The sequence below is a fragment of the Zosterops lateralis genome (genome assembly GCF_965231275.1).
Source record: "Zosterops lateralis genome assembly, chromosome: 1".
Classification (NCBI taxonomy): domain Eukaryota; kingdom Metazoa; phylum Chordata; class Aves; order Passeriformes; family Zosteropidae; genus Zosterops; species Zosterops lateralis.
The window spans coordinates 103,393,910-103,682,267 of record NC_139762.1 but is presented as its reverse complement, the minus strand read 5'-3'; the positions used below and the strand labels follow the sequence as shown (position 1 = coordinate 103,682,267).

The following is a 288,358-nucleotide window of genomic DNA, read 5'->3' as shown; positions in this document are numbered from 1 at the left end:
CATTTTAGCAGAGAGAAGCTTCTACAGAATTTAAGTTCAGAATTTTCAATATTTCTGATCCAATGTTTTATCACAAGGTTTGTCTTATAACTTAAAAAGACTTCTATATCTGTGATTAATTATTTGTTCAGGTCAAGTTGATCTTTAGTTTATATGGTTCTTCTCTTTCCCCATTTTAACTCCTTGCTCTATCTCAGAGCAGTCGTGTGTCCACTCAGGCTTTGTTTTTGTAAGCTAATAAGCCTTTGTGGGGGATACTATTAGTACAGAATGGCATCCTGTTTCTATTCTTGTTCCTGAATTTATCTTTTCGAATGCTGTGTGTCCCAAGTGTTGCAGTTTTCCAGACAGAACATCCTAAGTGCCTTTCACTTGTACTGTACATACATGGCAGAGGGGCTTCCATGTGTGTTTTGAAAACAGCTCAGCTGATAAAAGCTAAGGTCACACTACTTTTACTCAACAAGCCTACACTGATAACTTTCCTTCTTTCTGTGATCAATGAATATGTGCAAATTGTGATCTTTCTTTCCCATAAAGAAGTGATAGATCCCAAATTCTATTGGAAATACATGGGAATCTCATCTGTCAAGCATTTCATGGGATTCCTAGGGCACCTTCACCCACATGGCATATGTGGGTGGATTGTCTTATCATCATGGAAGCATGGATGTCATATTGTTAACATGTGAGATTCTCAGGTAAAAAGAACTACAATTTACCTTGATATATCCGAAAATAGTCTAATTGGGTTCTGGATATTTAATCTTTTCTGTGCATTTTCTATGCATTTTCGCAGCTTATGAAGCCATATAAGCAGCAGACAGCAATTAAGTCACCTACTCTATGTAGGCACAAGCTTCCTCATGTCATGATTTACATATTGCAAAAGAGGAAGTGGTTCTCTCTTTGACAGATTCTATTTCATAGTGAAGTGCAATATTAACAGGATGTTTTTTATATAAGCCAACAGACCTAGAAGGCAATGCCATTTCCCCCACCACTGAGGTTAACACCATCTGAAATTGTAGAGCTCCACACCCTTGTAAATCAGACCTGCTTCTTTTTAAAAGAATGTTACTAAATATTCTGCTTAGTCATGTGTCATGATGTCACAACTATAAATGGAAGTGTCAAAGAAACATTGTAACTTACATGGCGAGAGGGAAAGATTTCTAGAATGCAAAAGACTTTCATCAATTTCTCCTTTGTACCCTACACAGAAAAAGAAAAAACTGGTCACTGTCACCAAAAGGTAAAGGCTCCGTGAGCCACAAAACCAAAACTGGTAATGTGCATCTTAAAAAAAAAAATTAAAGGAAATATTTTGCAACCTACTCTTTACCACAAGAGAAGCATAAACCGAAACTTCTCCTTTAACATTCATAGCAGAGGCATGATACTGGGCAGTGTCGTCAAATTCACATCTGAAATTATAGAAATTATTAGGCAGAGAACCCATTTACTCCATTACACATCATTAGTGTAGCGTCTTTGGTGTTTTAGATTAAGAAAAACCTCAGAAATCTGGGTAAAATCTATAAAGTAAAAGCTTAGGAGACAGACACACTGGACACTGGACTGATTGCAGCCATTAGGTTTTTCTCAATGTTAAACCCAGTGCTTGAAATAAATGTCTCTTTTCAAATATCACTTACAGATTTGAATACAGAATAAGTAGGAATACAGGGAAGTACAAAATAAGTATGGAATGCAGAATAAGTAGGGAAAACTATCTGATGATATTCATCACTAATTTACTGTCTTCTATGAAGAGATGCCTAATATGGAACTTGTAAAAATTGTAGATTACATAAAATATTTTCAAAGGCCACCTGCCAGTATTTAAATTGCCAAATCCAGGTTGTTGTTGATAAGGTCTTATGTTTTCAGTGTTTTTAATGCAAAGGGAGTGCAAAATTTTCCCTCTTGGAAGATGAGTACTGTTAAAGGTCTTTCTTGTATATAAGTGAGGACATCTGAATTCTGTTCCTCATTTCAGTAAGAATTGTGAATTTTGGTATATTTGAAAAACAGTTAACTCATATATTTTTACATGTTTAATTGTACTCATCAAGCAGACAGATAGAAAAAGTAATCATAGATGTCTCACTTTTCTGACTCAGCCATAAAAAGAATATCCAGATAAATAACTCGGGTAAATTGTGTGTCCCTTACTGAGATAAACCAGAACTGCTTTGACATTAAGAAGACAGCATTCACCACAGTTGATATCTCTGATACTACCTGACTTGATATCTCTTATACCCCCAAGAGGTATGTTCACATTTTGCAGATCTCATTCTAGAGCAACATTTCAGCTTAAGCTGTTTGTTAAATTATTTAATATTTCCTTACTCTGTAATCTCCAAGGAGTGCAGCCCGTATCGACTTTGAATAATATACTTGCCAGGGTGAGCCTGTACATCAATGGGCACATTGTTTTTGTACCTATGGAAAAGCAAAGAAGCAGAATGTCACAAAAAGAAGTCATTCTATACTTTAAAAGGTCGAGTGCTTGATATTTGCAGTAGAATATCAGCTTCTGCATGTTTCTCCCAGATAAACTGTAGTCTTACTCTCTGGGAAGACAGTACATTATCTTTAGAAGTGTAACCTTTCTCTCTTTGTCTTTGACCTGCCCCAGGTAGATTTTATTTTCAAATTAAAAGAAGAAAATAGTCTTGAGTGGGAAGAAAATCAGTTCATATTTCCACAAACTTCATGTTGCTACTTGTTAAAAAAAGGAATCATATGAGCAATATCTCAGAGTTTTGTAAATGGCAAATAAAATTTTTGTAGACTCCTTATTTACTAGCTATCATAAACATTTTGTCTGGTTCGTACATTTGACCTACTTTTAAAACCTTTATACACAAAAAAAGACAGGTAAGAAAGTTAATTTTTTGTTTATTTGCAACTTAACAGGGTTAGACTGGAATACACTACGAATGTTTTCTGGCACAGGTGTATCTTCAGGTAGGAAAGGTTTATTATTCAAAATTCCCAGTTGTCCCAGTTTGAAGGCATGAAAGAACCAGTACTGACCAGTGGTGAGCTGGTACTGCTAATTTCAGAATTTATACAAACAGCTTGAGACTCTCATAGTGGGAGAACAGTGGTGTGTGATAAATTCTTCCCATCAATTGTTGCATAAAACGTCACTAATTCTGGACTATACTCGGTGTAACCAAATAAATGTTTGACTGAATCCTGTCTTAAGGCGGCACTGGAAATATGGAAAAAAACTAGTAATAGAATCTAATAAATAAATTGTACTCTGAATTGTATTCAGTACATTTGGCATTGATTTGAGGTCCATAAAGAAAAAAATGTTTCTTAAGAGAGTATCCTATTTTACCTAGCTTTCCCTGTTCTTCATAAGTTGTATATCTATAAGGAAAGTGAAATGATAAAGGATGATAGATAAAAGTATCTTGAATAAATCGTCCTTCTCACTACAGATAGCTAGACAAAGAATTTGCTTCTTCATTTCAGATTTTATATTTTAAACCATTCCTGATTTTCAGTGAGGAAGGGGAACAGGACTGGTGTCAGTGGCTTGCCCCACTTCACCAAACAAATTAGTAATTAATTACTTTATTTGCACCAAGAATATTATCAGTTGAATATATCTCAAGATGAAGCTATATCCACAATAAATCTGAAAACTGTCTTTCAACACCATCAGAGTTATGCAATAAAGAATATTTCCCTGACTACAAATATTTGGGCATAATAATACACTGAGAGTTTTCCAAGTGAGTAAAGACTATAAACCCTAATGCATTTTTTTCCTTATCTTCCTCTCATCAAAATGTCTATGAAAAGGGACTCAGTGTAGGGCAGTACACTCTATTCTGCACATCAATCACTTGCAGAGATGCCTGACCTCAATACCCTATTATCCTGGTTTAGGCAAAGAATAATACATGAGTCCAGCAAGAGTAATACATTCACCACCACTCTTCACCTCATCTGTGAGCTGCTGCCCCCGAGACTGAACTGCCTGGGAACATCAGGGCATCTTTATATCACATCTAGTCTGCAAATATTTTAGAAAATAGAATGATGCCATCTGTTCTAAATATTTTCCAGGGAATATGAAATCCTGTAAACAGGACTTAACTTCACAGTATCTTTACATTTTCTCCAAAGGGCTGAGCAACTCTTGGATCCTATGGCAGCAAAGTTGTTTGGTAGCATGGGGTGCTGTGTGGAAACAAGCTTTTACTGGGTCATGCCAACAGCAAGAAGACTCTCACTTCTTTTGTCTTCATTATCAGGTTAGTAAAAAGTAATTGATTCAATTGTTGCTTATTTATATTCATCTATAGAAAGAATAGGATTCATGTTAGAAGGACCACTTGTTATTTCTGGAAATGCAAATTCCAGAGCAGCCAAGTCACTAGCTAATGTGGGACTGCAACCACCCACTGTCATTAGCCACTGATAATTTATGCTTTCTGCTACTGGTTTCAAATGTCCTGGGTTTTCCATATGCTTTTTTTTTTTTTTTTTTCCAGGGGAGTCAGAACAGCTGCACTAGGCAGGTTTTCTTTAAAGAAATTTAATAAAGCTTTATAGTTTTCCAGGCACAGCATGAAAAGGTCGTCATTGCTTATACAAAGAATGACTATTTGCAATACTCTACTGACATTTTGTTAGAAAGGCAGAATGAAAGCTGACAGATCCAGGTCAGCACTGTTCTATATCTTAGAGCAAAGACACCTGCTGAAAAGGATGCAATCACTTTTTTTTTTTTTGCATTAGTAGCCTGTGGCAAACTGAAATCCCTTTGGAACTCAGATGTACAGTAAAATGATGTATTAATTTCCACCATCCACATTTAGCACTTAGATGAAAGGCTGGTTCACAGTGAGAGCAAAGATAGACAGCTGAAGGCTCAGTTTAACCATGTCAGGTTTTGGGGGTAAGGTGAATCTCAACCAAAGTGAAAATGACCCAGCTCTTGAATTCTTGGGTAAGATTCAGGTTACAGAGCTGGATTGCAGCCATGAGTGTAGCTGACCATTGCCTATATCCAGCTGAGACCGGATCTGAAGGGTTTGTCTGGAATCCTCTCCAGGTGGAATGTGAACACAGGGCACTTATAACCCTTACTGCTTACAGGATGGGAAAACTGTGTCCATGCAGAGCTGGGCTGTCAGAGACCCAGGAGAGAGATCAGTGACTTTGTGGACTCAGCTCTGGCTTATTGATGTACCTCTTAATAGCAATTTTTGACAAGCCCTGAGATTAAGGTTTTTAAAACCTAAATAAATGCAGAGTCCCTTAAGCGATTCAGGTAGCGAATTGGAATATAGGATTATTACATAACATTATGATATAGTAGATGCTTCCTTTCCAACTCAGCATATTCTGTGATTCTGTAAAATTTCCCAATATTTCCAAGGCTTTCATCTTATTTGGATGGTTCCAGATCTACCTGAAGTCACTGACTCCAAACACTGACAATGTGTCTGCTATGAGCACATCATCATAACTGAGATTTCACAGCATCATCAAGGGATTTCTATTTCATGGAGATTCAGCACTGTAACTGCTCAGCTGCCAGAAAGTTTGGTCTTGGACAAAGCCTGCTTTAATGCTTCAGGGACATTAGTGTCATCCGTAGAACTAAACTCAACTATTTAGAAAACATTATCGAAGTATGATAAATTAAACTGCTATTTTTCCTTAATCATTGAGAGAAGGAATATATTTGATGGCTTTACCAAATTTAAAAAAAAGTCTATTTATTCCTAGTGTTGTTACACAAATATTTTAAATATTATTATATAAATAATTTACTATAATAATTATATAATTATTTTTGCTGCTATTATTATTACTTCATTTGAACATTTTGCGCCTTTTCTGTACAATGTGACTTGAAAGGTGTTTGACAGGTCTGCCATCAGTACCTGATTTTTTTTTTGTAAATTTAACTTATATCTTTCCAGAAAAATGACTACATTTACTAAGATGACTTCAGATTCTGGTTAAGTGGTAACTTTCAGTGCCAGGGATACAAACTTACCATGTAACACGGGGTTCGGGCCAGCCAGCCACGGAGCAATTAAATCTAACATTTTCCTTTTCCCAGATAGTGTGGGAACGAGGCTCAATGATGAACTCAGGAGCATGTAAGAGTTTGTCTTGATTCAACTTTTTATGGAATGCCTGCGTCTCTTCTAGCTGGAAAAGAAACATTTTGTTATACACTTGGTTCTAGCAGCAGTTAGAAGTGAAAATTAATACCAAACCAAACCAATAAACAAAGACAGAAAGAAAGAAAAAAAAAAAAAAAAAAAAAAAAAGAAAAAGAAAAAAAAAGTGAAACCCCCTTGCAATTTTTATTTAAACATCCAGACAGACTTACTTAATGTATTTATCTCACCTGGACACAGAAAACAAAGTTTTAATTTTCCAGAAGTTCTCCTTCCAAAATAACTGGAATTCATTTTACAGGGCTTTCCTCCTCAAAACTATTCTAAGTAAAATAATATTCCACATTTAATTACTTATTTATTATTTTAAATACAGAGTGGAAGGTGGAATAGGCCTGAAACTCAGATGTCTTCTGTACTTGTGCTGTAATGCAAGGCTCTCTATGCTTAGATCATCTCCAACAGAACTACTTTCAAACCTTTCATCCTGATAGGATCTTTCATCCTCCCAAAGTAAGTGGTTCAACTTCTTGACTATTCACAGAGCTGAAAAAAACTCCTAATATGGTATAAATTTTGCTTCTGCTAACAAAAAGATTTATTTTCTGCCCTAACTTTCAAATATATGGAGAATTACAGGTCCCTGTATTCAGATTATAAAAAGAGGACTTTTATACTTGGCAATTCCAGTTTTCCTTACAATGGTTTCTCACTCCTGGACAGCTTCTATTTTTCCTCAACATTCATCAAACAGTGACTGCTCATTATCATAGGCCCAACAGACTCCAACACAATTAAATAATTGCCCCTTAAGTGTTAATAATAATACTCTAGATTGCTATTTGGTTTTATACAACTGATGTTAAATTGACTGACGTTAAATTGGTGACCTTTATAACTCTCAGATTCTGAGGTACTTCTGCTTGGCCAGGCATTCCTCATTTACTTGATCTTTTGCTTCTGTTTGTAGTAATTTCCATTGGTTGTTATCAAATTTCACCCTCACTGTTTCTCAATTTTTGAGATGATTTGGACTTTTTTACCTTGTTTTTGAAAATCTTTATCCCCTTTCCAACCTTATGTCATACCGATATTTTATAAGCATACTACCAATTCTTATGCTCAAAACAATAAATAATAAAATATAGTAACAGTAGAGTATAGTATAGTACAGTATAGTAATCTTTACTATATAGTAAATACAGTAAAGTAATATAAGTAGTATAGTAATAGAAATAAAGTAATAAATACAACTAAAGTAATATATTTGCTAAATGCACTCACGTTTCCTGACAATATGTTTGTAACTATGCTCTGAATATTATTTTTTAAGCAGTTGGACATGCACACAATTAGAGATTCAGTTCCAGATTTCTTCCCTAATTTACAGCTAATTTACCCTAATTCTGTCCTAATTTATACCAAATGATTAAAACTCTGGGGTGAATACTTTGGAGACAAGCTTGTTCTCAGGCCTAAAAAGTCCAGAAATTACCCATTCACCTACTTATGAGCAAGATATATATATATATACATATACATATACATAGCTACCTTTATTCTCTGCCCAGCAGCTGCCTCATCCAGGTGAAGGATGCTGTGATGCTGTGCCATTTAAATAGGTGTGGGCATGACCAAAGAGCCTTCCCCGGTCCCCTACTCTGTCCTTTTCTCTCAGCACAACAGAAGCATTCCTGGTGCCTGCCTTGGGCACAGTGCCTCTCTCCTTATCCATTTGATACCTACATAATAAGACTTTTAAGTAAGTCGAGAGATTTCCATTAAAAATATTTAGGTTTATTACTACCATTACTGTGATTGTCCATGGAATAAAAAATCAGGGTACTGGTATGCGAGGCAATTTACAAACACCAAACAAAAGAGAGACTAATTTTCTTTTCCAGTTTGAATATTAATTTCTAATAATTTACCGTTTTCCTCATGGCTACACGTTCAGCAGACTCCCGGATTGCCACTTTCCTTGATTTTTTTTCATGGTGTTGCTCTTCAGAAGTTGTCTTGGCCACCTTGCTGACACTAACTCCTTCCCCTGTAGCAAAAAGGTTCCTCTTGGCAACATATGCAGCACTTTCTTTAATTCTCTCTTCTTCAGTGTCTGTGATACCACTGATATTCACTTCTCTGAAAGAATTTTTAAAAAGCAGAATCCCGTTGGAATGTGCTGAGAACATGTTCCATGTCTACTTGCTACCAAATTAGCCACTACAGTGGCCAACATTCTTCTGCTACTATTTTATCATGTGTATTCAAAGCAGAAACATGGAAGGGAATCTGCAAAAAGACTGAGTATTTCACTGTCTAAAGTCATGGCCATTTCCAAGGCCTCTCCTTCTAAATATGCTGTACACATTTTCAGTTTAAACATTATCCTTCTGTGGCTTTTTATCTCCATCGCTATGAGTGTGAGGCATATCCACAGATTTTCAGGTATTAACTTGCAGTGTTTGTAACAACACAGCCAAAGGGGCAGGAGATAATTGTAGCTGAATAACACTGTCCTCATTCATGATTTATAAACCCCTCCCTCCCCCTATAACTGTAGACAACAAAAATTCTCTTTGTTCACAGAAAATTTCATCCTATGCTGCTTTCAGGAAAATAATTCTGGACTTTCTTGAAGGCTGCTCTTCAGGCTTTATACAGAGGTGAGGCACAAAGAACTCTCAATGGGTGCAATCCTGTTCCCACACTCACATGTGGATGAATCTTTGAAACCACACTGGTTTGGCACTGTCAGGACATTACAGCTGCTGCAGTGGTGCATATACAATGAGAGTCCCTTGATGTAAGAAGCAGCATTTATATCCTCATGTTGAATTTAGTTACTTTAAGGGAACATTAGATAGCACACTGAAAACAAATTCTGTTTAAGTTCTCATTAGGTGCCATCTTGCAAGCACTACAGAAACATCACCTCTGTTTCTAGAGTGCACTCAAGCACAGCCTCTCTTTTATCATAAAACACCTACTACTACTACAAAAAATAGAAGGAAGAATTTTCTTCTGTTTTCTTTAAGATTGCCAACATTATGCATTTGATAGCATCTCTCAATATTCAAAAAAATTGAATTTAAGCTCAGAATTAAGCATCCAGCCCTTTATCTATGAAGTCAGTTTGGTGAGATGCAAGACAGTCAAGCAGTGGAATGTGCTGTAAACTTCATTACATTTAAGACCCGCTGAAAAGACTAAAAATCTTACTTAACAGCATAGAGCTTTGACTATCCTCAAACCCAACTTCCTGTGTTTCAGTCTGCTTTAAGAGGATGATCCTTAAGAAATCAGTGGAACAATAGATTTCCTCCACTTAGGCACATCAGTTGCCCCCACAAATATCATCTGAAGCTGCAGATATATGGAAGAGATTTTTAAAAATAATTTTGAAAAATCAGTATAATGAATATGAATATAGCTATCTACATTCATTTTAAATTAATCCATGGCATTTTTCTTCAAAGGCAAAATGATACTATTTCCTCCTTAATTACAGAAGTTAAGATCTCAGCAACTTCACAGTATGGACTGATTTCTCAAGGCATTAAGCATCTTTTGGAGGCTGATGAATATCCTCTGACTAAAATAGAACTCATCCTAGTCATTTGCCGTTGTAATCCCCAGATGCTTTTGATCAACAGTATTAAATATTTAGATTTTCTAATAATTTCTCCTGTTATAATCTTCCCAGATCAAAGAGAAAGATTCTCTGAAACGCAAATCATACCATTTAAGAGTTGATTTTACAGTCAAGTCTCAAGGGTTTCAGTAGAAAATTGTTTTCAAACAGATACAACGAGATCCAACCCCAAATGGCACAGGCAAAATATAATTTTAAGGGTATCTAACATCTACAGTCCTTTGGCATAGGCTTATTTGTGATTGCAAATAGTTCCATGAGCCACATTCAGCAACTTCAGCACTTATGGCATTACATCTACCTCTGGGTGCTTCACTGTCTAAAATACTGTCTGCCTGTCCACAATTTTCTCTTGCAAGGATTATCCCAGGTGTTTAAAAGGATCAGTTAAAAGGATCAGTTGCAAAGTGAATAATCTGAGCAAAGTATTTTTTCTGTAGCAGAACCTGAGGGTGCCGAAGTAGAACTAAATAATGGAAATAGTGACACATCGCTGAAGGTCACCCAGCCTCCTACAAACCCACAGAGAGGTGACCTTTATAAATAACTATTCCTTTCAACAGCTATCTGCCCATGGGAAACAACACATCAGTTTCACTGGGGAATTTGGGAGTGACATATAGCATGCACATGGTTCAATGGGCTTCAGCTGTTATCTTTCAAACAAAAATAAATGTCTGTCAGGAATGTGGCATGCAACTTCCACAGTCTTGGCATGTGGTCATGAGCATGATGCCAACAGTGAAAAGCCTGAACCAGATACCATTTCATGCCATGTTGAGTGGAGCACTCAACCATCATCATACACTATTTTAGCTAATTTTTTTTTAATTAAAAAAAATCCCAAAACAAAATTAAAATTTTTTTGGATCATTTCAGTGGCAGAAAAGCACACAGAGCTTTCTGAATTGCCATAAGCAAAAAGTAAGATTGACACACATACAAAAAAGTAAGTAAGAATCTGACAGTACCTTTCAATGTAGGATCCCAAATAGGACCCCAAAATATTTTACAGACACAAATAAATAAAGCTACACACCCTCACATTGAGTTAGATATTACTGTATGCATTAAAAATAAAATAAATGAAATTGTTTCTTAATATTGTTAAGATGTTAATATGGTATGCTAAGATCACAGAGGTCTGTAAAAAAGCTAAGTACTAATCAACAGTTGTGTTTTTCAACTATTGCTCAATACTATAAATTTTACTTGTGTAGACTCAAGATACAATAAAAAGGGAGGATATTTGTGCAAGGGCATGGGAGACAGATGATGGTGAGCTGCAAATCTGCTACAGAAGTATAAACACTGGCTGAGATGCAAAAGTAGCGAGAAGCCTCGAGAATATGTTATCTCAAGTTTTACATGAGACTGTCACATTTTTATGTGTTTCTATCACAGAAGAAACAGATGAAACTCTAAAGCAATTGTTTTAAAAGGCAGCATTGTGTTTCTCAATGTTGGTTGGATCAAAGAGCAGTGAAACCAACACAGGAATGTACAAGGCGTGAGAAAAATTACTCTGAGATAGTGGGAGGGAGTTAATGAAAAACAAAACTACTGTTTTCATCACAAAAATACCACAAATGCTCAAAAGGCCAGAGAAATAACATCCTCCACTGACAAGCTGGAACTAAGTTCATGTGAAACCACAAGTTTGGATCTAAAGCAGAAGTGCCATTGGGTGTTGATTAAGAGTAGACAGAAAAGCACTGGCTCCCAGAAACAACTTGGAAGTGTCCTGTGAAAAATGCTGTGCTGCAGAGGAAAGACAAGTTGAAGGGAGGTTTTTGTTCAACTGCAGGTGGGCAAGAAATTTTTTTCCTGGCCTTTAGCCAGGAACCACCTTTCCAGACTACACCCCAGTACGTATTAATCTGAACAAGTGACTATCCTGGAACTGCTGGAGACTCCTACTAAAATCACTATGCCACATCCCAAAAAGGGCAGAGGAGCCTCTTTGCTGATGTTGGTTCTGGCTTCCACATAAAGTTCACATTCAGCTTTACTGAGAACACTGCTGCAGTAAGAAGTCTTACATCAGTAATAACCATGCAATAAATACCACCAATACGTGAGATCAGTATGAATCATTACAATGGATTTGAGAAAACATTTGGTTTTATTCCAGGTTTTCCCTGTGCCAGGACAGGACATTAGCACATTGTTTCATTGTTTCTATGTTTAATGCTTGGGAAGAGATATTTGATTACAGAACAAGTCTTCAAACCAAAAGAATAAGCTAAATAATGTGGACAACATGCTTGTCAGGTTCCCAATAGGCAGGGTTCTAATTATATTTTCATTTCATAGAAAGGGTCTTGACGATGTGTTCAAAACAAAGTCCAGACACATAGGATCATTTGTCCTGGCTCTGGATGAACAATATCCAATTTCTGCCAGTCAGTTGACTTCTTTTTGTCTTTTTATCACTCATGTGAAGTGCAAACTATCACCATAAGATCCACAAGTGTAAAGACAGATTAATGGATTTGTTATTTTATAATTTGTTAATAAAATGTCAGATATAAGATACCAAACAAAATGAAAATGAACATACCGTCCTGTGAATATGGGCACTGAGTAGTCTAAGGCTTCATTCTCTTTGTCCTCTGATATCAAACTCTGTTTTGCTCTCTTTGCTTTGGGACTCATCTTATAGGATTGATCTTCTATCATTAAGTTGGAATTTTTCAGTCTGAAATAAAAATTTTATTGTTAAAATCAGGGGGGGGGGAAAGCTGTTAAGAAGCACTCAAAACTACAATTAAAGTACTAAAATTTTTTTTCTGTCCTGTTTTGTAATCAAGAATTTATATTTCTTAATAGCCATACTTTCAGAGTTATTAAACACATAACTATGTGTACTTTTGACAATCTCATCATTACAAACATATCACTTATGCCCTTTGATATTAAATCTAAATAGATAGTTTAAACAATATGGCTGGTAGTAATGTACTTTTTATAGCTTTTGGTTTGGAACTCGGGGAGATCATTTAAGTCTCTCCACAGAAATTGTAGAGCACTGCGTTGTTCAGAAACCAGTGTTGCCATTCCCACTGCTCTCCCATACCACTCCAATCCTTTGGAAGAGAAGAGCTGAGTGAAGTAGCAGCATTTAACATAGCACAGATGAACGGAAGATGACTGAAAAGGAGGAAGAGCTTCCTCTCATCCTCACCGGCCTGGGAAGGATTCTGAAGAGAATGAAGCATATTTGAGGCAATCACTTTAGGTTAGTTTTTAAAATAGTTACAAATTGTGTCAACGAAGTTTGAAACACCTGGTCCTCCTTTGCCAGAGCAACAGAACTCTAATTCCCATATCTATGGAATATGCTAATTATTTGTCAGCCTTTTATAAATCCCCAAAGTGTCTATTCACCTTCCTTGCAACATCATCACACAAAATCACATTTGAGTCTGCTTCTGGTCTGGGGATTTGTCTACAGAGCATGAGCTCTGTGCTCACACATGCAGATGCAGGAGTAGAATGATGGTTTCTCAGCAAGGCTTGTTAGCCCTGACATGTGCCTCTGTCAGGGATAACCTGCTTCCCACACCCTGGATAGCTTACACTGGTGTCTCTACACAGCACGCAGCACACATATATCAAAACCCATGCTAGCACTGGGCCCCTGGGAATGTTACACATGCATAATGTAATATAATATTATATCCTTGGGCTAATGTTTTCCTTAGGCTGTATCCCTGCAAAAGTACCACCACCAACACATGAAGAGTGCTTCGTTTCCAAAATATGTGCTAGTAATGTATCCACTGAGATTGTGTGTGAGATGACACAGGTCCACCTTTATTCTCCCATCTTTCCTTCCTTCATTTCTTTGTGTCCATCCATTTGCCCAGGCTGTGCTCTCTTCCTAACCAGTTCCTGTTAAATCAGTCTCCCATTCTCTATCTCTCTTACTGGCTTTCTTAATGTAATTCCGCTGTGCTCCCCAGGTGCCATCATCACCAAGCCTACAGCACTGCTGCCAAGAGATGCTTGTCACAAGGGGGTAAAAGCAACTGTGCTTCTCCTTCCTTCCTTCCTTCCTTCCTTCCTTCCTTCCTTCCTTCCTTCCTTCCTTCCTTCCTTCCTTCCTTCCTTCCTTCCTTCCTTCCTTCCTTCCTTCCTTCCTTCCTTCCTTCCTTCCTTCCTTCCTTCCTTCCTTCCTTCCTTCCTTCCTCCCTCCCTCCCTCCCTCCCTCCCTCCCTCCCTCCCTCCCGGTTTTCACTCAAAAGAAGGCACAGCCAGTGAGGGACTTGAGGCCAAGGGCTTTCCATGTCAGGCACCACGGGGTCAGCCAAGGCACAGACCACATCTACAGGAGAGAGATGCTATGGGCTCTGGGTTTTGACACCAGGCACTGCCTAGGACAGCCAGGGATGGAGTACAAGAGAGGCAGATCCACCTTTAGGGACAGAAATCCAAGCAGAAAACACTCAGCAACAATCCAAGCAGAATAAAATGAAATGGGATGTGCAATGGCCTCACTCCTGAGCTGGACAATGATGTGGTGCAATCACTACAGCAAACCACAAATGCACTGGGACAACTCATCAAATGAGTGATAAGAAACATCAAAGGCAAACTATTTTCATTATTTTTCTTAATTGAACTAGAGTCTGTAAGGAGCTGCAGATCTTTACTTAGCAGGTGACTTTTATTCCTGTCCTATTTAAAAATGGGTCAAACCTGGAATTTTGACTCTGAGATTTCCTTAGAGCTTTAGGCTGAACCTGTTAGGAGACCACTTGATTCCTCATTGTTTCTAGATCAAGAAGGATCACAGTACCAATTGAACTTAAGTTAAAATGTCTAGAAGTTTCTATTTTCATAAATGCAGTTGAAATGTGGCGAATATTTCAGCTCAGGCTGAAATTACAGCACTGTTAAATCCAGATCAACACATTATTTCTAAAGGAGAGTTTGGCATTGCAGTCAGTTTAGTTTTCATTTACAGTCCAGATTACACACTCATGCAGGGAATTAATGGGAAGCACATATAGCAGTTCCCATCACTCCCTGCTAGGCATTTTGTTGATATCTTTCCTGTACGGCAGTGGAGGTTTCCTATCTTTCACTTATATCTCTCTAAAATTATTTGAAAATGCAAGAATAAATTACTCTATCTTCTGTTTGTTTGCAGGTTTTTTTATTATTCAAATACTCCAAGTGTTTGAAGTTGAATATCTCACCTTCATGTCTGTACCAGAGCACCCAGCTGGTGTTTTCAGAGGGATACCTAGAGTAACTCCAAAATGTTCTTTAGAATTGCACTGCATAAACCAAGAGATTAGATGAATAAATTGGAAGCAGCAGAAAATGTTTCTCCTTTCTAAATTCTACCATTTGCTTCTGTTCTGGCAGAGCTAGATGGAGGCTAATAGAAACATATTCAAATGGAGCTCTTTGCTTGAGAAAATAGATTAAACACTGTTCTATCATGAGGTTTATTTCTATGTTCTCCTGTGTTCTTTCTATTTCTTCCTGTGCAACACAAAAAAAAAAAAAAAAAAAAAAAAAAAAAAAAAAAAAAAAAAAAAAAAAAAATATCCTGCCTATAACCATTATTTAGGTGGCCCAAAGGAGGACTCTGTTTCTTGAACCAGATTCTAAAATCTTGCCCTTTATTTTAAAACATTCCAACCTTTTACCTGATATGTGGAACAGAATCTCCCTAGAGGAGCAAGAACAGGGTATCAGTGCTCTCTAGTTTCATAGGGAGGAACAGTACCATGACCTTTTAACATCTTTCAGCCTCATTTGATATGCCCAGCTAGCATACGTATATATTTTTCCAGGTCAGATAATATCTGTACTGGCTTGTCAAGGTTGGTGACCTAAGCCTACTGTCCTTACCTGGGTGGTTTTTAGCATGTTAAAATATCAATGCCAGCATTTTTTCTAGTTTTTCATTAGAGACACTGAGTTGTAAAAGGCACAGGCATTGTTCTGTAGAGATGTAAAAAAAAGGTGCTATTAACTTTTCCCTCTAGCCTAACAGAAGAACTAAAGAAAACACTGTGCAGAGCGTCTGCAACTCCCAAACAGATTCTTTGTTCTGTTTTGATGTCTTATTCTCAGACAGAGAATATGTTGTCACAGCCCTTGTTTCTGTGCCTGAAGGGACAGGTTTCCCACAGTACCCAGAGTCTGCACCCAGTGGATGTAGAAATGTGTTCTGGAAGCAGACCACAACACCCTATTCTTTAGTTATTTCACTCCTGCATGAAAAGGCACATATAAGCTCTTTTACACCTCTTCAAAATCACGTATTTGTCCTAAGCAGAAGGAGATGATGGTATACACAACGGTTGCACCAGCTGCACCTGCTGGAGAAGCTCTGTTAGCCATGAGCCTTGTCCAGGCTCTCTGTTTAGCAGCTGCTTCTTTCCTAATATGCAATATTTTAACTTAGTGAATATAGGAGATGGTGGATTGGCAAACCCAGTTACAGGAAAGGAAAGGAAAAACCAAATATTTTCAGAAAAGAACTATTTAAATTCAGTCTCTAAAAATGAGAAATACTCTCTTGTGGCTATATTAATTTTAAGTTGCTGACAGGTTTGTCATAAGCTGAGGTCAATATTGCTGGCAATATTCCCTAACACAGCTTCCACAGCAATTATATTTGAAGGGGAATTGTTTCCACAGAGCAGGTCTCATTAAAACAATTGCCATGCTTGGGTATGACATCTGGAAGCCAGCTTCTTAACCCTCACCTATAATAAACCAAAGGATGAGCAGTGCCAAGATCATGGTCTTCTCATGTTTCTGGTAGTTCATTATTTACTCCACCGTGTCCTGATCCTGGTTACAATGTTGCTCAGAAGAACATTGGCTTTCACTGGCAGCCTAATTAATTGCATGTTAGCAAGGCATCTCTCCTCCCTTTGCTTGGTACACCTGAACTATACCACATCTTCTTCGCTGTTTTGCCTGACCTGCAAAATACATGCTAATGCCTGAGCCACCCCAGCAGCTTCTGTTTTCCCTCTAAGCAGGTGAATAGCCCTTTTGGTGGTAGATAATCTGTGACACAATGGGATTATCTGATACTGCTAGACAGGAGAATAACACATGGCAAAAAACACAGTGAAAGTTTGAGCAAAGGTAAATCACTGAGCTTCCCCAAAAAAGAGTTAAACGAGTTTAATCCAGCAGTCCTGTTTGACAGCCCTGCAGTGCTATAAGCAGCTTTGGCAGATCTGACTCAAAGCTTCTCAGAAGCACATGGAGGATGGAGCGCTGCTGTGGAAGAGGGCTCCTCTTTCCCACAGGAGCTAACCTGCCCATGCTGGCAGCCCCCAAGGATTGGATGGGGAAGAGGATGGGTGGCCACAACATCAGTTTGTGGGAGACATCCCTCCTCACCTGTACAGAGCCTCAAGGGAAGCAGCACACATCACTTTTCCTGCCTCTGATGCTTGGCTAGAGACAGCCCCACGAGCTGGTGGGGAGGGCTGGGTGTGAACAGGCAACCTCAACATGGTGAGATGTTCTTTCTTTTGGGAGCTCAGAGATTTGCACCTTTGGCCAACTGCAACCAGCAGAGCTACAAGCTCCCATACTTGCTCTTGATTTTGCCAGTTTTCATTTGTCTCCTTGTAATTCCTCAAGATGTTGTGGTGTGAAGAAGACTTGAAATGTGGGGAACAGGCCACTTGCACATGGAAAATTTTTCACCCTCCTGAAAATCAAGCTGTGGCTCCTTCAAACTGCCCGTGTTCACACTCTGGGAAGTGAGAGTGAGGCTTCAGTGTTAGAGAACTGAGCCTGGGTCAAGGTCTTGCAGGTTACCTAGTTCCTAGTCCTTCTCCACTGCTTTCCCCATGATAAATTCCTCACACAGCACTAACTGCATGTCAACACCATTGCTTCATGAACACTTTTCTTACTCTGACTACAGAAAAGGATGAGACTTAAATTTTGCAAAAACAATAAATTTAACAGAAAATACTTTAGATAAAAAAAGAAGTGACCTGAATAAAAACTTAGTATTTGAGTTTTTCTGCTGGGCTTAATGGTGTTTTTCTGCAAAACTATATCCATTATGCATAAATGTATATTTGATTTTAATATTAATTGCATTCAACTAATGCAATCATTAATCGTTAGCTGAAAAATTTTGTCTGGATTTGGATTTGTGTGTCCATTCTGGTTTCAAGCAAACACTACTGTTGAGGTCATTTGGATACAGCATTTCAATTCAAGGCTTTTTCTACTTCTAGAAAATTGGAAGACTTTTTTTTCCTACACTATTCTTTTCATATGGATGAAAACAGAAAATCTTTGATTGTCCTAATTTGAGTAATGCTTGTTGTCTCCACATTACCCCTTGAAGTATTTTGGGTTATCTGGGAAAGACAGTACAAATTTGGCAAGAATTCCCTCAAGTTTAAACTACATTTAACTGTAGAAATGCATTATTTTTTCCACTTTGCAAACTACAGAAATATGAGCTGCAAAAAAGAAATAAAGACCAACATAGAGGCTATATTAACCATAAACCCAAGATTTTCATTCAGAAATATTGTCTCCTGTGTTAATTAAGTTTTGTGTAAGAGAGCTTGGAATCCCATGTATCTAATCTCCAGAGTCCTTGCCCTAGGTAACATCAATGAATTTCTCAAACCTCCAATACAATGACAGGATCACAGAAATAAAGAAGTTCTGAACAATCTATTGGCAAGTCTTGTACTACACAGTATTATATGTGCAAATGCGCTACTTTAAACCAAAAACTTTTATCTTAAGCAAAACCTCAGGAAACCTGGAAATGTTTTAAGTTCTCTCTCAACTAAGCAATTACATTTCCTTTTGACATTAGAGGAGTTCTTAATGAGAACATACAGGTTTCAGAAGAAAATTGTGTGACAGCTGAAATGCTTATAAGCAGGACTCAGAAACAGGATTTTTAACAATCATTTTTTACAACTTGAAATTCTTTTTTTATGGAAACCTTTTCTTCAGGAAAAAGGAAGCTTTGGGTTAGGGTCAGCAACAGAGTGCAGGCACAGCTACATTGCTGCAGAAATTTGCATATCTTCCTCTACCCAGCTCCACTTGGAAACATAACCCTCCGTCCCACCACCTCCAGTTTTCTTCCTGTCATCAGCAGATTATAAATTAAATTGCCACTGCTTTACTCAGTAGTTAATTATCTGCTCAAATAAAACTTTTTCAACAGCAAAGCCTGGGTACAACTCAGCTTAAGACATGCAGCTATAGAATCATAGAATCACTAAGACCTCTAAGATCACCAGATTCAACCAGTAACCCAGCACTGTCAAGCCCATCCTTAAATCATGTCCTTAAGCACCACATCCACACATTTTTTGAACACTTCCAGAAATTACTATTCCACCATTTCCCTACTCAGACTATTCCAATACCTGACCACCCTTTCAGAGAAGAAACATTTCCTAACCTAAACCTCCCCTAGTGCAACTTGAGGACATTTCCTCTCATCCTGTCTGGTTACCTGTGAGACCAACCTCTGCCTGGTAACACTCTCAGATAGTTATAGAGAGTGATAAGGCCTCCACCAAGCATCCTTTTTTTCCAGGCTAAACAACTGTAGTTCCCTCAGCTGCTCCTTGTAAGACTTGGAACCTTCATCAGCTTTGTTGCCCCTCTTTGGATACATTCCAACTCAATGTCTGTGAGGAGTTAAGTAAAGCCATTCACCTGGGCTGTAACAGCCTGATGTTCAGATTCCTGAACAAACTCTGGCAACTAGAAATTGCACCCTGAGCTTCCTGAAAGCCAAGTGACAGGTGAAATCACAAGGTATTGTTTACTGTAGTACATGTAGTCTTTCTCTCACTGATTTTGGCCAAGATTTCACTATTATCCACAATCCTGGGGGGATATTCCATTTTCAAAATTTAAATTTTCTGGTGGACAAGTTTTGATCAGTTCTGCTAATGATACTCTTAATTTTACATTAATAAAACAGAGAACAGATGTTTTCAGCTATAATTTGTTGATTTTTTCCTCTATTGCTAACAGCTGCTCTAATCTTACTTTAATACTTCCCTAATTTCTGTAAATCTCTGAGATATATGCATACAAATAATATGAAGCTATTATAACAAAAATATTCTGCTAATGTAATTGCTTGAGCAGTACTTACTATCTTAAATTTTTAAAAAAGCCTGTGAGAGCAAAGCATAGTTAGTCTTCTAGTGCAAGATGGACACTTCAGGTAATTTCTACTTTGGAAATAGTATGCCTCAATTAATATACACTGTGAAAACTTCGGTTTCTCAAATCACTCAGCACAAAAGTGAAACTGTTAGGCCAAAGAAGAATTAATCATATATGGACACATCAACTCAAACTTGCATGAAGAACTTTGAGTTCTTTTACTACTCCAACCTTGCCAGATAAGAGACAGCCTCAATCCAAAGCTATCTCAACTCTTCATATTAGATTCAGCTGCATTAACGTGGCTAAACAACTTGGAAGGAGAGGCGACTCATGCCTAACCAGTTTGGAGTGTGACCATGTCACTATTCAGCCACATCAGCATTGCCAGTGCTATTCTTATGACAGCCCAAGCATCACACATGGATTAGTCCAAAACACTAAACTGACCACAGTCCTTCCCATTTCCAAAGCCAAGGGAAAACACCAGACCAGGAAAATACATTAACACCAACTAATAGAGAAACTTTATGTGGACGAGGAGGAGAGTTTCACCACTGTTTTCAGTGGGAAGTGATTGGACATTTTTGTACCAGAATGCTGTTTTGAAGTCAGATTTACTTACCTGGAACTGTAGGCTTTAGGCTGTAGGATTTACTTACCCCAAACTGTAGGCTTCAGATCCCAGCCTGTAGGCTGCAGCCAGCTTGTTGATGGATTCAGAAGCATGGCTGTAGGCAGATGAGCTGGTGCTGAGGGACTCGGAGTCGAGGCTGTAGGCTGCAGATCTCTTGCTCTGCGCGGCAGAGTGGTCGTAGGCAGCGGATCCATAGCTGTAGGCGGCTGACTCGAGGTCGTAGGCTGAGGAGCTGTGGCTGTAAGCTGCTGAGGAGTCCAGGCTGAAGCCTGCTGCAGAGGAGTGGCGATAGCCTGTGGAGCCTCTGGCATAAGCTGCAGATCCTTGGGCATAGAGGGCAGATTTGCTCTTTGTCTCCTTTTGGTACTGGCTCACGGTGGAGGACAGTGCTTTGTGGCGGTATGCTCGGTCATAGTGCTCGTGGTGTCTCTGGTAGAATGGTAAAGACATCATGGGTGCCTTCGAATTTTGGGGTTGACTGCACTTTTCTGAGTGTAAATAAGCAGGATAATGCCTGAAAAAGAACAGATCAAACATAAGGACTATTGTCAAGGAAACTCCCAAGTTAGCATACAAATAATACCCAACTTCACACAAACTAACACTGAACTCGAAAAATACAATGCAATGAATTTAGAAATATCTTTTTATGATGTGATTTAGACTTTCAGACAGGTGCATACTCAAGTTTCAGAATGCTCACATGTCATCTGTCATGACCAGAAACCTTTGCACTGTTGTGTCTATTCATTTGTAGTTGGCTCCTTGCTACTGCAAAATATTCAAGTTTTATGTGCTCACTTAAAACTGCAAACTTATGAAACTCTGTGTGCCTGACTTCTTCAAAGATAGTATAAATAATTTTGTTCAATTACAGTAGAGATAATAAAGTAATAAATTATTTTTAAAGGCCTGAGCAAGGCTATAAAAGCTGAAACAAAAATATATGACCATTTCATTTATTTCTGTAATCCAATTTTCAGATTGAATTTAATGTTCCATTTATTATTACAACACTAAGATTGAGAAGGATATCAGTTTTTCTCTAAATGTGCATTACAGTGATTGTTTTGTATGTGACACCAGAGTTCAATTTAAAAGGGCTTATCATGCATTATATTTTTACTGTTTAATCAGGGACCCAGTCCGTATGCAATGGGTAAAATAATATCATGCTCCTCAATCCAAATCCTTCTCTTTTAACCTAAAATATCATGTTCAAGATTGCCAAGACCCTTCCTCCAGATGATAGGCCCATTTAAGTTTTAGTTTGCATGTCATTCGTTAATTCTCTTGTAGTCATTTGTAGTGCAAATTTTGATCAGGTGAGAAGTAGCTCCCCTCTCAAAATGGGATTGAAATTGAATGCAGAAATATTTTCCCTTGTTTGTTTGTTAGTTTTAAAACCAGCAGTTCAGTCATTATTTTGCTTTTTTATTTTACTGTAGTTACAACTGACTTTTTCTACTTCGACATGCAAACTTGCTCAAGTAATCCATATGATAACCTTTCTTCTAAGCTTACGTGGCTACTAGGATTGTCCCTGAAAAAGTACCTGATTAGTAATAGAAATGAGCTACAATAAGGAAACACTAATGAGGTTTTAAAGAAGATCCAAAAACAAAGGTGAGAGGTGTTTGCTCTTGTTTTGGGGCTTTTTTAGTATCAATCACAACATTTCCCACAACAGTGGGAAATTCATTCTGCTTTGTGTTTTCTTCATATTAATGAAAAACAATTAAATGTTTGGACATAATATACACTTACAGAACTGGAAGGCAATCATCACTTCATGAAAGTCTAGATACTCAATTTGGGTTGTCCTGCAAAGGGTCAGGAGTTGGTCTTTGATGATCCTTGTGGGTCCCTTCCATCTCAGAATAATCTGTGATTCTGTGATTTTTCCCTGGTCTTTATGCTTCCTAGATTTCAGTCCTTGGGTTTTCCTTTAGTATTTGGTTCTGATAGTAAGTCAACAAATTTCAAACTTGTTGATAACTGCTGAGGTATTCACCCTAACCAAGGCAAATTATGAACGCCCCGTCTCCCAAAAAACCAAAAAAAAAACACCAAACAAACAAAAAACAAACAAACAAACAAAAACCAACAAACCAAACCCAACAAAAACCAAAAATAAAGAGGAAAACTTCCTTAGATTTTAGGGATCTCACAAGAGAAATGCTCTTTGTAGGACAACTGAATTGATCATTTTGTTGCAGGAAGTCAACAGGAAGAAACTTATTTGGAAACATTTTATGCAAAGGAAATTGCTGATATCCTGACCACAGTGAATCTGTGACTTCAAGTAGATGAGATTATGCATTTACTTTATTTTTATCTGAGGATGAAGGAGAAATGGGAAAGAGTGTTAGCCCATTGGTCTGTCTCTGTGGCAAAAATTGATGTCCCTTTTTAACTCCCTTATTCCTAATGCTGATTATTTTTTCATGTTAATCTAAAAGAATGCAATTATTCTGCCTAGCATTCTTGTTTCTAATACCTGCCAGTATTTTGTGTTGTTACTTATTTCACTTTTTAGCTACCAGTAGTATGTAGCTTCTCGTAATTTCCCTAGTTTTAGAAGAAATTTTTTTTCTTCATTTTTCTTCATTGTCTTTCTCTTCCAGCTCTTCAGAGTTGGGTTTAGGACTTGTAAGTCATTGTGATCACTGCCTAGGAAGGTTAAGGCATACAGAAGAATATCTTCTTGCACACTAAAAGGGAAGGAACATGAGAATATCCTGTTTTCCTTCTGCAGAGTACTATGGCTTGTCTTCACCAGCTTTATTTGAAGTGTTGGCTGGCTTCATCATTCATACGACAGCCACAATACCAACATGCATTCAGCTCAGGCATTCCCACAGCCTTCCAGGCTTCAAAGTATGGAAGGTGATCCACAAGTATGAAGCACTGCTTGTATTGACCATTAAGAAGTTAAATGAGGCATTTAATTTACATTTTATCAGACCAAAAGAACAAGTTAAAATGTATAGAGGGAACATTTTTCTTCCAAAGATGAAAGGTGTGGATCTCACTGTCCTCTGGAGTTACAGTCTGTGATAGGAGTAAGGACTATGATAGCAAGGCAGGCACTGAGGACAATCAGCTCTCTTGGTTCAAATCAAAGTCCAACACTGACTCACATCACGTAAAAGGAAACTCCTTTCATAGTTATTTTATCACACTATGAGTTATATTTTGTATTTCCTCTGAGACATCATGGATTGCTCACAGGCCAGGGTAAGTTGGTTACATTAGTCTGATCAGATACAGTAGTGTGATGCTATCGGAGATGACAAGCAACTCAAAAACTTCCAAGGACTTTTCTCCTACCTGGAGCACTGCCTGATTATCAGATTGACTCACGTCTCTCAAGTTTTATCTGTGCTACCTGCACCAACTTAGTCTACATGCACTAACTGGCTCCCTTCAGTGTGAGGGCAACACTCCCTCTCAAGATCAGTGTAGCACTTCAGACCTTGTCCTGAAATTATTAGTGACCATAGTTAGATGGATTTGCAGTTTTTGGAGCTGCATTTTATCAGCTGTTGAACTGAGTATTTAAAATTACTACTGAACTGACAGACAGTTCTGTATTTGTCCATATTCATAGATGCACATTAAAGGAACTGATTTTGCTGGCATTACCTCTTATGCTGTTTATCAATCTGTGTAATCCTCTAAAGATCTACTCCATCAATTGATGAAAATAGTGAAATAGATTTTTAAAAAAAGAAACTCTTGTAAGCAGAGAAAAGATAACATCCTATCCAACAAGAAAATATTTATGCTACTTAAACATTCTCAAAGCCCACAGGAGATTACATGACAAACTCCTCCTCTATCTCAGTTACCCATGCTTCATTTGAGAGTACTGTGACAATATGAAAAGATAGCTAAGTGAAAATAAAAGAGCCCCTGCACTACTTTCTTTTATTTCACAGCTGAACCTTCAGATGTCTTCAATTCATGTCCACAAATCCCTCAACTTCTGAGCTGAGAAGAATAAAGGGAGTTACTATAAAGTTGGCATTATATTTTCAGATTAAAAATAATTGAATACATAAAACCTTCTGGCATAAAAAAACCACTTACCAGGATCCAAATGAATGACAGCAAATACAAGAGCTCCCAAGCGGATGAATAGCACAAATATACAGCAACAATGAAGGCAGCAAAGAAAGAGGTAGTTAGGACGAGGGGTAAGGACTGGACTTCAAGGTCCAGAACAAAAATAATGCCTGCAGTCAGTGGAATGTCAGAGCCCCAGTCCAGACCTTTTATGGCCAGGGGGATGCTATAAATATAGCATGGAAGAGGGAGAGAGACAGAGACAGATACCGATACCCTGTACTATCTCTGTGCAAAGACACAGTGACGGCAGCCTCAAACTAAAGGAGATACAGAGTTCTCCCTTTAAAATATCCTCACTAAAATCTGCATAAAATCAGCATTCCACTTCAAAATTATTTCTAGGATTTTTTCCTTAGTTATATCAGCTTTAGGAGGAGAGAAAAAAAAATGTGTCATGAACCAGAAACTAGGAATAACCAATCCCTGTATTGACCCTTGCTATGGTACAAGAATATGAACATTTTATGTTAATTTTTTTTTAATGCTAAGCTATAGTACACATAATATAAATATTTCAGCTTAATGACAGACAATCTATCAAGACTCTCTAAAGTAATTAGAGTTACATTTCAATAGAAATGTATTTTCTTTGTTCTGTTGACAGTGGTTTTTATCATCTTCTTTAAGATAAAATACTAAATTTAGAACATGACTTCATGAGGCATTTAAATAGATATAAACAATGCAGCTCTAAAATCCAACTTTTTTGTTTCTAAATTAAACAGTATTACCTTTAGGAATAATTAAATGGGCTTGTTTTCTTTCATTTTAGTCACAGAATTCTGGCACAAAAATGAGTAATCAGTGTGGCTGAATATTACCTCAGAACAAGTTCTGTCATCTGAGGTGGAATGCAGTGTGACTTCATTGTAAATAAAATTTTCTTCTGCACTGTAAACCTAGTTTTCAATAAAAGGGATTAGTGCATTTTATTTTGTGCACTTGCATTGACAGAAATATTAACCCTCTCAGTTCTGCAGTAGCTTCTTTTCACACTTGCCACGCAACACAACCAAGAACTTTCCAGATCCTCTTGCTCTGCTAACACTGTCCCCTTCATGGGTGTAACCACTAGAAGAAGGTCTGGACAAAGCTAGAGGATGCCAGGCTTTTCTCTACAATAGTCCATCAGTATTATCTTCTCCACCTCACTGCCTTGATTCTACATGAAATTCCTTCATTGTCCCCACCAGCTCCTTGGTCTCCCTGGGGAGCCACTGCCTCCTGCCTGATGCACCACCATGCAGTAAGTTCAGAAGCTGATGGTAAGTCCAGAAGCCTCTTCACCTCCCACATCAGGAGCTGCTCAGGTGCACTAAATGTATGGGCTTTCAGTTTTCGCTCATGAGAACAGAAACTATGGCCAGCAAAAACTTGTACAGTCATAGACATTATACTGTGGCTCAGGAAACCAGCCAAATCTGCAACAGGCAGAACGAAAAAAGGAAACCCTAATATAAACTTTTCTTCCCCCAGAATACTGTGCCAGTGGCAATGCCACTGAACCACAGGTTCTAGGCTATAATGTGTATTTTTTATTAGAGTAGATGGGGCCTCAGTGGACAGACTCCTGAATTTCATTACAAACTCCTGATCCATTCCTTCACTATGGGTCATTTGCACTGACATTGTAAAAGTCTTAATGACAGGAAAATTGCTTTTCAAGGATTCAGGAAGATGTAGAGAAATGAAAACAATTAAACAGCACATTTCTCTGCTTTAATTGCAAAACAATCTGTATAGCTCACATGTGGGGGATAAAAATCTGAACAACATTTTCAGTGTTATTCCAGGCATAATGGAACTACAAAGCTCAACACAGTTTTCAAATTCTGTGCTGCCTCTGTTCATTCTGTAAATAAAATGCAGATACAGTATAACAGCAAAATATTTTGTATTATTTTGCCCCTTAAATTTGTACATTTTCAGATCTAGCTTTATTATGAGATAATATCCACAGCTAATTTCAAATCACTTAACTCCTATTTGAATATCAAAGTACACATTTTAAATCACTTGGAGCTCTGCAAGCCTCAGAATCCCTGCAGCACTCTGTATCCACATGTATTTAGTCACATAGGTCTTAGGAGAGACACCCTTAGGAAATATTAGTTCTCTCTTCTCCTAATTAGAGCTACATAGTGCTGGAGATCAGTTTGTTTTTTCTGAATGAAAAAGATGAGATATTAATTTAGAACCCCAAATGACAGAATAAAAAGCTTTCCAGACTGTCCACTAAAGTTTTGAGAGCTATAGTATCCTGTGGCTGGGGGCATAAGTCAAATTCCACTGCATACTGGTCCATCTCTTTCATTTGAGTATAATCTTAAATAAACCCAGCCAAACAATTTTTGGACAATAGAGGCTTTGAGCATGTGTGTTGTCTTCTGCAGTTTCCTTTCAAACTTGGGTCCAGTTTTCTGACTTTATTTTTATCAAGAAAGAAACTCACTTTAGAAAGATGTGCTATTGTCCATTATAGTCCAACTTGGTAACTTCATAATCCACTGGAGGGAAGGGAAGTCTGTATTCCTTGCCTTCACCCATAAGAAGGTATTAATGTCCAGATTCCTGTTGATTCTCTACATCACTTTACATCACTCTACATCTTTTACCAGAAAGGTCTGGGTGCAGTCTACAACAGCTTGAGTGTCTAGCCTCACACCTGAAGAACCAAGTACAAGACCACTGTCTCCTTGATACAGATAGAAATTTTTCCTAAAGCCTCTCAAGATATTGACTGTTGGTGCCTTGATCAATTTTTCATCATACAAAAATATTTGCCTTACCATTATTAGCAACATTTCTTCTGCAGAGTCTCTCTGGAACTGGAAATGCTGCATAAAAATGTTGTTGCTGACAGCATTTATTTTCCTTTGTAACATTATAAGGGTTTCTGTCCATAATAAAATCTTAACTCAAGAGCATATAGCAGATTCCTGGAGCTATTCCAAAAGAAAATTTTTATCATTTCTTTAACTAAGTGCTTTTGGCACTTAGATGTTTTTTCAATCCATAGTATCTCCTGTCATTTTAACTACCATATCAAAACAGATGGTTGTTAAATGTTGTCCCATATTTTATCATTCTTTCCTAAACATCACAGATCTTTCAACATCTTTATTCCAATAATAATGAATAGTTTCTAATAACATCATTGTGCTTAGCTTTGTACCTTGGAAAGACTGGCCAAAACACCTTGACACATGACTGCTGAAGGGCCAGAGCTGTACCTGGTAACTGTTATTTGTAACTGCAGATAACCCAAATCCAGAAAGCTTGACTGAGGTATAATACCTGAGCTCCCAATATTTAGGTATGCAGCTTTTAGAAGCAGGTAATAAGCTTCAAAATATGAGTTCAATAGTTTAGGCAGGATATTGACCAAACAGAGGTGCCCAATGTCTGGGACTGGGGCAGTGGGATGAGCACTGTCTGCCAGCTCCTGATAGAGCCTATGGGGAACTCCCGTGGCCCCTGGGGAGCACTAGAAACAGTGACTTTGCAGCGATTGTCGTCCCCCCACCCGCTTTCCTGTTACCCATAGCCCATGTAACTGAACTATTTCATTACAAAAAAAAACCATTCTGTAGATATCATCTTACTGAAGTGCAAGCTACTATTGCAATAATTCAAAGCAATTGCCTCAGGTGTTACAATAATCATTTCCACAATTATTCAGGCACAGCTAACACAAATGTACCCAGTTCACAAAAACATCTTTAATTTTCTTTGTCCTCACATTAATTGATAAAAATACTTTTGAATCAATCAAATGTTTCTTTTAAAAGAAAGGATAGTGACAATGTCTTAATAGAAGAAACAAAAATGTTTTTAGCTCTTTAGCCATCACACTTGGAAATTATGTCTAATATAACCATTAGGCTCAAACAATTAGAACAAAGTTTTAAGGAAAATTTGCATCAGAAATTCATAGATTGCTTTATTCAACACTCACTGCAGGCAACCTCACTGAGGACAGACTTTCAAATTTCTGCTTCATTTCTCATGACTGCCATTCAGAACCCAGCATCTTTGTAGGCAAAACAATCCTCATAACTCAGCGTAATGTTAAAAAACATCAGCAAAATGTAAATCCTTAACTAGCAAATCCATCTCCTCCAGGTCATTTAGCCACAATATATTTTAGAAGTTCTCCTCCAGATTACTGTGTATTCCACCAGTGAAAAGCAATGACTTCTGGGTGAGTGATTTGCACTCCTTTTCAGTACTTCCACTAAGCAGACTGCAGTGATGTTGAGAGGAGCACATATACCAAAGGGGCACCCACTGGCTTGCTGGGGCACCCAAGGAAAAGCAACCGTCCATTCACTGCCACAGTGAGAAACTCCTGTGACTGCAGGTAGTGGAATTAGAAAGAGGTACCAAGAGCATTTTACGGGGCAGGGAAGGGCCAGGTGGGGGGTGACTGTCAGCTATTAAAATATACTGCCTACCGAATAAAATACTCTGCCTATTGAAGCAGCTGACTCAGAAAGCAGAGCAACTTTTTTCCCTGATAACAGGTATAACAGATAGATTTATCCAATGAGAGATTTAATTAACTAAACCAAACATTAGTGATGGTGTAGCTCTGGCAATTCAAAGCTCAGCATAGGACTCTTCCACCTGCTATTTACTGAGCTAATCAGTCTGGGGTGAGTTTTTCAGCCAGCCATGATCTTGGTACTATATAGCTAGTCCAAATGAGGTACTTAATTTAAATCCCCTTCAGATATATCTCTAGACAATGTCTGTGTGGGCATAATATTAATTATTTTTTCAGCACAAGAGCTTGAGGTCATCAAGGCTCTTTTAAAACCCAGATGATACTACAAAATGAGGCATAATGGGCATAATGAGAAAGCCCAGCCTCCTAATGAAAACTCTAACTTATGAAACACATAGGGCACTATTAAGTCAAGGATGTGCTTATGCAGCCTTATTTCTGTCTCTGTGTCTGATTATTTCTCTTATTTGTGTTTGTATTTCTACCAATTCTGACAGTAAAGAGCATGACCACATCACTTTGATGTGGAGGCATATTGATCACCTGCTCCCTCACTCCCTTGCTATTTTTAAAAGCTCTCCTCTTGCTTACATTTAATCTACAAGTTTTCAATTCGAAACACCACACTGCATGCTGCTGTTGCTCACCAGAGAAAAAAAATACATGGAAAAAATAACCATGATATTTGGCATGTCTTGTGTGGTTACACATATACATACATACACACATACATACATACATATATATATGTATGTATGTATGTATGTATGTATGTATAGTTAATATTCTCTGGTCTGATGAGACTGGAGTGCTGCATCCAGTTTTGAGGCCTCAGATATAAGAATGACATGGACACTGCAGATCAAGTCCAAAGCAAGGCTGCAAAGATAATGAGAGGGCAGGAGCGGCTCTCCTATGTAGACAGGCTGAGAGAGCTGGGGCTGTTCAGCCTGGAGAAGAGAAGGCTCTGGGGAGACCTTAGAGGAGCCTCCCTGTATCTAAAACAGGTCTACAACTCAGCTGGAGAGGAACTTTTTACCAGGGCTTATACTGCCAGGAAAAGTGGAATGGCTTTAAAGTGAAAGAGAGCAGTTTAAATGGGGAATTAGGAAGAAATTCTTCACTGTGACGGTGGTGAGGCATCAGAACAGGTTGCTCAGAGAGGTTGTGGCTGCTCCGTCCCTGGGAGTGCTGAAAGCCAGGCTGGATGGGACTTTGAGTAACCTGGTCCAGTGGAAGGTGTCCCTGCCCATAGCAAGGGGGTTGGAATGAGATGAACTCTAAGGCCCCTTCTAGCCCAAGCCATTCTCTGTTCTATCCCAGGAGCTCTGTTTCTGAGACCTTACATAAGAACTTAAAAGGCTAAGATATTACACAATATGGCAGAAACAAGTGATATAGGGATCATTTTGGTGTGCAAAGCAGAGGCTGTAGCACTGCTAAGTGTACAGCCCAGCCTATTCTGCATACTCAGCTTCTCATCTGCATTATTTTTCATTTGGCACTTGATTTAGTCATTTGAGATGGATGTTGAAAACAAATCATTGCCCAGTTGACCTACAAATCCTTCTATTAAAAATCTTTGCACTGTTTCACACCAGCTACTTTGAATCTCTTCCACACTTTGTCACTACTTGACTTCTGTTTAAACTGCACAAAGATTTTACATGCGCCTGTAAATCTGACAGGCATATGTAACATTAATTTATTCAGAATATGCAAATAAAGAGAGGAAAACATTCTCTTGCTCTCTTTTTTCCTCTCACTCTGGTGATGATTACTTTCTTTGCATAAATCATAGCAGAGCTGTGGGAGCTGGAGAGGTACAAGATTCAAGCTTCCTGTCTGAAGTAATTTGTCAAAAAATCTTCCACATGCTGATGTGCTTTCAAAGGTATTAAAATATTGTATTGCACATCTTCCACTTGTTTTATATTTTAAACATTATTTTATTTAACTTTTACTTATAACCTTGGCTTTTTCATCAAGTCTAATTTTCTTGTGTCACAACTTTTCTATGTAGTACCTGTCATGGCCGTCTCAGCTGAACTGTCTGTCCTTATATGTTTTAAATTGGATCCCTTTCCATTTGAAAGAAGAGTTGTCTGTTTAATTGGGGTTTTTAGCCATGTTATGAATATTTAAAAAATAATTTTTTGATTTTTCCTCATAACAAATTATTTTCTTACCATATTGAGAAAAAGGCAAATAAAAATTAGATTTATTTTAAACAAATAGTCCTTTCTTCAAAGCCATCAAAGATCAGCCTAACAGACAAAGAATTTCATGTGGAATCTCAAAGAAACCCATCTGCAATATAATAATTTGCAAAAGGGAAAACTGCTTTTCTTCATGCCTGTGGGTCCTGTTCTTGCAGCCACTGGCTCTTCTGAATTATTAAGTAAATACAAACTGGAAAAACCCTGCTGGAGACTCTCAGAGATCAATAAATGTCAAGCATTGAAAGTAGGTTGAGACAAAGACATCCTTCACACTAAAAAAATGAACCTTGAGAATGTGATTAACTTCCTGTTCTTTTCTGATTTCCAAGGAAAACCTTCACCCAATGTTTGTGGCAAAACACCCCCATTTTGCTGGCCAGATTGGGAATTTGGCTCCCTTTATAAACGATAGGGGTCTGGGAGATTTTACCAGTCTGTAACCACCACAGCTGCATGTACCTGTGGCATAAGAATGAGAAGATTTATGTTCATCTTTCTTCTCTTTTATATAACTTTTGGTCTTGTTATTCTGTGTTCTTCCATTCCTTTTTTCTCTTTTTCTTCTCTTTTCCAAAAGTGTTTTGTTCTTCAAAGAATCTTGCTTGACTGTACAAAGCACTGGTTTCTAAATTGTCTTTAGACCACAGGGAATTATTATTTCAAACAATGCAACATCAGCAGAATTTCTAAATCTAGTTGTACGTCAGTTGTGGTTTATAGTCACACTTCTTTCCAATGAGTCTGCATTGTGTGCAGCAGTATAAGGCCAACCTTTTAAGCTACTCTGGTTGGTATGCCTGAAGTACAATAAAAGAGTAGTTATTAATTTAATTGGTTTGCATTTGGAACAATTTTCAGTTGCCAAGAAAGTAATTACTGATCTTAAGCAGAAAAAAATCCCTCTAGGAAATGATTAAGGAATTAAGCCTCTGCATAAGTGAAAGACTTCAGAAATTGGCTATATATTTTCATTGATAGGATTGCTGGTGACAGAGAACAAGTGTCCCATCATTTTACTGTCATCACTCTATTTCTGCCTAATAGCTTTTCATTTGTAGAAATTTGCATACTGTTTTACATCTCCATTTTCATACTGCTAGTCCAGCTAACAATTACTAGTAATTACTATCAACACACAGTACAGCACATCTAAAAGGCAATTTGGATCTACAATGAGAAACACAAAAAACCACAAAATAATTCAGGTTGGAAGAGACCTAGGTGGTCTCTTGTTGACCCTCCAGTTGAAAGCAGGGTCAACTCTGAGACTGTTCACAGCTTTGTTGAGTTGGGTCTTGGCAACCTCCAGTGATGGAGAGTGCACAACCCCCTTGAGCAGCCACCTGTGCTAGTCCTTGCCTTGTTTAACAGCTGAGTGTCATCCATACATCCTCACAAATTTGGGGACTCTCCTCCAGAATCCTACTTTGGTTTTCCGTTTGTCTTTTCAAAAGACTGTGACATGTTTGTGGCTCTACAATCTGGTGTTTAAACTCCTCCAGAAACTCTAATGCCCACAGGTTGTCTGTCAGTACTCTGGAAGTTGTGTAAGAGTAACAACAGACCATTTGGAGATCTGAGATTTGTTTTAAAAATTTCTGCAGTTTAAGTAGTGCAGTTTCAGCTGTATTTTATTCTTCTCTTTACTGTTTCAGAACTGTTAACATCAGACCTAGCCCTGGAACCAGTAGTTTATCAATGACACAAAGCAAATTTTTTTTGCTCCGTTGCAGAAGTTTCCAATGTCTAACTGTGGCTGCAAAGCTTTCCTTCAATTCAAGGGCTGATTTTTGACAGTGAAAGGCTCTAAAGATGATTTAAAAGATATTTTCACATTGCAACCTACTTGTTCAATTTTCCATCTCCCATTGTTACTTCCCTACATACTGCTTTTCAAACTTTGTCTTACCCTGGAAAATCAGGGCAGAACTCGAGTAAATGGCCTGGCAGCACTGGAGGAATGCAGCTGGTGAAAGCTGCTGAGGCAAACAGGTTTCCCCACAGTCAGTTATGTGCTGTTACCAAAGAGGAGGTTTTTCCTAAGAAGGCAAACCTACATGATCTCTGGACATACCTCATGGAAGGGTTAGTGCTACATCACTGCTAGATTGTCATGAGGCCACACAGACTTACAAACATATGATATGATTGATATGATCATGAATATGATGTCCAGAAACATGGTTAAGTCTTTAGGTGCATGTCCAGGTAAAGGATGTGGGCCTCAGAAGAAGGAAATTATCTTTCCAAAGGTTCTGAAAGAGCTGCATATGAAGCTGAAGTTTAATGACCCACAAGAAAGAAGATGATCTTCTTCACACTGGACAGTGGCAAGGAAAAGCCACTGATAACACTCATCAGTGTTAGAGACAGGCAATCTGTATTTGCCTTATTCAACACTGAAAGCACTGAGCTGAACAAATATTGCACACTGTGAAAATGCGAAGCTGTTGCAAAACCAGGCCTTTTAAAATTTCTATCTGTTCACTAAAATTGCTGAAGAACATTAATTTTCAGAGCACTGCATCTCTGAATTATGTATATAACTAATGGATCATAGTTCAGTATTCTGAATGCAAACTCTGACTAGCTAATCAACCACATGGTTATTTGCATAGATCAGTGAAAACTGCTGAAAGCAATATTGATATTCACAATCTCTAGCAAACATGGTAATGCTTTATTTGTTTTTAGCTTTTCTTTCTAGGTGTCAGATACAAGCATAATATTTTTTCACTGAAAATAATTTTAAAGTAATGAGCTGAAACCAGCTGTGCAATCCGCAAAGCTCTCTAGGTTCAATCCCTTCTCACCACAAGTCCTTAAAAACATGCCTGTAATAACAAATCGATTTTGCAATTTGAATAATTTTACTTAGGAAAAGCAATTGCCTGGGAAAAACATAACTTGAGAATCCCGAAATAATTCAAGGAAGAAAGACCTGCATATAAGGGCATTACTGTTGCAGATGTAGTGCTCAGGGTGTTTAGGAACTGCACTCACTGGGTGAGCTGCACATACACTTAACTAACAGCTACCTTTTAATTATGGTGGACTTACAGTTCATGGGAAACTAAGAGTTCATTCATGGTTGTTCCAACTTGGGCAAGCAGATGGAGGGCTGACAAATCTGAATAGTCTCAAGGAATGGTCTGGCACTGGCAGCAGTCTGAGCACAGGAAGGGTTATACTGTCCCTTGCCTTTTTTACTCTGTGATCCCTGGCTTTTCAGTCTGCCCATGGAGGTGGAGCAACAAGGAAATACAACATAAGAACCAAAACGATGCAAGACTGACCAGAGAATATAGTTCTGGAAAGGTGTTTCAGACTCCAGTCATCTGAGTCAAATTTTCAAACATTAAAATCCTGATGCATAATTGCTTTTGTATTTTCCTTTGTAATAGGCTTCTACTTTCTCTGTAGCACAATGAATACAGATCAGTTTACAAAGCACACTTGAAAACTATTTGGTATTTAAAGTTTTTGAGTCACAATCCCTTTGCTGCTGAATGCCTATGTCTTATTTTGAAAATGGCTTCTCTCAGAGTTTGCTCAGTAGAACAGGTACCACCCCTATGAAGTGCCAGTATTGACGTCGCTGGCTAAGGAAGACGTTGCAACCTAATTCTCTGCAATAACTGGAAAGCTACTGCTCTCAAGCTTTGCCTGGGTTTCTCCTGCTCACCTTGTAAAGGTGGCTGCCATTTGAAACCTGCCTGGGATCTGGCATTGATAATTCCACACTTTTGTCACAGAATGTCTTTGGTTCTAGCATCCTCAAACACAAATAATCCTGTGATTAACATTAGCTGCTGCAGTTCAAGAAGATGCAGTGATACTGGTGCCTTGAGTTTTATCTTCCCATGAATCTTTAAATTGTTCTGAAAAATGTATTATAAAAATCCTTGTCAATATGTGCTCTTACTAGCTGATCTCACTGTTGCGGGTAGCAAGCTGACAGTGGAACAGAAAACTCTCTTTTGCCCAGATATTTTCTGCTTCTGAACTGCTTGTAGTCATGGTTCCTCCACCATCCCTCCTCTGTGTGTTAAACTGGGCTAGAGGAGTTATTCAGAAAACTACACACAGAGATCTGCACTCCTTGGGGGTAAGCACACACAGTACATGGTCCTAAAATGCCTGCTAGCATTATGGCAATACAATATCTTTATCACAAGAGGTGCTGCTCTGCATGGCCCATGACACTGCTAACCCCAAAAGATATGATTCCTAATCATCACCCAGAGAAAAACAGTGCCAGGGAGGTAGCCTCTAGAATTATCATCTCTACAGACACACACACTTTGGATTAATTAGAAACATTCCTATAGATAACAGCATAATCTTTGTAGGAATAATTAGAACAGAGATATGGACCCACAACATTCAGAGTTATTAGATAAAGTTAAAAGCATGTGGAGCCTGGAGTTCATGTGATTCACTGTCTTAAAAAGTTGATACCAACCCAAGGACTAAATGTGCACAGCAAAATATATGAGGCATATCTTTGTTTACTATTTATAGCCACATGCAAAAACAGAGGGGAAGCATTTGTTTACTAGATGGGTCTTATTTTCTATGAGATGTCCAAATTGGAGCCCATGTGACGTCCATTTATCACCTCCTGGCAGTTCTTTGAAGTTTAGCCACACTTCTGTTGCAAAAACCCCATTTATTTAAACACCACTTTTCCTCCAGCCAAAGACCAAAGAAAATTAAAGTTAGCTACCTGGGAGAGATCAAATTGAATAACTGAAGCATATTTTCACATTCTGTGACTATATGAATTAAAGTTTTAGGATACTTAGCTTGCAGAAGCTGAACTTCTTGAAAGGTCCAGATTCCAATGGGATTTTGTGAAAAATCCTTGTTATTTCCACACCGAGAGGAAGTAGCAATAAATTGGGACCTAAAACATACAACTTTTAAAGATTTTAGTAGCATTTTATTGTACTTTTTCACATATGATGGAGAAACTATTTTCATCAAACCAGCCAGAGACACCTTGAAATTTTTAATACATGTATTTTTTTCATTACTTAAGCAAGTCTGAAGTGTCATTAAAAGAAAATACGCCAAGGAAATTTTTTCAGCTGATATCTGATTTCTCTCCTTTTGCTTGTATAAAATAATGTTACTTTATTAATTGTACCACAGTAGTTGACATTTCCTATGAATGAAAAAGTCCTGTGTTTCAGGTTTGGGAGAGGAATGGTGTGTGCTGCTCTGACATCCATGGTGGGCAGACAGCTAAATCCTCGGCCAGCATCTGGGAGCATGTTTGAGTACAATCCTGAAAAATGTATTACTGGTTTCCTGAAGAAGGGCTGATTTACTGCTTACTCATCTGTTAAATTCTTACTGTTTCATTAAAGTTCTCCAGAGGTTGTTACACTAGCTGGCAGGGTAAATAGAGGTAATCTGTCCCTTCCTTCTGTTCATGCCAGCAGGGACTCACGACCAAGTGCAGCTGCATAATGACTGCTAGAGGCTTAAAAACAGCTGCTGATCAGCTCCGGAAATTCCTGGTGGAGCAGTAAGGGTTTTCTTTTGCTGCCAGGTTGCTCACAAAGAGAGGAAGAAGCCTGGTTGCTGGAAAAGCACAAGTGAGCAGCATCTGGCCCTGTTCATGGGCTCTCTGTCCTAGCAAGGGGGTAGCCTTGCAGGAGGGTGCAGGAGCATAGGAAACCCAACCTGCAGCAAGGAAGGCAGGGTCCCATGTTCCTCCCCACAGCAGCTCCAGACAAAGCAGGGAGGGCTGGACAAGTAGGATTTGGTGGGAGGAGGGCTGGACAAGGGCTTCAGAACTTCCAGTCAGAGAAATAGGAACTTGTCCTATTTCTTCTTTGAAATTGTTACAAGGGGAGGAAAATGGGAAAAAAGGATTTTATCACATTTGTCAGATATCCCAAGGAAGCCTTTCTGGGGTGCAGCCACAGGGGAGCATGGTCTGTCTGCAGCTATTCTGCAATATGAGACATAAGGAGCCTACCTTTAAAATCGGAGTATCTAAAGGGATTGGAAAACACCTTTGGTTTTTTTCCCCCCCCCTCTATCATTTGCAATCAGCTACTTTTCACTATTATCCCAAAATCATGGGTCAGATTAGAGTTTTGGGTGGAGCATTTGGAGAATCATTTTGCTCTCCGTTATCCCCAGATGAAGTTGAGTGAAGTTACACATGCCATTTCACATTATCATCTGGTTTCTGGTCTCAAGGCTGCTTTAATGTGTAAAATGGCCAGAGTCTTAATACTTTTCTTTTAAAAGTGAGGTTTCATTTTAAAAAAGCACTAAATCTTTCTCTCTAAACAAGGGGTTTTGAGATGTCTTCCCAGCTCATCAACAGAATAAAATCATATATCCTTCCATAGTTGGCAAAAGGGACTACTGCGTGCATACAGACCAGTTAGATAATGTTCAGATTAAAGGGAGAGGCTTATAGGTAGGAAAAATTCCAAATATTTGATTTTAAAATCATTTATGCCTTTCATCAGTTTTTCGCAGTTCTCATTACTTTTCCTTTGCTACACAAAGGAGCAAACGTTTTAAACATTAACATCAAAATTAACATGTTCCTGTGGGATATCTAGGCACACTTGAAACAGGAAGCATGGCTAGAGAAGGAAGGTGTATCAGAGCTTTGTGAAGCTCAATTTAATTTCCTATTTTAATTAACTCATTTTTCCATTGCAATTTGTTTGTTTGTTCACTACTGTCCTGAGCTCTTTCATCAATTCCCGCCAAAAAGAGCTCATGAACTGTGAGTTCTCCACTGCCTTCCAGGTTTGAAAGAAACTCATTCCAAATCTGCTTCTTTTCCAGCTCTTGACCTACTTTAGAATACTTGTTTTCATATACTTTCCAAGCACTCGTACATTTTATTTAATTCATATTTATTCAAAAATTCAGCCTAGATCCAGAGGAGGATTTTCAAACCTCACTTAAGTGGTAGGTCAGCTCTGGCTCCCCACACTCATACAGAATGTTTCTCTGTTGCCAACAAAGAGATTAATTTTGTTATACAAATGGAAGACATTTGCCATAGGTGTAGTTGATCACTATGATGCTGTACCTGCTATTGCATTTGCAACTGTGATTGGAACAAAATGCTTTCCATTGCAGAAAAATAATACTTGAACTTTCCATAAAATGAACACACTGATTCCCAGCCTGTACCGAAACCAGAGGGACTGCTCAGGGTTTCATCATAGGTGAAACTGCAATGTCAGGTTTCATAAAGTTTTAAGAGCTGTGATACACCCAGCTCACAGGAAAGCTTCTGAAGCAACCAGAACTTGGGAACACTTCTCTAAAGTTTCCAATGACTAGGAAAAAGCTATTAACAAGCAGTGAAGCAGAGCAAAGAGGGGCAGCTATAACAAGGCAGGCCCTCACTCTGTAAAATGTCAAGCAATTTCCCTTGGTAGAGGCAGACAAATGCTTACTACTGGCACTGGTCTATGGCCCTCAGCACAGGAAAGACAAGGACATGCTGGGGCAGATCCAGAGGTCCTCAAAAATAATTTGAGGACTGGAGCACCTCTCCTTTGAAGACAGGCTGAGAGAGTTGGAGCTGTTCAGCCTGGAGAAGAGAAGGCTCTGGGGACACCTTATAGCAGCCTTCCAGTTCCTAGAGTGGAAAGAGGGAGCTGGAGAGCAACTTTTTGCATGGCTATGTACTGACAGGACAAGGGTGGATGGCTTCAAACTCAAAGAGGGCAGGTAATAGGAAAATATTAGATATAAGGAAGAAATTCTTTCCTGTGGGGGTGGTGAGGCAGTGGAATAGCTTGCCCAGAGAAGCTGTGGATACCCCATCCTTTAAAGTGTTCAAGGCCAGGCTGGACAGGGCTTTGAGCAACCTGATCTAGTTGAAGGTGTCCCTGCCCACGGCAAGAGGGCTGGAACTAGATGATTAACTTTAAAGGTACTTTCCAACACAAATCATCCTATAATTCAGTAATTCTGTTCTATGATTTGCGATGCTCAGAAGTGCCCCAAAAGCCACTCCAGAGCACGCTGCACTTGTCCCGTCTTTCCCCTTCCTTTCGCAGCCTTTGGGGCAGGACACAGCCCCACATTCATCTGATGGCATTTCACAGCGGAGCCGGGCTGTCTCTCGGTCCTACCCAAATGCGGAGCTCCCCTTGCTGGTGACAGACGGTACGGGACCGGCTCCCGGCTCCCAGCGCTGTGCAGCGACACGGGCGTGTCCAGGTCCAGGTGGGAATCCGAAAGGGAGGTGAGAGCATCATCCCCAGTCTCCCCAGCACCTGTAAGCAGCGGCTGCCGCGCTCCCGTGCAAGTGACAGCCCCTCTGGCTTCTTTAGGGGAACACAGGCACGGCAGGGAGGTACAGGGACAAATTCCCACCCTAGGAATGCCTTAAGAACGGCACCACCGGGTCCATAATGTGGCAAACACTTTCCACATAAGCTGGAGTTGCACTGTTTAATTACTTTTGTAATCGTTTCACTTGGAAAAACAAATCATTTGAAAAGCATTAGACGAATTGCTAAATATGACATGGTTAGAGTAGGTAAAGAATTTATTTGAGTATGGTGCTTTGCTTTTATTAATTGAATACCCTCGGTCCCACTGAGTTGCCTGAGGATTTGTATGACACATGAACTTAATGAAGTTATGAACTTATGCAGTTCACTAAAGGATCCTTCTCCCAGTAAAATGCATCCTCACAGAGGAGACACACTGATGAAGAGGTGTGACATCATGGCTCTTTATATCCACACAGTCAGGATTTTGGTGGCTGCAGACCCTTCTTGGTAAATAGATCTAATTCACTTTAGGCTGCCCCTACCAGCCTGAATTACTTTGCTATCATTACCATGGTGCAAAATTGTATTCAGTGTATGTGGGAAATAACAATCTATGTGCAGATAAAGGTGTTGAGACTGAGAAGCTCCCAAGCAGTGCATAGAACATAGCAGTGAAGAGCCTTATAATGACAGAGCATGAAAAGACATGGAAGATACAAAATGCAGAGATGCCAGAGGCCAAGAGAGTCCAGGATGGCTGATCCTTCCCCAGACATGCCACAACAGAGCTGGGCAGAATGCCTGCCAGGCAAGAGAGGAACCTGGTAGCTCCAGTATTTATTGCAGTGAGACTATCCACACAAAGGAGTCACTGACCCCTAAGTCTAGGTACAGTCAAGACTGAGTTTAAAACCAGCCTTGCAATGCTTCTTTCTTTAGGGACCTCTGGCCTCTAAGGAAGCAGCAGGTAAGCCACTTTAAGGCAGATTCTAAAATTACTTAGGTGTGCAAATACTGAAAGCTCATAGTGCAAACTTCCAAATCATGTTGGAAGTAGATTCCAAAACTACCTGACAATCCCTTTGCATTCCCATACCTCATCTTTAGCATTTATGGTGGTCTAGCTCACTTGTGTTTCAGTTTCACTAGCTGTAAAGTGAACTCATGGCACTTTTATACAGTAGAAGGAAGTTTAATGAGAAGAATGCTACAAATGAATCATATTTTTTTTGCAACTGATTAGTTTTCTTTTTCTGGAAACAGGATTCATGAACCAATATTACTGCTGTATTTCTTAAAGACTCTTGAAATCTACTAAGTCAGTTTCTTCCTACTTCTCAAAAGAAAAGCTTGCTCATCTTTTCCCACTAAGAAATTATTCAGAAAAAAATTGTAAAAGGTTAACCAACTATGGTGATTTAGAGTGCAGGCCAAAGTCCTCTGTGGTTAGTCAATATATTAAGTATTACTCATTATGTTAAATATTAAACCTGACAGCTGCTCATATCCAGGACTCTCCGGACAGAGATCTCAAGTATGAAGGATTATTCTGACAGGTCTTCCTACATATTCCTTACTGACATTTTAGGCTTTGCTTGTTATTTCCTTTTTTTCCAATTTCACAGAAGCTAAAATATTACAGTATAGGTCATAAAAATGAACATTGAGTAAGTATTGTACCAATTTTTGAAGGAAAACATTAGAAAATCACTGTTATTCTATTTTTTATTTAATTGTTGGATAAAAATACCTTTAAACAGATAAATATTCTGACTTCTTCTCATATCAAGGCTAACTTGGATAAATTATGAATCAATTTCACCACCAACTCCAGCTGGGGAAGCAGTGTACTCTAGAAACATAAGAAACAAAGATGGAAAAAGTGATGCAGAGCATGAATGTATTTTGTACACAGCATGAGGAATGACCCATTTCTGGATCACAAGAGGAAAGGCTGTTTCATCTTCCCTGTTGTAGCTACTCTGCAACAGAAACTCATGTTTTCAGGGTCAGGAGCTGCCTGTTATGACACAACAGGCTCATCCCAAGCGGGCAGCCTGCAGCATCCTGCCAGTGCCCAGGGAAAGGTGGGAGACACAACAGCCACAATTCCCTATAGGCAAAAAATACTGCCAGCAGAAGCAGGGACAGGGAAAACTGCAAGAGGCTTTTTTTGACTCTGTAGGTGCTGAGCAGAGGAGATGTTCCCTCAGAGCTGTGCTCTCTGCCAGGGGAGCCCATGGTGGCGGGGCCACACCTCCTGGATACTCAGTTAAGTTCACTTCCCCCAAAAAAGTCAGAAATATGGATAATCTCTTAATGCTTTCACATACTATGTGACTTCATATACAGTTGCAAACTCTGTAAAAATTAAGTAAGTAGAACTAGGTACAAAGTTAGGCTGCACAGGTAGTGGTTGTGATATCTATTTGTTATATGATGCTGTTTGTATCTTTGAGCTGTGGTCATCCGTTTTTTGGATGATGTTTCTGCTCATCCCGGCTTAAAAACGCTATTATTTAGTAGGAAAAGGTTCTTCTTCCAGAGGATGGCTGGGCACTGGAACAGGCTCTCCCAGGCAAGTGGTCACAGCACCAAGCCTGAGAGAGTTCAAGGAGTGTTTGGATAATGCTCCCAGGCACAAGGTGTGATCCTGTGCAAGGCCAGGAGTTGGACTTTTATGATCCCTGTAGGTCCCTTCCAAGTCAGGACATTCTGTGATCATCTGTGACTCTTCCAGACACGCCAGCACCTGCAGAGCAAGCAGGACAGGGTGTTGGGGCTGCTCAAAACTGCACAGTCGATCAAGGGACAAGAGCATCCTGCCTATGAGGACAGGCTGAGGGAGTTGGGCCTGTTCAGCATCGAGGAGAGATGACTGAGAGGCGACCTTTTAAATACAAGTATTTGAAGGGAAAGTCAAATAGGACGGAGCCAGGCTCGTCTTGGTGGTGCCAAGGAGTAAGATGCACAGGAAGTGCCACCTGAATATGAGGAAGAATTTTACTGTGCGGGTGACCCCACACTGAAACAGGCAGGCCACACAGGGCGTGGAGTCTCCCCCACTGGAGATGTTGGGGAACCGTCTGGAGGCAATCCTGTGCCGTGTGCTTGAGAGGGGAGGCCGCACCAGATGACCCGCTGTGGTCCTGCCGGCCTGACCCATCCTGTGGCTCTGTGGGGCTGTGTTACCGGCTCCCCCCCGCACTCTGGGATCAGCATTCCGGGCGGGAAGCGCCGCCCCCGGCGGGCCCCGAGCAGCGGGCGGGGCGGGGAGAGGGCGGGGCGAGCGGGCAAGGCCCCGCCCCCCGGCGCGAGCAGGAAACTCCCGCCGTTGCCTTACAAGGGCAGGCGCGCGACTCCCTCCGCCCCTCGCCCGTGGAATGCGGTGACCGCACCGCGCTGTACCAACGCCTCGCCGGGGGAGGACGCGCACAGGGCGGAGGGGCTGAGCTCGTGGCTCTGGCTTTCCCCTTCAAGGGAGGCAGAGACTCCAGGGAAGGAACGCGAAACACGCGGGTCGCTGTAGGTCCTCTCCGCGACCCGGCTGGTGGCGCCTGGCCGCCGAAGCGATGAGCCACGCCGCCGCCTCCCCCTCGTGCGCGGATGGGCTCGCCCACGGCTTCCTTCCTGCCCGGCGGGGCGGCGGCCGTGGCGATCTCCGGAAGTGTCTGTGCAGCCGCTCCCCGCCGGTGCCGTCTCCCGCCGCCAGGTGAGTCGGGGGGCCCGGGGCCGCCGCTCGGGGAGGGGAGGGGCGGGGCCGGGCCGGGGGTCGCTTGCGGCGTCGCCCACCGCGGGCGCATCTCCCCCCGGGGCTCGGCTCGGTGCTGCTGCTCCTGAGGGGGATCCGCCCTGCAGGCTGGAGATGGGGAGACCCCGGCTCCGGGCCCCGCCACCCCGCCCTGTGAGCCGGGCTGGGCGCGACCAGCTCCCTGTGCATCATTTCAGGGAACCGAAAGGTGTTAAAAGGTACTGTTTGCCTCCCTGTCGGAAGGGCTCGGCTGCCTCCCGGCCCCACCGAGGCTCTGCGGGCGTTTCCTCGGCTTTGTCAGAGCACGGGAGGGGCAGGGCCGGGAGCTGGGTCAGAAGAGGGTGAGGTAGGGGGAGATGGTGGCACTGGGTCTGTCCCTTCCTGCTCACGGTTTGGGATAACCATAGCCCACAGGGGACTGCGTGCAGGGCTTCCGCGGCTCTCAGAACCACAGAATCAATTAGGCCAGAAAAGACCTCCGAGATCATCGAGTCCAGCCCGTGACCGACTGCCGTGGGAGCTAGACCAGGGCACTGAGTGCCACGTCCGGTCCTCACTTGAACACCTCAGGGACGGTGACTCCACCACCTCCTTGGGCAGCCCATTCCAGTGTCTAATCACCCTTTCTGTGAAGGTCTTCCTAATGTCCAGCCTAAACCTGGCACAGTTTCAGACTGTCCTCTCATCCTGTCGCTTGTTGATGGGGAAAAGAGGCCGATCCCCATTTGGCTACACCCCACTCTCAGGTGGTTGTAGACAGCATAAGGTCACCTCTGAGCATCCTTTTCTCATTTGCAGACGGGCTGTGTTGACTCACTGGCGCTGGATTTTGAGGCAAGTGTGACTCTTGTGCAAGGGTTCTGGGAAGCTTACTAGTGAGGAGTGTGTTAAAGTGGTTTTTAAGACTGGGTGGGACAGTGTAGGGTTTGGTTTTTGCTAGTCTACTTTGATAAAGTGTAATCTGCTCTTTATTGAGCCTTGACACAGATGTGCTGGAGAGCACCTTGCTCTTCCTGTTGCCACCCAGATTGTGATGGATGTGTGACTGTATGGGATGCTGTAATTGAGTACATGGACAGAACTTGGGATTTAGCTTTGAGGTTGACTTTTGAGTTTGATGTTCTTAGTTCACATAGTGACTTTCTTGGCTCTGGGTTTGGGGATTTATCGTGTGGTAGTTTGGTGTTTTTAGTGATAGATTTTGCAGTTATTACAATATTCACCATTTTGAAACATTGGAGTGTTTTCTAAAGCATAACTTTTGGTCACTGCCTCTGAACAGGTCCAGCTTGTACCACTGTTAGTGGGTTGTAAATTTTCACGGCTTATTGCTTGGCTCAAAATTTGTAGTTGCTTGGGGTTTTTTTCCTCCAAGGGTTTCCCACTTTCCCAGTGGAAGGGACCACAAGATGACAGTCTGGGCTTCTGTGGTTTGATATCCACTGTGACTGAACAAATGACAATACAGGTAGCACAAAGCAGCAGTGCTGCTACTACCTATTTATTATTTTTTTAATATGTGAAAATCTTCCTAAAGAAAGGTAACATTTTCAGAAATATCTTATGATGTGTCTCACAGGTAAGGTCTTACATTTGAAGTTTCTTGGACAGCTTCCAAAAGAGAGCCCAGACCATTCAGTGCAGCACAGAATTAAACAGGGACTAAACCTGCCTATCATAACTTGCACTATCTAATGTGAAGTACTCCCATTTTATCTACTGAAATTTTATTTGCAGCCTGTACTAACCCTATTTCAATTACAAAAACGTTAGCTTAGGTGTGGGTCTTTTTGTTGGATAACACAAAGCGCAAACACTTTTGGAACTTTAAAATCATAAATTGATCTATTTGGCTAACTGGATTGATGACTTTGGTTTTCTGAACATATTCCAAAATGTACCACCCTCTTTCTGACAGAGATTCCCAGAGCTGAGTCCAGTGTTCCAGGCATAGCTGCACCAAACTTGTGCTGAGGGGCACAGCAGTCCTGTGAGAGCTGATGTTTCTCTGTAGCCAGGCTGACAGCTCTTTTGGGCTGGAGGAGTTCCTAAGCCTGGTTCAGAGAAACTTAGAAAATAGTTATGCAGGCATAGGCACTTTTATCATTTTTTCTAGTAAAATATACTCTGCTAGGTCAATCTTCTCAACAGAAATGAAAAGAATGTCTGATTTTGGTACCTCCTTCTGCGTAGGATTGAATTGTAGGTGAGAGAATTGCAGGTAGTGGCTTGCTGGGAGCACTGCCTTTGCAGCACTGATGCCTTTTCACTGATCCTAAAATTACAAGCCAGACACAGTTAGGTGATAGAAAGGGATTACCTTTATAAGGATCCTTATGGTACACAACACGCTGGATGAAAAAACGCTGAAGATGCATACTGTAACAAGTGGATACAATTTTGTATGTTCAGCAAATTAGCATAACTGACAAGAATCCCCAGTAGAGACAAAGGTGATGAGGTAATTCCGTGCTGGTTCTACCCTTTTCTGAACCATCCCCCCACCTCCCTTTAGATAGGAACTAAACTTTGTTTATGAAAAAGTTGGGAAGCCGTTTTGACCTGGGTTCCCAAAGAATCTAACCTTGGACCCCCAGGCCTTGGAGCCACTGGGGAATGAATTTTGTCCTTCTAATAGAGTAGGTAAAATGCCAGCTGTGAATGCAGTAATAGACTACAGAGCTGCAAATGTATACATAAAGAATGTGGAGATAATGAAAGTAAAAAAGCAAAAATCAATTTTGTTGGCATCAGCACATGCAGAGTAAACTTTTTTGTTTACTTTGAATGAGCCTTATCCTGAAAACTACTGAAACTATTATTTCAGAAAAGAGTTATTAAAAGATAGTGTTTGGCTTTGAGTAGTGGAACTTGTAATCAATAATCCAGAGTTAAATGAGAGCTTGCCTGAGGGTTTTTACAGTGGTAAGAAAACCACCAAAGTTATGCACAACCTTTGCCTGCAGCTTGAATGCAAACTACCTTTGTTGTCAGCTGTCAACATAAATATCTGGAAGTCAAGAGTTCATGTTTATTTGTTGCAGCGTTGTGGAGGCCAGACGTCTCGGGTGGCTGGTGGTTAGTGCTCTGAGGAGAACGTCTGCGTTGTTGAGCGATGCGCAGTTGCATTTCACGGGCTATTTTTAGTTCGGGACATAATGGTTTGTTTTGTACGTCAGAAGAACGTTGTAGATGCACGTAGGATTTAAAAGTGTGGAATTAGCAGGGGAAATCAGTAGCTGTCTGTGTGGACAGACTGAGAAGGACGTAACCATGGAATTTCCTTTTATGATCCAGATGCTTGGTACCCCCTGTCAGGTATCTAATACAAAGCAAGGTAAAATGTCTTTCCTTGTAGTTAAAAAAAAAACCAACAAAATAACTGCTTTTTGCCTGCTTATTGGGTTGGCTGTATAAGGGAGTTACTTTGCTTAATTTTACTCCCTTTTTTTTTTAAGGATGAATTCCAGTTAGTTATTTCAGTCTTGTTTTTCAGGAGTCTAACAGAAAATATTCTACCTTTGAGCAAACTATTTGAGAAACAGTTAGAACTGTGCTAATACTGTGATTAGTATTGTATTTCTGATCAGATAATTTGTTTCTAAGTTATAAAACTAATTTCAGAATATTGATACTCTTGCAATTACAGGTGAAGCTTAAATTTTTCTTCTTTCAGGAGACACTCGCTATAGGTGCTTTCTGTAAAATTCAGAATCAAGGATGGAAGGAATCTGGTTTGCATAACACTCTGTTTGAGCATTATGAAGGATTATAGCAGTATGGATTACACTTTAGTTTTAGCAAGCAGAAGTTATGAGACTTTTGGAAATAACGTTTAAAAGGATCTAACTTCTGATCCAAAAGCAGTCTTAAGGGCTTTGCGTTTGCCTTTCAGCGAATGACTCAGCTTTTTGAGTTTGTCCTGTCATACATTAAGTTGGAACACTACATGTAACTTCCCAGTTAAAAAGAGATGCAGTTAACTTAAATGTCTCACTTCTACCCTAAATATTAGTGTTATGATATATAATAATCTACCATGTTTATTTCTTCATTTGACAGCTTAAAGGGAAACAGTGACATAGGTATACCTGTGATAATGTGAAAATTTATAAAAATATATTAATGTTTCTAAGGGTTGGTAATAACAGTCTTCACATTTTTGGAGCTATTACACCTTTAATTAATTTTTAAAAGAGTTTGCTGGCATTTGCATGTGTTGTGTAGTAGTTCCACTGTGTAAGGGAATAGCACTGTAGAGCTTTTGAACCAAGTCAGTGCTGTTTCTCTCTCAATGGCAGCTAGTCTAACAAATGCTATTCAGAGCCTATAATACATTTTTTCCCCTCCAAAATGTTAGTTTACCATACTGTCTGATCTATTTAACCTCTGTGCTAGTTTAGCAGCACATATCCTTCTAAGTCAACAGTGCCCCCAGATTCCTGAATGTGCAGTCACCTTAATTTGTGAAAGATGCAGGTGGAGTATTGAATCGGCAATACAAGCACTGTGAGAGTTTCCTTTCAAGAGCTATGATTTGATTTGGGTTTTTTGATGTAGCCTGCTATTGGCCTACAGTGCCGGTCCCTGAATCGTCAAATGCTTTAATAGGAAGTGAAGTCTGAAAGAAAATGGAGCAGGAGATACTGAAATAAATGTGTATTTTGGGGTATTTGCTGATAACATGAAACTTGATTTCCTTCTACTCATCCTTCACCCAAGGACTTGCAATGTGATTTGATAAGGCTAAATCTTGGATATGTTTCTGTCTCCTCAGAACCAACAGCCACCATGTCTAGCAAAAGGGCAAAGACAAAGACCACCAAGAAGCGCCCCCAGCGCGCCACTTCCAATGTGTTTGCCATGTTTGACCAGTCGCAGATCCAGGAATTCAAGGAGGCCTTCAACATGATCGACCAGAACAGGGACGGCTTCATTGACAAAGAGGACTTGCACGACATGCTCGCCTCCCTTGGTAATGTCCCTGTGCTGCTCATGCTTGCCAGGCAAATTTGTGCTGCAAAAATCAAACTACTGAGTCTGGGATATGAGAGTGTGGTGTCTCAGTCTGTGTTTGTGTAAACACTCAGTTTGTGTTGACATTATTTTTTCAGTTTGAAAGCTAAACCGAGTGTGAATCCCTTTGTGTGCAGGAAAGAATCCAACGGATGAATACCTGGATGCCATGATGAATGAGGCTCCGGGCCCCATCAACTTCACCATGTTCCTCACCATGTTTGGGGAGAAGTTAAATGGCACCGACCCGGAGGATGTCATCAGGAATGCTTTTGCTTGCTTTGATGAAGAAGCAACAGGTGGGTGAAACAACAGTGTACATGTATTACTTCTACTTACTTCTGTAACAATAAATGTTTGTGCTCATAGAAGCGGTGATCAGTTTTTTAACTCTGAAAATTTCAATTTCTGCAAACTGAAAATCATGCCTGTGTTCTCATGTGCTAAATTTGCCTTTTTAGTCTCTGTAGAAATTTCAAATATCTGGGAGTTTGTTCTGTTGTCCAAGACAGGAGAAAGTATAAAACACATTGATTGGGAACCAGGGTCTTAATTTATTCCTGACTTAAAATTCACCTTTGGGGCCGCTTTGATGAGGGGAATCATTGTTTTCAAAGCTGCTGTGCTTTTATGAAGAACTTGTTTTCTGTCAGCGACTTGTATCCACCTTCCCTCTGTTAAGCTGCACCAAAAGAATAAAATGAATGCAAGGAAATTCTTGTGTAACTCACAGGAGTGATGACAAAAGCAATCACAAGTTATACAAGCCTACTTGTTTAATAAACCCTGCCAAAAATTTATTCTTTGCAACCAGTCTGGTAAATCTGAGTTTTACCACTGATTTAAGATAAATTTGAAGTGTTGTAAACTTTCCCATGTTTCATGCACTTCTTAAATGTTAATAGTCAATGACTCTGGACTATTCCATGACTTTTTTTGGTGGTTTTTCAATAGAAATGCTCAAGGTGAACTGATCCCCTTTGTGACTTTTAAAATACTGAGTTGTTAGAAGGTTCTTGGGAGTGTAGCTCTGCTCCTGGGAAGGATGTCCAATATGAATACTGATAAATCTTTATATTCTTTGGAACATCACAGGCAAAGCATATAATTGTCTTTATTTGAAGCAGTGGGACCTTTCAAACTAAGATGCCTGATTTGATGGAATCCTTGTAATTATTTGGCAATTTTAGTAATAGACTTTTATGGCATTGTTTTCATTTGGCAGACGAAGACTGTAGGTATCTTTAACTGAGGGAAAGAACTCAAAGAAAGAAATTATCACCCATGTATTAGCAGATAATTGTAAAAACTCTTCTGTCCTCCTACACTGTGCTCCAGGGTTCATCCAGGAAGACTACCTGCGGGAGCTGCTGACCACGATGGGGGACAGGTTCACGGATGAGGAGGTGGATGAGCTCTACAGAGAGGCCCCCATCGACAAAAAGGGCAATTTCAACTACATCGAATTCACGCGCATCCTGAAACATGGAGCAAAAGACAAGGATGACTGAGCAAATCCCTGGATTCCTGCAGATTATTCCTGAAATTTTGTTTATTTTTACCAGTTTCTTCCTGATATAACTTGTTGCATGCATTTAGTTCCAAAGCTTTTGTCTTTTTCAGTATATTTATCTATTCCAGGCCATTTAGGCACATTTGCACCTGTAATCAGACTGGAAGCAGGGGAAATGTTGTGAGGGAAAGGCTACAGGACAAACATTCCCAGGAGTTTTGATAGTCCGGGAAAATAATCTCAATGTTTCTGGTTTAGCTGGATTTTTACATTTTTGTAATAAATGCCGTTTTGAAATAAAGATTGCTATATAGATAAAATACCTCAATACCTTTTGTGAAAAATAACATTTCTATTACACATTTACAAATGCATGTGTGTTCATTGCATTTTTCTTGCAGTTGCAAGTCGAGCTAGAAAACTCATTTTCATAGTGATTTGTTCAGTGTGACAGGGTTCTGAAATGCTCCTAGCAGCATCTGCTGGCATCTTTAAAAATACAACTGCCAAAGTCTTTAATCTCAGGTTTTTGAACTGGGATCTGACTACTGTGTAAGCAGTTAACCAAAGGAATTGTTAGGGAAGACTCTTACAATTGCCTTATGGCTGGCAGAGAACTTCTGATTCTTAAGCAGATACAATGCCCAGCTTTTGCTTTCTTTTAATACTGATGATGGGTTTTCTAGCAGTACTTTCATGCCAAAGTGTACATTCTTCTTTGCTAAGTAAGGGGGAATTAGGCATATTTTTTCCCTTCTGCTGAAAGAAGTTTGTGAAATCTGCTGGCACTTATTAACAGCAATACATGGCCAGAAAACTTACATTAAGTTTTATTTTTCTACAGCTAATTCATTTGCATGTGAGAATGTGAGCCAAGTCATTCTGAGAATTAACTTGGTAAAACCTTATAGGTGCTAAAGTTGCTCTCACTTTTTATAATACCATACACATTCCTCAGTTATATTGGTAAGATGGCTTTTAACCAGGCAAAGTCATTCGGAACTGCTTGTGCTTGTTGTCTCAAAGACAAAAGAGGAGGATTCTTCTGTTAGTTCTTAGTATGACCATGCTTTTCTGTGTGCCTCATTCTCTTGATTACTGCAAGTTAGAAAGCAGGAGAATTCGCCTATGTATTTATCAATTAAAATAATGGCCTCTTACCCAGAAAGCCTGCCCTCAGCTGTATCACATGACTTAAGACCCCAAGGAGTAGGAATTCAGCACAGAGGATTGTAAAGGCTCTGACAGCTTACCCTGTAAGGTGGGTTTGCCTCATTTCATGTGTGATAGCATGAAGGCTTGGTTACTTCATCCTGCTTGTGTTCCCATATGGCAACTCCAGAAGATAGTCTGGCTTCAGATTTGTAAATAACTTGACAAAGTATACTCAGTTGGCATGCTTGGACTGTTTTTTAAATTTTTTATTCCAGGGTGGTTTTTTTCCACTTAACGGGCTTAATTAAAATTGAGTTCTCGGCCATTCTTTTCCTGGTTCTGTGTTTTATCTGCTAACAAGCTTAGCTTCAGTTTTTCTCCTACCCACATTGCTCTACAGTACTTCAGGTTGCCACAGCTGCTCCGTTTTTGAAAGTTTACTTTTTAACTATCTTGGTGCTCTTCAGTAATGGCTGCTGAGTTATTTCTCCATGTGGCACCTGCAAGGTTCTAGGAAATAGTTTACAAGCATGCATGGAAGTTTTCACCAGCAGTACCATGTGACAAGAGAGTGGAGATTTAGGAAACTCTTGTTGAAATGTTGCTATGTAACATTAGGCTGGAAAACAAGTTAAGCTGTCACTTCTTTAGACTGATCTTGTCATCCCTGTGCAATTCAGTACTGTGTGCATACATGCAAGCAGACTGATACTATTTTTTCTCTTTGAGTGTCTTAAATGGCATTAAAATTCAGAGAGCAGTTTACTTTTTTTAGGAACACTGGATCCCTAAACCCTTCTTTTCCTGACCCTGTTTTCTCTGTAAATGTTAGGTGCTGGTATGTTACACTCAGTAAGTGGCAGGTGTTCTAGCTAGATTTTTCTTGCTGGAAGGTAGTGATTTTAAAATCATAAATATGAGCTACATAAAAGAGAACCTGGTATCATCCTTGAGAGGAAACTGTCCACTTCAAAAATATTCTGTACTGCTGCTCTTGCTTTCTGAACAGCCAGCTGAAATGTGGGGTGTAGCGATTTTGTTCCTTGTCATCTTGGATGCTCCCTGTGAGTAGAGAGTGGAGACAGAACTGTACGGATGTAAAGATACCTACTCAGGAAGATGTGTTACTGAGAAATAATATCCAAGGATGTGTGAGTATAATGACAACCTTCCAAGTTCCAGTTTCCCTGTTGTTGGAGTCCAGGGCATCCCTCTGGGCGCCCTGGGAAGTCACAGACCTCGGTAGAGAGGCCTGGGACCCAAAAAAGAGGGTCTGGGGTCTGTGCAGGGGGATTTGCCTGGCACAGAGCCCAGGAAGACACAGGCTTTGATTTTGGTCCATGAGAAAAACATCCAACAGAGAGAAGAATTGCAAGTCACAAAGGTGTTACTGAGAGTAGTGTAGTTATCACTGTGCAGAAGATTTTGTAGTTATGGATTTTTAGAATGTAGATGCAAAGGGACAAGATGGAGATTTTAGGGTGGAGCCCTGGGTTCTTCTTCTTCTCCCTTGGCATCCATCTTCTGTAGTGACGTGGGCACAAAATAGTTTCAGTGGATTGGATCAAAGTAGAAATGACCGTGTTAGTATAGGTGATAGGCATTGGCACAGAATTGTAAACAATGGGTACGTAGTTATCTGTATAAGAGGTAGCGACCTCCCATCACAGGGGGGAGTTGCCTTGTGTCCGAGCTGCTGAGAACACCATGGCCGGACACAGGAGGGGAGTCGCCTTGTGTCCGAGCTGCTGTGAACACCATGGCCGGACACAGGGGAAGGGGAGTCACCTCGTGTCCAGGCTGCTGTGAACATCTTGGCCGGACACAGAGAATTGTAAGATAAGAACTAATAAACAACGCGAGAAACTAGAAAAGCAAGACCTTGAGACTCCTCATCATTCTTGCGCCGAACACCGAGCACCGAGCTCAGCACAGAACACAGGGACACAGAGTCAGACAGCAGACCTAAATCCTTCAGGGGTCAAGAGGGAAAATCACTCCCTTCGTGCCCACACGAACCCCCAGCCAGCTTTGGAATCTCGGGTGAGGAAACAACCAGATTAAAAACCCTGAGACCCTGGTTTTTTTTTTACTGTAGGAGACCAGTTAACCTGTAAGTGGGCACAAACCCCTTAAACATTGAGAGGCTACAAGGCCAACAGTCCCAGCCAAGAGACCATATAAGAGCATCAGATGTGTTTTGTAGCTAGGCAGGGAGGAATGTGACAGCTGAGGTTGCGTGCCGAGGACTCTGGGGATGTGTCATCAATAATTCACTTCCAAAAATAAAAATAACTTTGGTCACTGAAACAGCTTAAAATTCTGATGACTTAGCCTTAGCATTTTGCAGCCAAAATCTTGGAACCTAATCTTTTCTCCCCCGGGGTTCATATATAACAGTCTCCAAGCTCCACACCAGATTAAGCTTATGATGAAAATCTATTTTCCTAGGCTTATGCACACATTTAATAGTCTTACATCTCCAGTGATCTATAATGCCCTACTGAAAAGCAATGATCTACTTTACATGACCCACTTACCCTGTTCTAAGGCTACAAATGCAGAGGTCAAAGTGAAGTCAAAGAGCTACTGAGGCTGCATGAGAAACCTCCAAAAAGGACCGTGTTTGTGTCAAGTGCTGCCAGGGAATGTTTGCCTGCTGCCTTTTCTTCCCCACTCTGTTGCTGGAGATAAAGGTAATGTGCAATATTTTACACTTGTTTCTGCTCTTTATTTAAGCAAATAAACCCATCGTTATGGCACAGTGATCAGATGACTGACACATTTCACCACATGAAGGCAGCTTGTTACACTAGCTCAGCAGCTTGGGGATGTCACAGAGGTGCTGTCTCTACACTCCAGAGCAAGGATCTGTTTCACTGCTGACCAAATGACTATCTTTGGATCACTTGTTTCTAGGATCCCTGTCCTATCTGGAGAAATGAATGCAGCACAGCCGCCCCATCCTGGCACAGTTTGCCTTTGTGTCCTGACACCTGCCTTCGATCCAAAAGCTGGAAAATATCTGAAATCTTGTCATCACATATTTCTCGTGGCCTTTTCTAGTCTCGAGTGTTACTGACCTATTATTTGGGATGTTCCTGGGGAATTTCAAACAACAACAAATGCAAAGGTATTCTGACAATGTAAATCCAAATAACGAGTGAGTGACAAAATATAGTCAGGAACATTTTAGATATCAGCAGTTAATCCTCCCTTGGTATTGCTTATGCACCCATGCTCCTATTTTGGCTTCTTACTTAATTTTTCAAAACCCTACAGTCGTTTTTAGATAACTATCTCCTTTGAAAAAATGATTTAGAATTACAGTAACTCAGAAACAGTATCACAGAAACTAGGAACAATACAAAGGCAAAAAGAACTCAAGTAAATGCCTCTTAAAATGCAGCTTAAAAATAAGTTATTAAATACTGGAAAGTAATACTGGAGGGGAAAAAAACCCCTCCACACAGGTTTGTTTTTTTTTTTTTCTATGAGCAGTTTTTCTAACTCCACAGTGATCGCTGTTTTCCCAAACTTGATATACTAGATAGAAAACTTCTCATCTTAAAAAAAAAAAAAAAAAAAAAAAAAAGAGAGAGAGAGAGAGAAAGGGGTGGCAGCACATGGCTGCTTTTCCTTCTTTTCTCTGCAGCCCATGGGTAAAAACACTACCAAGGAATGTTTTCAGACCAGAAGTGGGATATTCCCTAGAGATCATACATAACAGGCCCTGCACCACAGGACTTAAGGGGTCAGGCAGTTTGTATCAATGTCATAAATCTGAGGGAAGATGTTTACATGTTTCTCAGCAGCACACACTTAACAGAAGAGCAGGAAATCAAACTGGCCTCCTGGAAAATCCCAAGTGCTTGCTGCATGCAGACTCCTCTGCCATGCAGCTGTGATTCAGTCCCTTGGTAAAGCAGCCTTGCATTTTGATAAAGCTTGAAAATCAGCTACAAATACTACAGGATTAGGTGGGTTGAGACTGACTTTGCTGCTGCCACTCTCTGCTCCTTTAGGCATCCGTATTAGTCATTTTACTGTTCTTGTAAATGGCTTAGTTTGGCAAGGTTTATTTAATCCTTAACCCTCACTTTGACTATTTTAGGGTATCACTGAGTACAACCTCACTAAATACTGGACTAGGTTTTAGTTTGTTTTTTAATTATGAATTGGGAGTTAAAAGACAGCATTTCACAATAATTTCCAGCCTATGCCAAGCATATTCAAATGAGTGGGTGTAAATTGAGGCCTGCAAGACCTGTCTTAGTATGTGCTAAAATAGAGCTGGCATCAGACACGAGTTACTTGAACCTTGACTTCGCCTTGTATCTAACAGGCTGGGGTTTTTCCCTCCTTTCAGTTCTTCCTTAATTGTGAGCTAACCACAGTGGTAGTAGCAACTCTAACAACAAGCTCTAACACAAGTGGTAGTGGCAAAATATTCCCACCCCGTAAGAAGTATGTTGATTTGAAACTGCTCCACCAGCCAACCAAACTTGCACAGGCATCAGCTGATAAGAAAACTGATAACAGCTTACTTCTCATGTGAAATACCTGACTAAATATGCTGCTTCTTGTCTTCTGGGTATGTTTAAAAACACTATTTTAGACCTATGGCCAAGCATTGAGCACATTTCATTTTCTTCCATATTTGTACATACACATGGTCAGGCAGATACAAACTCTAACATACAAGGAGCACATATGTACGTCCTTAGGTTTAGCAGAATTAATTACATTTGTTTGAAAGATGGGGGGCCTTCAGCTCTTCTTACAAAGAATACCTATCAATGCTTGGTTTTGCATTTCAGTTCTCCACTTTATGGAAGCACAGTGTCTGGCAATAATCCTGATTAAAACTAGTCCAAGAAGAGCTGAAAACCCCACAAATACCTGACTAGAATTGTTGTATCTTACCAGCTAGGATAAAAAACAAGGGATGGACATACAGCACAAGAGGCAGAACTATGACTTTGATCATAGAGAACAGGGAAGAAAAACACAGCAGAAATCAACAGCCCAACAGCCAAAGATGTACCTTTCAATTGGGGTTTTTAATTTGCGTTCTTTAGGTATCCAGACTTTGGATCTGGGAATCCAAGGAGTATCGTGTCTGCTGAGTAAAGTCCCTCAATACTCTGTCAAACATGTCAGTGCCCATTCATGCAGTCACTGAAATGAAGTTTTAAATAAATATATTGAAGTTTGTTTTCTCCTGTTTACAACATTTCACAGACTGACTACATTTTATTTATGTTCCATTAAAAATCTCTGCTTTATCCTTCAACCTGCTATACAATTGTCATACAATGCTCTAGAGATCTCATGTTCTTGATTCTTCCTCAGCCATGTACACTGGAAGTTATGAGAATGTCAAAACTGTGCTATTTTTAATTTTCAGTATAAAGAATATGTGCTCCTTCTATAGGCTCCACTGCACTCTCTGGGAGCCTTTATTTTTCATGCCTCAGCATGTACTGTGTGGCAGGGACCACCTGGGAAAGCAGTAACTGTTTTTATTCATGAGGTCATTGAATGAAACCTGCAGTCTGAGGCCCTCCAAGAGACTCAAGTGAAGACACATATTCCGAATCCCTTCTTTAACTCATGACTCCTCAAATGTATTTCCCCTTGGATCACAGCACTGGAGTTATTTTTTATGCTCTATTATTTCTTGAAGGCATCCAGAAAATCAGTAGATCCATCCTGGTGGTGCTCCAGCCTAGAAATGGACAAAGCAGCTGCTGGGCTTCCCCATCCCCAGCCTCAAGACGTTCTTTGCCAAGGCTTTGGCCCCTGCCTTCCACGTCCAGAATTCACATCTCTTTGCAGCTGGGGAGCACTGGTCTAGGCAGACTTCTACAGTGAGCTAGTGCAGACATTCCTGTAACATTCATTAGATTCATAAATAAAAATCATATGACACAGACTGATTCTGCTTCATTAAGCAACCAAGTTAATCACAAACATTTGCACTGTCCCTGTAACTCAGCAAGGATGGGGAAATAGAATCATAGAATTGTTAAAAGTTGGAAAATACCTCTAAGATCATCGAGTTCAACTGTTAATGGAAAGAATTAAATGAAAGGAGAGAAAAAGTTTACTGTAAATTGCTCACTGTCTGCAGCAACCTTAAAACTTAAGTATGAAACATTTTGAAAGTTTTTTGACAATTGAAAGAAAACAAGCATTTCAATGGCACTGAATCACTGAGCATTTTAGAGAGAAAGGATAGGAACAATTAATTCATTTTGCTTAAAAGGGTTTTTTCTTAAACAAGACTGACATAAATGAAAAAGAAGAGAGTAATGAAGGAAAGAAGAAGAAAAAGTTAAGAGCTCAGCATTTTTTTTAAAACATCACTTCAGAAAGGATCATTTCTGTTCTGAGTGCTTGATGCACAGCTTTCAGGAGGCACCACACTCACAAAAAAGACCCTTACTTTTTTCCCTTTTCAACATTTATGTCAATGAGTTTCAAAAAAATCCCTCCAAATATTATAAAAGGCAAAACAATTTTTCTTTTCCCTTTAAATTTCTTTGTTGCTATGATGAGTGCTGTAATCAAGTAAAATTGAACCATTCCTAAAAGCATTACTTAGATTTACATTGAACAAAAAATGGTCTGCCTGTAGGAACTGTTGCTCATTCCACCACGATGCAACAAATTGGAGACAAAAGCTTTAAGAGAGAGACACACACACTGACATGCAATTTTGTCATTAAGAACTGATCTCATACTGGGCAAGTAATATTAGTGTACCTATCCCCACATCTGCAGAAGTTAAACACTGAGAACAACATACACCATGACAGGTATCATGTAACACCCTTTTAATAGCATGAAAAACAATACGAGACAGAGTGGCGTGTTTGCAGTAGTGCTTCAATTTAAAGTAACTGATGAAAGAAGAGATCAGATAGCTTTTCATAATTAAATTTCAACACACAGTTCAGTTGTTCAACATTATCATGGAGTATTTTATTAACTCTCTTAACATCTTGATATTTCTACTGCTTTTCTGCCCACTCATACTTTGCATGTAATTATCTTGAAACTATGTGCCACGTCTAGTTAGCAGATAATTTTTTACCCAAAACTTTTTTCATTAATAGGCTTTCAATTTAGCAAAGTTTAGTCTTAGTTTCTATTGGACTTTGAGGCAAACTTCAGAAGAGTGATATTAAAATTAACTGGGGAAGTATTATAAGCTAATTAGGCCAAATTCTCAGCCCGTATGAAATGTCTGATTTGAGAGGAGAGCAGGGAAAGAAAGTTGGGCCTCTTGGCAATTAAAACATCTCCCTTCAAATGTGAGACTGCAACTTCTAGATTACACATTAATAGATTACATGTTAATTTCAGTAGGTCCAGTGGCTAAAAATGGAGTTCATTTACATTTATAAATATAACTGATAATTTCAGCAAAAGCTCGTATGTCTACCTTTTCCTTTCACAGAATGGTCAAGATTAGAAGAGACCTTTAGTCCAACCATCAACCCAGCACCACCACAATCCCCAAGTGCCACATCCAGACACTTCTGCAACACTTCCAGAGATGGTGACTCCACCCCCCTGCTTGGGCAACCCACTCCAATGCCTGGCCAAAGCCTTTCCTCCTGAGAGCTCCTGTTTTCCAAGCCACAGACTGCACACAACACAGCCCAGGGCAGGCAGGAGGGGAGTCACAGAATGATCATCTGGCAGTGCAGCTTTCCCATCTGACTGACTACTGCAGGACCTTTTTGTGCACTGAACAACAGTTTTCTTGAAACCCAAGCTATTTACGTGGAGCTTCAACAAGCGACATGGGGATAAACATTCCCTTGGGAAAATTTAAAAGATGTACAAGTGGACTAAAACCTTCTGAATCAATTTCAGACACCATCCCTAAAAAAATGCTTGTAAAACGGTTTCCATCCACTAAAAACAGCTTGTACCTCAATCTATTGGAGATCCTACATCAAATGATGAATGGAAAAATAAGTGTCATCCTTTTTCACTACTAAAATATAGCCAGAAATAAGTCCTTCAAGGGCCTGACAATCTACGGCAGCGAGAGGCACGGGCCTCGATCCTGCGGGAGCACCCCTTAGGAGACTTTAAGATGCAGTCTGGAATTCTTCTGATCCCTCAAGCGAAACACGAGTTAGACCGAAGGTAAGGACAACACCTCACACCTGCTGATCCGGGCAGGTCCCCGCGGGATGAGGGGGGGCCCTTCCCCTCCCCGATGTGGCACCGCCGTGTCATCCCGGGCCCGGCACCGGCTGTGGGAGCGACTCTTCACCTTCGGCGTGAGGGGTTTTACCTATAGCAAAGAAACACCCCGCGGGGAGCTCTCGCTGACGGCAGAAGCCGGGCCGGGCTCCATCCCTACGGGCCGTCCCCATCCCTCCCCTGCAGGCGGCGCCCCGCTCCCGGCCCGGCCGCCACTTCCCCCGGGACGCTCCAACGCGGCCGAGCCGGGGGGCGCAGGGAAGAGGCTGCGAGGGGCGCAGGGAAGAGGGTGCGGGGCCGTGTCGAGCCGGCCACCGCCCAGGAAAGCCGGAACGGGCCGAGATCCCTAAGGAAAACCCCCGGCTGCCGTCTCGCTGCCCTCCCGCCGCCTCTCCCGGCGCTCGTCCCCCCCCCGCGGCCCGCAGCGCGATGGTTTCTCCCGGAAGCGCCGGAGCCGCCGCCGGTGCCGCTTCCTCCCTTCCGTGTCCGCCCCGAGCCGCGTCCCCGCAGCCGCCCCCGGGTGAGGATCCTGTCAGGGCTAACATTTAACTTACTTTACGTCTTGTGATAATGACTCTTTTTCTGCTCTGTTAGTCTGTCTTTCCTTTATCCATATTTTCTGCCTCTCTTTTTCCCTTCTTGGAAATCCTAGGGAAAAGACGGGAAACTCCTATCTTAGTGCATTTACCGTATTTCCTTCTCTCCCCAGTGTCCAACAGCCACCATGTCCAGCAAAAAGGCAAAGACAAAGACCACCAAGAAGCGCCCCCAGCGCGCCACTTCCAATGTGTTTGCCATGTTTGACCAGTCGCAGATCCAGGAATTCAAGGAGGCCTTCAACATGATCGACCAGAACAGGGACGGCTTCATTGACAAAGAGGACTTGCACGACATGCTCGCCTCCCTTGGTAATGTCCCTGTGCTGCTCATGCTTGCCAGGCAAATTTGTGCTGCAAAAATCAAACTACTGAGTCTGGGATATGAGAGTGTGGTGTCTCAGTCTGTGTTTGTGTAAACACTCAGTTTGTGTTGACATTACTTTTTCAGTTTGAAAGCTAAACCTTTTATGTATGAATCCCTTTCTGTGCAGGAAAGAATCCAACGGATGAATACCTGGATGCCATGATGAATGAGGCTCCGGGCCCCATCAACTTCACCATGTTCCTCACCATGTTTGGTGAGAAGTTAAATGGCACCGACCCGGAGGATGTCATCAGGAATGCTTTTGCTTGCTTTGATGAAGAAGCAACAGGTATGTGGGTGCAGCTCGGCTGCTTGGCAGGGGCGTGGCTGGGGTTTTATGTTCGTTATTTGGGTTTCTAAACAGTATGCTGATTTTTGCACCTTTATAAATTAAATATGAGGTGGTAGTCCTAGATGGCATATTCTGCTAAATTATTGAGTAAGAGTAAAATCTGTCTGGCTGATCTGTGTCAGTACTGAGTACTAGTAGGACTGTTCTTCTGTAAAGCTTTGAAGAAGGGTGCTTTAACTGGACAGTGTGTATGTTCCTCAAAGTGTAAAACAAGATGTATTTGCTCTAAGGTGAGGAATTCAAATCAATAATGTGTGATTTTTTATGGCTTTAAAAGGTAATGATGGGAAATCTTTCATGCAACTATGTTTGTGCCCCCTCTGCAGTAGGTCTGAGATGCATCTAAATTCTTCAGATGTTTAATATTTCAAGATACACCATCTAGACTTCATAAAGTCTTACAAACCCTCATCTGGCTGAGCATTCTTCTTGGCTCTGAGGACAAATGTTATGCTCTGTTTGGAGCTCAGTTTGCTTTCAGATTGCAGGAAGGGCTGCAGACTTAGTGGTGTAAAGATAAAACCTGGGTGGGGTGTAGAGGGCAGAAATGACAGATTGGACTGACTTGAAAAGCAAGATGAAGGGAAAGAGTAAACCACAGAGCTCAGTTTTACTATATCAGACTTCCAAGGTTGTGCCTGTAATCTTGAGGTTAGAGTTTATGCTTTTATGTATTTATTCACCTAGGCTGAGATTCCTGAGGAGTGTGTAGTAACTGGGGATGAATCCATAGGGCAGTTCTGTGGAATTACAGAGTATTGGTGCTTTGATGCCTTGTGAACTTGCCTTACTAGCTCACATTGCAATTATGTAGTCTAGTCTCTGTACTAGAGATACACTGCATCTACACCTTTCCTCACAACTGCCCACCACAGTATTTTAATCTAACCAGTCGAGCTATGCTCTGCACCTTTCCAAGGATATAGTTCTGTTTCAACAGCTATTTTCAGTCTGTGTATTTTTAGCACCTTTTGCCTTTTCAAAGAGCATCCCCTTCCTGCTGAGGTGTAGGTAAACAGGCTTTCTGTTTGGCAGGCCTTTTCAAATGTTAATCGACTTCCTCCCTCTCAAGAGAAATCTCTTTACCATCTCCTGGAGAAGGAAGTTTTGTTAGTAGGTTAATTATTTTCTCTCCACAGGTAGTCTGACTCACTGTGCTACTGTGGTTTTGGTTTTTTTGTGTGTGTGTGTGCACCAAAACAAGAGCCTGTGAATTACAATATAAAGAAAATGGTTGTGCTACCAGTTCTTTGGAACAGAAACTTCTATGTCTGTCTAAACAATAAGTTACTAGTCGGGCACCCATATACTGATAAGATTGATTTTAATATCTCTCAGCTCTGTGTGGTAAATGTTTTAGTCCAGTCCTACAATGATTTGAGGATACTGGTTTGTTCTACAGTCTGTTTTGTGTCTTATGCATCCTCAAATTTTAACCAGAAAACATGTAAAATAGCTATGCTGTTTTATTGAGTTTTGATTGATAATGGTCGAAATGAAGTCTTCAAAATAGCATATGACATATCTGTAGAACCCAGGTTAATCCTTTATGTTAATCCTTTATTCCTTCTAAAAATGTACAAGAGCATTTCCAGCTGTATCAAACTCTTCTACTTCCATGGTCCCCACATGTGTATTTGTTATGGGCCTGATTTTCTAGCTCTATATCAGTGTAGGTCTTTTGAAAGGGAGTAATACAAATCAGATCCTATTGATGAGGATAAGGTAGGACTTGTTAGGTTTTACTTACATTTACTATATTGCCAACCTAGTTGGATATGTTGCTTCAGCATTACTATCATGTGTAGTGCTATGGAATTGGTATAAAAGTTGGATCTGTCTGCATTTGGAGTATTTTTTATCTGGTCTTTGATCTGCTTTGTGCTGCCTGCAACAGGCTAAATCTTAAGTTTTGCTTCATTTATTTGTCACTCCCCATCTACAGCTGAAGCTGTGTGGGAGGGAGAGGAGCCCTGTTTGCTTTACAGTTGGTTGCTGATAAAACTTGTGGCGTATTCCTGGTCTGGCAGCCCAGTTCAGTGTTCAAACAACTAACAATTCAGACAGGAGCAATTAAGTCCTTGAGGTTAAACTTGCAGCACCAAAGGCCTTGCATTTTTTGAATACTAATCATTGTCATCTTTCCTCACTGCTTGGTCTCTGTAGGACAGCTGAGTGAGTGTCTAATCTGTTTGGATGCCTTTTCCCTCTTCTTTACACACATCTTAAAAGAGAGCTCTAAGGTTTGACCTGATTAGGATGGGCCTGGCTAACTGTACATTCTCCCTATTTCTCAAGTAGAAGATTGCTGCTAGCCTTCTTCATTTGCAGTCAGTAGCCAATGCCTGGTCTACATTGGGATATGGTGCTGTTTTCATTAGCATATGTTGAAACACATTTTTTTTTCACTTCCCCCAGCATACACCACCCCCTGTTAATTTGTCATGCTCATTGACTGCTTTTTGGTCCCCTGATTTCCTGTTTGGTTTTGTCTCACTAATGAACTCTGATTAACTTCTGCAACTCTCTTTCCAAAGCAGCACTTTTTAAATCACATTCTAATTGAGTCTACATTAGTTGATGTGGGTGTCTACATATGATTTCCAGCTGTTCCACAGAGCTTACTTATGGCTCTTTTTGGAACCTTATTCTACCTTGTCTGTTCTGTTACTGACATTTCTCCAACTAAAGTTCAATGACCAATCTCTTTCTAAAATGAAGCAACTATTGTGCTGCTAAATGTATAACTGGTTGTATTTCAGCATTCAGCAGTTTCTGCATTCTACTGTTTGCCCTTTGTTATGTGTGTTTCCTTTTTCGTCTCTAAATTTTCCTGGAATTATTTGGCAACTGGTGGTTCTGCCCATCTCTTGAAATAGAATTAGCAGAAGATACCTAGAAACTGCTCTTTTTTATGTCTTTGTTAACTTCCTGAAAAGTCTTCTGCTCTTTTAGCATAAAATAAATAATACATCCTAACTTTTTTGTTACTGGGTTCTCCACCTTTACCTCTCCACCATAAACATTCTTCCTGCCTCCTGAGCTAACTTGCTCAGTCTTGTCTGAAAGTTTCTTCTGTTATAAACTCCTTCCCTGGACGCTTGCCAGGAGTTCACTGTATCCACATAAACTGCCTCCAGCAACAGTGTTGTGCAGCACAGAAGAGCCAGAGTGGTTATTTAGTCCCCAGGGGAAACTAGTTTATAGAGGATGTGCAAATATATCTAATTAAGGCAAGAAAAATATAGTTCGTTTAAGAGAATTGCTTATATAATGAAGACTAGCAGTGTCAGGAACTTGTTTTTCCACTTTGAGCCGTTGAAGATCAGTAGATGGAAGTAAGTGTTATTATACCACAGCAGGTCAGGCCCTGTCTTCAGAAATCTGTATGAAATGCATTAAACTTCCTTTCCCTTTGCACTCAAGGAATTTCTTTAGAATTCAATTAAGGAAATTTCTGGGGCTCTGTGCAAATGCAAATGTAATATATTACATGCTGCACTGGTTAATTGCCTGTCTGTTGGCATGTCTGTGCTGCTGCTTTCAGAGACCCAGCTAAGAGGCTCGGCCTCCCTTCTGTTTCTCTGTGCATGTCTCATTGCAGGGTTCATCCAGGAAGACTACCTGCGGGAGCTGCTGACCACGATGGGGGACAGGTTCACGGATGAGGAGGTGGATGAGCTCTACAGAGAGGCCCCCATCGACAAAAAGGGCAATTTCAACTACATCGAATTCACGCGCATCCTGAAACATGGAGCAAAAGACAAGGACGACTGAGCAAATCCCTGGATACCTGTGGATAGCACCTTTAATTTTTTTTTTTCTTCTCACTAATTTTATTTCTCAGGATCTAATTTTTTTTTCCTTCTTGTTGGGACCTTTTGCATTCATTTTTAGCACTGCAGTTTCTTCCTCTGTGGATCCTAAGGCTGCTCGGGCACACCTGCACCTTTGTAATAAGACTGGAAAGTGGCAGGGAGAGAGAGGACAGCTTACAGTGATGGAGGCTGAGGCTCAAAGATCAGAAAGTGTGGAGGCCTGGATAAAAATGTTAGTGCTACTCATCCTAGCTAGATTAATTTTACATTTTTATTGATAATTTTTCAAATCATTGTCTACTAAAAGCATAATTAAAAATTTCATGCGAGAAGTATAATGTTTCTCTAATGATATCTGTAAATATTTTTGCAACTGTACGCAGTCATGTTGTTACCTATTTTTGCCTTAAAAAATGATGCATAAGTCACTTAAGCATATTGATATTTGTACTTCAGCAACTGAGTATTTCACCTGCTACTGTGAGCATACACATGAAGAAGAAATTCCCATCCTTCAAATTTTAATGTATGGTAAATTAATCATTTCTGTCCGAGACTTGCACATTAAACATTTTAAATCTTACGAATGTAGTTGAGCATGTATTTTACCACCTCAGTGCCTCCATTTCTCGACACTGAGTACTATATTAATACCACTTTTAAAAAACTTACCATGTAAATCCTAGTGGTTTTTTTTAAAACAAATTATCATATATGGATAGAGTTGCTTGAGCGATGCTTCTTACCAGATCTGTGGGGCTGCTGATACTGAATTAATGACATTTCATTGCAACCATATTTTTCTTTATCTTTCCATTTTTTACAAAGCATAGTAAGAACAGGGCTGGATGAAAGAAGAAGGAAGGTATGCTGTCTCTGTCCTTGTTTTCTGTCTGAAAATGTTATTCTTGGTTTTTAAATGAAACAATATACACTATATTTTTTAAGACCTCCTGCCGTGTGTGGTGTTTTGGATGTGTGAGACTTGAGACATTCCTTTTGTTCCATTTCTCATAGTTGTATTCTCTATAGTTTTTGTGGTACGGAAGGCATGGCAGATTTGCTACAGTGCTCTGAAGCAATTTTGCCATAATCGGAATGCTTGTGGTCCTGTGGTTTTTTTGTCTTGAGAGAAAGGATGATCAGAGCTGACACTTCTAGGAATTACACTGTTAATCCCTTCAGAATTTACGTTACAAAATTAAGAAAAGTCATTTGGCTGAGAGCATTTTGCTGTTTCTTGGTAAGGCTGTTGTTGCGAACTGAACTTTTAAGAAATGTCATCAGAGGACAGTGATGAAAGCTCAGGAGCTCCTGCTCTACCTCAGTCCCAGGGAGCTTTGCCGTGGCGTGGGAGCTGTGCACGCAGGATGACCTGATCCTTCTGACTGTGGGTCTGTGCCAAACGCATGGAAAAGCAGAGAGGGGGAAAAGGTGCTGAACGGAATCAGCGGAAATCCAAACACTTAACAAATATTTTCCCTCGGTCACTGCCTTCTTTATTTTTTCTTTCTTTCCTCCGGAGAAATAGTTAGGTTCGGAGGGGGCAGAGATTAAAAGCTCGAACTTGTGTAAACTATCAGTGAGATTAGTAGCAGTTTTTATGCTGCTGAGGGAGGTGAAGTGCTGGGGCCATCCCCGGAGCCACCAGGAGGTGGCAGCACAGCTCCCGGCACCGGCACCGCTGTGACGGGCGAGCGGCTCCCAACCCAAATGTTTGTTGGTTTTGGTTGGGTTTTCTGGTTTGTTGTTTTGGGTTTGGTTTTTTTTTTTTTTAGTCCCGAAAAGCTCGTTTGGTGTACTGTGCATAGGGGGAAATATGCTGCGTTCCCACAGAAGTCCTGTTCCTGCTACAGCAAAGGCTAACAATGCCAGGATTTTTCACATTGCAGCTCTTGCACGTGTTGAATTTTTGGCCCTTTAATCAAACTTGTTCATCAGAGAAGAGAGTAAAACAAGGCCTCTGCAAGCCGTTGTTACAGGCCTACATGCACAAACACACATGTGGTGTGGGTTTGGCACAGATTGGGTTTCAAAAGGACTTATGGCCTTCCTTGTAACTCAAACCAGAGACATTGCTCCTGCATTTCACTTCTCAGTATCTCAGTGAGTGCTCTTCCTCTTTTGTTAAGATTAGCTTTGAAAAAAACTACCCCAAATTCAAATGTATATGTTTGCATAACTTTGTTTACATACGAAAGACTAAAACCTGTGATATAAACTAAACTGCTGGGGCTCAGAGTGAGGCAGCTGGTATTTACCTACAGCAATAAATGCCAATTGGTAAACCCCCAGTGCTTCCTTAAGGGCCAGGGCTGTGTTGCTGTATAGCAACACCTATATGCCATTTGGCCTTGAGATGATGAATTGTAGTTCACTAATACTATTGTTCTCAGCCTTGCCTTCGGCAGAATCCTGGTTTTACTCTCTCGACTTTAATGGTATTTAATGTTCTCATAAAAACATGTCTGAGAGAATGATAAAAATGGATTTTTGGTGTGTAACTCAGAGGCCTGGGATTTCTGTTGCAAAGAAATTTTAAACCCCTGCTCAGCTCTGATGCAGAGGGTGCCTTAAAGTCTGTGTGTGTCTGGAACAAGCAACACTGGTTTTATAGACTAATTGCAGTTCTTAGTCCTGGCAAAATCATTCTCAGTAAGAGCCACAGAATTTTCAAGTGTTCTCACTGAAGTGGGTCAGCAGAACATGAAGGCATTTGTCATGGGATGTCTTTCTCCTTTTATTTTTGTTATTAATTCAGCTGTTTTGTAGATAGGTCACTTGAGTGGAGGGCGGGAACAATGTGGCCTTGAATCCTCTCAGCTAGAAGAGAGAATTAAAAGTAGGTCTGCAACATTCAGACTGAATGTTAAACCACTGAACAATTGAATAAGGGAGGGTGGAACCATCACAAGCAGCTGTGTTTCTTATTGTGCCTTCTTTTTTTTTTTTTTTTTTTTTTTTTTTTTTTTTTTTTTTTTTTTTTTTGGCAAATGAAGGAGCTTAGGCAGTGATCCCAGAAGAAGGAATAAAAGCAATCCATTCTACCTTGAGAGGACTCTTTCCTGCCCTTCAAGGTGAAGTTCCCAAAAGCCATGACTCACAAATGGGGCTGGGATGCTTGTTTCCTGTGGTTGCAGGGGCAACAGAGCTGAACCCTAAATGAGTTTTAGCTTATAAACCGTTTCCTCTCCAGGACTGTTTGTGAGAAGTAGTGCCTTGCCAGGGAACTGTCTCACACATCCTGTATCTGGCTTAATGCCCCCCCCCGCCCCGCCACAAACTCCTGCCAGTGTAGGTAATAACTTGTAAAGGTTCTCACTGTCTTTACTCTGTTTGAATGCTGTGTTTTGTAAGCTGCTCAGCACCTGATTACCCTTGAGCAACTCAGCTCAGCTCTCTCCCTACTGGAGCAGTCAATTTGCCAGCTGTGCTGTCCCTACATGTGAATTACAGCCCCAGCTCCTGTAGAAAGGGCACTGGTGACTCCTTACCTCCTCTTCAGTATTTCATGCTGATGAGATTCAGCAGATCCTTACTCAGTACCCTTGTTTTAATAGTTACTAATTTTAGCACCTAACTTCCCTGTCTGGGGAGAGAGCAGTATCTGTCAGTGTGGCAGGCACGGCTCACTGTGGGTAGGACCAGTGGTGTCTAGCCTTCTTCATTTAGATACCAAGTAGCCGGTATTTAATACAGCCATGTCCAAATGTCAGATAGAACGGTGCTTGTTCTAAAAACCGCCAAGGTCTGGAGAGAATTCCTGTCACCAGGGTGGTGGTGCCTAAATCCTAAGCACTCGGTCTGACCTTTGTGGACGGTTTCCTAGCGGCAGGCAGGGCTCGTTCTGCTATTCAAATAACCCCAAGCTAACTGCTGACTCATCTCTGGTTCCACTCGGCACATCCCAGTGCTTAAATATAAAAATTGTTTCAGTAGCACTCTTTAGCTGTGAAAAGCAAACCTAACCAGAGTTCCTATGTAATCGTGGTGAGATCAGAGGTGTCATGTAAATGGTGTAATTAAAAACATAAAAAAGCGTTCACATGACTTTAATAGGGATGCATACCAGTCCCAGCAGGCTTCTTTCACTGAGTAGGTAAGACTTGCAAATTAAAGATACTTGCAGCTGGAAACTTCCTTTTCAAATAACTGCAGGTCACTGTGACATTGGAAATGGTTGTAAAAAGCTACAGTGAGACCACAATCATGGCACGCTGCCCCCTCCCACACACATCCACAAGATTTCCTGAGAAATTTGCTCAGCTCCATGCCCCACAACCCTAGCAAGCTTCAAAGCTACAGGGCTGGAGTTAGTTAAAAGGAGAGCTGACAAGATTCATGTTAGTAAGATAAGCTCATGAACTTTGTGATTCATTTTTGGAAGAGAATTAAATGGAACGAAATTACTTGCAGTAAGTACTTGCCTGTTTATTTCTTTCACTAATTCAGAGGATAAGGTATTGTATCTATTAGAACCTGAGATGTATGTTGTGCAAAACACAAGTTATAACATTGTTACTGCTATCCTGTTAATAAACAGGGGAGCTTGGTCATGAATCTAAATCCTCCCACTTTGTCCACCCTTCGAATCTGATAATTAAAAAAATAATAATAAAAAGGTAGCAATGCAATTTTCAATTGTCAGAAGACAGCATTTCTTTCAGACTCTGAATTTTTTGTAACCTAATTGAGCACAACGTTATAACTTAACCAATGATATCTAGTTTTTCTGCTGCAGAAAGTCTGGATATGCAAACTGTTGTTACTGATGTTTTTTACCATCTCCATCTATTCTATGGCCACTTTCCCCAGGTGGGGCACAGAGCAGCAGCACTGTTACAAATGTATGTGGGGGTGCTCTATTACATGCAGACCTAAGTGGAAGAAGGGGTCATCAAACTTGCACAAAATGATGAGTAAGGAATACACTGCAAAAATGAAGAACTCTGATTCATTTGCTGGAAGATGGCACAGGGCTGTCTGAACCCCAAAGAGGAGGATGAGCTGTTGCCATGAAGTGCTAGTTACAACAGTGTGATAAGCAGAAAACCTACCTGATAACAGCTGCAGCTGAATTTGGAAGCAAATTGCTATGTGGATAGGACAGTAAATCAGAAGACAGTGATGACACTTGATAAAAATATTTGGTTCTACTCAGTCCCTGTTGCAAAGATATGCAGCCTGCTGTCCCTGAAATCTTATGTCCCAAGCTCTGGACACAGATTTTGGGTATCTGAGTAGCCATGTAAACTAATGAAAATTAAAATACCAGAAAAGAAGATAGGGGGTGAGGCACGCAAGCATTTCCTGATGCAGCTGATCAGAGATATGACTCTAATTGAAGTTCCAGTAGACAGACTTCTCCAGAGGCTGGACAACAATGCCCAGTCAACAATTTATACAGCCCCATGCTTTGGCAGCTGACAGCAGCTTTTCCAGAGTTCTGTTTTCTATTTGATGTTTGACTCCTCTCCTCCCATTCCCTCCCATCCTTTGTGCAAGCACTTAAATGCCTTCCACATGTCAGGGGCCTGCATCTACCCTCTCTGTTACAAGCCTTACATATGCTGAAGGGTTAAGACTTTCAAGCAAGGAAGGCATTCCCTTCTCTACTTTGTGTACCACACCTTGGGCCTCACTTTGAGATAAGATTCAAAGCATCTAATAAGTTGTAAGGCAGGCTTTGCAAATTTTGATGAGCAAAACTTCACGTTCAGGATTAAAGAGTATTTCAGTGGCAGCTTTTAAAATGCTGGCATGTGTAAATGGGACAGCAGTACCTCAGCATTTCAGGCTCTGGGGTGAAAGTGCAGATCAGACTCGTGCACATCTCTGGATGCACAACACATGACAAAACTGTCCTCTGAGGGCAGTGGGTGAGTGGAGGAGACTTTTGGCTGATGCTCTCACTAGTGATGCCTGGAAGATCTTACCCTATGCCAGGTTTTCAGGGTTGGTAATTATGCCCCTTCCACTCTTGATCTCAAGAATTGCTATGAAAGAGCAAGTATCAAACAAAAGGTGCTGGCTGCTTATTTTCACACTACTTTCCCAACTCGAAATGTTCTTTACACCTCTGTGATTGACTGGATTATTCCTACCTAAGACAGATTTTGCGTTCACACACACCCTTTGCAGGAATGTTTTTGTTACCTACTGGTGGTTTGTAAAGTGTCTATAAAAGCAAGGAAAGCATTTGGGAGATGCTGTTATGAACAAGTTAGGGTGTGTTTATTTTAGTTATTTCTTCTCCTTCCAATTCTTCCATGCCTCCCTTAAGCCAATTAACAGACACTGCTTCTACAGGCAAAGTATACTGAGTTCAGTGAGGCTCACCTAAAAAGGCCATTATTCAAGTTTCCAATATTTATCTTTACATACCAATACGTATTTCAAACTCATTTCTTGACTCTGCTGTTCTTTGCTTTGCTTTGGGGCCTGGGGAGGGGGGGATGTTGGTTTTCAAAGGTACAATCTGCTTGAGTTTTCTCCTCTAATCACTGTTACATTAATGACTTACCTGTACAGTTTGCCCCGTTTTAATTCTGATGCAGCTGAAATTTTCATTTTGTGAATTTCCTTGCATTTCCCTGCTCTATGCTGCTGATGTCAGAAACCTCTGACATCTGTATGTTCTTACATGGTCCACAGAACTTCATTCCAAGCTTTTGTTCCTAAAAGCTATGGAGAAAAGCACTGTATGAAATCTGTTTAGAACAGAAGTTGATTGGGGGGTAGGAGGTGAGAAGTTTTATCCCTGGAAATAAAAGCAATGTGGCATGAAGGTATTTGTAATATGGGTTCCTTTTAACGAATCTTAGCCACTTAGTTGACTGAAAACATTAAATCGGTGTTTCCCTAAAGTAAGTAATTAACTTTCAACACAAAAAATTAAATTGCCTAAGATTATTACACAGCTATCTGAACAATACTTCTAGTGTCTTGTTGCTTTTATTGCTTTGTTGCCCCTGGCATTTTGTGTGTAATCATCCAGACACCATGAGACATATTGATTAAATAATTTGGGGCACTTTGCACAGTACAGTCTTGTTTTATATAATCTTATGCAATAAGTTATTACTCTAGCCAAGTACTAAGTAAGAGCAGAGCTAAGAGAAAAACTTTGGGCAATGCCAGTCTATCCTGTCATCCATAGTCAGAAGTAGTTTGGACTCCTGAAACAAGCTACATCTTTACTGGGAGACAGACAGACAGGCTCCTGAGTTGACTTTAGTAGATATTTTTATATTAGGCTGAGCATATTTCCTCTTAATACACTGAAAAAAACTGTTTGAAGAGCAACTTCTGTGCCAGTGCTTCCAGAGCTCCAGAGAGGTGAGCAGTTCTCTGTGTTTGTACAGTGTCAAGCACAATGAAGATTGGTGTATGAGTGGGAAAATTAAATGTCTTATGGAATTTCCATGATAAAAGTAAAAAGCACTTTTTTAGTAGATGTCACAAAAGCTTTAAAGAGCACCGGGCCCTCTCTAACTCATTGGAACATCAGTTTCACCTCTGGCTTAGGTAGGCTGATTTAGCAGCCTTCTGCTAGAAAGGTTCTAGATAACAAATGGCAACCAAAATATTTCAAGGCTGCCTTATCCTCTCTTACCCTACAGCCTAATGGCAAAAGGAGACAATTGTACCATTTGCAAACTACATGTTGTGCTTTAATCTTGCATTTTGACTTATGTTGTCATGAAGTTGCTAATCATCATTCTGTGAGGCTGTCTGGCACAGCCCCTCCACACAACTCTGGGCTGCATTGCCACAAGAGAGCAAACACAAGCACTGGCACCTGCCAATAACTGTTGTTTAGAGGGAAGGCGTCCCTTTTGCCAGCCAGTGAAACATCAGAACTCTAACCCACTAAATAAATGCTATTATACATCATCTGGGCACCATATGGTCTGCGTGCTCTGAGTGTAACTGAGCCACAGCCCTCCAAGCAGTTGGGTGAGAGACCTGGCTTCAGCCTCAGTAGCTGTCTGCTTCAGCAGCAGTAAGGCTTCCACACTGGTGTGCTCTGAAGAGAATCAAGGAAAGCCTCTCATCAAGTACCAGAAGGTTTCTGTTCCCCTGTAGAAGTACTGAAGTTTCTGCTGACCCTTCTGGGCATGGGTGAATACATACCCTTCCAGGGTACAGCTCTGCTCCCTAGGGTATCTGCAGTTCTGATGCCCCTTCAGAGAACACAGCTTCTACTCTGGTAACTGAAACTGTGGCTTAAATCATCATCTCATCTCACCTCATCTCATCCAGCTTTTATTACATCTTGCAAAAGAAGCCCACTCTGCACTGGAGTCTTGCTTTATTTAGCACCATGAATGGACAGAACTGGCCCATGTGTGTAGCTGGAGGTGACTGGGTTAAATGTGTCAGCAGGCTGAACTCTTCCATGGAGGGAAAGAGGAAATGAGGTCTGAACCAATACCTAGAGTAGCACAAATTAGTGAGCTACTAAGAGCCCTCAGAGAGGTTCTCAGAGGACCTCACACTTAACCCAGATAATGGTAGCTGCAGGTGGCTACAACAATGAACCAGGTAGGTAAAAGTAGTGCTGAAGCCCCAGCAAGTCTGGTTTTATAAGCCCAGGAACTCAGCTCAACTGCTAGTCCACTATTCTATTTACCTTATGCCAAGACACCGTCTGTCCCTGCACTAACAGCTAGCCAGGGTAGAGCATCCTACTGCTATTTGAAACACTGGGACTAGGACAAGCTGTGTTGGCCAAACCCTAGCCTACATCCATACAAGTAAATCCAGTATGTGTACAAGTTTGACAGGGAAATTTGGCTCTGTGTCTGCAACTCACTTTTAACAAGTGAAGATCTGTTTCCATCCCAAAGTGTCTGAAAGGTACTTCTGTTTTTCAGAACATGAGATAATTACAGTAACAAATTACTTCATCATCCACCAATAACGTCTTGTAAGCATGGATACATAGGTTTTGCAAAAGAACTTAAAACTTTCAGGTTTCATAGTGAATTTAGCCTTCAAACTCTTAACAGTGAACTGTACTTTCATTCTCCTAACTGCTTACATGTCTGATTGTCTGGAGTGGTCTTTTAATTTTTTTTTCTAGAAGACTTACAACATATCTAATACACGGGGCTGAGCTGAACAGCTTGATTGTTATTTCCAACCTAAAGCCACATTTGTTCTACAACGTGATGATGTTTTTGGGCCTAACTCGTGTCCTGCTCCTTCAGAGCCTGCATCCAGCAATATCCTGAATGTGTAGAGAGCATGGAGTTAAGCACAAGCTCAGTGGCATCTCACAAAATCACAGCTGATGAAATACATGCTTTTTGCACCTCAGCTCAGTATCTAGAGGTTGCATATGGCAAGTTGAGACCTGACTGCAATTTCCTTTTGAGGCTGAGAAGGCTCAAGGATCATATAGCAGGAGCTCTTTTACAATGAGAGCTTTTTCTACTGTTCCTGTTAAAGCTGGGCTTTTAAAAGAGGGTGGAATTCATTGCGAACAAGGAAAAGAAAGAAACAGTATTTGTGCCTGGCTCTGAAACTCAAAAGTTTCGGGTATACTTGGGTTCCTTCACTGTGAGGCTGAGAGACTGAACTCTTTGGGGATAATGACACATTTCCCCATTTGTGGAGATGCCAGAGTGCCTTGTTGAAATGGGGGAGGTGAGCTTTTGTGTGTGTGATGGCTAACCTGTGATCTGATAAGACAGAGGGTGAATGATGGGCTGTGGATAGATAGGAGAGGGATCTTGTGGAGATGACGTGCCACTTGTCATGGTAAGTTGTCCTCCCTTGCACAAACCACTAGGTTGTGGGGTTCCCTCCTCGCCCCACCGCCCCCCCTCTTCCCCCCGGGGATATTTGGTGACATCTCTGCTGATGGGACATAATGGGCCATAATTGACTCAATTGACTGGTGTGATGGGCAGCGGTGTTGTCTTAGAAAGTGTGAAGGACTCCCAAAGGGTCCCATGATCCGCATTAATACATTATTTAGTGTAAAGCTCCCCACCCCACCAGGGAGAGGTGCCCGGGCAGTCCCATTTGAACAGGAATGTAAACCCACTAGATGTTGTGTTCTGTGGATTTCCCCAGGATTGTCCCCACCACCCGATGGATCCAGTCTGCAGCCATCATTTTGTCCAAGTCTGAGATTATCACATTACAACAACCAAATCCCTTTGATATGGTGGTGAGACCTTTCTACTCTTATCCTTTCCTTCTCTTTCTTATACATTTTCTGAAGCGATATTTTCATATTCTCATATCACTATAGATAATAACAACCCAAACAGCTGCATACCTGTTTCCCTTTGCAAGCAAATTGTTCTAAAATAAACCCTAAGTATGTATATTTGCAAAGACCAATGACTCAGCATCATTTCACTCTAATCTACCTCAAGGGATTTATTAACAAGTACCTGGGCTACCTGTATTTTCAGGGACGGGTTATAACAGAGGCCCAACTCAGTTTATGCATTTTGTTGAAACAAAAAATTCCTTGTAGGAAGCTAGGCCTGCCATCTCTCCTAGGAAGTGCTCTTATTAAACTGTAAAAGTGTGTTCAGAATTATGTTCTCTTTTCCACTTTCTTTTCTACATTGTACACACTGTTATTATTGGCTTTTTTTTTTGTTTGTTTGTTCAATAAAATACTTCCCTTCCTAGTATGATGGTTGACACCAGTTTAATTTTTACATATAAAATTTTATCTTTCTATGGCTAGTACTGCTGAACTGCAAATGGAAATTTCATAATGCTTCATTAGTCATTATGGCAGTTCCTAACAGAGGGTCGGAATTATTCAGGACTATTGCATTTTAAATACATCCTGCTTCAAGGAATACATTATTCTCATTTGTGGAGATCTGGTGTACAAATAGATGTTATGATGGGATGCCATCCAAAGGGACCTTGACAGGTTTGAAAGGTGGGTCCACATGAATCTCATGAAGTTCAACAAGGGCCAATGCAAGATCCTGCACTTGGATCAATTCCAGGCACAAATACAGGCAGGAGACCCAGTGGACTGAGAGCAATCCTAAGCAGAAAGACTGGAGGTGTTGGCTGACATGCCCTTGCAGCTCAGAAAGCCAACTTTGTCCTGGGCTCCATCAAAAGCAGCATGGCCATCAGGTTGAGGGAAGCAATTCTCTCTCTCTATTCTGGTCTTGTGTGACTACACCTGGAGTGCTGCATCCAGCTGCGGGTCCTTAGCACAGGAAACATATGGGCCTGTTGGAGCACATCCAGAGGAAGACTGTGAAGATGATCAGAAGGCTGGAACACCTCCTATGAGAACAGGCTGATAGAGATGGTGGTACTCTGCCTGGAGAAGAGAAGGCTCTGGGGAGATCTTACAGAACCTTTCAGTATCCAAAGGGGGTCTGCAACAGGGTCTTTTTACAAGGTCATGTAGTGACAGGACAAGGGGGAACAGACTGAAACTGAAGGAAGAGAAGGTTTAGATTAGATGTTAGGTAGAAATTCTTTACTGTGAGGGTGGTGATACACTGGAACATGTAGCCCACAGAAGGCCCGTCCCTGAAAGTGTTCAGGATGAGGCTCTGAGCAATCTGGTCTAGAGAAAGGTGTCCTTGCCCATGGCAGGGAGGCTGGAACTAGATGATCTTAAGATTTCTTCCAACGCAGACCAGTTTATTACTTTATAATTGGGGAAGCAAATTTACATCAAAAATTCCCTTACAAGGGCAGGGTCACAAGGCAAATCTGGCCTGCAATTCCTAGTAAAACTCCAGCTAAGCACAGCTCTTACACATGCTCTGTCTTGACCCGCTCCCTCTTTAAACAGTCCTTAAACATTCAACAGAAAGATGGCCAAAGTCCTATACAGCCTAGGCCTATGACATGTGGAAAGTTGTGCATGAGCTCCTCAGACTCCTAGAATGGTCTTCAGTGCCAAAGCACCTTCAATGCTTTAATCCCAATTTAGAGGATTAGCATTTGTCAAGACAAAATGACACTAAAAAATTGGGGGAGAGAGGGTGGTACACAGGAGCATACCAATTCTGTGCTACAGATTGTGCCTGCTTCTGCTTAGGTTCCTGCCTGACCTCACCCTCAGAAACCACTACTGTCATTTTTTTTATCAGTCTTGTTTCTCTCAGGAGCTGTTATGCCACAGCCCAAGCATACCAACACCCAGGACTCCATACCTTTAAGTAATGGAGCATTTCCATGCATAGCTTTTCCCTGCCCTCAGCTCCCCAGCCAGAGTGTCTCTGGCACAGCACTAATTTGAGAGGGACACTTTCAATACACTCCTATTCTATCAGCTAACCATTAAAAAGAATGCCAGGACAGTGGCCAAGCACTGCAGGGAAAGGGGTTTACAAATGTCTGAGTGAGTGAAGTCATTCATTGACCCTGTTCCATTTTTTCCAGATGTGATACTTAGGGTTTATAATTGCAGTAGGCTGTGTAGGTCCTCTGTCAATGTTTTTAGAGTGTACTGTGAGAGAATTCATCTGTCCCACCCCAGAGCCTGGCAGAAATAGCATGGGTATGGCAAGTCATGAAAGTGAGTTGCCTCTGGCTCTACATTTGTGGTTCCATTGGTGGCAAGGCATCGGTCCAGTGGTTCACTCTCCAGTGTATAAGTTATGCAACAAGCCTGTTTGTCTGCAATTCTCCTTTTAGAGAAGAATCAGTAAATCAAGCCTATTTTGCACTCCAGATAGATCCACCTTCAGTTGTCTGAAGCAGGCAGCCCTTTGCATATCTGCTGCATCCCAATACATCCTGCATTTAGCTGTGGTGCCATGCAAAGTCAGCACATTCCCCTTCCCCTGGCACACTTCTGCACAAATCTGCCTCTGCTCAGCTTTCTAAGCCAATTTCAGTGATGTCAGCCTGTGGCTTTCAAGGTCTGGTTTCTATCTAAGCTCTGTGAATCCACAGACCTGCACAAGACAATCTGTTCACAGCTCCTGATCCAGCCCAAGCAGTGAGAATATACCCAGCTGAAATACTTTTTGGTGCAAGCTGATGTAGAGTCTTCGAACTGTTACTGCTGGAAGAGACCTTAAAGATCCTCACATCCAATTGCTAACCCAGCCGCTGTCATGTTCAGAAATAAACCATGTCCCCAAGTACTGTGCTCACAGGTTTTTGAACACTTCCAGGGATGGTGATTCCACCACTTCCTTGGACAGCCTATTCTAATGCCTGACTACTCTTTCAATGAATATTTTTTTCCTAATATCCAACCTAAGCCTTCCCTCATGCAACCTGAGGCTATACTCTCTTGTCCTATGTTATTACCTTGGAGAAAAGGCCAACCCTCACCTGGCTACAACCTCCTTTCAGGCAGTTGTAGAGAGCAATGAAGACACCCCTGAGCCTCTTTTCATGATTGCAGAGGAGAAAGAATTAGGACCAAACATCACAGCCTGATATGACATTTCTGGGCTGCCATGGAAAAGAGGTTATAGTATTAAAAGGGAATCACTATGGACTAACAAGGAAGATGTCTGCATAGCTAGTATATATGCAATAATCAGTTCAAGTTCAAGAATACATAAACACTACCAAAAGAAAGCATTAGTAATAGGTTATTAATTACCCACTGTGAAATATTAATAAAAAGTTAAAATTAGTTTCAGCTGTATTTTGTGAAAACCCTAGAAAGATGAAACAAAGGTGCTTTCATGATTTGCTTGCTGAAAAGGCAGCTTTTGAGAGTCAACAGGAAGCAGTTGGACTGTCAACATGAAAGGAGCAATTGATCAGAGGAAAGTGCAGAGGGGTTCCCACCACAGAGCAAGCTGAGGAGTTCTGTGCAATGGCCAATAATAGTGATGATGGAGAGCCCAGACCAAATGTTATAGAAGGGGTTCTTAAGTGACAGGAAGGCATGAGGGTCTTCTGGGATGAGTCAGAAGGAGGCAAAATAGTAGTAGTAGAAGTTGAGGGGGTGGGGTTGAAGGAAGGAGAGAATTTAATACAATGATCAAAATTCTTTGCATGTGGATCAGGGAAAAGGCCAAATGGAGATGATGAGCTGAGTAGAATATAGAAGTTATGGTATTGGAAAGGGAGTTGGAATTATCAGTGTCTTCTGATAGCTGCGAATGACAGAAATTAGTGGCCTGCTGAGAGCAGCAGAGAGTAATGTGGCTAAGTATATGTGACAGATGAAGAAAACTATTATCTTCATATTTTCTACTTAAAAATCCCAAATTACTTTATCCTGCAATACCTCGAACCTTGGAGAAAGTTTCTGATCTTGAAAGGGGATACTATTAAGCCAAATATAACTGTTCAGGTTCATAATGGCTAGCAAGGGACTGAGCAGATGGTAAAATCTGGCTGAAATAGGAATAGTATATTCAGAAAGGCACTGACTGACCAATTTCTGAGCGTGAGACAATGGAAAAACATCCAGAACACTGGAACATCAGGTAGCTGAGCCCACAAGTGGTTTTGGGAGACAAGCAAGAGAGCCATTCCCAGCAAGGGCAAGAACAGAACTGACTGTGTTGGAGTGTAATCAGACTGAGGCAAAAAAAAACCACAAAAGAAAATTCAGATTAAATCACAGGTCATTTCTGCTGATTTGCTTCATTGAAAAGTTTACTTAGTATTTCATGTGGAAATCAAGACTTTACATTTATTCCTGGAAACCAGAAGTTCTGCTCTCCATACGGCTGGCACAACCCATTCGGATGTGTATACAATAAACATGCACAAAAAATAAAATAACACCTTCAAGTTAAAATTCTGTCGTCTTCTGTACCCTGCTGCTTTTTCTACCTAGAAAACAGGTGCATAGATCAAACCCCCTCTTTTCCCTCTAATGAGTACCATCCTTGTGTGCTGCCCCTGGGAGAGAAGATGAAGGCAAGGAGAGCTAAAGGCAAAGGTGTGTGGGGAAAGAAGGCATTATCAACTGAAGGGTGCCAGCAGATAAGAAGAGGAAGGGAGGAACAGCTCATGGAGCTCATAGTTTGGCAGTGCTGCACAGGGCACTGCTCCAGGGGAGGGAACAGGTAAGTACACATGGGCTGTGGCCAGGACAGCTGGGTTGGGAAGTAGCCACAAACTCCTGCAGCTGATGAGAGAAGGTGACAGACTACCCTGGCACGGATGGCACTCCCCTGTTTCTAATTTTTTCTCACTTGGCCTCTTGAATTTTTTGAAGCAGTATGTCATCATTATTCATGCCAGATTCATTCTTACCCTGGAAGTGACTCTACAGACGTTCAGATGTTAACTGTTTGGACACAAATGTGTCATACAGAGCACTGAAAGGTAAAACTGTGACCAAAAAGAGGTGGGATAAATATTTTGTACACCAAAGAGTTTCCTGTGTATAAGTTTTATTGAGGAAGGCTGTGTGGCAATATCATGACATGACTAAAACCAGGGCCTTGGATGCTGGTTAGCAGTGTGTTATCCTGCTTGGGCTTTCAGAGGACAAGAGACCAATACCACCAGTAAGATCCTAGAGCAGCTATTCACAAAACAAACAACCAGGTCCATAAACAGTAGTTCAGAGGTGGCACCCAGATCTGGATCAGGAACTGCCTGTCAGCATCTGTGCCCAGAGGACCTAGCACAGTGGGGCTTCAAAAGAATTCCTCCTCCTCCCTGAATGGCTGAAAATATTGGACCCCATGTGCTCTGCTGGCTCCCTGCTCCCTTCCACATTCCAAATAAGAATAGGAATCATCCTGAGAGAAAATTAGTTATGTAGACTGCTATTGCTGCCCTTCAGAGGAGGGAAACAAGCTAAAAAGCCGCATAAAAGCTGATTTTAAAACTTAAGAGTTTCTGGCTGGGTGCCCTCTGGAGCTTGTATCACTCATTCTGATTAGGAAGAAAAACATTTAATATACACTGAAATATTTTTGGCAAGAAGAGTTAAAAAATATGCTATATGATGGATGTGGTTTTAATTACGCTTTGAAAGTTTGGCTGAGTGGAACAGTAGCAGCAAAATAGTTTGCTATTTAAGCAATTCCCCTCACAAACTAAAAATAAGGCTTTTCTGCTTAGCTAAATATTAAGATGACATTTCACTTCAAGTTCAATCAACTCCCAAAGTTGCTCTCTCTTTACTAAGAAAACTTTTGACTTGCACATTGAAACAATGACGGGTAAAAATAATCTTGATCAGTCACTCACGGATCATCTCCTCCTGTTTATTCAGATGTCAGCCCAGTATCTTTTCCTTTCCTCATTACAACTATCACTTTAATGTAGGAGCTCTTTAACGACGACTGATAAATATGAACAGAGAAAGAAAAGGTATTTTTCCAAGGAATTATTGCACAGCACTAGCACTGCAGTAAGCACTCAGTGTTATACTGTGTGCAGCAAAAGCCATAATGCTGAAATTATTTGCAGATTTCCATTTTAAATTCCAATTTCACATACTTGATATGTCCCATTTGTGGTCTGAGTCTAAAGAAGTATTTATCTTTCCTTTGTTGAAAAATTATTTCTATTTCATACAGGAAGTATTTTGTTGCTGTCAGAGTTCCTGCTGTTCTTTAATCTATGCGTGTTGTGGATAACAGGCTGGATAGAACTCTAGAATACCATTTATTCTGGTGAAGGTCTCCGAACTTTAGAAAAAGAACTGGCAAATTGGGGATCCAAATACTGGACTTGGACTGTTCCTATTTGGTCAGGATATGAGCAGTTTTCCCTTTTTATTTTCATTCTCACCCTGGGGGTTGGGTTTCTTAGTCATTCCTTTATACATGCAGCATGAAAAACATGTTACTTACCAAATCACTCTGACTCACTAAGTCCCGTCAGTCAGCTCAAGGCCTCATCTATTATACATCTGACCAATCTCACTGGAGTCCTATTTCATGGCATAGCTAAAAGCTCCTCTTTCATTATAAGTCACGACCATGGCAACAATCCAGTTCCATGATTTGGCAGACTGGATCTCCTGATAAAATTAACATGATCTTATAGCTGTGAGTACATATTTGCATCTCCAAAGCAGAGAAAATAATGCACAAGGTAAATAATAATGTTGCTGGATGTATTGTACAGCAAAGACTAAAGTACTGAACACAGAATTTGCTTTCCCTTTCCACAGACATCTGGTTTAAAAACTTGGGAGTACCAAGTTAATCTTTAATGCATCCACCATTCCTGGGCAAAACTTTAATATATTACACTGCCATTTTATTAAACTAGCATTCTGAACTTGCCAAAGACTTCTACAACCTTTATTTAAAAGTTTTCCATCAAAATCCTATTGGTGGTGGGCAGATAATTATCTTCTTAAGGAGACTAGGGTTCTTTAGTAAATCCAGAGGTTTTTTTTTCACATAGAATTGAAACAGCCATATCAAACCTGGTACTTGGGAAACATACCTGATTAAAGAGGAATCTGTATTTTGTGAGTGCCACTTTCATGGAATCATAGGACCATGGAATGATTTGGGTGGATTGGGACCTTTGAAGGTACAATCATAGAATTGTTAAGCTTGGCAAAGACCTTTAAGACCATCAAGTCCAACCATCAGCCTACTACCATCATAATGTTCACCATTAAACAAAATCCTCAAGCATCACAACCACATGTCTTTTGAACACATCAGGGATGGTGACTCCACCACTTCCCTGGGCAGTCTGTCCTAATGCTTTACAACCCCCTCCATGAAACATGTTTTTCTAATACCTTATCTAAACCTCTTCAGTGGGACATCTCCAACTTTCTGATCTGAGAAAACCCTGCACCCAGGATAAGAGGACATACTAAATCTGAAGTCCTTTTCTGTGTGGACCTTGAGCTCCCCTTTGGCATTGCCTCATGATTCTGCTGGCATAGTCCTCACATTGCCTCACACCCTCCCTTCCACAGCCACACAAGGCAGAGTGGCCACAAGCTTCACCCTGCACGCTGGAGGTCAGTATTGGGGAAGACCTGAGTAAAGAGCAGGGAACTCAAGAAAACTGAGGTCTTGAATCTGTTTCAGTGCCACAGGACTTGACTCCTCTCACAAGCTACTGATGAGGTTGCTGGTGGAGCTAGCTGTGCTGGGAAAAGTGAACACACATCTCAGATGGGGTGCTGCTGAATTTGTTGCTTTGGCTGCTCCAGTAGAAATTCCTACATCATCACTGCATGCAAGACATCCCACCAGGGAATGTAAAAACTTCCACACACCCACCAGGCCAAACACTCAGTGTAGGTCTGTAGAGAAGAGCCTTATGCCTGTGAGAGCTGTCAAGCTCACATGGAGTCAACAGTTCAGGCCCTATTATCCTCTCTCCCCTCTGGCAAGTGAAGAAAATTCCCCCTGTTGAGATGCCACTTGCTTTGCCCTTCTCACAGGGGAGAAACCACTGACAGAATCATTCCTGCTGTGAGGAGATCCCAGTGTGCCCAGTGAAGGGGAAGCCCTGGCTAGGGGAGAACAAGAACACTGCTTGTAAGGTTCTACCGTGCATGCAAAAGGTTTGCCGTTAGTTTGAAGACAGTTTCAGCCCCCTTCCCCAAACATTTTCCTGAGCAATACCAAACCTTCCCGCCCACCCTCTGTAAAGCTGTCCCTGCTCAGAGGCAGTGATAGTGAGACCTCTCACAAAGACTGTCCTAACTTTTCTCTTGCCAAGACAAGGTAGAAAGATCACAAATTCAAAACATTAAGTCAGGCCTAAACTTCAACCATACTTATTTTAAAACATTTCTAGAAAAAAAGACAAGTAGAAGAAGCATGCAGTATTTGTCAGCATAAACTGAAATAAGCACTGAAAAGAGAATTGTGGAAAAATACATTGTATTTGCTGTGGTTTAGGCCACATCCTGTTTTAATTCAACACATGCCAACAAATCCACTTTGCATATACCCCAAATAACTGAGTAAACGAAGACCTGGAATGAAATTGAACTAGATTTTAAATTAATTTTTAGGCTTAGTAGCACAGACAAAGGTATAATCCTGAAAACTTCTTCCCTTTCCTTCATGCCACACTGCATTTTAAACATACCCAGACAATGAAACTATTCCAGAGCTGGGCAGTTCCCTAGTTATAGAAATATGGTTTGCAGAGGCATCAGTTTGTGCTTTGATTCTTCAGGGGTTACTTACTTAGTAGCAGTCTGAATTGTAGCAGGTGTTTTTTCTCTGGAGAGCTCTGTGCAGCCCCCAGAAGCTTCAGGTCATATTGCTCTGTGTAGTGAGCAAGTACTGCCTGGTGGTTTTCTCCAAAAAGTTTGCTCAGCTTCCCACTGCCTGCCAAGACTTGAATAAAGCAATTACTTTACTGAGCTTCTGCCCATACAGCAAAGCCTCTTCATCTTCCTGACTTCCAGAGTCTATAAAAAAACCTTACCAGAAGCAAAATCCCCCAACTGTTAAATTCTTCCTTTTGGAGAGGAAGGGGTATGGTGGTGTCCACCAAGCTTACTGTGATTATATCTATAGCTGAAATGAACTCATGTTTTTTTCTTGTCATACTTTCAAGAAGCATCTAGGATACACTTCATATTGAAGTGTATCTTTCTTAGGAACAAGAACCTAAAAATCTACAAACAGTTATTTAGATCTGTTTATTCACTGAGGAACTGAGATACTTTGACAACTGTTTCAAGGACCATTTTACTTTTTTTTGGTTTTCATTCTAAAATGATGATACTGGGACACATATAACTAATCCATTCCTGTATCACTAACTCCAAGGTACCATACAAACACGGAAGAAAAGACACAAGAACAAGTGATACTAGGTGACTAAGCACAAGGGATTTCTGCAAAAGCTGCTGTCTAACACAGCATGTAAGTATGCTTTCATGATTTGATGTCCTCAAACCTGTCCTAGGATCACTCCATAGGTATGCCACTGACTGAAGCAAACTCTTGAAGTCCCAAAGCAGAAACCGTTGACCAGGCTCTTCTCCAGCACATTCACCAGGACAACTGGACCCTGCAGGTCAGCTCTGAGCCATCCCTAAGATATACACAGTGCTCATAAAAGCCAAACCAAGATTTTTCTCCCTGTATGTTTAGCACTTAGCTTCTTGTATCAGTTTGGCGGTTAGAGTATTTACAGCTACCATGGAAGATCATGTTTCAAGCCGTTAAAATGGAATTTAACCCAGGGGTCTGTATAACAGAGGCTGTTGGGTAAGTCTTTATTAGGTAAACTGTTTAAATAACTTCATATAGTTTTGTGCAAATAACTACACAACCACTAAAGCAAAGAAATGAACCACACTCAGTGACAGTGCAGCTGAGTGAGAGAGGAAGTAATTCTCTCTCTCTGACTTGATAAATATTTGGTTACAAGAGACTGGAAGAGATCCCTTACAGACCATGCAGGAATCCAGTAACGGGAACATTCCCCTGGGATGTGTGTCACTTCATGACTAAGCAGCATATGCTTGTTCTAGCTAATGACTGGCATTACCTCCTCAATGACTCTCCCGATTTAAAGATCATATTTTTTAAATAAAGAAAAGTTTCCACAGTGTGGTAAGGAAAGAACTCCAGAAGAGAATGATGACAGAGAGAGAAGAATTACAACCTAAAGTGTTACACAGGACTTGAACATTCTATTTTTCATGCTGGAAACCACAGCTGTTCCCGTTCCCTCCTGATTGCATAGCCAGCTCAAATATAGTGACTTGGGAAATCAGCAATCCTTCCAAAAGGGTTTTTAAATGCAAAGGCAAGATTTAGATACCTACTTACTGTTGGAGGGACCCAATGGTCAGAACTGAAACTGAAAAAAATATGTAGTGACTGAATACAAGGAACATGTTTCTTAATAGTCACCAAGATATATATGTGAAACTGAATCCTTGACAGAGAGGTGGTGGAGGTGAAGTCTTCAAAAACAGAACTCCCTAGAATCCTATGGTGTTTGAATTTAAGCAGAGGAAGCTAGTAAAGATGATCTGAAAATACTAAAGTTTCTAACGACCACCTTAGTTTTCCTTTCCTTTCTCCTGCCATGTTGGAGATAAACTCTTGAAACAATTAATTCTTCCTCTGGAAAATATCAAAATCAGTTTCACCCAAGTTTAGCTCTTCTAAATCATGGTGTTTTCAGTGTGATCTCTAGGTTAGAGATCAAGGAGAAAAATATGTGCCACGCAAAGGGATGTTTGACCCAGACCTCTGGATCACTGATTTTTATCAAATGACCTGTGGGTGAATTTGATCACAAGGCACCCAAAATGGCACTAAGCACAATGTAAATACTTTCTGTAAACAAATACATGGAGATACAAATATACATGAGGGGTGGGGGGAATAGTAACAGTCAGGTTAGAGGTATTTTTAATTTGGTTGTAAAGGACCCATCCATTCCAGCAACATTACACAAAACCTGTGTTGCACCAGGGTGAGATCTTGACATGACTCAGCATTCCCCAGGCTGGTCCTTCCATGTGGGACAGCCAAGCAGGAGCTGCTGTACACACTGTTCAGTTTCCCACTTGGCATGAATGAAGAAACAGGACGTAGAGTGCAAGCATATCATCGTGTGTATTCATTCCTTAAAGTAAATTCAGCCCAAGCCTTCCTTGGACAGAGTCAGGGTTAGGGATTACGCCAGGGCTGACTGCCCAGTCAAACAAATACCATTTACAAAGCTAGACTTTGCACTTCAGTGAACATAGAGATGACCAGAACTAAGAACTCGGGTCCCAAAATACTTCTAAAATTGCATAATCACTCTTTCTAACGGGATAACTAGATCTAACTGAAACTTTCCTCATTTAATCCACTGTTTTGAAAACAAACAATACTGGCACCAAAGAAGAAACATTACCAATCCAGTGTTTAATACCTATAGCAGGGCAGTTCCACCTCAGGATTCTGGCTGAATTATGATACTTACCAGGGTGCTGCAGTAACAAGCAAATGGTTGCTTTTGGTTTATCAAAAGGAGACAGAATGATTTAGCTTAAACCTTTTTCCTGGAGGTTCATGCTAACACATTTTACCTTACCTCCCTATAGCCCAACAGCACATATGCAGTGGCAGTTACCACAACACACAGGAACCCTCTGAGCAAAGAAATTGAAATGTGCTGCATTTACCCAGATCTCTGAACTCCAATCTCTTACAAAGAGCACTTCTCAGAAAAGCGAATGTAATTATTTTCAGTTAAAATATTCCTTTTTTTTAGTCCTCTCCTCCTCCCTCCCATTTTTTTCTTTCTGAAATGGTGAAATAAAAGTTCATGAAGGAAGTACTCATCTGTTGCAAATTGGTGCATGATCATTATAGCCTTATCATAATGCTTTAGCATTGAGTTTATACATCTGTGCCTGTGAAGGCATTCTGTTAATTATGGAAAAAGGGAGTGATTCTCAACAAACCTGAACTTTGGCAGCTAATTCACTATTTTAGTACCATACATTAAAAGGACTGCTTTATAATTTAGCTCCAGCAGTATCTCAGTACTATCAATGAGACGTGAAGTCACAGAACAAGAGAAGACTTCAACCAATGTCAAGGTCTTCCCACATGCAAGAACTTAATTCTGCTCCAAGGCATAAAAATTTTAAGCAATCATTTCACTGGTATCAAAGCTGACCTCATTATAAAATACCATGAGATTGGGAACAGGCCCAAAGCGTTCCTCAGAACTCATTACACAGGACATATATGTCGCTTCTCAGTAAGGCACTGAGTAAGAACATGCAGTACCCAGAACATGTAGTACCTAAATATAGGCTCTGTAGTGTTGACTTTTAGATTCAACTTCCCCATTAGGATCTCCACCTTCCATTCTTAAAGGAGGATCACAACTTGCCCATGGTTACATGGCAAATGAGAACTCACAATGAGCTACTGCATCACATTCCACATTCCCCATGCAACCACAGCTCACATTCCACAAATGCAGCCAGACTAGAAGTGCCCAAAAGTTGCTGTGGAAGACAATACAACTTTTGCTCATCTAAAAATCAAGATTATTGGTGCCATTAAGAGCTACAGGATCAAAGATTGCTACAACTCTTCAATGATATTGAAGGCTGAGCTCCCAGGCCTGGGATAACAGCCTTGCACTTACAAGGGTATAGTTGAGCAGCTCTGAGATTGACCAAAAATTGTCCAACCATGGCTGTTCTCTAAGGTGTCTAAACAGTTTTTCTGGGAAGACAGCAGCTCATAATTCAAAAGGAATGTTCTAATGCATGCTCCATTTTGGAGAGTGCAAAATTCTCCAGAAGAATGACAGAAATCTGCCAAACAGATTACAATATTGACGGAGAAAACAAAAATCTTTACAAAATATATAAAGATAATTTTGTACCTATACCTCTTTTTTTTTTTTTTTTTTTTTTTTTTTTTTTTTTTTTTTTTTTTTTTTTTTTTCACCCCAGTGTATACAACCATATGTAAAGACAGAGACATGCTATAAAAATTAGACTCTCTGAGGGGGGCAAAAAGGAAACTTCAGGACAGAGTTACATCACTTCCAATCATAATTGGAGAAGTGCTAATTAAAGAAACATTCTCCCTGAACAGGCAGCTTTCAAGGGTCCTGCTTTCATGCCCATAAATCAGATTTTGTTAGAAAGCAAACTGACAGGTGACAGTTGCAGCAAAATCCAACAATAGGGTTTTTTTTTCCAAAATACATTCTTCCAAAGTCTGTGCAATGCCTGATGCAGGTCTCCTATTTTTCATTAAAACCAAATCACTTGGTACCTCTAACAATTTTGGTACAGAACATGAAGAGCTAAATCAAAGCTGAAAAGAAATATAAGCTTTCAGGACTTAAAGAACGAGCTGAGGTTATCACTTCAGATGCTTTAAAAGATGAATGTACAACTTGACCTGAACCAAACTTCAAAGTCATTGAAAGCCAAGGGAAGATAAAAAGGCTTCAGTAATTACTTAGCACTGATATTTGAATGGTAGAGAAACAATGTGCACTTGGCTTAGAAGAAGCCTCCATAAAATAACCTGAAACTTAAAAAATCCTTAACAGTACATCCCCAAACAATGAAATACAATATTACTTTACATTCTATTTCATCATTTTCACATTACAGGATAAATAGCAGTAATAACTGTGTTTTTATAACATAGATGTTCTTCTAATAAATACTAGTAAGAGGGAAATCATAGCAGGGGAAGAAATAGTAAGAAGGGCAGGAAAGAGGGAAAAAAGAGGAAAATTATTTTTCCACCCTACCACTAACCTAGAGACCTACTGAGCAATATAAACACGGGGCGGGGAAATGAAGAGAGGCAATTTCTTTTCTAAATCCATGAAATTCACCACAATAATCTTTATGGACTCACATCCATCTCTGCAGAATTCTACGACTCCAAAATAGTATAATATTTCCTAAAAGGAGAATTACCCAAGCTACTCATAAAAGGCCAGAGAATTCTGAAGCCTCACAAGCCTATTATTCACAGTAACAGCTAGAAGAGCTTGGAAAGTACAACTAAAGATTTAAGTAGCACATGGGATTCCTTGCCAAAACTCCCTTCCTATCAGTTTACTCCTCCCACTCCTTTCTCCTGCTGCAATCTTTACATCTGCCCTGGGTTTTCAGATGATCATTCCACAGATGATTAAAAATGACTTTGAGATTAGATACCACCAGAAGCATAATCAAAACATCTGATCTGGTGTTTTTGGCCCAATAAAGGCTCTACCAGCAAGAGCTGCTCTAATCTCTTTACCTGGCTCAAGGGATTAGGTAATTAGTTAAGTACAAATCTGTTGGTGGAATAGTAATGGCAAAGAGCTATTTCAAACTGCTCATTAGATGTGAGCTCATGATCTCAGGATGGTTGTGGCTGTAAGGTGGCATTACATCATTCCCCCTCAGTGTTGACACTGGAGCTTTGGGTACATATTAGGCAGACAGCAGCTGCTTCACTAGAATTCAAATATGTAAGTCATTACTAGTTCAGCTCCCCTGATACACCAATCAAGGAAGCCACAACTACAGCCAAGAATTAGTTTGTTGGTGGGGTTTTTTTGTTTCTTTTTGTTTGTTTGTTTGTTGTTGTTGTTTTGGTTTGGTTTTGTTTTCTGGGTTTTTTTTTCTGTCTAGCACATCCATATCTGCCTCAGAGGAGGACCTGGTAGGACAATCACAAAAAGAAGTTCAAGTCTTGTCTCTGCAGCAGGTTCTCCATTCACCACCACTTGCAGAACCATTCCAGTAAACCATAACTCAGTGATACTAGAGCAGGTACACCAGCAGAGACGTCACCAACTGACAGCTGGAAAGAGGCAGTGAACTTAGTCTCACATGCATACTCACATTATCTGACCATCTAAACTCATGCTCATTTCCTAGAAGTAAAACCTGTACCCACAAACTCTCCGAGGCATCCAAACACATTTTGACTTCTGATGCCAATTTTCTTGATAGTCAATCCACAAACCACACAGCCCAAAACCAGGGACCCTTATCACTCCCTGCTCTTGTCTCAAAGACTTTCTGCTCACCATCTCCTCCCTCTATTCCTCAGAGGCCAGGTTGTGCTTTATAATTTTTTAACCCTCTCTAATGCCCAAGGGGCAAGCACAGGGGTCACCATTAATCTCTGCTTATCCAAAGAAGGAAGCACTTTCTTATCTGACCCTATATAACTACTTGTATGTCTGCAGGTAACACACTGGGCACCATTTCACTGCTATAGTCTGACTTCAGAGCTGCCTGGATGGCTGACACCCCAGCAGACAGCAGTGGCCAGAAAACATTAAGCATACAAAGCAACTTCACATGAAGTCAATGTACGCATGCCAAAACAGCACAAAGCAAACTCGTGAGCTTGGTCATATTTGTGGCAATACAAATGGCATTATCTCAGCTGGAGAGAACCTTTTCCCCAGCATTTGCCCAGCAGTAAGAGCTGTGCTGGTTTTATGGATATAGAAAGACCACTGCTAGTTCCCTGTGCAGAGTCCTTCAGTATCAGATATGGAAATCAAGTCCCTTGACTTTTAATCTGCATATTATAATGACAGCTATTCTCATACTTTGGATGTATTTCAAGTGTTCTGCAAATACTACAGTCTGACACTGCAAATACCAGACAACACCTAAAACCAGGTTAAAATCTGGTGTCTGGAAACTGGTAGTTATGTTGCGTCTGCATGGCTGGATGCAATTTTTTTTAAAGCTGTAACTGCTGTGATCACTGCTATCAACAAAACAGGATCATCAACTCTACAAGCTTTGATAACAATGAAGGGAAGAGTTTGTAATTGAGAGCCCTGTACTATCCTCTGAGTGTGAGGAAATCATGATATCACTGAATGGAGTAAGGATATCTAAAAAAAGTTCTTGTGTTTTGTACAGCAACATGAGAAGCTGAAAACACTTCCTTGCAAATACTCCCTCCTGTTAATTTTAAAATCCATCAAAATTATCTCCTTGGTACTCCAAAGAGAAGAGGGATTTCCTTCATGTTCTGTGCCAAAGCAAGAGGCAAAATGCCCACACAGCCCTGGGAGCTCATGAATTGCCAGCACCAGGGGTTCATTGATAATCTCTGACTTGGGTATTATGGTTATTTTTAATGTTTCATAACTGTATCCTCTTTAATCTGCAAGTTTTCCAGAGGCAGTTCTGTGCTTTGAGCTTATAGGAACTGCCACTGCCTCCACTAGTTTAAGAGAGAACTGCTTTCTATTACTTATTCAAAATAGAATACTTCCAGCAACATAGTCAAAGGCATTGTTATATTATCAGTCATTGAAATAAAAGCTTTGTCGTCATTTACCCATTGTTTAAATTCCAATGATGATCTACTGCAAAAAGAGGAAGACAACTGAACCTATCTCTTTTTTGTACTGGACCCTAGAAATTGAACTCTAATTAGGGACAGACAAACAAAGCTATTGGTTTAGCATTTTGCACAAAACAAACTTTACCAAGATAAATATTTGTTTTGGAGTGGTAGATTTTTGTTGTTGTTGGTTGGTTGATTTAGGTTGTTTGATTGATTGTTTTCAGAGAGAAATCAAGGAGACATCAGATTTGGTGTTACTAAGTCACTCATCATCTGTGCAATTACTGTAGTTATGCATGTGGATTTGTAACTGCAAGCATCCCTACTCTGGCTTTGAAAACACAAATGATTCATCAAACATCATTTAAAAGACGTAAATAGTTCCACAGGGAGTGAAATGTTCTTCATGTTTACCTGCAGCTTTGCATCTCATGTTTCTGTTATCCCATTTCAACTAAGACACAAACTCTCACCACTTTTTGACTTGTGCTTGAGGCACTCAAAATTTCCCCCTTGTCGGTTTGTCACTAAAAACATAACTGAACTCCTGCCACTGACTTCCCTTCTGTGGAGATTCTTTTGAATTCTGTAAAATTTATCTGGAACTGTCCCACAACTTCTAAAGTTACTGGAGAATCCAGGCAGAACAACAGACAAGGGCAATGCACTTATGTAAACTTCCTTTCCCCAGGAATCCTGTCTAAAATTCTGGACCTTGTTCTCCTATAATGTTATGGCTGTAACATTTCAAGGTTCACTCAGTGCCAACAGCTGCCCTTTGCTGCCTGCTCCTCAGAGGAGAAGCACTTGTTTGCTCCTAGGAGGAAACTCCAGCTAAAGCAGCACCTGGGAACACCACCCCTGACCTGGCCCTCTGAACCATTTGCCCTGTTTTCTGACCAAGTCTTAGGGGTAACAACATCCCTGAGACATGCCATGGAGATAGACCACACTAAGCTCTTTGGTTTCATTTCTAGTCAACTTCCACGAAGCTCGTGGCTGCTGCTGCTGCTTTCTCAAACAAGAACGAGAGCAGCACGCTGTTAAAGAACACATGCCCAGCCAACAATGAAGCAGCTCTGACTGATACCATCTGTAGGGGCAGGTTTTCCTTATCCCTCCGCCCCACTTTTACTGAAATTCCCAAGTTCCAGTGTCATTATGTGCTGTTTCAAAACAGCATTAGGCACACTCAGGGCCCATCCAAACAAACAACAAGAAAAAAAGTACTGCCGTGATTTACAATGCATCAGGCAGCGACTCGTGTAACTGGCTCCCCTGAGAGCTCTTTTGAAGTGTGCATGAGTCAACAGACTGACAGCAAAGCACAATATGCCATCACCAGGCATTCATGACCAGCCTCACTGTTTCTTCTGCTGTACATCTCATTCTCCTATCTCTAGTATATCTCTTTTATATCTCCCTCTGGCTCTGTCAAAGCAAGTTACACTTTATTAATTTGCTGGTCAGGTCCTTTCATATTGCAGAAGTTAAATTAATGAGAAGTGTAGTATCTTTGAATGCTAGCAGAACTACAAGCTATAGCACCTTGCCTCACAGAAGTCCACTGAAGTTTTTCCATAAATCTGCGTTAGGCCAAAGTCTCACTTCGAAACCCCAAAGACCATCTAAACCCTTACTGTGGCTACTTGAGTAATACTGAGTCCCCCATTTGTTCACAGTCCCAGGTAGTATTATGTTTATCTATCTTCACCAACACCTACTTGCTTTGCTGCTGCCTTAAACTGCTCCTGGCACTGGGCTGCCAACAAGTCTTATCTTACTTGTACTGAATTTTACATTTTTGAAGGATAATGGACATTTCTGACAAGGACACTGTATTTCTGAAGTAGCAGTTAATGAATTGTTTAGCCACTTAACAGAAGGTGTTATTGCTGAAAATACCTACCAGCATGACTTTCTTGGCAGCGGTGACACGTAACACGACAGTACGTGGACAAGAATGTCTAAAGTTGGTTTGAGAATGAAAAGGAGTATGGCTATATTAATGTGGTGTTTCACCAACACTAAGCCTTACATCTTGCCAGTTAGTGAAGCAGGAATGCCACAATGACAAGATCATACTGTTGCCAGTGCTCAGAGTTAATTTAGCATGGCATGTGTCACTTGGACAGGACTTAATTTTGGCCAGTCTACAGAGAACTTTTAGAGAGGCTTATCATTTCCCAGCAGACATCGCACACCAGAGTGATCATTTCTGCTAGGCATGCCATTCATTAAGCCTTCCAAAAATAATACTATTGTCACCAAATTTGCAGACTAGTATCTTCCATCTGGACATGCATTATTATTATTATTATTATTAGCGTAGTAAGACAAGGAACATAAATAAAATAACTAACAGCATTGTGTACATATTTACACATACACAGGTGCATGTAAACAGTGCTTAATGTCCTCTGCTTTGTATTTTCTTCAAAGACTTACACCAACAGTGAAGCCTGTTAGAGGTCACTATAGTGTGTGTGTATATATATATATATTCAGAAACACATACATATTTGTTAGCTCAGAACATACCCATATACACAGAACAGAATATCAGTCTGAAGTGCTGTGTATATTGAGGCAGCAAAGAACATTAGATAAGCTGCATTCCATGTTATTATTCTTTCCATTTGGTAGTATCAATAATCATGTTTTCATACCAAGTCTATATAATTATATAAATTAAGGGTGCTACTATGAAATAAAGCAAGAAACAGTACAGCACTGTAAGAAAGTTTTCAGTTTAACAGCAGTTTTCTCTCAGTATTTAATCTCTATGGCACAGAATGAGCTTTAAACTTCTGCATTAAAAAAATACCGAGTAACGAAGTCATTCAACACTCTTATTCAGAATGCATAATAGCTGTTAAGAGTTTTAATCTTTATTCAACCTAAGCTATTTCACTTCTAAACACCAAACAATTTAATTTGAGAAATCACATTTTGGCAGATGACACTTACTTCCACCAGATTATTTACCAAGCAAAGAGTACTGTCACTTACATAATGTGACAGCGATAATCCTTATCTCTGTCTCTCTCAAATATGTGGTTTGTGTTAAAGATCAGATTAAAAAAAATCAGTTTAAAGCAGGAAACCAAATAAAATTGCTCTGTTCACGGCACATGGCTCCTGTTAGTCACACAACAATCGCTCACAGATGGGCATTTCTATATTTTAGCATTACTTAGGCACGTTATGACAACAATGACTAGGTAGGTGCAGGTTAACAATTTGACAGTACACAGCTATAAAGTGCTCTGTGTCCACTATAGATTACTGTAGGCACACATGATTTATCTCGTACTGAACCAGGCAGCAGATTTTTTTTTTTAATGAAATTGAGTATGAATACACTCACTGGTATAATACCACTTAGCTTTCAACCAACAAGTCAAAAATACGTAAGGTGTTTCTGAAACTTCAGACATTTTCGTTTCACATTTAAGGCTAAAAAATTCTGTCTTCAAAGGGGAACTTTGTCAGTTTTAAACTAGTATGATTTAAGAATACAAATGCTAGCCAGAACCTAGCTGCATGCAGCTTTCCTAGATTTTGTGGCTGCAGGCACACTTGCAAGAGACTAGAATAGATACCGCAGGTAAGACAATTAGCACCTTGCAAAGTTGCAAACACCAGAAAGATTGAATGGCATTCCAACCCGCTGTGGCCTTTTGTTACACTTCTCAGAATTAACCAGGTAATCAAACAGTTCCACACTTGAGGTTTATCTCTGAACAGCTTAAGTCAGGTAAGTCATGAGATTGTTAGCACTCGATTCCAGCTTCTCAGGAAGCAAATAACCCTGTTTGGACTGACCACATTTTGTGACACTTCATGAGGGGCACAGAGGTGCAGTAGGTATAGCAGATTCTAATATTTGCTAGTAGTAGGATGGTAACTCTTACTACACTTCTTAGCTGCCAAGAAAGGAGGAAAAACACAGATTTTTAGTGTCTTAATAGTTACCATACACAGCAAGCAGAAAGCTCCATGCAGACCCAAAACATCAGTACCACCAGCATGCATTCCCATTTCTCTGTGCTGCCCAAACCTCCTTTGTCTGCAAACCTTCAGGCTTGGAGTTGTAAAAGCAAGCACTGACACCTGACTTATTTTCTATAGTACAAAAAGTAGTGATACAAAAGAGCAGAAGCCCCCATCCAGTCCATGTGATCCACTCCAACAAACCAACAAAACCTTGATTAAATTACTTGTTAGGCTCTCTCTCTCTCTCATTGCCTCGTAATATTCACTCTGGGATGGGCCACATGAGGTTTAGTGATCTTCCTTGGTGCCCTAAATCATAACTGCAGGCAGGCACTCAGTCCTAAATCATCTCAACATGCATCTGCCTGAAGGAGACTGAGGCCTCAGGCTATGGCTAGGATTTTACAGAAAGGTAGCCAACACCCAGTACCTGTCATTTGAAAAACCTTACACAACTTCGGCAGTGAAAGGCTGTCCTTAGTCATCGTTTGATGACTTTTCACTCAGCTGTAAAGATCAGCTCACTACTATCATTGCAAGACAGATGCAGTAATCCCTTATTCTACACATTAGCTCCTTTAGGCTGAGCCTCTCGAGCAGGCACTGCATCTTTTCAATGCAGAGAAATGCTCAGTAAATTATAACATTAACAGTTTACTTACATGTTCAATTGAAGAAGCTGTCCCGTAACGCTGGAAATTTGACTGGTCACTCAGAATCCCTCTAACATGTCCATAATACTGCAGGAATATTCTGTTTGCACTTAAAATCACAGAATGGTTTGGGTTGAAAGGAATTTCAGATATCATCTAGTTTCAATCCCCCTGCCACGCAGAGGAACACCTTTCACTAAGCCAGATTGCTCAATGTCCCATTTAGCCTGGCTTTGAATACTTCCAGGGACAGGGCATCTACAGCTTTTCTGGGCAACCTGTTCCATGTCTTGCCATATACTGAAGGGCTTCTTCCTAACACTTAATCTAAACTTGCCTTGTTTTCAGTTGAAAGCCACTCCCCCTTGTCCTATCACTACAAGCCCTTGTAAAAAGTAAATTTCAAACTCTATAGTCGCATTAATTTCAAATTGTGTAACACCAAAAATTAATAAAACAGTAACAGCAGCAAAAACAATCAAGCGAATGGAAAAACTATAGACATACAAATCAGACAACTTTCAAAACAAAGCTTTCAGAATATATTCAGAACAAGTACAGCATGGACAGTAGTGTTTAGCTTTTCTAAATTCAATACACAGTGTTTAACAGTGGCCTGTCATAAAATTCTACTGGTTTCCAATTAGTCTGTATCCTTTTCAATCTTTGTGGAACACGAGGTTATATATCTGAACAGTTTTTTTCTGTACTATTATACCTCATAAATAATACTCACGTTTATATTCTGCTAAAAAGGCACAGAAATTCTGCAGTCCCAGAAGGCACTCTTATTTCCTACATAAACCTTTCGCCCTAATGACAGGAAATGGTGACTGTGTGTCTTTAGCAAAAAACTGCTATTTCCCAAAGGATTAAGATGTGGTACCATTAATTCCTTAGTTCACAAGTAAAGCAAATATTCCAAGTTGGGTTTTTCCTCTAAACTAGTGATGTCATTTATTCTTCTACCAGGTAATATTTAGTGCATATTTCATTCACTACCATTACATCTTTATATCCTTCTGGAAGTCAAATTTAACCTTGTCTTGTAAGGACAGAAATAACTTCAGAGACAACGTTCCTGAAACAGAATTCTTAAAAAAACAAAGCAAACTTCAAATGTAGGCTCAACCATGCAAATATTTGGCTAGCCATAATGTTATTTCCTTTAGTGTAGACTACACTAAACAGAGTATGTGCCCAAATATAGCTATTATTCTTTTTAAATAGTTATTTTGTTTCAAATTAATATTCTACCTTTAAAAAATCAGCTGCCAAGCACAGATAACTCTTAGGCTTTGTTTTTGTTGCTTGATTTTTCTACATTTAGATATAGTTTGCTGACGCAAAGACCTAAGTGGAGATTGTACAACTAAACACTAGACTAAGTCAGCTAAGCAAGGTCACTCTTGTTTTGGGTGTCTTGCAGTAAACCTCCTGCTTTGTGTTCCTTCAGTATGCACTATCAGTCTGTGATAAAAGCAAGTTAGGCATCTCACAATTAAAACAAAACAAAAAACCTTAAAACCACTGTTCTGGGGAGGTTTTTTTTAGTCAGCCATACCTGATTTACCTGCTTGACTTCTTACAGATAAGCAAAGCCCGATTGTGTAAATTGCATCCACAGTTTCGAATTTCAGGAAAGAGAGATCTGTTTCCTCTCATGCCCCAAGTTCTTGAGCTAAGCTGAGACTGTCAACGACCGTGCCATTTGTCATGCTGATCTTGTTATACTCACTCGTGTACTACAAAAGAAAACAGAGCCAGAGCACCCCCTCTTAGACAGGAGGACAAAGCAGCTATGAGATGTGCCTGTGGTAGACAGAAATTATAATTCTGCATCGCTGAAAGGAATACATGAGACCTGTTCCTGTACTTTTAGGTTAAAACCTAAAAGGGAAGACTGTAACTTCAAGCAAGGTTAAACCGACAACTCACTATTTATGTGTTTTTTAATCTTTAATTTTACACAGGGGTTTGTCTTCAAACTGTGGAAATAAAACTGCACTTACATTAATGCAAGTTTTACAAACCACTCCCCAGAAGAATTTTAGTGTCAGAGTGAAAGTGATTATACCACTTAAGAAGTTTCTGCACCGTCTTATAATCATAACTAACATCACTGAATATACTTAACTTGTCTCTTCAGTAATATTATTCTATTTCCATGTGCTTATGCACTAAAGACAGACATAAGAGAGGACCACGTGCAGATGAAGGAGTAAAGGGCTGGCACAGGGAATAGCTGAATGAGTCCCCAGAGAGAGAGCACTACATCCTGCCTGAGCAGCCGTTGCTACTCTTTGCCAGTAAATGTCTGAAAACCCCAGTGGCAAGCACAGATCACTCCAGCAGCTGATCCTCGTCAAGAATCCTAAGTACTACCCCTTACCTTGAGGCCATCCGAGAGTCCTTGCTGAGAACCAAAAGCTTGCAAACATTATGCTGTAGCAGTCAGGAATCAGTATGATTTTATGTAAAGAATTCCTGAGGTTTTTGCACTTGTTTGATCTGTGAAAACCACAGGAATGCACACAGAAAACAAGTGAAAAGCGTGTTCAGGTTGTGTTCAGAGTCTATTATGCAGAAGTTCTGGAATCTTAGAATTGTCTTCATGACTTAGATTTACCCTTTCTGCCCTTGCACAAAGGTAGCAAAGTGAGCTCTAATTGTGAGAGCAGAGCTGGTTGACATAATTTATTCAGATTTCAGAAAGGTTTTTGACAGGGTTCCATGCTACTGGAGAAACAAAGATACTGCTGCCAGGGAAGAAAGGCAATCATGGATGAATATCTGGTTGAGTTAGTGAATCAAAACTGTAAGATTAAATTCTATTTTTTTATTATTATTATGACAAAAGCAAGGTAGTTCTGCATCCTCTATTTAGTCCAGTGTTTTTTAATATAATAACTCTGACCAGTGAGAGAGGGAGAAACATGGGCGGGTAAAGAACAGTGATGGAGTCTGCAGATACCAAAAAATGTATTTGGGGAAAGGGAAATTTGTGAATAAGTTCAGTGTGACTTCTGTTACATGAGTGGACAATGACAAAAGATTCAGCACTGATATGAAAATGAAACCATGCAGAAGAGAAACTTCACACAAACTATACAACCTCCAAAGCTGGTAGAGCCCTATGCTCAGTATGTATCAGCAGCCAAAGATAAAGCCTAACATGCTGGATTCCATACAAAAATAGATCAGGGAGTAAGTAATATCAAATACATATATATATTTTAATTGGAGGCATAACCTTGTTTGAAATACTGCAAGCAGCATAAGTCATTGTTACTGAAACACAGTAGAATTAAATACACTTGGGAGAAAAACAAGGCAATGAGCAAAGGTTGGGAGTAATTCTCATAGGAAAAGAGTGAAGAATTTTCTGTCAAAACATAGTCATGCTGAAAGATATAAAATAATGAATGGTACCAAAACAAGAATTTTTGTGGGGTTTTTCTTCTCAAAGCACAAGAGGATATTAAATGAAACAGGTAAGGAAAAAAAAAAAAAAGCAATGCATTTTCATGTAATTCACAACTCAACATGCTTTTCTATCACTCAAATGCCATTACAGAACTATGATGAAGATATTAAACTTTTATACCAGTGTAAAGACTACAGCTAGGTCAGTGATTAACTCTGAAGTTCTATTAAACTATTCCTCCAGTGCTTGTATTGAACTATTGAATATTTGGATGGGACATTTTTGGGCAAATATTACCTCACATCTGCCTTCTGTAGCCTCTCCTTTCCTCTGATACACTGAAACTACTCAATGTCACAGGCTGGAAAAGGTGAAGGTTAGCTGTGACTTACAGTAGTAATTCCTATTTTTCTATGGACAGATTTATTCACCTGTTGCATTGCTTTACTCTTATTGCCACAGGCATGACCTGCTTTACTTTGTGCTACTTAATTCTGTTCTGACTACAGCTTAATAAATTTTATCACAAATATTTCAATGGCATCTGAGTGTCAATGGATTTACTTTTATAACAGCCTCAGAGCAGGGGGGCAGGGTGTGTGTGTGTAAAATTAGTAAATAAATGGATAACTGGAATAAAAAGATCAAGATAACAAATGTCCACAAGCCTGATGTGCCCAGTCCTGATTTCTCAGAGTACTTCCTTTAATAGTTTCTATGCCCAAAACATTTCCTTGGAGACTTCAGCAGTTAGGCAAACATAGTCCCAGCACCTCAAAGCAAAGCACTTGCAAAGTAAGAAACATACAATGTGTTGTGCAAGGCGTTGCACGTGGCAATGTGACAGGACAGAAACATGTGCACACCACCACTGAAAACTGATAAACCTGTGATGTTGGACAATCACGGAGTAATTAAAAATCTGGCCCCTCCAGTTTAATTTCTCTCCCTTTTTGGAATCCAGTTTTACAAACACAGCGTGTCTGTGCGGATGGGTCCAGACAGAGCTGAACTTGTTCCGACTAAACCAAGCTGTTCCAACCTGTTGGCACAGATGTATCTTTGTGCACATGTGCACCACTACCTACCCAAGGAACTGCACAGATGCCAAAGTTGCTCAGCATGAAGCAGTTTGAACTGCTTGTGAGAGACAACGAACAGTGCTGATGCAGCTCTAGCAGATTAAATCTAAAAACACAGCCTCATAAACACGTAAAGGAAAAATAAAAACTGCAGAAAGTTACATATTGCCTTCCATACCTTCTACTTCTGCTGGCAAGCAGCAGCCAATACTTGTACAAGTAATCATCTTACAGGCCACCAGGTTATTTGCTACAAAACCAGGTTGATCAATCATTACATTTGAGCTCAGGCAAATCACCTGCTCTCATTTTAGATACAGCCTTGTCTCAGGTGTGTTGAAGATTTACCGGCAGAGAAAGTTGTGGGGGCTTTCTTCCACTGCACTAGTTTTTTGCAAACTTTAACCCACTACCACCTGCAACGTATCAGGACTCATCAAGTGGTAAAGGCAGCCAAAATTCGTGGACAAACATGAGATGTCGCCCCAGGCAACAGCTGCAAGGTGAACTCTACAAACCCACTTTCAATCTTTCCCACTGGTCCCAACTCTGGGTATACCCCTCCATACTTGCACCCATGGAGGACTTGTTTCAAAACAATGCCTCTCCACGCATTTTATAACACAGGAGCTAGGAAGGAACACCCACTGGTCCATGGCCTTCTCCTACCAGCTAAAAAGCTGCCAGGCTGTTTCTAAAGCTTTTGGAAAGAAAAAAAAAAGTAACTTGAGCCGAGTGTGAAAATAATACTTTTTTTTCTCCTTATAAAAATGACCTTGTCAAAGAAGAAAAACAAAAGAAAACAAACAAATTTAAATAAACCTCTAAGAAAAAAAAGAAAAAAAAAAAGGAAAAAAATAAGGAAAGAGCTAGTTTCACATATTCCACAGATTTGCCTGCGGTCCCAAGGACAATGAGCAGGCGTGAGGCGGCTCTGGCGTCACGGAGAAAGGGAAATCTCTTCGAATCCTTGACGTGTTTTTTGTCAACTTCCCTTAATTGCTTTTCTGGCCTGACCATTGCCCGGACTCGGAACGGCTCGGAACAAGCCGTTCGAAGAGCCAGCCCTCACAGCTGGGAAGCAGGGCTTCTCCACAACAAAAACAAGACAGCAAAAGCCAAAATAAAGCCAAAATAAAGCCATAGGGCGGCGTGCGCGCACAGCCCCCGCCCCGGAGCCACAGTCCGGCCCTCGGGGGGGGCACCGGCCCCAGCAGGGCTCGTCCTGCCGGCCCCACACCGCCCGGGGGGGACACCGAGCTGGGGCTGCCCCTGGACACGGCCCGGGGCCGCTCGGCGGGAATGCGGCGGCGGGAATGGGGCAGGAATGGGGCGGCGGGAATGGGGCGGGAAGGGCGGGCGGAGGGCGCTCGGGTGGCGCTGCCGCCGGCGGGACCTCGGACCGCGCCGCACAAGCTCCCGCCTGGCGCGGCGCCGTCAGTCCGTCCGTCCGTCCGTCAGTCAGTCAGTCAGTCAGTCAGTGTGCCGTGCCCGCCCCGCTGACCTACAGCCGGACACGCCGCCAGCACAAGGGTCACCCATCCCGGAGCAGCCTGCACGGAGCCCTTGGTGCACTGCGTGACTCACCAGCTGCCCCCCCCACCACACACACACATCCCACGTTCGCACACAACAGCTGTTTCATCTCCCGCTGTAATTACGACACGTAAAAATAGTTACTCGGTGCTCGGGGAGGGCTCGCTGCTGAAGCGCTGTGGCTTCCCCTGTGCCGTGAATGCGGGTTTGTGCCGCCGGGGGGTGTGGGGTGCTGGGGAGGGAATGATCCCCGCTCTGCCGTAGGAATCCATTATTTCACCAGCCGATTCAGGCGCCCGCCCGGCCGGGAACAGCCCGCGCGTGCCGGTGCGGGAGTGACACAAACACTCCCGTGAAACAAGCGCCCGCCGCACCCGCACTCTGCTCTGTGCTCTGTGCCCAGGCGGCGGCTTCTCTGCACGCCGACACCTCCGCCCCGACACTTCGGACCGCGGCTGGGCGTTCGGCAGTTTTGATTTAATTTTTTTTAATTTTTTTTATTTTTTTTTTTGCACCGGGTTTTGCCAGGGAGGCGGCGGGGGAGCGCCGGGAGCCGCCGCCAAGGCCGGCCGTGCCCGGGAGAGCTCCCCGCCTCGCCAGGGAAGCCGGAGCGAGCTGCTGGCCAGGGTCACGTTTCCCATCCCGGAGGAAAAGAAACTGTTGCTGCTGCAGAGCGTGCTCGCCCGACAGGGATGAGTCAAGCCGTGAGACTTCTCTCTTTTACAGCTGCGATCATGTGCCGCAGCAAAACCTACCAGGCTGGGCAGGGGGGGAGCCGAGGGGGAGAAAAACCACCTTTTACCGAGTGGTGTAAAAATAACCGCAGGAGCGGGGCTCGCCTTCCCCGCGGGGGCGGGCGGGGGTGTGTGTGGCCAGCGCCGGCCCGGCGGGGCTCCCCCAGCGCCATCGGGGGATGGGATGGGATGGGATGGGGGAGCAGCCCCCGCCGCTCGGCAGGCGGGAGGGGGTCGCGGCTCTTTGGAGGGCTCCTTTCCTTCCCCTGCCCTACGCGCTCTCCTTTCTTCTCCTCTATTCACGCGAAGGAGTGGGTGGTTCGTCCGGCAGCAACAGGAGGAGGCTAGTCAAGGGCAGCTGTCAAAATCTCCCCCCCACCCCCGCCTCTTCCTTCTCCTCCTTCCAGTTTAATGATCAAACGTCTGCCTGGAAGAAAGGCGAGGGAGCGGGAGGCTCGGAGAGCTCCCCCCGCCGCCGCTGTTGTGTGTGCATGAGCGAGCGGGGACAGGCGGACACCCCCCCGTTCCGGCCGGTCCCTCCCCTCCCCTCCCGTCTGACAGAGCCTCAGCACCCGGGAGGGAGGGGGAGGAGGGAGGAGAGAGGAGGAGGAGGCAGCCGCGAGTGCCAGTGCAGCGCACGGTGACTCTCCGTACTCGCTGCGGGGAGGTGGGGGAGGGAGGGCGGGCGCTGTGTACCTTTCTCTCCCGTGCCTTTCCTCACTTTACCAGGCCGGGGCCAATCGCCGGCAGAAGGGAACAAAGGGAAGGGGGAGGGAAGCCCACCCGGCCGCAGCAGAAGCCCCCGGGGGACGCAGAGCCCTGCGGCTCCCGCTGACAGCAGCGCGGCCGGGACCGGGCTCCTGCTCCGCGGCGCTGCTGCTGCTTTCTTCATCGACCTCCTCCTCCTCCTCCTCGCCGAGCTTAAAGGGGGAAAGCGGCGTCCGGCGAAGGGAGAGAAACTTGGGTCGGTGCGTGGGGTGTCCGGAGATCGGTTGGGTCCTCGCGATCAAGATGAAAAGTAAAAAAGGTAGTTGTGATGGGAGCCGGGACAAAGCGGGTGCCCCGGCTGCCCGGGGGGGAAAGGGGAAGGGGGGCTGTCGCCAAGCCAGCCGGAGTCCCTTTGCCTTCTTGGCCTTTTGTCCCCCGTGCCCCCCCTGGCCCGTATCCCGTGGAAGATTGCAGTGGATGCTCCGCTCCCAGACAAAACATGCGGGGCTGTTGTTTGGAGGCGGCCGCCTCTCTGCGCCGCTGGCTCCCTGTCAAAAACATGTCTAGCCCTTCGCCTCGTGTCCTCCGCCAACTTTTGTTCTCGCCCCCTCCGCTGAGCTTCTTCTCCCTGCCCTCCCGTAAAACACTTTTCTACGCTTTTCTGTCCCGAGCCCCACCGTTCCCGCCAGGGGGGACCAGGGTGCGGGTTCTCTTCCCAACTTTGGGGCGAGGAAAGTGGGGCCGTCCGGCAACTCTTTGTTCGCGGGGACGGAGCGCGGGGGGGCAGCGGCGGGAGGGCTCCAAACCCTCCGCGCCTCCACAGCCTTGTTTTGCTCAAAGTTGGACTCTCTTCTGCCCCTTTCATCCCTCAAAACAGGGGGACGGAACACAAAAGTACAAAAGTTTTGAGGCAGGGAAGAGGACTCACCCCCGTCCCTCCCCCCCCATAACCATAAGGCTGTTTGACTTTTCTTTGTGTCCAGACTTGCAGACAGACAAACTTTACAGTTAGAGGATGGTTACTCATCGCGCTCGTGGTGCTTTAAGTGCCTTTAAACGAGCGCTCGGCCACAAAGGCGCGGAACGTGCTCTGGGCTCTGAGGCTGGGGAGAAGTTCACAGCAAAGCAGTGTCTGCTCAGTTGCGATTTGCCAGCCGGCCGTGTGGCTGAGGGCTGTTTTGCATTCAAAGACCATTAAATGCTCCGAAGTGGAGGCTTAGAGGGGAGCAGTGCGCATGTTCACTACTCCAGAGTTGTGCTGTTTTCCCCTTACTATGCATTCCTGCGGCTCTGTAGTAAAGCAGAGCCTCTCTCATTGTTAATACCCTTGGAGCGATTAATGCATATGTAGTTCGTGAAATCATTGGGCTGCTGCAGACACGGTGTGTACTAATATGGTTTGTAGCCCTCGTCAGAAGTTGTTTTTTTTTTTTTTTTTTTTTGGACATGCCACTGGGCTCAGAGGAGTGCGCACAAAGGGAACTGAGGCACAAAGGCGAAGTTTAAAGAGCAGACAGGGCAGGGTGGCGTTGAGGAGCGTGGCTTGGTCCCGGTCACAGCCCCCTGTGCCCGGGGACAGCGCGGGCTTTTAAATATTCCAGGCGTCTTAGGTAGCTCGAGATTCTTCACCCTATTGGAAGCAGTTGGTGGCTTGTTTCCCCCCTCTTCTTTTATAGTTTCGCTGAATTAATTTAGCCCGGTTATTTTTAGGACATTCCTATGCTGCCTATTTGCACAGCAGTGGTGAGCTGGTTTCCTGTCTGCTGTTGCTCCCATTGTTCAGACTTCTCTCCCCGAGGGCAGCTGCTGGTTGGTGAAATACCAAACTCCCTGCACTTTCAACTGTTGTTCTTGCCACCCCCGAAATAAATGCGTGTGGAAAACGCTGACGTAGTTTCTAGGTATGCATGTGTAGGGCTTTGTGTGTAAGAGTGTGTGTGTGTAAGCTCTGCTTTGAGGATTGCAAATCCTGGGCTGAAACAATGGAAACAATGAAAGGTGACAGGCGGGAGGGAGAACTTTTGAGAGGGGCCATGGGCCTGGGGTTTGCGTGGCACAAATTAAAAGGTGAGGAGACAAAGGCGGAAACTTTTAAAAAGATGTTAGGGCTAGGGTGCCTTTGTTTTAATAAAGCTTGGGCTTGTACTTATTTGTGATCTCCTGGCATGTGAAGCTCATTCAGGAAGTTTCAAAGAGTGAGTTTGTTACAGATTTCTCTAGAAAAATCCCGTTTAGAGGAAAAATAAGTATCGTACAGCCAAGTCTGGTTGCTTTAGAAGTAATAGCGTGCAAGCTGTAAAGTACTAAGGAAAACAAATAGGTTGGTTCCTCAATTATGAAACTCATTCAGAGGAAAGAAGTAGTGTATTTTTTTTTTACTTTGGAAATACCCTTCTGTATCCTTGTATTATTTTGCTACTTATGAATAATTTTAAACTAATGCATTTCTGTTGTTGATTTTTAAATTCGCATTATATTTTAGTTAGGTTTTTGTGTGTGTGACGCTGTGTTTTTGTTGTTGATTAGTTTTGTTGAGGTTTTTTTTTGTTTGTTTGTTTGTTTGTTTTTGTGGGTTTTCTTTAAACTAGTGGACTGTGGATTTAAACCTCTTCTATGGGTAGTTTAATTTACAAATAATAACGTGCTGGCAGTCACACGGAACTTACTTGGCTCGTTGATTACCCAGTTCAGAACACAGTCTCGAAGAGGCACAGGCATGTGCTCAAGTTTATACATGTGGAGAATCTTACTGAACTTGGTTACAACAGGATCGGAGGCTTAGATAGGAACTGGTTCTGTTTATCAGTGCTCGTTTAAAAAAATCTCCCTTAAGAAATTCGGAGAACCCTAAGGGGTGGGAGGTTTTCTTTAAGGTGATTTTTGTCCATCCCTTCTCTGGAGGGCAGAGATTGTTCCTTGTGTATACTTTGTCCTCTTTTGAATAACAATTGGCTTCTGCCACTTCCTCTGTGAAGCTCTTCCTCGACACAATGGGATAGTTGTTTTTTTTTTGGTGCCTTTTTTTTTCCTCATAGCCTAAATTTTTCCTTAGCTTAACTTCCATTTATTTGTCTCAGCCTCTCTAAATACTTTGTCCTCCCCCTCAAAGTATTTCAGCATACCTTTTTAAGTGGCAGTAGTTTGTTTTGAAATCAGCTTTAGTCATCACTGTACTTTTACTCAGGTTGTTTCAAGGTGGTAACTAACAGTTTGGGTGTTGAGCCCAGTCTCCAGGTCCTAGGTGAAATCTTCCCTGAGCTGATTACTGGGAGGACCTGTAAAGTCTTTGGGCTGTGATACAATTCAGGAGTGCATTCAATCATGTGTATGGCTTCAGCTGGGAAGCCAGGAGGATAAAGTAATTTATAAAGAAGGGATGCTGATCATGTAGTCCTTAGGTCATTAATAGCATAGACTACTCTTTTAAGTGGCCATGTGGAAGTGAAGGAATGGGATTTTGTGTTGTTTCTCAGACCTCTCTGCAAATGAACTTGTGCTGCTTTTAGTTCTATAAAAGCAGTTTTTTTGTTTGGATTAAATGTTTTTAGGAGGAGACGTAAAATAGCCTGGCCTTAGCCTGCTTTTAATACAAAATAAATTAGTAGGTCAGCTGGGGCTACTCATGGTGTCCACAGGCCTTTATTCTGGGTGTAAATAACAGTAAGCCAATGGTCCAGTCATGGAGCGTGGCCAGGAGCCTTTTCAGTTGGGCCCTGTTAAAACAGGAAACCAGCAGCGAATAGGCTGATTACTAACAAGACGGAAAAACAAAGCTGGGTTGTAATCAGCAGGAATGCTTTAATGAAAACAGAGCCTTGACAGCAACAATGTGGCTCCTGCTCGAGCAAAAAATATCAGCTGGGGTAGTGCGAGATTTCTAGCCATGACTTCCTGTTGCTGCAAGCTCTGTGCTGTGCCAGAGTGATCTGCCACGAGTTCAGAGGCTGATCAGCTATTTAAATGAGCTCATTTAAATGAGCAGAAGTCTGTACTACACTGGGTTTCCTGCTTAACCAAAACCTGCTTTGTGTCACTAACTTACTGTGTCAATTAATATGACACACTGAGCCAGTGGGTCAAAGGGCTGGCTCCGCTGGTGACTCATTTCTTGCTAGGTAGGTTAGGGTTAGTCAGATGGCAACTTTTACTTTAGCAAAAATCTCGTCTGAAAAGGGAGAAACGTTTTTATACTGCTGGCTTGCAGACAGTATCTTGTCACTTTGGATTTGTTTTTTTTTTTCAGCTAAAGAAAAGGCAACAGTTCTAGGAGAGGTTCTGCTGTTAAGTCAGTTTTCTGAAATTCAGAGAGGTGTCCATGGAGACTTTTAGTTGTGTGGTAGATCCTGGAAAGTTCACCTCAGATTGAGTGGTGTGTATCTGGAGTACTTTTTGTTACGCCATGTAAATACTGCCTGCAACCAGTAGACATCTAACTTTTTCATAGTAGTTTCTCCTTCCTGCTTGTTTCCAGCCCTTGCTGTTTGCCTCTCCCTCTTTTCCAAGGTCTTGCCTTACTGCCCATTATATTTAAAAACAAACAAAAAACCCAGCCCAGTGAAGTGCTGCAACAGTTCTGGTTTCTGACAAACAAGAACAGCTCACTTCAAAACATTGTCTGAATAGCATGGGCTAGTTTTAGCTAGTTTTAAAATTCAATTTAAAAGGGCTGAGCTGCTTTGCAGTGCCGTCCTGTGGTCTCTGCAGGATCTTTGTTCCCAGAAGTGTTCCTCATGGCTCCAGGAGCCCATGGTGCAAGGCATGTTCTCAGGTCAGGTTGCAGGCATGACAGCACTTTCCATGAAGCTATGACAAAGTGGTTTGCTTGGAATCATTGTAAAGCAAACTTTTGACATACTTTCTACATGAATTAAGAAACTGTTTACATAATTTGGAGTTTATCTTGTGTTGGTTATTTAAATATTGTCCTATTGTTCTTGTTCCATGACTGGATAATTTATGTAGCTAATCATCAGATGAAAAATTTGGTATGTCACTTTGGTGCTTGTCGGTTACATAAATCAGCATTGGGGAGAATGAAAACAATACCAAGTAAGTGACTGAAGTAACTATGCCAGACAGATTGCAGATTTGATCATCCTTTTGGGAATGCTTGTGTATCAAAACTCTGCATTTCAAATTGGACAACTTAAACTAAATTTAGGGATGTTGGAGCTATTCATAAATAGGGGAAGGAAAGAATAATTTACCGTGTCAGCTTTGGCTGAAGTTTGGAAGTGTGAGGAAAGTCCTTCTCTGTTTCTCTCCCTACCCTCCTGCCAAGTGTTAAGGAAAACTTAAAAATACATACTTTTTCTCTTTCTTTGTGTGGTGGTGGGAGCTTTGGTGTCTGGTTGGTTGGGGTTTTTTTAAAGAGCATTACTTCCTCCTTTGACTTTACTTACGGATATAAGATAGTTTTATATACTTTAATATTTTCACTTCTTGTGTGAAAATATTAAACTACACAAGGGTACACTTCTTGTTGTTTAGGGCTTACTTTATTTCCTTAAATAGAATTTTAAAATTATGGGTGGTTGCCCACAGAAAATTTTACTTTTGACATTTAGTTGGCTTTACTATTAAGGTTTTTAGTTTTGATGTTACAAGTGAGCATGTTTCTTCCTTTCCAGCCCCCCACTCCCCCAATCTAAGTTCAGAGACAAAAAGATTAGGGGCCTGTTTTCCTTCTATAGTTTCTAAAACTGCTTCTGAAAACCAGTGTGAGTTCACTTGAAATTAGTATTAATTTGTACTTGTCAGATGTGGGTAGTATCTTACTTGCACTTGTATATAGTTTGTAATGTTCCTAAAATTTCTGGTGAGTTTAAAGTATGGTTTTCTTTGTCTTTTACAGAATTAGTGACTAGTGTATCCTACTAAAAGAGTAGAATTTTAGCCTTCCTAACTATTGAATACTTGCTTGTTTGTTTAATTTACATTCCAGAGCTTCATGTTACTTCATGTTACTAGTAGTGTGAGGTACATATATAAAGGGATAATCAGATTTTGAAATCTGTTCCTTTCTTTGTGTTGGAGGGAAAAGATATGCAGTTAACTTGTAAATTTGGAGCCCTTATAGTAAGCATAGCACAGAACACACGTTTCCAGGGATGAAAAATATGAGATGAAAACCACAAAGTTGAAAAAATAGTCAGGAAAAAATCTGGAACATTTAAATGATCATGATTCTTTGATACAGAATACAATTAAATGACAGTCCATTTCCTGATAAACTGGTGACTCTTAGGCACTTGGTTCTTCCCTTCTTTTGCACTTTTTTCTTCCTAACTGAAAATCTCCTTAGGGGTGGTGAAAAACACCATTTTCTCCTTTTCTTTTTCTTCTTCCATTAATTTTTCTGAATAGATATAATTACTCATTTATAAAATTTACAACCTATCCCTCCCAGGAGGGAAGCATCAGGATGTTAAGAAATAATTAAATAATTAAATATTTGCTTGAGTTGGGGTGTTTTAAGTTCTTGCTTGTTGACCTTTTGCCCAGCCACTAGGTAGTTATCCTTGAAAAAAAGTGCTGGATGCATACCATAGCAAGCAAACTTGGACGATATTCTCTTTAGATACAAGCTATCTGATAACGTGCAGCAGATAAAAGGTTGCCAGGGGAACAAGAAAATGAAGGTTTGCAGAGAAGGATTCCTTTAGGAAGGGATCATTGGTGCTACTTTTTGTTCAGCTGACAGAAAAGCTACAGCATGACAAGTTAACGCTGCAGGACGAATCTCCCATACAAGGGGCTGTAACAGTAAAGACAGTTAATGTGATATAAAATGTCTGTGCCATGCAGTGTTGGAGCCAAGTAGTTAACGGATTTAAGGAGACTGATTGTTCTTGTCTTAAAATTGCAGGTGTAGTTGCAATATCGGGCAGTGAAACGGAGGATGATGACACTATGGATGTCCCACTGGATCTTTCCTCATCCGCTGGCTCAGGCAAACGGCGGCGACGTGGCAACTTGCCCAAGGAATCTGTGCAGATTCTTCGGGACTGGCTCTATGAGCACCGATACAATGCTTATCCTTCAGAGCAAGAAAAAGCGCTGTTATCCCGACAAACACACCTTTCCACACTACAGGTATTTTAAAAAGTACTTCTCCCTTCTAAAGGAGCTGTTTTCTGCTTTCTGTGGTCTAGTTGTGGATACAAATGTTTACACTGCATGTGAGATTTCCTTTTTTATTGCTACTCTCCTGCTGATGGCACTCATAAGGAGAGATAGAGACTGATTATATGTTACGGTGATCTTTGTTTATTGTATTGTAAAATTATTTTTCTGGGAGAACAGACAGTCGTGAATTGGAGCATGCATGCTAATCTTTTGTGGAATTGTGCCCCAAAAGACATAAAGTGTCTGTACAAGGTAATTTATTGTGAGAAGAAGGTATTTATTTGTCATCAGAGGTTTTATGGTGATAGATGTGCAACTTAGCATGTAACTCTTCACTTGTAAAACAGCAACTTGAGGCTCGTTCCAGTAGAACATGGACATATATAATTATGTGTATAATCACTGCCATTAAAATCAGCGGAACAACCCAAAAGGGATAGAGCTACTCAAGGGTGTTAGTACAAATATGGTGAGGCATTTGTGTGATTATTTTGGATTTTCATCCTGGGATGCCACTGGCATTTTGTGAGGTCCCTTGAACACATCATTCTCATCTTCTGTGATCATATTTGGTGGAATAGCTTTTGCTCATTGCTGCATCCCATGTTGCGGGAAGGTGGCTGCATGAGAACTTGGCTAAACCAGGGTTTGGTTTTGGGAGCTGCTACATAGAGAGCACTCCTGTTGAGCCCTGAGCTTTATTTTTCCATATTAATTCATTAGTGCAAATTTCATAATTGGCTATGGAGTAAAATTTTCTTAATGTAACACTCTAAAGAAGACTTCCTTTATGTAGTAAAGAGAAAAAAAGACGTTAAACTATAAACTATCCTGTATTGCCCAGGAAACTGGTTGATATTTAAACAAGGACAAACTTAAATGAGGTAATTCATGTTATGTCTGTCGACACAGTCAGTTGAACAAGGAAAATCAGTAACTATTTGTGGGAGGAGTGGCTCTCTTCAGAGAGAAAAGGTTTTCCTGTTGTTAATTAACCTAAGCTAGGGAACAATAGCCAATAGGTTAATGTGTGTGCACAGAGTTAAAAGCTAAACCCCTAGTTTGGACTTCAGCTGTCCCGGGGCTTTCTGTAACAGGAGCAGGGAGTGGGTGCTAGAGCACGGGGACAAGGGAAGGGCCTTTGCCAGGCGTGTCAGAACTTGTCAGTAGGTCTTTATTTTGTTGTGCAGTGAAGGAAACTGCTTGGAGGGACTCATTAATCTAACCATCCGCTCTAGTGGCACGTAGTTGGGAATGAATGAATGTCGAAATTAAGATGTCATTATATTCCCAGGTCTGCAACTGGTTTATCAATGCCCGCCGCAGGCTGTTACCTGACATGCTGAGGAAGGATGGCAAAGACCCAAATCAGTTCACTATCTCACGGCGAGGGACCAAGCTTCCCGAGGGCAGCCTGGTGGAGTCTGCCATCGGCACAAAGACCTACATTCCCCTGCTGGAGGAGACTGCCTTCCTTCCCTCTGCCGCGCCGCTCGGCAAGACTGTGTCCTCTTCCAAGCCGGCTTCCCCGGGCTCGGTCCTGGCTCGGCCCTCGGTGATTTGCCACACGACTGTGACTGCCTTGAAAGACGCCCCTTTCCACTTCTGCCAGCCGGCTGATGTAGGCCAGACCACGGACCTGCAGCAGCCCCCGGCCGGCGGCTTCACAGATAACCCCCTCTCCTGCCACGAGGACGCATCCAAACTGGGACCTGGTGCGAACACACAAAGTGGGCTCTTTAACACTCCTCCTCCGACACCACCAGACCTTAACCAGGATTTTAGTGGATTTCAGCTTCTGGTGGATGTGGCACTCAAAAGGGCAGCAGAGATGGAGTTGCAGGCAAAACTTATGGCCTAAATCCCCTTCCTTCTCCTTCCCCGTTTTGTTTTACCAGGCAGGGATCTAACAGCTGTGTGGTTATTGCCACCCACACGATATCAAAAGACTTCACTGCATTATTATTATTTTTTTTTTATTAATCTTATTTGCACAAGAGGATTGCTGAAATGAAGCTTCCTGTCACTGAGATGGTCTTCAGTGGAATACGGTCATTCCAAGAATTATAAACTTAAAGCTACTGTAGAAAGGATTGTGTGTTTTGTTGGGATTTTTTTTTTAATGTTTTCTTTGTAGATTTTTCATAATGTGAGATGTTTCCCAAGATCATGTGATTTGTTTTGTTTCTTTCAGACTGTGCAATATCTAGTAATGATATAGAGTCTTCTTATCATTCCCATGTGGAACGGAATATACCGACACGCTGTCTAAATTTTCAATTTTTTTAACAATACAAACTTTGGATGATCATGCTTTTTTCCCATAATATAATAAAGTATTTTCTTTAAAAGTGATGCATACAGAGTATTTTGTTGAATACAAACTTTGCCGAAAACATGAATTACCCTTTAAATAAATGGAAGCGAGAAATATTTTTGAGCTTATACCAACTTTGTTTGGTTTAGAGAGCCATGCTAGCAGTTGTTGTTAACCAGATGTTAAAAAGAATGCTGAAAAGTGGGCCAGAAGTACCTGATTGTGTTCTGCTATGTTGAAATTTTTTTAAGGGGCCAAAGGGAGTTACGTAGGCAATTCTGACTAAATTTCAGAGGGAAATCTTGGGCCCCTCTTAAAAGTTCCATCTCTTGGCTCCTTGAAATATTTTTGGGCTGGGAAATGTGAGGGCCCATGGGGAAGATCTGAAGATAAAAGGAAGAGGCCAGAAGAGGGGCTGGGACAAGTGTTCTTTGTAGATCTTTGTGATGCAGCTCCTAGACATGACTGGTGACAAATTTTGATAGGGGAGGGCAAGGGCTTCTACCCTTACTTGGACTAGCTATGACAAGGTTTTTACTCAGTAATTCTAGTAGACTGAAATAAAGTAGGCTGTATTGCATTGAAATCTGAGTTCTGGGAGCCAGGTCTTTGTGAGATACTTTAACAGGTGGTTGGCTAAGATTTAGAAGAGATCCCTGTTGTATTGGGGTGTATTTTTGCCAACAGAATCTAAGTTACCTTTCAGAAAAGGACTTTACTATCAAAATGACTTATTACTGAAAAACGTGAAGACTTGCAGCTCACATTTCAACTTACTTGAATGTCAGTCGCCCACCCTTATCCTTCCAACAACAGTGAAATAAGAGACCTCCAGGGTAAAAAATTGGTTCTGGCTAATCTTTAAAAACAAACCAGTTGTCTGTTTGGGAGGTTGGGGGAGGGCTTTGAGGAGCAGGAGAATTGGTGAATTTAAGGATATCACTATGAGTTGAAAGAAGACTACAATATTCTGACCACTATTCTGTTTTGCTGTGGCCTTTATAATTTTCTAATGTCAGAAATACTCTCTCTGTTCTCTGGAGTGCTCTTTGGAATTCTTCTGAACTTGTACCTTTCTTGAACTTTCCTGTTTAAAATCAAAATGGCAAACAGTAAACACTGGCTTACTTATGACTGCATCAGCTTTGGTAACACAGTCACCCTAATGTACTGTATGAATATAGAATTATTTTTTAAAATAATTTGGAAGTAAAGCTGGAAAATAATTTTGAACATAGAGATGGCTATATACTCTGTCTTCAAGGAATTGCAGGTGGGTACAGAAGAACCTTCTGTAGTGTCTCTCTGGACACACTGTACTTGATACTTCTGAGCTATTTTTCCTGACATACCTATGTATGTATTGTTTGGTTGGGATTTTTTTATGACTGACTGTAAAATGGAAGTGTGCTTTTTTGTAACTGTGAGGTTCATGTTGACGGAAGACTTGGTTAATAGACATGGTTTTCTGGAATAGATGATTTATCTTAAGGGGTGTTACATACCCAAAGTGGAGTGTCATCTTTGATAAAGGTTTGGAAGATGCCTCGTCCTTTCCTGTTCTTGCAGGAAGGAACTTGATTGCGTCACTCCTTACACCCATGCTTCAAGCATTAATGAAAGAAAAACAGCCTCACAAATGTTTGCATTGTTTGATTTGAATTGCTCGACATTTTCCTCTTTTGTTTCCTTTTTTCAAAGCAGTTTGCTGGTGTGCTGTGGGATAAAGAAAAAATGGGGCACTCGGATCATTAAGGGCATTTTCAGAGCTCTTTACTCTTCATTACTTTGCCCTTTATAAAAAAGAATGTCAGCAAGTTTAGAAAGAAAAAAAACTTTTGCTGGTTGAGCTGACCAGTTCTGTAAATTTCACTATAGCAGCTGCAGTACCGAAAATGAAAATTAAATGAGGAAGAAAGCTGTTGCCATTCAGGTTAACAGTTTTCGTTGAAAGTAAAAGCCTGTGGTCTCTCTGCTGCTGTCATTTACTATTATGCCACACAAAGTGGTATTAGTGTAAATGACCACCAAAGTCCCGCTTGTGTGATGAGCACTGCATTTCCATTTTGCTGACTGACTTAACCCTGGCAGCTTCACTGGTGACCAGCTTTGCTTGAGGCCAATTATAGACTTCTTAAATTATTACTTGTGTTAAGGTTACACCTAGAAGTTTGGCTGTAGTTTTAAGTCAGATGGCTGTGGCTGAGTAGCACCTGATACCACACCATATAAAAGCTTTTCCCTATCCTGAGGTGTTATTTAACTTGTAAGAAGAAAATGACTCATATTGAGTAGCCACTAAAAGGTATCAAAAGGGAGTTTCTGCTTTCCTGTAATCTGGTGCTGATAGTTTTGGTGCTGGCTATTGAAGTTTACCTAAACCTATTCTTTCTGAGCATAAACCTGAAGTAACTTTATCTAAAGTTATCAGAGGTAGGTAGATGGATCTAGGTGGAGCTAGGATCCTGAACTGAGCAGGAGTCGTAGTAACAAACCAAAGGCTTCACACACTGGCCACACATCCCTGGTAGTGCAAACAAAGTTTTATTTGTGAAACTTGTTTTACCATGGAAAAGAAAAAAAGGTAAACAAAGAAGCAATGAGACAACATGGGTGGTTTTGCTGCTCTTGCAGCAGTGATAAACCTAAATGCAAAGCAGTTTTGTCAGAACCCAGCCTCTGAAAACACACACTTTGGCTCCCCTGAAGCTGAAGGGAAGGCATTGCTGTGTGTGACTGGAGACTGTGTGGCCAGCCAGGGCGTCAGCGAGCTAAGAGGTATGACAAATTCATGCCAGGGAAAACAGCTCACACGCAGGCTTCGTCAACCTTGTTTTCATGGCTTTTGTGTCTTGTAAACAAGTTGTGGCAGCTGCATGTGATAAATCCCTGCGTAGAGCAAAAATAATTACAATAGGGAGGGAATCTCGATCCAGGCGTCGCTGCTGCCTGCAGGGAGGGGGTGGTGTCTCGCTGCCTGCTGGGGGGGTTGTGGTATCCCACATGTCTCCCAGCTTGTGCCATGAGGTCAGCCTACACGGCTGGAAAACCGTTGGAGCTGCAACAGCTGGCCTCGTGCTATGGGGGAGGGAATGGGGCAAGGAGCGCTGGAAGCCGGGCTGCCTTGCAGGGCTGCACCCTTCCGGCAGTGCTGGCTCTGCTAACAGCACCATCCTGCTGCCCAGGCAGAGCGGGGGGCTGCCCTCACTTCACTGCAAAAGGGGAAGCAGGAGAAAGTCAGCAGTAACCAGGGAGAGAGAGTGCGTGGTGGGGAATCAGTTTTCCCCTTGGAGATGAGGTAAGGCTGCAGTGGGAAGCCCAGCCCACAGAAGGTGCAGTGCAGCTGGGAGTCCAGGTGCACCGTGACCCTGCTCAGTGTCACTTTTACACCTATGGTATTTAGGCCACTTGCAGTTAACTGTGTCCTGCCTGTCAAAGTCTGTTTTCATGTGCCATTTTCCTTCAAGCACTCGTGCAGGGTTTTTTGGTAACCCTTGGAGTACTTTATATTCTCTCTAAAACTCACTTAGTTTTCATTTTTTTTTTTCTTTCTCCATTTGGCATCTTGCAATTGTCAACTTCCCGCCTGGCTCTTTCCCAGTAGGGATTACTGGCACAAATACAGCTCATGTTCACTTTTCAGGACATTACTTGTTTTAAGTCTCCTGTTCACCAACTGCCAGAGTTATTACATCTCTATCCTGTTTCGCTGGTTCAGCAGGCTCTTCTCCCATGAGCTCCAGCGTTCAGACTGAAGGAGAAGAGATTAGATTAGCCACTCACTCTAGCAAAATGTCACTTAGAGCTGTTGCTGTTCCAGACATGATAATTGTACCCATGTGTGCTGTATGTGGTTCAGTGTCTATTTCAGGCCCTGTCACGACAATGAGTGCCTGGAGTTCTGCTCACACAGAAAATCATGTAAACCGGTGCTAGCTGTGCTACAAAGTAAGAACTCAGGCTGCTTTCTCCATCTATATTTTGCATGCACTCCTGCTGACAGCTCAAAGCCATTTTGCTCCCCTTTCCCTTTGAAACTGGTTTTATTTGTCTTTAAACTCCTCTTTCTTTCTGAAGCTGAGGTGTCAGGTCTGGGACTACAGCTGGAAGGAATCTCAAGTCCTGCTACACAGATTTGCAAAACAGGGTCGGCTTCACAGCCTTCTGTAGCTCTGCAGTGCTGCTTCATTGTGCAACATGAATCACAGTCCCTGAAGCTGATGCAGCCATAAGTTGCATCTGCCTCCCAGCTAATCCATGTTCCACTGGATAGCAGGGTTTTTGCCAGATTCCATGTGTTTCTACTGACAAACAAGGTGTTGATCTTTCAGCTGCTTACACAATGTGTAATAAACCTGTAAAAATGCACAGAGGTAGGAGTGCTTTGAATTAGTGACTTAACTGGGGGGAGGAGAGGGGGCACAGGTGGCAGATTGTGAGTTGAATGAGTACAGCTGACAACCATCCAGCCCTGTTTATTCTTGGACAGCTTCCCTGGGACCACAGGCCAGGGCTGTGGCTGCTTTCTCTAATTGCAGTCTAGGCAGTGCCCGCCCTGGGCACCAAGCCCTATCTCTAGGTGTGTAACAACATGACCCTCTTAGAGAGAAGAACCCTTGTCTGGGTATATTTAAACCCTGCATGTGGTTTTTGTTATGAGCCTTTTATCAGATCATTTAGCTGATGATGAAGAGGATTGACCTGACTATGGTGAGAGTGGGTCAGTCCCAGAGCTGTGGGTTTTGCAGCAGATATATCTATGTTTGCCTGGCTTCTCTGAGTCTTTCCATCTCTGCAGTGTTGCCGCTCTGCTGGGGAAATAATGCCCTGGAGCTCCTCCATCAGTGACATCTCACAAGTTGGCAGGACTCACCTCCTTTTTGGGAATATTCATTTTTATATATAGTAGTACAGAAATGATTCTCAACTGTGAGGCCTGTAGTTTTATTAGTATGGTATTCTGTAAGTATACGTACAGAGAATGTTTGATCCTGCCTCTGAAGTCCCTACAGCCTGACAGCTCTTTGGGAAATCATGTGTCACACACTCCATACCACTTCCCCCCCAAAACCAAACAGTTAGGGCCTGAGTGGCTTCCATTAGGGATAAACAAATTGGTTTCTTCAACTGATGTGTCCTATCTAGTTTCAGCATAAACCAAGTGTTCTTCCCTATCTCAACTTTTCCCCTGGTGTTCTAGCTCTTTTGCAGGAGCAAAATTGGATTTTTTTGTTGATCGGCAAATAAATTTAGTGCTTAGCTGGGGGCTTTTGGCCTTTAGAAACCACTCCAGTAGAAGCTGTTGATAGAGAAGATAGTCTTGATCATAATTTGCCATCAGCTTATAGATTTTACCAAGATGCAATTTTGTGTGAGTATATATATCTATACCCTATATATATCCTAGTAAGGGTACACTATATGTATTGCTCCTGGTATTTATATAAAAAAATAAACAAAATCACTTGATTGATGTGAGAAGAATATGATGTCCCCGAGCTTGCTTTTATGAATTTGTATAGCTTGTCTTGGAAATTGTTCCGGATAGAAGATACATAACTGATGGTAAGGATCTCAACAGTTTTGTAATTTTTCTGAGTAAGCATCCAGCTGTTTTGCCAGAGCTGTAATTTCACTTCCTTTTCTAGCCTGCAATGTTCTGATTGCTTGACCTTGTGTCCAATGTTTTATTTTGTTTTCTTTTGCACTTCTAGTCTCATTCCTTGTTTGAACTCTCCCTCTATCATTTCTCTCTGTTTGACTTGAGAGTGCTTACACAATATCATGGATAGTCCATTTAACTAGGTAGAGATATTTTGACTAGTTTTGCACTCCTTTGAAAGGCATCTGATCTCTGCTACTCCACTACACTAACCACAACAGCAAATCTTGCTCTGATGCAAGCAGATCAACTTCTGTTCATGAGCGAAAGCACATTTTCTCTGTGTAGATAGCTCAGCTTTTTCCTAACTTCTGCTTTCTGTGTTGTGGCAGGGGTAAGGCAAAGAAAGAAGCAATTAATAATAAATTCCACTGGGCATTTTCAAAAATGTAGGGATTATTTTTAGTTTTGAGTCAGTGGCATTGCTGGTTTCAGTGTGCTTTCAGAGTCCTGGCTCTGCTGCCATGAACCTTCTCCTGGTGAGGTGTGAAGCAGACATTCCTTTGCCAACCTGAACAAAAAGGTTAGTTCAGGTTATTGTATTAAACACTGCTCAGGCAGTTGCTTCTGTAACTCATTCTTCGTGTTAAATTCAGTTGGCTTGCATTCAGCCAAGGTATTTCCAGTGATGTGCTGCCAGCTTTCTCCAAAGGCCTCCTCAAAAGTCTTTCTTCCTTAGCTGGTGATATGTGGAAAAAAACTCCTGTAAATATCTTGGTTTAGTGTCTAGATTTGCATCTGCAAAGTACATACTGTCTGTTGTAAAACAGTCAGGCCTTCCACCTCTCTTCCCCTACCAAACCTACATTGACCCCTGCTACTGTGTCCATGGCACCTGGGGCAGAGAGGAAATGTCCCAGTCACCCTCTGAAGGAAGAGTAACGTCCCTTATCATCTCTTTGGACCCTAGAAGGAGGTGGTGGGAATGCAGATATACAGGTCTGCATTCCCATGGGAGAGTTTGCACTCAGTGCTGCAACACCTTACTCCTTCACCTGTGTGTGATCATGGGGAGCTGGTGGTCTTGGGAAGGGCAGCATGTGAAGCCCAGCTGGGTATCATGCCAACAGCCAGCACCACTCTCTGAGCTTCCTCTGATGTGGCAGAGTGAGTTTAAATAAGCAGCAGGCATGAAAGGAGGTAGGGGGGGCTGTGTCAATTTCTCTCATATTTACACTGATAAGCAACAGGCATTTCCGCTGTGAAAAAATTTCCTTTCCTTTTGAAATGCAGTGATGCAGAAGCTCAGGTTTCCTTTTGCGGGGTCAGAAGAGCAAGGAGGGCTGCATGGATCAGCTGATGCCTGAGTTGGCCAGACTCTCCCCATCTGGCAGAAGTGACTCATCGGTAGCATGACCCAGGCACTCTGTGAGGCTTGTGAGCTCAGGGGGAGTTTGACTTCAGATCCTCTACTCCCTTGAAGATTTGCCTTTAGTCCTTGCCTTACCCCAGCCCTCATCTGCATTTGCAATCCAGCCTGGGCTGCCCCAGATGCCTTCCCAGTGCCTTGTTTTAGGTTTTGGGGAGCTGCCATTGTAGATCTTGAGCTGCTGCCTCCACCTGGGGCTCATTACATGCGTCTTCCTCTCCAGCTGCCAGGGGCCTGGACAGAGAGGAGGGAAATGGCACATAAGGCCCTTGTGAAACCCTCAGCCCTGTCTGCCACTGAAGGAAGAGCTGGCTGAGCCTCCCACCCTGCAGGACGAGCTTCCTGTCCTAGGAAATCCTCTGCTGTAAGGCAGCTCAGGAGATCCGCCTTGGGGATCTCAGACTGCGGCCAGTCAGCACTGGCTGGGTACAGAATAAGAGCTATGAGTTTTTAGAAAACCCTTGATTATACATAAGAAAAAAAATAAGTGATCCTGCCTGATCCCCAGCTCTGTGGTTTGCCTAAACTTACTTCTCTGGAATACACTGGAGTTGGATCTTTGAGAAATGATATCTAAAAAGCCCACATGTAAAAACTTAACTGTTCCAGCGATAGGATCATGATCTGTCTTTGATCCTGTAAATTGTTGAACCACAACTCTATTCGTTGCCCAAGGACTGCAGGAAATGTACACAGGGTTATGCAAATCTCTAGGAGAAGGAATGTTTTGCAGGGAGGGAGGGAAAATGGTTCTTGCCACAACTGTCAGTCTCTGGATTGCAGCTGAATAGTTTGGCAGTCCCGGCGCTCTCCTGTGTCACCCCGCTGCCAGTTCCCACGGCTCCTACCCCTCTCCGCTCACCGTCCAGTTGTGCAAGTCTGGAGCGGCGAGCTTTTTTCAGATCTCCCCCTGCCTGTGCTGGTGGCATTTACGGGCACAGTCTGCAAGCTCGGTCCTTCGTCTGCCTTTTTCTCCAAGCCACCACTGTGAGTGCAGTGTTCGTGTTTCGCCTCTAAATCCCCGCCACTTTTGCCGGCTGGGGATGTTTGCATGGGGTGGGTCAATCTGATGGTAAGACACAAAACGTTTTCTTTTAGGAACCTTGAGGGGAGGTAAGCCTGCACCAAGGCAGCACAACAGCAACAACACAACAGGGACATGACCAGCAGATGGGGAGCTTTAATTTTAAAGAGGCAGGACTTTAATTTTGTGTAAAATGTGAATTTTCCTCTTTCCCTGACTTGCAAAAGAGTAGTCAAACCCTTGTAAAGACGCAGGTTGGGTGTAGTGTGGGAGTACATCTGTCATCAACACCAGATTCAAAACAAGAGTGCTTGACATCCTAACCATGGCTCAGGGTAACAGATCCTGACAAAAAATAAAAAAAGAGGCCCTTTTATACCTTCTCTGATTTTTTTTCTTTTTTTTTTCTTTTTTTGTATGTAAGGTAAGTGGCATGACACTGGACTTTGGTACTTCACCCAATTTACTTTAATTTGCATGTTGAAGAAAGATATCAGAAGGCCAGGGTGAGCCCACCACTGCCCAGCTGCCCTGGTAGGGCTCCCCTGGCAGCCACGCCCTGGTGTTGTGCTGTGCTGGGAAAGGCTGTGCTGCATCCAGAGCACAGCCCAGCCTTTTCCATAAGCTGTATATCCTGCACAGGTTCAGGGGCTGCACACAGCAGAATGTGGGGCAGTGCTGCATCAGCTGGGCAGGAGTTTGTTTTGCTGTTTCTGTTTGGTTTTTTCACCTCGGTGATAATTCTTACCCAATGTGTGATCTCTGTTCTGTGTACTTTACTACTCCTTGTGATAATCAAATTCCGGCCCTGAACTTTTTCACTACAAAGGAAACAAGAACTTTGCCCCGTTGGCTGTTAACAAGGCACTCAGCAGTGCTGCAGCCTCTTCTCACGTGCAAAACCTCCAAAGTCTGTGGAGATCAGGGTTATACTGATGACAGAACAGTTATTGTTTTTTCACCAGTGTGGCTGGAGATCAGGTACCTTGACACGGACATGAGATATCTGGTGTCAGGCTCCTCTCAAAAAAGGAGCAGGCACCCAACCAGTTGAGGGAAAAAACCTTTTAAACACCAGGACCGCCAATAACGCGCTGCGTACGGCTCAAAGTGCAACCCGTGGTGGGTTCAAAGCGCTGAAACATTAACCAGACCTTGGGCCACCGTCTGTAGTTGCCGCTGGGTGCCCACAGCATGGCTCCTGGGAGCGGGAAGTGAGGGTGGCACTGTTATTCCCGGTGTGGAGAAAGGGCGCAGTGGTGTTTGCACAGCGCGGACGGAAGCGCCGGTGGCAATAACACGGTACGAGCTTCCCCAGGTGAGGCCGAGCGCTTAAATCTCAGCCTCCAGCTCCTGTAGAAGGGCTCTGATGAAGGCTGCAGTGATGGTGGTGGTGGTGTGAAGCTGTCCTTCCACATCCGCTCTTGTGTTGGCAGGTACCACCTGCCTCAGGTGAAACCCCTGACCCTAAGCCTCCCCGACCCCAAATGAGGTAAGGCTTGTGGGAAGAACAAATATCATTGATGAAATAGCAGGCTGCAATAGCAGGGAGAGAGGAGAATACTAGAGCCACTTCTGGCCCCACACCTCAGATGGTTTGGGGCTGGGTGGTGCTTTGGTGGTGTTTTCTTTTTAACAGTGGTGAAGTGTCCTGGAGATCAGAGGAGATACGAGGAGCCAGAAAGCATTTCTGAGCATTCAAGTGTTGTAATCATGTTACTGCTCCCTGAGCTCAGCTGACAAAGGAGACAGGTAAACATGTCCCACTGCCCAGGTAGGTGACAGTATATAGATTGTCAGAACACCCTGAGGAATAATAAGTCTTTTGCAACTTTGCCTTTGAAGTCTGAAGAAGTTATGCTTGCATGATGGATGGCAGCAGTGCCTAGCCATATTCTGAGGCATAGCACAGCTCCCAACTCCCTTGCAGAGGATTTATCCTCAGCTGGAGGAGGGAGGGTACAGCAAGCTGTGCGTCAGTGCCGACTGTTGCAGCTGTAGAAACTTGTCATTTCCTTTCCAAACATCCTCAGCAAGGCAGTTGGCTTTGGGCCAAAAGCCATTCCTGTAGTGTCTGTTCCTGCTATATACATGTGTAATGTTAACTTACCTTATTCCTGATGTGGGTTTCTCCACAACCACTGCCACATATCTGTGTCTTGTCAATGTGGTGGCCTTGGGAGCAGCCTCTTCCATTATCAAGCCTTAGTGTGAGTTTACCTGAGAGCATGTCCCTGTTCAGAGGAGCAAAACGATGCTTTGCTCTGCTTGTGCTGAATCATTGTTACCTGGCAAGGGTTTGGGAACTGTGAGATCATATTTTATTGCAGCATATTACAGTTGCAGAAAAGGTATTGGATTCTGGGTTTCAAAAGACTAATTCTTGATCAGGATGATAAAATATTTAGGTCTAGAACTTTGCCTTCACAGCTCATTGTAAAGTAATTGCTCTAGTAGTAGTGGCAAAAGAAAGGACATGCTCATTTATGGTGCTTTAAATCAGACAAATCATTTCCGAAGACAACAAAACTGTAGCAGAGAGCTCTGGTGCAGGGCACCTTCTTGGATTGTAAACACTGCAAGACAGAAAGCATCAATATTTACACAGTTCTCAGCCCAGCACAGTGCAGCTTCTCTGGCTGGGCCTTTGGAGGCACTAATAGGAATATTAAATCATGCTGAATATCTTCTTGCAATATTTACAGTTTAATGATAACCAAGCATGTGTGTGCTGAATACTGTGGATTGTCACCATGCAACACCAGGACCAGAAAACCTGCAGTGAGGCCAAGCCTCCTAATATCTTCCCCCTCCTCATCACATGTGTGCTGCACCCCTTCTGGTGCTCCCAATATTCATCAGAAGCAACTTAGAAGGAATGATACAAGAGTAAGTGTGTTACTGTGTGAGCTGTGACCAGTTGTGCCAAGGACTGTAGATTGAAAAGTCAGGGAGGAAGAAAAAGCATTAAAAATACTACTGCTATGTTGCCCTGTGGGCTCACAAAAATGTGACACAGAGAAAATTAGCCTTTTGCGGTTTCATGTTTCCCTGACCTTTTCAGAGAGAAAGAAAAAAACAGATCCAACTTCTGCTCCCAGTTACAATGCTGAAAGTCCAGAGCAAATGTGATACACTGGCTCCTGAGGTGCAAGAGCAGAGTTTCATGTTGTGTATTGAAAACCAGAGAGAGAGCTGAAGTGTAAAGATAATTTAAGAAAAGCTATGTGAGTTCAAAGATAAACCTCCATCCCAGGCAAGTGTAATTATTGGTGTTTGAGTGTAATTTTTGTGTTTAAGGAAATCCATTCGACCTGCTGTGGTGGAATTTCTGCATCAGAGTCAGTGTGAGGTAAAGCAGAAAACATGTGGCTCCTACAGCACCATGCCCTTGTACGTGTGAGCGAGGGATGTGCCACAAGGGAGGACTCCTGGCCACCAGCACTGCAGCTGACAGCCCCTGGCAGTGGCAGCTATCGCTGATGTATGTGGCAGAGATGCTGTGACAGCACCTGCAATCACACCACTTGACACTTGGGAAGGCCTTGAACCGTTAGCATTAAGCTCGCATGTGCTACTTGATATGAAAACAATTCCAGTTAAAAGTCATTTCAGGATTGTTATTTTCACTTATGCAACTGTTGACAAACAAAATCTGGTTGGATTATACTTTAATGACAAACTCTGTGTGCTTCAACAGGTTTTCTTTGTTTCCTGGTTTTATTTCCCACCTTCCACTAAAGGAAATTTTTATCTCAGAGAGAGAAGACACAGGAGGCGGGCTGCTTCCTACCTGAAATCCCAGCATTGCCTGGCAGAAGCTGATAGACATGAATCATCACAATGAATGCAATACTGCACACAAGTAGCTTTTTTTACAAACACAAGGTTGTTAAGCAAAGGATGAGAAACATGTGGAGTACACTGCAGTTGGCTAATGTGTGGCTGGGTTCCCAGGTTCGTGTACATTCTTGCAGACGGGCTGCAGTTGTCATGATGCTATTGCCAGGAAAGATGTAAACAAAAGGAAACCTCTTGTCAGTTGAAGCATTAGGTTAGTAGTACAAAAAGGTACTTCATGGACTCTTTTAGATCGATACACGTCATCTATTTGTCAAAGATGTTTTTCTCTTATGTGTAGTCACACAGCCTCTTTGACGTAAGTCAACGCTTTCTTACATTTTTAAATAACAGAAGTATTTACTATGTGGTGAATCAGGGAAATGAGCAAGATCATAGGATCCTCTTGCAGAGGATCATGACTTAAAATTCATGTGTTTCAGGCAAACCATTTCTGGATTCACTTGAAAAGTGACACATGGACATGTTTCTGTTGAAGTTGCTGCAGGTTTGTCTTTATGTATGCCTCTACTATGTTTTATAGCTGGCAATTAGTCTGGGATGAAGTCTGGTTTCTCTCCCAACACTGCAAATGCAATTGTGTAACTTCACTAAAATTCCAAGCCTGGTTCTTATGCTGGATTAAAGCAGTAGATAGCGAGATGAAAAGAGAAGTGACCCTTTCAAACTCTTTTTTCCCACCATGACAGCTCACACCATGGAAGCAGCAGCCATCTGACCTGGATTACTTTTGGATTGCGTTTAATGCACACCACATTCCCCTAGAGTTGCCACTGCTCCAATAGCAATGCCCTGCCCTGTGCAAGGCCAGCTGTTGCCCAGGAGCTTGTATCTCCCTGCCCACAGCTGGCACCATGATATTGCCCTGCGGCTGATGCTACCTCTGAGGTTTGTGGAAATTGCAGAATTGTGGTCATGGTGGCACTGATGCGCTGGGCAGGGGTGTCACATATTTAAAAAACTATTTACTGAAACGTTGCTCTGAGGTGGGAAGGGATTTCCCCCTTCAGCTGTTGCTACAGGTGTGATTGTCCCACGGCATAGCAAAATGCCATCTCAGTTTTAGTGCATTATCTGTGAGCTGTCTGGCCCATATGATTTTTTCCCCTTTTGTTGTCAATTATTGACTGGAAAGATGAACAATAACACATGCTTAAGTGCATCAGTTATCTCAATTTCCTTCCCCTTAGGCCTAGTTTAGCCAAGATTTAGCAGAACAGTCTACAAAATGAAGAATTTTCAGGTGTTTTGTTTTTTTTTTCAGGTGAAAGGAATTTTCTTCTGAAGACTGACAAAAGGACTAGAGCACAGTGAATTATTATTACAACCACTTATAAAAAAAAAAAAAAAAAAAAAGAACATGCTGTAAGATAACAAATAATATAGCCCAAGTTGTGCAATGCAGTAACTTCTCAGTGCTACGAAAAAAATCAGGGACGATCACAGTCTTGAATACACACTCACAAAGCCATTCCAGATTGCAACTGTGAGCACCCATAGTCAGTTCAGCAAGAAAAAGTAAGATACATTTTAACAACAAGACTTTGATAATTCTCTAGTTTGAAGCCAGAGATAAGTGATAGGTTGGACATTCCCACGGGGAAAATAGTCTAGTTACATTGGAATGGGTTACCCTTTGATATTCAACGTCTCAGATCCCTAGTTACCATCTTCAAACTAAGGTGTTTGCCCCAGCACATGGTTGTTTACACAGTGACTTATCTTACCTTGGTGAGATATTTGATACCCATAAAACATCCGTCACGCTCTGTCCTACTGCTTTTCTTTAACTCAAGGCAAGGCCCATCCCTCTTCCAAAACCTTGGATAGCTTTGAAATATGGCAGTGTTGCCTTCGGTGTAGCTCAAGGGCCATGCAGTGATTGCTTTCTCCAGAGGCCCTGCAACGCCTCAGTACTTCCCCCTCTTTGAACAGACGTGGCAAAATCCATAATTTGTTTCTATTCTGCTTGGCTGAAAATGAGGAAAAGTTTGGCACCCTGTCATGGAGATAGTTAAGTGAAGAGTCAATACAATGAAGGCCTCTGCAGCAGGAGTAGCCCATAATAGGTGGTGGCAATGTCACGGTTCAGCTTGTTTTTTAATATAGCCCTTTTTTCCCCCCCCTTTTTCGTGTGTGGTTTTTTTTTCCCTCTGGGTGGAGCAGAGCTGGGAAGGTGATGACTTACCTGCCACAGCTCGGTAGATCGCAATCTAGAACCGGCGGAGTGTTAACACAATGCCCCAGCAGAGCTTTTCTGTCTCTAATTTCAATGATTATGTTGTTACTGGATCAGTGAAGAGAACCATGAAAAACACAATTACCAGGAAGCCCTGTTCCTTTGCTCGCCCCTTTGTCTCCCCGCGAGTGGGGCATGCGACTCACATGCAATAGAGGGTTGGCTGTAATCTCACGCACTACCGAGAAGGGTGCTGTCCGCCCATGGGACCCAAGCGTGGGAAAGCCTCACTGCTGGCTGCAAGGGCCAGTCACGTCATGTTTTGCAGCTGGCATCCAAATGCATCCTGATGAATCAAGTGAGAGCAGCTACCTTCTCCTGCCACAACGGTGGCTGAGCAGCCATGCACAAGAAGGGCTGTAAAAACCTTCCCGCATGCAAAAGCACAGGGAAGGGATCGTGTTGTGAATGAGCTTACTGTGACAGCACAGCCATTTTATAGGTCACCGGCATAGCATCAGACTAAAGGGAGAGGGTATCAGTATCTCTCAGCTGTGAGTGCTGGTCTCAGGTTTGCTCAGTGCAGGACCATGGCTAGTGGGCCTGACCCGACCTTGTTACATCATGCATAGTGGGAAAAAGCAAATTCATTTGCTCTCTGCACTCCAAGTCATGTATAAAGCTATGACCTCAACAACAAATACCAGTAGCAGCAGAGCAGCCAATGTTTTTATCATTAATTGCTATCAAAAATGTCAGCTCAAAGTCACAGATTTAATAGGCGATCATGCTCCAAACTGACGGCTGAAGTGAATTATTTGCTTATTGCGTGATGCAAAAACAATGTCTTGCAGGAGAGAACAGACATTGGCAAACAAACTGACAACAAGATATACTTCTGGGGAAGGCTTGATTTGATCTGGAAGGAAACATTGAGTTTAAATAGGGAGAAATTTTACCTGCGTGAAAGGCGGGGTTGAACCATGGCTTGGACTTCCTTACTCTGCTGGAGAGCAGCGTGAAACATACCTGCTATTTTACTCCCTTTGAGCTGTTTTCATTACAAAAAGGTACTACACACCTCAGAAAGTTTTTTAAGTAATAAAGCATTTCTCCCCCTCATCCCTGGTGCATCCATTTATCAGTGACTAATGAGCACATAAATTCCAGCATGTGAAGAAAAATCCCTTCATCTTGGTGATAAGCAGAATTTTCCCTGCCTATGGATCTGCAGCACAAATCTTTCTGGTCTTTCTGTGCTGAGGGTCTAGGCATGGGCAGACAGTACACGGTGCAGCACTGCCACACTATAAATGTAACTACTAGGCACTACAAAGTGAATCAGGACCTGTTTAAATACTAGTATAACCATAAACAACATCATCCAGGACATGTGTCTGTGGGATTTGGTGACTGTCTTTATTTCACACAGTGGGGAAAAACTCCATCTGGAAGCAGGATTCCAGTGAAGGGAAAGTTAGCTATGGCTGCCAGGGATCTCTTTTGCCCCCCAAAATTCAGACATCACGGGACATAAGCAGAAAATGAAAGGGAACCAGCAAGGGGAAAACCAAACAGGCTGGGGTCTTCTTGCCACTTCTTTTGAAGTCCCCAGCGTAACTCCTGGCATCTTCAGTGGGGTTTGGCTGGGTTCTGTGCAGAAGCGCCTTTGAAGATTTTGCTAAGGCTCAAGGCCTTGATCATGGCAACTTTTATGCCTGTGAGCAACTCTGTACAGATGAACACTTCCAGGGTGCTCAGCAGGATGCTTCGGATGAGACTTTGCAGGGCTGGTCTTAAGCAATGAGAGCTTAAGAGAAACATTGTGCTTGTCATGCTTTTATCCTTGACCACATCAAATGAAATGCCTTGGCAGTTCTGGAAGAATGAATTTGCATTGAAAACTCACAGCTCTTACAAGCAGTGCATTAATTATTTTATTAATTTACTCTTTTTACATTATGGGAAACATTTATCTATTTACATTTTCCTGTCCACACACAAACCAGATAGATAATCCTATGGAAACCCAAATCATTAAGCCCTAAAAACACTTTCCTCTGTCTAAAGGCTTTCAAATTTGTGTCTTTTGTTTCAAATCAAAAACATTTTTAAAATCACATTTGGGAATGCAGGTAGGCCAGTGATTTACATTCTAATTAAAATATGCATTTGACCATTTTCCTTAAAAAAAAGCCAACAAGAAATCTCAAAACAAAAGAAAACAAACAAAAAACCCCAATAAATTCACAAAGATGCCGTTTAAATTAAAGTGATAGTGCACATCAAAGCATTAAGGGAACACCAATAAATAAACTGAAATATATTACAAATAAATTATTTCTATTTACCTTTTCAAATATTAAAAATCTTTAATCCATTTCTTCATCTTTCTTTACAAAAAGATTATGAGAATTTTATGGAAACATCTCCAAAAAATATAATAAATACCTCTTTTTTTAACTTTTGAAGCAGGAGACAAAACCAACCTTTTCTAAAATTTCCCCCAAGAAAAAAAAAAGCAATAGTTTAGTCCCAAAGTGAAACAGAATATAGGCATTTTTAATATACACTGGGCAGTTTAGACTAAAAACAAATAGTTACAAATTATACTAAAACAGATGATGGAGCAAATACACTAGCATTAGTGTTGGTAAATGAGTCAAGTGGTTAACTAGTGGCATTCTATGGGCAGAATTATTTTATTTTGTATTTTCTGTTATTGGCTGTATTTTTAATATTTTGCTAAAAAACTAGGCAAACATTATAATAACCTCTCGAGTGCCCAATGAACTAGCAAGCATTCAGCTAAGAATAAATTCATTTAAAATAGATACAAAAAATACTCTATGATATACAAATACAATAATTTGTAATGTACAAGACTAGACAGTCTTCACTTTTCTGCTTTTATAGGGGGGGAACTTGCTGGATATAAATTTCTGTAGCCACTTGTCAACCAAAGTCTTAACTCATCTTTCGTAAAACGTTCACAAAACTAAGTAAGTCTGCGACACAGTTGTGAATGTGGACTCTCACCTAGGTACTGCTTTGAATACTTCAGTACAAATGAGTTCCAAATAATTAATACTTCCTATGACTATATATGCTCAAAAGTGGCAGTTGGCACTATTACATACTGCAAACACGGTGATGTTTCATTGCTGCTAAAAGTTAAACGCAGTGTTTCAAAACTAGCAAATACACTGGTATTCAAACGCTTAGAGGGTCAAACCTTTTGAAGCTCCTGTAACACCAAGCATTCTAGAGTTACACTGGATTTCTGATTACTCTAGTTAAAAGTCTTTTATATATTAAATTATTAGCCCTTATCTTGTAAACCACAGCAGTAAATATTTGTGCCCTGTTTATAAAGACATAGCTCAGATATCGATGGCTTTGAGAGGTAGCAAATTCTCTAGTGGTTTTAGTATGCTCTCATGAAAATACTTGGTGCCAGAACCTATTACCTCTCCTATTTTCTCAAATAAAATTAAATTAGCACCTGGCTATGATGTCATAGGAAAAGAAGCTGTCTGGCATGGTCTCAATGAATAGTTATAACAAGAGCTTAACTTTTTGATGACAAATTTCAACGCTTTTTTAAGTGCAAGCTGCAGAATTACGCCACATGTGCAGTGGGGTTTTTCACTGGTGGGACTGTCCATACAGGTTGAGCAGCCATGGGCACAGCCAGCAAGCAGTGGTGTGCAGCAAGGGCTGCCACCTGTGCCCTTCTGTGGTGGGGCTGTCCCTGTGCTCACTGGGAGCAGAAAGCAGCCTGCCTTCCTCTCCCGCATACCCCTGCCCTGGCAGACAGGGTGAAGAGCACATAGAGGAGTCTGGAAAACATCGCTGCAGGACTGCACATGCGCTGAGGACTGCACAATGCTCCTCTGCTCACACCAGTCCTGTCACCCAGAGCAGCTCAGGCTAATTCTGCTGGCAGCAGCACATGCCAGTTTAGGCACGCGTGTGCGCACTCACACATGCTCACACGCACGCACACAACTCGCTTTCAGCAACATGCCTGACGTAGCTTTCCTAATGTTGGCACAAGAGATTCCAGTAGCAGTGTGGTCGGCATCATTCCTCATCAGAGGAGCTGGAGGACAAGCCCCTGCCCCAGCCAGAGGTGGCTGGAGGGGACAGACACACAGGAGCTGACCTCTCAGGCTCCTCTCCAGCCCTATTATCTGCCATTTCGGCCCACTGTTACTCAGCTACTTAGGATGCATATTTTTCGTGATTGCAAAACAATGGCAGAAGCCAGGGTAGGAAGGCTTGTCGTGAAAAATATTAAGTTCATTGATCCCATAACTTGTGAAAAATAGTCTATTGTTCTTGCTCAAGTGAGTACTTTATACTATTAAGAGGAGGCTGAATTAGAAATTTACTCCTAGATATGGACGGTTTGGTGATAAGCAGTTTGAACTGTAGCATATAACCAGCTGTGGATAGAGCAAAGCAAGCCTGGCCTGGAAAAGCATCAGAGGCTCCATGTACAGTAATTCACCTACAGGTGTCCGTGTGTGGCTGCGTGGACATATGAGATTGGATGGTCCCACCGAGATTAAGACATCAACAAAACCAAGCTTTTTTTCTTTTTTTTTTTTTCTTTTTTTCTTTTTCTTTTTTAAACCAATATAATCCATACAATACAATACAAGAGGAATTGACAATACAGTACAATTTTAAAAATTCTTAATACTTGGACAAGAAAATCCTTCTTTTATATTATCTCTTCAACCATCATTGCTTCTTATCTCCTTCCTTTTTACTCTTTTATTGCCTTTCAAAATAGATTATTTCCCTGGAAGATCGAATTTACAATCTTCTGCTGATTGAAATGTTTAAGTAGTGATTGATGAAATAAAAATGAGGCAGTTTGTGCAGCTGTGAGTGTGCAGGTATCATTCCACAGGATCTTTTATATCCCTCGCCATCTCACCTGTGGGATATACTTCCACTTTTTCACCTGCCAGAGCTGTGGGGTTTCTTTTCATTCCCCCCTCCCCGCTCCCACCCCAGCTCCCTCCCCTTGTGTGACTCCTTAATTCAGGTGAAGATGTGATTTGGAGGTTTAGAATAAAGTGCGCCATCTGCTTTAAAAAAAACAGTAATAAAAAGAAGGGAATCCGAGTCATAGCTCCTTTCATCTTTTGTGAGGAAGACGGCAGAGTCCGAAAGGATCACCCTGCATGACTGAAAATACCAAAGTCCCCTACAGTTTGATATTGCTGTACACTGGGTAACAGACTAGCTTTAGGTCAACTAAAGATCATGAGTAAGTTAAATGGAGCATCTACTGTACAGGTGTGCGGGTGTGTGGAAGTCTGAGTGCTGCATTTATTTGTTCCAAACAGAAAAGAAAAAAGGATCGTGCTCGTTTACATGAGGCAAAGTGGCAGCATCAGTACATGTGACAAAGCATCGTGATGACATGGGCGGACCTTCAGAAAGCAAGAGTGATTAGAGGACATCTCTCGGAGGACCGACAACTACGCCACAGCAGTGGAGTTCACTGGGAGCATCGGGGCAGCTGCGTACAGAGAGAGGGGAGAGGGAGAGGAGGGAGAGAGAGCGAGAGAGAGAGGAGGAGGAGGAGGTACAAATACTTCGTGGTGACCTTGAGCAGGAGCCTAGAGGGGCAGATTATACATGAGGCTTGTCTTGCCAGAGAGAGTCCTCCCGGTTGGATCCCTTCATAGCCTGGTCTGGGCTTCGGGGATGTATATCTCAATGCTTTCGGCGCTCTCGGTAGCTGAGTTCTGGCGGACCGATGCAGCGCGCTTGGCAGCCATCAGCCGTTTCCGGGCCTCCTGACGCTGCGAGCTTTCCAGAGAGCGTTCTCGTATGAGTGGCACCTGACCTTTCGATGGCTTCTTTGGCACTGGAGGAGGGACCCTTCTCTCCTGATCAAAGCAGAAGGTTAATGGCATTATACAGCTTCTCAGGGAAAGGCGGGAAAAACTAGGATATATCAGTAGTTAGAACACACATTTTACCTAAGGTTTGTTAGCTCTTATCTGCCTTTCTGTCTTCAGTCAACTGGCTTTTGTGCTCAAGGGTTCATAAATATAGGGCAAGGGCAAAGGGGAGGGGAGGGCCGGCCGCCGTGCTACTTCTCCTCAGGGACGGTGCTGCCAGGGCCGAGGCCCTCACCGTTACCTGCTCAGTGCCAGGGACTAGGAAAGACACCGACCTCCCGCAGCTGGGAGGGAACGCTGCTCTCAGCAGAGCAACTCTGCAGAGCCCCAGCTCCTGGGCCACCCTCTTCTATCCGTGCACAGCGCTAGATGCTCTTGCAACACGGAGGTGCCATGGCTTTGGCATTCTCAAATGCAGATGGCAGCTAGCTGTCTGCAGCTGGTGCATCAGAATAAGTAGTGTTTTTTTAAAAAAACCACATATTTATGTATCTATTTCGGAGCAATTTAGTGACTGCTCAAAAATCCCACACTGGGTCTCACTGTGCAAGCTCATACACTCTGGCCTCGTGCTAAACAGGCATGAAGCTACATTCAGCTAGAAATAGAAAATCTGGTAGGAAAAGACTTAAAAACCATTAAGAGAACATGCATTAATCATCATGGTGGCAGTTAGCTCCAAATACGTGACCAACAAGGAGAGCTTTTATGTATATCCTGGTGCATGTACACACACATACACACACAAAAAAAAAAAAAAAAAAGGAAAAAAAAAAAACCAACAAAAAGAAAAAAATAAAAAAACACCCCCAGAGAGAGATCTCTCCCACAAAAGAAAAGTGTATTCAGAACTGAATTTCAGGCATCCACAAAGACTTTGTCAAGTTAATTAGATTGTCTTTTAAGTTACATCCCCTTCCAACTGTGAACACGGTCTCTGAGCGAAGGGATTTTATCACACTACAAAGGTCCCATTCTGCCCTTTCGTTTTCTCTCATGCTGCTCACAACAGCTTCCATGGCTCAAAATATAAAGGTGCTTAGTTACACTTATTCATACTTTGCTTTTTCTCTCCATCCAAGGATTAATCTATGCTGCTTAAAAAGGGCCCAGTGGCAAAGGCCAAAGACAAATATCAATTCCACAGAAAGTTTTTTCTTCCTTTTTTTTTAAATCCTTTTTAAGAAAGGAGATGATCTGTTTCATCTAAAATCATAGACAAATGCTGCTGAAACAGGAACACAGTGTAATTCTTTAAAATCTTTACCTTCCTACTGCAGGTCCCTTTCTTCAGCACTACTTAACTTCCTTTAAACCGTTATAGTCTTCTTTTTGTTGGAAACTCTTTGAAATGTTTTTCAGAAGCAAACAAAAGGCACATTTTTTTCAAGGAAAACTCTCATTTCTTACTGCTGCAATTGCAAACACTCAGCCTACCCACTTTACTGTAAAAGCTAATGAAAGACCATATACCAGCATTTCTGTGCATGCATGTTTGGCAGTTTTAACTTCCTTTTCTGATAGATACTGGAAAAAAAAAAAGAAGATAAGAAAATGACTTGCCTTCAGTACCTTGGGCTAGGAAAACACATTCCCATTCATTCCCCTACAAAACACACTAGGTGTGCACAAATGGTGTGAACATGGCACTCCTAAGTCAGGAATGAGTACTTAGTCTTGATTGGAGGAGGAGGAATAGTGCTACCAGCACTGCCTGTACAAGCTTCCTGCTGCAAGATTAACGGGGTTTGATATTATTATGGTTATTTGTCCAAAAGAAAACACCACTTTGGTCATTGGCAGCCAGCTGACCATAAGTTGGGGTAGCCAGGACTCCTGCCTGAGCCACTGTACCTGCAAGTTCTGCTCCCCCTCCTTCTGGTGACCCTACCTGTTGGCTGTATTCATTGCTACCAGACCAGTCACAGTGGAAATTCAGCCATTAAATTACATACCTACAGGAGCGCGACATTAGACCGTTGGTTCCTCTAGGAATGGGTCTGTTCTCTAAGGATTTTCTGAAACATTTGTGTATTTTGGCTCACCCAAGTGCTGTTTGTCTCGAGGTGGATAGTGAGGAGGTAAAAAAAAAAAAGGCAATGGTGCCAAATGAGAATGTAAAGTGAAATGTGACTCACACTTGGAGATGAGGCAGTTTTTCATGGTGGCAGAAGACGACTATGTTAAAAAAAAAAAAAAAAAAAAAAAAATCCTGCCAAAGCTCCCAATGATTTTTTATGCTACCTCAGGTAAACAACAATACCAGGAAAATGAATGTGTTTGTGAAATCACCCATTTTAAAAAAGCCCAAAATAAATAAAAACAAACAAATGGACAAAAAAAGAGTAGTTTTTTCATGTAACATTTTGGAAGGCATATTTTTGATATTGCTGTTTGTAATCTGGCTACCAAAGTCAGCGAGGGTTACAGTGCTTCCCTAGTTTTTTCAGTAACACAACCTAGAACTCTTGCTGTATGCAATAATATGAACCGTAAATGTGATTTATTTAATTTTAAGAATCAATATATAAGGCAGTTCCTTCCAACGATTGATCGTCTAATATGATTAAATGTAAAGCTTAACAAAGTACCACATTCCCATTATCCAATTCACAAAGACAGATTTGGTTTAAAAATATGCCTGAAACATATTACAGATAATATCCCAGATGATTATTATGTAAACATTGTTATTACAATGAAATTAATTTGATATGAGCTTCATTTCACATTTTTAACGTCAACGCTGTAACACAGAAGCCTATTTAATTTGTCCAGTATTTGTGCAGGGTTTTAAATGAAGCATACAAAATCTACAGTGTTCTACCTTCTTGTCATGAGGATCCATCTGTTTCCAATTATTGGCCTTTAACTGATGAAGTTCATCAAATTTCATACTAATATTTTCTATGGACAACTGCAGCATATCCCAAAACCCTGCTAAATCCTGGGAGGTCGGCCGTGGATGTGCATTAGGATTCTGTGCAACAGAAGAAAAAGACATGTTGGTTTTAGTACTTCTGAATGTAATGCATTCGTGCAAATGGTCACAAATCTCACTAGCAAAGCAGTTTGAGCAGGTCCAAGTGCTGGGTAAGACCCAGAGAGAGGAGCAAAGCAAAGCAAAGCATTACTTACTGGTGGGTTTTATTTTGAGGAATCTGGCTCGGCGTTGAGCTGCTGTGCCCTGACAACACCTACTCACCAAAGGCAGCAGGTACCCCCACAGACTAAGGGTAAAGGGCCCCTGTGGAAGGTCCCCTGTGGCAGGATATCTAGGGATATTGCTGGGCACAGCTGGTGGCAATTCTATCTGCACTGAAATCAATTGCCAGCCTCCTTTTCATCTTCATGAGGAATGATTCTCCAGCATGCTCACATTTGTAAAAAAGAGTGATACTTGTGCAAAGGTACATTTCCTGCATGTGCAAATAGTGGAAAACCAACATGTGAACACCTTTTCTATACTCTGAGAATGTAAGGTTTACAAAAATACACTAAGTAAAATTATCTCTTATTACACCTCAGGCCAATTTCTTCTTCTTTTTTTTTTTTTTTTTTTTTTTTTTTTTTTTTTTTTTTTTTTTGTTTGTCAAGAATAACCTTTGCAGGTTGAAAAGCTCAGAAGAAGACTATATGCAGAAGCACAGTATACATTTATACAGGCAGATTTTTGGGAAGAATGAAACTGGGACACAGGCGGGGAGCATTGCTTTGTGTGTGCAAACTTATCAGCCCAAGAGCATTGCTCAGAAGAGCACATCTGGACGGTCAGGATCTTTGGCATAGCTTGGGCCAGACCCAAGAAATCCTGTCCTTCCTTCTGTCCCTTCAGTGCACCTCAGCTCTGAACACTTTTTGCATGCAGTGGGTGTACACAAAACCATTCCCGCTCCACTGGCAAGGCTTGTATGAGGGAAGGCTTTCTAGAGGATGTGTCTCTGTAAGCTGGTTTCCAGCTGAAACTCTAATTAAAACAAGACATTGCATACACTCACTTCAAGTGTGTTTTTTCATAAATGCTGAGAAGTCCCTACACCAGTCAGCAAGGTGTTGTGGGTGCTGTGGCCTTGTCAGACTACACTGATATATTGTAATTAATGTTGTTGTTAATAAATAAATTACTAGTCGCACCTTGCATGATGTTTTACATGGCTCAAGTTTTACTTCGCCTCTTCAGAAGCAATAAACCCAAAAGAGTCAGTTGGTTGCCTCATAAAATTTCTATTTGTGCTTTTCACAGTCACACTGACAAAGGATTTTGGTAGGATGATTATACCATGAAAGGTGCAATTATTGAAAACAATAAAGTGTGTATTTTTAGAATCATAAGGAGACCAGAGATTACACTTCAATTCTTAGTTTTTCAGTGCTTGACACTAGCAGATTGCCCAGTCGTGGGCTGTTATTTGCAAAGATGCGCAATCAGAATGCTTTTCCAGTTTTTGTATTAAGAATTGGAAGTCTTATTAAGACAGAGCCAATTTCTGTTGCATTTATCCACTGAGGCAGATTTTAGTCTGGAGCTTTTTTCCCAGGAACACCTGGGAAAGACCAGCTCAGGAGATTTCTGATCCACCCTTAGAAACCTTAAGGTGTTTTACCCATCTGTGTGCCCATGGACTCGAGGGTCAAAGGACACATCCTTGCTCCTCTGAAGTCAGTAGGAGAGCCTCAGTGATAGTTCACCCAATGCTTTTTGCTTTTATGTTAAGGCTCTCAAGCTATTGTAAAACTCATGCTGACTCTGACAAGTTTGAGTTACTCCCAAATTCATACCAAGGCCTTTACTGGAAAAAACTGCCACGTGAGTCAGAAAATCAGTTTAGTTTGTGTAGGATTATTCACAGGGTTAGTAAAAGGGATATATTAGTATCTAGCAGAAAAATTACATACCAGGTTTTCTTCACAAAGCTCTCTGAACTGGTAAAATTTCTGAGCCATGAGAAGCTGGGCACTGCCCACTGCAGTTCGAATTTTCCCTAGAACTGAGAGAAAAAGACAGTAAGTCACAATGCTTCCTTTGCTGCAGGCAACTAAAAGCCAATAAAAAGAGAGGAGAAAGCTGTGCAGCAGTCAGCTCTGGCTTTCAAAAGGTATGTTATCTTGCAGTCACAAAAAGAGAAAAGATGATAAATCTAAGGTCAGATCTCCATGAGGCAAAAAATATGTAAAAGGTTGCTGCATCTTACTCTCTTTTCTCCAGTGAGACCAGTTGTAACCAGTTGTAATGACAGTGTAAACGTGGCTAATCAAAAGCTTCTGCGGGCTGTACAGAAAGCTCACCAGAAATGTCACCACGAGTATCACTATGACCCAGGCCCAGGCTTTGAATATAAACCCAGCTCCCTGCACAAGGACATGCGGCTCTCAAACCCTGTTTGCTGGTCCACCTCACTCAGCAACTCAGGCCTTATTGTCAGGTGTAGCTGAGTGTTGCTCGATCAGACCCCCAGAAAGGGGGTGATTGTTTTAGTGCACACCAGTGAATCTCATCTGCACCCTCTGAGTACTTTCCATGAGCACAACGCAAAGGCTGCTTCTGCCTTTGAATTCCAATGCCCAGGAGTACTTCAGGGAGCAATTGCATCCTGGCCTCTCCTCCTTGCTGGTGGCTTGGAGGGAGGTGTCAGAGTCCTAGTGCAGCTGGCTGAGGACTCCTTTGTACAGACAGCTGGGCACTTATTGCCCCTTTGGACTGACTGAGTGCTGTGAAGGGCTGCAGTGAACCAGAAGACAGCCCACAGTAAATGCCTCTGAATAAAGCAGGAGCTCACACTGTTTTGGTTGCTTTCAACCTCACTCAGACACTGGGATTTTACTGCTGCCAGGGGTAGTCGGGAATGCACTGCCCAAAACCGAGGCATAGGCTGGTGCATTCAGAGATTCCCTGGGGAGTTCTTGTTCAGTGGGAGACTTTGTGTGTACACCTGTACATGTGTGTGTGTGTACTTTTGTGTGTGTGAAAAAAAGCAGCAAGAATGCAGAAACACAGACGAAAGGCAGGCATGGCCTCAGCTGGCAGTAAGACAGTGAATCCAGAAAACAAAGTGTGATTTTAGGGACTGTTAAGTGAAATAATTGATGCTGTGAGCAAGAAAGCAGCTTGCTTTCTTGTTTCTTTTTTGTTTTAAATTTCCAATGCTCAGAAAAAAACCCAAAACTGTCTTTAAAAAAACTGGTTGGCATCACAGATTTATCTGTCTACTTCATTAATTTTCCATCTCAGCTTAAACAACTTATTATCTCCAATTATCTGGTTAACAAGTGATAAAAAAAAATAATTTAAATTAATTTTTTAAGTATTACCACTTCCTTAATGAAAAACATTGAATGGCAGCCACCATGTCATAGGTCTCACTATAATTTCTACTCAGAGATCTTTGTATTGTCCCAGCCCTCAAATAGACACAGCAACTTTTCCATGACAAAGTTACACCCTGGATATACGAGACAGGTAAAGGAGGAACAGGAAAAACAACTAGATGGAGTGGCCAGCTCAAGGTGAGTGAACTGCTGGCAGAGTCTGGAAGAAATCCTAAGCTGCTAAGAGTCCTAAGCTGCCATCTTCTGCACCATCCCTTGGGCACAGTCACTTTTTTTGTAAAAGCTAAGACAGCATTACCAGAGCTCCCCTGGGAAAATAGTGCAAATAAATAAATAAACAGACACATAAATACATAAATACATTCAACCTTGCCATAATGCCTTCTAACAAGATTTTTAGTGTTTCATTGGTCCTGTGACGTGCTGGCTATCAGAATGCCACCATGCAGTGCTTGTAAGAAAAAGGCCTTTCCAAGGGTTTGAGTAGCCACATGCTAAGCAGACTGGCACAAATACTCAGGATAAACTGAAACTTGATACACAGTAATACGAAATCTGTGTTCTCCTCCTTCAGGGCAAATGGTTTTTCCTCCACCAGCCTCAAAGCTCACTTCTTAAGGCTGTTGAAGGAAAAGTGGGATGTGGAGTTCATTTATACTTCAGGCATACAAAGGAGGGGAGAAAAGGGGGAGGGAAGAGAGAGTCTTTTCACATTTTTTTCAGAACCTATAGGAGAGAGCTCTGTGAACACACACAGAGCCCAGACTTTCATTTTGTTCCCAGAACTCAGCTCAGCACTGCCAGGAAATAGCCGTGAGCTGGAAGATTCACTAAGCAGAATATTTTCAGCATATTGCGCAGGGAGTTTTGCACACAACTCTCATTATTGTTAGCAAGGCTTGCGTGTCTAATTCTATGCGCACAGTGCTGAAAATGGACCCCTTGGTGTGTCTAGTCATTTATGCAACCCAATATGCAAACCACTCAACTGAAAGGACTTTTCAATAGTAGGAGGAGCTACTCAGAGAGCTTTCATGTGGTTCCCATTGTTATGAAAACTCTTCCCACTGAGTATATTTGGGAACAGCTGCCTCATCTGGAGCTCGGCCACTCTGATGCTTCGCAAGACTTGAGAGGGGAGAAAAAAGTCTCTCAACTTATTGGGATTTAAAAAAAAAAGAAAGAAAGAGAGAGATAAGGTGGGCTTTTCCTGGAAATCTGCACCAAATGAGTTGGAAATCACTTCCCAAGCATGAAGAAATGTATATGCAACTTGTTGATGATGGATGGGAATGTGCCCCTTTCTTTTAAGGAAGAAGAGCTTAATATTCAGAGATGTCAGCAGAGGGAAAAGGAAGTCCTTGTCCTTGGCTGCCTAGTGACTGGCTCTTTGCCTAAAAACCATCATCCCAGCTGACTGCGGGATGCATGCTGATGCTGTTCTCTATTGTTGCCACTTCTGCTGTAGCTCTGGCTGTATCTAGTCAAGTGTCACTGATTCCTCGCCCCTCAAAAGCAAGGGGTCTGTTAATGTGCAACTCGTCAACAACCAACCCTGTCACGGAAGTTAGGGGGGAAAAAAGACAAAACACAAAGCATGCAAAAAACTGAAAGGAATGTCTTCAGAAGACACAAAGCTTTATCAATAGGCTAAGTTTTGTTTCCAAACCCATGTTGCTTCTAGTGTTTCAAGGCATGGTGCTCATTTTGCTTACTCAGTCAAAATCTCTGGTGCCCAACAGAAAGGCCAAGGTATAGTGAAAAATCAAAAACAAAAATATACCAATATAGATTTTCTTAGAAGAAAAGCATGCAAGGTTTGAAGCCAAATACCAAGAAAATAAATGGAATTGCAAAGATAATACTCAAAACAAATCAGAAAAGAATCAGAGAAGTCTTTAACAGCAAGGGAGATGGGGTACAGGAGGAAAAACACATAAACATTCAAATTGATGTGTTCAGCTAATAGGATACAAAGAAAACATATAAAACCCAGCAACAAAAAATCCCGACCCATCAAGATGCAATCATAATGGATTTAAACACCTACATAATGTTATTCATATCTGCTTTCTGTTCTATACAGGGCTATATAGCACACTCAGCACTGTTGGGTCTGAATGCCTTCCAGTAATGCATTAAGCAGCATTATTAACATCCATCATATGCTTTGATGTCACCCCTTCCCCAGAGGGAGAAGTGTGTGTACTGCAGTGTTTTGTTTTTTATAGTTTGAATTTTTCCCTTTTTTTCCCCTCCCTTCTTGCTTTGACCTATCTTCCTTGTAAATCCAGTTCTCTCTTGTGACATTTTTTAAAATATGGACAATTATGTCTATTCTTGATGAACTTACAGCTATTTTGATGGAATTCAGCTACTGTGGAATGCCTCCTCACTATTACTGCTCTTATCTAGGAATCACAAAATATTATTCTAGGACAGACACATGACAGTGAATATCCTTGTGTCTTTAACTCCCCAACGTATTCTTCTTTTAAAATATTCTTGAAAATAGACTTGGAGTATGTGCTGTTCAAGCAGTAAGTTCTTTCTTCTCCTGGTTCTAAGAATTGCATAGGACGTGTTTTGAAATTGTAGAGCTCTGTGTATTTCCCTCCTCCATGTCTTCATCGGAAAAGAAATAGGAAAACAACAAAATAAAAGAATTGTGAACGCAAGCCAAAAAATAGTTATTGTCATCTGCTCTAACTAGGAAGGTGACTGCGTGTGTAACAAGGATAACAAAATATAAGAAAATAACAAAACACACCTAAAGTGATGTGAAAAGTCATCACATAGAGGCCCGGGGAGTTTTGAGAAGGGGGCAGCATTATTTGGCCTTAAAACCTCAACTGATGTATTTGCATTTGAACTTTAACAGGCCCCAGGGTCTGTCAAAGTGACAAAGGAGGCACTTTAGGACTGGACTATCAAATGCCCTTAATGTGAAAACACCTGGTTGATAGGCAGGGCCCAAGCTAGGGAACAGAATTCCAGGGACTTGCTCATTGCCCCAGGAGCAAGTGGCAGGAACAATAGCTGAAATTACAGAGACACAGCCTGACATTTGCGCTGCAGATGTTGGCTGGGCACGATGCATATGAAGCAATCCTGCCACAGAGCTGTCAAAATCCATTTCCAAGCCAGGATGGACCAGCATTTTAGCCTATTCATGTTGACAGACCTACATTTAAATAACGCCAAGCATGACAAAAGCCAGGAAATTCAAAGTTAAAGCTACTGCTCAGGTCTTAAGCTCAGCTGTTAAGGAGAAAACAGCCAAATGGAACAAACTAGGGAAGGAGCAGTCCTTTCTTTTGAGTCACACATACTTACAGGAGTGATCTCATTGAAATTAATAGGGCTGTCTGCATGAGCAAATGCTGTTCATTTGGATTAAAGCAATTTCCATGTGTTCTCTGACTTACTTGGCTTTTATTAGTATATTTAATGGTTTTTTTTTTTCCCTTACTAGATCATTTCCTCGCTTGTGGATTTCACTTTTTGCCTTGCTAGCCTCTGGGCACTGGTAGGGCTTTCCTTGCTGGCTTTCCTTTGAGAAACCCTTGTGTATGGAGAAGTCCCTTCTGGGGACAAAAGAAAACCAGAACAAGAAAAGGATGAGTTGGGCATGTGGCCAGAGGCACGTAGCCAGGGGGATTCCAGCAGGACTCGGCCACATGTCAGGCTGGTGACCATCCCTCTGCAGGGCTGCCCCAGCCCACTGCAGGATGAGGCTGACGCACTCCTCTGAGCGGCAGAGACCAGGATTGCTTGGAGAAGCCCTGCAGAGGAATGGCAAATGGTTTTCCGTGCTTATGGCTGAGAGTGAACTCATGGGTTTCTTTTTCTTTTGCCAAGCACAACTATTATGAAAAATGTACCTTTTCCTAAACTTTCTTCTCTCATGTCTAACCTTTACTTTTTATGTTTTCTTTTGAAACAATCAAAACAAACCAAAACAGCAGACAGTGTGGAAGCATTGCATAATTTGCCAGACTGGATGAATTTGTAGAGGCTCTGGGCACTGAGGTTCCTGCAGATTTGAGGTCAACCTTTAGCCCAGAGGGCTACCATATACATGCAAGAGAGTTATAATGACACGTCTTGTGAGAGCCTTGGTTTTCTGCTTTAGTTTTTACTTGATTGGCCTGGCTTGTCTCGCCACTAAACCCACATTACACCTGACTTGTGGTGAATCAAGCCTGCTGTTGGTTTCCGATGGTTATCTTCACACCAAAGCCACAGTATAACCCCATGTGAAAGAGAAACTTCTGGAGGAGGGGCAGGGGGAGGCAAAATGAAGCTTTCTGGTTCTTCCAAAAAGGTCAATGCTCCTTGTGAAATACGAACAACAGCAAAAACCAGACAGGCCAAGGCTGCAGGAGAATGTTCCTGTTTCCACCACTGCTGGGGGAAAAAAAGTGGTCAGAGCTGTGCAGGGAGCCAGGTCTGATGCTGCTGATTTTTTATATTAATGGTGACAATAGAGGCCTGAGCCAACAGCCACGAACAACTGTGGTGAGGATCTGACTATCTGAATTTTTGTAGGGGAGAGGTAGGAGGAGCAAGCAGATGGTTGAGGGAAAAAAAAATAAAAAAAATCAACAGTTGATTTCACTTGAGGCCTGATCCAAAGCGTCAATCAACTCTCACAAGGTGTTTAGCCTCAGATGTGTAACATCTTTTTTTTTTTTTTTTTGTGAGGGCCATAGGGTTTGTAGCCAACTTTCCTGTAACTGCAGAATACACTGAAATCGTATCAAGTATGTTAGCTTGAAGTGTGAGTGGTGTTCATCTGCCTGTCACACATGCTGCGGCTTTATCAGAAAATGATTTCAGATAAAACCAGAATATACTACACAATAAATAATTCATGGTGGAAGGGAAGCCACATTTCTCTCTATATTGGCATTTCATCATGCAGCCGCTGAACCACAGCTTGTTTTTATACAGAGCAGCAGACTCCATTTCCCAGCTAGAAACATTCAATCCCATCTGGTAGATTCATTCCCAGCTAGATAATACCCCACGTATCTATGTAACATACAAGCTACTGTCAAACAGCAGCGAGCCGTCTCCCCGAGACAGCTGTTCCGCACAAGGGCCGCTTTGTCTGCGGGAAGCGCGGATCGTTTTACGTGGAGCGCCGGGGGGATGAGCCCTCTGTCAGCTGCCATGGCATCGAGAAAACCTCGCTCATCACACGTTCTCGTTATTTTGTTATCTGGCCAAACACATGCTGGGGATGTCAGGTTGGAAACAAAGGATGCATTCCCTGCTCTGGTTATGTTTCATTAGGGAAAGCAAAGCAAACGCACCTCTTCTCCTCCTCTCCTCTCGCTCTTTAAAGTTTATAGATGTATGAAGAAGACGTTTTTCGGGGCAGGGTTTGTAACAACCAGGCTTTTGTTTCTGGCACTGCTGAGCGGGCAGAGTGGCCCCGGCCATATGCTTTTCCTTGGCACCAGGTAGAGCAGGACGTGCTGAGCTGCAGCAGAAAGCCCTGTGCAGCCTCTGTGGGAGGCAGCTGCCACGTGCCACAGCAGCTGACAGCGTCACGCAGAAATAGGGACTGCAACAGTGGCTACCAAACCCAGGTGACCCTTTTCCTCCCGCCATTTCCAGTGATCACAATAAGTGCTGGGACACATGCCAGGTGTGCTGTGAGGAGGTGTTGGAAATAGCCAGCCAAACCATTTCTCTTTCTTCCCCATACCTGACTACTCCCACTGATGGCTCAAAGAGCCCTTTAAAGCTGTCTTATATCAAAGACATCAACACACTGAGAGACAATTCTGTACAGATATGCATTTTCTGCATCTGTGAGCCTCTTAAAATTCACTTCATGTTCTTTTCCTTCTACTTTATTGGTTGCCAACCTACCCTGATGCACAAATAAAATATTTATAGGTTTTTCCAGTATTATCAGTTCATAGAATGACAGAATAGTTTGGGTTAGAGAGGATCTTTAAAAATCATCTAGTTTCAGTCCCACTGGCATGGGCAAGGACACCTTCCACTAGACCAGGTTGCCCTAATCTCATCCACCTGGCCTTGAATCCTTCCAGGGATGGGGCATCCACAACTTCCCTGGGCAACACCATTCCAGTGCCTCACCACCCTCATCATAGAATATGTTTTCCTTATGTCCAGTCTAAGTTGTTACGACTTATAAAAGTTGAGTGTTTCCTGTTTGTTATGTGCTCACACTTCTTTTTCAATCTAAAATCTCATAGTTCATGAGGTTTATTTCTTCATACTACAGCAACAACAGAAACCCTTTTATTCTAATACATGTTCAAAGAGATTTTTGAACACATTGATGGTGTGAGTTAAAAATGAGATTCAAAAATTCTAGAACTTGGGCAATCTGGATCTGCTCTTAAGGTCAAACCTTCCATATATTTTCTTCAGAAGAAATTGTTAGCCTATTATACAACATAAATTTTGTAGAAATATAAAACCTTTACATATCTTAAAATTCAGGTTATCTTATACTTGCCATTAAAATCAATTTCCAGTTGCTTACAGTTTTGTCTAACTTTGACTATCTAGATCATACCTTTTCATTCATTGGGTTGAATGGAAATTTCCAGCAGAAACAGCTTATGCATTTCTAAGATTTTTTTTCCAGTGTTAATTTCTTTCCTTTCATAACTCAAAACTTTTAAATTTCAAAATAATTCAAACTTCTCACTTCTTGAGAGGAAAGGTTAAAATATTTTAGAAGCAATTCTGGAGCTGAAGTAGTAGTCCTTGCTCTCGTAGAAGCTAATTTGGGGGTTGGAAAAATAATACTTGTATATATGCAAGAAAATATGCTTAGGTGTGCCTAAATTATAAAAAACTGAATCTTCTATAAGCAGCTGCTCCATAGTGTTTCCCAGAAGCTCACTTCTAAAATTTGAAACAGCTTTATTTGCAAGGAGAATGTTCATAAGCTCACAGGTTTACCTCTGTCTAAAGTTGACAGCTAGCAATAGTACTGTTCCTTGTAAGAGAAATAAATGGAAAAGAATCCTTCCATTTTTACTGGGAGAAAAAATTCGGGACTGGGAAACACATGCTCAGCCCTTCTGCCCTAATTAGAGTGAACAAATAAGATGTGAACTACTCAACCCTCAACCCTTCTGAGTAATGAAGGTTTACTAGAAAGCCAGCCCCATTATCTTACAGGTAGGTTAATATTGCTGACAGTGGTGACAACTGAGATGTAGTTTGCATGTGTGTGGGTTTTTATCACACAACATGAGGAGCTTCTTTTATTGGGACAGTCAAAGCAAATGAGAACTGCAAGGGAGATGTAGGGAGGCTGGAGAGGGGAAGAGAGGGAGAAGCATAACTGAAATCTCTTTCAGGAGGGAGAAACATCTAAACTCTTACGCCAATCACCATCTGAAAAGGCAACTGAAATATTAATTTACTTTAAAGGAACTACAATCTGTTAAAGCATATTCTAAGGTTATGAGAAGTGATTTCAAATAGAAGAGTTAAGAAACATTAATACTACAAGATCCCTAACCACACTCTCCTAATTATCCGTTGAACTATGCAATCCCAAAAGCTAATACCACTGGAGTTCCAGAAGTGCCGAGCATTTGCATTCCCTGTCAGCTTTAATAAGGATTATTATATACACACATACAGTCCTTTTGAGAATCACGACCATAGCTTCATTAGCTAAGTAAGAAAAGGCACAATACAGAATTCACTGGAGTGAATTTGACCTATATTAAATACTTCTTTGCAGTTGCAATATTATTGTGTGTGGTTACTTACTGTCCTCGGGTAAGTTGTTTTCACGTTCTTCTCTCTCCATCTGTTGGCACCAACCCTCCATACGATCTCTCTCTGCCTGAAGTAGCTTCAGAAACCAGTGGCCATCTCGTGGGCACACTGACCTTTGAACAGCTTCCAGAGGATCTTCAGTAATAGAGTCAATCCATGGGTCAGGAGGAGGTAAAATTGATGGATCAAAATCTGTGTCAAAGTCATCATCCACTGCACATGCATGGTAATGGTTTCCTGACCCTTGTATGCTAACGGTAGAGGTGCTTGCATCTCGGGAGAACTGTCTTGATATTTGTCCAGAACATGTATTGTCCTCTTGAGGGTCGATTATTTCAAAGTTCTCATGGAAATCCAGGTCTGCTTGCACAGCTGTTGTTACACTGTTAGATCGTGTAAACCTGCGAAAGCTTTGAGGAGCACAAACAGAAAACGTTTAGAAAGTTTTTTCTAGATAACTCGGTGTGGAAGGACTTACTAAGATTCTGCCACTCATCCTAAGACTGGCAGTCACACCTCTCAGTGCTACATTCTTTCAAGAGGTGTCTTTTTCTTGAAATGATCAGCATAAGTTTTTTTTTCTCATTGCAAGCAAACAAACAAGCATCTCTCTTTTTCCATGCAAGCTTACTGTTTATTGAGACAAGAACCTCTAATTGTTATGTGGTTTAACAAAGCCAGAGGCCAGCCCAAGAGAGAGGTAACAGTGCCAGTAGCTCAGGATTTTAGGTTACTGATTAATGAGAAGTTAAAGGGGCCCAATTTTCAGAAGTGGTTTATCTTTCAATTTTTAAAACCCAAACTCCTTTGAAGTGTGATATGTGAAAACACATCCAAACTCACAAGCCACATTTAAAATCACACATGTGAGATCAGTAAGATACTAATACCAATAAGACTATGTAATATTATACATTGCATTTATTCAAAAAATGTACTTTAGACTCAGATAAATTTTATTGCTTCTTCATACTTATAAATCTGCCATCTCTCGCAATTTTAGCACCCATTTCCAGTGTCCAGACATTCTATTTGAGTTTCAAAATGATCTCTTTTGCACCAAAGCTCTAGCATTCTGCCTGTCTGTGTTACCCTCACTGTGATGGCTGCTCTCCTGTAGGGAGCTTCCTCTCACCTTGCAAGTTCCCCTGTGTTGGGGCATCTGAGGATGGAGAACAACCCTGAGGGCAAAGGCAAGAGCAGGGGAGAGAGGAGGTTTGGGGGTTTGGGTTAGGGTGGATTTTTCTTTATGTAACAGCACTTCAAATTCTGCAGTCCAAGGCATCTTATGTGAAAAGGCTGAGGAGCACAAACAAGTATAAGGAGTGAAAGTAACTGATGTTGTTTTGGGGTGGTAATGAGAGCCCATTTGATCAGTAGCGAATCATGGAGGGCACGAGCAGAAAACAAGTGAAGCAGACTGCTGTCTTGCCCTATGATGAAAAAGAAGGTAGAACCATAAAGCAATTGACATAGATGTTTCTTAAATCAGTAATATTTAAGCTTCAGAATTAACAGTTTTGAATCGAATAGGGACAAATTCCCATCTCCTCTTCTTAAAATCCAGGATGCCTGTGCACTCATGCAGCCAGTAGTTAGTGTCCAATTTGTTCTCAATCTCACATCTACACTTACAACTAGTGTTGGGACCCATTGCCCTGTGATATTTTGGCTGCTTTGCCCTTGCCAGTTCTGTTTTTAGTTTGTCCCCAAGCAGCAATGAAAATGCTGAAGAGATGGTGGAACTGGATGTTGGGTGCCATTTCACTTCCTTTCATTTATATTCCACCTTCCACTGAAGAGCAATAGCCAATTAGACAAGTACAACTGACAGCAAAATTTCATCAAGTATACTTAGTTTGCAGCTGGTGAGGGAGCAGATGGAAGGATGCTGAGGGAAAATTTAATGTCCTATATACCTGGTGCATCCAAATAGCTCAGGGGAACTGCAGCAGACTTCAAGGAGGATTGTAATAGGTCCTGCTGATAGAGGAAATTAATGTCTGTTGATCTGGGACTTTGAGTGGAATAAAGCAAAGCAAAACAGGAGTTGAAAAAGGTCCTCCAATTAAAAAAAAAAAAAAAAAAAAAAAAAAAAAAAAAAAAAAAAAAAAGTGCCCAATTCCTCTGCAGAAGAAGGCTCAAGTTGACATCTCAGCCATACCAGTTCCAGTAAAACTTTAATAATAGATTGTGTACATTTTTTTTAAATAATCACAAGCATTCTAACATAGTGCCTGCTGTTTGCACTTCTTTTGAAAGAGACACTGTTAAATTATACAAAAGTCATGGTTGTGCCACTGTAGTTGTGCATGATATGCACCAGCAAATTGAAAAATAAAGAGTGCACAGAATTCTTCAGCTTGGTAGTATTTATCCTTTGGAAAGCAGAGAAAAGCATTTTGTTATGGACTGATACATCAAAAAAAGTTAGAAAGGGAGGACAAGGTCACTGTGGAGATGGAATCCCTTCCATAGCAGAAAAGGTTTAGAAAACAGATGGCTGAGGAGGACTTTGAGAGATCCATAAAATCCTGACTAAGGGATATTTCGCCATTTCTCCTAGTGCAATAAACAGTAGGGAGGAAGGCAGCCATCTGCAAGGCTTAGAGGTCTAAAGATCTACATCTAATGAAAGGAAGTACTTCTTCACAGAATGTACAGAATTACACAAATGTGTAACTAAATTGCCACAGAATCCTGGGAAAAAGCAAAGGTAAAAATAGGTTCAAAGAGAACTTGATCAAATTCACAGGAAGAGCCATTACAGATATTCATATTTGGCTTAGGAAGTCCCTGAACAACATGATACTAAATTGTGAATGTCTACTGGGAGAAGTAGTGCTTAGTTCACACACTTTATACTTTACACACACTCTTTTATACTTTTCCTAAGTATCTGCTATGGGCCCCTGGCAGAGAAAAGCTGTCATGATAGTATTAGTGATTAGAAAGACACTAACATTAGGCTGACATTACAGGGAAAATCTATTGGTCCAATCCATGTTAGTTTTTTTAGAAATAGCTTTAATTTGACCACCAACCTGACAAATCCCTTATCTGCACTGAAATACACACATACAAAAACATGTGTGTCCACACAGGCACATGATGACTGAGGATTTCTTTTTAGTCATTTACTCAGAGTTCACTGAGAGCCAAGGCACTAGTACACAGTGTACTTTTCTACACCTTCCATAGCACTGGTGAGAAAAGCAAACGCCTTAGTCCAGGATTGCTCTTCTCCATGTCCCTACCTCTACATCACAGCCACCTTCTGCTTTCTTCAGTGCCCTAGACTCTGACACTCTTCTGTTTCAGATGACCACTTGTGTTTTCAGTTAACACCATGGCTTTTCAGTGTATGCCAAAACCCAAATGTGAAAGCATCAAAGTCTGCTTGACAGGAGGACGTGTTGTTGTCATTTCAAGTCTTTCAGGAGTGTTCTCTTACTGGGTTCAGGATGAGCTAGTACCACCAAACCCAGACTCTGCTTAACAAATGAAATAGAATGACCTACTTTTTTTGCCTTTGTTTTATCTATATAATAGTATGCTACAGGTTTGCATGACAGTTTCTTGGCACTGGATTATGTAACTTATCTGCCTTGAAAAGAAAAAGTTGGCAATAGAATATAGCATCAGTTCAAAATTAAAAATATACTTCCAAGGAAATGTATTTTGAATAAAATGGAAATGCAGGTAGGCACTTACTATCATCCTGCCTCCAACTCATCTATATAAAATGCCCAATAGATGGTAATTTTAATCTCTGACACAGCTTTCTGACTCACTTCCAGGATGTTTTACTCTCACAAAACACCATTTGTGCCCCATAGGAGCCTTTTTTGCTTTGCTTTCAGTTAAAACTCCATACCAGAGGAGAGCTGTTGAAACTAATGATAAAGTTTTTGCTACTTCTACCATATAAAACAAGTTTACCTAAAACCAGGAAAAAGTTAAGAACTGAAGTTTGCTGCTTCTTCTCTTTCAGGCTTGGTCCTGTAGTCAGTTGTGCCCTGCAGGCACAAGGTGTAATAATTACAGCTTCAGAGAACTGCAGCAGATATCTGGCCTAGGGTGCAGAAAGCCATGAAACCTCAGACTGGATAAACCAGTATAGAGAACAACAAAATGATGTGTTTTGAACAACAACAGGGTCACTTGCTGGCATTCAACTCTCAGCTTCTAAGTCTTTGGCTTTCTTTTGCAAAACATGTTTGCAATTCAACTTAGATAACTTAATTTGTTCCTAAAAAAACTCCCAAACCCCAAGCTTCAGAAAAGATCTGGATTTCAAACCAACTGATGTGTGGTCGATCTCACAGGTATTTAGGTTAAACTCAGCCTCACTTTACCCACTGGCTGTCCTCCTTCTTGGTGGTGGGCTTCTCTGCTAAGACTGCAGCTGCTGTCAGCAGAACACAACAAACTGCAGAACAGGTTAGCGGATATGACACTGTGTTTCTAATGGCAGGAACAATATTCCTGCTCCAACCCCATTCCTTGCAGCAGCTCATCTTTGTTCATCACACTGTTTTAAGCTGGTTGCTTTATTTGTTTTTTTACCAACTCTTGGCCTTTGCATTGCAGAGCAGAGATGCTGGCTGGAGCACTCAGCCTCCCTCCAGGGCTTGGTCTGGGGCAGGAAGGTTATTGGCAACCAGCAGGGTGTGATCAGAAATTTATGGCAAATTCTGCCAAGGCCAGGCTTGCAGCAACCCACCATCCGGCTGGGAGCCACCAGGGCTGTAAGTGGTCCCTTGGCTCACAGGCAGCTGTGGCCAGAGAAAGAGATTGGCCCTGTCAGAGCCAGGGCCTGCTTTGCCTTTTGTTGACCAGAGCAGCAGTTCCCCCTCCAAGCATGCATGGTGTGGGAGAAGATGTGGGGAATGAGTTTCACCAGGGTGGGACTGGCCAGAGGAACTGGTGTGGGTTGCAAGGGACATTTAAAGGTCATCTAGTCCAACCTCTCTGCAATGAGCAAGGACATCTTCAACTAGATCAAGTTGCTCCAAGCCATGTTCAGCCTGACCTCGAATGTTTGCAGGGATGGGACACCTACAACTTTCAGAATTTCTCACTGGAATGGCTTCCACCATGGAGAACACAGATAGCCAGAAAATGCTGCTGAGAAAACCCATGCAAGTAGTTCACAGAATCACAGAAAGGACCCAAAAGGATCCATCCCTTAGTTGGAAGGGACCCATCAAGTCCAACTTTTAGCCCTCACAGGACATCTCCCAAATGTCACATCATGTACTTCCTGCTTAGCTTACCCAAAATACAGACTTGAAAGTTCTAACAAGTGCAGGGTTGAGAAGTTTGAGTTAGACTGTAGAACTGGCCTATTGTATAGGGAAGACACTAAAACCTATTTTTTTTTTTTTTTTGTTGGACAGTAAGTAACCAAACCCAAAAACCTACAGGAAAAAAACCAGAAAAATATGAGTTTATGTAGTAACAAAATCCAAAGATGTAAGGGGTTTTTATCCTGGAAGAGACAACACAGGGTTTTTGTTTGATTGTTTGCTTTAAGTTACCATATCATTATTTCAAATTATTCAAATTATTTCAGTGATTCCACTTTATACCATATCAAGAGGTGTGCTGTGGTAAGACGAACTTTGTGTATCAAGATCTTGTGGTAAGACACACTTTTGTGTATCAAGATATGGGGCACCTTCCTCAGTGCCCCAGAAACCAGAGAAGAGGGAGAAGGACAATCTGTCTGCTGCTGCAGTGTCCTATGGCAGTATTCTTACTCCAGAAATTACCATTGTTTCAGTATTCAAAAATTCTTGTGATGGCAAGTCAAGTACAATTACCAGCTGATGGTACATCTAGAACAACAAGTGAGACAATTTTGGAGGTGAGAATGTAATAGGAGGAGATCTTGAGGCAGGCAAGATAAATTGCAAGAGAGACTAAAACTGATTACAGAGCTATGGGACTGAAAACCCCTTGTTCATGAAGAATGAATGCTAATTGTTTTTGGCAGAATAAATTATTTCTTTTTTTTTCTGCTTCAGTGGCACTGGTTGACTTGTAACAACTCAATTATCTTCTGTAAGTGAGGAGGGTGGTCCCTTGAGGTCAAGAAGTCACAGGTAGAAAGAAAGGACAAACAGAAATGGACAGAAATTGAAGTGCCCTGAGATTGCATGGATGAGTTTCATTAGGTACACTTTTCAAAACTGCCCTGGAAGGAAAACAGGAAGAACATTTTGGTTAGGGTTTTGCCAGTTAGGAAAGGTCAGGTGAGAGATAAAAGATTAACAACAGTAAGATCATGAGGTTGAAAGAAATGCATACCAATTTCTCTCCAAGAGAAAGACTGGGCAGAGTCACTCTATAAATGCTAGAAATCACAGAGCTACAGGTTGGGAATGGGTGTGAAAAATGTTATTGAGAACCGGCAGCATAAAGAACCGAGGATAAGATAAACAGCAGCAGTGGATCCAGTTGTGTGTAATGTGGTCAGGTAGCAGGAAGCACATTTATCCTTTGAGCAGTACAAGAGGAGGAGGAAGACTGAGGCATTGTCTTGGCAGGAGGCCCACGATACAGAAAGGGAAGGGCCAATGAAAGGTCTGAGGCAAGATGGAAGATTGAAGAGAGAGAGCTGTCCTGTGAAGATGCTCTGTTTTTGAATTATTTAGATCAAGAAATGGAGGCAAAATGTTTTGCTTACCTGGTCCAAACACAGAAGAAGAAATATTTAAAAGGAGATGAGGAGGTAAGACTCCTTAGTGTGAGAATGACAATTGTATGAGGTGAGGGAAAGGGGAAGGAAAGAGCAGGAATCCAAGAAGAAGACTGAAAGTTGTGGTAGGCTTTTGGTGCACTAAGCAAAGAGATTTCTTGTTTTCTAACAGTGTAATTAATAGCTTAGTCTGTCAGGAAAACATGATCAATTTACTGTATTTATCCTTCCTGCTGTGTCATTCTTCTAATTTTACATTTATTTCATATTTCTGAAGCCTAGAATATTTTTAAAAACACTAATTTCTCAAAGATTCATCTAAAAAGGCCTTTTCTTAGGCTTCGCAGATGGTATGGTGCAGGGACAGTGAAGAATGTACTGTATTTACAATTCTATTCCTGTAACAGATAATCAATACATTGTGCTCTGCTGTGTTAGGAAAAAAAAAGAGTATGAGTGCCCAACTGCGATGATAAGCCCTTTGTGTCTTGAGTGCACTCATTTTCTAAGGATTAGGGGCTGTCCTTTATCAGCCAGTTCACTTCTGAAAGTCCATGATAGATTGCTGCTTGCCCGTCTGCTCCAAACAGCAGCAACCTCAACTTCATCAGCAAGGAAACCCCCAAACACAGCTGTCAGTAAGTAATGCAGAAATATTGCTCTCTCAGAGCAGACTCTCGCAGGCAAATCTTACCTTTTTCTCTGGAGCAATAAAAATTGCAGTAGAAAGAGGACTTTGGAAGTAAGGTATTTACAAACAGCCATTTCTTTCTTTCTTTCTTTGGAGGGAGGGGGAGGGTTGGGCTTTTGGGGTAGTTATTTCCTTTGTGCTCAGGCTGAAGTGAAATTGTCCTTCAGCATCCATTCTAATGTGCTCATTTATCTAGTGCTGGAGGAATTGCGGGTAAATGGGGCTAAGGTCTAACACATAAAGAAATGTCTGCCAGCAAGAGATGTTTTCGCAGGTTAATGAGGAACTTGGTAACAGCCTAGCAGGGTCATTGCAAAATCACATTTCTTTTTGCTGAAATCACTTTAGCCTTTTAAAACCACAGGAAAATGCTCTGCTACTTTATAGGGAGATTTGGTTGAATTGAAAATGGTGTAGACAACCTGCTACTTTTGAGTATTTTTAGCAGATGTAGGGAAAAAAAAACCAGTGTGAAAATGTACATGTCCACTGGCTCCTGCAGTCAGCAAGCCAGAGAAGAGGAGAGGGCCTGAATTGTGTCAGCTCAGATTTACTGCACCCAGGTTTTCTCTGGAGAAATTACAAGGATAATTTCCCCCACTGACAAGTCATACTGCACTGAGGCTTCACCTATGACACAGGAGGGTACTGAGAGTTACCAAGAAAGGGGCTCCAGCATCCAAAAGTCACACTGTGCCCAAGCAGCCTGAGAAAAGAGAAGCTGGACTTGTGTGGGTGCTTGGAGCCACAGCAACACTGGGCAGGCCTGCACACTCAGAGGCAAGGGGAGAGTCTGGCTTTTCTTCAGCCACTGAGTCAGTTACACTTTTGGGAAGGAAATAAGATTTGCAGTTGTGGTCAAGCACTCAAAAATTTTACATGTCTCCCTAGTGCTATGCACAGTTATGCTGCCCTGCAATGTAGCTGCAAATTTGTCATCAGAAAGAAACATAACCCTTAAAGACAGCTGCTCTAGTTTATTTTTTCTTTTAATTTTTTTTCTTGGATTATATTTGTTTATTAACTCAGGATATACTGCAGATTGGGAGAACAGAGCTTTACAGGCTTGCTTTGTAATCTCAATTTTTTTTTTTTGCAAGGGAGCAATTGTAACGCAGAGATGTCTGGGCGAGATACCTGAGTAAAAGCATCCAGTTTGGCTCTGCCACTGACTGCTACATGTGGCTGAAATTATTCTGCAGAAAAACAAGGTAAACTTTTCCTCATCAATTCTATGCTGCTGCAGACATCCCAAGACTAATACTCCAGCTGCAACGCTGTCAACTGTTAGGTAGATTTTCTGGGGAAAAAGAGATTATTTAAAGTATATGAGCCCTCAAAATATGTGGCACTTCTATTTCTCTCACTGGTCCTGAAAAATCCTCTCTGAAAAACAAGAGCTACAGCATTTATAAGACTCAGCTTTTCAGCTGGGTGATCTAACAATTCATCCAGGAAGTAGGTTTATGTGGTCATGTGTGCAGGAACTAGAGCTCTTAAAAATTAATTGTGGCATAATTATTTACTTTAGAAAAACAGTGTTAATTTTTACTTACCACTTCTCCTCCTCTACTTGAACTCCTATGGACTGGAACTTACTGGTTACTTTATTGTCACCTGGTATGGTGGATTCTTCAGCACCATCAACCTTAAAAAACCCAAAACATGACAGGTAATTAGAATGTATTTTAGGAGAGATATCACCTGGCTACTGGCAGTTTCTATGCACCTTAACTACTAAGTGTCTGCACATAGAGCTTGTACCATGAGTTCCTTTATCTAGTCAGTTTCTCTGTGGTGTGTTCATTTCTGATGTTATTAGTGAATATTAATTATTCTTAATCTATGCCTCACCTTTTGTTTGATTTTACCTTCTATCTCTATGTGCATGCATATGTGAACTCGTATCAAAATCATGTGTTTATTTTGTTTAAATGTTAGTGGCTCAAATCAGAGCACTGCAGAGAAGAAGGCAGATATGAGTCTTGGATGCATTTTCTTTACTGCTTCATCTTGCAAACAGGTGGTTCCCAGGAGCATGGGCTGGAACTTAATATCACATCTCCATCTTCAGCTCCATGAAGAGATTTGTGCCAATGGTATAATGTTGAAATTTAACCACAGATGTGTCTTTGAATAAAATCACAATATTCTGGGTCCAACAAGTGTAGTTGTTAATTCCCAGTGCTATATATAATATGGATAGTCCTACAAGAAAAACGTTTTCCAGCTGACAGAATTTTTGGGCCATAGCAGTGTCATGAAGTGGCCTGTAGCCTCAGACTGACCATGGGTGTGCAAAATATCCAACTGTAGTGGTTGTTCCACCAGCAACTTCTTGTTGAGAGCCACTTGACCACCTGTGCTCAGTGAGGGATGGGAGTTACAGAAGCTGTTCTGTGATGTGAGGTACTTCCTTGATACTGGGGGTTCTGGGGAGATAAATACACCTTAAATCCCATAACTGACAGAGTGTAGGAACCTTTTGATGGAAGGGCTTAAATTTGCTTGTTTGCTCAGCAGATTTACAGCAAAGGCTTACAGTGCCCTAAGAGTGACTGGGGGGTGTAAAGGACACACATGGAGGTTCATCAGAAGAGCACAGTAGGTTAATTTGGCAGAGGAGGAAGAAAACCAGGAATATACCCATGGCTAATGCAGCTTGCCCTACTTTACAGAGATGGGTTGAACTATCATTAAGGTGTATACTTGGCCTGAGTTCAGACTCAGCTTGAACTAGGTGCCCTTTACTCAGTGGAGGGAGATTGACTCTATACTGCCAGTCAGAGGACTTAGAGTGTACCTACTTTCTTTAGGGCAGTTGTTTATAAGAAGAAATTTTTGGCATTAACACCTATCTTAAGGTATTTCTACTCCCACAGTATCCCTTCAGCTGAACCATCATGACTGCTTGAGCAATGATGCTGCAAAATGGATCAGACAGCAGACTAGTGCAGTAAGTTGCTTTTATCTGTGAAGCCTGTCTGACTCTAAAAGTATCATTGATGTGCACATGTGAGGCTGGCACCATGCACAGGCAGGAATCCTGTAAGGCCGTATCCCTGCTGAAGGTTTTGTTTCATGTCATCCCAGCTCCAGGTGGTTTGTGCCACATCTTCATTGGTTTGTACACAAATCTGCCTTGGCAGACTTTCACATGCCATCATGATTATTTCATGTGATTATACTGGTAATCTGTAAATTTCAAAGTTTAAGAGGGAGATTGTCAAAGGCTTGAAGAGCATTTGGAGCTCTGTTTTCCTCAGATCTCAGGAAACTGAGGCCTCTATACCTTTCAAAAGCAGCGTTTGTTACTTGCAACACTACCGTAAGAAGAGATAGCAGGGAGGTGGTCTCTCAAGAACCATGATTCACCTTAACCATCGTTCATTCTGCAAACATGAAAATTATTTCCTTGTATCCATTGCAGGGTCTTTGCTGAGGAGTCTTGGTTTCTTGGATTGGTGAAATAAGGGATTACAATAATATAATGGCATCTTAAGCTTGCTGGGAATGGGAATACAAAACAGGAGTTTTCCTCTATCCCTGTCCCACCTGGATTTTCTTCTGTGTTTAACACTGAACATCAGCCCTTCTTTCAGAATATACCCAAAACATACAGCTGTGAAGCAGGAGAAGTCTAGAACAAAGGCAGTGAACTGAATCCACAGGCAATAGCTGTTACAGTCCTTCCAAGAAGAAGTGACAGGAAAGACATAGCTTCTCCAGCAGCTGCCCCTGGGATGGCATACTTCAACACAGCACCTCTCATCTATCTCATCAGGCTGATATAGATATTTCATGGTAAATTCTTAGATTTTACTAATCAGATAAGCCTGTCCAGGCACATGGTGCTGTGCTTACAACCACCTTCTGCAAGAAAAAAATTTGTGTCTTCTTGTGAAGGCTGATAAGCTGTGGATTGCTATTCTACTCGCTCAAGATTCATCTCCTGTCAAAACCTGTGTTGATTCTCAGGTTCTGTGTTGATTAATTTTAAGTTCAAGTACTTTGTTACAAAAGCTAATCCTGCAAGCAGATAGTTGGGAGTCCTATGCACACTATTTTTAGGAGGGGAGTAGGGGGGGTGGGAAAGATTAATTAAGAAAGCAGATTACACAAATCTAATTTATTTACTCTTGTCCTTTCTGTAAACAGGAATGATCTTTGTCAGGGTTAGTTTTCTTTTTTCGTTCCACTAGAGGCAACAAAATGTAATTTTCTTTAACAAGGGCAAATCAGAAGGAACTTATCTTCTGCTCTTGAGGCTAAGATAGGAACAATGCTGCCTCATTCAAGTGGCTACCAGTCATTATGAAATGCATGAATAAGCAGCGACAATTAATTCACTGAGGCTGGATGAAAATATTTTTTTGGTGATAGTGTAATGTAAATCATTGTTTTACACATTCCCTTTCAATGATTTAATTCATGCCTTTCTGACCCCCGCTGTGTTATGATTCATAGATTAGTGCTCATGTGTGTAATTTAACAGAGCTGAATAACAAGCAGCACAGAGACTCAAACAAATCTTTGCATCTGATGTATTTATGATAAATTAGGAAAACATCATTAGTACCATGCAGAATGATTATGCTGATGCAAGTTCTGCATAGGTACCTGTCAGGACAAGAAGAAAAATACACAAAACATTGTATAATGAGCCATAAAACAGATGCAGAAATCCAAAACAATGGCAAGCATATAATCCATGTCATGTACTGTACCTGTATTCCAATAGATAAGCATCTGTTTTTCTTGAAGTGATCCTTCTTCCTATCTTCTACTGCAACAGTGGCAATGGTTGTGGTGGTGGTGACAGTGGCAGTATTGTTCCCTACGTGTTGGCTTGCAGGGCCATGGATCTGCGCATTGGCAGCTTCAATAGCAGCTGTCAGTGCCTTCATACTGTCCAGACTTTCTGTGGAGTTGCTAAGTCCAGACTGACTGATGATATCACCCCTCTGTCCATGGCCATCCATGTATGCATCCTGGGCAGACTCTGTGCTGCTCTGGGCTGTGATGGAAATAAAGGGTTTGGTGGTAGTTCTCGGTGGGACTGGAGGTGGCGTCTTCTTGTAGGTGGTGATGCAGGATGACACTGGAAAAAACATACCAGAGTTCTTGTTTTATTGATGCTGCGGGGAAAATGGATGCAAATGTGATATCAAAGCATCAATTAACATGGACAGAACAGAGGTGAGGAGGAAACTGTTAGCCAAAGAGGCCCCAAAAGTCAATCTAAGTGCCATAGTAATGCCTTGCTTATCAGTGTCTTCTATTCCTCTGATGTGAGCGGCAGAATTGGAGGTAGGGCAAATAGGGAGAGAAAGTATCTATTTGCCAAGTTCCTCCTTAGTCTTTTAAGGATTGTTTTCCTCAAGATATTTTCTGCTAACTGTTCTAGGTCCCATGGGAACAAATCCTTCCACCAAAACGTTTGTTCTGCTTATGACTCCCAAACAAGATTCATAAGGATGATAAGTCTCCAACCACTTATCCCAGCTAAACTGTACTTCAAGTAATTTTATTGCAATTGTTTTCTGTCCCTCTCCCCTGTCCTACCACATGCAGAATTTCAAACCACATGAGAGATTTGATTCTCAAATCATCTTTTATCAAAGCTTGTTAGCACTCACTATGCTTGGACTTGTGTATTTCTTTCTATAAAATGTCTCACTGGTTGCACAAACTTATTAAATACTTTGAAATACTTTGTAAGTTGTTGAGGACATATTTAAAAGAACATTTTGCCATGCCTAGTTTCTCACCATACACATCAGTTCTGGAAAAAAAATCACTTGATTTTACACACAGGGAGTTAGTGTTATGAAGTCAATGGCCAAAACCTGTCAGTCAGTGGTAAAGTGTAAGTATAAATGTTTGCAATAACAAAGACTTTAATAAAAATTCACATTTTGAAGGCCATGCTTTCTTTGTAAGTGCTGCTATGTGGAGTTATAAGCTTAGCTTGAGGTTCCCAGGTTAAAACTATTGTTCTGTATACACAGAATTACATACAGAAAGCACTACATGGAGATTAAAACATCTTCCTTTAAGGGTTAGTTGGCGGCTCTGCATTACTGAAGTCCTGGAATGCTTTCAAGGGAGGAAAGAAAGTCCATTAGGAACAAAAAACAACCATGATATGCTCTATTTTTTAACAAAATAAATGCAGGCATGAACCTGTGCAAAGTTCAGACACAAACTTGTTAACATAAATTCTTATTAACAGTAATCATATGGCAAGAAATGATTCATCAGATCATTTTAATTGGCAGACGTCTATGCCACCCACATAAAAGGTAACTCTACTACAGCTGTTCTGCTCTTTGTTTGCTCTGTATCTGCTTGTCGAGCCAGAAGCCATTATGGTATTAATCTGACTAGCTTACATCCATATGCCTCATATCTCCCCATAGCTGTAGGAATAGTTACAGTGTAAAAGGTGTTTCCAGGGCATGAAATCACACGGGATTTTTTTTAAAGGACGCTAGTATAAGTTTCTGATAACATGTCTGAACCCATGTTAAACATGTTGAATGCTAATGGAAAAGAAGAGCGTTTCAGGTAGTGAGGGTTTTGAAACTATGATTCACTTCTGAAGAATCTAACTGAAACCACGGCATCTCTGAGAGAAGAGATGGCTAAAAATGGACTTGTCAAATTTTAACGTTGGGGAAGTGAACAGTTAAAAGGGTTAAAGGTGTTTTATAAAGTGCTCATGACAAGGTCAATACCCGTAACTAACAGAAAGGATGACAGTTTTACAAAGGGGATTATAAATGTTGGGCTGTTTTTCATTGTTTTTGATGCTGTCAAAAAACATTTGTTGTGACAGCACATGCAGGTAAATCAGCTGCTATATTTATCAGCTGCAGATAAACACGGTCATGTACTCCAGGACTCATGGAGAATTCTGGAGGCTGCTGCTTCAGGATACTCCTGAAACACTCCAGGTGGTTCATGGTCTGGAGAATGTTCTCCGAGTTGTGGAAATGCAAACTGAAATTCAGCATGGAAGAATTCAAAGCACACACACACATATCCAGAAAACACTTTGGGAATCTGGTGCCAAACTTGTCTAATAGAGGTTCATGAGCAATGCTACTTTGCAATTCAGCAAAGTAGAAATTCTACCATTTAAAATATGCTAGGAAAGGTCACTGGGGAACTTCTGGGGACATGCCAGCACCTTCAGTACATCCCAGCACGGCACATAAGTATCATTTTTCTTAGTTAGCAGAGCCGGAAATGATAATGAAACACACTTGAAAAGGTGTCTTGGAGAGAGCATCAAAACCAAAGAGCAAGCCTTAACAAGGTCCCCAAATCACTGGGCATCCTGTACTAAAAGAAAGTCATAAGCAACTGTCTATTGACAGCTACCAGCCATGCTCTCTGGACACAGCAGTACAAATACAGAACCCCCTGATTAAGTTGTCTTTCATTCTGTTGGTAAATGTACTCAATGAGGAGTATAATCCACGCCGCAGTGAAAGATGTTTGCAGTCAGCTAATTAAATCTGAAGTTATTCTTAAGAGGGGGGGAGAATTGACAAGTCATACGGTGAAATTGTAAAGACAAATAGCAAAACGTTCTTTTAGCAAGTCAAAACAAATCCTCGGTCTCCCTGGAGTCACGCAGCACATACTGTACAGCTCCAGAGTAGCAGAGTGTGCAAGTCATAAAAGAGCCCCAGGCACTTCATTACTGGAAATGATGTAAGCTCCTGCCGCTCCTCTGCAGAAACGAGACCAAAACAATGCCAGGGCCGCTGTCGGAGGCAGCTGCTCTCAATGCCGAGCGCTCCGAGCTCCAACAAGGAGAGGCTTTCGCTGCAGCAGCTCCTCGTGTGCGCTCGAGTATCCGGCGACCTGTGTCAGGGCAGCCTCAAGGACCTGCGGCTCTTCAAGTGGCCACGGTATTTTGAATGCTAAGCTGCTCGAGAAACGAAACGAGTCCTCCCCCAGAAAAGTGTCAAAACGCTGGCGCTCTCCTTGTGCAGGCAGGAGAGCCCAGGCATTCACTCGGCCGGTGCAGGGAGAGCACATCCAGGAGTTTTGCCCCTGCGGGAGAGGGAGGAGGCGCATCTCTCCAGCAGAGACTGCCCGCCAGGAGCACTCGGAGGGAGAACACCAAAGGATACGAGAAAAAATTGGAGAAATCCTCACTTCACACAGAGGCAACTTTCAAACTATGAAAGCTAGTTCAATTCACATAAGGAAGTGAATTTAAAGGGCTGTATAAATCCCCTGATAAATACGTTCTTGGACATAGATCAAGGAGTGAAGTTCTTTAGAGAAACTGATCTGACTGGAGAGTCAAGTCAAAGCAGTCTCGTGAATCATTAAAATTGTTTAGATATGGAGTTAATCAGAAATCCCTTGTTCTGAATTGCAAAGGTACCCTCAGTTTGACACAACAAAGACTAGTTTCCACACTTTTTTCCAGAGAGCACATGCTGCTGAAGCAGGTACACATTCCTCTCCTAGGGCATTTGCAAGGTTTAATCCAGAAACTAGTTAAGTCATGCACAAGAATTCTCAGCCAGCCAATGCACTTCGAATCAGGCTCAGTTTCCAGTGCATCAGTCTTCCAAGTTATGCTCTCCTTTTCCTTTTGATCTTTACCCTATTTCTGTGGACTGCCTTCAGGTTACAATTTAATCCCAAATACCTAGTGAAAAAAACCCACTTTCTCCAGATTAAAAAAAAAAAAAGAAAGAAAAAGAAGAAGCCACATTTTTTTGTCTTCCTAGCCAGTATTTCCAAACAACTAGCTCATGGGACAGGAATTTGGAACAGGGAGTGTCAACCACCCAGTTCAGAAGGAAGTCTAATGATAAAAAAAAAATAATTCCAGATTGCATAATAATAAAGGCTTGAATTTGAATGTTTCATTGTAAGAGTACTTCATTTGTTTAAACATGCTCACTAGGGGAGATGAGCCCTCAGGAACAAACACCAGCATGCAAACACAAATTTTTAACTGAGTGAATGGGTGCTCAGGACAACACCAGGCAGATTAATATTTGTGAAGGGATCAAATTCACACAGTGCTTTGAACAGTTCAAGTGATGAGACACATCAGTAATATTTTTCTAATGTGGCAGTTTTATATAAACTTGATTAGAAATAATAATAAAATATGCAAATTTAAAATTAAATAACATAATAGTGTTTCTTTTGAGAAAAAGCAGGAACTCCACAGTTTGAAAAGAGTAACAAGGGCCACAACTTTCTCAGCACAAGAAAGATGTGGACCTGTTGGAAGTGGGTCCAGAGGAGGGCCATGAAGATGATCAGTTGGTTGAAGCACCTCTCCTGTGAAGACAGGCTCAGAGAACTGGGGATGTTTAGCCTGGAGAAGATGCCATGGAGGCCTCACTGTGGCCTTCCAGTATCTTAAGAAGGAGGGAGAGGGATTTTTTATATGAGCAGATAGTGACAGGACAAGGGCAGTGGTTTTAAACTGAAAGGGGGCAGGGTTAAATTAGATGCTAAGCAGAAATTTACTCAAAGGGTGGTGAGGAACGGGAGGTCGCCCAGAGAACTTATGGATGTGCCACCCATGGAAGTGCTCAAGGCCAGGCTGGATGGGACCCTGAGTAACCTGGTCCTGTGAGTGCTGTTCCTGCCCATGGCACAGGGATTGGAATGAGATGATCTTTAAGATTGCTTTCAACCCAAACCATTCTATGAGTCAATGATTCTAACTTGTACACAACTAAGTATGAGGATAAAAAGCAGTTGTTCTTCCATGCTGCACAGATCAGTCTTCTGATTTACTGTCTGTTAAATGGGTGTGTTAACAGTGGTGCCCTTGCACCTCACACAACTGCCACACAAAACACGGGCATAGGCAGATCTCAGCAGACCTAAGCTTCAGTGCTGCAGTCTCTGGGTTTAGAGGTCAGTGCTTGATTTGGCTTGTTAGACTCAAACCATACACTTATTTCCTTATTTTTTGAGATTTGGGGGGAATGCTTGAAAGTAGGGTTTCAGATCCTGTATTGTTATTTTTACATGCAAAAAATTGCTATGAAAACAAAGCATGCATTTTCTTAATAAAAAACTAAGCAGATGGTTTCTGAGGATGTAGAGAATTACTATTAGAAAACTGAAGCAAAGATTTTTATAAGAAGTTTTAAACTGCCTGAGGGAATAATACCACAGTGAGTTATGGATGTCATTATCCCAAATGAGAACTACTGAAATCTAGATACTACACCACCAGGAATTCTGCCAAGGCCATGCTTTTTCCAGACCTCCCTCACTGCCAAGCTGATACCTTATTTGATGAAAGCCTAAGCTTCACTGGCTTAGGGAACAGGCAAAACATGTAACTAAAATCCTGCAGAAATTTATACAAACTATTTAAACTATTTTTACAGCACATAATAACACCACAGACTTAATATCCCATGTACTCAGAAGTTTAAAGATGTTGCTGATGACCTTTTTATAAGTCTGGACATTTTTGTTTGCAAGTAGGGTGCCTCCAGCTTCCCAGCTGGATACAGTGAAGGATCTCCTGAAGGTGAGACTAAATATGGCTCATCCTGCATCTCAAATGAATTGAGTTGGAAAATCTGCATGTGCATACCCAGTGGATGACAGGTGAATATTTCTCCAGCAGATTTTTTTTTCTCCTTTTAATTTCTTCTGCTGGAAGCTGCTGATGCCAGTCAGAAGCTTAATTGCTATCCCAGGGAAGCTGAATTATTTGCAGAGAACAGGTGAGACAGCCAAAGGTGTCTGCTAAATGCAGTTTATCACTAGGCTATTATCACAAATTATGTAGGCACTGACAAAATCCAGGGCATGTAGGCTTCCTAGGAGAGCCACTTCACTCCTCGTACTGCACAGCCACTGCTGAACTTCTCTCTCTGTAAAGATGACCAGTACATTAACAGCACACAACTTAAGCAACTCAACTCTTGTGGTCCAAAAGTCAGGAGTCTATAAACAACGGAATGTCTGGAAAAAAGATTTCACATTAACTGAATGTTATTACCCAGAGTGGATCACTGATGGCTTTTAATATTTAACTCCCAAAACTTGTGAACTTTACCGGTGTCAAGCAATTAGCACTTGGCTCCATTTATAGCTGTATGCACACAGGTATCATATATACTTGCTCAAATTCAGTCAGGCCGAGAGAAATCAGAAGAGAAACAGTTTTGGCTTTGCCCCTAATCTCTGGCTAAAAACAAAGTATCTGGAAAAACATCACCAAAGAACTTCATGGACAAGGATGTGAGTCTGTTCAGGGCAGAGTCTCTCCTGTAGATCTGAAGATTCAAATGCTTTAGTAGAGTCATGGTAGGTCTCTGATACAGAATATCAACCACTACATGCAGTGAAACATGATGAAGGAAAAGAGAAAAGAAAAACAATACAGCAGAGTGGTCTTTTTTAGTCAGCGTGTGAATTATTTACCATCTTTTCACGCATATAGCACTTTTTTCTGGGAAAATTGGGGAAAGTCTGCTTGCTCTGTTGCTTAAACTAAGTCTAGCAAACCATTCAAATGCTTTCTGCATTTTACCAAAACTTTATGTCCCCCCATACTGGAGCAGTAATGGAAAACATGAAACCTTTTAACTTTAGATAAAAATAGGGTACTTAAAAATAATTTATGTTTCAGAATTTATATGTCATAAATCATCATGGTAATAAATTAATAAGCTTTCTGAATATCAGTACTTTAATTTTGTAAAAGGCATTTATGGAAAACAAAGAAAACCTTGTGAAATATGTGAGTTTATCCTACTTACATCAAGAATGTGTAACAGTAAATAAATGTAATCATATTCAGCTTAATGAAATCAGATTCTTTTCCTATATATTTTCCAGAAAGCAACTTCACTGGCACTTTGATATAACACTTTGTTATGTGTTACTGCAGCACTGTCGAGTTCCAGAATTTGCATCTTTTCCCCTTGGCAATACTGTTAATAAAACAAAATGGGCTATTTTTTAAAAATGTGGGCTTGTGCTAACCAAATACAGACACATCTATGTAAACAGATCTTTAAGTAAAAGCACAGTACAAGAACCAAACCCAAGATTTTCAGAAACACAGGGAGTTGAACTATCTGCAAGTATCTAGTCACTGTAATTAGAAGACATATTTAGAAGTTTTCAAATCTGAGCATGCTCTGAAAAACCATCACTTCTTTGCCTACCAAGTAATGGTTGAATGCAAAGACTTTGTCTACAAGTGCACACTGCAAGTTCCTGGTGCTAATAACTCAAAAACCTGTCTCTTCTTTATATTTCTAAACCAATTTTGGATTCTTGAAAACCTCACACAAAAACCTAATTTCCACACTGTATCAGCAGCTCTTTCAACATGCCAGAAGTCAGTGCGCCATAGTGGAGCCCACACATCCCACTGTGTTTGGGATGTCACTGTAGGTGCTATTTCTTGAAATTACCATGTAGTAGTACTACCAATAGTAGTAACTACTGGTGCTGGCCATATTAATACATTCTTGTATATATGCTATCCCTTCAGTTACAGAAGAAATGGTTAATATCTGAACATCCAGGAGGTTTAAACCCCATCAAACCTCAAGAAACATCAAGGCAGACGTGTGGTCAGAACCAAGCTCACATGTAAGTAACAATCTCCTGACCTTTATTGAAGCAAGTACTGTGTGATGTGCCTTCCTTCACAGCTTGTTTAAGAAGAACTGCATTTTGTCCTTCCTGAGCCTCTGCTGCCAATGTCTCCTCCTTTCATAGTGGCAGAATGATGATAAAACAAGTTTACCAATCAGTCATTTTAGGAGGAGCTTGTCACAAATTTGATTGAGAAATTGCAAGCTGAAATTGTATAGTTCTTGTCACAGGTCGGACTAAAGAATAATTAGGATCCTCCCCTTCTGAATCCCTGAATCCCAGAAACCAACCTGTGACTTAAGCAAGTCAATTCTCTCTAAGTAATCTGATCATGTAACATTTAAATTACCTAGGTATTAATGTTGCATCACTATTTTTAACACTGTGGCAAGCATTTTCTTTTAAGCTTTTCATTGCAGGTAACTTTCAAAAGACAACACTTGGCTGGGGTACTGAAATTTCAAAGTGTGATTTCCATATAAGAAAAAATGTCTATAAAAGTTGTTCCCTCTTCCTCAATCTGGAAATGTACTTTCTTTTTTTGCTGCTGATGTTAGCAAGAAAACACGTTTCTACTGGTTTTTACCCCCAGTGGTTTTCTGAATACTTAATAAACTTAAGGTAGGGTAAGCAGAATTCTGTATTATTGTACACATTGGTATCAAGCTGGTCTCACAGAATTTGATTAGTGATGCATCCAAATTGGCTTAGAAATTAATTAGTTTAAATTGCTGCAAACCCACCCCTGATGTGGACATATTTAGAAGTGAATATAACTGTTAATGTATTTTATTAAACTTAAATGAAAATGAAGGAAATAGAGTAATTCTTTCAAATAATTCATTGCAGTTAACTGCATCAGTTAAATGATTTTAAAGTGATTTCCTTTTATGCCATGGTGTACAAATAAGCTGTATATTGTTATCAGTTATATCCATTTGAATCCAGTATAAACTGTGTAAGTATCATTTAACCCAGTAAGAATTTGTGAAATTTAATTTTCTGGGTCATAATCAGTTTTCAGGGTTGCTGTATTTGAGTTCAGTTGTGCCTGCATGGTTTGCTTACTTTTATAGCTGGGATTTTTTTTTTTTTTAAACTACACTAAACCAGAGAACACAATAAACAGGCATTGTTCTTAAATATATACATACATATACATATATATATAATAGATATATAAAATACAGTTACATACACATATAGGACAGTTATATTCATCCAGTCATTAGGGGCTGGTGTACACAGCAAATAAAGAAATGTAGGTACACCAGCTTTGCATGTTATTCAACCCTAAGGCCGTTCAGAAGATTTTAAGAAATCAAGAAACTCATTGCTCTGACATACACTATTCAAATGCATTTAACACAGCCTATATGAAGTGAGATTTACTATTTTTGCACAATAGCCACCTACTTTATTAATCAAACTACTTTATGATGCTGCTGAGTATAGGCTGGTAAAACCAATGCAGGTACAACAGCACACTATGTTATTCTCATAGATAAAACCCTTATAAACATAACTGTAGAAAACCAGGTTTGAGGAAGAAAAGTATCACGTGCCTATTGAGCAAGAACATCTGTTCAGACAGGGAAGTACTGACTTGTTTTCAAGCAGCCAGTACTGCATTTTTCAGCACACTTATCGCTTTTGGGCTGTTCCAATCCAAGCAGGAATGTCTAAAACAACCAAGTTATGCTCATGTATTTCCTAAAAAATCCAAACCAAAACCAAAGGCAAGAGCTGCTTGCTGCAGGAAGAAGGGGAGGAAGAAGGAAAATAACATCTAAATCTGTGCTCCAGGCTGAACGGTGACTTGTCACCTGAGAGAGAGAATTATGCCCCAGCTCAAAAGTTCTGCCTCTGCTGATAAGGTTATCAGATGACCTGCGAAAAGTCACCTGTCAGGGCAGATCCTCTGGCACTGTGGGGGAAAATCCAATCCCATCTCAAATGAAGAGGAAATGTAGACAAAGTGTTTAGACAAGAAATTATACTTATCTTTGGCCTAATTTCAGGTAAAATAGCAAAACAGAGACTTGAGAATGTCAGCACTTTTCTTGAATTAACTTGAAAAAAACTGAATTGTTTGGTGAACAATGCATATGAAAAATATGTTTGAAATACACATTTGGTGTTGAGAGGAATCCAAATCTACACCAAACCCTGATTTCTATCCACTCATTTTACATTCAAATGAACAAGTTACATCCTTGCTCAGTGACAGGGCTGAGGTCACCATGAGTGACCTCATCCTTTCAGCTGTTTGCTTGTTTTTATGACAAGGGTCCTACTTAATAATGCAACAAGTCAGCTGAAAATACTCTCGGTGTGAAAAATTCCTCACGATCAGCCCAAGTCCCCTGAGCACAAAAAATAGACATCTCATTTACAGTCATTGCAGTGTAGAGATAAGAGCATTTCAATAAATCTGAACACAAAAATCACTTATTGTTGGGAGTCCTGAGCCAGCACCCAGAAGACATTTAGATACAGAAGGACTGTAGCCCTGGCATGCCTGAAAGAGGACAGACCAGTCTTGTGTGACTTTTAAGCAAGGTTTCAGTGAAAGACAGTGCAATTTCTTTTCACATAGTTCTCAATTTATTAAAAAAATGGCTGTAATACAGATTCAGAGTTTGAAGGAGATGTCAGACACAACCCCCTGTATCTTCCTTGGAGACACTAACTGCATGCCTGATAGTAGTCTAACAACTTTTTTCCTCTTTTTTTTTGTTCATTTCTTTTTTATTAAAAAAAAAAATTAAAAAATCACTCCAGTAGAGGTGGAAAATTTAAAACTTGCCATCATGATCCTGAAAACCTGAATTTGTGCCATATCATTCCAGTGGCAAAAATAATGCATTTATTTTACAAAATTTCCACAAAGACAAGAAGCACTGTCACAGTATAGAACCATGAGAATAAACTCTACTTTCTCCAAACCAATTTTATTTTGCACTTACAGTTTACTTTAGCAAGAGATTTTGGAATTAGTTGTCATCATTAGCACTCTCCTTTTCTCTAACTCCTAGACAGCAAAATAACTTTAGCATTTCTCACCTTTGCTTAAAAGTAAAAAAATGAATAATGCATTTTGTAGTGACTTAGCTAAAAGATAAACTCAGACATTCTGGGTACGGTAAGTCAAAAGGTAGACCCAGGACACCTATTTGAGACATAAGAAGAGAAAGCAAGCAAGCCCAAACAAATTTTGACACTTCAAATTACTTAGACCTTTTGAATCTTTAGACTACATAAATCCTTTCTGTAGATCACAAAGCCAATAGAAAAATCTTTGACATGCCAACAAAATGAATCCTACAAATCCATGCAATTTCACATGCACATAGCTAACACTCCAGACCTCTCAGTACATGAAATGCAGGAAAGATCAAATTTATTACCAAGGCTCCAGTTTTGGGGTTTTCTCCCTACAGTTTCCTGCTCCAGCCTGAAACTTCCTCTTCTTAGTCATCCCTCCAATAAGGCCCTTTTATCACACCCCCATATTACCCAGACAGGCCTGGTATTTATTTTGGATTGGAAATCCATTTCTGAGACTCTACTGGGTAAACCCAAATCTCTGACTGAGGATGCTATCACAGGCTTAGAGGATGTGAAAGAAAGAGGAAGAAATCAAGTCTGGATCCTCTTGTACAAATTGTCAATTAAAAATAAATAAGTATATAAATAAATACAACACACTAACACAAATAGCTGCAAAGGTTGGTCAAAACCAAGGATGCCAAGCAGAGCAACTCCCAGCCTGGTTCAACTCAGGCTGTTTTGTTCATCTTTGCTTTGCTTGAAAACCTTTCTATGACCTCAATTTCTGTTTGCACGGATGTTTGAAGAATGTCTGTGTTAACACCAGCACCTTTATCTGCCTGGTTAACATGTGGTCATTCGTCATTTGTTCTCATCAAATTACAGAGTCTGAGCAGCATCACTGTCAAATGCCAATCACTGAGCACAAAAAGCAAATAATTAAAATGGACAGATGATGAATAATCCACAGGCCAGGGTCTGCTTTTCCTAAACTGCCTATTAATGAAGGAAAAACAAATACACGTGTAATAATGACAACTGCTCACAAACAACTTGTGAACTGGAAAAAAAAAATTCAAGATTAAAATCAGTTCTAGTGAGTAAATCAGTCAGCTCTTATTACTAACAATATTAATATCATTTACTTTTTATCACAGGAGATGTAAGAGGATACACAGAATGTGCCTAGCTCTAGGTCACAGCAGCATCATCCAGGGCTGCACTGCACCCAGCTGAGAGGATGGGCTGAGGCTAGTTGGATGCTTTCCAGAAGAGCTATTACTCTGGAGTAATTATGCATTTTGGAAATATAAACCGAATCACGACACCCCTGTTTTTTATTTGAGATTAAGGGTATCCAGATGAAGAGCTATTGTGGAATAACCACAGTACTTTTGGAGAATTTCCAGAGTTAGAGAGACTTTACTGCTAAGAAGTACAGTACATTGAGCCAGCAGTCTTCTCCCACAATCTTTGTTTTCTTCAGAGTCTGTCAAAGGTCAGGCAGGTCTGACTCCCTTCAGCTTTAAAGACTAAATAGGGCAATATTCAAGATACTTTGGCTGAGTGACTTGGGTGAAGAAAACAGCAGTAAAGTGTGTGCATGAACTTGTTTCTGTCTAAGGTTTCTCAGGGCACGGACTCCCCTACCTGCACAATGGTTAGAAAAAGCATGAACAAATACATTTTAATGATTTCAAAGCAGCTTATTACACATACAGCATCATTCTTTTGTGTCTAAGACTGCTGTATAATTCACATACGCCAGGAGTGAAATATACTCAAAAATGAAGAGAAACTTTCTTAGCAGTTTTCCTGAATTTAGTGCTTAGTCCTGTGGGTGAGTCATATTTTTCTTGTTATCCCATTCAGTTGACTTTTCTATACATGTGTTGAATGTGCTATGTATTAACAGCCAAGTAGGCCACCACAGCAGTTTTCTTTGAGATTGGGAACCTGCTGATTTGACCTGCTTATCAAGAGAAAAATGTCATCTCAACAGGACAAGATTGTTTCGTATTTCTCCCTATTTTCTTCTTGTGAGCAATTTTTTAACCCCCTAGAGCCAAGTAAAAATTCACCAGTCTAGGATTTGTTTTTCCTTTTTTCTTATATTCTAATAATTTTACATAATTAAAAGAAATAGAAATAATTTTCTTTACATAAAAGTTTAGAATGGAAGTTGGAAAGGCATACCCTTAATGCACTGTATACATGCCTATGTGGAATCCCTTTGTGCCTATTTTTAAGCATATCAAGTGGAATTTGGACTCTTATAAGGCAAAACAAATACCTATTTATGAATAACTCTATAATGATAAAAGAAAAGGTGCAAAACCTTTCAAGAGAAATAATTTCAATAATTATAATTTCAAACCTTGCCACATTTACACAACAGAATGGAAGTGGTCTGTTGGGCACAGAATTATAGAATCATGAAGGTTGGAGACGATCTTCAAGATCAAGTCCAACCTTCAACACAATACCACCCATTAAAACTGTATCAGGAAGTGCCACATCTGCTTGGTTTTTGAACATTCCAGGGATGGTGACAGGGATAGCTTCCCTAGGGAGCCTGTTCCATTGCTTAGCATGTTAAGAGTTCTTCAGGATGGAAAGCACTATTCACTCTAGTTTAAGTTAGCATTACAGTTTGTGTCCTAAGCTGCTCTGAAATGTTCCAGAGCCTTCTTTTCCTCATTTCCACTTTTACAAGTTAAAAGTAAGACCTCCTAGATTAGCATCACTAAGGAGATCTGAGCACACGTTACTTCACTCTCCCTTATAAATGACATGTTGTCAAAAGAAAAAAATGGGTTAAAAAGGCTATATTTCACGTTTTTTAGACTGCTGTTTGCCACTTGATTAAGAACTGTGCTTCCCATGACCTTCTACAGCCTGCCATGTGTGAAATGCATCCTACGTGACAATTTTAACATCAGTTGCATCATTAACACATGTTCCTGACTGCACAGTTTTTCTGCACTTTGCCAGATGAGGCAGAGGCTAGATGAATTGTTACTGTGCACATGCAGTTTTCTAATAAAAACAATATGGCATTATTGCTCTTGGAAGCACATTTGGAAAATCTTACCCCATGCTGTATAACACACATCAGGGTGACAGGTGGGCGAGGCAATACGCGTGGGGCAAGGAAGAGGAGCCCACAAGGACAATAAATACCTGTGTGCTTGTACATGCCTGAACACATCAATACAGCCACCCATGCATACACTACAAAGCTATGTTCATCTTCAACTCTGCCTCTGAGTTTTGCTTTTCTTCTCATCTTGCATGATGCAACAAATTTCAAGGCATGCTTTTCTCGCAAGCTTCGATTTGTATCCTTGGAGTTTTTTTATGGGATGCTCCTTTTGGGTAGCATTCCTCAGCATATGACACTGGGCACAGCTTTCATATTAAGTCCCAAATTATACTGTAACACTGACTATGCAGACTCAAGTCCCAACACTAAATAAAAACACATAGAACTTGCAGTAATAAAAAGGCTAAAACCTCAAAACTAAAATGCTATAGGAAGTGAGCAGAAGAGCTTCAAAGGTTTGTCCAGTGTCCTGGGCCTTTCTAGATGAGGATGAATCTGCCCAGGTGATCCTTTTCCACAGACAAACTAGGTAAACACCACAGGTTAAAGAAGTGAGTGTCCCCAGCATGAACTGGTTTGGATCCAAATGCAACTTAGTTCCTTGCCAGTTCTTCACTTCACAGAACAGCATATGAAGATACATTCAGAAATGTTTTTTCTTGAAGAAGTTTTCTTCAGCTTTAAAGTAAGTGAACATGCATGTGCATCTATTTTTATAAAGGTGTTACTGGGACAAGGAGGGAATTATAGTTAATAGCACCAGATGTCCTACAGCTTTTTGTCAAAGACAAAACCCCTGCAGCTCAGTTGCTCACTATGGGCTAAAAAAAAAAAAATAAAATTCTCCTTATGAGAAAAATAATGCACATTATTTCACTGCTCAGTCTAACACCAGCCCTATAATTACTGGATTCTCAACTATCTTCCACACTCCCCTTGAGCTATGAATTACAAGGTTTCAGCATATTGGATACTAATACTGTGGCATGATTAGATTACCATTTCCACAGGTTGCCAATGCAGAATAGCTCATCTAAGTATGAATAGATTCATTTACTTGAAAAGAATTTTCTTTACCTTTCAGACTAATCATCTGTGTCTAACACAGAGTAAAAAGAACACAAATTATTTTCAGGCTACCTTCTCTTAGAAAATAAAATGACCTCCCTAGTTTTCACATCCCAGTGTTTGAAGGCATGCAGATGTGAGGGTTTTGCCTAGCTGCTTGGAGGAAAGCTGTTTGCAGAATGCAGATACAGACCTGTTTTCTGTTGTAGATGGAAACCATTAGTCACTAAGGAGGCTACAGCATAATGGAAAGTAGCCATTTTGTGTTCATTTTAGTGCATAGCCTTGGAGGGGAGAAACACACAAATCCATGTAATTTTTGATGAGCTATTGAATAGAATATAAAGACTATAAATATTTTATTAGTCGGTTATGGGTTAAAAAGGTATTTTGCACAGAGTAGATACTTCCCTTTGGAATTCATGAAAACATAACAGCTTTTAACTTGAAATAAAGACCAACATTTGAGGATATTTGTAAACTATTTGCTAAGTAAACATTTAACTGTATGCTCAGAAATGCTCAGATCACCTGTATGCCAGGAACTCCTGTCCTAATGCCATCAAGCAGCTGTAACCCAGCCCAAGGGACAGCCCCTATCACAGCTCTCTCGTGCTGCAAGAACTGCAGGGGAAACAGTCAGGTGAGTTCACTCTACTGTCCATTTAAATAAATGGGTAATGGATCACATGCAACACGCTTGATTTTTTGTGGAAGATGACACACTGCAAGTGGCACCTTTGGTGACCCACCAGCTCCCCTCGCCCACTGTTGATGGGACCCCTGGTTTTGCTAAAATGCATTCACATCCTTGCCCTACACCATGGGATAAAACACACAGATACACACGTTGCCTTCCCAGCTGTTCACATCTTACAAAATTATTGGTGGATGCAAAACGCCAGAGAAATCAGTGAAAACTCACAGGAACTTCCACCAGTGAGCAGCCTTTGTGGGCTATTCCTTGTGTTTGCAAATAAAATACCTGCCACACATTTGTGGCCTGCTTGGCACTCTTCTTGCCTGTGTTTTAACTCGCTGGTTGATGATTTTATTATTTTAATATGGTCTCCAGACCATCTGCAAATCACCACTGCCTTATGATATTTCTCTGCAGTAATTACATTAAAAACCTTGTTAAAAAGGCAAATCTAAACAACTTTGGAGATGCTCAAGGAGAACTACAGATTTCTTCTTGACATGCATCATTATGTAGTTAAAGAACATTCCATGAAACACAAGGATATTTATTATTCAACAGACTACCCTCTGTTACAGCTTAAGCTAGTCTGGAAATAAAAGGACAGCATTATTTAATTAATGATGGTTTTCAAATTACATCCAGAGAAAGAATAGCTGCCTTTTCAGTTTTTGTTAGCCCATATGTAGCCATGTGAGCACTGCTCACAGAAATACTACTCCCTTCTCCCTTGCTCACAAATAGACACATACATTGTTCTCCTGACTTTGTCTTGACTGTTCCTGGAGAGTTTTCCATTCTAACAAGCATGTAGGCAAACAAAAACATGCTTCCTGTAGGAAAAAGAAGCCCTTTACCTCGGGATGTTCACATCTCTCTCTGTCTGTAGGACAAACACTCACTGTGTTTTCTACTGTGGCCCCTGTCCAAGCTTTCTGCCCTTTCCCCAGCCCAGCCTGGCACTGCAGCCTTGCAGATGCTCTTTCTGAGCCTCACTGCCCTCCCCAAACAGGTGTCATTACAGCTGAATTCCTCCTTTCCTACCAACTCTCAGGACACCATATTTTTGCTTCGGAGCTCAATGCATAGTTTGATCATTGGCTGCTTGTGCACCTGCTGTTTTGCTTTCTATAACAACACAGCAAATATCACCCTCTTTGTCCAGAAGGATAAAGTCCCTGCCTAAGTGCCTACTCATTGCAGAGTATGCACAAAATGCCTGGAGTTTTCCAACATGCTGTTAGTGTCCTGTTGCAGTACTGTCTGTCTGAAAATTCCAGTTATGACTTGGCTTCTTGTGCTGAGCAGTTTCAGTCCGAATAATTGGAGTTCCTTGCTGCAAAAGGAAATCTGAAACAAATACAAAGCACACTCACACTCCACTTAGCAAATATATCCAGAAAATAAAAAGAGGAAAAATCTGGGAGAACCTGTATAAACGGCTACAAATACCTGGAAACCACAGGCACTCTGTCAACTTATCCCACCCTCCTTATAAGAGCTATATTTGAAGGAGATGAACTACCCTTTGGTAATGTCTGCCTCCCTCCCTTTACTGAACATCAGGCCCAGATGACTAATTTTGGATGGCCAATTAGGCAAGAGGAATCTCAATGCTAAACAACTTCAGCATGTTGCTGCACAAAATTGCCCCTGTTTATATTTAGTCTCTTTTCTCCATTTTTATGGAGCTCTGAGATGAAAATCTGGAAACAAAAAGATATTATTCTACCCTCAGAGTTTATCTGTCTCAGATGCACTGCTTGTCTATACATAGAAGAGCTCTTTGCTGTTCGTGTAGTGCTGTGCAGTGGAAATCAGCAGCTTGTAGACAGCTCTTTCTAAGATCAGGAGAACAAATGCTTGTTTCTTTTCTCTCTGATTTTCTCTGAGTTCACAACAGATATTGACCTTACGGAATCGCTGTAGCACATTGTGAATTATGTATGAAATGCAATTTCCCTGCCTGCTGTGGACATGTTTGACTGTGCAGTTTGCAGCACTCATTGTCAGAGGGCTTGCAGTGTTCTCAGCACACGGTTAGGGCAACTGAACTCACCATAAAGAAACTGCCAATACTGAATTAAAATAAAATTATTTTTTCATTCCTTAAACCCCACAATCTTAAAAACAATCAACTCTATCCCACCTTATAACGCAGTTTAAAACCTTTTAATAGAATCATGGAATTATTAAGGTTAGAAAAGACCTCTGAGATCATCACTTCCAACCATTAACCCAGCACTGCCAAGTCCATCACTAAATCATATACCCAAATGCCACATCCACATGTCTTCTGAACACTTCCAGAGATGGTGATTCCACCACTTCCTTGAACAGCCTATTCCAATGCCTGACTACTCTTTAAGTGGAGAATTTTTTCCTAATGTCTAATATAAACCTCCTCTGGCATAACTTGTGGCCACCTCCTCTTGTCCTTCCCCTTATTACCTGGGAGATGAGCCTCATTATAACCTCCTTTCAGGCACTTGTAGAGAGCAGTAAGGTCTCCCTCGAGCCTCCTTTTCCCCAGGCTAAGGAACCCCAGCTCTCTCAGCTGCTCTTCACAAGAGTTGTACTCTAAAAGTAGGTTTTATTCACCCAACGGTTCAACATGACCTTATAGTGAAATGCAATATTAAGTAAATAGAATAGAATAGAATAGAATAGAATAGAATAGAATAGAATAGAATATTTTGGTTGGAAAGGTCTTACAACAATCACTTAGTCCAACTGCCTTACCACTTCAGGGTTGAGAAGAAGTTAAAGCAAATTATGGGAACACACCACAGCAAATTATTAAGGGTATTGCCCAATGCCTCTTAAATGCTGACAGGGATGGGGGATCAACCACCTTCCTAGGATGTCTGGTAAAAAACCAACGTCGGTCAAAGGAGATTCAAAAGCACGGGCAGATGCCTCACTAGCAAGTCCAGAGTCAAGAAGTCAGCAATGATTATAGCCTACCTAGTATTTTTTTCCAGCAAAGCTTGCTCCAGTAAAAGTCTCCTAGATTACATCAAATGAGTGATCTCAGAGGTCCCACACAGACAAATTCTAACTTTCATGGACAGTATGGCTGGTGCTGGTTCCCTGGTCAGCATGTGTCTTGTGCCCTCCCATTTGATCATCAAAGATTGTCTGTGAGGCTTATGGATGTGATTATTCTCAGAGATTAAGGCAAATCAGAAAGAATCAGCTGACTTCTCAGTGGGAACACGTATTTTTAAAAAAATCTAATCAGAATATTTCTCCATAGTTGGGTTATTAAGAAGGTGGAAGAGAAGCACATTTTTACAGCAGTAATAATTTTTCCTTCCTTTTGTTATATCCACTTTTAAAGTGTGTAATCAGTGTTTCTTCCCCCTCATCCTTCTTTTATTATCATCCTAGAAAAAAGATGCCAGTGTAACAATGTAAAATAAATGGAACCACTTATTAACAATATACAAAAGCAGCAGAAGAGGGCTGAATTACTGAAGCTATTGTGAGGAAATTTCAGCCAGGTGTTTTTTCCTCTCCTCTCGTGAAAACCCCATTAACAATGTCCAGTGTGTACATGTGTCATGGGGTAGGAGTCTAGCAGGAGCCCCTGGCAACATGTGAACAGCATCCAGTCCCACTACTGCTTTTCTGACACTGAAAATTTTTTGGGGAAGCACCATCTACACCCATGTTTGAGCTAGTGAAATAAGGAGGAGCAGAAAAAGTGTGCAAGCCACCTTTAACTGATGAGCGCGTGAGTAAATCAGGAGAGCACTCAAGTACAGCAAGGAGGTTTGCGTCAATGCTTCATTCTGCTGATGCAAGGGCTGTCCTGTAAATTGCACCCAAAAGCAAGCAGTTGGCTTGGAACGTTTACTTCTGAAAATTAATCATAAAATGGATTATTAAAATGCACCAAATCCTGAATTCCTTGTGGGCATGTGTAATTTGTAATCGCGGAAACTGCAGGAGCCTTCTTTTTTCCTGCTCTCAAGTAATTATGAGTGAAACTGTTCAGCCATTCGCATGCAATGAATTCACTCTTCCCTCACTTACACTGCTATGTCCTGTTATACATTACATATCCAAGGATTACATACTTTATACACTTTTGATCTTGTGGTGGAAATAAATTTTACAAGGCAGCCAAACTTCCCTTAACCACGTATACATCTGCTGTCTCCCTGAAGCTTGCTGACAGTTAATTCCCTTCACATCTCCTGTAGCTGCACAAGAGGTACTGTTCCCAGTGCCCTTGCAAGGTTACAGCCAGCTCCCACCCCACATGACTAAATCAAAGCATTCCAAAAAACCAAAGGGACAGTCAAGTCTCTGGAATTTCAAAGCAAACATTTTCTGTATGTCTGGTGCTTCAACTCCTGCCAAGTAATTTCTCCTAGTAATCATGTGTTGTGTTTAGCACACCAGCTCAGCTTCTGACTCCATTTTCACTGACAGAGAAGAGGCTTTGATTCTGGCCTGACATACACCTGGATAAATCCACCAAGGTCAACAGAACTACACAGGTATAAATTGAAAATAAATAGATCCAGATCTGTGACTGTGTACATATATATTATGTAGTAAGAACGCACCATGATTTTTCCAGCACATCCACAGCCCCACTGAGCAGCCATGAGCAGGAGCTTTTCTGGGACTGGGGTGGGGAGGTCACTGTGGCAGGACACTAAGCAGCTTGTGATGCATAACACATTGTTGTCCCTCTAAGAACCACTGAATCTTGCCCTGGTACATGGGGTAATTTCATATGGGACTGTGTGACACTGCAAGGCAGAGCTGCCAGCGTTGTGCCACTTCACAGACTCAGGGCTGTGTGGCTGCCATCAGAAGGTCAGATCCCTCCACTGCAAGAGTTAAACTAGCAGGTCCAGACCCAACACTGGGCTTCACTCACCATAATACCTAAGGACACGTATCATTTCCCAGCTTAAATCCTAGAAGAAAGACCAGCTCTCCCTATCTCTCTATCTCACACATGCTGGTGTCTCACACTCTTTTCCTTCTGTCTTTACTCATTCATGCCCACTCTAAGTTTCTTTAAACTGCAATTGGTTAATGTCCCCAGGTCTGAGGGAACCCCTTGTCAGCATGAATATCTCTCCTATTTGATAAAACAAAGAGTAGCTAAATTATCAAAGAACTGAGTAGAGATATGGTTCTTTCTTTATACCAGAATCTCCTTTTACCAGCAACTATATTTAAGGACAATACACAATACATGTGCTTAACACAATACATATGCTTATACACTTGTGCTTCTGTATTTTATTTCCTGCCAAATAAGGCGCTGTATTTCTGAATGTGACCCCTCTCTGTGTCTCATTGGAACTTTGGACCTTAGCCTGTGCACTTGCTACCCTCAGCCTTGGAGATCCCAAATGTGTAGGCACCATTTGAACTAATTTCCCCCAAATTTCATTTTTTTACTCTTTCTTCATGTACATGTAGCTCTTAATCATGTGCAAAAGCCCTGTGCCTAGCAACACATAGACAACCCTGCAGTAAATGTCAAGAGGACTGCTTTGCTCCTTAAGGTTTCCAATGTCCTCTCTCTGCCTTGAGCAATGTCCCACAATTTAATTTGCTTTAAAGAATAGCCCTCAAAATACTTTTCAGGAACTTGGTTAATCTGGTATTACTCATGCTTCTAATATTACAAGGAAGACCTTGAATGACATTTAGCTAACAGGCAGTGTGTAGCTGTGGACATAATTATTTCTGAGGTAAAGACCTTGAGCTGAACGTGCATATGGTTTGCATTTGTTTTTTAAGAGAAGCCCCTAATGAAGCACATTCCCTATCCCACAAAGCATAATAGTCTGCAAAAATGGTGGAGATGAAGTCTTACCATTAATAATTAAATTTTTGTTGCTACCACAGTGGCAATCACCAGGCAATTACCTTTTTTCTTTGGAGCTATTTGTTCAGATAGGTTTGTAAATAGATCCTTGCTTTCACGAGTCTGATACATTAAAAATAAAAAAAGGAAAATAGCAAGATATCTTCTGTTCCAGAAGATGTCAAGGACTCCTTCAAATATAATGGCTTCTGCCCCAAACAACATTTTATCTGGATTTTGTTCACAGTCTTCAATGTATTTATCAACAAGAAGAAACAAGTATCCATTACTTCTACTACTTTCAAAATTAGTAAGAGGACTTCTGAGGAAGTATATAACTCTGAATTGATGCAAGGCCACCACAGTCAAAAACATGAAGCTACTGGGATCTCTTCTGTGCTTAGTGAGTTGTAGTTGGTGTGTCTTGCTCAGGGTGTGTGTCCTAAGAACCACCTGCACAGCTCAGTGTTATGACCTCACGCACAAGTGACCCAGACAAGGGAGGCAGAGCTCAGGCACAGGGATATTCTTCATACTGTCACCAAAGGGGAAACTGTGTATGGACTTAGTGACTGCTGCTGGTCAGGCATCCTCAACAAAGGCAGCTGTTAACCTGCTTATGTTGTGTCTTCCTTCAGTGGAAACATCTCTAGAAAGTCTCCTTTCCTAGGATCCCAGGCAAGCCAGGGCTCACCAGTTTCCATGCAAATGTTTGGAGCACAAGCAGTTTAGACCATGACCCTGTCTCAACACTCTCCTGCCATATCCATACCAAAACCCAGCTGTGAGAACTGGAAGTTTGAAGGTGTTATATTTGGGTTTTTTGCCACAAGTTTTCTGACACCAGTAATGTGTTTGAGGTGCTGCTGCTTTTTGCTTTCTTTTTGCTTGCTTCTAAAACCACGTTTTTTTTCTTTTGTGGAAAAGGAGAAGGTTGATGGTTCTGTATTTTGGATCATAGAAGGCTGCGAGTGTGTCAGTGAAATTTCATTAAGAAGAAGCTTGGGTTAAAAGTGTTTGTAATAATGAACATAGTCACCTCTTTTACTATTCACAAAGCTTGGAAAAGACTTTTGATATTTTTTGTTGTGTGCAGCATCATTCTATAACACTTCTTATGGAACTAGGTCAGATTTTAGCACTTATTAGGCAACTCACTTCAACTGTATCTTAGCATATTCAGTGTTGATGGTTTGTGGCTGAGCAATTTTCATCACACCTGACTCTTACTGTTTATTTGTTAGTGGAAACTTTTGTAAAGCACCTGCAAAAACAACATGAGTATCTGAGAAATTATAAGTTCTCTTTGAACTTCCTATGAAAAAACATCTGTAAAGCGTGAAGGATACTATTCAAAGGGACTTTACATCACTTTTCAGACAAAAATTGTATGGGGGGAGTTGGGGTTACAAGTCCTATTGCCAGGGGAGAATTAAAAAAATGGAATGCTGTAGCACTTATTCCTAAACCAACATTATACAAGGTGGAATTCAACGGCAAAGTTAAATATAAAATAAATCCAACAGGATTACAGAAGGGCACGGTAACCCTGTCCCTGCAGTGACCCATGTAATAGCTCTGTGCTGGTGCTTGTGATGACATGTCAGCAATCTCACATTAAATGTACTTTGAAGGCACATTAGCTTCTCCTCTTTGTGGATCTGGAGGTTTCCTTCTATCCTTTATGAACACATTTCAGTGTCTCCTACTCTCCTTCCTTACCCCACATTCCCTGAGAACAGCATTACGTTGTTCTCTCCTGACCTTCCTCCTCAGCTGACTGCTGCAATGAGGAAAGTATTTTAAGATACCAGCTCCTTTTTTTCTCTTCTGTTTTTAGCAGAAATTCCTTCACAGCAGCTTGTCTGCAATAGCTGCTGTGGGGAAGGGATTCTGCAGCCATGTTTGCTTTAATGCTGGCACACACCTAACACTGAATTCCTGAGACATGGAGGTAGAAGAGAGACACAGTCCTAGAGCAGAGATGAGTAAGGGCACAAAGAGCAGGTCTGTGTGCCAGGTAAATACCATCTGGGGTGAGGAGAATCAAATTTTCTTGAAAATCTGAATGACAAAACCACAGGTTTCTTATTTTGAGTCTACAATTAACACCTCCAAGTTTTGAGGCTGGCAAGGGTGAGGACAATTTTTCCATGAGAAACATAGCAGATGAAACCTGTTTTCCCCTGGATTACTTCTTTCTCACTTCAGCCCCTTCTCTGTCCATAATCTCCACCTTCCCTGTTGTTTCACCTCTTTTCAGTTTCTCCAGGTTTCTCACAGCCCACAGGAAGTGTGGCTAATTAGATAATTAGGATGAAGAAGCTTTATTCAAATCTATCAGTTCATGCTATGTGCAAATAGTAACAAAAAAGGTACCTTTCTCTTGCATGTATCGCTGCTTTCTCTGTGCATACACTTTTCATTTACACAACACTTTTTCAACACCTGCTTTTGTTTTTCTTGCTGAAAATTAAATTTTAATAACAAAGTTATTAAAAAGTTATTCCTTGTGCCTCTTACAGTATTCCCTTTCACAATATGCTAACATCTATGATGGGAAAATGGTCACAGCTGTGGAGAAAGCAATAACAGAAATTATCCATTATTCCTCATAGTCCCATTTGTATTGCCAAACGTAACATTTTATTAGAAAGCTCTTAAAGCTCTGGTCCTCGAATGAAATTAATATTCCTGTTATAAATCAATTGCAACTGAACTGTTTGAAACTCAAAATATAAATAGAGAGAAATTCCTTTTTAATACCTCATTATTGTAACCCTGGATTTGGAGTTGATGCTACATACAAATGACAGTGAATAGTTTTGGGTATTTTAGACCAGAGAAAACCTCATAACTGATGAACACAAGTTAAAACGTATCCTTCCAGAAGTCATGTATATAATCCCAGATTTTCTGGGGGCCTCTGATAGGAAAATTTCCTCCTTTTTGCTTTTTTTTCCCTTTCTCTTAATATTTTAAAATCGGAACCTTCCAAACCACACCTCTGCTCTAAGCTAGTGAAGTCAACCAGTTCAATTAATGGGGGAAAACAAATAAACCATATATTCAATTTTAATAATTCAAAAGAGAAAAGATCTTACACTGTGGTACTATTTAGAATTTTCTGTCAGGTATCACAGAAACAAAACACTTAAAAGCAAGGTTAAGTGAGAAATGAACACCCTCATAGTTATGACCAATTCACTTAATATTTCAGAAACGGGAAGCTTTCAAACCATCACACTATCAAGCAGCGGCCTGTACCACCCTGGCATTACAGCCTTTCTTTTTCTAGGTCTGGAAAGCATAAAAGAGGAGTAATATTACTTTTGGGAGACTCCGTCTAGCATAGTTTGTGTGGGAGTTTTCTGAAAGTTTGCCCTGATAAATGATTTACTGGGACAGTAAAAAGATCAAGAAAGCGCTGAGCTGCCCTCTCAAGACAAATTACTTTCTTCACCCACTCCTTGAAATCCTTTAAAAACTTACTGTAATGATTAATTTTCCAGAATTCTAAAAACTGTTAAGTCCAGGGCCTATGACTATCTCATATCTTTCCTGGGATAAAGACACATGGTCTTGAATTGAATCCTGCCTGCTGCATCCACATGTTTACTCTGGGTATCCATTTGTTTTACTTGTTACCTGAATATTCCTACAGAGTCATTGGGGTTTTGGTATTTTATAATGTTGTGTGTTTCACTACTAAACAAAATCAAGAGAGTGTTTTGCCCTCCTGCTTTATATTTGTTTCATGAGAATTATTTGTTTCAGTTGTAGTAAAGATGAAATCAGACTCACAGGGAGGAAAGAAGAGGCAAGTGGGAAGATGCCAATAAAGGCAGAGAAGGCAGAAAATGGAGGTAGAAGGAAAAGTCTACACATACTCAAGGGGCTCCACTGCTTTTCTGTGAAACTGGTGCCTCACTGGACCCATAAGCAGTTTTGCAATACACATAATAAAGAAATGGTGGTAGGAGACACATGGAGAACAACAATTAAGGACAACAATGAGAAAAAAAATTATAGGAGTAATTGTGCCTTGTTAGAGGTACGATAATAAACAATGATATGTATTTCTGGGATAATGATCCTGCAGTTCACTCTCTCCACTTATTCCACCTCCCCCCACAGTGCCACTACTGTCTAATATGGAATATTTATGCAAAAGATGAGTTAGAAAATTAGATTCCATTATAAAACCATCAGGTATAATAAGGAAAGCTATGGAAAATAACCTGTTATGCTTCTGCATCTGTCATTTCCAGTGGTTTCCACCACCCACCCATAAACATTTGACAAGCATTACTAAGTCTCACATTCTCTTGATTTTACTGAAGGAGAAACTGAGGCAAAGAAAAGCTTGTGTACCAAGCATCTGGGCTAGGCACTGGGCCAGTCTGCATTCGCATGCATTAACTGTTGCTGATACTTCTATACAGATTATTAATTACTGGCAATTTGTAGTAGGCAAACCCATATGAAGGTGTTATTAGCAGTGTGTGAACACAGGGAGAAGAGCTCCCGGGAGGAGCTCCCAAATACTCACAGTTTTAATAGCCATTAGAAACTCACACTGGGAACAAAGATCTTTTAAAACATTGCTCCCATACTAATCTTGATGACGGCAGATAATTCGTCAGCAAACTTAAGCTCGGGGACTGCTTACTGAGCAAGGAAAACCTCACATCCACAGTGTGGCTGCGACTGCAGGCTGGAGTGCCTCGCAGTGCTTACAAAAGCAACTACAAAAATATTTTCAAGACTTTTAGCAGACTCGTGCAGGACAGCTTATCCACCTACCACTACTGGGCTGATCAACTCACAAAACCGGGGAGGAGGAAAGGTGCTGGTGATGCAGACACTGCCAGAGGGGCACTCAGGGGTCAGGCTTTCATCCCCTGTTTAGCAGTAATTTGGTATGTAAGGGCTGCATAAGCCTTTGAAGCTCAGTGCTGCTGTTTTTAAAGGCTCCCGTCAACCAGCCCATAGTGTAACTGAAGCAGAAACAGCAGTGTAATAGCAGACACAGTGTTCTTTTTGCAGAGTCTGCAGTTCTCTGACATGTCTGCTTGACTCTCCTTTCATGGCGGACAAACTTCCCGTCAGGAACCAGTTAGCAGGGACAGCAAGGAGCAGCATTGACAAGCAACAGCTTTGGAGGAAGGCAGTCATGTATTTAAAAAAGGAAAAACCACCATGAAGAAGCCCACAAAAGAGCCACACTATTTATTTTTCAGGGAGGTGAGCAGGAAAAGTTTCAAAGCATGGCTGTTATGCTATTTTGGCACAAAAAGTACTTTTCCAAATTCAAATCTTCCATCAGGCTGGCTTGGAAAATGGCATGGGGTTTATAAGCATGGCTTGTTTCTTTCAGCTTTGCCTCATCTTCCTGGTTAAAGTTGCAGCTGGGAGTGTATTTGAGAGAAGGGAGGAGCATGTGAGAACTAGAGTATTCCCAGTGCGTTTCCACTGGCTGGCCCTGGGATCTGCAGGTAGTAAACACAAGCACTTTCCATAAAAGGACCTTGCTTGGCAGGATACCAAGGGGAAAAAAGGGACTATTGCTGAGGTGGGGAGCAAAAAGAAGTTACTTGCTGGCAGAGGAGAAAGGAACGAAGGATGCTGAAAGGGTACTGGGCAGCTGCTTTTCCGGCTGCTATGGGAGCCAAGGGAAGAGCCTTTGATCTGCTGAGCAGGCCTGGGCTTGCCGCCAAGACCTACATCCTTTCTCCAGCACTGACAGCAGGCTTCCTTGCTAGCTCCTCTCTGATTGCAGAGTCAAAAAACAAGTGACGTAACTCATACAGGGACCTCACTGGGACGTTTCTATTATCACCGGCTCTGCAGAAAACATATGCTACAGATGCCTCAGTCTGAAATGATCTTCTTGTCCGAGGCAGAAAAAAAAAGGAGAAAAAACCCATGAGGTCCTCTGGATTACATCTTGCAAAACCTCATAAAACCCCTTCTGGCATACTGGGGGATTAAGCAAACCCATTGGTTCTATAGGGGAACTACCATGTGTGCATAGCACCTTGGCCAAGCCAGCCCTACTCCAAATGTTTATGTGCTATTACCTCTTGTGACTGGGAGATTTAAATAGGAATACTGATTCCAGACCTAGTATAGCTTCTAGACCACCTACCAAAAATAATGTCAAGATACTAAAGAATGAACTGTTTCAAATTGCCAACAATGTCTAGTTTAGAGTCATGTGGAGATCAGCCTGCTTGATATGTGCTGTTGCCCAAGAAAGGGGAACATAAAGGCAGCTGTGCTCCTCAGCCCTTAGACCAAAACAACCAGAGTATAGAGAATTTCCTCCAGCACCAGCATGTCTTTAGTCCTTGCTGGTGTAACATGCTATTGCCATCACTGCAGGTAAATTCTGCTTTGACATGACCCAGGCTTAGGTCTTACCATAGAACCAGATAGAATGTGAAAGTGTCATCACTTGAAGCACAGAAACGTGCTACGTTCTATGAAGCAGAATTGTGCTTTTGCATGATGCAACCAAAAACTGATTTTACCCCCTTTATAGCACAACAGCCTTTGCACTGCTGTCCCTCCTTCCTTTTGATGCTCACTGTCACTACCAAGAGTTACCAAGTTACAGCCTTGCAAGACACTGGAAGTACTGACTTGGGAGCTTGGATGGTGCCATAAAGTTAATGCAACCAAGCACTTCTGTTGTCTCAATAATGCTTCCATCTTGCTATCAGGTCCTTGTTGCTTTGTGCTAATGTTACTTGCATGGCAGTGGCAGCTTCTCTCAGACAGAGTCCCCTGCAAGACTAGGTCTCACCTAAGCCTTCTTTTCTCAAGGCCAAATAAAGCCAGTTCTTTCCTCATATGGCAGGCTTTCAAGTCCTTTGATCACCCTTGTTTCCCTTCTCTGGATGCTTTCCAGCCTGTTTGCATGTTTTTACTCCATGGAAGGTTCCGGAAGACACTGCTGCCCTCCCTTTCTATATGCTCCACCTGCCACCTGAGCTTTCAGTGAGCTGAAGTTTGCTCTTCTAAAGTCTAAAACCTTTAGTTTAGTACAAGCCTTCAGCATGCCCAGCCAAATCCCAAACTCCCCAAAACTGTGATCACTATAGCCAAAGCTATCACTGACCAAGATATTTCAAAGCAGGTTTTCTTGGTTTGTGAGGCCAGCAGTGCCTCATTCCTGCTTGGCAGATCTCTAATATTTGTATGAGGAAGTAGTCCTCCTGGGCACTCCAGGAACTTGATGGATAACATGAGCTGCTGTACTGTTCTTCCAACAAATGTCTGACAGTTGAAGTCACCCACATGAACCAGGTTCTGTTAAAAAAGCTTGCTGATGTGACCCAGGTATGGCTTTGTTGGTCTTATTGTCTTGGTTTGGAGGTCAGTAGAAGTTGCCTACTGAAATATCCCCCTTGAAGATGACTTCTCTGATCTTGACCCCAAGGCATTCTGTAGAGCTTCCACAGTTGCTGTGGTTGACTTCTATGCATCAGAAGTTTCCCTTGACAAAGAGTGAGACTCCTCCAGTTTTGCCCTGCCTGTCTTTTTGAAACAGCCTGTTTCCATCCATCACAATCCTAGTCATGTGAATTGTCCCACCATTTTTCAGTTATTCCTATGAATAACTCTGCTCTTGATGAAACCCTTAGTCCCTGGTACCACCACCTGGGACACTAGTTTCAATCTAGGATGCTGTCTGCTGTGGTTCATGTGGACAGAACCAGCAAGGACTTTCTGCTTTTTTCTCCTCCCAGCTGCTAAGTTTTACTGAACCTTTCAGACATTGAAAGGACATTTTAAACAGAAACATATTTATGAACAAATCAAATATCAGCAATGAATTTTGAAATCACTGGCTGAATTTTGCCTTCTAGCACCCATAATCAATATTTATAGAGGGCTTTTTGAATCTATGTACCTGAAACCCAGTTCTTTCACTCTTGAGTCTCAATTATGTACAATTACTTACTAATCTAATGTGATATATTTGCAATTCCTTTGTATATTTTTATTTTAATTTAAAAAATTGATTTATTTGCATCATTGCTTCTTGAACCCATAGAGTAAAAAAACCCATCTAAATAGTTTTGCACATTTCATAAAAACAACAGATTTTCTTCCCTAGCCTTCTGCAATTCAATTTCAGCATTTTTGGCACACTTCTATCAAACCCACACTTTAAAATAAAATGTCTGTCAAATACAAAAGAACAACACTGATCAGGAAAGAAATTATGTTATCCATCTTCCAACTGCACTTCGCAAAAGTTGTAGTTTCCTGAAAAGGACAACTTTGAAAAAGTAGTTGACAGTTAAATTTTTAAATTTTTTTAAAGATTTTCTGCCATGCTAATACTTGAAGCTTTATTTTTAATTTGTCATGAGTAATAAACACAGGAGTGCAGAAGTGTCACTAGCTGGGTTCATAGGAACTTAACACATAACTAGAGATAATGTTGCAGAACAACTGCAAACACACTGCAGCAAGGTCCTCCTCACTCTCTGCCCACAGCTGCATAGAGGGTTAGGATTTCTAACCTAAAATTTGTTGTGATTGATTTGTTGTGATAATTCTAACAAATCCAGCTCAAGGATTTGTTAGAATTACCACATGGCAAGGTATTAAAAAGCCGCAATTTGGCTTAAAGAGGTGACACAAAAAATCATTTTGTCGTGACAGATTTTGCCTGCCAGTGGCTTTTTGAAGGTGAAGGCACACGGTGACTTGTTTTTTCTTATGGCTGGAAAGCAGGTGTCCAGGTCCTCCAACAGCCCTTGTCACTCACCTTCTTGATGCTGTGTCAGCAAGAATCTATTGGACCTTCCTTCTGGAACTCAGGGCCAAACATCCCAAATTTGAAGATAAGGAGGAAGATTTAATGCCAGTAGTTCTTCATCTTGCAGCTCTTCTTTCTATCCTGTTCCTATGCCTGTGACTCTGGCAAATGACTCATTCACTTAAAGGGTATCACATACTTAGAGAGCTTTCTAAATTGGTACCATCCAGATCCTACTTAGCAAAGCAGGCTCCTGGGACATAGAGCTGGGACTTAGCCTGCTTGAAAACCAGCTCAGGCTATATGCTTTTGCAATCTGGTGGTAATAAAAACCAGCAGTATACCTCCTAGGCCTCTTCTTCAGCCTGTTGACAGTTCTATGTGTTTAGTATGTAACTGGCATCAGACAAAGGGAGGAAAGCCTATAGAGTCAGAAATAGAAAACACTCACTAAACCAGATGCATTGCAGCTATCATAGTTTCCACTTACTTTTGCACATCTTTAATAATTGCCAATCTGAAATGGGACCAGCTGACAGGCTGCAGTATATAACAAATATGTTCATGATTATACATGTTCCTAGCTTCCTTCCCCAAATGCACACGTTTGAAAAGCCTTGTATTTTGCAGCCTCACCCAAACATCTGCAATCATTTATGGACTAAAACAGCTTGCCATCTCAGCCTAGGTTTTTCAATGCACACTACAACTGATGTCATTTTGGTATTTCGTATTTTCAAAAGAAACAAATATGTTTCCAGGCAAACCACATCACAGAACATGCCATGGTTATCAGTTCAAAGAGCCTCACTGACTCAGCAGCTAGTGCTGTGTTTCATCTAGTCTTCCTGAGGTCAGGCAGGGAAATGTTAGCCCAGGAATACACATCTGCGTGTATACAAACAGCTTCAGTCTTCAGTTGTTCTCTCCTTGACTGGCCCCTGAAATAATCTTCTGCAAAGCACAAGAGCTGTCAAGTACAGGCTTGGCCAAGGGTAGACTTTCATACGAATCACACTACATTCTGGAGTGGGTGTGTTTTGTGTGCCATTTGAGGGATGAAGGAAAACAGACTGATGGAAATGGAGATTGTTACTGCCATCACAGTGCCATCACATTATTATAAAGAGGTCCCTTAAACTTACATACAAAACTGTGTTCTGCTTACATTTTGTCTTTTCTTTAGCCAACACTAGAACTAGGGTGAGAAATATACTCCCAAAGGATTCCAGAAAGTGGAAATAAGACAGGATTCAGGATGGACCACTTAAACCTTTGCTTCTCCAATTTAGCAAAAGAAGCTAGACACAGCTTGGGTTCCCAAAGGACCCATTATGGATCCAGGCTCCAGTGACTAACAGTGATTAGACTGGACACAGCAGAGGCAAAACGGAACTGGCTCTCCAGTTCCAGGGGCTGCTCCTGACTAACCTGAACATGGTTCAAGTTTGTAACCTCATGCAAATCCCAGGCTGAGGCCTATGAAACTTTCCTGATGCAAATTCAGCTGCATAAATGAAACTAAGGTGTTGTAGTGAAGAGGATGAGTGGATGCTACAGCTCAGCATTGGCAGGCATTGATTAAAAACTTGCATCACTTTGATGACAGGCTAAGAGTGACAAAGTTCCATCAAGTTCTGAAGGCATCCAGTAAACTTTCTAATGAAATATCCTTTACTGAAATTAGAAGAACAAACTGTTCAGGGAATTCAAAGGAGTGACGAGTTTTTTAATATGTAAATCCTTTGCATGTACCTTGGTAAATGGGTTTGAACATAGCTGAGCTAGGGAAAATATGCTATAGCAGAAATGCAGACATATTTCAAATGAGGTAGAAGGGCTTCAGTTTCAGACCACCACGATCATCAAATGAAGTGTCTTAATACCTTGATGTAACAACTTCAGACAGAAATGAAGGAAACATAAAAGATGTCTGTAAGAGTGATTTGGAGTTTTACTCTTGAAAATCAGTCTCTGTGTTGTCACTGGGACTACTATCCAGTGCTTCTCTTCCCTCTTTGAGGTCTGATATATGGACACACACATATATGACATGACTAAAAGAAGTTTTTATCATAAATTATATGTCCTCATGAAAGGGCTCCAAAGAGTGAATGTTCTTTAAAGTAGGCATTCAAAAGCCCAGGTATCTAAAAATGTATTAGTAAAGGAGAGTTATATGAGCTTTACAAGCCTTATTTTCCTAAGGGCAAGCTGGTATTTTTTTTCCTTGTTCTCACCATTGAAGATTTCTTTTCACAGACCCAGATCCTGAAAGATCCTAGTGAGAAATGACTCTTCATGTTACAAATGCCTCCTCTGCTGTCCCTGCAATCTGCCTGGCAGAGCCTTTTGGGCTTTAGGTAATATCACAGTGATTAGTTTTGAATGTAAGTCATGCTTGACATTTCTGATTTTAATTTTTTATGATGCTCTTGGGTTTACACAAATTGACAGCTCCAATATTTGCTGTTGCACTTTTGTCTTAAGAAGTATTCACCATGGTTTTATGTTTTAGATGATGACAACATATTGTTTCAGGTCTATAAAACAGTTTGTTTTGGGTATCTGTACTTAATGGAGGACAGTTGCTACAGCCACAAGCTCCTGTGCAGCTTCTACCCATTCCCCAGCAAGCCAATGCTCCCCAGGCCAAACATAAGGACTGATCCTAAAAGCTGCTGTAGAAAAAATGTAATTTACATCACTTCAGTGCTACTTTACTTCACTTCAATGCTGTTGCAGAACTTGCACTTGGACTGCTCAGGAGCTGTGAGCAAGTCACAGAGAAATGACACACAGATGTGTTTAAAAATCTGTAATGGAAATGTCCCCAGTGAATGGGCTGTTCACAAAGGATCACTTCAGCTCCTTCAAGAGCATGTATTAAGGACAAGATTTGGTGGTAGTTGTCTTCAGTGGTAGCAATTTTTTCTCCCTTCTCTCTCTTTTATATTTTTCTTTTTTTTTAAAATTTAAGTCCATAATCAGAGCACGGATCTAGAAAACAGCTGTACTAGCAGAGTTGGAGGGAGAAAGAAACTGAAACAGGACCAGAGATACTGTATGACTATACCACTTCTGAAGACAGCATGCTACCACTGAAGTCTAACTTCAGGTTACAGAGAGCCTCTGACTTTACTCTGATATGACAGCAGCCCAGGGAATCTGAAGTTGGTTTTGTAAGAACTTTTACTTCATATTGTAGGAAGTATCAAATTTATACTGATTTATATTGATTTTTACCTACAAAATTAGGAGCAATGAATTACTTTGCAACCAAGGAATCATACCTGATTTCACAGAGATACTTATATTTAAACAGATTTGTAAAACCAAAACTACTTGAACATCTGGTCTGCATAGAGGTTTCTTAGAATTTCACCTATCTATGTTATCAAATACCTAATCAGAGTTCTCCTCCTCTACATTCAGACTGGTGTGCTGTGGCAAGAGTGTGATTCCAGTTATCTCAGAGTTCTTTTTTACCTATCGGAAGAAAAAGCTTTACCTGGATAATTCATGTATGGTTGTGTTTTAATTAATCAACAATTAAACACCCACCTCTAATAAGGCCCAGATCTTTTAAAAGATCTTGACAATGCAAGTCATCCACCCGGATGTATGAAGCGTCTTCTATGTTCGCCAGTGTAACAATGCCAAGATCCTCTTTATGTGCTGGTGAGCTCTGTAAAGCTGACACACCTAAGAAGAGAATAGGCTCATCTCCATTAGATCTTACACACCTGCAATAAAGCTGTTAGGAAAAATAGTTTTGTTGCAGAATCTTTCACCTTGGCAGCATTTTAAAAGCCAGAGGTATACAATTCAACATCGGGCTCAGCTGGGATTTACTTTGATATTCATCAATGAAAGGGTGATTTTTACAGAATACCCTTTTGAGAATAGAAAAGAGCTTTGAAGTCTTCTGTTGAAAAGACAGGTGAGCTGATCTTTGCTTCATATTCCACAGGTGACACTCAGTGCAATGGCTGTGGAAAGTTAAGCACCTTTTCAATAACAGAAACTAAAAGCAGTCAGAGCAGAAGCATTCATTACATGCACGGAAAAAGCAGACAGTGACTCTCCACTTTAGTCCTTTGTCTTGGAAGTTCAGCAGTGAATTGGAGAAGCTTTCCACCTGCCCCAGCATTGTATGAAGTGTAATGGAATTGGGTCAGTTTGTTCACTGAAATGTTCTTCTAAAAGATACTGGCATAGATTCACCTTGGGGCTGACCGTGCGTTTTTCTTTCAATCAGTTACTGCAAATTGAGCAGTTGCAAGAGCCTCCCTATGGAGAGCCCAGGGGATGCACTTTTCCTGGTCGTGACCAGCTGAAACTTCATGAGCAGAAGGCAGCCAGACTTTTAGCAGGCATAAAATGCAGGTATGGCTGCTGAAAGGGCAGCCTAATTCCAGTGCATAGATAACCCACTCGCTTCTTTCCTATCTGTGTATCCAGATTTGCTTCCATGGAAGTCTGGATCAGCTGGGGAGATGGTTGCAGCCTGATCATTTTCCACATGCAGGACTCTGAGGAATCAGGACTCTGAGGGTATGTGGACTTAACCAGTCAAGACACAGGCACTCTGACCGAGTATGGGCCTGTGTGGATGGACCAGGAGAAAGACTCCTTTAATAAACAAGTGAAAAAGGTTACTGCTTATTGCCTGCTCATCTGACTCTTGACACTGGACTGCAAGGCTCTAGTATTGCAAAGAGATGTAAAAAAACTACTGGAGGGGGAGTGCGTGTTATGCAACCACTGCTTTGTACAAAGAAGCAGTACATTGGAATCAGCACTGAAAACTGGTGAAGAACACCAACTCTTTCAAAAATCACTAGAATTAATGGTTTCACCATTTACATTTTGTGGAGTCATGTCACCTGAACATTTTTCGTTGGGTAGAAACCTCACACTGTTTACAAACACTGTGTCCTGAGGCACTCCTTTTTCCAGTAGAACAATAACTCCCTCTGGTGTTTGCCTGCTATTGTTACTGCCTCAGCCACAGCCCAGGGAAACCCTGCCAGAGGAAGGAAACCCTGTTAGATGATGTATGAACTATAAACATTCTTTCCTTAACCGATGGCATTTTACACTTTGGGCAGAAAGGCCATTGCTGCCACTGGGGCGGCCCCAGGGACACTGGGGGGAACATCACTGCACCGGGAAAAGTGGAATGCCGAACTCCGCTGCTGCCGAGGATTCATGCTGCCAAAGACTCATTTACATGCTCCCTGCATTTATTTGATTACATGAACAGTAGGCTTATTGCAATGTGTCTGGATGCTTTATTTGATGAATGCTGGAACTTACCAATCCAGTCCCGAGAGGGTTGGGATACACATAGGGATATGTCAAATGGCTGGATGATAGTTCAGAGTTAATGAATTGCTCTGCTCAGCTCTTGGGACAGACAATGTAGAACTGTCATTCAGCTGCAAACATATTTACAGGAATGCTGTCACAGCTTTGAGGCTCAAATCTGACCTATAAGTAAGTTACATGCTACATCTGCAGGCAGAGGAAGCAAAATGAGATGCAAGAGAATTAAGCTCCTGATCTTTGGGCTAGACCATATTGATCTATTGCCATATTAATGCTGATTGTAAATTTTCTTAATCTAAAATTTATAAGAAAATCTAAACTTCTAGTCTTAAATATATATTGCACAATAATTTTTAAGTACACACTAATTTTTTTTTTTCAGATTTCAGCTGCGATCAGATGATGAAAACAAATCTCAAGACAAGATGAAAGACATTAAATGTTTGAGTTATGCGTTTTGCCAAAGAGGCAAATTTTGATGGGCTGTTTAATAGAAATTTCTTCCTGTGATCATTCAACTGGATGCTCACTCCAAAAGCGCAGAGGCTTTTTATATTTGACCTAAATGTCTGGATTTTTTTCTCTTTTCTTCAGTATATCACAGAACAGAAATCTGTAAGCTGATTATTGTTGCTTAATTCACTTCTGAATGCAAACATCTTTGCATATTTCAGACACTGCTATATGGAGCTGAAATCAGAAAAGCTAAAAGAGCTTGAGAGCTCAATCTAAATCCCAACTGTCTGGCTCCCTGGCCAATGGCTTTTATTATACAAACTGTGTAACCATCCTACACCTTTGATGTAAAACAACTCTCTTTTAATGTGCTGTAATCTCTTATTCCCTTTGTCTCTCAAATAATAATCCTCTTGCTCATGGTAATCCTCAAAATCACATATGCTCTTTAAAGCTTTTCTTTTGGAAAGTATTCACACCCATTTTTCTGGGCACTGGCAACTAAATATTACAGAAAACCTGATTCTTCTGACTTTGACCAAGACAATCTGAATTTTTGTGTTCCACATTTAGCGCTTGGCTGGAACTGGGTCAACAAAATGAGTAAACAGTTTCTAGTTGTCCAACAGAACCACAGTGTGCGAACTGTTTGTTTGGCCAAAGCAGAGGCACAAGATGTTTGGGAGAGTTAACAAGAAACAAGTAAAATGACATTTTTATTTGGCTTATAAAACAGAAAATGAAGTTTATTTGTCTAGAATTATTTAAGAACGTGTTCTCCTGGACTACTAAAACAAGCAAGCAAAAGAAAAATTCTCTTCTCCTCAGCAGAAATAATCAAGCCCTCTAGCACTGGCTCCTGGACACTTACAAACGTGCTACTGGCTACTCAAAGTTTCATTTCTGTAAGGTTAAATATTTTTAAATAGTGCAACCTTAAATCAGAGGTGGAGATTGAGACTAGAATTACTTAATCAGATCAGCATGTTGATTTAAATGATCTAATCATGACAAAAGGTGATGATTAGAATGGAAGACTCATCAAGTCAGATGTAAGATCCTAAATGACATAAACTGCATTAATTGCAGGACATGATGAATATGAGCCTAGGAGTTCCAAAAGAGAAATCTTTTAAAGGTCTTAGAAAGATCTTTTTATTTGTTGGTAATTGTGCACATTGCCATAAGGAATTTGTTAGCAAGCTAGGAGGAGTGCTGAGACAGAGCTTCCAATGATACAGCAGCACAACCTGCTGATCAGACCATCTCATCTTGTCTGTCCAAGCCCAGCCAGTTTGCCTCACTCACTCCCCAAAGACAAAGCACAGAAGTTTCTCCAGGTTTGCTTTTTACAGAGAGTAGGGGCTGCTGTTCTGTTGGCAGGACAGATCCTGGCTCTACTCCTGATGTCTAGGGGCATTTTACTTTTTTGCCCATGTTGAAAGGTGCTTCCCCCACCCTGGGGCATGGGAATTACCCGTCCATAACCCCTCTGCATTCATCTGTCCTACACAGATATGTTACCCCCTCCTCCTCTCCTGAGCCATCAGAGCAGGCAGACCATTCTTGGGCTCTGGGTCAGCTGCTGACTCACAGCAGCTGCCCTGGGGATGATGGATACGGAGACCCCAGCTGAAGAGCACAGCTCTCTGGTGTCACCAGTTAGTGTTTCACTGTGCTTGTTACCTGATCTTGTCACTACACCAGCCCTAAAGTTGCTCCTGAAGTTCAGTGAAACTCTCATTCTTGTACAGAATCAAGGCAATTTTGCACTTCCTTCCTACAGATTATAACCTACACCTCACGAATCACAAACCAGAACACAAGCTTCCCAATCTTGAGAGTCTGAGGAAAGAGATCTTGGTGGTTTGTCAACCTAAGCAGGTTTGAACTTTTGATGTTCAGGGATGCCTCACAGACCTGCAGGTCCCTCTTTGCAGTCAACTGGGGTAGCTCCAAGAATGCCACCCAGGCTTAACAAGAACAATAAATAGTACCAATAAACACTCCAAGCTGAAGTGGGCTGCATGTGGGAATCAGGCAGTACTATTTCTAAAAGAAAGGCAGGAAATTGGGCTCTCTTATTCCATTTCAAAATGTTTACAGTAAATCAGCAAAATTAATGGTTGTAGCAGATAGAGACTCTGCTCTGACTGAGAAATTCACTGTACTCCAAGCAAACTAGCCAAATATTAATTTCCTTACAGCTGTTTTCACCATTTATTTCCTTGATTTCCCAAAACGATGTCAGCTGAATTTTCTCATGAGTGCAAACATTTGTGTTGCAAAAAATAAGAAACTCAAGAACTTAATCCATTTTTAGGAAATAAAGTTAACTTATCAACTGCAAGTGCTAATCTTCCCATCTCACATGAAATCCAGAAACTTCAGATAGATTTAAAGCACTTAGATAACATGACTCTTTAGATTAAATTCTAAACACTGATGGTAAACCCTTGCCAAAAGGAACCAGGTTTAATTTTGTGAGCAGAAAAAAAAGTGAGGTATAACACCAAGGTTACAAGCAAGATCCCTAGGAAGATGCTGAACAAAATTTTTCAGCCAGATGTACTAATGCATAAATAAGAAAGTAACCTCATCTCTTCCATTTCTCTCTCTAAGGAGGATCAAAAATCCTGCTATCACAGGGAAGGAGCATCCTTGATTTCTTTAGTCCTCATCGAGATGATGACAAACAACTCTAGTCTGCCAAAGCTTAATTAAGTAACCACTTTCCCAATCTTTGTCAGCAGTGCATTGATTAGACAAGCATAACTATTAAATTTTGAAATATGTTGCTTTGTTCAGTTTTTGAACCTTTAAAATCCATGAATTCCCTCCTAAATCACTGCTTTAATGTTGATTGAAAAACAATTTATTGAGGTAACTATATATTTTAAAAAATTAAAGAACTTAATTGAAATGAGGTTAAGTGAACAGAAATTAAAACACAGGCAAATTTAAAACCATGGCATATATGCTAATACTATGAGAAGAAGAAAACTTTAGTATTCAGATGGGAAGCTTAATATTATCAGCACTCATAAGACTAAAGTCAGAAGGTCTAGAGTAAAATTCAAGCTCAAATTCCCTCTTTATTTCAGGTTTTTTTTCATACAGAGCCAATAATCCTTACTTTTCTCATTTGTAAATTGTTGCAAGGATGAAAAATACAATATCAGTGTTGAGTACTATCATAATTAGTTTTATAAGTGGGAATGGAATCATGAAGATATATCATAAAAATAAAGAAATTGGGTATTTGAAGCCATAAATGCACAACACTGAACACATCAGGAAATAGTCTGGTGAGGAAAAAAAAAATTAATATTTTTTCTCTTCAGTGGCAATGAAGCAAAATTTCAGAAATCACCATATGAATTTTTCCCACGTATTTCCGATTATGGAGGTCCATTCTGAAAATGTTTTTGGAACACTTGTTGAAAGTTAATACTATCACAACTGCAAGTATCTTTCGATGCATATATGGGTGGAGTCTGAGATTTTCACTTACAGAAGAGTGGTTGCATAGACAAAGAACAGGATTATGTAACTAGTAAATTTTTGTAGTTAAGTGAATTATAAAACAGCTAGTGATACATGAAAAAGGAAACTACAAAAGGAAACTACAAAGTCCTTTTTAATTATCTCTCTGTATTAAAAAAAAAATCTCTTCCCACCTGGACAATTCACAGAGGACACAAATAGCATAATAGTAGAACTAACCACAGAAGAAGAAAAAAATCTTCTTAAAATACTAAAATTAATGTCAGCAAAAGTCATCAGTCATAGTTTAGGATAACACATGATAAGCATAATTGGCTAATTATTTTTACAGACAGTCAGTAGAACACGATGAATGACAAACCTTACAAGCTACAGCAATTTATCAGTTGCTTATAAAATAGTTTACTCATATTGCCCTATAAAAGTGTATTTCTATATATCAGGCAAAGGTCTGATTCCCTTTTTTGAATCATAGACATCAGCTGTTTACCTCTTCTCTCCAGTGGATTTTTAGGATTCCCTCCACTGACAAACATGGGAGTGATGCTTTGGAAACTTTGTCCCTTTATCTTTTTCACTCCTTGTCTCAGCAAAACTTCACAGCAGCAAGCACCTGCTTATCATTCAAAACAATGTTACTTCATGGCCTTTGGCAAGTTTCCTTTCAGTCGAAATTAATCTACATTTATGGCTGAAACACAGAAATTCCAACTCAACTCATGTTCTAGGTACTTCTAAATCAATATGAAGGCTTAAAACCCCATGTGATTTTTCATCTAATTTCATTTGTTTAGGCTTCAGAAACAGGCACTGATGTAGTTATTCTTTCAAAAATAAAGTAATCCTACATTTTGTTCTAAAAAAACCCCCAAAAACTTCAGAAGCAATTAAGTGAATCTGGAATACAGCATGGGTAACCTGCAGCAAGGTGTATGAACCTTGCTATTTGCTCTGGATGTGTCAATGCTTTTTGTGACCTAAGGATCCCTCTGTACATTATGTAAGAGGATTAGACCAAAATGACAGAATTTTAAAAGTGACCCTAAAACTATTAGATTTTGCATGCTGACACTCTCACCTGCATGGTGCTACACCTTTCTGTCCTGATTAAAATGTGGAAGAATGTTAAAGTGAACCAACAAAAAGTAAAACATCATGATACCATAAGTGCTTGTGTACCAGCCAGGGCTGCTGATAAATGATGGAAAGTGGCTCAGTGAGCACTTCCAGCAGCTCCCTCAGTACCCTCGGGTGATCCCAGTCAGCTGCACGGACCTGTGTGTGTCTGAGTGTGACCATTTCCCTTGGATTATGGGGGCTTCACTCTGCTCCCTGTTCCAGTCTGCCAGCTCAGGGACTGGTACTTGGAGAACAACTGATCTTACAAAGATTGAGACAAAGAAGGTATTAGGTACCTTGGCCTTTTCCTCATCCATGAGGTGGTTTTCCTTTCCATTTCAAAGTGGCGTTAAGACCTTCAGTTAAGATATGAAGGTCTATCACTATGTCAAATCATGAGCTTTTAACACCAAACACATGATTAGTGTTGTTAGATCTGTTAAAATTCAACAATTTTAGCAGATATTAAATACAGTAGCATTGACTCTGTTGTCAGCAGCTGGTTGGCTTTAGGGTTCCAAGCCCCCCAGTCTCCTTCTGTTCCCAGAAATCCATTGGGGTGACCTTCTGGGCTTTTCTTCTTCTCTAAAACACCCTGGGAGAGCTTGAGCACAGGGCAAGCTTTCTTGATGATGGAAGGACAGTGAAGGGATTTAACAGGTGGCTGGTGGCTTGACTTTCTGTTTAATTGACCATCCTAATGCTGTTGAGATCAAATTATATTGTTTACAGTGTGTTATGAAACACTACTTTGGACAGGCTATTTTTCATTATTACTGAAATCAAGTAACTGAATGCAAAGGACAGCTGTGCAAGAAAGATATTTTGTAGCCAACACTGTATTGCATTACACTATACTATCAAAAGGCACTCAGTGAATGTCAGGGTGCATAAGTTTTCACTGACTCAAGTCTTCTGAAACTGCATCTTTCCTGAATGAAGATATATTACAAGAAAAACAACCCTCCAAAAATTGAATTTCACTTTTCAAAGAATTTCTTGTACAGTTGGTACATGCTCAACTCTCTATGGATCAAGCTTTGAAATCATAAAACCAAATATATCTATATATATATAGATATAAAGGACTTATGAAAGCTTTTCATGGCAGAAATTGATAATTTCAACTTTGATACATCAGGCTCTTACAGGATTTGAAAGAAGCAGCTGCACAGAACAATTAGGCAGCTGGAGATCAACCTTCTGCAGCAATATAAAGCTCCAGTTTCTGAGCCTGCAGGGATATGCAATATCAGATTTTAAGCAGTGACGTCTTAACATGCAGAAGAGCTGTCACTGCTGTTTTCAGTTTCAAGAAGGAAATTATTTCTGGGGGTAGAGCCAAATTTAAAAAGGAAACATTCTGGGAGGGTATTAAGGCTAAGGCTGGAAGCTCTTTGAAATGGCAAACATGTTTGAAACAGCAAAGTTTAAGCCTTTCTTTTAAATATTACTTATCACCACTTCTACTTTTCCTGAAATGCTTGACTTTTAACCTTGTTTACACTGTGTTCTAGTGAATTTTTGTGTGATAAGGCTTGCAACTCAATGCAAAAATGGTAACAGCTTATGGGATCAACTTTATTCCAGCCTTTTTCAGTCTCTGCATTTTAAAAAAATAATAGCTTTTTTATATTTGAGATTTTATTAGGAGATTGGTTAAATCTGTAGACCATTTAATGCTGCACAGAGAGCATACAAAAGTGCTCTATATGTACCAACACTGGATACTGGAAAAACTGGCAGACCTCTCTGAGAGCTAATCAGATACTACAGGATTCCCAACAGTGCATAGCTGCCTATGCATCTTTTGCCTATAAACAAACTCCATGTGATGGTGAAAATGCCTTAGAGTCTCATTATGGACACAAATTGGTACAAAATCCAAACACTGGAGATTCCAGGGAAAACCACACACAGAGAGGCATAAGCTACAATTTAAATGAAATTGAAGCTGGGGAGAAATCAGAGGACAGAAGATTAGTTATGAAGTCTATATTATATATTTTTCTGTCTAATCAATATAGCCATCTATCTGCATACAAGACAAGAGCTTTCCTTGAGGATGCTCTCCATGTATGCCCTGCACTCAAATTGTAAAAAAACCTCACAGCCCTTATAATCCTTAACTCAGTCCGATTGGTTATTTCTTCATAAAATGGCTACTAATTCAGCAGAGACTGGGTGTAGGAGGTGATCACCTCCTACATGCAAAGGAGAGCTCCCCGTGACTTCAGTTCTACCTCAGCAATTAACCAACCCAATAAGCATCTCCAGCCAGAGACCTATGAAACAAGTTCAAAGCAGGCAGACATGCTCCTGCCCATGGCAGGGGGTTGGAACTAGCTGATCTTTAAAGGCCCCTTCCAACCCAATCTGTGATTCTGGGTCACTCTGATACCTACAAGAAATTGCTTATTTAACACAGGAGCTTTGTGTCAAATGCAGGGAACAATCCAGCTCCACAGGGCAGCTTTTGCTTGCCTTCCTGAGCAATTTTCACTCACAGCTTCTTCATCAAAATGTTCTCCAGTCTTATTAACTTCTATCCCATCATGCTGAGTCACTTTGAATTTCCTTTATTTTAAAAACCGACTACCTCAGGTAAAATCTAGTAAAATTTATCTTTTCAAGTTTAAAAGCTCTTCTGGGTCTTTTTGGGAAACTCACTATAAGGAATGGGATGAAAATGATCTACCTCAAAACATAACAGACTTGAAGTTCTCTCCCAGCTGGTCCCAGCTGAATTTTCCTGTGATCATGGTGGGTCCTCTTAGAGATCACAGTGGCTTTCCATCTAAGCCTTCTTGCCTTGTCTATCACTACTGTCCTAATTTTTAGTCCCAGGCTTACAAAAATGCCATTCTGTCTCCTTGTCTATCTCAAGGGTCAACAAGCAATTTATAGGTATCCTATGGGGTCACTACTTTGTCTTCCTGATATTTGCTCTTGCAGCTCGCAAGAGAGTTTGCATAGGCAAACACTTGGCCCTGGAGTTAAACATCTGTTTTCCAAGTTGTTTTTTTTTTTTTAAACCAAATACATCACCATGGTCTGGTACTTGAGAGGGTTTTTTTTTTTTTTTTTTTTTTTTTTTTTTTTTTTTTTTTTTTTCTCCCAGGCAAATGAGAAAACTTTGGTTTTGGGAAGAAAAATATCTTGTTGAATATGTTATGCATTATCTTTCTTTTTTAAAATGATGACCATGAAAGACAGCAAGTGCTTACATTGTGCTGTAGTTTCTTTACTTGGAAGCAATGCTTGCCACAAACAGAACTTTAAGGGAATCAGGTATCCATACATTAAGTGAAGATATCTGGAAGAAATTATTAGCTATTTGCTTTAAGTGATTCCCTTTGTTCCAAAATGATCATATATGCATAAGTAAAACCAGCTGTTCTCAGGCCTCACAAAAGCGATGTCTCTCTGTGTGAATTTAAAAGGCCAGAGAGCTGCAGCACTGCTTAGTGGGGCTTATTGCTGATGGTAATGAAGAACAATTGGGTCAGAGGAGGAAGCAGCCACATTTCATTTTCATCACTGGTCCGCTGGAAAGCTGTGACCCACATTTGCGGTTACTTCCAAGAAAGTTATCATTTATCCATTTCCAGTTTGACACGATCCTTTGTCAAATGCACAAGTAGGTATCCTTCAGGGAAATGTGAATCCATACTGCAACTTTCTGCCTTGGACCAATTTGTGCACTAAATTAGGGGTGGAAGTAATGCAAGTTGTTGATGGAAGGAACGTAGACAGTAAAGTCCATTTAGAAATCTTTCAAGATTGAATAAAACTGACAAATTAAAATTTCACAAAACTGAGGTACAACAAGAGCTTTCAAGAAAATAAGCATTGTTAATAACAAATTTGAAAATCTCTGCTCTAGAACAGGCACATTTTGAGTAGAGCACCTGTTGGACTATTTTAATAGCCTTCCAAATCAAAAATGTCATTTCATATTCCTTGTTTCCAGGATCAGATGTCAATCTCCTTGGAAGCAGGAGATGCAGCCAATAACATTTGCTGTTTCATTTTCAACAGTGCTGGCTCTGTGTGACTTTCCAAGCATTCCACTATTCCTGTTTTTCTAAACAATGTGAGAACAGTTTTCATTTTCGCACATGAGGGGGATGATGGTATTGAGGCAGTTGCACAACTTTCAGAAAAGTGAAAGACAAAGAGCACCCTGGTGCAGCTCATGCTGTGCTGCAGTTAACACTCAGCTGAACTTCAGTCCTTGGAGCTGTCTGTCCTCAGCACTGCCTGCAGCTGTGAAATCCAGAGCTGTGCCTTGGCTGCTGCGAGCTCCAGCACGGCAGGGTCACACATGACAGCCTGCCAGGCACACAGGCCATGGAGGAACTAGCACTAAGCACACCTGCATGGTTTTGTTGTGATTTCACAGATATCCTCAGCTGCTCAGCTTCAAAAGACATGAGATTAATGGGCTTACTTCTGATATACAAAGAAGATTATTTAGGATATATTTATTTCGGGGCAATATTCATTTTTGCTGTGGAAACAGTTTTGGTTTCAGTGTGCAGTAAGAGTTTTTTAACATTTCAGTTAGGGTACATTGAAAGAAAAAGGGATTAACTCATAAATTTTCAGATATCAGAACTTAATTCAAACTACCGCTGTTATTATCAACCTAATTCTTGTAAAAGGAACTGTATTTATTTCAAATCTAGTTAACAGTTTTGTATCTTGTGCTGCAGCAGAGTCTTATGACCAATTTTGACCCATTAGTAAAAGGAGGATTCCCTGAAAGCATCAAATGAGATAAATCAACATGTGCGAATGCAGTTATAAAAAACCTTGGACCCTGTGCCACACAGCTCATGCATCTGAAGGAACCATAGGTCTTGCTTTCCCCATAAATGCTGTTTAAAAATCTGCAAGTTGGAAGAACACAATTTACTGTAATTGTACTGTATTTGTAACAACTTGTTCAAGAAGAGATTTTTGTAAAAGAACTATCATGAAGTGGAACTGAGCCAGCCAGATTACTGGCAAAGCTTCCTGCTGAATATGATTAGATAAAGGGAGAATGGAGACTGGAGAAAATTGATCCTCTCAGCAGAATTTGCCATAATTATATGCAGGATGGGGAATTAGTTATTATTCCGATGTTAAATTCCTCAAGTGGCCAGAAGAAACATTCTTGCATAATCTTCTTTTTCAATCTAGTCCATGTAAAACAAAGATCATGTTAAGAAAAATGGAGATGTGGCTGACCAAGTTCTATGAAGCCAGTAATTTTTTCCCCTGAAGGTTAGACAGTGGAAAGGAGTATTGGAATTGCCTTACCAATCACCAAATCCCCAAAGCACTTCTCCAATAGCCAGCTAACTTTTATTTAACAGAAATTTTCATTTTAAAAAGTAAAATCACTGGATTTCACACGTGCAATGCAGAATAGCCTCAGCTCAAATGCTATTCTGATAAAGCAACATCTTTGTAATGGTTCATTGCCAGCCTGACCCGAACTCTGCCTCCTCACATTGTTGTGACTCAAGTTCTTGGTTTTTTTACTAATACAACAGGACTCCTGTGACTCCAAAGTTCTGTTTTTGCAAGGAACACATGGCTTGGAGCTTTCTCATTGCTGCCCTATGCAAGTGGAAATGGTGCTAATAAGATGAAATAAGAATTCAGAAAAGATATAGAAGATTTATTAACACAACAGAGAATAGGATATATAGCTTAACAAGAAGGGGAGAATTGCCCTCGATGCTACTGAGTGCAGTGAAACAGCAACAACGAAATGGTGAGAGGTGGGCCCCGCTGGCCCCCATGGGCCAAGAGCTGAGTTTGGTGACAGAGTGACTGTGAGCCCACTATACAAGTGGAATCTACCTCAGTCCTTCTCCTTTCCAAAAATCAGAAACAGTTACATAATTATTCAAACCGGCAACATGAAAGAGAATCAGAAGAAAAGGAAGCAAAAGAAAGAAGCTGTGAAAAAGGACAGCTTGTCCTTTACTCTATAAAAGACAATTATATAGAGTAAAAAAGAACTAGGGAATAACCACTGGTATTTTATGCTTACAGATTAGCAATGATCTTTCTTTAAATGCAGACTGTGCTAGTTATTCCCATTTCTTCCATTTCAGAAGTTGCAAACATAATGGTTTCATAGTTCATGATTGGGTGGGTAGCCTTGGCTGCTCTATTTCTACAAGCCACCCTATCTGGTCTGTTGAGATGGCCTCACTGTAATTCTACTAATTAAAACACAAAAAGGAAAAAAAGCAAAAAGGAAATTTGATTTCCTAGTAGGGACCCAGAAAAAACTCCCAAGTTGCCAGAGCTGAAACACTGTCATCTCCTCTTCGCTTTCTGCTTGTAACCCATTCCCTTTCTTCAGACAGGAATGATACTCATCTGCTGGAGCTGCCCTGTTTGTCCAACAATGCATTGGACTGGGAATTGAAAGAGAGTTCTTCTTCAAGCTAACCAGAACAGTACAACTGGGGGACACCAAAAAATTAAAATTTAGGCAAAATTTAGCCAAAATTACTGTTACAGCCATGGGTGACTACTATGCATTTGCACAGTGGAGAGTGTTGCACACCAGTAACAATATGCAATAATGCTTTTAGCTGATATAAAATGATATATAAATGATGAGCAGCTGAATACTGTCTGAAGAGTCTGTAGTCTGACTTCTGGAGGGGTGTTGTTGGCTGACAAACTAAAAGATATCTACATTTTTCATAGGCAGCAAAATATGAAAGACAAAAAATCTATGAGATTAGGTTAATTATGGACACATCAATAGTTTTATCTAAAACTGTATTAAAGAATGGTTGGAGAGCCACGGTCTGTAAAAATCAGAATAAATGTCCTAGGAAATACAGTGACTGACATGAGTGTCATGCAGTCATCAGACACAGTTTACGAAACAGCAGTTTTTATTGAGGAAATGAGCCATGCCATTAGCTCCAGCCTGTCCCCAAACAAATCTTCATTAACTAACCACTTCTGTGAAGCACGGCAAACAGCTCAGTCTTGATTATTTTGGGAAGTCATCAGGGACTGCACCAGAGAAATTAGTGTAAATACAACTCCAGGAGAAGACATGCCAGTTGCCTTCAACTTCAACAAGTATTAGAATATTAATTCAATGGAGTTAAATAGGAAATCTGCAGTAAGAGTAAAGGTGAATCAAAGTGTATGAAATAAAAAGTCTTATAAAAACATATTTCAAGCAGAAAACCTGATCAGAATCAGCAAAGCAGCTGAAATATAAGTGAAAAGCTGACTGGCAGATGACGGGGATCAGCAGTACACAAGGTATTAGCAGGCCTTGATTTATAAAATTATTTAATGACATTACACTTTTGCAATGCAAACTTATTTTCACTTAATCTAATTTGACAAATGCAATGCTTTCCTTTTTTTGATGAAAAGTCATCATTTTGTAACTTACTACAACTTTAGGAAGATGTATGCTAATTTGGATTTTGCAAAATTTCTACCAACTACCCCAGTAGAAAGATATCCACTTGATCTTGATACTTTATCAAAAAGCAAACATGCACCAGTTTTATTTTACAAGTGAAATGTTTTTCATAACAATAGGATTGAGCTAGATATTGCTGACAGTTTGAATTTATAATTTCCCTGGGCTTTTTTCGCTCTCCCAAGAAGCATATTGTCATGCTCCAATAATAATAATAATAGACTTTTCAGGAGAATAAAATTAGATGTAAAAGATGATGCCAGATGATACTGATAACAGCCAGTACACTTCAGTGTCAGAAGCTGACAACGCCTCAGGCCCCAAATTAGTTAATGTCATGTTGAAAGTGAGAAAAAGGAAGCCTAAACCAGGTGGGTTTGCCTAATCCTGCACCCATGATTAATGTCACATCTTCCCAATTACCATACTTAAGTTGTTTGATAACCACACTAGGGTTTTTTTGGAAATTAGTGAGGGTTATTGACAATTTAAATTACATAGGTTTTGGCTTAGATAAAAGAAAAAAACCCAACAACTTTGTTCTTGTGCATCTAGGCATTGGGCAGAATGCCACCCAAAAAGAGTTCCTGACACTTTTCCATGCCTGCTGGAGAGGCAGTTGTCTGAAGATGGTGTGAGGCTTCCTCTCCACATCAGCAGTAGTTGGCAAAGTTTGTTTTTTGCCAGTTCTTCAAAAGACGTGCATGTATCAAACTTAATGTGCAGAGGAGGGCACAACAAATGGTCTGGAAGAAATGCATGTGATTGCAGTGCAAATAGAAACAACCCCTTTAATGGAGTCATGCTAGTTTCCAATGGGTGGTCTTTTTTAATCATAGTTTAGCACAATATATGAAATATTGTGGCAGTGGCAAATTCTCAACATGTGTTGGTGTTATGGACAACAGGTGTGAGGCACCCAGTACTCCTTCATCTTATTCTGCTGAGCATGATCTCCTTACTAATCACGGAGAAGAAAAGATAGAGTTGTCCATTTAATCTCTTCCTTTTATGGATGTGACAGAAACAATCCTGATACTGGGTAAAAAAAAAATAAATCAGTTTTTACTGTGCTGCAAATTTGCCTGATACTGCAGGATAGGGGAAGTGTAAATATTTACCTCACTGATGCTTCTCAGGATCTAATTCTTTTTTTTAGCAGCAAAATGAAAAAAAACCTCCAACCTCAAAATGTGAAAAGATTCCCTGGAAATTGTTTTGCAAGCCATGTCTATATTATGCCCTAGAATCTTGTTGCCCAGTTTAAGATTTCAACAGCAAAAGCGTGCATTTTTATCTTCTAAAAACAAATATTCTAAACTGGATTCCAACAGATTCATGTTCCTGCCTCAGACTGCTCTGGTTGTAAAGGTACTGGCAGTGAAACAGAGGAGCCAGATGTTTCTGTGACACGAGGCAATCATAAACTGATTCTGTGATGGTGGCAGCTGAGGACACTCAGCACCTTACACAACTAGACCCTCAGTGAGCAAATTCTACAGGAAAAGAATGACATGTTTCAGCTTTGTAACTTAACAGACTGCTCTGATCTGCAATGCTGTACTTAAAATATTAAGAAATGTATCTGCAGAACAGATGGGGAAAGCATTCCCCTTCATTTGATGAAATTCCAACAAAGCTGCTGTGGTCCCAAAAATTCCCACAGTGTTCAAGCTTTCTATCCAGTGCCTACTTATCTGTCATGTTCATTATTTTCCATTCACTAGTTTTGCCAGCCCTTTGAAGGCAATAAAGGGATTCTGGACACCATTAACTTGACGACCATTTCATATCCCTCTATATCTCCTGTCTGCAGGAAAACTGGATTCTCATCACAACAGAAAATATGCTCTAAAATAAATGTCAAAAACTGACTACACTGGGAGCTCAAACAGCATCAATAAAATGTGCTAGACAGCACATCATCTCCACCTAGTCTACACACCAATTCATACATGATGAAGGAATAAGTAGAAGACAAAGTATTTTGGAAAAATTCAGGTTAGAAGCTCCATGCATCTATTTCTCACCATCAACTATTCACACAGGGAAAGGTGTTACTGATTCGACATAATGAATGATTTTTGAAGTGCAGGCCACACTGTTTTCTGCTTTATTAAACTCTTCTGGACCTTTTTGGCTAGTCAAAATCTGTTTTTTTCCTTTGTCCTTCTCCTTCCCCTTTTGGCAATTCTCACCTTTCTTTACTTAACCATCAAACTCTTTGCTCTTCAATGAAAGCAGATACGTTGAATAAGGAAAAAAAAAGTGTTAAGAGTAAAAACTGCTTTAACTGCTACTTTTTTACAGATACACATTTTCTCCAGTGGTGCATGTCATCTGTAGGGTGGGCTATTGTATTCTATTCAATAAAAAAAAGACCACCCACATGTTTTCAGGTTCAGTACTCCTTCACCCTACAGGTATTCCTTAACCATGCCACCCAAACTCACAGGACATAAGACCAACCTGTGCATTCAGTGAGAGTCTTCTCAGCTAAAGTAGCAGTAACCACCCTCCAAAAGGGAGACATTTATGTTCTCAGTAAGCACTGACAGAAATAGAAAAAGATTCTCAGGACTGCAGCACATATTTGAAGTCCAGGAAAGGGCCTCACTGGCAATATAAATCAGATTATGGGAGGGAGCTCTTACTCATAATGCCACGTGCACTCTGTGGAAGTACGTGACACCGGAACAGCTGTTGATGTGCCGCAGGCTGCAGAGTCTGTGTAGACAAGGCATGACTGCTTAAGCATTAAACCTGCAGGTAGCTCATGTGAGGCTAAACAAAACTGCCTATTTACACAAAATGACACTGTACCCATCTGGGTGAACATGATGCAGCTTTTTGGCTGTGGGGAAAGTCCTAGAGGAAGATCTAGGAAGACTGAATGTTGGTGTTGGTATTGGAAATCTTAACTAATGACTCTTTGTCCTTACTTATCTCCTTTTTTTTATTTTTAATTTTTTTTTCTATTTTTTTTATTTTTTTTTTCCCTGAAAGGAAAATAAACATCTTGGTCTTAGCTGTGCATTAATCTAACTTCTAATATGATCCAACTCCCCCATAGCCACATCCTAGATAGGGCAAGACAAGCTTCCTTGGAAGTATGTAACAAGACAGTAACTGACTTCACCTAGATCAGAGCATGCAGCCCTGCCAACTCCACTATCTGAGCTTCCAACACAGATGCAATACTTCACTTCTACCCTCCTCCATCTCTCTGGAACCTTTCTTCTTTTGCTTCTCCCTTTTTAAACAAAAGAGGCAAATGGTAAGATGCCACAGGAGCATTCAGGGGGCTGTGTGAGATAAGACAGCGTAAGGCCATGGCACCGGGTGACAACTGGTTCTGTCACTTGGGTGCAAATTACCCGTCATGCAAAATGGAAAGCAGCAGATTTTCTCAGGACTTCCTGAGGCAGTCAGATTGAGGCTCATGGAGGAGTTAGGTAGGTTTTATTCATAGCTTGGTTATTTTGGTCTAGTAGATCCTGGGTTTTTTATGCCACAGATTTACATAATTTTATGTGATTCTTCATGAAGTTCAGAAGAAAGTTAAAAGAAATTGAGAGGAAAAAAATTCAAAACAGAAATAGCCTGCCAGCATTTGTTTTGCTATCCTATTACAATATTCTGACTTCCATCAAAACCTTCCCAGGGGGATACATATTTTACTTTAGCTAAAGACAGAATTAATTTGAAAATTATTACAGAAAGAGAATGGTTATCAAGACACCATCATCTTGACTGTGCAGAGAGAAAAGTAGACATCTTCCTCAACAGAATAGGCAAGAGATCTGTCATAGTAGAGGGTTCTATGGTATTATTTGTTTTTTAGGGTTTTTTCCCCCTCCTCTGATAGCTTAGCCTAAATCCTTGATCAAAGCAACTAGGAATTGCTCTGCTCACACGGCTTATTGCATTTTAACTGAGATGCAATTTAGCACTCTCCCATCTGACCAAAGCTAAATTCAGTAAGAGAAAACAATTTCCAAAGACCAACACATCCATTTCCCCCTTGAGAGGCCAGACAAAGGTTGTGGCATTAGAACAGATAACCAACATCTGTCTACAGTGTGCTTTTGATAAAAGGAACCGTTAGACCCTGATGGCAGTGAGACTGTCCCTCTTTGCAAAATAGCATTAAGTGTTTTCCAGATCCCAGTATTTGAGTTGCATTGTGCTTCTTATTGAGCATTGTAAGAAGCAATGCAGCGAGACTGGTGAAACAGCAAGAAATAAAAAGAGTAAATCACATCTCTGTGTATATTTCAGAGGTTCTGCAATTTTTTTAATGTGCAGTTTTCTTTGCTGCCACATTTCCTTTGGGTTTGTCTGTCATATTATTAAAGAAACAAAGCAGCGTTTGTTTCTGAGTGGTTAATAATGTACATGCCCTATAGTCTACCATAGCTTCAAAGAGCCAATTACTGTTAGACTGTTGCATAAACACGTATTTAAGAAGCATGAAAATGTGCAATTATTTACAGTATTCAGTACCTAATACATCATATTTGAGCTCCAAAATGGGAATTACTAACATGATGAAATATAATGGATCCAAACAAATTGCTGCACTGCAAGAGGGGCCCTGTAGAGCTGTACTCATTAAACATACTTATTAAAAATTCTTAGTTTTTTGAAATTGAAAATCACTCAGTCACTTTAAAAAGCTCATTATCACCAAGTATCTCATCCGTAACTTCCTGCAAAATCCTATGGCTCAAGAGAGCCTTGAAGTATTATATCTGGGGAAAACCAAAATATTGAGGTTTGTCTTAAAGGAATGATGTGGAACTTAGTGCAGGTGAATGGCTGCACATGGCTGGAGATTGGACAGTAGCACAAACGAAAAAGAAAAGCCTAAAGTTTTTTTACACACTGGATGTATTAATTAAGCATAGCCTCTTCAGGAAAGAGGCCTTGCTTCCCAAAAGACAACTGTAGTTAAAAGCACATTAGTCTATTTTAGGAAAATGGGAGGAATTATTACTCAAAATATGATCTCATTATATAAATTGGGGCACGTCTTCAGCTACTGATTCAGCTCATTTCTGTCACTGCCATCACAAAAACACTGCAATGGAAATAAGCTGGAACAAAGAATGATTCCGGTCCTTGTTGTACTTTTCCATAAAGTGAAAATTTAATTATTTGCTCTTGAGCTAAGGAATGATGTATCTCTAATTCTCAGAGTTCAAAGAATTAGAGCAATGACTAGTTCCTGAGAACAAAATTTTGGGAAAAAAATTATATTGCCCGCTCACAATTTACAAACAGAAAAGGGCTGTGGTTTTGTTTTATTTTATTTTATATCCTGCTGCATATTCCACCCATTAGTTTGCCACTATAAGCTGGTGCTGCTGTGGGAAACTGACTTCCTTGTGATGTGATTCCAGGCGTATTTCAAAAAAGGGTGGTTCCTACCTCTGTGTTCAAGTCAGGTAACACTGTCCCCAAAACCACAGACACACAAGGTTGCTGAGTCAGAGCTGCTAAAATCACATCAGCCTTGCCCTGCACCTGAGTTTGCTCTTAGGACACCAGAGCTGAGCCAAACTGCTGCCCCTGTCTGAGGAAGACCTGTCAGCCAGCCCAAGCTGCTGCCAAAGGGCAGAGCTGCCTTGCAGCAGTGAGCAGGAGAGATTGTTTGCCATAATCCATTGCTTCTTGGATTGGAGCAAAATCACTGAGGTTTCACGCTTGTTTATGGGCTTAGAAAAATGTTAATTCTCAGCTAATGAGACTTGAGGCATGCAGTGCTCAGTCAGCAGAACAACTTTTAAATTACTGTTTTGCTTGTAATGACTTCCTGTACATTTGTTACGGTACATCAAGTGGCATTTTTTTCTCAGCTAGGTGCTGGACATTCAGGTGCTGTAATACACAGGCATGGCTGCAGGCTCCATCAGGGCGCTTCCAGAGGAACATGCACACCAGCAGGAGTGGGGTACACAATCATGGGATCAGGACTCTCTCACTGCATTAGCACACTGCGAGGTCTCCGTGTTCAGGACTGGGGTCCTGAACATCCCTACAAAAATCTCCAGTAGTGGTGCATTTGATAACATACTTATCTAATCTGAAACTAAAGCAGAGTTCAAGTCCGAACATGCTCTGTACACCTTTAGGGGGAACTGTGTAAATCTCAACACTGGAAATGATTATCACTTTTTGTGTGTGCAATATACTCAAAAGAAATGAATTAATAGAAAAATGAATTTAAGGACATTCCATACAAATATATGCAAAGGGCTTCCACAAAATTTTTCATATCTGTAACGAAATTAATGCAAGATTAACAAATAATGAAACATTACATTTTAAGTAACCGATCTCTGTGTCCTCTTTATTTGTGCTCCACTTGATAAGAAATGCACTTAATAGTTCTTTGCATAAGAAAATAGGGATTTCTGTTAAAGTTCTCCTTCTCCTCTAAAATCATGCTTTTTCCCATTTCATTTGAGACTATCAGCTCACAGGTCTGATGGCTATCTTATTCCCAGCATCTCTAAAGGCCAACAGGGTCCTACAGAGCAGCAAGCTGAGCAGCACACGGCAGTGTATCCTTGCACTAAGGACTGCTGACTGCCTGCCAGGCTTTGCCAAAGCACAGCTAGACGTTTGAGGGAGGTGTAGTCCTGGTGAGGCCACATCTCAAGTGTGTGTCCAGCGCGGCACTCCCCAGCATAAGAGATACACAGCTTTTGGCAGAGTTGGTGGAGCAGGATGTAATTTACCCAATTTCGACTGTGGAGATGTCCAAGTTGTTTGGACAGCTGGAGAAATCAACCAAACAAGTGCTGTCTCAACAAAAAAGCAGAGCTGTCCTGTGTTTCTGGAATTGTTCACAAAGTAATACAACATGCTCCTTCAAGACATTTTAAGCTCACGCTTTTGAATAATTAGGATCTTTCTCATATTCTTACCTCACTGTAAGCCTTAGCCCAAATGTTTAGAAGTGTATTAAGCAAATAAAGAATAAGAATAGTAAGTAAAGGGTAATACTGGTTTTTCATTCCCTGTATTTGAAACACATTTATAAATTTGGTAAGTGCTATAAACTCTTCCAAACTATGTTTTCAGATGTAGAAAAAAAAATTAGGCCATGGCCTACAAAACAAAGTCCTTTTCTCACCCTTTCTGAATATCTCATTAAAAACCTTCACTGGCTTCATAAAAATGGTGTTTTTTTGGTGTGATGTGGAGTTTAACATTCATCAAGCTGACTACTGGGATAGACAAGATGAAACTCATACTAGCTACAGTCAGACCTCAGAGACTGGAAAAAACGTTCTCCTCCAAGGTCAGATCCTCATTAGTAAAGGAAAACATTTTTAAGTGCTGATTTAAGCAATTTGATAGCAGATCCAAAGGCAGAACACATTTTAGGATTATTGAAGGAAAGAGAGGAAATGAACCATGTAAATTCTTTGTCAAACAGTTTTCTACAGTCTTCAGATTTATTTTAAGTTTCAACATCTGCATGAAGGGCTTAATGTAGTTATATTTCTTGAGACATTCTGGGGAAGTATCTTAATTTTGGTACAGATCCAGAAACCAACCTTAGCTTCAACTGGAAATCACATGTGAAATCCTAATTCCTTGCTTCCTTTTTAACAGATCAGTCTCTGAAAGGGCAACTCTGAGGAATCCAAATGACTTGCATCTGGCATACACTCAGTTACAGCTTCCTTATCCACAGGATTTGATTTTATTTTTGGATGCTGCCTGGCACAAGTCAGTTTTTAGATTTGTTTGCATTTTATATGCCTATTTATTTATTTATTTATTTATTTATTTTTAATTGGTTGGGCTGCCCCTTAGAGATTTTCCACAAAATACCTGACTTGTCTTGATCAGATGTTCCAATGAAAGGAAGGAAAATGGTTTGCTCAGCTGAAGACTTTAATTAGCATATACTGTGGTAACTCTCTGTCCTTCTCTAACCTGCTGGCTACACAGCACAATTTCCTTGGGATTTTTATTTATTTTGCTTTTAAGCAGATGTGTAATATTACTGAGAATCACCAGATGGCATTGCTGCAAATAACTCTGATATTTCTCTTCACCTAACTCCACAGAGGACGGTTACTGAATTGCAACCTAGTGCAGTTTTTCCTGATGTTACTACTTGAGCTCTGTTAGAGACATGTCATTACATATTTGTATATTATACTATATTGTATATTTGTATGCACATGTTCTCATTCCTGAGCCCTCACAAAGTCATAAGGTTTGCTTGCAGCAAAGGATCATGCACAGATACATAGGGAAAGTTTAGAAACATAGACATAATAAATAAGGAAGAAAGATATTCTTTAGACTACTTTAACATTTCATTGTTTCTTAATTACTGCATTCTTCAAGCTCATTGAAATGATTCACAGACTTAAAATTGTTATAAGGCTTCTTATTTAGTGACTGGATTTGTTGGCTGAAGTGCTTCAGCTACAACAGTTGCATCTGCAAATAACCTGGGACCAAATTATGTAATAACTCACAGCTCATTAAACTCCTCTGAGGAGATCAAATGACCTGGGTGTAAATTTTCAGTGCAGCCTATGGTGTGTAACATATGTCAGCACTTCAGAGCTGCTCTGCCTCCCAGCCTGCACAGCCCTGCTCCCAGGGATGATCCCAGCCAGGATGCCTCCATGGGTACCACTGATACTGAGAGAGCAAATATGGGGGTGAATGGAGCTTTTCAACTGATTAGCTTTCAAGGCACAATGCAGTTGTGACACAGAACTTATTTATAAGTTCATATAGTGTCAAGATTGCATTTTCTCTTCCTCATTCCAAAACCCTTCATATAAAAACAAGGATGAAGGGAGTTAGTAGCCAGGTGGGGTGTTGGGAGGAAAGGGTTAAACCCAGAAGATTTGGCAAGGAGGGAATAGTTTTTGCTCAAAGTGACCTTGCAGCTGAGAGTGCTAAGAATGTCAGAATGGGAAAGAGTGTCCATTTATTATGCCTAGTGTTGTTCATCCTTTGCTGGTTTTGAGGAATAGAATTCCTGTGTAGTGACAACACACTCACAGACATGCTTGAGCCTTCTGCTGGAAGTGAGATATCATAGAAGTACAGCCTTGTCATAAGTTGCATGTGTGCAAAGCCCTTTGATATCTGGGGCAGGCAATGGGTCCCCTGTCATTGTGTGCTAGGATGAACTGAGCCTGATAGAGCCTGTGCCCCTGTGTGCCTCTTTTCACTAGGATAAACTAAGCCCAACAGAGCCCATGTCCCAGTGTGTCTCTGCTGCCCAGCAGTGTTGGTGAGGGAATGAAATAACTCTACTCTTTGCATTTCAGCTGTGGTTCGGTGGTTGCCATCGTTACCTGTATATGTTAACTCACACATGGGGATTGACCTCTTCTCCCAGGCAAACAGAGACAGGATGAGAGGACTTAGTCCCAGGCTGTGTCGAGGAAGGTTTAGGTTGGACATTAGGAGAAACTTTGGTGGTAGATTTTGGTGAGGTTAGGATTTGCCTACCCACTCATAATGTAACATTTCACCCCTTTGTTGACATGAGGTTTATGCCTCCACCTTCATTTTTACACCATTTTTGGGCTCAGTTTCATCCAACAGCAGGCACCCTTCAAAGCTCCCACAGCAGCACTAGGGTCAGTGCAGGCTGCAGAGGCCACCAGGTGGGCAGCCACCCTTAGCTGAGTGCCATAGCCAGTGCAGAGATTTTGCTCAGTAATTAGACTGGGCACATCCTCAGGAACTGAGCTAGAGGTGCAATTCCTGATGGCAGAACTAAACCACCCACACTATGTGGCAAAAGAACTGAAAACCTGAGGCTGCCACCACAACAGCAGAGGCTAACATTAGGCAAAGCGTGATTTTTGTCCATAGTTCTTGCTTTATCCAGATGCCCTGGAAAGCTGTGGATCATTGCTCTAGAAGAAAAATTTTCAATCCAGTAAACCAACAGCTCTCCTGTCTTTTCCACCATCAAGTTGGCATTTTCCTGGACTTTCAGCTGTCAAAGAGATTCTCAGTATCAGTGTATGATCACAGCTTTGGTATTTGTGAATTAAAAGCCATATTCTTGAGGGTATTGCTAGTGTTGATGAAAGGAATCTTTCTTGGTTGCACAGGCAAAGATGCTTTAGGGGCAGGACTGTTCTCTCATTTGGGGATGTTAAAACCATTTTTACATCATAACTGGTCCCATATCCCCCAAAAAAGCATTTGCAACCTCAGTGGAGATAAACCTGAGATGCTGTTCCCCTTTCTTCATGTCTGCCTAGTTGTTGTGCCATTTCCCATTTTATTGAAGGAGATATTAATAGAAACCATTAACATTCCTTTCATATTTCTCTTCTGTGAGCCAGGCACAGGCAACACCAAGTAGTCAATATAGATGCTTTTGAATAGAATTAATTCAATTCTAATCCCCATTAAACAGATAGTGGCATTTAAGTCAGGTACTGAAAGAGACAAGTTGTCTGAAATGCTACCAGCGAACGGGAAGGGCCCTTGGAGCCCAAGAATTAGAAAATGAAAAAGGCAACTCAGTAAAATTCCCACAGCAGAAAACAGGCATCTACAGCCTAAATTGCATCTAAAGCAATCTTTCAATGCTTCTATGTATGTCCAAAGAGAGCACTGCAAATCATTCCTCTCTGCTTTTAACGGTCTGACTACTGAAACAATAGCCCAAGACAAACTCACTAGATTATATTTTTCAATATCACAGTTTTGTTCATATGATTTTTTTAAATAAAGCCAGCTACCCAGAGAAGAGATCAGTTGCACTACAAAAAAGGGACCATAAAAAAGAGGTAGTTTACAGTACAGATTTTCCTCTTTAAGTGTTTTTGGCTGGCACACACAGCCAGCCTTCTCCATTTAGACACCATCATCCCCAGACACAGGCATCATTTTCCTAAGTGACAGGAACAACCTCTTACATACAGATAATTAAAAAAAATAGTTATTCTCTTCTGTATTTATGATCACAGTTATTTTTATAAAGGAAAAGTGTTATCAAAGCCATTCTCACAGAACAGAAAACCCGCTTTGGGATCAACCCAAGCTGATCTAATAAAGATGAGTGCACACTGAAAAATCCCTGAAAACTCCCACCCTTCAGCTTTTGCCTCAGAATACATTTGACACAAACTAATACCATACACGAAGTAGCACACACCTTATGCAAATCCTGTCTCTGTGGTTTGGTGCAAACCCTGTGTGCTCACAAGGGCTGTTTCTATAGCAGACATGCTGTCATGTGAATAATATTTTTTTAGTGATTTAGATGAGAACTGCTCTGCAGCATTTGTTAAAAACGCTTTGATGTTTGTGTTGCACGGCCAATATATTTCCAACTTGCTACTTTTAGAAAAATCTTTAATTTAGCTGAACGTTTTTGGTAAAAGGATTTAAAGTGTTCTTTGATGACATAAAACAATTGACAAGCAGCTTTTAAAAAGACTTACAAGGAATAAACAACTGCACCTGTGAGATAACACACAAAAGGACAAAATTTTACAGAAAACAGAAATGAAAAAATACAGCAAGAGATAGTAGGTACAGTGAAATACATATAATAGTCAATATTAGTCAAGAATGTGATTAGTATATGAACAGTATATGAATAGCAAACGAAGCTTGTGTAAAACAGCGGAATGGTTGCACAGAAGTCAAAAGAAAGAGGCTCTCTCTCATTCTGCCACAGGGAAGAGCACACACATGTAATGGCTCCTGCCTCTTGCTTTCCTGAATGAGAGAGGCAGATTTGGAATTTGGTTTTACTTGGTTTTTCTTCCCCTTAAGCACTATTTTAGTGACAAAATCTGAAATTCATCATGGTTATTTCCAAAAGAAAAGCAACCTCAAACATTGAAAGGAAGGTTTGAAGTTTCATGTTTACACCAAAACCTCTCCCTCTAGCAAGGCTTCAATAGTTTGAACTGCAGAAAGAATGTAACAGCAAAATGTGAACATGCATGTTTTGACCTGCAGACTGCTTCTTCCTTTCTTCATTCTCACATCTTAAATGGGGCCTAGAGAGCTGGAACAGTGTCTTCAAGCCAGTGAAAACCACATCCAGTAACTTAGATGATCACTTCAACTTCGTAGAAAATCTGATCAGAGGGACCCTTGTCTGCTGGTCACAGCCAGCAGAACTGCTAACCCAGAGCCTTCTTGTTCAGCCTTGCCAAATTGTGATTGCTCTTTTGGGGAAGATAGCGAGAGGAGACATGACCTTGGTGTCACCCTTCTATGTGCTTTTAGTTCAGAATAAATTAGCTTGGACACAGAAGGAGCCACAACTGCATCAGTCTTTGTCTGTGTGTGGTTGGAGGCTGATTAGTCTGTCCAGCTCCCTGGCAAAACACAGACTCTCTTAAGGGCTTGGCATCTGGCAGAGAAAAGCTTGATCTGATGGAAATGTACTCGATGTACCTTCCCTTTCTGTCCCCCCTCTGGCTTTCCCCTTGTGTTACTCACCAGTACTGCTCTGGATGGTCCTCACCGTGGTGGTTGTACGCGGGGGAGATGAGGACCGCAGCGATATGCACTCGTCGTCCTGGGAGCAGCCTTTCTCGATGGCCCTGACGTAGCTGTGGCTCCTCATGCGGAAGCAGCCCGGCATCGGCAGGTCCAGCGCTTCCACCGCCTGCGACTCCAGCTCGCTGAACACCGACTCGCAGACAGATTCGAACTGGCCGTTCACCTCCATCTCACTCACCTGCACACAGACACGGGGCAGGGTCAGTGCATCCCCTACACGGATATCCCACACTGCCTGGCACAAACGCTCTCCAGCTACAGTTAGAAACATGGCTTATGTGCTACATCTGCACAATGGCCAACACCTGTTAGAGCATCCCTTTTTGCACATGACCAAAAGTAAATGGGACATCCCATAGCAGCAACTGTGAGAGGAAATAAAACAAGGTACAAAAAGGGGAGGCAGAGGCAGTGGGCAAAGACTCAGCCTTTGCCCAAGAGTTTGGGCTCTTGGCTCCTGCTCAAACTGCTGGGAGGCCTGGAGCCCTCATAGCAGCTCTTGTTTTATGTCACTCTGGGCCCACAGCAGAGATTGAATGCTTGGTCATCATGATCACTACATGTAAAACAAAAATCACTCTTTCATTGTGGAGTGAGGAAAAATCCAAAAAGGTTCTGCTTAACCCCAATACATTATCAGTGTAACCCACAGGCAATCACACTGATAAAAATCTGAGTGGATGGAAAGCTGGAGGGTAATAAACAGTTAGGAAGAGGAGGTTGATAAGGGAACCAGCTTTGCTGCTGGGGAAAAATGTTTGTAGAACTAAATTTCTGGCTGAGAGCAGATGCAAAGGAATCCTCAGACCCTTTGTGCAGCAGACACTAGGTGGTGACAAAGACTTGCGTTCACGGTGGTCAAAGAACATTCAAAAACTTCCTGCAGGTCTTAAAAACCTGGAAATCATTTACCTTGGCTTAATTAGTAATAGATGCTCATGTTTCTAAACTGAGAATTGAGCCCCGAGCTTGGCATTAAAGCACAATAATTATCACTGTAGGAAACATGCAGATGGAAACCATCACTTGAGGATTTTGTTAGTTTTCAAGCATATGCAAGGCCAAGTTAGCAGGAGAAGATAAGCCTATGTTAGGATGGTATAAAAAGACCCCATTAGAAATTCTTTTCCAGGATTAATGTTACCAAGAAAAATATTTTGCGGAGTCTTTGTACACATAACTGAAAAATCTCAGAGAGTAAACCACATTTTTTTCCAAAGGAAAACTATTTTTAAAAGCATGGAAGAGTAGTAGATAGTACAACAGAAAGAATAATCTTACTATAGCAGAGAACATCCAATCCTCAAGATCCAATCCAATCCATCAAATCTCTGAATTAATGCATTTTTAAAACAAAAAACTTGCTCATTTTGGCAAATAATAGCCACTCCTTGGCTGACAACTTTTTGTGTTAGGTGTGCAGCTAAACAACTTGACCAAATGTTCATGTAGTTGCCTCTGAGACTGAATTTTGGTGCTGTTTCCTCCTAGATACATCCTGACTCTCCTTTTAGAGCATCAGCCCATGCCCTATGCAAAATGCCTCACTACAAAATACACAGATGAATACTCTGAAGTGTCTAAATATAGTATACTGCAGAAAGGGAAACTACAGCTCCATATTGAATAGCACATGTGTTTGTTATGGCCACAGCTGAATGTGGTGTCACTGATACCATGCACTTTTTCTTACATTGCAATGACTTGATGAGTGAAACCACTACAGCCAGTCAAAAGGGATCAGTATCTGGCACCACAAATCCTGCCTGCTGCACTTCTGGACTAGCGTAAGGAAGTTCTTTCATCCAAGTGATTTACCCAAATGATCCACTTAAGCTAACGAGCCAAAAATTATACCAAGAAGCTAGAGGATGTAGCAGATGAACTACTGGCCCTCGGCCCTGTGGTGTGCTGGCATTTTTGCACTTCTTTCAGATCTGTTCTCTATGAACTCAACTGTACAAGCATGCTGAATGCAAGGACAAGCTATTTTATACCATTAAAACACATAAACTGAATCTGTCACAGTGGAGTTCATTTTTCTTCTTGTTTAGGAGCATGAAGATCTCTTACAGGATTTCAGGGCAAAAATACAGACAGATTTTTGCACTTAATACATATACTGTAATATTTGTACTATTTAGGTGAAAACTTTGGAGGTACACAAGGTAGAGAATGCATAAAACAGCATAAAGAAACTAAAATCTCTAATAAAATTTTGGAATACAAACTATTACCAGTCTAATTTTACTTTAGCATCTCACTTAGCATATGAACTTTTTTTTGAGGCATTCAAAATTTTTTGATTGGCAGTATAAGCACAAGATCCTTAAGAACCCTGTTTAACGACAGTGTTGGTGAGCACCACTTAAGGCAAAGTCCAGTTTCTCCTACTGCAATCAGTGTCCAATGTGACACCTGCTCCCCAGGCTGCCTCAGGTGCATGTCACCCACCTGGCTGATGGTGCTCATGGCTCTCATGTAGCTCTCGTTGCGGGAGCGGAACTTGGGGGACGTCAGCAGCCCTGCAGGGTCCAGGCTGTCCAGGCTCCTGTTGATGGAGACCTCGCTCACTGCCCTCAGGTAACTGTGGCTCCGAATCTGAAGCTTTGGCGAGTGTTCACTGGATATCCTGGGAGTTTTGGGTGGAGGAAAAAGAAAAAGAAAGGCAAAACATATTCCATCAAATCCAAGCGGCCTCACCAGGAGTGAAAATAAACAGATGTTTTTCACTGGAACAGCATGATTTGAACAAGTCATGACACAGCTCTTGAATACTTATAAAGTAAAGGCAATGTCAGTACTTTTATTTGGATTACCCCACCCTTTTATTTGGCAGAAGGAAGAGAAAAGGATGGAAAGGATTTTCTTTTAATTTTTCGTAAACCATGTCTAAGCATAATGACAAAATCACTTTAATTTTCTTTACTGACAGCAGAATGGAAAAATTTTACATTGTACTGACAATGACAGCATCCAGCTCTGGCAACCCCTCCACTATGTGGGACTTTTGAAGTGACAACACTGAAATGACTTCACGAGTTGATTTTAAAAGAGCAAGAGAAGCCATTGAGATGAGCAGCAGAGAAAGCCCTGTGGCCTTACTGCTGTGAATGCTGCAACCATTAAAATCAGCTGGGGAGGCAGGTAAAGAAAGAAAAGGTCTGAAAGTTCGATCAGCTGGATGACCCTAAATTTATCAACTGAACATCCACATCTTGAAATGCTGCTGGTGATGTGACTCTGACATGTTCTCACGTATGTACTCATGAAACAGGACCACTTCTCATGGGGCTTTCAAGGGTGTACAGGCCAAAAGGGCAGGCAGATCATACAAACCATGCAAAATACACTCATAGTATGCCTCAACCTGGGAAATCATTCCAGCAGCATAAGTTACCTGATAAGGTTTGATATGCTTTGAATTTTATTTTAGACCTGGCTTAAGCTGAGACTTAACAAAATCTATGCTAGGGAAGTAGCTTTACACAATGATGTCAAATTAGGAGTTTAAAAGTCATTTGTTGTATTTCTGAAGTGATAACTTTGCCTAGTTTTTCAATACAAGTGACAGGTGAGATGTACAAGTAATCAAAACCAAAGAACAAGCCCTCCTCCTCAACATTCCCCACTGAATTTGTACTTCCACTGTATTCCTGCCATTTATGCTAAGAGTCAGCTAGAAACAATGTGAGATGTTTTATCCTCTGAATGTGCCAGCTTCACAATCTGAGGTATCCTATAAAGATGCAAGTCAAAAAAAGTGTGTGAAATACACTTGCATGAAATACAAATAATACAAATAAATATGTATTTTGAAAGAACTCATAAATGAATAAAGTATCAAAAGGGTGAGTCTTCGATACATTTTAGGCTTTTAAAATACTCATTTATCACAAAGCACACTTATTAAAATATTAACTAAATTTTCCATTTAAAAATGTAAATCTCACAGAGATTTTACAGGTCTATGAAAGAAAAATCTGTAACCTAATTAACAGGCTTAATCTTTGTCTCCTAGTCTTTAGAAATACATGCACAGCTGACCTAAAAGAAGAGAATCCATTTTTTGTCTAATTCCTGAAGCATTTGCAGATATTTTGCATTCAAGTATCTAATGATGGTAATTAGTATCAGCAATTTCCCAGTGGCATGCACAATTCTAGTAATTGTCAATGCATTTTGGGAGGATGATTCCATTGCGTAATCACTCACCTAAGGAGTTCAGAAACTGGGTCTGTTTCTGAATGGTCTAATACTGTAATGAAATTTTGGCCATCTCTACAATACCATATTCTCTGGCTACTAATTACCTGCCTAATAAAAATACGTAAACATATGTTAATTACTGGATACTCCTGTCACAACGTGAAGAGAAAGCCTTTGCCATTTTCACTGTGTATACAGTGCAACACAACAGCCATTTCCATACTCTCTGACTCCTGACACCACTTGATTCCACATGACAAAACATGAAGGTTTTTAGACATCAGAATAAGTGGTGCTCCAAACAACTCAAAGAAAGGCAGAAAAAGTGGTGAAAAGTCAACTGTTAGTAATGGCTACATTTGTTTACAACATTTTGGTAACTAACACTAACCATGTAACTCTTTGAAAAAAATTATTGCCTGTTTTTTGATTAAAAAAAATTAGAATGAATAATTCAGCAGACATAATTTTTCTGATGCATGTGAGCTACTTCTCCACATTGCAGATCTGCAAACTGATCAGCATCGCCTGAAATGCATTTCCTAGATTGGTTCAAAACGTATTTTATGATTATGATGTGAACAGTTTGCTGCCAATATGTGACATGCAAAATTCAAATAAGCTTGATTAGCTGCCAGTGAATCAAATACGTCACCTGGGGCTTGTTGGTGCCCACTGATTAGCTGAGCTTGCAAGAAGACTGCAGCGCATCACAAGATTCAATGCACAGATATTGCCAGACAGAAATCTACAAGTGCTGAGGCATGTGCCCTTTGAAGAGTGGAACCAATAGAACAAGATGCAAGTATCCACAGCACAAAGATTTTGCTGCCCCAGCCAGAGTAAAGAACATGTAAAATACTCATGGAAGTGTCATGGGAAGCCACCACAAACAGTACAAAAATGAATTTTCTGGATGCATTAGTGTTGCATATTATTTTCCCAACTCTGCTTGAAACAAAGGAATTCCTCATAAAAGTAGATGTTTCCCTTTTATTTCAGATGTGGGTTCTCAGCACAGTTGCCTTTTTTTTGTTTTTGTTCCTCACTATGCAACTGGCCAGTTTAACACAAATCCAGAATCTATGGGGCTACTTATCTTAATCTGTGCACATCTCCCATCTGTATAAACCAAAGGAGGTAATTGGCTGCTGTTGAAGGAGGTGGCTCTTTGCTTACTGATTGCTACAATCTCTTGTTTCATTAGATGTAGTGGTGGGGGAAAAAAGGAAAATAAAAAGGATTTAAACACAAAGAAAGAAACATTGAAGGCTTGCATTTATAATGATTACTGCTGCTTTTATAGCTGTATAATAAATCGTCACTATGTCCTATAGTAAAGTTTAATGAACAGCTGAAATGCCACTGGAAATTTTGATAATATGCCACTTAGGAATAAATCTGACTATGTATGATGAGCAAGATCTGAATGTAGAATTAATTTTCTTGGAGTTACTATTACCAGTAACTTGTAAATGAAAAGACTTTTTCTTCCTTGAGGGTTCAAGTCTGTCTTGTATTTATCCTGCTTTATCTAAATTTCTGTTTGTGCCATTGTCATTTCCACAATAAGTACAACATGCCAGGGACTGAGACTTTGGGACAGCTCTTTGGCCAATACAAAATGGTCTTTTGGCTCCAGTCACTGCCCTGGATGTATTAATTGGCAGAAGTGGGATGTGAATTATTTAGGTTCTTAAACCAGCTGCTCAAGCATGCTCCATCATTCCTGTGCTGCACTCACAAGTGGCAAGTCCTCACACTGGCTTCATCAAGCTTTTTCCCCACACTGCTGTCCTTGCCCCAGGCCTCACCCCAGAGGATGGGAGCACAGCCACAACAGCATCACACTGATGCCACACAGGGTGGAGGCACAGCACTACAAAAACCACAGCAAGAGGCACCAGGAGGAGATGAGGGCTCCGTGTTGCTGCTGCTCTGCTGATTGCCACTGTGGGCTTCCCAAGGGGATTGACAAGAGAAGGGGCCAGCCCTGAGCTGAAGTGGGTGGAAATGGAGTCTGCTGAGTCCCAGCAGATAAATAAATGCTCCCCTGGGTAGAGGAAGGCAAGTGCCTCTGATCCACACTGTGCCTCAGAGAGGATCAAGGTACTCCCCCAAAGAGGCCAAAATACTACACAAATTCCATGAGAAGCTCTGAGAGGCAGGAGAATGTTAATTTAATCAGAAAACATGTTCTAGTGAAGCATCTGAATCAGAAGATCATGTAGGTGTATAAAGGAAATCTTTGCATCCTGCAACTAGATTTCTGCTCTGTACATTTTGAACACACTGAGGCCTATTCTCCTGTTTTCATTCAAATAGAGAGATGAAAATATTTAAAACACACACATCTAATCACTCTACCACTGTTGCAACATGCATGTTAAGAAATACTTTTAACTTGCTGTTAGAGATGTGCTTGTATTTACATGATATTAACATGATTTACATGATTTAATTCAGATGAAAACACATTCTGGTCCCTCATTTATTTGATAATTTGCAGAGTAAGGAGTTGGTTGGTGTAGGCATTTGTGAGAGGAACTAGACTCAGTTGCTTTTCTCTGGAGGTTACAGGGAAGCTGCAGAGGGACCCTTCAACAGGAATTGTAGTGAAAGGACAAGGAGTGAAAGCTACAAACTGAAATGAGGAAAAATTAGGTTAGATATTAAGAAGAATTTTTTTACTGTGAGGATGGTTAGCCGTTGGAACAGGTTGCCCAGGGAGGTTTAGGATGCCCCAACCCTGTCAGTGTTCCAAACCAACTGGATAAGGCCTTGAACAACCCAGTCAAGTGGGAGATGTCCTTGCCCATGGCAGTGGGGGAGGGGCTAGATGATTTTTAAGATCCATTCCAACCCCTTAACACTCTGTGATTCTGTGAATCTATATCAAATGCAGTGTTAGAAATTAACAGTGAAATAACTTTGAATATATTCTTGGAAGAGTTCCTATGCCTTGAAAATGTCTTTCAAATGACGAAGAGAAGACAGACAACAGGGATTTACATAAGCAGGCAATTTTAGTTTCAAATATTTCCTTTTAATTTAGGAACGCACAATGCACTCTGTCATATGTGTGCTCTTTAAAAAAGCACTTTCATTTATCACATTTCGTTTTTGAATGAAGAAAGGGAAAACCAGGCCTTATGATGGCTGCTTTTTTTTCCCTTTAGGCCAGACACAATATAATAAAATGTAGTCCTGAGATTGTATTTTCTTCTGCAAGTTCAGCAGTGAGAATCATAGCACAAAGTACAGTGTTGTGCCAGATGGGTACGGTGTTCTGCCAATAGAAAATGACAAAGCAGAGTAAAGTGAAAGTCCAGAAACATGTCCTGAATGATTCTCTAAGCCAGTAGAGGAGTGTGCTAAAATTCACCTTCAAACACAGAAGAAGACCTCAAAAATACACCACATGAAACAAGAAGCCGAGAAAAAAAATAAACCTCAAAGCCACCACTACTGTTAAGTATCCCAGCTTTCAATTTTGCTGCAAACAACTGACAGCTTGGTTCCATGGGGATAAATTATCCTCTGCTGAATGTCCCACCTCTGGTGTGGCTAGTGGGCACATCCAACATACAGTTCTCTGCTTAATTTTATTTGCATTTTAGTATTACTAGAAGGTAGAATAATCCAGTGCAGCCTGACACAAGGTGAACACTGAAGGACACCAGAGAGGAAGACGTAGAGAACAATTTACTGATGTGCATCTGTCTGATCCTAGTCATGACATGACATTACCAGGCTGGGGTAATTTTTCTATGTTGGCATCTGTGCTCTGCTGCTTTTTGGTTCAGAGAACAGGCAGCTGTTATGTCACTGATGGCGACAAGGGCAGCACATAAACAGATTTTTGTATTTGCCCTCCCAACCCCAGATTTTTCTGGGTTTGAAGATCTCCTTTTCTGTTCTTGTTTATAAACAAGTGAACCTCCACATGGAGATTTTGTACCTTGAATAAAAAAAAAAAAAAAAAAAAATAAAAAAAAAAAAAAAAAAAAAAAAAAAAAAAAAAAATTAAAAAATCCCAATAGAACCTCTCTTTAAGTCCAGACCCTGCTAAAGGGTCAAATGTGAGAAAGAAAATTCTAAAACTTGGACATATCCAGAAAAAGCTTATCTGCTGAATAGGAAAACAATGTTATCAACAGAAAAATGGCATTTCTTCCTTTTGCTTCTACTACCAGACCAGAACGTGCCCTTGCTGCATGGACAGCCAACGCATACCACAAAACTGCATGGATGTGCCTGTGACACAGAGTTTTTCCCATGCTGAGAAGAGGCAGAAATTGCAGTTATGGTGTATTTGTCTCTGTCTGATTTCTCAGATTCTTTTGGGCAATAGAGGAAAGCACTTAAAAAAGAAAAAACCCAATCCAAAAGTCCCCACAATTTGGTGGTATGCATCTCTATCTCCAGCTGTTGTGCAGTTTTTGTGAGCACATGGTGTCCTGCCAGAGAGCTTCTGTTTGTTTGTTTGAGGGCAGCAGGAACTGGATCAATGTTTTATGGTAGAAAATGTTTCTAAAAAGCCCAGTCCCTTTTAAATCCCTCCATGTCTGACTACTGCCAGTTTCAGAATCAACCATGGGACCACTTTGTGATTTTGTTACAATCCTGCTTTCCTCTCAAAGGACACAGAAGCTTTGGGGATTTTATTTTCTCTTTTTGGGATGTGGAGGTATTGAGGTTGTATGAATTTATTTAATGAGCAATCTTTAGTTATTAAAATATTAGCAAACAAAGATGACTACTGAATAAAAATTCATGTATACATTAAAACAAATCTTCCCTTTTATCTCAAAGATCCTCTCAGGTGCTTTGTACAATTAAAATATACCACAGGCTAATGTATTTAAGGAACACTTCACTTTGACATACTGTATTTTCTCCTTGCTTTCTAGACATGGTGAAAGAATAGAGCACAGCACAAAAGTGGCACATATGCAATTGAGTTGGCAAGAAAAGCAGATGGAAGATGATGCAGACAGACATTATACAGTTCTCTTTAATCAGAAATCTGGTCTACATGCTGGTTCTGATTACCATGTGCATGTATGTGCGTGGGAATAGTTGTGAGCACTCTTCTCTTCCACCCAGGAGAGTGAAAAGAGATTCTGAAAGGTAGAAACAGTTCTACCCCGATGAACCAGCTCAACCCAGGGATGCCAGGGTAAGCTACTTCTGTGTAAAACAATTTTTTGTTTACACTAGAAGCCAAATCCACCCTATCTTGTCACAAGAAGCAAGGTAACATTGTGAAGAGCAGCCAGGTTGAGAATAATATTTCTCCTCTCAGAAGACCCTTTGAGGAAATCTGCAGACCTTAATGTAGCCCTACTGCCATTCTTATTGGGTACATATTCAAAGGGGTTTTTGGAGGTCCTTGCTGGAGGCAATTTGTCTGAGCCTAGACCAAATGCGTGACAAAGGCTCTTGCCTTTTTCAGCATAGCTCTTTTTTGAGTGGGCACTAATGATCCCAGGAACCAGTGCTGCTCAGCACAGAGAAATATATTTACCCAAGCTGGAAAAGATCTTGCCTTGCATGAGATGTAATGGACTGAGAATGTGGGCTGCCTGAGGGACTGAGCAGGTCAGCCAGACCCACAGCCTTGCCTGGAGCCTTTGGACCTTGCTGGGGCGAGAATAAAGCCCTCCACCACTGCTTTGATGAACTCTTTGCCAGCATAAAAGTTATATCCTCCTTCCTGCAGAAGCCACTCTTTCAGCTCTCCTCATCAAGGCCAGGCTTATCCACCTGATTCCACATCACTTTCCATTCTTGGTTACTTCAGTGTCACCTCTCCACACTAGTGAGACTCAAAAGTCATCTGCAGTCTGCTCAGATGGAATTCTTATTTTAGGAATTCAAGCATTCCCCCTTGTCCTATCACTACATGCCCTGGTAAAAACTCCCTCTCCAGCTCCCTTGTAGACTCCCATTAGGTACTGGAAGGCCTAAAGAATATAAAGAAGATATTCCCTCTTGCAGTCATTGTAAAATCACAGTAGCCACAAGCTCAGACCTCACCTGCTTAGCTAAATTTTCATGTCTCTCCCATTCATATGTTAAAACTTTGATTAATTCTGCTGGTTGGAACACCAAAGAGTTACAGCTCTCTGCCAAACCACAAGAGGAAAGCAGTTACTTTTCAGGAATGTCACCTGGCTGTGTGCTGAGCTGGCAGCACAACCAGCTCTGCCTGCTTAGCACCACGATTTATGCAGGAGCTCTGGCTTGCTCCTGGGAGTGGGAGGATGGAACTCGAGCTCACTAAAAGGCATCTTCTGGGCAGACTTCCCATAATTGAAAGGCCCTCCCGTGCTACTCCAAGTTACAATATTGGGCAGTATTTATCTACAAATAATGTTTCCTAGCTAAATACAAAGAAAGTATTTGCTCTGGTGAATGTCGCTGCAGTATTTATTTAAAGAGCATTTTTTTTTCTGAAAACTTGCAATGTATTTTGAGCTTTCAATGTCTTCAACTCCACAGGTTCTCCTGGACTATGTAACCAGGCAATGATCACCCACACACTGCATGGCCATGTGCCTGCAAGCCCTGTCACTATCTGCGTTTGAGTCACCTCCTTCAGAAAGGCATTGCCAAACATCCAGATTAGATCTGCATAAACAGCTCCCAGTGAGATTAGAGAAATATCTTAGTTTTGCAAATCAACAACATTATTCCAAAACCTTCACATACATAAACAGCCACCTGCATCTTCCAAATAATGTGTTTGACATATGCAGCAATTTTTCACTTCCTATTCAGTATTCTGCCATTTCAAAACTTTTGGTTACCTAGTAAAGGGAAAAAAAAAAGAAAAAAAGCAAAAGCAGCAGATTCAACACCATCTGTACAGATGTGCAACACAAGACAAACTACTGGAGAAACTGAAAAGCAAGCACATTTTAAAGCAATGAGAAGGGTAGGCTAGTAACTCTGCCAGGATGAAGTGAAAAATCCCAAATCCAGCTAAGCTAAGGGGCAGAGCTCACCTTCTTACTTCTCTGAGTAACAGCCCTGTGTCCAAATGAAAATTTGAGGCAGCAAGACTGAACACAAGGCAAAGCATGCTACCTAACAAATGCTGTGAGTATCTCATCCATTGTGGGCACACATTATTTCTTGATAACACTTGCAAATTGTTGACCTGCAGTGTCATATGGGCTGGTGGTGATCATGGATTTTCTCTCCTCTTCTCTCTTGATGGGGTAATTTTGAAAGATCATGTATGCCCTCTTACTAAGTGGCTACTTTAGTATTCTCTGTTTTAGCTGGTTTGTGTTTGAGGAACACCAAGCAGTTCAAAATGCCTGAAGAGAAGCCTGTTTTTTCTTCTTTTATAAGCAAGTACTTCTCTCTTAGTACATTTTGTTTCTCTGCAGACACCTGGAAGATGGTGACTTGAAAAAGGATCCAGCTACTCCTGAAGGACTGGGGTTGGGTGTGTGATAAGACAGAGCAATGAGCTCCTGGATAACTCTACAGCCATTTTCTTGAGGTGTGTCTGGATAAATACAGGTTGGAACTCAGATATGACTTGCAGCTGTCTCTTCCTGATAAAAAAAGCAAAGAGTTTTGGGGAAACTGGCTAAGATAAAACCCTGCAATTTCTCCTGTCATACCAAAGAAGCTAGAAATAGTAACTTTTAATCTATGTTTTTATTTCAAGTAATGTCTGGATTGCAAGTAATATAAAAATGATGGCATGCAGTAGGGTTTCTGGAAAATTCTTTACTGATAATCTATTCTGTAGTCTGCTGCTCTGGGGGATTTTCCCTTTTTTTACTGATCTTACAAAGCAAAAGCAATACCCCAGGAACAAGAATTTCTCTCCATGTAACTTTACCACAGTTATTCCTCAGAGAATAGTTCTCACTTTCTTTTCATATGCTTTCACATCAACAGAAATTCCTCAAAACAAACCCAGATAATTCCAAACCTCCAGCTATCCATGTAAATTTCAATATGCTCATTTTCCATTACAAAGAATTTCCAGTTTTGTTCTGCAGTAATTACAAAAGGACTTGTTTGCTGTACTGAGATACAACGTGAGGTGATAACCCATAATTTCAGGTATATATGTAGTGGTCTGGGCAAGTTGTGTCATCAATGCTCTTATAAACAGGGCCAAAGCACTAAATATCTCAAGGTGGAAGTCTGAAGTCGATATCCATTATGAAAACCTTCTGATAAACAAAAGTTTGTTGAAAAAATGTGACATTATGTTGAACACATGTTTTTAGATTCTTTTGCCTCCTTACAAAAAATGCCATATGCTTTCTGTGTTAGAGGCTGTTGTTGGACCAAACTTGTACAGAATAAATCCTGATAAAATAGAACTAATTTTATTTTTGAGCATGAGAGAACCAAAGTAATAAGTGTCTTAGGAAATCTGCATAATAATGCAAAATCCTGCTTGGGACTGAAAGGGATTTTTTTTTTTGCAATTCTTTAAAGTAGGCATTTTTTAATCTCCTGAACCAGAAATACTCTGAAACATTTATTTGGGTCTGTTAGTAAAGGAACAGACAACCAGTTGTCATATCATTCATCACTCTGTCAGTGTCAAATACAATGGAAGCATGATGGAGGCAATGAGAAGGTAAAAAATATTTCCAAAGAGTGGATGCCCTTCAGGGTGGTGGAACTTCAAAAGGGTTGTGCAGATCATTTTAAAGGAAGAAAGCCTTAGCTCCTGAGGAAGTCAGGTGACTTGACCTGTAACAGTAGACATTCTTATGTATTTGTTTGAATTTAATTTCCATACTTGGAATTAAAATATAAGGTTTACTGAATTGGTACACTTTTCTTTTCCAATGAAAAAATAAAGCAAAAAGAAAAAAAGATTAAAAAAGCGCGAATGTCTGTGTTTGCATTGAAGAGGATAAAGCTAGTTTCCAAGCCATTTATAGTGTGCTCTCTATCCCATCTAAACCACAAAACAAACAAACACTTGGAGAATGAGTTAAGGAAACAACCCCTCTTCAGAACATAATATACATGGTATATTATGGTGAAGGATACATGGTGAAGCTGAAGATGGCCTTTGGTCCTGCTCAGAAGAAAATACTTGGATATCTCTGCTTTTAATTAAAATACCATAACAGGAAAAAAAAAAAAAAAAAAAAGGCGCCCCCCCAGCCCCTCTAAATTTTTCTGGATAAATATCATCTACTGATATTTAAAACTACATGCAATTGATGGTGGTTCATGGGCTCAGATTTCAGTGTGGACTGAAATGTGCTGTGTGACGTGGAGGAGAAGTCTCAGCCTCAGAAAACAGGTCTGTTAATACTTCCCTACAGCCCTTCTGTGGCTCTAGGTGGCCTTGTGACGCTGAAATGAAGTCAGCAAACATAACTGAGCTTCTTTGATGAAAATGAATAGCACTAAATTTTTGTTCTATTACTGTGAGCTAAGGTCACAGAACAACTGAAATAGTAATCTTCAGTCCCAGTGACTGACATTGTATATAAAGCAGAATACCTGGTTAATCAAGACTAAAGAATGTTTGGAGTGATGGTCAAAAGGTACTTGAGAAGAAGTATATTTTGTGATTAAAACCATTATTGACTATGGATGGTGATTGCTATGGATATGATATCATCTCAAGTCAATGGTTTTGCTGAGGTAAGACAGAATGCTTGAAAAGCTCTCCAGCCTAATAAAGCTTCAGTAACCTATTGAAAAGTTTAATGCCTAAAATGTCAATTTTAAGTAATTTTTAATGAAACCTGTATTACTTTCTACAGCCTCACAACTCTTTTGAGGAGGGACAGAATTTTGCCCTGAACTTACAAAATTTAATTTTGTTATATGAGTAAGTACCCTCTTCCTTAAATGGCTGTTGTACATACAGCAGGAATTTTTAGTGCTCTGTCACCTTGATTAGGAAAACAGCAACAGTATGATAACATTAATCCATCTCTGATCGTCAGGATCACCAGGGCAGAGACCTGTGTGATGATGTTTGAACACCAGTATGTCTTTGTGTGCAGGTGAGATGCCACCTTCGAAGGGCTGCTCATTGTCCTGGGACTCTGGTTTCTCTTGTGCTGTGTCAGTAAGGACCAATTTGTCAACCCATTTAATTCTGACCCTCCAACTAAATATATATGGGGGTTGAAGCTAAGCAAGATTAGGTTGAGCATTTCAACTCTGCAGCAGCTTTGCATTTTCTGGAACTATCCAGGGAAGGATGGGTCAGGTGTTACTAACATAAACACACCTGAGATGCCTGCTGTTGTATGGGCATGCACTGAGACATCCAAGGAGATGGAAGAAGCACTGGTCTCCTGCTCATTGTCTAAACACAGTGTTGCACCATGACTACACAAGCCAAGCTATTTCAAATTCATCACTTTTTCAATTTAGTATACAATCAGCTGTGATCAATCACCATGTTGGACCACAGACATGCAATAGAACTGGGTCAACCTTCTTTACCTGACTGCTACTGGGAATCATCTAATAACATGTACAGAAGGGATTGGAAAAGCCTAAGAACACTGCAGAGGTGACCTTGAAAAACTGAAAGTCTGGCCACATAACACAGTCACAGATGTGTACATAGAGGCATCATGGATTACCAAGCAGGCAGGGAGCTGGAGGATGCTAGCCTGAAAAAACAAGTTCACAGTAGCTAAACTAAGGGAATAATTCCTCGAGGTGTTAATAAAGAGCTCCACTTACTGTCACTGGAGCCAGCCAGCCACTAGAGGGAGGAATGATCTAGTGCTGCCAATGACTGCTATTTATTACGCTTCCACAATTCATTATGTTTTTCTTAAAGCTCATCTCATGAGGCTTGCAAAACCATTCCAGTTAAAAGAAAGAAATATCAAGCTTTCACAGTTGGTGAAGAAAGCACACAAACACAAAGTTCAAGGGCTCAAGAAACAGAAAACATATAAAAAGAAAATCTGCATGTATCCTTAGGAATATATTCTGAATTTTATAGCCCAGATGAAATGTAGACCTGATTTTCAATTAATTAGGATTCATGGGGCAATTTAATTTCATAGCATTCAGCATATCATTTACAAAAATTGTAGGACTGAAAGCTTTTTTATGTGCCTTTTGTGATTCAAAGTATTTTTCTTGGTGACTAGAAAGGGCAGGTCAGTACTGGAGTTGAAAAAGGTATTTTCCTTCTGTACAGAAACCAGCAACTTGCTAAAAATGTAACTTCCATATTCTTTAGGAATAAAGCTATTTGAAAGTAGAAACCAAAGAAAAGCCCAACACAATAACACACTCTCAATGGCTGCATTGCTAATCTTGCGCCTTTCACTCCAGATTACTATGCTAAACATCCATTTATAGCAGGAAGGAAGCAATTTGGATATGTGAAGCAGGGTTTTGTGTGTAGAGCTATTCACTATTCACTGATAAGAAGATATTCAGTAAAAGGAAAATGCTAAGTAAAATTATAAAAGTTGTTTTTTATCTGAAGAAAAGCAAGGAGTTAATGAGACAGGTAATTGCTAGATGTTTACCAGGTCAAATCTTAGAGCTGTGCTAGAGGTCTGTCAATGGAAAAGTCTGAATCACATTTCTTTTTCCTCAGCTTAGACAAATTCGCTGTGTTAGGAGGCCCAGTTTCGTCTTTCCGAACAAGAAAAAGTCAAAGCAGAAAAAACTTCTTCACAAAAAGACTGTGGAAAGCTCACGGATAATCTAGTTTTTGAGTGCACTAAGAGTTTGGGATGTAAGTAGAAAACTTCTCCTCCCCTAGCCCTTGTGGGTTTTACTGTACCTGGTTCTTGTTAGATAATTAGGCTGTAGAGCCATTGGTTCTGCTCTCTACCCTCTTCAAGGAGGAGAACTCAGGAGACAACATGTCAGAGAAAAATCTTTCCCACAGCCTTCCAAATGGCTTTTCATGAGAAAATTCACGGGTTTTCCAGGAATAGTCACACACAGAGCGTACAGTGGGAACCCCCCTCCACTCAACCAGACTGTGATTTTCAGTGTGGGGTGCACTTGCTTCTCTCGCAGCACACACCATGGCAGCTCAGGCTCTGAAAAGTACTAAAATATATTTTCCTAGCTTTAAAGGCCTTCCCTATGGAAAAAAAGAAAAAAAAAGAAAAAAAAAAAAAAAAGAAAAAAGGCATTTTAAGATTCCCTTCTGCTATAGTGTGAAGAGTAACAAATACAAAGAAAATTTATAGAGAAGTGAGTGGGAAGCTGTGTGTTAGCATATGTGGGCAGGTCGTGGAGGGAAGAGGAGATGCACAGCCAGCTGAAGGGCAGCATGCCCCCTGTGAGAGTATCTGAACCACCTCTAGGACACAGGTTAGCAATGGATGGGGGCCTGCATGGTGGTAAGAGATGGAAGGTCTGTCAAGTCAGGGAAAGATCAGACCTAAGAATGTCAACAGACACAGCAAAATGCAACATTACTTCGTGTTGCTGCTGGGAGTAGCTTGCTCCCCCTCTGGGCTTTCACATGGCACAGGGAGAGCAAAGATGTGCAGCAGGTGGAAGGAGAGAAGGGAAGCACAGCTGAGGAAGAACTACAAGAACTGACCCTTTTACTCCTCGGTGGGGCTTTGCCAGCCTCTGCAGTTCTTTCTCTGGCAGGGAAGCATGAGGATGATTTAACTTCTCCCCATGCTGTGCTTCAGCAGTGTGGTGGGGCTCTTCCCAGACATCTCAGTGAGCCCTAGGAAATGCTGGCACCAGCCTCTCTACAGGAGCACAAAACAGGAGCCAAGGGCAAGGGGGCAATGACTAACACTGACTGTACACCGTCTCTACAGCCTCTTTAGAAGGCTCTGTAATTGTTGCACTAACAGTAATGAATCAATCCTGGTGACAAGCCGATGTACAGGAGGTGAGTGCCATTTTCCCTTTTTGTCCAGAGCTGGAGGCACACGGGGAGCCGTGCCTGGAAAGTGGCCAGGCAGGGAACAGCAGCAGTGGGATGTCCTCGGCCCCTGCTCCCGAGGGCACAGCCTCCTGCCATGGAGGCACAGCACACCACACTCTCCCACCACCCTGCTCCCCTCTGGCAGAGAAAGGGGCACGACACCTGAGAGAGCCTTGCAATTTCAGTCCTTCATTTTAATTGCTCAACTGATCCGCCCCTTCCCTAGGGGAACAATTCAAGCCAGGCTCTCATTCCAGGTGCACCTCTCAGGCTCTTTTTCAACCTGAGAAACACCACGCAGCAAAATCATACCTTAGAGTGCTCCTGAACTATAATTAACCTTAGTGTATCATTTTGATGGAAGAGAAAGCAGTTAAATTTGTCTGAATTCAAAAGGACTTGGAGAAAGAGTGGCAAGATAATGTTTTTTTAACAAGCAGCTTGATTAATTCATGGCAGAAGTTATCATCCCATTGTGTTGGGTAGGAGGAAGACATTTAAAACCTCTTATCAACTTTGTCCAGGGGAGAAAACAACCTCGACAGATCAGATTTTAAATGCTACATTTGAGACTTGTAAACAACCCACTGCAGAATCCAGCACTGAGGACCCAGATCCCAATTGTATAGTATTCCCAAGGACTCTCAGAGAAACAGTCACTAAGACACATTTTTATGTGTTTTATTTCTATTAAGTCTCATGCCTTGGGGAGAAAAACTAGTGTTGATTTCATGAATAGTGCATACCTCTCCCCATGGAGCATGATGCCATCCCAATGGATATCTCAGGCTTTTACTGGGGGCAGTGGGTAGCCCTGGGAGAAGGGCAAGAGATTTACAATCACCTCAAATATAATCTGGATCACACCTAACCTTCCCATTCAGTGTTGCTCATCATAGAGGCATTGAGGCAGTAACTGTGAAATATAGGATAGCACAATACAAACTGTAGGATTCAACCCAGAAGTAAACTTTTACCTGTGTCTGGCTCCTAAACATGATTAATTTTACTTTTCATCTCTAGAAATATAAATATTATGAGAAGGGTTTAGATTTTATAAAAAAAAATCTTTTTTTATAAAAAAATATTGATAGCTGAAAATGTTGTAAAAGAGGCTTGCAAATGAATCTCAAAAAAAATTAAATCAGAGTTCTGACTTTTACTTTACATGACAGCTTTATTTCATCCTCTTCTTTAAACATGCTCCTTAAAAATAAAGAACCTTCCTCTATGTATTATTTACTATTCTCTATTTTGTACCTGGTTTAAAGGACTTACATAAAATAAAATACATAATCTGGGGACATATTCAAAAGAAGAAAAATCTCTTCAACATCAGCATCAAACTACAGCTCTGTTTTTAAAGAGACAGCTGTTCAGGTGATTCACTGTTTGTATGAATTTCAAATGGATTATTTTATTATTCTTTGGGCTGTTGCCTTTAGGGGAACTAGTTACATTAAATAACAAACTACCATTATATGGACATACTGATTCTGAGAACAGGGGAAGAAATATAGTCATAACAGGCAATTTCAGTAGAAAATGCGGGCTTGTCCATATTCTGCCAGAGGCAAAGCACTCAGATGGATACCTCAGTCATCACAGAGATCTAAGGAATCTGATTAGCTTCTCTGGAGAAGGAACAATTAGAGCTGATAGGATAAAGCCTCCCCAGTGCTCACGTGTGTTTGCCCAGGGATCAGTGTGCAAGGACCACCTGACCACTGGCCAGTGACAAGGGCACCTCAGCTGCCGGGCTGTGGTCATGAGCCACTGCAGAAACTTCTGTCTGGAGAAATGGAGCAGGGAGCAAACCCAGTTGCTGAGGAAATGACTCCAAAGATAGCTTGGAGTGTGACTGAGTGCAGCCACCCACCATATGTATGGTGGCAGCAATGGAGCACCAGAACCAAAGGAAGGCAGAGCTGTTTCCAACACAAGCTGCACGCTGCCCCAGTGAGAAAGGATGCACAGAGAGGGATCCAGAAGTGCTAACAACAGGCTGGCTCTAATCAGGACAAGAAACTGTTCAATAAAAGAACTGTGAAAGGCTCGTAAGAATGATGTTAGTAATTGCACTAATGAAAAAAAAATTAAATGACCACTGATGAAATTCTAGCAGGAGGATGTGTAAGGATCAGGGTTATAACAATGAAAGCAGAAGTAGCTGCTATATATTGGTTATTTTCAAAGTGCAAAACTCATAAGAAAAAGAAATAAAATAAGCAGTGGAGAGGTGGAAATATAGAAATAGTTGATAAGACATTTGTTCACAGAGTGAAGGGACAGTGACTGTAATTGTGCTGTTCTTCATGCAAGTCTTGTCTCTTTTAATGGAGAAGGGACACTTGTAAGTCCTGAAGTTTTTAAGAATATTAAGGAATCACTTATTTTTAAAAAAAAGAGAGAAAAGAAGAGGGACAACAGAAATAGTGACATAGTGCTGACATTCATTCCAGCCACTGTCAGTCTAACATCACAGTTATGAATAAGGCATCATCCACTCCCTCTCAATTCAAACTTGTTCATCACAGGTAAACAACAATTAATTTGTGCCCTAGGTCAAATGATCTTTTTGTAGGGGGCAGGGAAGTGGTGGAGGACAAGAAGTAATAGATAGAGAGTTACCTCTCTGCCAGAAATGACATCCAAACCAACAGCAAATGACTGAACTACTGCAGTGGAACAGCCTGACTCACCAGCATTTCAAACAAGTCTGAGCAACATATCTCTGCCAAAGCCCTGTTGTCTCACAGCTCCTACAGCCACATGGCTGACATGTGTCCAACAGATCCTGTGCAAAGCTGGAATCCTTGGCTAGAGATTTAGATAGGAGCTTATTGACAAGGCAGTGCCAGCATTTCTGAGATTTCTAATATTTTTTGATTTCAACTTCATGAGGCTGGTTTAATGACATGGTTACATCTCACTAGAATATAGAATAAAAGACCTATTCAAAGTAGAAATTGTCTTCCCTTAAAATTTCATATTTTATAAATATAAATTTATCACTTCTACAAACATAAGGTACAACTCAGTTGATGTCATTTGACAGCGTTTCACCTGGAGTGTTTCTAAGTTTTCTGCATTATATATTTATCCTTATTTTTGATGCAAAGTTCAAAACCACATTATTTCTTTAAATGCAGTAAAAGCAAAGTAGCAGTTTTAAATTTTGTAAAACAAAGAGGAAAAGTTATAAATTAAATAAGAACCTTATATTATTTGGCATTATAGTACATCTTCCAAGTTTTGTTATGCAGAGAGTACTAAATACTGATCATTGTGAGAGAGTTTTAGTAAATGTCTACGTTGTAACTATTTTGGTGTGATTAAGTAATAAATAATAACTGTGAACATTTTAAGGACTAAGCCAAGGAGAACTACCTCTCAAAAATAGTTTCTCAAGGTTTCCTTTCAAGCATAGAGTAATGAAGGCTTAGCACAGATTTGCTATAGCAATTGTCATATATAAAACAGGAGAGATTTATATACTAGTCCTAAAATCTCCTGAGAGTGCCTTCAGCATGATACATCATTGTCACAGTGCAGAGCTGCACAGGCACAGCTCAAGCATGTCTGCCAGCCCAACATCACTTGAAGAAAGAGAAGGATTTGGGTGCTGTGGAAGTGGCTGCTGGCATTTGGGGATGACAAAACCAGTTAGTGCTTTCTGCAGTCACTGGGCTTGCTGGAGGCAAAGCTGCTGGGCAGCTGGGGTGCAGGCTGGTTGGTAGCACATCCCTTCTGGAGGGGAATGGGAAATTGCTGTGCAGCTCAGCTGCAGATGGAACCACAAAAATCACTCACAAGAACACATAGCTGCTTCAAAGGTGCTTTCAACAGTTTTTTTCCCCACACCAGCAAATTAGAACAGTGATTGTATGATGGTTCTCTGCCCTCGTGGTGTACGATGGGTAAGAAAGCAAGCACAATCTAAAAAAGCCTTTAAGGATTTTCCCTCATTTCCACACTCCTAAAAAGATTTATAACCTCTTTAGGGAAAGAGGAGATTTTAAAAAGTCAGGTCTCTTCAGATTTCATTCACTTGTGTCACAGGGACCAGAGTGGTATTTGATGCTGCACCCATTACAGGGGCCATGCACTTTTTTGGCTGTCCCATGCTCCCACTCTTCACCTTGCACCCATGCCAGCAGAGAGTTACTAAATTCAGCTGAAAGTTGCTCTGTCTTAACAGTTATACAAGCACAGAAAATAGAAGAAAAAAAAAAATGACTGGGTATCAAGATGACTTAGATAGTAATAGTATCTTTTATTTGCAAGAGTAGAACAAGTTTTCATCTTAATCTCTTTCTCTCACCCTAATATGATGCAGATTAACAGAAGATCCCAAAGCATCTCAGCAGAAACACTGTCTTTTACTTTCACATTAAAACTAAAGCTATGTACACTATTTTAACATTTTAAATTTTTAATCTGAAAGAACTCCACCATTTCACAGTGAAAAATGATTGCACTTCTAGCTGATCAGAATAGAAAATTATTATGAATAATTAACTTAATTATTGTTGCCTATTTGCTTGTCTTGTTATGCAGAACACTGGGACTCCAGACTGATTTTTTTGCAAACGCACATCTCTTTTTATGGCTGTGAATTTTCTGCATGGCAGGTTCAATACATCAGCTGAGCTCCCCTCAGCAAACTAAACCAGATAGCATGAGATCACATACCAAGGGTCAAGCCATGGTATGGCTGGCAGCGGTGGGAACATGATTTCAAAATGCTAGCAATGAAATAACATCTAAAGAACATGAAAGAATTGTGCAGCACTGCTGTGGGTGGGATATCTATATTTACTGTTCAACAGCAGGCCTTCAGGAATAATTTGGTCCTGATGAGAGTTTTATTTTTACATTTTAAAAATAATTGATGAAAAGGAAGTAAGAACAGTGATAGTGGGTATATTCAATAGCCTTAGAAAGACAGAGGATCAAAAATGATAGGTCTGGAGGGGTCTTCAGGAGGTCATTTGGTCCCTCCTTCTACCCTAAAGCAGGATCAGCAATACCTAAATTTGTTCTGACAGACATTTTTTACCCTTTTCTTGAAAATGTCCAGTGAAGTGATTTCTTTTGGCAATCAACTCCCACGCTTAACTATCATTACTGCTAGGAAAATTTTCATAACATACAGCCTGTGTATGCCTTTGCAGAATTTTTTTTTCCTGTCTTCACTGGACATTATTAACTCCCTTTCTGAGGCAGCTTTTTAAGTATGTGGGAAGAAGTAGGGCTAAAAATAAAGAAGACCAGTTTTGCACACAAATGTGCATGTTGGCTCTATAAGGACTATACACTGAAAGAGATGGCTAAAAAACACATTTTCGTTCAGTAATTATAATTGTTTTTCTTAACACAAACCCTAGAACTGCCCATTTGATACATAAAGTACAATGATAGGCTTTGCTTCTTAAGAGACAATAGTGTTACATTGCATTCATCAGCATCATTTTCTGTAAAATACATAAATGTTTCTAGGATTTAATTGAGAGGAGCTAGAATGCTGGAAGTCCTAACTTTCATCTGTAGCAATGTTCCATATAAAGCTAAATCTTGTGTAAAAGTGAAGCAGATGACTAGACACAGAACAAGGATTTTCATGTCTGCAAATACGACCATCATCTAAATGAGGTTGTTACTTTTCTCTTACAGATTACCGACTTCCAAAATTTTCCTGCAGTATTGCCAAAAAAATCACATTTTGGCTAGGAAAGTTATAGGCTTTTCCTTTTTTTGCCAATGTTTATGCCTGGAGAAGAGAATGTTCTGGGGTGACCTTATTGCAGCCTTTCAGAACCTAAAGGGAGCCTACAATGGAGCTGGAGAGGGGCTTTTTACCAGAGCATGCAGTGATAAGGCAAGGGGTAATGGCTTCAAACGGAAAAAAAAGGCAAGTTTAGATATTAGATTCAATATCAGGAGGAAATTCTTAACTATGCCTGTGGTGAGGTATGGGAAGAGGTTGCCCAGAGAAGTTGTGGATGCCACATTCCTGGAAGTGTTTAAGGCCTGGCTGAACAGGGCTTTGAACAGCCTGGTCTAGTGAAAGGTGTCCCTGCTCATGGTGGGGGGTTGGAACAAGGTGGCCTTTAAAGTCCCAAATGATACCTTGGGAAGGCTGACCTGAAACAGAGACTGAACAGAGCTAGAGAATAAAGTAGCTATTTACTGAAAGGCCTTTAGGATACACCTTGGGCAAGAGCCTGGCCAAAGGTACACCAGAGATGGACTTAAAATGGTCACAAAATGGATGACCAGTCACGAGGTCTTACAGTTTTATAAATTTTCATCCCTTTGCATATTGAGGTTTGATTGTCCAGTTACAGCTTTGGGTTGTGAAGTATTATCCTTCTTGTTTTTCTCTTCAGTCCACTGTTGTTTATGCTTTTGGGCCTGAAAATTGTACTCATCCTTGGTCTTCAGCAGGAAAAGGATTTGTTTTGTCTAACTACTTTGTGAAGAGAGCTTACTAAGACTTAATATGAGTCTCAAAACTACACCCCTAGGCAGAACAAAATCTGAAAAACATGAAAGCTAAAACTTAAGGTATCAATCTAACCCAAACCATTCTATGATACTATGGATATTCTTATGCAAGTTTATTGTAACAGTATGATTGCCTCAAATTTCAGCGAGTAAAGGTAAAAGTACAAGTGGGAAAATAACAATTGAACACATCACAGACCACAACAAAAGTTTTGCTTTCCATCTCAGAGAAACAAGAAGTAATATTTATACAAATATGATAATACTGACATAACAGGTCATATCTAGCTAGGTGTGGGCTAATAGAAAGCTAGGTTTTACAATGTGATAAGCAATGACTGCTGCCAGTGAGACTCTAATATCTAGAGAATCTCAGTTTCATTGCAAGATAAACTGGTGGAGATCATCACAGAAGTAGAGGGGAGGAGTGTTCATCCTACCCATGTCCTGTCCAGTGAAATATAGTGATGTCCTGTGTCCACAGACAATTGTGAGTTCACACCTGTGCTGCAAAGGCAGCCTACCTCTGTGTATGGGGGACACAAAGCCCTGAAGAGAAGCTGTCATGGAGCACAAGATTTCTCTCATGCTCATCGGTGATACTAAACCTTAACTGACTGAATGTGGTTTATAAATCCATTACTAACAACTGTTCATTAAAAGTTCCAAGCTCTAGGTTCCTCCAATAAATCAATATCCTCTCCTCCTTAAATATCATATGCACAAAACAGATGTCAGCTGCCATAAGGAAACCACTGGCTCCCAAAGTATGCCCACCTACTACCTCAAAATAAATGTATTTTTCATTGTCTTGCCTTGAAAATTTCTTCTGACTATAAATTATTCACTGAACTTAATCATACTTGACACATAAGCCTGAAAAGTGAGAAATGTGTCCAACAGGTTCTCCCTAGTTTCAGAGAGAAGAGAGAATGGATTGCAATGGTATGAATAAAAGGGTAAGTAATATATCATGCATCAGTGAATGTGAGCTGGGAAAGTTACTACCTAGGCCAGTAACAGTTCCAGAACTGTTTGTTAGGCTGCATGTCCAGAGTGCATGGAGATGCTTCTGTCTCTTTAATGCAAAATTAAAAAAACCTCCCTGTTCAAGAAAAGAAACAAAACACTTCAAGGAACATAGAAAGAATTCCTTTGATAGCTACAGGTTTGATAAAAATGAAAGAGACTGCAACATGAAACAATTACACCAACTGTACTGAAAACATACTGTAAAACACTAGTAAAAGATTAATCAGAGTTATTCCTTTTGTACTCATTAGCAAAGTCATTGTTCTCTAATTGGAAGTTGCTCAGCAAGAAAGAAAATTAACAAGCTTCCCTGCATGTGTCTAAAAATATTCACCATAATGAAACTGTGGTATTGCACCACCTTTCCCTTCCCCCAGTCTGTGATCTGGATCAGATCACTTTAGCAGAATGAGGACACCACTTCATCTAGAAAAGAAAAAAAAGAAAAAAAAGAAAAAGAAAAAGAAATAAGAAGTGTGCTTTTGTTTATATGACACTTTTTTCCCCCTGGATATTTTGGAGTATATTATAGTAATACAGAAACAGCTCAAAGTAAATAGGCACTCATTCCCAAGACTGGGATGGTTTCCAAACAAAGGATTTATGACGTGCTGTATGGTTAAGTGTAGTGTAAGGACATAAAATTCAGTTTGCTCAAATGGTGGAACAGTCTGGGCACTGTTTCAGGCTACAATTATCCATACAACCCTTATAATTTCCCTCAATGCAGACACTTCTCAAGGATCACTTCTATGAGGACCAGGAAATATTGAAATATGTCTTATACTAAGTAACAACGGAGTGGTTTGATTTTCCTTCCAAGTCATCCTGGTGGAGTTGGTGCTGCAACTCTGTCAAGACTTGGTTAGTAATATAGGTTGATTCTAGCCTGGTGGTTTGTCCTCCAGGAACTGGTTGAAAGTTTGAGTTCAGGAGAAAAAAAATAAATCAGATCTACCTCTTTCTTATTGCTCTTGTCACTGCTACTAAGCTTGCTAACATATTATACCACTTAATTGTGATTGATAATTTACTGTGATTTGGTTTGCAAAACAATTTTGTCTCTAGATTCCCATAAACATCCAAGTAGAAAGTACTTACACTATTTGTATCAACACATAAAAATATAAAAGTGGGTGTAAACAAATAACATGCCCCTATTTTGAGATATTTTTGAAACGTCTATGATAAATTTTAAAGGAAGGAATTGTTTGGCTCATTTTAAGTAATCTATGCAGTAAATCATAGGAACAGATGCAGCTATGTTCATATAGAAAAATTCATATAGAGTTTACATAGAAAAACTCTTTACCATGGGATAAAAAGGAGAAAAGTCTAATGCTTATATGCTCACATACTCTCTTCATCATCAGTGGTGAAACTTGGTGTGCATTAAAAAGAGGTTTTGGTGTTTATAATTGAGATTCTCCTAATCACAGCTCACTGAAAAAAAATCACATGCCTAATAAAATACCTTGAAAATAAAGGTTTCCTAAGAAAAACTCTTCATTTCTGTTCTTCCTTCTATCCTTTTTACACAAATTCTACAAATGCATCTACAAAGTATCAAGATCATTAAAATTTTCAATTCACTAGTGATCACAGAGTACAACTTGTCTCAGAAAAAAGTTTATGTGATCAAACATGAGTTCAAAAGAAAAATTCTGCAACTGTATTTAATCCAAAATCCATGTCTATAAATAAATTACCATTAAGTTCTGTAATATGTTACAAAACCCCCTCCAAACAAATAAACAATTCAAATGGGTGAAGTCCCCACAACAGCAATAATGAGTTAAGAAGCATAATTTGAATCTGTATTTTAAGCAGTGAGTGTGCCTGCAGTGGAGAAGAGGAAAGGGGGAAAATGAAGTAAAAAACCTGTGATGACAGGATCCATCTCTCAGCCCTCTTGTCCTCAGCAGAGTTTTCCAGTCCCTTCTATATTCCTTATCGTTTTAGGTGGGGAAAATGCTGCCATGATGTTATTCCTTGTGCTAACCCACAAGCTACTTTGGCCATAGTCCTTCAAAAGAACAAAAGGGATGGCTGCAGATCCTTCTTTGCCTTATGCAGCTACATATCTTGATAAAGCTTCTGGAACTTAATTTCTTTCAGATTTCAGTCTCTCTAACAAACTTTGTTATAGTTGGCCAAAGGATTTAAGAGTTACTGGGAGCTGGAGGTGACAAGTTGGCATGTGGGCAGCAATGCAAATGCATACTTTTCTATCCCAACAAAAACTATGCTAAACAAGGTACATATAAATAGTGAAAGAATGTGTCCTGAATCAAGCTCAGCTGTAACAGAATTGTCAGTTATCTGTCACCTGCACTTTCTTTACAAGTTTGCTAACCAGTCCATTTTCAATCTGCTTACAAAAGATAAACTTTTGCCACTTTTTAGGAATGACAAGAAAATACCACCTTTCTTTCTAGCTGAATCAGTTTATCTAGATTGTGAAAGCTTAAACACTAAGAGCATACTGCCAGCAAAGACAGAGAAAAAAAAATCTGCTTATTTCCTGATAGGATAATGAGAATGCAGCAGCGGAGGTGTGTATTTCAAAATCACAGCAAGCTGTGCTTTACCCGGAATGGTACCACAGCATTTGACACATGTGCTGTAACCACATGGAAACCATGGCAATGAAGGAAAATTGTAGGAAGGAGATTGTACGGTATGGCAGGGAAAAAATCCTCAGCAGAACTGGGAAAATAAATTTGTATTATGTAAAGGAGATATGAGACAGTTGTGCTGTTCAAAGGTTATTCCTTATATAAAAAGAAACATTGGTAATAATGAAAATACTTTCTTAGAGGAGTAGGCGCATGAGCAATGGTAGGTAGGTAGGTGGGAGGAACAGTGTGGGCTGTGAGACCAATATTAGACTTAAAGGAGTCAGAGAGGAAAAGTCCCAAAAGATGAAAAATCCCTTCAAAAAACAACAGTGAAAGCAAAAGGGAACATGTTTTTAAGTTGCTTGCTCTGCCAGAGATGAAAGTGCAGCCAACTAGAGACTGCATACAGCAAACTGAGAAAAAGAGTAGCAGAAAGGATAGTGCATCAGGAAGATCCCTGACAATTACTGCTGTAGAAACACTGCTTTCACGGCATGCTTTGTTCTTCACAGACAGAAAAAACCCATAAATTAAAGGAGTGAAATACCATTCAGTTTAGGGTGTTAATAATATCCTTCGAGGTCAACTAGAAGGCCCACTAGTGACGGTAAAAGGCTGTCTGCTGCCTAGAGCAGCCTTTGGCTCATTTCCACAAAGCTCTTATTCAGGTGCAAATTGAACCCAAGTCAACAGCAAGCCAAGGAAATAACTTGTTATCACACATCACACAATTGCTTGATGACCTATATTCAGTCAATTAGGGGCCCTAGTTAAGTCTCTGTCCAACACACCTGCAAAACTCTAACACAACGGAGTAAGCAGGGTAGCCATGGGATGAAAAACTAATGTCATTGTGAAGGTCAAGTCACACTATTAAGAAAGTATGAAGAAGTCTGCAAACAAAGACCTAGCTTAACAGAAGTCTTCAATTCCCAGAGCAAGCACTCAGCTGTTTCTCATAAAACCCCCCGAAATTATCATGTTCAGCAGAAAGTAATGAAAGCACTGCATAATTATGTATTATACAAATTGTCTCTGAAAGTGAAAGGTTTCTCAGGAAGAGATATTTCTTTAAAATATCAGCACAGATTAAAAGAAATAATTCTATTTCCTCCCAGCATATGCTGAAAGGCCATTGAAAAAGAAAAGTTGTTTCATGATTTCTTGTCTTTTTTGTTTGACTACCATTAACCATTTTTCCTTCCTTCTTCTACCCTATGATTTACATCTTACTTCTGCACAGCTCCTAAACTTAGATGAATTTTACAGAGTGCAACTTAAAATCAGGCACACTCCTAAAAGCTTTCCCAAATAGGAAGGGATTAAAAAACATGGGAAATTAAGTATTTATACAAGCACTTTGCTGAATTACAATGACTTGAAAGTTAAAAGCTTCTGCTGCCTGGCACCTCTGGTCTGACATCCTCCATGGGTGAACAGTGACATGAAGGACTTTTTGATTTTTCACAAATCTGGTGGTTTTTTTTTTTTTTTTTTCTTTGTTTTGTTTTGTTTTGTTTTTTTGTTTTTTGTTTTTTTTCAAATCTTGTATTTACAGAGAACAGAAATGACCAAGAGCAAATACACTCATTGTGATGCATTGTGCTTCACATATACTATGGAACTCTGGGAAGCATGCTACTAAAAACTCAAAAAGAATAAACTCTGTGCCTGAAAGTGTGTCCATGCATGAAACATGGCTAGATGGAGTTTGTGATGGTAAATAACATTCATGTTCACCTTGCAGAGGTTGCAATGACTGATCTCACAGGAGGAGTTTTGGCTCAGGAAAGGATGTGGTAAAGTCTTCTGGATGATGAAAGGAATCACTGGATCCCTTGAGCAAAAGCCAGCTAGATTATGAAAATCCCTGCAGAAAATGAGATTGCTTTCTCCTTTGGACACTAATGGAAAGACAGAGAAGAAGCAATCCCAGGCTTCCCTTGAGACACAGGCAGGCAGGCAAGCAAGTAAGCTTGCTTTTCTTCTGCTGGTCTATTCATCATTGATGTCAAGAGCATGACATTCTTAACAAGGATCAAACGGTTTTCTCTAAAATCTGTTTCTTAGATAAGGTCTCTCTGAAAAAATGCGGTAGAGGAGGATAAGGAAGGAGAAGAATTTAATGAAGGAAATGCAGAAGGAGTCTTTTGTCACTGATCATGGATACCAGAAGAGATAGAGATCCTTTTAATTTTTTTCCTCATTTTAAAGCTACAGCCTTAGGCAAGTTACACTAAAATTGGGTTATTTTTGGTCCAGTGAACTATGATTCATTGTTATAGCTAAAAATTTAGAAAAAGACAGAAACAATTGTTGATTTTAAATCCACACTATTTTCTTTTATGGATATAATTTATTTTCTTGCTTTAAGGGACCTTTCCATTTTAGAATCAATTAAAATAAAATGTTAATACAAAACTGTCCGTTTGCGCAATTTTCCTGACAATTTGGGTGGCTTTTTTAAAAGGCCTAAATAAAGGAAAAACAAATAATGACATTTAAAAACCCACAAACTCATGATTCCTTTTGGCAAAAGTTTTCATAAACAATTTTAATAAAACAGTTTTTGGTTCTCCACAAAATACAGTGCAATTCTGAGTGGAAAATATGGGCTTGTCTACTTTCAGATGGTCTTTGTTCTTTTTAATTAAATGTCAGATTCTCTCTGGAGCTGCAAAGACTGTCTAAGGCTAATTTCACATGTTGAGTGTATATAAACACACAGTTACAAAAAGCTTTTGCAGGCCAAAGCTGTGTTTGAGCAAAGCATTCAAAGAGCACACCTACTGTACATACCTGGATGCTCACTTAACACTAACAGGTTAAAATACTTTGCAAATTTATAGTGCAGGTTCCTTTTCAGAATAAAATTGAAATACACTCCCAGATTTACTCTCGTTCAGAAAAAAAACCCATGCAAAAATAAGCATGACTGAACACACTTGTTCAAATACATTCCTGAACTGGTAGCTAGAAGTAAAGAGAAGAAGCAACATAGAAAACATGGAAAACGTAAAGAGAAGAAACAAACATACAAAATTTATGTCTTAATGGAGCACTGTATGTGATACAGCAGAACATGGGCTTACTTGAGGGTGGTGAGCTCGGTAAGGGATGGCTGGGTGGCCTTGAGATAACTCTCTCTCCGTGCAGCAATCTTTGGAGAAGGCTTTGGACTTGTGTCTGAGTCTCCACTGTCATCGTCCCCCATGGCTTTGATGTAACTGCCACTACGCATCCGGCGGCAGGGAATCTCGTCATCTTTTCCTCGTGGAGTGTACCCACTCCATTCATCTTGAGGAACCTGAAGTGATGAACAAAATTCTCCTGTTAGGACACTCCTGCCTGATGTTATTGGTAAGCCACAACAGAGGCCTAATAAAAACTTTGATGGCCAAAGGCCCTTCTTTAATCTCATTTGGCTGCGGGTTGCTGTTGCAATGGAGGCCCAGTTCTCCTGCTGCATAGCCACAAGCACCTCTGGAGTTCTTTGCTATTTTCTATTACTTATCTGGGAAGTTTCTAGCAAACATGCTAACATACATAGAAGGCTTGGTTAGGTTTAATATCGGGCTGGAAAAAATCTTGGATTTTTTCAGCTATTTTCATTCAAAGCCTTTATAAACCAGATCAAAATATTTTTGGCTCAGCTCAACATACTGAACATCTTTGGGGAAGCACAAAAGCTGAAATATGAATCCCTAAATGACAATCTTTTTTGATAGAGTGTACACAGGAACATTCACCAGGATGATTTTGGCTCAACACACATTTCAAATTAGTGGAGCTATGCACTAATCATCACAAAAGTATGTTTGCAAGTATGAAGTTTTACTACTATTGCTTCTATAGCTTAATTGGTGCACTTCCACACCCGCAGCTTGCAGTGAGCCTCCTTTTGAATTCCGTTAGTCTGAGTGTCTGAGTCTTACAACCCTTTATTCCCTTCTTTTTCTTCTTAGTGATGTGCATTATTTCTCTTGATCTGAAGTCAGTGCTGTCCCTTCTTTGTATTGGAAATCTGGAACGGTGGGAATGTGCATTCATGAGATTTCGAGACATAACAAAGGACAGTCCAAGAGCAGAGGGGGCTCTTGCCCACCCATTGTCTCCCTTCCTCTGCTCCTGGGGCTTCTGACCACATACACCAGCATCCTTCTCTTTCCTGTAACTGCAGAAACAATATGCAGTGGAGCAAGGTCTTTGAAACTATTTTGCAGAAACACCATTTTTATCTAAAGGTGAACCTGCAAAAGGGTTTCTTGGTTAAACAAATTTTGTGTTAGACTTAAATACAAGTAGCTGTGAATTTTTAGTTTGCTGCTTCTCTTATTCTTCTGAGTGAATCAACTCTATAAACCAGCCATAGCTATAATGCTCAGAAAACCCTTACAAGCCACATTAAATAAGGAGGCATGAATCTGGGTTACTAAATTTGTCTTGCAACTTAGAAATACTCTCACTCAGCAGAATAATCTTTTCTATGAGAAGTTTGTTTTTCATCAGCATTTACCTTCAGCTGAGGATCTTGTAAATCTCATTGCAGATTTCAGCTAGAGCATATACATGCAGGTTTGTTTAGACAACCAAAACTAAAACATTGGAATGCTTGCTAATGGCTTAGCTGTTGATTCCCACTACAAATAATAGTAAGTCCAGTCTTACGTAAGTCTAAGTCCAGAGGCTGCAAGGCATTTCAAATGTTACTGTTAATACAAATAAATTTTTATGGCCTTTTTATGTTCTTTTATCAATCTATACTGCTATAAAGTGCAACCCTAAATCCACTGTGCTGTACAAAGGAACAAAGACATCTAATGGTCCTAAGCCCATGCAGGCTTATTACTAGTCATAATTAATTAATTAATTAATTAATTAAACTATTGACAACCTAATTCTTTGCTTTGTTTCCTGATGATTTCAAAATCCAAGACCTTGCCAACCTTCCTCCTTCATTGGTTTTTCTTTTTCTGCTTCTGACATAATGATTTATGGCCTTCCTTAAGCTGCCAGGCTCAAACAGCCCTTCTTTCTTTTTGTGTTCTGTTCTCTCCATTCTCTCTTGTTCAAGTCCAGCCTCAAAACTCACTCAGACCTTCAGTACTTTCCTCAAAGGACTGAAGATTTAATACAGGAAATCTACTCTAGATTGCACCTTTATCAATACCCTTTCTAAAGACTCAGTCTTCCTTCTCAGGACTTAGTTGTTCTTAATTGTTCCATGTTTTATTTAACTAATTCTTTTTTTGCGCTCTTTTAAAGTAATTTTCCATGTTGTGTTTAAATATTCTTAAGTTAATGGCTCTACAATTCTTCCATCAGCATGCAAAGTTTATTGTTGTGAGTTTGGGGTTTTTTTGGTGTGTGCATGATTGTTTGTTTTGTTTATTTTATTTTCCTGGGCTCCAAGAGTCTAAGTTCCTAAGGCAGAAATATAGTTCTAAGTCCTGTTTTCTTACTGAATGATGACATGCATCATTATTATGCATCAGAATCGTGCATATATAGGATATTACTGAATAAGTACTCATGAAAACACTTGAAATATTCTTCTAGGGTAAAGCTTTAACTAAGACTAAGAGTACCAAGTACTAAAAGAATCTACTGGAAGAACAGCATTGAATGAACAGCTCTAATATTTAATATTTTTCCACCAAGAAAAAAAAAAAGGCACAATATTTTAATTTTGTGGCTTCTAAGTTTATGCCCAGACACCAGATCTGGAAATCTGATGTTTTCAAAATGAAGGCAATCCTCAGCAATGGTTTTGATTTTTGATATAGAAGATTACAGAGCATTTACATTCCTCCCTTACGACATGAGAGAAAGAGTATAAAATCTTTTCAGGTCTTACTCTTGCACTAGTTCTGGGCCTAGAACATCATCAAATACTGAGTATACAATCTATATTCATACCACCTCTTACACATATTTTGGAACTTACAGCTTCTGCTTGTCAGTGTAAAACCTTGACTTTTCAAATCACTCACACAAAAAAGAATTTAAGATAGATTTAGTAAAATGAAGCTCTGCTGTACCATGTTCAGACTTTAGTCAGCAGTTCAAAACCTGTAATGGTGTATATCCAATCGGTTTTTAGGCAGCTGCTAAATATCGAAGTCAGAATACGTAGAAAATCTGTGAATTCTCAGAGGACAGGCACTTTGATCTGTTTAATATTTTATTCATTATTCTTTAATTGAAGATCTTTGCTTTTTCTCATTAAGATAAATTAGTGAATTAATCTTTAATGCACTAAATAAACTATGTCAGTATATTGTTAAGGTTGGTGTCTTTAAAGGAGAAAAAGTCAGGGGGGATAAAATTACAGTGTTCATACAGCACCCATAATTCAGGCAAGCCGAACACTTATAGTTTTATTAAACAACAGATACACTGTTAAATTTACTGCCATAGTTTATAGGTGCAATACAAATGAGAAGATACAGTTACTGTGGAAAGCCTTACTTTGGAATTACTGAGTTCTGTTATCAATAACCCCATGTAGAAGTACAAGACCTTTTATCCCAAAGCTTCTCAAAATTATTTAGATACCATAGGCCAGGTTTTGAATGCTGGTTGCAATGGATTTACCCCAGAACTTCCTATTTACATGTGCAAACACTGTGTGCCATGATGAGTTTTGAATGCACTGCTCTAGTCCCTCAATTTGTATGACATGATTGGAAGTTTCCAGTTTGAGCTCTACTCCTATTAGTGAAGTGAGCAATCACTGAAAAATAACTGCTATGTTTTTAGTGGCTTTTCCACTTTTTAAAAACCACTAGTTGCAGAGAAAGAAAGCTGAGCTGTTCACATAGAGAGCAGGGCAAAGCAGCCTCAGTGAGTGCCACAAACCCACTGGCTGGTTTGGGTATTGGAAATCACCTGCATGTGCAAAACCAAAGGAAATAACACAAAAGTGACCCAACTTCCATTTCCATATTATGGGTTTAAGGGTAAACCCTGTATGTGGCAAAGAGAAAAGGATGGCTGTGGTTAAAAAGCCATCCAGATTTAGAGAACAGTTAAAATACCAACCCAGATATGCTTCTAATTTCATGGAACACACTGAGGAATTCAGAGTGTTTGTACAAACTATCTTATCTGCCTAGACAAAGCTGCAATACAAAAATGTACTGGATATTTAATTAAAAAGCTATTTTAGATAAAGTTTTGACCATGGGATTTTTTTTTTGCTGGTTTGTATTTTTTGAAACATTGTTTTTACTCTTTTTATTGTTTGTTTGTTTGCATTAAATTTTCAGTATATAACTGATTTTGTAGATGAAAATTTGGGTCCAGCTCCCCTTTATCTTAGTTTTTCTTATTTCTTATATGAGATTCACAAGAGCAAGAAATTCAGATTTCAGAATTTGGTGTAGGAGAAAACTGAGGCACCATATAACTGATAAAGTGCATTTGCAGGATAAAGAAACACTTTAAAAGTTCTGCCTTGGCTATTAACAATTTTAATACTTTCTACGAAAGGATCTCTGTCTGTGTCTTACTTGACTAGGGCAAACAACCCTTAAAGCTCAGCATTTCCTTTCATTTCAGGCAGATAAATAATGTCAACGTTTTAATACTTCTGTGCCTATAGTCAAATACCTCAAGCAATACCTACTAAAAGAAGTGACCTGATTTTCAGAGTGCTTTTTTGGTACCTAAAAAGTATTGGCTGTAACAGACATGGCCGTAAGAGCTCATGCAGACAGTGCAGTTCACTGTTGCAACAAAGTGTTTCATATTATGAGGAAAAAGTAAAACACAAAGCCCTCTCCAAAATGCAAACTGCAAAAATAAAATCAATCAGATTATTTCATACATTCTGTTTCTACACATATGGTACTACACATCCTGTAATGTGATTTCTTTTGTTGGTCTGGAAAAAATACTGCAAGAAATGTCTATGTGAACCTCCAGCTCTCTTATTTTTTTGAGTCAGGGGGTCTGCACAAGTATTCCCACAGGCTCTTACTTTATTCGAATGGCCAATAATATGCCTTGCAAGGTCACATACTACACTGCACACAAGTGGAAATGCATGGTATCTTCTGCCTTAGAGGATTAATGGGATTAAGATTGACACACTTGAGATAAAACTGTTTCATGCTTTTAAGAAAATCATATTATCCAATTACCTTGGCAATACCATTTTTCCAGTATCAGAATATCAAGAGAGAACATCACTTGCATGACTGTTTTAACTCTTTAAACTCTTTAAAAAGGAGGAAGAGCTAAACTCAGATCTAACAATGAACATTGTTTTTATTAAAATAGAACTATTACTATTCACATTATCAAAGTAATAATGATCCTGGAAACATTGAATTCTCTAAATGAAATTACCTCTTATCCTTAAGATCATGTACAAATCTTTATAAGCCTAGAAATCAAGAGTGTAATTCACTTATACAAAAAGCATAGTGAAACAGAACACCAGTATTACTTGAATAGAGATGGAAAATATTCAGCAAAGGCCTCTGAGCCATGCAGCTTACTGAAACTTAAAAATTCAGCTGAACCCCTGGCAACAGATTGCTGCATGTATAAACACTAAGCCTGACAACAGTTTCTTTCTTTTGATTAAATGGCTGATATAACATTATTTTGTAAACAGAGCAGACTATAAAGATGAAGTACTGCTACTAGCCAACATCTTACCTGGATTTAGCATCATTTACTGTATAGATTATCTGTCCCAATATTTAACAAAATTTATGTTGCTCTGCAAATGTTCACACCTTGCCATTAGCCAGGTTGTACTGACTTGTCATTTTCTTTAATGTTTCTTTTTTATATATAAAGGAACTGGATTTTTTAAAGATAGTCTAGGACTCTTCATAAAAAACCAAAAGAAACAGGTATACTGGCCCCACAGTTTTCAAACATTCACTTCATAAGTTCACATGTAGTAGTATGTGAAATAAACCCAGATTGTAATGACAAAGGTAAAGAAAACATTTTAAAATTCATTTTCTAAACAATTAAATTAGAATATCTAATTTCCTTTTTTAATTTTTATTTTTTCCCCCAAATAGTTATTAACTTACCTTGCTGGATGTAATAGCAAATAGACTGTCTCTATAGCAAATTAAGTTCATTATTGATCTCTAGTTTGCTTTGGTTTATTGCAGCTGAAATCATTAAAGCTTCTTCCTGTGCTTTGCAAAAAGCAATGTGGATGACTACAGAAGTAAACAAAAGGATTGGAAGGAGTGGCTAACCATCACTCACAGCAGTAGACTTGTAACTTTAGCTTTCTATTAGTATGCAAATACCTAATGAAATGAAATCACACAACTGAAAAACAATGCCTAATGACTGCTCAGTGCAGATTTTTCAAACCCATGCAATTTGGTCTTCTTAGCCATAATTATGCCTCTTCTTTGTGCTGTAAAGGAAGTTTCAATTCCCATCTTCCACTTACTGAGCAGTATTCCTAGCACTCATGAATATTGAATTAATCAGACCAATAAGGATGAGTAGCATTTCTTTCTATCAGTTTACATATGTTAAGAATCATTGAAGTATGCAAAAAAATGGAAGCCTTAGAAAGCAGAAAGAAAAATATATGTTTAATAATCCTCTAGTGGTTTCAAAAAGGCAGTTAGGAGGGTTTATTTAGGATAAATTTAATATGCTCGGTATCTGCTGCAACAATTGCTTTAGCTTGTACTATTTGAGCAATCATGTTCTACTGTAAATTAACTTAATGTCGCTGACTTCTCTCCATATTTTTTTACAAGAGGGGAATTAACAGCAGAACAAAGACCTGTCCAAGATGGAGCATTACTTCCTCTATCCTGTGCCCACCCTTTGCATCAAACCTGAACAAAAAGGGTGAAGAACTGAAATCTTCCTTCACATTACAGTAGTTTGGAAAGTCTTCTAAACCAGTATGAATCCTGAGTCAGCCAACAGACAAAATTCTTCAAGTACCACTCCAGTTTATGATGTTCATTCACCAAAAGGTGTCTTGACCACTGGCTTGTTAATCTGATTCACATTCCATTTTATGAAGAGGAATGTGTGTCTTCTAAATGAAATAACCATGTCTTGATTCCAGATAAATTTTTCTCCTCCTGCTTTATCTGTAAAAATCCAACCAAACATGAAGAGGGGCACACCGATATAAGGATTCCATCCACTGCCTTGCAAGTTTGCCACCCCTGAACATCTGCAGAAAGGAAGCCAAGCAGCAACTGCCACATCCATTAGCTGAGGTGAACATGATTGAAGGTCACAGAGCAGGGCTCTTGGCCAGGACCTCAAACTAGAACTGCTTCAGTGATACTCATGGATGATATTCTCCAGTGGCAGAGGGCAGACATTGGTTCTCATCTTTCGCAGTACCCTTGAAGCATTCAATGCCATTGGTTATAATGACATATGGTTTCTTGCCCAATTAAGAGTGACAGGATGACTGCTAACACAAATACCAGTCCCTGAAAGGATGCTTTCAATGACTAGCAATAGAGAAATGTTCTCTCATTTCTTCTTTATATCTTCTTTTGTGGTGAGTCACTCCAACACCTGCATACAGTGACTGGTTGGCATCCAAAGCAATACTGTTAGATGAGATGCCATTTTACCTTTCTTTCACTACACACAGGCACAAGCCCACTATCAAGCAGACAGCAGGAAACTGGCTAGTGGGTGGAGAATATGTAGCTGAATCTTTATCCTTGGAAGAAAACAGATGTGGTGGGGAGAGCATTTTGAGATGCAGCCCTTATGCTGTTTCTTTTGGCTGACTGTAACTCAGTAATCTTTGGTGCTTTGCTAATGTGCTCTCACAGGCAGCAGCCCTAAGTGATGCCCCTAAACGACGATCTCCTGCTGGCTGTTGGCTTCTGCCACATTTTAGTGGCCAATGGACAGACTTTACTGACACTTTTACAATGATTTCTTTTAGATAACAGTAGTGCTATATATACACCTGTGAAATAATCTTTCATTTGGCTGTAAGGAAACTGTCTTGGCTTCAGAACATCATATTGTGCCTTCTCAGCAACTCCAAATGGTCACCAAATGGTCACATGTGTTCTACAGCAACGTCCCTTAGGATATGAAATCAAGGTCATAGTCTTGAATCTCTTCTTCTGGAAACTGAATTGCTACAGACCAGGAAGCCTCTAAGATTTCCTAACAAACTGGTCAGCAGGCTGGGGTTATGTCAGCAAAACAAAATTAGACACAAATTTATTTGCATAAAAGACTCATGGACACAATTCAGAGACTGTATTTGGAAGCCCTGGCCCTTCAGAACTGTCACAATGCCTTATCCAACTGCATGACACATTGCTTAGTCTTCGATGAGAGAAATACATGTCTATCAGAAGCCCAAAGAAGACAGTCCATTGCACAGTTTCAGGGTAAGAGGATGAAAGGACAAACAATACACAATAGATTGATGTTCTTATTGCTTAATTCACTAGTGACAGAAGCTCAGCTGTGCAAGAACAGCACAAGAGCATTTGTAAAGAAGAACAAAAACTTTGGCCAGATAACTCAGCTCAAACCACTCTTCTGACACTGTAGTATTTCCTCACTCAAGATCAGTACTGTGAATTCCATTCTTGAAACAAGCACAAAACCCCAACTCAATAACTGGATGAAGGGAAATACTCCTTATTACTTTGCACTGACTAAGGAAAATATATCATTGCCCAGTGTCTTCTTCCCCACCTTCTTCATGTGTTTCCACAATAGAACTTAAGGTTTCAAACTCAGAGGCAGATTGGAATGATTTTCTTTGCTGGACTTACCTTGAAGATTTTTTACTTTTTTTTTTTTTTTTTTTTTTTTTTTAACAGTGAAATTACTTAAAAGAATAAGATCGGAATAGTCCAAATATTTAAGGCTATAGAAAGGAATCAGATCATGACAGAAATAAACCTTATCCATGAAGGAACTGAAATAGATACCAAACACCAGCTGTTATGTGCAGCCATAATTTTAGTGAACATTTCTGACCTAACAGTATATGTAATGTAGTGTCACCCAAGTAGGTTGCTAAATCCTATAAATAGTGTGCCTGCAACAGGTTCCAGCTGCCAGAACTGTGTTCATTAATGGATGCACTATTAGAAAGTAGGGATGCTAACAGAACGAACTGACAGTAATTCAAGTTAATCTGGAAAAAATAAGGTCAGTGCCAGGATATTCAATACTTAGAAGTTACAGGATGGCAATAAAACTAAAGGACAGAAAATTACGGAACATTGGCAGATAAAATTGCAGCTGAAATTGCTGTTGAAGAGCTCTCTTTGTACTTAGGAGGCCCCTATTACTCAAGACACCAAAGGTCATCACTGCTTTCAATTAAGCAAATAAGATCACACCAGTTAAGGTGAAATGAGTGGCAAGATCATTATCACCAACACAGCTGACAAATTTTGGAAGTTTTTTTGTTTGTTTTGTTTTTTAGCTAAATTAAAGGACTTCAAAGATGAGGCAGATGAGTATATTGAAATACTCTCCTAGATATTTCTCTCAGTATAGCAATCGCATCTTAGGTGGGTTTGCAGGTAGACTAATAACCAAGATGCCAGTTTAATGATCTGTTAGTAATATACATTTTGTAAATAAGGTGTTTTGTGCCTAACCTATATTTTCCACAAATTCCCTAGCTATAGCCATTATTCATATTACCCACCTCACAATTTTAAAACCAAAATAAAATAGCTTTCTGAGAATATTTATTTCACTGTTAATATGCTTAGATACTAGTTCATTTTAAAATTCAAGAGCATTTAAGAATTTCCAAACATTTTCATGATTATTGCGTTACCTGGAAGTTAACCTAGAATACATGAAAACATTTGACACTTTATTTTGCATTTGTCCAAATTGTTTCACTAGATTTACTGAGAATTATCTTTCACATGAGCTCATCAAAAAACCCTTGAAACTTATACCTCATATACTTTGTAGTTCTGACTAGAAAATCGAAAGAGAAATAACATGTGCTTCATTAACTTTCAATTTATAATGGAATATGAGCTAAAAAAGTCATCAAATACATGAAAAATGGAAGATCTATATTAATGGATGTTAATACAACTTTCATATATATATATATATATATATATATATATAAAGAAGAATATAATGCAAGATTAATTTGAATATGGTTGTTGCCTCTGAAATGTAAACACCATAAAATCATAAAATGAGGAAAACACAAACTGAAAATGCAGAAAAACTTGCATAGATAAACTTAGTATAACAGATTGCAAGGTACCATGTTAACAAATCACATTACACTTACTGCTCTTTATTAACACCCTGACCCTTAGTTCTATTTGGTCATCCATGGACACAGGCAACAAAAAAAGTCTGGCTGGGACTGGAATTCAGCTGTCTTTCCTAAGAAACCGTGCCTTGTCCTGAGAATGGAAAACAAGTCATTCGGATAATGAGTTTCTTAGCACTACACATTGTATATCAATGCACATTACAGGCAACCTTCACCCAGGAAACTGAGTGTAATACTAACCAGAACCCTTTGTCACTGGAAAATTCTAACTACACCCAGAAAAGGTTTATATTTTTTAATAGTATTTCTCACAGTATCCCACCAAAGGGCAAACAAAGAAAATGTGGAGGCTGAATGGCTGCACTGTTGCCCTCACCTTCTGCACTTCAGTTTTTAGAAGTAAAATTTTCATCCTTAGCCTCAAGTGTCTGACACAACTGATATGAATCTCATTGGTTGCAATGAAAAGAAAACTTATGACTGACCCACATAAGAAAAGAAAATTAATTTGAAAAACATCATTCTTTGTATTTTCTCTCAGTCTCTTAACAAATGGACCAAGGACAGCAGGAATGGTAATTACAGGGAACATTAAATGGCAAAACTATAATCAGAGACAAACTCTGCAGTGTATTTGATACACTATTAGCTCCAAAAATCATGAATTCACAGAAAACAAGCGTGTCAAAAATATCTCCTCATGTATTTAGACTCTATTGTTCACAGCAAAGGACTGCTGCGTACATTTCGTCTTTGGTAGTTTTGCTTAATTTAATTTTTTTTCCAGAGGAGAAGCTAACAGAGAAGTAGAGGCTGTCCACTGCTTTAAAAATTTTTCTTTCAAGGGAGGGAAACCCTTTTGAAGAAGCATTTTGATAAAACATGAACAATTCCTTCTCACCTTCCTTCACTGTAGTCCAACTGTAAAGCTGGATCAAACAGTTGTACTTTCCTGAAATAAAAACCAGCTCCTAAAAAGAACCTTATCTTTCTACTATCCAGCTGCTCACTCTTGAAAGGAGAAATAGAAGATAAAAATGCAATTCTACTACCAAAATGCAGGTTAGAGGAAAAGATTTGCTTGACAGTCTTCAGACTATTCTAGGATAATATCTGTTTCAGAAGATGCACAGTGTTGACCCAAGTCTCCCCTAGAACTCCAAGGATGGACACTGTGCCTCACCAGGGCTGGAAGTGGAGCCTGGTGGGGTAAAGAAGGACAGTGCAATGCACTTGATCCAAATTCCAAATTATGAGAAATAAGCCCATCTGTAATATGAACTACTGCCAACTCCTTCCACAGAACAGTTAAGTGGAAAATATCACAGCAAGTGAATTGTTTGTTACTTCCATGTCTTTACACTGAGAATTCATGCAGATACTTTTGTAATAAAAGTCCTCACAAATGAAAGTGAAATCAATGTCATTTGTGATCTCTGATATACTCATCTATCAGAATAAAGAAAACTATCCTGAGTACCCTGAGTTGAAAAAAAGTCACTCCTTCATTGAATTCAGATATTGTGACAAGAAGAGTTTGCATGAACAAGCAGCTGCTCTTTGAATGATCAGTTTATGTCCTGAGAGTTTATGTCCCAGACCATAGACAACAACTTAAATAACAAGCTAGTTGATAAAAGCATCTATTTAACAATTAGTGAGTTAAAGAAAGCAACTAAGAAGCATCATAAAAATGACATTAAATTATCAGGGCTGTCCAGTTTTGTTGTTAATCTGCAGCTTTCATTCTCATTTTGTGCCTTTCCAATTGTTCTAACATAGGACACCAGCCTTTTGGTACAATAATGAGAAGGGCACCTGGAAAATAACAGATATACAGAGTAACTCTACAACCCACTAACAGAGTAAAACTCTGCTGCTGTTCATATATATTTATACTGCAGGACAGACAAAAGGCCTCAATTAGGTTCTGTGCCCCATTGTGCTGGACATTGTGGAAACACAAAAAGGAACAAAGTCCAAGCCCCAAAGGGCTTGCAGTGTAAAAAGATAAGTGATATAGTGAAGAGAAAAGAAATGGGATGTATTCAAAATAGACTGACTTTTTAAATACCTATATGCATTTGTCATCCTTTCAAGCTGCCAAGAGAGAAGAATAATCCTGACCTGCTTCCTCAACTGTACTGTACTCTGAATATTACTTCCAATGTTAACTGATGCCTGGTTAAGATTCTCCTTAAAAAAAAAAAAACAAAAAACACAACAAAACAGTTTCAAATATTTTCCTCGGTTTTACAATGGCATGCAATTAGAAAGAACGAAACAAAATTAAGTGAAAACTGAAATAGAACTACCAGTGAGAATGGGAAACACAGTGAGAATGTAGTTATTCTAAGTGAGAATTTAGTTATTCTTGCCCTTGACAATTGTTGGACATATTTTCATACAGACACAGATAATGTCCTCTAATTCCACTTGAGGAGTCTATTCCTGTCAGTTAAACATTATCTAAAGGTCCCTATGGAGGTGTTCGTTTAAAGCTGATGCTGGCACAGTTTTTTCACTCTTTTCTAGCCATCTGGTCACATACTGAATTGTCAGCTATTTTATCTAAACCCAAGAGAAGGCTGAAAGAGTAAACAAAAATACCAACAAAAGAAATCTCAGGGTTCAAAGTAACCACAACAATCAAGCCTAAAGTTATGATTTCTTCTTACTCACAAAATTCACACTGAAGAGGAAGACTTGATAAAAACCCCACAAAACCTCAAAAGGTTGCAACCTGAGGCTATTTTGAAACCCCTCTCCCTCCCCAGCCCAAACGCAGAGCTGTAAACACACTGAGCATTTGTATTGCCCCCTCTTCCCCCACCCTGCTCTCCTAAACAATTGATTGAAAATCTACATATCCATTCCTTTACATTTAAGACCTAGAATCCCAGAGGCTGGCATTCAAAATTATTTTGCATGACATTCCATTAAACCTTTTAAGATCAATTTTTAAATGCTGATGCCTCAGTCCTACGCTTTCTCTGCATACTGACTTAAACAACAGAACGTGGAAGCTGACTGTCTCATTAAAGCACCCATATGAGAGAACTTGCTACAGTTCTATACAAATAGAAAAGAGACCCACTACATTAAAAACCGAATCATCTTAGCAAACCTCTTTCCTCATGGTCTTCTCTCTTCTCTGTGCAACGTTGTTCCATCTTACACACACACTTAGATGTGCCATAAGTGCTTCTTTTAAAGTGCATAAAAGCTATCCACAGCTCTCCTAAGAATGAAACAGTTTTAATATTTTCTGATCCATGTTCCTGCCACAAACATTCACCGGCAGTATGATAGCTCCAAGAGGAGACATCTGATTCTTGACATTTAAAGATACAATACTGGTGAAAAATAGTGACGCTGTATTAACTGCAAACAGCTTGTGAGGGAGTAGGTGATGTACTCCTAAAATGTATAATCAGAACAAGCAATAATTTCAACCTTTCGATTTTTTATTTTTGACTCAGAGCCATAAAAAAGAGGAATAGCCTGATAAACAAATCTGGACACATTACAATAACCGTTTTAAGAATTTATATTCTATGGCAAATAGAAAAGTAGGTTGTTTTCCTGCTGGAGAGAGAATTAAGGTACCCCATAGTTTCTCAAAAGGGTCTCAAAAGCTTTCATAAAAAATGAGGACTAAATGAAAGCAAAATTGAAATTACAGAAATCAAAGAATTTGTATCCTGGTAACATTCAGTTAATTGACATTGTAATGCTAAATGAAAGCACTAAAACATCAAATTCCCCATACCCCTACTGTGACTGCCTTATAAATTCAAAAGGTACATAGAAAGGTCTTATTTTTCCCACATGAAAAAAAAAAAAAAAGCAATCCTGTTCTAACATGAACTGTTGCTTTGAAATACTGAATTCTGGACCAAAAAAACCACAAAACACCAAAACAAAAAACCCCCACCCAAACCAAAAAAAAACCAGCCCCAAACCTAAAATGCTGATATATTTTTAATTTTAGCAGCAGCACCCCCTTGTTTGGTGATCAGTGACCTCTGGGTAAAGTTCTCCTTATTTGAGAGCATCTCATCCTTATCTCATCAGAGCAAACCTCCATTCCCCACAAACACCTGAGACAAGGCAGAGCACAGTTAACAGTAACCAGTTCTCCACACTGTACCTGGAGGTACTGACATGACCGTTCCTGCTGACACGTCTCTGCCTTCACCACTGTCTGGTCCATGTTAACTGATGCTTTCTGGTAAACTTCACGGGCTCTGCTCACGGTTAATGTAGAGGACCAAGAGCTTTTCTTCATTAACTGGGAGTCCAAATTCACAGGCAGGTTTGCACAGGTAGAGCATTTGACATCATTATTGCTTCTGGAGGACTTCACAGTATGTTCACTAATAGTGTTATAGGCTTCCATAAAGTATTGGGAAGAAGAGCGATCAGGGCATCTTCCCATGGTCATGACCCCACTGGGACCATGATAAATGCAAACATCATTGTCCAAGTTGTCATCTGAACTCCACCATCCTGAAGCATTGGATCTGGGCTTACCTTCTGATCGCCTTTCTTTACTCTTGCTGCGCTTCCCATACCTCATCGTCTGTGACTCCTCCGGGCTTGCTTTCCCCCCATTGACGCTCCCCTTGGATGGTCCTTCCAGCGAATGGGACTTGGTGAAGAGCTTTTGGACAGAATGAACCAGGTGCCGGATCCTGCCCGGGCTGTCGCTGCGGTGCTCCATGGCAGTTCTCTTGTACTGCAGAGTGTGGTAGCCATCCCGATTCAGGGGCAGCTGCCGCTCAAACTGGTCCAAAAGGTTGGCAGGAATGCGGTTGGTCTTGTTGGCAGTTCCATGGGGAACCAGAGCACACTCGTCCTTGAGTTCATGGTGGGAGCTGTAATGTCTCCGGGGAAACGTGCTGCTGGCAATCTGATCGTTGTAGGGCACCATGCACTCGGCCTGGAAAGAGTTCCTTTGAGTGTAGTAAGGGTGGTCTGTGGGGTGGGAGTCCACCGGGTTTAACAAATATGGCTTCCTGTCCTGGTGGTGTGGCAGGCTGTCACAGGCAGGGTCACAGGCAACCCCGTGATGGTGACTGCGGCCACCAGATAATCCCTTCATTCTTGATGCAAAATGAGTCCCAAAGTCATCTAACACGTATGGCTGTGCGACAGGCAGAACTCAGAGAAAGGCCTGAAAGAAAGAAACACAACAGAAGCCATAAGATATTCAGGCTGAGACAATAAACAGCATTTGCACGCTCAGTATTCTTTGTTTCTTATTGTGAAAGTAATTGGAATAAACATTCTCAGACTCTTTTCATCCTTTAATATTTCCCACGTCCAACATGGTGATAAGGATACCTAAGGAGTACACAAGAAAAATTATCTTGTTCTATTAGCTCTGAACAGACACAAGAAAGTTTTTCCAGTATGAAAAGCAAGATAGGAGTTGCCACCTCTACTCTAAAACCTCAGTCCTGAAAACATTCATGGACAAGGATCTCCAAGTTGCCTTAACTGCTCATCTGCATATTTTCAAGCCAAATGGACGCATTAAAAAAGATATTTTATTTAATGGAGCACTTTCTGGGCTTCTTTGGGCCAAACACAAAGCATGGTGCAATTAACAGGAAACTTTTCTCTAACTTCAATGAATATGTTTTACTCAATCTCCATGTCATCTGCCTGGGCTGTAAGCATCTCAAGACAACGACAAAACATTATTTCCGTAAATTCTTTTCAAGTTATAAATAAAATAACAATAAATTACACTAACTGGGAAAATGAAGCCAAACCAACTATTTAACAACCTTTATATCTGTGGGGTTTGTATTTTAGTATTTGCTGGCTCTTACTCACTAAAAAAAGCCATCTTATTCTGCTTATGCATGGCTTGATTTATTTCTCAATAATTTTTCATTATACTAAGCAGTGTTCAAATATCCCTACATACTCCTACCATTGAAAGAACTGGGATAGTCAAATTTTGCACACAACAGTTAATAACAATAACACTTAATCTTTGATTGCAGTTATTTGTCCCTGAAGTGACTCACAACACTGTAGAATATGGATTACAACAAGTTAAAAATGGAAATCTTCATCCCAAGTGATATAATAACCACTCTGAAGCCAGATGCCTTCATTTCAGCCCTCAAATCTAGCAAAAGTCTGGATGCAACCTATGAGCTGTTAATGTGTCAATTATGAGGTTTCAGGTGTGGCAAAGCAGCCTCACGGTGCCATCTGAGAAGCTGAAGGGCAGAGGACTCCTCAGAGGATGCTTTCTCATACTGCACTGCAATGGGAGTCACTCAGCTACTACTTTATTACTTTCTGGCACAGCTAATCACGTAAGACTTTTGGAAATGTAGCTCTTGAGGTCTTTTTTGGAGTAAGAATAAACATGCATTGCAAACAGGTTTTCACTATGCTCCTCCAGCGTTCTCTCAGCTAAAGTTCATCTTTTAACAGGTTGTAGACATTGTACCCACTGGCAAATTGGCAACAATGAAGTTTTCTAAAATAGCATTAAGTTAATGTCAGTCTGGAAAAGCATTCTCTGCACTTCATCAGAACTTATATTTTCTTCTGAATCTCCAACAAGCCAAAGAGGAGTTTTTTTCAGTATGCTTCAAAGCTAATCTGGATGTCCTGCATTTTATTCCCCCTCACTGGATCCCTGCAATGCAGAAAATGTTCCTTCTCAGGAGACCTCGAATTAAAAAAAAAAAAAAAAAAAATTTCAAAATACCACAAAAGGCTCTTGATATATTCCAAATGGATAAGCTGACTGATTTACCTAAAGAGGAGAATGGCTAAAGGCACCTTTAAAAGCATGAAAATAATATATTTGGGGAGTTGAACTTGTCAATTATACTGAAGTGACAATCCTTAGCATTTCTAAAGATAATTTTACACCCCTACCATAGTTTTAAAAATATGATCCATTACTCTGTGTAATCGAGAAACATCCAAAGGGATGTAGTAGTAGGTTAATTACTTAGGTAATTGAAAATGTGACTTGAACAAAGATACCCCATCAAGCAGAGTACTTCTAAAGGATATAGAGACCAAATAAAAAATAGTCCAATCTTTTCTATCGATGAGTATCTTTTACACCTCAAGGCTTTTGAAAACAAAAATTCAGCCAGTTTTTTTTTTTACTTAAATCCATTTGCGATCATGCAACAGTCCTTAGGACGATTGATAAATTCTCTTAAGGCTAAAAATAGACTAGTGTGCTATATTAGATTAAAAAAAATAAATTAAACCTTGCCTCAAAGTTAGGAGAAAGATATGAAAGAGTACAATTAACTGGGACATGCCCTAAAACAGTGATTTATTTTCATTTTTCCCCTATCTGAATGGCTATGAAATTTTCATATACTGTGGAAAAAGAAGTATATGCAGGCAAAGAACCAAAAGGACCAATAATTTGCAGCACAGTGAAGTCATGACAGGCAGAGGAATGTAATGGAATTATTAAGAAAATGTAGCCTTAATATACTGATACAGCCAAATGTCTGGGATCAGGAAACACTTGATCTGATTTATAGACTGGGACAGAATATTGGGGAAAACCTTGAAACTAAAAATGAGCTTAAAAGATGTAGCTATGAGAACAATGAGAACAGCCATGTTACCAGCTGTGTTTTTGATGGACTGGCAATATGGACGCTAAGAAGGATGTGCAAGAAGTGGTAAAAAATGAAAAAGCTTATGAAAAGTGACATTTGTCTGTATAGTGAGAAAGCAACAGGCTTTCAAAAAAATTGTGGAGGAAGATTGGCTAAGCACTGCTATATAAGCTTGGATGGCAAGTAGGATGGAACTGTTTAGGAGAAAAAATACATGTATTTTGAGACTGAGCTGTCAATGGATCTTTTATGAGGAAGTACTGGAGGAAAAAGCAGAAGGCATATAGGATGATCTGCCCAAAAGGAATCAGATGAACAGATAAGGAGAGTAACAGAGAAAATTCTTGTGAAAGCAAAAGATCATAGGGTTATGAAAAGTCAGATTTAAAAGAGGAGGATAAAAAAGAGGACACAAAGAAGCAAAACCCAGAGACTGGCAGAAAAGTCGAGCCAAACCCAAAAGGGAGTAACCAACCTGTGTAACAAAAAGGAGTGGTGGTAATTTATTGCCAGCTCCTAGACTGCTGGATGCATTAAGAGAGGGTTTTTTTTCTGGTGCAACAGCACTGAAAACATTTATTTTATCATGACAATTGTGATAAAAGTCCCACATAAGCATTTACTAGAATATAGCTTCATTTTACCTTAACTGTATTACTGCTGCTACAGCAGTGAAAGTGCAATGAATTAGGAAAAAAACCCAATCGTGTACCATAGTGCACCTTCCAGGAAGGAAAAAATAAGTTTACTATGCCAAACATTGAATAAAGAAGTGTTGCTTTTCTTAAACATTTAGTGGACAATTCTTGTGTACAAAATCACTCCAAACACAAAACCTAAATCACTCTCACACCTCAGTCCTGTTGTCTTATGTCAATATATGTCTAGAAAAATTTCTATCCTAGTCTCTGATTTCATCAGTATTTTTCAAAGAATATGCATCATTTTCCATAATTGTGTTAGCCGAACCTATACATCACTGTTTAGTGCAATTAACAGCTGGAGACAGGGATATCTGATCATGCCATGAGTAGCTGAAAGGAAGCCAATTAAGGCTTTTATTGTATCAGTATTTTTTGGCCGAAACAGGAACATTTAATTACTCATGGAATAGGGCAAGACAATTGATGAACATGTATTAAACAGTGCAAATAGCAATTCTATAGACAGCAGACCAAAACTACTTGATGGCATAGGAATAAAGGAGATGTTAAAGAGATGCAGCATTGCAAGGCTGAAGAATGCTTACTACTTTCAGCATTCATGTTACATTTGCTTTTGTTTTCTTGAGGATGCCCTGGGTAAGAAGGATACAAATATATTCATACTTGTACCCAATGTGGTGTCCCTGATGCATAACAATTTCCTGGAATAACCCAGTCACTAGAAAAATGCCTATTTAAACCACACATAATCAAAACGAAAATGAATGCAAAATAACAAAACCTGAATACAGAATTCACCTAATTTTTTACAAATTTCATTTAACTATATTATCTACTCATGTGTTCAAAATTTACCCATAAAACACATCTTTGAGAAACATATTCTTTCCTTTAGATATATGTTCAACCTTCTGTCTTATAAAAGATTTGCTGATATGCCCCAGAGCCCCTCCAACTTCATCCAACAAGAGTGCAGAAAGCAGAATATACTGGAGCAGAGGAAGGACTCCTCTTCTTGAGCAGCAGCACTCCCTGTCTCCCTGTGCCACTTGGGGGGGAAGAGGTAGATCTCAGGAAGGAGGAGGGCATGGAAGGAGGGTGTTTTACTTCTCATTATCCTGTTCTGATTTTGATTGCTAATCAATTCAGTTAGTTTCCCCAAGTTGAATCTGTTTTGACTGTTACCCATGATGGTAATTGGTTTGTGATCTCTCCCTGTTCTTATCTCAACTCATGAGACTTTTGTTTTTTTCTCCCCAGTCCAGTAATGGAGGGGAGTGATAGAACAACTTTGGTGAGCACCTGACATCCTGCCAGGGTCAACACCCCACAGGCTGATGGACTGTGGTTATCTGGGTCCTCCTTCTTCCATCTTTTTGAAGGCAGGGGTAACATTTGCTTTCCTCTAGTCCACAGGTACCTCTCCTGACTACCATGACCTTTCTAAAGTGATTGAGACTGGTCTAAAAATGATGTTCACCAGTTCCCTCAACACTTGTGGGTGCATTGCATCCCACCAGGGCCCATGGACTTGTGGATGTCAAGTTTGACTCCATGGTCTCTAACCCAATCCTCCTCAACCATGGGGAAGTCTTTTTTCCTCCAACAGAGAAGTTACCAACAGATACACCCTATTTTGGCATAATCAGAGCCACAGCACCTTGGATCTAATATCCTTGTCTACTCAGAAACCAAGGAGTAAGGGATGTTGAATTTTTTTATTATTTGGTGAATGTGGTTCTTCTAGGATACCGTTCAGTGAGTCAGATGACACTTCTGAATCTTCAGGTGTCTGCCAGGTCCAAAAAATTGAAGCACTGGGACAGAGGTGGATGTGTTTGAGGTATGTACAGCTCTGAGTGAGGAGGGCATTTAATCATGTGCACAAATTAAAACCAATGATGCTTCTTAGCAGTGGACTTTATAGTTGCATTCTCATTTTATGCTCTGTGGTAAAAAAAGATAGATTCTGATTTCCATACTAAACTCCCAAGGTTCTCAGAATTTGTTTATTTATTTAATCCCACGCTATGGAATGTTCTCAGTGAAATTCCTTTCCCTAATTCTCAAACTTTATGAAAAAATGGAAAATATGATTATGCTGAGAATCAAACTTCCACAAGCTCTTCATGAAGGACATTGCTTTATCGCAAAGGTCTTGATATTTTGCAGCCATTATGTGTGGCCTTTTTGTTACATTGCATCACAATAATGAAAATCTAGACATCAATTAAAGGATACATATTCTAAAATTCATCTATCCACATATTTTATTAAAGGGGTGCAAAAGAAAACGAGGTCTCAAATTATCTTCCTAATACATTTTGTCAGGTAATATGAACAATTCAGTGCCTTGGGTAAAACTCTCAAGAGAACATCTAATTTTTGCTTCTGTGTCAGCAATCACACCAGGCAAGTGATATTTACAATATAATTTAATCTTGAACAGTGGACAGGGAGTCATAAAAGAAATGTATTGGCCAGTCAACTTATTCCAAATGCACGGGGAGATCAATAAGTGGGAGTAACTGGAGAAAAAAAACATAATTAAGCTCTATCTGATCTGTGAGGAGGCCCTTGTGAAAGGTATGCATACAGAAAAACAAGAGATGCATCCACCAATGGGGTCATAAAAATTAGTGGGATTCTTTTTCCTGTCTGCATCCAACAATTTTTAGTTTGCATATATTTGTGGTGGCAGGTTTCACATTTACATTAGACTACTCATTCCATCCATGATCCATGTGCTTTTAGTAAGCAACTGTGGTGGGTCAGTACCAGGACAGTATGTGCCTAAAGGTTCTGGGGTTGGCTTTACTTTCTTCATCTCTGTGGCTAAAAGCAAGTTCACTTGCCACTAGGAGTGTCACAAAAGCTGCAGTCACTAAGGTAACCTAACACATAATTAACCTCTGAGTCATATCTAAACACATTGCAAAGTCTGCAAGATTCTAGCAGTAATATGTCAGCAAAATTTTGACACAGACTGATTTTTTCAATCCTCTTATGAGTGTGACTGGCAATATGCAGAATTGCATGCAAAGATTTTGGCTCTACAAAAGGAAGTACTCAACTGTGATTGCCTGCTCTTCCACTCTCCTGCACACAAATTAACAGTCAAATTTTAAAACATTCTGATCTGCTTAGGTGTGTAATAATATACAGTGCAATTAGTCTGCTCATTACTTTCCTGTGGTGTAGGACAGAGTCTGACTTGGTAAGGTACAGCACATGAGTTGGAGAGCCTGTTGTGAATTCAGAACTGCCAATAGACATTTTCTTCTCCCAGAGGGAAAACAAACAGGATATTACGTCTGTATAATGAGCAAGTAAAATAATATATTAAATTGAATCATTTAATAAATGTCATATTGGCAGTGTTGAAGCATATACCTCATGCCCAAATTTAGATGTTGCATTTTAACCTTCTCAGTCTGGGGGATGATGAACTTTACGACCTTAATATTTTTTCAAGCAGAACCTGCAATGCATTTTCAGAATGCTTTGTTGGGGAAAACAGCAAAAGGGAATGAAAAGGAAGATACATCAAAATTGGGATTGAGGTTAACATGTACTTACCTGGGTTGCTCTCTTTTAGGTACCCTGTTTTTGTACCTATGTTTGCAACTCTATTTTGCTTGCTTTCTTCACAGAAAATTTCTTAAAATGAAAGGATTACAGTCACTACTTTCTATCAATTGCAAATAATCAATAGGATATGGGTGTCTTCTACTATTTCTGGTTAACAAAAAGAAGCAGGTATGAGGGACAGGTCAAACATTCCTACAGCACTGGCACCTGATAAAAATAGAGAGGCTATCACAGTAGTATAAAACATACACCATTAAATAACTAACAGAGATACAGAGATGTTAGGTATGTATCTAGATTCCTGCAAGCCAGTCAGTTGTGAATGTCAAAGGTTTATTTTTTCTAGTAGGAATGAGGTGATCAGCAGATAAAACCTACATTCAATATGTACTTTTCCTGTCAAAGGCAAATAAATTTATGGTCTTCAGTGTGGTCACATAGGGAAAATGGACACTTCTGTACTAAATCAAGATCTTAATCCTCATTGTAAGGACACCAGCGTGGCTAAGACTAGGAGCCACTATAGCAACTAGTGACTGACAGGGATCGAATGGAAGCTGCTAATCAGGCCTTGCACCAATATTACACAAATCCCATCTGCATAGGTCACTAATTAATTTTCTACCAATTTTTTAAGTGTTTTGCAATTCTGAAGCGCAGCAACGTGACAGGTATCACAGTTAAATTATTGCCTGAGCTACAGGTTTTCATGCTCTCTAGAGCTTTTCTACACATACATTGAAAGAACAATATTCACTGTAAAGCCAGGGAACTGACATCAGTCCTATGCATTACACTCCACTCAAGACACCTGAGAATCCATACTTTGATTTCTATGATGGTAGTGACAGTATGATTGCATAATTACATGATTTTGCTGGTCATGACCAGCAAATCTTACGACTCAAACTGTCTCTTAAGCTTTTTATTCCTTGCTATATAGAAATCAAGTGAAACATTATGTTAAATATTTCTTGCTCCATGAAAAATCACTCAATTTAATGAAACATGGTTTACAAGACTCTGTCTACGGCTTCAGTTTTACAAACCCTGATCTCATTTGACAGAAATAGTGATGATTTCTTTGAAAAACTATTCTTCCAGGTACACTATGATATTTTAAGTCCAAGCAAAAGTGGATGCTAAAAAAACATACAAGTACCAGAATCTCTATGCTTGCAGATGGTCTCCTATCTTGGCTTTAAGTTGGTAGCTCTATTTGAATGGTGCCTTCCCTGAACATCTGTTGTCAGCCCAGAAACTAATGAAAAAGTGTCTTAGTGGAGAAACTCCAGGAAATGCTACAGAAGCTCTGTGAAGACCAAGGGTAAGAGCTATGAAGACATTGCTTTCCACAGAATGACTATACAGGCCATATTAATCACCACACCACCCCACTGGTTACCCCCCACTAGCCCACCAGAAAGAACCTGCTTTGCCTCAGACAAATTGTCCCACATCATAACTATGAGTAAGAATATCCTGGAAAATTCACTTCATAGTAATTTTGATATTATGGAGCTTTAACTGTAGCAACAAATGTCACCACTATGATCACCCTGCTTGGTCACGGATGTGTTCCAAGCCAGGTTTCTCCAGTGAGGCAGTATGAAAAGGGGAGAGGCACACAGTGCCAAGAACGTTCTGCTCATATGCAAGACCAGCTAACTCCTACATGGGAGAAAACTGACTCCTGGGAGAAACAAGAAAAAGCCCTCTCTGAAGGTGGGAGATAAACGAGTACAGCCAGCAGGGCAGAAAACTCATTGGGTTAGTAGAAAACAGTCATGCTTAGATCAGAACTTAACCTTTTTCATTTCGACCTGTTCTTCTCAGCTCAATTTAAAAGTAAAAACCAGTAAGTGTAAGCTCAGGCACTGAATATGAAACACCTGATGAAAAGGCAGAGAGTAACAGGATTATTTATTCCCTAAAACATGATTATAGTACTGAACTTCATGAATTTAAGGTTTAAAAAAGCCTACAAACAACTAAAAACTGAATCAAATTATCGTATTTGCTGTGGTATATGAATGCAGTTAAATAACTTTAACTGCCTTATCTTTGATGGCTACAGTAACTGATCAATATTTGTTCTTACACAGTAAATGAAATGGAAATACTTTCTAATTTTATAGCAATGCTATGAAATAGAGTTAGATTTGGTAGAACTTTTGAGCTGCTTGCTCAAATCAACATGTCTCATTTCACCTCTACTGGCATAAAAAATAATAAGAAACATAAAAATCTTCTTTTCAGAGGGAAACATTTACCACAAATATTTTCTCAAGTGATTTTAGTTATGAAGAAATTGAAATAGCAACCATTTTGAAAGAGGACTATTTTCCACAGAATTTCATGAAATGATTTTGACCTATGGCAAACTGGGAAATAAATCTTAATTTATGAAGAATGTCTGAAAAAAATTACTGGTACTTTCAAAAAGCTGCTTATCTAGTACGTCAGAGTAAAATGTAACAGCAAAAGGAAGAGAAAACCTGTGGGCAAAACATTCTTCCGCAGGCATGGCAGAAGATAGTGGCTGCATCTCCTCTGGGAGACAATTCTGCCCTTCAACTGAGGATACAACTTCTAGTCTTCGGCTTTGAGCCTTCATTCAATTCCATCTAAACCACTAGCTACATTTAATATATTAATTTACAACAGCAGTAATTTTAAAGTTTTACAAAACCCCTGTAACAGTAAATTTCATCTCTGAATATGATTCTGATGGTGAACATAAAAAAGTAAAAAAGAATATCTCAGACTTTTCTGCTATTATTTATGCACATATAATTTGCTTCTACTGCGCTCATGCCTTTTTTTTGGTGCATTTTTGAATAAATAGAACCAATGGTCTGAACATACTTAGAAACAAGCAGATTTAAAGGCTTTGAGAAGTTCATCTTGAACTTCTTTTGTATATGTTTAGTTATGCATACAAATGGCATATGATAAGAATTTGATTGTAGGAACTATGTTTATCCAATAAAGAATCAGAAAAGGATTCTATTAACATACAGGTAAAATCAACTCAAAATTTAATTACTGCATACAAACTAACCCCTGCAAGCAGGCTAAAAATAATCAGAGAAATAATGTTTTCTGAGCAGGGAACATGGCTTACATGTTTCAGAAAAGGCTTTCAGAATAGCTTTAAATTACGAAGAGACAAAAATATCTGAAAAAGATTATTCGATGAAATGAACTATTATGAACAACAATCTGATGCCGGATGGCCAAACAGGAAAAACGAATAAGCATGTTTATAAGCTTGAATTGCGCAGGTCACCTTTGCAATGCCACAGAATTTAACTGTGACTTGTTTACTTCCACAGTTTGTGATTGATCTTTTATCAGTTTGATGAAACCACACGGGATTCACTCTGAGGCTTTGATACTGTGAGGAATATGGTGGTGGTACCTTTATATTAGGTGCCACCTAAAATGCTTGTGTATGAACTCCACATACGTGTTTGTAAGAAACGTAGATTTGAAGACAATTTCTCTTCACTATGTGCATTCTATGCAGAAGTTCATCACAAATCACTGTTCTGAGATACACAAAATGGTATATGAACATCTTACTCCTGAAGGATGTTTGACTCCATCAGCACTTTAGGCATTTATACACTGCATGTTTCACTTTTGGGGGCTCAGAGGAAATAGCAAAGCACCAGACTTTGTTATTTTATACTAGCCTTGTCTGAATTTCACACATTGCTAACATGAAACACAATAATAAAGAATGGAGTTAAAACTTTTCTTTATATATAGAGACTAAAGAAGTCAAAATCAAGGAAAATATACTCGAGAATATTTTCATTTCACTTGAACATTGATGTATTAAGGAGCATTCATTGATACAAAAAACTGAAGTGAGGGAAGGAGTGGAAGAGAAATCACTAAAGGAAAAGGAGAAAGAGGAAGTATGATCTTAATTCCTTTTTTTTTCATGTTACTATTTCCAGCAATGCCCCAATTGATGTAACTTCACAGATCTCAATGGAATTGCTCCTGAGACCAACATGAGTCTCATGAAATGAACTTAATATTTTAATATTTGATGGTTTAAAGTAATAGTACAGAGTAAGTATTCTCCATAATATTAAGTAGGCAGAATTAAAAAATTATTAATAATGCACTTTAAAAGAGAAGGCTATCATTAACTCATTTCTTCATCACAAAAAACTGCCATAAATTAAATACACTTTAAGGAACTCCTGAATTTTTTTACATGCAATTGCAAATGATAGAGTGTTTGTATACTGGAATATCATGCACTTTAAACTGAAAAGCTTAAACTAAAATGCCAGTACTTTATCACCCATTTTGTAAAAAAATGTTTTCCTAACATCCAACCTGTATTTCCCTTGGCTCACTTTAAGACTGTGTCCTCTTGTTCTGTCAGTTGTTGCATGGAGGAGACCAACCTCCACCTGACTACATCCACCTTTCAAGAGGCTGTAGAGAGTGATAAGGTCACCCCTGAGTCTCCTTTTCTCCAGGCTAAACAACCCCAGCTCCCTCAGTTGTTTCTCACAGGGTTTGTGTTCCAAGCCCCTCACGAGCCTCGTTGCCTCCTCTGGATGTGCTCAAGCGTCTCAACGTCCTTCCTAAACTGAGAACTGGACACAGCACTCAAGGTGCAACCTCACCAGTGCCAAGTGCAGGGGAAGAATGAGCTCCCTGCTCCTGCTGGCCACATTACTCCTGATACAGGAATGTATGCAGAACATCTTGTTAATTCCTTGTTGCTTACTCTTTCCAGTTTAACCTAATTTCATTTCAAGGTGAAGGGTAAGTGCTTTAAACAGTCTACTTTAATTTGTGTACTAAAAAGTCATACTCCCTTAAACCTGAATAAAAAGCACACAGTCTTTTCACTTTATTACATCTTGTAGCTATTCAACTGAAGTTGCATCTTTCCCCTCAAACCATGTGTTTCATCACATGTTAAATGTCAGCACTATTGTGTAGGTTCGGGAGGAGCCACAGTGGGCTAATGCTGTTTGTCCTCAGACATAATATAAGGCTTATAAAAACCATCCATAACGGGTACTGTGGAGCTACAATTTATTGCTGACATGGAGTACACCTTGTAAAAAGATAAGCAAGCCTGATTTTAAAGCTATGAAGTAACAGAATCTGCTTCATTTCCAAGAAAATTTTTCTGGTAATTAGCCACTGCTACATAGCTGCAGCTAAATGTATCCAGGATCCACTTCCAGCTAGTAGGTCTGGAGATTTTTCAATAAACCTTTTCAGAAGCCCTTACCATGAGCCATGTTCCCTTCTGCTGCTGTGAGACAGAACTATTTAATGCCCTTATATGTAATAAAATAAAATTACTCTGTTTTTCAATCGCATCCAAAGGTAGATTTTCAGGCTTTTAGTAACTCCAGAAGCTTCCTCCGATCCAGCCTTTCGCTACTTTGCACATTTCTTATCAGATAGAGTTCTTATCAGATATGCAATAAAGTTGTTAGGCTGTATCAGTAACTGCAGATTTGTTCTTGTGAATTCCTCAGTCTACAAAGAATTCAACTGAGACTAGACATGCTAGCCTGTGTTTTCACAAGTATAACTCAGAATCATGCCCCATCGTCAAGTAAACTACTTTTTTTTGTATTTTCAGCGACTACTTTTTAGCAATGTTAAATCTGTACTGCAGAAACAAAATGATACTAGCCCCATAAAACAGTAGCTGATCTAAAATTTGATGTCTACCTCTCTCTTGGGAAGTTCACAGTAAAGCCAGACCTGGTGATGGTTATCTATTCTGACAGTCAGGCTGACCCCTGCTGAAACAGCAATGCATATAAGCACTGGCAAAGAAACAGGACACATTACTAAGAAAAACTGCACTACTGTAGCTGGAATATCCAGGGTACTTTCAGAGTGTACATTTTAAGGCACTGTAAAGAAGATCCAAAGAAGGAATATTGTAAGATAACATTGATGGTTGCTTTCAGAAATGTATGATTTTGGTAGTACTACTTTCTGGCAGATGAATGAAGAATGCTGGTTTCAGTAATATCTATTTTGAAACTATTTGTGCACGAATCTTATTTAAAATGAAAATATTTTTGGCTTCTTTTAAAAAACTTCCTTTAGCTTGTAGATTACAGCTGCCTAAAGGGTATTAATAAGCTAATTGTATTATTTTTATTCCAATTATAATATTTATGCATTGATGTTCTGAAATTATTTAAAATACTAGTATTCAATGAGTATTTAGGGCAGAGTTTAGTTCTCCTTGATGCTAAAAAATCCCGATTATCTGAATTACTGAAGGTAAAACAGCAGCAGAACAGAAGTCCACAATGACAAAGGTTGAATCTTGTGTTGTGGTGGGCAGAGTCCAGGGATCTTCAATACTGTGCAATCACAGAGAGTTCACCTTCTTGCATTTTGAATTCCTTTACTTCCATCCTAAAATGCCTGTATGGAATAAGGTGTGCTTCAGCAATGTCAGGATATATTTTTTTTTTTATCCTGTCTCTTCCTTACATTTTATTTCAGGTTTAAGAAGAAATGTGGTTAAGATAAGAGGAGAGGAAGGCCCTTAATTTTATCACCATCTTCCATAAAAAGTTCTTGTAGAACAGTGTGAAACAGAAGACAGAACAAACTCACTGAATACTCCACAAACTCACTGAAATCACACCAAGTAAGAACACACATTTAGATCCAACAAACGCAGTTATCTTTACATGAGTGAATGTAATGGCTTGACCCTGGCTGGATGCCAGACACCCACCAAAGCCTCTCTAATACTCCCCTCTAGAATTGGACAGGGGAGAGAAAATAGAATGAAGGTTCATGACTTGAGATAAGAACCAAGAGAGATCACTCAGCAAATACTGTCATGGGCAAAACAGACTCGAATTTGGGATATTAATTGAATTTATCACTAATAAAACCAGAGCAGGAAAATAAGAATAAAATAAGATCTTAAAAACACCTTCCCTCCTCTTTCCTTCCCTGCTCTACCTCTTCCTCTTAGTGATACAGGGTGATGGGGAATGGAGGTTATGGTCAGTTTTTCACACTTTGTTCCTGATGCTGATTGGGGAGAGGAGTCCTACCCCTGCTCCAGCATGGGATCCCTTTCATGGGACAAAGTTCTCCACAATCCTCTCCAACATGAGCCCATTCCATGAGAAACAGTTCTTCACAAACTGCTGCCACATAGGTCACTCTTCTGTGGAGTGCAGCTCTGCCATTCCTCAGACACAGACTGTTCCAGTGTGGGTACTGGGTAAGAAATCCTGCCAAGAAACTTGTTTTAGCCTGAGCTCCTCTCTCCATGGCTCTGCAGTTCCTGGCCAGGACCTTGCTCTAGCACAGGCCTCCCGTGTATTCACAGCCTCCTCTCAGGCATCCACCCGTTCCAACACTGATCTCCTCTATGGGCTGCAGGTGGATCTCAGCATCCCTGTGCTCCTCCATGGGCTGCAGGGGCACAGCTGCTTCTCCATGGTCTGCACCACAGACCTCCTGGCTCCTCCTTCCCTTTTCTCTCCACTGACCTTGATGTTTGCAGAGTTGTTCTTCTCACATATTGCAATTACATCTGTGCAAAAATTTCTTTTCCTTCTTAAATATGTTATCACTGATGCATTACCACAGTTTCTGATTGGCTTAGCCTTGGCCAGTGGCATGTCTATCTTTGACACCAAGGTCTGGCTCTGCTAAATGAGGAGGGAGCTTCTAGAAGCTTCTCATAGAAGCCAGCCCTGTAGCCTCCCTGCTACCTGGCCATCCAAACCCGATACATTCCACCCCTTGCTTCTGAAAATAATATATTTAAGAATGATCACTAAAATCCACATTCACCACACAACCTGCCCTTGCACCAACAAATGCGACCAAACAAAACAAAATAAAATTCCCTGCACAAAACCCAAAATAACACCCTTAGAACAGAAAAAAAAAAATGGACAATTTACACAAAATTCAACTCATCCATTCATCACAATTATGACAAAAAATCCCCATGATCAATCCACTCTTTGACGTGGTTCACTACTTGTTTTGCCCATTACTTCTCCCAATTACTATATTTATCTCAAAATCCTCATGATCCCATGTTTTGGCACCAAAACCACTGCAGTGGGTTGACCCTGGCTGGATGCCAGACACCCACGAAAGCCTCTCTATTACTCCCCTTTGCTACTGGAAAGGGGAGAGAAAATATAACAATATTATCAACACCTTTCTAGCTGCCAATGCAAAGCACAGCACTCTGAGGACTGCTGTGGGAAAATGAACTCCATTTCAGCCAGACCCAGTACAGTGAATATGTTGAAGTTAAAAAGGAATGATCCTACTATTTTAATTTTTTTTTCATTATTAGGATAAGTACCTTACTGGCTGATGACAAAGCTGTGTTTAGAAGAGCTTTGCATACTTCTAAAAAGTCATTCCTCTCTTTTCCTAAATGGAAAGAGACTTGCAGGTCAAGTGTATACGTAGAGAAAGTTCAGAATAAAATTCTGGAAGCAGCATGAAGAGGTCTGTGATCTTTTCTACCCTAAGTGAATAGGAAAAAACCTGCCAGGCCTGCTAAGTCTGTAAACATTGCTTTAGTCCCATAAGAGTGAATTAAAAGGAAGTTCTACGGTTTTTACAGAGCAGTTAAGAGTATGATCTCAGACAGTTACAAAGTGCATCTTTGAAGTCTACAGAAGAGATGGTGCACAGTGACAATAATGATCTCTTAAGCATTATTTGCCAGGCTTCCTCAGTAATAAGGTTTGTACAATCCCCCATCTGTGCACTCATGCCCATTCTTCCACCCACCACCCTACCTCCCGCCCTGTTTCCCTGCTTCAAATTTAAACTGGCAGGGGCTGAAATGCAAGATTTGTACGGCCCCTGGAAGTTTTGGAAAGAGAAACAAATTTCACCTGTTTCCTGACAGTGGGAAAATCCATAAAAGAAGCTGAATTTTCTGTAAAAATTAATTATACTTGGATCTTTTTTGACTCCAGTGGCACAAGGTACCACAGAAATAATCCATTGACAGGATCTTGTCAAGATGCACAGTGTTGGAAATAGTGGCATCTGAGGAGAAAGAATAAGAGCAAAAGACACAGCATCATGCATCCTCCAAGCTCTCCCTTTTTCTTTCAGAATCCAGTGGCCTCCCTAGTACGCTGCTTGGGAACCTGGGAAAGTCATGGAGCTCAATGAATTGATCTCATCTCAGGTTTCTAGCAGTCAGCCCTCAAGGTCTGCCTGATGCAGGAACTGCTGTCAGGTTCAGATGACGACACCTAATTTTTTTCCACTGGTCCTACAGTTTGAATCCTCTCAGCTGACAGAGCATCTCCTACTTTACTCTTACAGCAGATCTGGGAAAGTTCCTCCATGTGCTCATGTTGATTTGACCTCAGTTAATTCTCACCTTACTGGGAAGTGTGAAAAAGAGCTTTTTTTCCCTTTTGTTTTGAAGAGAGTGTGATTATTTGGACTGAGTACGCAGCTATATTTTCTGCCATTTTCTCATAAAATTTTGAACTCAAGTCTGATTGAGGCAACCACACTACCTGTAAAGATGGTTACATTCCCTCAGGTCTCAAAAAAATAGGAAGTCACACCAGGGCTGAACATTTAGAAGTTCACTTTTCGTAACTTTTTATTCCTGTGTCTGATTACTCAGTTGAAGAAAATAGCCTGTCTGCTGTTGCCAAAAAAAGGATATGGGAGAAGACCAAAAATACATATGGAGTACCAAAACCACTATCATGAGTCAATTAACTATTCAAACAGTTGTCATACACAAAGCTATGGGAAGTCACATTGCCTAGCTGAAGGTGACCTTCACAGGCTTGCGATGTGGCTCCATGAGGTCTTATGAGGTCTCTATGAAGTCCAATGAGGCCCAGTGCAAGATCCTGCATGTGTGTCAGGGCAATTCCAATAGCAAATACAGGCTGGGTGAGGAACTGATTGTGAGCAGCCCTGAAGAGAACTTGGAAGTGTTGGTTAGTGAGGAGCTCAACATGACTCAGCAATGTGCATTTGCAGACCAGGAGGCCAACCCACATCCTGGGCTGCATCCAAAGCAGTGCAGGCAGCAGGGTGAGGGAGACAATTCTCCCCCTCTGCTCTGCTTTGTTCTGGTGAGACCCACCTGCAGTACTGCAGCCAGCTCTGGGGACCCCAGCGTAAGAAGGACATGGACCTATTGTAGTGAGTCCAAAGCTGGGCAACGTAGATGGACATAGGGCTGAAACACCTCTCCTATGAAGACATGCTGAGAGTTGGAGTTGTTCAGCCTGAAGAAGACCACAGTACCTAAAAGAGGTTGACAAGGAAGCTGAAGTGGGACTTTTTACAAGGGCATGGAGTGATAGAACAAGGGTGAAAATTCAAAGAGGGTAGGTTTAGATTAGGTATTATGAAGACAATTAGGAAGACATTCTTTACTGTGAAGAAGGGGAGGCACTGGAACAGGTTTCCCAGGGAGGTTGTGGATGTCCCATCCTTGGAGGTGTTTGAGGCCAGACTGGATGGGCCTCTGAGCAACCTGGTCTAGTGGAAGGTGTCCCTGACTGTGGCAGCAGGTTGGAAGTAAATGATTTTTAAGGTCCCTCCCTATTGAAATCATTCTATAATTCTATGAATTAAGACAATTGTAAAAAGCATCATGTCTACCTCCTTTTCATTAATGTTCCTGGTTTTTTTCATAGACAGAAGCTCAAGAAACTAGAATGTGTTGTAGTAGAAAGCTTTTTGGATTAGATTTCTACAGTAAAAATTTTTAATGGATGCTCTAAATCCAAAATTATTATTAACAGAAACACTTCTATTAACATATCTATTAACCTACTAAAAGACCATGTTATTACAGCAAGCCTGAATATCCCAATCATGCAAGTAATAAAACAAAAAAATCTTTTGTATTTTCAGTTCCAGTTAACTCATATTCCTATAAGTAGCTAAACCTGACATCTAGAAATGCAAGCCGTCAAAATTTATCAGTCCTTGTTTCACACATTCTATATTTCAACCAAAGGGAGAAATTCTGAAGGTTGTAATATCGTCTTGCTCTGCTCAGACTGGAGTGATTCTGCTCTGGGTGATGCCTGTGTTCCTCAGCACAGCCTCTGACCTCCTCCTGGAGGTTATGACACCCCCTTCTCAAAGCGACAGGTTTGCTTGTAGCATCCTGCTCTGATTAGTTTGGTGGGGTTGTCCTCACTTTTAACAGGCAAACTGTGGAAATCTTAGACAAGATAGTTACAGGCTTCTGCCTACTCCTTCTCACATGGCAAATAAAACTGTTGTTACCAGACTTTGTGGTTGCCACTCTCCCACGGCCTGAAGTCTCCAGCAATTGTTCATGTTGGCTTTCCTCAGCACTAGTTGTGATTAGAAAACAGGTTGAGAGAAAGAATGCAGAGAAAGAAGTTTTCTTAAAAATGCACTGAGTAACAAAGTTACATTTATTTTCCTAAGCTGGAAATTTTCATGCCATTTTTCATCAATAGTATGGTTAAAAGCAAGATGTCATGGATGAAATTTACCTGGAATGGAATCACTCTGCAGGAATATTCAACAACTAATATAACACAAGGCTCCTGTTTAAATCTCTTCTAATGACCAACTAGACGCCCTTTGTGAAGCTAGAATAATTGGCAAATGGTTTTCTAACTGTCAATAACTGGATATTTTTTGTTGAATACTTAATGATAGGACTTTTTTTCAAACTAGTTGCATTCTTAAATGAACTCCACAGGCAGGTTTGTTTGTTTGTTTGTTTGTATGACACAAGGGATATTATTCTTCTCTTTTCTTCTGAGGATAACTTCAGCACACAGAAAATTTTCCTAGGCTTTAAGATGATTTGGCTTCAGAAGTACACTCTCAGAGACACGTAAGCAGCACTGTGTTTCTAAAGAGTAATGTCCTGGTTGAAAGAGAAGATGTAACCAAGTACAATAAGAAACATGAAGAGGAGTGAGAGGAATATGAAATGCTCCATGGTTAACAGAGCTTGGCTGCTTTGGAGACAAAGAAGACAATCATAAGCAAAGAAACTGGCTGGTGGTATTAAACCACTGCCTGAAGAAAACCTTTCCTGTTTCACCTCCTGGTCTGTTACAGCTTGCAGTACGTATTTCTTATCTTCTTGGACTTCGGGGTATGTAATGTCATTCTCCTTGAAGCATGAAGAAACAGAATGTACACAGCTTCCCAGAACATCATATGATACTGAAGAGAAGCAGTGAAACAGGAATGTCTCAGTGACGCCCACAGGAACAGTCACCATTGCCAAATTGTCAGCATGCCTCTGCAATGCCAGACCACAGCGAGCATATGGATAGTTTAGGCTTCCTGCCATTAGACTGGATTACTGAAGCACACGCTTCATGCAGATCTAGTCTAGCTTTGTGTCAGTGGAAAAAAAAAAATTCCACTACACACAACCTACTGGACCTAAGAACAAGGGCTAGTTCTTGGGCAACTTCCATGGAAAAGCATTCGTCAAGTTCTGTGGTACCTCCCTGGAGAAATCCATTGTGTGATCTGTGATTACACCCCTGAGACCATGAACTGAGGTGTGAAACAAAAATATCCTTCCCTTTTGTAGAGCAAACATGACTGACAGCTCTGAAAAATCCCTCTAGCAAATGACACTACCAGGGATTTTCATTCTGTTACAACTCACGCAGGCTGCACGGCAGCAATTTGTGCAAAGCCTGCTCTCGACAGCCTCTCCAGGCAAGAGAGCTATAGTGAAAGACATACCCAGTGAAAGATACCCCCAGAACCTTGAGTGAAAAAATGTTCTGTATATTTTGAAAGAGAAAACTTCAAGTATGATGGAATTGGATATTTCAGGCATTTCCTTTAGAAAAACATTAAACCTAAGCCACAAAAAAATCCACTGTGTGAATAACAGAGTGGATTACCAAACTTTGGTCTCTTTAGTAGCAGATTCTGGTACAGTTGGCAGGGCTGTAGTCTCTGTTGCAAAATGACCAAGTAATTTACCACATTTTCATGTATTTTCCTTATGGAAGATTATTCCAGCAAAAAATTTAGTGTTGAAAATTGCAGTATACTGACAAAATAAAGAAAATCAGAATATACTATCCTGCGCTGCAGTTGACTAAGTAGCTGTCACCAGTCCTGAATGAGCTAGAAATATGGTTATATAAAATATTCTTCCTTTTGAAGCTGACATGGTATTTATATCCCTGTTGGTAACTCTGTATTACAAATCTGAGATCTAGGAAGGGTTCCAACTAATATGTTATAGAGATAACATAATATACCTCTACATTTGTTTCACTTCAGACAAGAAGCAAAATAAAAACTAGAACAACAGTTAAATAGCAAGTTAAATATTGGTTACGATATATATCTATCATTCTGCAAACACAGATGAATAATTATACTAGCTTGAATAATCCTATGCAAATCATCTATTTGCAAATAAAATTCCGTAATACTAAATATTTGTGAAATAAAGGACAAAACGTTCACGCCAAACACTCACTTGAATACAGGGCTTAAAACATTCTTTTCATGTTTGCCTTCCATTTTTTGGCATATTAATTGAATTTTCTTTTGTACTGGCACCATACAGGAATGATTTGATCAAGAACTCTTTAAATATTAGCAACGAGCCAGAGCAGCCTCAGTCTTGTTAGTTGTAATGTAAATGCAAACACATGCAATGTTTATTTCTGGCATCATACTATTGTGGCCTCTCCTGTAGGCCAAAACCATTATTACCCAACATAGTATAATTAGATGTATTTTCAATTAATACACAGAAATGTCTTTTTAAAGCTAGTTAATCTTCATGTCAGGTATCAATGTATGTTTTACTTAATACCTCAATATATTGTAAAACTGAAAATAACAACTACCTATGTAGAATTTCAGTAAAAGGATTTCTAATTATCTTACCTCCCTTACAAACTGTCAGGCCAGAGTTAAAAAAAGAAACTACATATCACTATGTAGGCTTTCTCTTCAGCAAAAAAATGCCATGTACAACATCCTGCAAAACTGATCACATTCTTCTCTAAAGGTTTTATTCAACGCTGTCAACTACTAGTAATTTTACATAATAAAAATTATTCCAAGTAAAATACCTTTAAAATATCCTCTGGAAACATTCTCTTTATAATCTACAAATACAAAAATACACGTTTGTGATTTAACATATTAATTATAGGAATCTAACTGTTCTGGCAATCCTTCACATCCCTCTTGTTTGTTCCTACACATGAAACTTAGTCACTGCTTGCCCAAGGAAATATTGGAATGAAGATCACTCCAGATTGGGTGCACAAAAATAGGTATGTTTAAATAGGTCATAGCAAGATGCTGTTGGAAGAGACTGAGTAACCACTTTTATGAACTCTGACTTTGTACACACAAATTTTCCTAACAGCTCCTTGCTAATGGGGTATTGTTCTCTCAAGCATAATTTTATCATTTATAACAAAGGTACTTCCATACAGCTCCACTGGTGAAACCAAACTGTGGAATGAGATGAATTATACTGCCAGCTTCTTTATGGTTCATTTGCACTAATCTTTCGATGTGCTGGATGAAGTTGTAAGCCTATAAAACAACACGTCATCGATGCCACTGGGAATTTCTCGAGGGTTTAAGGTGTTATGACCATGCATGATAAATTGCAAGACACTGGAAGAATTACAGATATTGCAATTTCTAAGAACTACAATACTCATACAATGGTTTGGGTTGGAAGGGGCCTAAAAGTCATCTTGTTGTAACCCCCTGGGCATTAAACTCATTAACAATTATTAATCTAAGAATGTACAGGCATACTGTATTCAACATAAGGCAGAGATAATTGTGGTTTATGCATTACATTATTTTGAAAAAATCTGTTTGCCATATTCATGACAATGCAAACACATTCACATGTGTTCTTACTCATCCTCTTAATAAATATTAATTTACCCAACTGATGTGGAAGTACTGTTTAGTTAGTTACTCTATGTTTATGGAAGATTTTCTTAAGTAAGGACTTATTGCTCAACTAACGTCTGTCTTGAATACAAAATCATTGATAGAATACCAGATCTCTTCACCAGCTTAACAGATATCAAAGGGGCTCCTAGCTATTGACAAGATAGGACATGGACAAAAAGCAGGATTCACAGCTTCTTACACACTGTCCATTGCACTCTGCGCTACCCATCTGTTCTCCTCCTAACCTTGACACGGCAATTTTCAAACAGCAGTGGTGCAATGCCATCCTAAAGAACTCTGTATGGCCTCCTGTGGAGCAAATCGTGACACAGGAACATCCCCATTAGTAGGAGTCCAATAAAAATTGGCAGCTAGTATTTTGGAAGGCTGCTTTAAAATTCCCATTCCTTAAAAAGGAAGAAAATCTCATTTCTTAAAAGTTATGTATTATTGGATTACAACTACTTATGCAGTGAAATGTGCCATTGCCTGTAACCTACTATTGTGTTTCAACAGTTGGAATGTGCGATATGAACAAATCTGCAATATTGTAACTCACAGGTCAAAAAGAAGGAAAAAAGAGAAACGTTTTCTTTTACAAATTCTGGAGACTACATTTAAGGTGGTATAGGGTAAAATTTAAAATTCTCGAAAAAATTCTTTCTGCAAAAGAAAAAAAGAACATCCTTCTTATCAAGTGAGACAACAAAATGGTTTTACTGTAGTACATTTATATCACTAAAATATTAGTGTCAATGTTATGAGATTAGGCTAAAAATGAATCTATTAATCATATTTTAATGCTGTGGAAAACTATGTTTGCATGTAAATTACTGCAACACCCACAATGACTTGCATTTTCACCCTTCAGAAAAAATGCCAGACTTCCATAAGCGTATTTATAGTGCCTAAAACCAGGCTGGTGTTTTGTAAGAGAAGAAGAAAA

The 288,358-nt window shown here is 40.4% G+C and overlaps 5 protein-coding genes and 1 long non-coding RNA gene across 14 annotated transcripts in view; 4 read left to right on the top strand and 2 right to left on the bottom strand.

Moving 5' to 3' along the window:
• MYOM1 (myomesin 1) overlaps positions 1-24,837 on the bottom strand; it is a gene marked incomplete at its 3' end in the record, with an annotated part of 71,998 nt that extends 47,161 nt beyond the window's left edge. The window contains exons 1-8 of the mRNA XM_083857672.1: positions 24,725-24,837; positions 20,655-21,143; positions 12,392-12,529; positions 8,105-8,315; positions 6,044-6,201; positions 2,359-2,451; positions 1,339-1,427; positions 1,156-1,215 (exon numbers count right to left, since the gene is read on the bottom strand). Of these exons, the coding sequence (XP_083713798.1) occupies positions 1,156-1,215; positions 1,339-1,427; positions 2,359-2,451; positions 6,044-6,201; positions 8,105-8,315; positions 12,392-12,529; positions 20,655-21,082 (1,177 nt within the window). The 5' untranslated portion in view covers positions 21,083-21,143; positions 24,725-24,837. The remainder of the gene's footprint in view (positions 1-1,155; positions 1,216-1,338; positions 1,428-2,358; positions 2,452-6,043; positions 6,202-8,104; positions 8,316-12,391; positions 12,530-20,654; positions 21,144-24,724) is intronic.
• An 18,534-nt stretch (positions 24,838-43,371) lies between these two features.
• On the top strand, positions 43,372-50,376 carry LOC310910608 (myosin regulatory light chain 2, smooth muscle minor isoform). Of its 2 annotated transcripts, XM_083863456.1 has the most exons (5): positions 43,396-43,486; positions 44,324-44,359; positions 48,303-48,500; positions 48,679-48,840; positions 49,880-50,376. In XM_083863456.1, the coding sequence occupies exons 3-5, from the start codon at positions 48,317-48,319 to the stop codon at positions 50,050-50,052; spliced, it is 519 nt and encodes a 172-aa protein (XP_083719582.1). In that variant the 5' UTR covers positions 43,396-43,486; positions 44,324-44,359; positions 48,303-48,316; the 3' UTR covers positions 50,053-50,376. The 2 variants fall into 2 exon arrangements, with proteins under 2 accessions (XP_083719581.1, XP_083719582.1); XM_083863455.1 differs by lacking the exon at positions 44,324-44,359 and having other exon boundaries at positions 43,372-43,486.
• Positions 50,377-59,890: 9,514 nt separating this feature from the next.
• LOC310907269 (myosin regulatory light chain 2, smooth muscle minor isoform-like) lies at positions 59,891-65,154 on the top strand. The gene is made up of 4 exons (XM_083857351.1): positions 59,891-59,958; positions 60,148-60,346; positions 60,529-60,690; positions 64,358-65,154. The coding sequence occupies exons 2-4, from the start codon at positions 60,163-60,165 to the stop codon at positions 64,528-64,530; spliced, it is 519 nt and encodes a 172-aa protein (XP_083713477.1). The 5' UTR covers positions 59,891-59,958; positions 60,148-60,162; the 3' UTR covers positions 64,531-65,154.
• A 38,222-nt stretch (positions 65,155-103,376) lies between these two features.
• Positions 103,377-113,253, top strand: TGIF1 (TGFB induced factor homeobox 1). The gene is made up of 3 exons (XM_083860634.1): positions 103,377-103,737; positions 110,287-110,513; positions 111,841-113,253. Exons 1-3 carry the CDS (start codon positions 103,722-103,724, stop codon positions 112,405-112,407), a joined length of 810 nt encoding a protein of 269 aa, XP_083716760.1. The 5' UTR covers positions 103,377-103,721; the 3' UTR covers positions 112,408-113,253.
• An 8,830-nt stretch (positions 113,254-122,083) lies between these two features.
• LOC310906564 lies at positions 122,084-126,138 on the top strand. Of its 8 annotated transcripts, XR_014589439.1 has the most exons (6): positions 122,084-122,220; positions 122,355-122,410; positions 122,558-122,692; positions 123,624-124,402; positions 125,202-125,266; positions 126,044-126,138. It is a non-coding gene; the product is annotated as an uncharacterized lncRNA (long non-coding RNA). The 8 variants fall into 8 exon arrangements; XR_014589440.1 differs by having other exon boundaries at positions 122,084-122,410; XR_014589444.1 differs by having other exon boundaries at positions 122,084-122,692; positions 123,624-123,807; positions 123,983-124,402.
• A 5,205-nt stretch (positions 126,139-131,343) lies between these two features.
• DLGAP1 (DLG associated protein 1) lies at positions 131,344-265,659 on the bottom strand (the record flags this gene model as incomplete). Its single annotated transcript, XM_083866677.1, has 10 exons — positions 131,344-132,873; positions 135,716-135,868; positions 137,785-137,876; positions 146,998-147,416; positions 155,960-156,051; positions 159,131-159,504; positions 219,950-220,190; positions 222,467-222,644; positions 250,375-250,589; positions 264,706-265,659. 10 exons carry the CDS (start codon positions 265,657-265,659, stop codon positions 132,664-132,666), a joined length of 2,928 nt encoding a protein of 975 aa, XP_083722803.1. The 3' UTR covers positions 131,344-132,663.
• Positions 265,660-288,358: the final 22,699 nt, after the last annotated feature.

Excerpts from the sequence above, each read along its gene's own strand:
- TGIF1 (XM_083860634.1), top strand. Across the intron at positions 110,514-111,840 it reads CACACCTTTCCACACTACAG|GTCTGCAACTGGTTTATCAA; the intron begins GTATTTTAAAAA and ends TTATATTCCCAG.
- LOC310907269 (XM_083857351.1), top strand. The coding sequence starts at position 60,163 with ATGTCCAGCAAAAAGGCAAAGACAAAGACCACCAAGAAGCGCCCCCAG. Across the intron at positions 60,347-60,528 it reads CGACATGCTCGCCTCCCTTG|GAAAGAATCCAACGGATGAA; the intron begins GTAATGTCCCTG and ends CTTTCTGTGCAG. Across the intron at positions 60,691-64,357 it reads CTTTGATGAAGAAGCAACAG|GGTTCATCCAGGAAGACTAC; the intron begins GTATGTGGGTGC and ends GTCTCATTGCAG.
- LOC310910608 (XM_083863455.1), top strand. The coding sequence starts at position 43,381 with ATGGGCTCGCCCACGGCTTCCTTCCTGCCCGGCGGGGCGGCGGCCGTG. Across the intron at positions 43,487-48,302 it reads GTGCCGTCTCCCGCCGCCAG|AACCAACAGCCACCATGTCT; the intron begins GTGAGTCGGGGG and ends CTGTCTCCTCAG. Across the intron at positions 48,841-49,879 it reads CTTTGATGAAGAAGCAACAG|GGTTCATCCAGGAAGACTAC; the intron begins GTGGGTGAAACA and ends ACTGTGCTCCAG.